The sequence below is a fragment of the Haliaeetus leucocephalus genome, unplaced genomic scaffold (assembly GCF_000737465.1).
Source record: "Haliaeetus leucocephalus isolate CR32 unplaced genomic scaffold, Haliaeetus_leucocephalus-4.0 Scaffold41, whole genome shotgun sequence".
NCBI classification, from domain to species: Eukaryota; Metazoa; Chordata; class Aves; order Accipitriformes; family Accipitridae; genus Haliaeetus; species Haliaeetus leucocephalus.
This window is the reverse complement of record NW_010972477.1, coordinates 891131-1179488: the sequence shown is the minus strand read 5'-3', so window position 1 is coordinate 1179488 and position 288358 is coordinate 891131.

Genomic DNA, 288358 nt, shown 5'->3' with positions numbered 1-288358 from the left:
CCTCTATAATGTTGGACAGCTCTAGGAATATTGACCCAAAGTACCTTTTGTTGGTGTTTTCCTGCTAATCCTTGCTAGTCTAAGGAATTGCCAGACTGTGTGTGTGTACATGTGCTTGTGTGTATATGCAGATCATTAATTGTCATATTCATGATTAGAGGAAAGAAAACCTCACCGGATGTCAGAAACTGTAATTTTGTCTTATTTGCTTATTATTTGGAATTCAAATTTTGCAAAGAACAAATGGCATTATCAAGGGTAACCTTAGCATACTTAATGAACACATTTGTGTCCACTGACATTAGCCAATTTTTTGTAAAGTGCAAGCTTCAACATCTAGTGCTTCACTAAATGCATAAAAGGCAGAACAGCTCTATTACTTATGGTTCTAAGAAAAGCTTTTTCACTAACACTTGCAGCTGTGGCTACTAATTATCTTGACACTCCTCCTCCTGCAGTGTGTGTAGAAAGTTCCCTTAGTTCTTCAAGAGATGTGACCAGTGACAATAGATCATGATGGAATGTGGAAAAACAGAATCTATTTTCTGTTCTCCTTTACCAGTATGATGATGACACTTCACATACAAATGGGAGGGAGAAATGTATTTGGTCCCTACCAAGACTTAGACTAAGATTTTTAAAATACTTAGGCGGTTAACTCCCTTTGAGATCATTCTCCTTTGAGATGATCTCAGTCTGAAAGTGATACAGGACTTACTATCTGTACTTTAAACAAATAGCGAGCAAATATCACTTTAGCTCCTGGATAGAGGGTGGAGGTTAAAAAAAGAGAGATGTAATCTAGGAAAGTTAAAACTAGCGCCTTACAGCGCTTGATGATGAGTGATGGTGCTAGAATCCTTCTACTTGACAAATCTGTCAATCACACCACAATAAAAGGTGTAAATAGTTTGCAGAGGAGTGTATTTTTAGTGCAAAATAAAGAATAATTCACTCTGAGTTTAAAAGTAAGAGTCAGCTATGACCTGTTTATTTTAGATCACTTAGGTGCTTGAACAGTGAAGGAATTGAGCCTCTTCTCACTTCTGCTATTGGAAGTACCTAATGAATTTCTAACAATTGTGAATATGATAAAATGTCTTTTTTATCCATTGACCTAAGCTATCAATAAGGTAGCTAGTGATGTAGTAGTAAAATTATTTTCTTGATTTAGAAGAAGATTAAAATACAACAACATGTAAAAATATAACAACAGATACCCTTCTGTTATAAACTGGTATGTCAGCATTTGAACTTAAGTGAACTGTCAGTTTGCATGAGCAAAGATTTTTTAATTCTTGCTTAGAACAGGAATTTTGCTTTTGATCCTTAAGATAGGAGCATCCTGCACATTTTTGGGGTGTTGCAATGTCTGTGACTGGGCAGAAGTGTCTGTTTACAATAAAATACATGTTTTCCGATTTCTTAGGAAATAATAGGCTTTGGAGGAAGAGTTTGAGAAGCAGGGAACCAAGCAGCTATGAAGAAAAAATTCAGCTCAGATAGTATAGTGCTCCAAGTGATCTCAGTGGGACATTTCCCCCTACACTTCTTCTGTTTCACCTGTGTTTATGGTAGCTCTGTGCTGCAGTATCCGTGCTCACCTATACAGAGGACACGCTCACACACTGCTCTTTAAAGTTCTGATTTACTTAAACCAGTTTTGTAGTAGAATGTAAAACTTTACCTACGATTTCTAAGTCATCAGTATCAAAATGTGGTGAACGGCAAAATTAAAAAAGCCTGCTTTTTCTCTTTCCCCAAGGTGAGGGAGAAACTGCTGCATATAGGTAGCAGCACTGCTAAGGCACAGCATCCTTAGCTGGGGAGGAGATACTGGAGCAGTTCTCTCTGTGTTCTTTCTTTCCTCTTGTTCTTGTAGAGACTGAAACCATCCTGTTGTAATTTCCTCCATATTTTCACCACATACAGAATGTTTTGCATAGGTCATATACATGTTCTTTGTTCCCTTGATAGCCACTTAGAGTCAGCTCTCAAAGTTGCATCCCTTTAGTGCTCTGTAATTGGCCATTCATGATTGGTACTTAGACCATCAGGGCCTTTGGGTCAGTGTGTGCCTGCGTTATCCTGGTCTCCGTTATCATCCTATGCATGTGGTCTGGGGACCCTCTTCTACCATTTTGAGACCACCAACTTCTAGTTAAAGTGGTGGCATTTTTCTTAATGGCAAGCAGAAAAAAATTTAGCAAGAAACAGTTGAAGGCCATCTTGTAGAAAATACCCTATCTTACATATGGCATCAGAGGATTTAATTCTGTAGCCTGCTATACCTGAGGCAAAAGAGGATGGCCCTTACCAATGAACTCCATAGGATCATTTTCATATACCTAACATTCTGGATGGTGCGAAAACCACAGTATTTACAACTATTTAACTGAATGAATCTGGGTCTTTGCTGTTATTTTAAGATAACTAGTATAGAATTTGTTTCTACAATATGTAAATAGACAATTACGTTAGTAAGCTGTTAATTAATGTAAGTGATTCTAGAGCAGACAACTACAGTTACGTAGTGCGTGGTCCTGCCTTCCTTCAGCTATGAGCTGAAGCTTTGATCTGTCTCCATTCCAGGATTATTAGCTGCATGATATATCCACTGCAATATAGAACAGTCTCCAGCCAGACTGTGGTGGACTTCTGAAAGTCATCTTCATTTGGTTTCTTTCCCTACTTTTCTGTGTGATGTTTCTCTAACTTATCTTTCCCTTGCTTTCTCAGTGATTACAATGGTTTTCTGGTACAGAAGGTGGTTTTGGTGGCCTTCGTTAGATAGTGCCATTACCTCTGCTGTATTCTGTGCTTTCCCTGAGGCAAAAGTAAAGGCAGCTATGAGACATGGTAAAAGAAATTTGCTAGTTTCTTGTTAGGTGGAAGGCAAAATGTACAGTAGTAATATGCTAATATTGAGATGGAGAAATACACAGAAAAATCATGCCAGGTGTTGAGCCATCAGTATGAAAGACTTGGCAAAAGTATTATGACCAGCATTTAAAATATGCCAGCTCAGTTGTGTCCTGAGAGGAGGAGAAAATCTCGACCTTGCCCCTTAAAATTAACAATTGACATTGTGCTTCGAGCTTAATTAAGTCACTAAGTATATTGTCTAACTTGCAAAGTTACAATATTGCTGAAAACCAAAGCAAAACATTTCTTTTACAAAATTTACCATTCATAAATGAAATATTCTTTTTATAGGGAGGAAGCAATTTATTTTATTTGTATATATTTTTGTTTGCAATATGATTGCCAGTCCCTCTGTTCTTCTCTTGTAAGACAACAAAAAGTGATCTGCAACTCTGTTTGCAGTTATTTTTTTTAAAGCCTTTGATATAATAATTCATCCAGTTCCTGTTTCTTTTCTCTCTTTTTCAGAACTTTTTCTTTGATAATTTTAAGTTATCGTTCTGAGTGTGTTTTTATTTAAGCAAGGTTTTCTGTTGTTTTTCTGAGAAAGCTTACATCTTGATAGGTATCAGCATGGTAAAGATAGCTTCAGGTGTTCACTTAAAGATGTTATGTTTCAGATGGGAGATTTGTAGGAAGGTATGTAAGAGATGCCTTTGAAGTAACCAGACTTAAAAACCTTGAACTGTAAAACATTATTTTATTATAACTGTTCAGGGCTATAATATACATGTTTTATTACAACCCTTAAGGATCCTCCATTCTCTTTCTCATCATTTTTGGGTCCCTTGCTGATAAAGACCTGTCTAGTCTATAAAATTTGCACTTGAAGTTACAAGGGAAAAGTGCCAAACACTCTGACTGGGAGCAGAGACTTGAAACGTCTTTTTTTTCCCATACTCAGCACAAATCTGGGCTATTGATTGCATTTGGATAAACCTTTACCATTTATTTTTAGTTGTTTCACTTTGGACAGCTATATATTCAGCATGTGAGAGAGATAGTTTCCTCTTGAGGATGGTGGGCAAGCTAAATCTCAGGGATGCAAGACTGCTGGGTTCAAGTCTGGTTGCTTCACCGTCCCATGTGAGAATGGGAGATCCCTAGGCTCTTTAGCACATACTTGCTCTTCTAGCATTTTCTGTGCTTTCTGCTCATCTCCCTTATTTATAAACCTGAAACCTCATCTTGGATCTGAAAGAAAAATTTGTCAAGAGAAATCCCAGTACTTTCCAGAGAGGATGGGTTTTGCCCAATGATTTTGAAATTATAAAAAACTTTGCTGGGAGAATGCCTTAGCAGCTTTCATTTGCGCCTTAATTCTTGTTTCCATTTACAAGGAAAGGAAATGTATATTACAGGGAAGCTGAGCGTTCTGTCTCCCTTCTTTTGTACTGACTGCAGAACCAAGACTGTGAGAATGGCAGCTGTGTCTTTCTTCAATTTTGTGGTTCTTTCCAGTCATGTTTTCTGTTGTGGTCCCCTATGGAAAAATCATAAAGTACAACAAAAAAGCACCCTTCACTCTAATGTGGTTATAGTTGGTCTTCTTTGCAGATTAGCTTCCTTTTAAGTGTGGTCTCCATGCAGAACATCAACAAATAGTATGAAGATTTATTTCAGATTAAGCTCAGCAAAACAATGCATTTTCTTCAATAGATATAATTCTTATTTTTTCAAATGTAAGTCACACATGCCTGCTTCTTCAGTTGGGTAGTTATCACAATATTAAGACTGAGGAGACAAGGTAATAATTTATTTGTCCCGCTTTCCCAAAAAGACAATAACAAAATGCGATTTCAGCTGGCATATTACAGAATCCTGGAATGAATGCAGAAAGACTCTAACATGCATTAGCTGGAAGTCTTTGATTCCTTGCAAGAGAGAGTGGCTTCTTCAGAGCTGCTAAGTTAGGTCTGCAGACCTTCCTAGCATGATTCTTGCATATCATTGCCACATGTTTAGCAAATGTCTTCCTAATATTATAAATTCTAACGCAATTTGTGTATGTAAGCAAAAGGAATGAAGAAATGTCACTCACATCAAATTAGCTTTGTATATCAAACCAGTTTTAGTAAAGACATCTACAAACATTGTTCAGATAGGCTGTAGTTCAACTACAGTTTAGCCTAAGGTGGTCAAGGCTGTAGTACTTTAGGCCAAGATGGCAATATAGACCTATATTAGACCTGGATTTTTTCTAGATCTCATGCCAAATTAACTTTTAGTGTAGTATCCAGAACACAGCACAGTGACTAAGAGTATATCAACTTTGAATTAAAAGAACAGTATTCTGGCCCCTTATTTCACACTGCTCTCATATTTAACTGAAGTATCTTAGTTTCATTTATTCATTTTATGAATGAGAATTCTTGTTTTTAGGCATCACTGTAATACTTTTTCTCTCTGAAAGAAACACAAAAGAAAAAACCCAAAACATACTGATGTGTTCTAGAATCTAGTCACAAAGATGTCACCAGATATTCCTCAGTATGTGTGTCTTATCCATATAAGAAGAATGTTTGCTTTGATATTCGTCAATGTACTATGCAAGCCTTGGAATGTAAAATTAAAGAAAACTTAGTTTCTGATCAGTTTATGATATCAGAGCTTGCTGAAATCTATAAACTATTAAGAATTGACAATGGACTGCTAACACTTTGCTAAGATTATAGAATACCTTTTCCCATCCTTAAATAGAAAACAATTTTTTGTTTGTTTTTGATGATTCCCAGCTTAGGATTCTTTATCATTTGAATGAGTGTAAAAGATCAGGATGAATTCATTTTAGCTAACTATTTTGCACAGAAATAGTGCTTGTTTTATGGTTGAAGTTGTTAAAAGGAAAACTGTATTTAAAGTTTAAAACACTATCATGAAATAATGGAAATCTACTCCTTAATTCCTAGTGAAAGATTTCCTTGATGGCTTTCGAAAATTGACTAAAGATGTATCTGTTACCTCTTCCACATCTGTTTTTTTTTAATTGAATTTTGTTTTATTTTGTTTTTGCAGATTATCTCCCCCCAGTTGTTTTTCCAATGTGGTTAATAGCACAAGCATGAAAACTCTTTTGCTGCTCGAGGGAGGAATGGCAGGGGACCAAAGTGAATGGCATCACTGTTTTTCAAAAAACAGTCTCCTGAAACTACAGTCTGAGACTCTACCACTGATCCACATCTCTAAAAGATCAGTATATTTCTCTTTTCCTCCAGAATATCAACTGTTATGTACTGCATCAAGATCAATGGTTTTTCATTCTTTCAGACTTCAGTAACAGAAATAATAATAAATTAGTAGGATGTGTTGTCTGTGTTTGAGTATTTTGTGTGATGGTGGTACTCGAAAACTGTCTATAAAATATACTTTGTATTACCCCTTCCAGAAAGAAAATTAACTGAAAGTTCATAGGCAACAAAGTCATTTAGCAACCACAATGGTGAAGACAACTTAGACAAATGTATTTCAAAAGTGTTGGAAGAAGAACCAAAATGATCATTCTTTTTTTAAGAAATGTAGTTTTGGAGTAGAAAAATCACCATCCATGTCTATGTATAGCTATCCTCAGAGCTCTAGGCTGCTTCTTGCTGGTATTTAGTTTAAATACATGTAGTTAAATACTTCAGCAAGATTGGGCATCAGCTATGTCCAAGATGGTAAGTGTTTTGTTCAAATGAATTGGTTCAATAAGAAGTGTATCTGCAAGAAAATCTAACATTGATATTTCATTCGACTGCTTTATTTTCATGCTTATAAGAATGGCTGTCAATTGTACAGTTCGTATGGCATTCTAGGGATGTAGTTCTTCCCAACACTCATGGGATCCCAGTTCTTCTCAGCACTGTATGGATGCTGTTCTCCAAAGAAGAGGCAGAGCTAGATGTGCACTTGAGGTTGTTTTTAAGCCTATCCAAGAAAAGATTTTTTTTTTTCCTTAGGATTAAATAAATCTTCCATTAATTTTATAATTTGCAATTGTTCTCTTTTTTCTATAACAGACAGAAATAACCTAGTTGCTCTAACATTCTCTATAAAACCCCCTGTCTCTGATGTCAACAAGAAATACACTATTGACTTCCTTGTTGATGGACAGTGAATTTCTTCCAATTAGAAAGCTCCCAAAAGTCCTGTAATGCTATCATCATCATCAGGATAACAATAAATATTTGTTGGAGACCAGAATTACTTCAAGAGGTTTAATTTTGCAATATACCTATATCTATTTTTCATTCATAAGTGTCCACGTTTTGAGAAATTGTGAAGATCAGCCCACAGAAGTGCTGATCTCCTGAATTTACAATACTAATTCAGTGCATGCACAAATCAAACGTTAAAAAAAGTCAGCAGTTTTATTTCTGTTATTTTTCTATGGCATCATTTGCATGATGAAGAGTAGATTTTAGAGGTTTGTTGGGAGCTGCTAACAAAAGGTGTAGCTGAAAAATTGTATACAGTTTGTAAAATAAAGTACTGTTCTACAAGTAGTCTGTAAGGAAGCTTTCTATTTATCTTTCTTGCACAGATATTAAAATTCAGTAGGGTACTTGATAAGCTTGATGTTCATTTGCTCCATGCTGTGTATTTTCTTGTAAAAATTTCAGACCCAAACTATGTGCATTCTGATTCATTCAGCACTGGCATCATGGGTCTTCAAGTGGCCTATGGGGAAAGAGAACTTCCTCTGCTTTTGGTGTATTTCTTCTTCTTTGAATTCAAAGATGTTATAATTATAGGGGCAAATACTTTCACTTGATGATTCTTTATAGTACATTCTACATGTGATTTGAGTGAGTTGACATTGCCGTGAGGGAAGTTTCTTGTAGCAGAGAATCACTGTATAGCAAAGTGGAACTTGTAGCTGCTACTATTGTGCAATAGCAACGAAAATATGCTCTAAAAATATGCTCTGTGAAATAGCATTGGAAGTGTGAGTTGTCTGTTTTATTACAAAATGTCTTAAAAAAATATTAACTGGTTTATCATAACCTTGTAGCTTTTAAGAGCTTTATCTTTTTTTGCCTACTGAACACTTACTTACTCCCTGCATTATAATATAAATTAATAAAGCAAATATGAGGTCAAAGACAGAATAATTGACTTGTTTGTGACGGAAAATATATTTTATGTGTTTAAATCCTGTGTACTTCATTTGAAAAACTATATGAAATATTTGCAATGTAATTAATAATTAGTATTTTTAAAAATGCAGATATTTAGACTTTATACTTTGGTAAGGCTTTTCTTCCATGGTTCTCACTAGGTTTAGAATTCTGCCCCTAAATGTGTGCCTTCACTTTCTAGCACTGGAAAGATAAAAATCGATTTTATCAATAGAAGAGTATTTTCTTGTTGTCTTGGCAACTGAGTTTCACACTTTACCTGAAGAAGTATAGCCAGAGATTAATTGCATTAAATCTCAAATATTTAGAGATGAAAAGCTGAGTCAAAATATAAAGACTTTACAAAGCAATCTTTACTGTTTCTTAAGGCTAGAAAGTTAGCATTTCCAGTAATATATGTTTCCAACAGAAATTTTCTCTGGTTTTTGATCATGATAGGTTACTGAAAACAAAGTGTACCCCAGATACATGTTGTTGGGTTTTTAATAAGAAAAACAGGAACAAATGTTTATTTCGACCATTTGTAAAATTCAGCGATGCACCACCGACATGAAAATGCAGCAATCTGGCACTGAGTTTGGACTCTCCCCACTGGAGTCTGAGGGAGCTCAGTGCATGACCAAGAATTCCCTGAGTCATTTTGATCAGTCTGTGGTACTAGATATGATAATAGTACTGACTGCCTTCGGGGAAGAAACACTGTTCAGACATTCAGGGACAATCTGGGCCAACTTCACTCGTGGTGCCTACAGGGATGGGGTGAAGGGAGGAAGCTGGATGAGGAGACATGTACACTTTCAAGTGTCTGGGATTCAGGAGACTAATTCCTGAGTCATTCTTAGGGGTGGGGGTGGAAAGATGTTTTCCAAATCTTTTTTTTTCTTTTCTTTTTAAAGATCCCTGGCAGATGGCAGTTAGGTACTTGGTTCCTATTCAGTAGGTATTTTGAGCCCATAACTCTTAGAAATTTTTTTTGAGAATCCAGGATTACATTAATAAGAAAAATATTATTTCTGGTAGAAGTCTAAGCTGGTTTCTCTTCTTTAATCATATTTTTCTAGGGACTTTTGCTGCCGTATGACTCAAGCACAGTTATTCTACATCCAAATATTTCACTGTAGCCATGAACTAAAAGCTCTCACTTGGTCCTATGTATGATTCTGAAAAGAATTCTGATGCTGCAATCATTGGCTGACTTACTTAAATTTTGTTTCTTTTTTTTTTAAATTATCATTAATAGAGATAATCCTCCTAGCATTCCTAACTAGATACCATTTGATGTGCAATTGTATCACTAGACAGAAAATTACTATTTCAATTGAAATGTGACAATTAGTAGTGTGATATCACCTGTAGAATTGCTGTGTCTCATAAAGATATTATTCTGACATGCTCAGCTGTTAAAATTAGGTGTATTCAGATGACTTGTACATTTGCATTCCTTCCTACTCACATACATTTCAAAGAAACCTTTTTCCTGACTTCAGCTGTTGCATACCGATCTAAGACAAAAAATTTAGGAAAGCAGACTATCTTCGTCTGTGCAGGGCACAACTTTGTAAACTGAAATTAAGTAGTGTTCATATATGTACATGCACTAATTTATATACATTTTTCAGATTCTCTAAACTTTGTTGAGAGTATTGTTACCTAGATTGATGTCTGGGATAAAATGATGTTCTTATCATTTTGGATTGCAATATAGCATGCGAATAAGATTTAGCTAACTTGATCGAACTAGATAATATCTTTAAGTCCACATCTTACAACCATTTTATTCCTACAGCCTAAAGCCTGGTAAGAGATTGATGTTTGCCTCAAATTATTGCAATTTGCTCGTGCTGTGAAACCAGGTCCCCGATTTTGTGGCTGGGAAGATATATTGTTACATTAGTTATTTGTTATTCATTACCATTTAGGTGTAGTCTTGTAAAAAGATTTGAATTAGTATGGAGCCACAGAATCTGAACATTTGTCTCCAGGGAACTTCTAGTTGTGTGTTACCTTACCAGCCAAAAAACAATTTGTTGCTATTCAAATATAAAATATAAGACAGTTTCCTTCAACAACCTTTAAAAAAAAATAAAAATGCCAGGGAGTCATCCTTAGGTTGGAAAATGACCAAAAATTAAGGCACTTTAACATTTGGAAATTCAAGTAGGCATATTAAGATTGCTTATCTTTTCTTCCCCTTTTCTCCTTTTTCCTACAGAAGGCACCTGCTCTCTGAAAATCATGTAGAGGTGTTTAAATAAATGTCCTCAAAATCAGTAATAATTTTGAAACGCCTGTTGGTTTGTTGGGTATTTTTGTTTGTTTTGTTTTATAGTAAAATGTTGAGGACCCAACTGTTCACATATAAATCAGTAAAAGTTGCTTATTTACTCAGCACTAACCCAAAGTGTGCTATTTATATGGTATATTATTACAAGGTTGGCATTCTGAAATTTCATCCTACTGTTTTTATAAATCTGGACATCTTTTTTTTTCTTTTTTTTTGTTTATCCAATGATCTTTGTTGTTTGTGTTTTCTGCTTTATTGCTACAAACTGATCAACAAAGGTTTGTAGCCTGATTTTAGCTTCCTTCTGGCCTTTCCCAATGAAACATCAAACAGAAAAAATATGTTTAAAATATCGTTATGCTTCTGTTCATGATCGCTGTGATGGTGTTCCTGTAAAACTGCTGGCTATTTAAGTTCATAGTAAGGTTCTGTGTACTCCCTGTGCTTTCTTGTTTGTTTAGGGTGTGTAATACCACAGTGGGACATTCTGTGTGTTTTTTATCAGTGTGAAATGAGGTTATCATACCTTGCAGTATAGCTTTTACTGTCAAAGCAATATGAGAAACAAATTCCGCAAGCATCATTCTTCATGTGCTGGCATGTTCTGTTAAAAAAGCCAATGAAGTTCTACAACAGTAAAGTAACTCAAAACAGTTCATAGGGCAATTTAATTATGAGTCAAGTAACAAATTATTGGTGTCTTCACAAATGTAAAAATCTAGCTTTTGACTGAAAATGCAGTGTGTATCTGAGTGCTGTACATGTGTGAGCGAATTAAAGCCTGGATTTTGATGTCTGTGGTACAGAATGTCAAAGTGCACTTACGAGATTCAGTTTAACCTTATGGATTTTTTGGGGAGATGGCTGTTTACACTGACTTCCTTTTCCAACATTTAATACTCTGAACAAAGTTCACAAGTATTTTTATCATGTGAGAAGAGAATATATTCACCTATATAAGACTAGAACTTATTTTTTCTCTTGTTGTGAGATGCACAAACTGGAGAAGATTAGGGAAACAGATCAGGGCAAGGAGGTAGTTTTTTTAATGATTCTTGAGCCTGATCACTTTTATTATCTTATTTAATGGCCATGCTGTGACAGTAGGATGATGAGTGGGCTACTGAAATTGTTAATGACAAAGCCAGGAGGCATTATCAGGCAGACAAATATCTTTGAGGAAGAACTAGAGGCACTGACAACTGGAATGATGGAAAGGAATTAGTTGTAATAAGTTGACACTTCAGGCCATGTGCCTAGGGATTGTTACCAAGGACTTCTGGTACCAGCTGAATGTGTATCAGTTGAGAATCACAGGTGAGAAGAAACGTACTTGTTTACAGAATGATAAATACCAACAATGTGATATGACAGTGAAAAAGACAAATTTGAACCCAGGAGATATCAGGTCAAACGTTGTTGGTCAGAAAGGAGTTACACTTCTGTGAAATATTGTGTACAGTTCTGCGCATCAGTATTTCAGCAGGATGAATTCACCTTGAAAAGAATTACACAGTAATGGTGAGTGTACTATTGTACAAATAAGAACATACTGTACTAATATGATATGATAAGAAATACTATGATAAGAATAAACCCAAGAATATTAGCTTCATGCCTGAGATATACACAACTGCCAGCTGCATGCGAAGGAAAAAAAAGTTTGCTAGTTATCCAGCTTTGGTTTAGTCCTCTTTGTATAGTAACCATGCAAGTATCTTCACTATGCCTTCCTTTTTTCTCTTCAAAGGAAGGATTATCTCTAAGAAAGGCTGGGTTTTAATGCCTGTTTGTCTTATTCACTGCTGTGTGAATATCAGCGCGAATATCAGTTTTTATGCAAATACAGCCTAGGTGATAGGATACGAAAAAAATTATTTTCAGGATAGCCTAAGAAGCAAATACCAGAAACAAAACAGTTTTCCCTTACTGTTAAGCTTTTTTGCTTTGAACGTTATCACCCAGAGTTGATAGGATCTGAATGACCTTGCTAATAACTTTAGCATTGAATATATACAAGTAACGGAAGAAAATCTGAGACTACTATCAGATCTGTGTCTAAACTGACAAAAGGGCTTCTATGTTAAACTGTGTCTTGTCTTCCTACAGTTACGGTATGTTTTCTCTTAACCTTATGCAACTCTTTGGGATCATCCTTCTACAGCTTTCACAGGAAAGGTGAACTGGCAATTATTATTTCAGAGTGTAAAGTCAGAGGTACAACTGCAATCACTTTCTATGGCATGGTTGCCACATCATGGTAAAGTGTTGTAGACACACTGGTATGTATGACAAAAGCAACAGCTGTAAGCATTCCATGGATCCTTTAACTCTAGCAATACAATAACTCTAGTGATAACATGCCTGCCTAAATTAACCAATTAGTCCGGATTTGTGGTCATACACATCACCAGTTGGGAGGTCTGCAGTGGTTAGAAAATACATATAGTGCAGGAGAAAATCTTCAACAAAATCTTTGTTGAAGGGTAGGAAGAATTAAGAGTATTCATAGAAATATATCGCTTTGGTACAGGATTTTCTGTATATCTTTTCAAATTAGTTCATTTTTATATGGTACACATTTTACTGTATTTCATAATACATTCTGACAATCTGGCACAAATGGATTTTGGTAGTGTTGAAGTCTACCACTTGTTTTACTTGGAAGAATTTTTCATGTTCATAACCTTCATTATACTAATTATTAGCGAAAACACTGTGGTGTTATTTATTCCTGGAATAAATAAGGTAAGACCTAAATAGAAGTAATACAAAAATGTGGTATTTCTCACATTGCATTTCAAAGAAGGGTTCTCAGGCTGGAAATTTTCTTATTAACAGTTTCCTGTTTGGAAAAAAACCCAACCACAAAACAACAACTAGTTTTTCAAAACCAAACCATTGCATGAAACCTTAGGGCTTTTCCACCTGCTTAACAGTGAAGCTTTGGGTGTCATTTAGAATAAGTTATATGATCCTGCTTGGCCTTAAGCTCTAGCTCCAGAAAAGCGTAGTCTCCTGTAGGTCTGTGTTATGTTTGTTAGCCCCATCCATAAGTTTCTGATACCCTAGGAAAGTCCTTTGGTCCTCAGAGAGAGATATTTCTATTTAGACAACTGAATCCTGTTCTTTCTGTTTGAAACAAAGAAAAAATACGGTGGAAGTGTGCTCTGTTACCACCAGGATGGCTGATGGGAGGCTGCAGGAGGCCAGTTTTCCAGAGTGCAGCTCTGGGGCAGCCCCATTATGTTAGGATGAACGTCCTTGACGCAGTATGCTCACCAGGCTACATTTAATCTGCTAAACAAAAACAACTCAGGAACAGTTTTGGTTTCTGCGAACAGTGAGAGAGTGGTCCATCGGTATTGCGTGGCACTTGACCTTAAACCTGTGTTGCTTCCCAGCAGTCTCGGTGAAGGCATATCTGAATGTGAGAGATGGGGGAAATTTATTTTGTTCTTCAAAGTGTCTGAAATAATGTAAGGATGGTGATCTAGTCTAACAGCATAGCATTTTCATAGCACGAAACGGAGTGGGGTTTTTTGCATACCCTAGGATGTGTAATGAGGGCTATTTATAGTTGTAAAGGCTTCTTGGGGTGACACTGGAGAGATTGCTGTGTCTAGTCCATATTGCCTAAGGGCAGTGGTTGCTGGTACGTGCTGTGAATTGCCACTGGGCCCTGCCCTGGGAACCACCGTTTGATGTGGTCAAAACTGCCCAGGAGTGTACTGACAGGCCTGTGGATTTTCAGCTTACTCTTTCACTGTAGCACAGATGTAGTGACAGAGTCTGAGCTTCTGACTCTGCCACAGAAACCGCTGCAGGCCTGTTGCTTGAGCCAGGACCATTGCCAGGTTGAGAAATCACTGCACCCCAACTGGCTTTGATTCTCCCCGACAGTCCCAAGGCTGCCTATCTCTTGTAAGGGCAAGCGATTGGTCTCTTTTGTTTTGGTAAAAGTCTTCTCTCCTCATCCCTCCACCCCCAAGTCAACATTTAAAACCCCCCTATTTCCAGCGGAAGAAGTTAGACCAGAACCTTTGTTGAAAAATCAGAATTTCCCACTAAACAGAACATCCCCATGTGAACCAGCGCATGCAATATAAATCCCTTTGAACAGATCTCATTATCTATCTTCGATAATTCATTCTTCCCTTTGGGATTTCCCTCCCCCTCCCCAGAAAAAGTGAGGGATGAACCAGTGAAGTAAAAAGGGAAGATTTCATGTTAGGGCATTACAGAAAGAGAATTTGTCTCACCTTTCCCTGTCCTGAGAGACCTGTTTACAAGCTTAGGGTGTGAATACTTAAAGGGGGCTTATAAGAAAGATTGGGACAGACTTTTTAGCAGGGCCTGTAGCACTAGGACAAGGGGTAATGGTTTTAAGCTAAAAGAGGGTAGATTCAGACTAAATATAAAGAAGAAATTTTTTACGATGAGGGCGGTAAGACACTGGAACAGGTTGCCCAGAGAGGTAGCAGATGCCCCATCCCCTCTGAGCAAACTGATCTAGTGGAAGATGTCCCTGCTCATTGCAGGGGGGGTGGACTAAATGACCTTTAGAGTTCCTTTCCAACCCAAACCATTCCATGATTCTATGATTCTATGATCATATCAAATTCACCTCAAATTTTCCTTTGCCTGGTCAGCAGGTCTCATGTAGCCCTATTATATGAAGTAGGAGTCTACAATTTTTCCTGCAACATTTGTATTCTTGATGATGGTGTATAAGCCGAAACCCAAACAAATCCAACCTTCCACTTTGTAACTTGCCATTAAAGTCAGTGATTGAGTATGCACATTGTCTTTGAACAAACATACTTTTTGTTTGTAAGTTAAACAAGTGGGATATAGATGTCTTTTCTAGGCAATAAATGAGACCCCTTGATACCATCTTTTACTGTGTTGTTTTCCTGGGAACCACACAGTAATTGAATGAGAACTGATTATTACATCAGGAAATGAATCATAGGCTAAAGTTCTTGGGGAACAGGATGTTCTACCAATTTCAGCCCTCTGACAATTTGCTCATTTTCAGAATCAGTTTAAATATTGAGTAAATATATAAAAGAACGAATACTAAAAGTTTTTTTGCATATGTATTATCAGTTTCTTACTTTTGTTTTTAAGAACCTGGAGTTATTGTTGGCAAAAGTATCAAGAATAAGTGGGAAATCCTTGAAAGGAGACCAAGATTACAAAAGCTTAGAAAAATAAATCATAAATTGCATTGAAGAGGAAGAGAAAAATTACAGCTGCAAGTATATAATCATGTCTGTGTGACTACATCTCGGAACACCTACAGGTACACCCTTCACACTGCAGACTGTACTTTTTATGTCTTTCATATGCTGCTTTTACTGCTATGCTACTTTGTGGCACTTAGTTCCATAGATAAGTTTATACCGAGTGAAGGAAGTTAACATCTTGCCTTTCACTTTCACTAAATTACATGTTTTTTTACATTTCTTTCCCATGTGTTTTTCACATACAAGCCACGGTCAATAATTATTTTCATCTTTTGAATTTATTCCTCCAACTTTTCTAACACCTCTTCAGGGCCCCTACGGGTGTGATTCTTTACTACATCAAAGCCAGAATCTGGTCTCAAATTGCAGTCTCCATTAGTGAAACACGCTTTGCACAGTGGGCTGGTCTGAGCAGCAAGATTGGCCTCAAATAATCCCTCTTCCAACATTATGGTGGGGAAGGTACTCAGACTCACCATCCAAAAGTGCGATTTATTGCACTTTGGTGGTTTGGTTTGTGGTTTGGGGTTGTGTGGGGTTTTTTGGGTGATGCTGGGGTTTTTGGTTTTTTTTTTAACAGAGTACTGATGTGAGTGTATGAACTTTTTGAAGCTAACTTCACAGATGCTGCCGTTATTTTTCCACTTTACCTCAAATCTAAATTATGAGATAATAGTGTTTATGTTTTGCACAGTGTTTTGAATTAGTAATATAGTACAAAAGGGTAGAAATGTGTTTCTGGAAGTTATTTCCTTATTAGAAAACTGATCTTAAAAAGGGAAAGCTGGCTTATAGCAGGCCTTTACCTTATTTGACCATACTTTCTGCCTGTCACATGTTCTCGATTAAGATGGCCAGCTGTTTCTCCAGTTTGGGTATAGTCCATTTCCCAGACTTTTTTAGCTGATTAATAGTAGTGGAACAGGAAAGGGCAATTTTACTCTCGTTACCCTATTGCAAACAGGTTTTGTTCAGGTTTGTGCAGTAATTCAGTTGTGGAAACATAGCACTTCTGATTTTGTGATGACATCTTGCTTGGTTTAGGGAAGAAAAGATTGGATTGTGTCTTTCACTAGTATGTCTCTCTCACTAGATTGTGAGATAGATAGCATAGAGAATTTTCTGATGTCAGAGTGATAAAGCACCTTCTTACAAGAATTTTCTTCTGATAACTTTACAGTATCCTGCATAAGTTGTGTCTCAGCACCATTCCTTCAGTACATTTTCTGCATCTTTATTAAATACCATTCTTGAGGGTTTTTTTAGTGAGAGGGAGAGAAATCTTAGCCTGCTTTTGGCAGCAGTTGCCATGTACATAAAATTGGATTAGAACATACTAGGAATGCTTATTTGTATGTTTATTTATCTGTATTTTGTTTTTTATTACCTTGTTTTGCGTCAGTAGGAAATTGAAAATCAGTCAAGAAGTATTAATTAATTTAAAAACTTGTGTCTGTAGGTGCCATATGGATGTCTCTATGGTAAGTGAGCAGAAGCCGCAAGAATCATCTTACAATCTAATTGAAAATAAAATCTAGAAGTATATTCAGCGTGTTCAATTTGGACAAGAAGCAATGGACACAAGTTGGAACAAAGGAAATTCTGCTTAGATATGAGGAAAAAATAATTCACGAGAGTAGTTAAATACTGCCACAGACTGCTTAGACAGCATATGGAATCTCCGTCTCTGCAGAAGTTCAAGTCTTGACTAGACACTGAACAGAGCAATCTGATTTAATTAAACCTGCTGTGAGCAGGAGGTTAAACTACCTGACCTCATGAGCTTCCTTTCAGCAAAAATTATTCCAATGAAGCTGATCTGAGAAGCCAAATAGGTACACTTCTTTTTAGTATCCATAAACTTGACCTTTTTCTTCCCAGTACAGTTCTTTATTTTTGAGTTTAACTGATACAGAAGAGATAGTTGGAGGTCTGCATTAATATTTAAGTCTTTTACTCAAACAATACATTTAGCAATTACAAGGACTAAACAATGTGCAGACACTGTGCACAGGAAAACTCACTTGCATTGTGTCTCCAGAGAGTTAGTTGCATCATCTTTTATATGTTATATAGCTGTTTGTTTATGCCTCTGACATAGCCTCCTGATGCATGCTACAAGGAAAGCCTCAAAACAGTTCATATGAAAATATAATGAGAGGAAGTACTATCCCTGCCCGGGAGTAAAATCAGAAAGAGATTAAGCAAAAATCTGTGTGGCAGAAAGCGTGTGTGAGAGCAAGTATATGAAAGCATGTTTCCACTGCTTTAACCATTGAACTCCCATCGTTTCTGCTGCTCCCGTCTCAAATGAAGATGTAGTCAAGAGTCAGTTTGGAAGGTACTGCATATCTTCATATAGTTATAATGTTTTTATAATAACAGATAGTCATAACCTTACATAAGTATTAGAGTTATTTGTGGCATAGTAAAAAATACTCTAAATCAGTACCATGGCTTAGAAACAGACACACAAAAGGAAGACGAAAGTAAAAAAGTTATTGCCTCTCACAATCATATTTGGAATTTAGTTACAAGATACTGTGGTACTAATATACCTCTCCATTAATTTGCAGCTACTGTGAGTAAATACCACTCATTTTAAAAGTGCCAGAATATCACCTGAGAATCTATACAGCTTAAAAAAAACACCAAACAAAAAGACCACACAACAGTTTCTTTCAGAAACTCATTTTAGTACCCAGGGACCAATTAATTTCTCTGGAATCAAATCATTAAACTTAACCATTAAACTGCAAACCCCGAGAATCTATTAATAAGCAAAATACAAAGTCCGTATTGACCTATTACAAATAATATTGATAGCTGTGGAAAAAGAGATTTGTGGATTTTGGATGAGGAACTATAAATTCCTAAAGTTTCAGGAATGTTACAGAAACAAGTTTTTGAGTATTTAAAACAAGTGTATTTATATTAATCTATGTGAGTTTAAAATAAAGCATATTTTGCTTACACTACTAAAACTCATTTTTGTCTTTAGGTTTTTAATTATAGATAATAAGTTCCAGAGGATAAGATACCTATCTTGGGGATGGGAAATAAGGACACTTCTAGCTAACTTGGGAGATACATTTTAAGTCAATAACTCCACAGAAAATGTGACTTATGAACAGGAATTTGTGGGGTTAAAGCACAAAAAGACTACCAAATTTTTTTTGAGCTGTATAATGTCACAGAGAATTAAAAAAAATGGAAAAAAGCATATGTATGTTAAAATCACAGTAAAATTATCAACATTAAAATTCATTCACTAACTTAAGCCAGTATGATTATTGAAAGTAATTTCATTTTGCTGATATATGACAGTCTGAATTAACGTTTCCATTTTCTACATACTAGCCTCCTTGCAGATGAGCTCGCTTCTTGTCCTAACCCTGTGTAAGAGGAGTAAAATAACAACTTCAAAAAGGGCTTTTCATCCATGGGCCTTCTTTATGCCCTAACTTCCTAGAACAATAAAACTAAACCCACCCAGGTAAGTAAATAATGCCTTAACTATTGCCAGGATTTAGAGGCAATAAATAGTTATTTAGAACCTAGAGTTAAACCGTCTTCCTTCTTATCCGCACATGGTGATTTTCAGATTTGGTTGTAGCTCACTGTAAAACCTACAAGAGATACCTCAGCATACTGTAATGCCATATTCATGGTGAATCACATGTTGCTGGAAGCAAACAGCAACACAGTCATTTTGGCTAGCTGTGATTGTTTTTTATTTTTTCTGGATTTTATTTATAAATTTTATCTAATCAAATTTAGTTAATGATGCAGCACATTGATGATAGATTAATGTTCTGACAGGTTGTATTGGATTTAACTCTATGTACTGTTAAAAGATTCTCTGTACTTGTGAATAGTGTTTTATAGCTTCCTATATTCTTTCTGGACTGTGCTAGCAAGAGGCCATTAACAATTTCTTTATCCAGATAATATTAAGATTCAAAAATGAGCTACCTGCTTTTCACAGATACTTCTGAAATGATATGAAGTTCTACAAGTGATTCAGATTGATAGCCAATGGTCATTGGAGCCAGAGATGGTCTCTGGCTATGAAGACCATTGGTCCAAAGATTCTCAGCCTCCCGAATGCCATCAACCCATTTTGCTTCATACAACTCTGAAGTCTTCCTTAACTTTTTAGATGTTTTGGTAGTGTTTTTAAGAGGCTACAGTTTTGTTCTCCATGTGTTTCTTCCTTCGTGCCCCATCTTCCCTGTAAAGGCGATCAAGAAGAAACAGCAAGCTGGATGATAATGTTAGTAATTTCCCAGATATCCAGGAATTCCCATATTTTCACATATCTCTCTCATATGTGGTTGTTATAATTTATTTATTCACTTTGTTATTTTAAGATTTACTTGTGCTGCTGAACCACATACAGGAAACTTGTATATTCTCCTGAAATTAACCCCTTTCTTTTGAAGCCAGTTAGCTTGTTTTCATTCCTCTGTAACCTCTTGGTCTGACTCTCTGTGCCCTATTCTGTTCTGGTTGTCTAACCTGTCAGGTAGTTACGAGAGAGTTTTTTTTCCAAAGTTGCTTTTTCTCCAAAGCAACATTTTAAGCAGTTGCTTGTTTGATATGTAGACTAAAGCTTGAAAAGAAGACAATCTGCAGAACCCTTGAGAAGGACGGGATATTTACAGGATCCATTTGTATTCCCTGCTAAGCCTAAATTTTGGAAGAAAATTTAACAACTTGGATTTTATTTTTTGAACTGTTCATACTCCCAGGAAGAGGAAGAAATGCATCTGGTTTCAAACATTCACCTGAAAAAGAAAAGAAAAAGATCGTTTTCACAGACCACTGCAATTTATGCTGTTGATTTCAGGAGCTATTAAGCATGAGTATTTGTCTGGAAGTGGAGGAAAAGGGTACAGATCAGTAAGGACAATTCCAAGTACTGAACTTAAACTGGAGTGAACCACTTCACAAATGCATGAGTTGCAGTTCTGTAGTAAAGCTATGGAAAGCTAGTCTGAATCAATAGTTTTATGCTATGGCAAAAAGAGCATCCTGGCTTGCATAGAAAGGAATATAGCATGCAAAACATATGGTCTCTTGAGCACTGCTCAAATTTTATTTGGGAAAATGTTTTCATCTTTCAACATTATGCTTCAGAAACAAAGTACACCAGCAACCCAGACAGCAGCAGTTTGGTCAGAGATCAAGACTATATGATCTAAAGAAAGACAACATTTCCAAACTTTTGGATTGGTTTACAGAGTACGAGTGACATCATAGGGTCAGACTGATGATGCTTCCTGCTAGCACTGTCCTGGCCCATAGCATTTTTCAAGTCAGGGACATCTGAAGGCTGCAGAATAAATAAATCCCCCATCCAGTTCAAGATTTTTCTTCCATGACTTTGTTCAGGCTCTCCTTAAACCATGGAAATTTGACCATCAACTAAATATACAGAGATCCTTCTTTTTATCCATTCTCCTTCAGCTGACTGTTGTATCTGTATTTTCCTCTTGCTTTTGCTTGTACAGCTGCTGACAATCCTACCTACTCAGAAGAGTAATGAGATCTGTCTGACCTCTTGTATTGTGAAATACCCAAATATTATCTCCTATAGTTGTGATTTTATAGACTTCTATCACAACTCCCCTCTGTTATTTCTTTTCCAATCTGAATGTCCCAGTCTGTTTATTTTTGCCGGTTGGGGAAGGCACTCTGTAGGTGATTGTTTGTATGACAATTTTCCTTACCATTTTTCAAGCTGACAGGGACAGAAATGCATACTGCTCTCAAGATATTAACTCATTGTTGGATTTATGCACAGAAAATATACCTTTGCTGATAAATTGATGGTCTTTTTTTTTCCCCCATTTCTATTTTTTAGCATAGAAGATATCTTCTTCTATTGATAGAACTCAGGTTTCCCGCCACTGTTCTTTTACTGAAAGACTTTAAAGACAAGAAAAATGGAAAAGAATACTTTTCTCTATTTACTAATATATTTATATAAAATAAAGTTGTGACCTTAATTTGAAATGACCCTGCAGTGGAGGTTGGGGTCAAAAGTGGGAAATTAACTTCACAACTTAGTAGCAGTGTGCTTGAGTCAGGTCTCCAGCTGGTGCAAATGACACTATTCACTAGTATGGAATTAAACAAAGATGTGAAATTTTCTCTTTGAGTGTTATGGTAAACTTTGGTTTGCCATTTAACCATAATATGAGTGTTAAAAAAATTCCATTTACAAGTGGATTTAATTGTTAACAATGGTAGCTGTTAAAAATAACTTTTTTTTCCCAAAGTCTGGAAGGATGGTTCTTGAAGGCTCATGTATCTTGTAGACATTATTGAAAATAGCACTTAATAGGAAGCCCTGGCACTTGCAGTAACATTTAGTAACATGCAGACTTTTTTATTATTCAAAGAATTCTGATTAAATGCAGGGGATCTCAAAGCATTATTTTTCTGCAGTCAGTATTCATGTAGAAAAAAATGTTGAGTCCTTCCAAGCCCTGCTTTGGATGAGACGTCATGGGTTGGCCAGTTACAAACTATTCATTTGCTACACAAAATAGGACAATACAGAGAGAGAGGATGTTCGTGGAATTCCCCTGTGATGATTGTTCCTTGAGGAACAAAATTGATTTGCTGCTCTGTCTCTTATTAACTGAGGGCATGTAAGCTCATTTGCAATGACTAGAGATCAATCTTGTATGCCAGTTTTAAAGGTAAAGGATCCAGTGAGGGTGAGAATGACAAAATTCCATATTTAATGAGCAAACTACATATCCTGTGAGTCAAGCATCCCACATTACACAGAGCAACCCCCTGAGTTTCTACGAAGGAGGATATTCCACCACCTAGCCAGCTCAACAGTTGCAGACTTTGGTTTATCTTTTACTCTGTTTTCCCAGAATAAAACAATTCTGTGAAATGTTATCCTTTAGAAAAATATGTTTGAAAAAAAATTTAGGGATTTGGGATTCCCACAATTAAAAAGTTAAGAAATGCCATAAGTTCAACAAGGGGAAATGCGAAGTCCTTCAACCTGGGGAAGAACAACCCCTCCCCGCCACCAGTATATGCTGGGGGCCACCCAGCTGGAAAGGAGCTTGGCAGAAAAGGACCTGGGGGCCCTGCTGGACACCAAGTTGGACATGAGCCAGCGATGTGCCCATGTGGCAAAGGCGGCTATTGGTATCCCGCACTACATTAGGCAAAATATTGCCAGCAGTTTGAAAGGGGTGCTCCTTCCCCTCTACCCAGCACCAGTGAGGCCACCCTGGAGTACTGTGTCCAGTTCTGGGCTCCCCAGTACAAGAGAGACATGGACATACTGGAGAGATTCCAGCAAAGGGCCACAAAAGTGATGAAGGGACTGGAGCATCTCTCCTATGAGGAAAGGCTGAGAGAGCTGGGACTGTTCATCCTGGAGAAGAGAAGGCTCAGGGCTGATGTTATCAATGTCTGTAAATACCTGCAGGGAGGGTGCAGAGAGGACGGAGCCAGGCTCTTTCCAGTGGTTCCCAGTGACAGGACCAGAGGCCGTGGGCACAAACTGGAACACAGGAGGTTCCCTCTGAAGATCAGGAAACACTTTTTTACTGTGAGGGTCACTGAGCACTGGCACAGGTTGCCCAGAGTGGTTGTGGAGTCTCCATCCTTGGAGATCTTCAAAAGCTGTTTGAATATGGTCCTGGGCCACCAGCTTTATGTGGCCCTGCTTTGAGCAGGGGGGCTGGACCAGATGACTTCCACAGGTCCTGCCTAACCTCGGCCATGCTGTGATGCTGTGATTTGCAAAAGCAATTAAAAAAAGCAAATTGACAATTGGAATAAAAGAGAACAATCCCTGTTTTATTAGGGATATACACCATTTTAGATCACCTATGTCAAAGTTATCATGGAGGTTTTAAACACTGCAGCTCTCTTCAGTGTCAGGTACCATTTCTCTGGCAATTACACTTGCATTACTCTGGAAATTATTGCTTGTACATATTATATTGTTTTCCTACATGTTAAAGTTCACTTATTTTAAATGCATTTCTTCAGAATTGGAAGGGATAAATCAAATGTGTGTTGAACCTGGATCCATATAAGAGCTTAATCTTGACATTGCAATGCCTAATTCATAGTAGAAACCATCAAACTTTCCCATACCAAGTTTCCCTGCATGGACCCAGGGGAGAGGGAAGCACTTACACTCAGCTTGTTGCACAGGCGGTTACATGATCTAGTTGGAAACATTGAGGAGCAGGGTGCCAGTTAAACACCTCCCTTTGGACGCAGAGCTATGGACTGGTTTTGGGAGGGAATCCCAAAGCTAGTCCAAACTTTTCTCTCAAGACTCATAGCTTTAGGAATTTGCTGTCTTTTACAGGCACAAAGCAAAGGTCTTCAAAGCATGGTGGAAAACTCACTTTTTCCCCAGCTACAGCAGAATAAAAGAGCAACGCTGTTTCAAATATTTGCTTTGCTGCAAACTACTGTTGGCTGCCTTGGAAGATGTGATTATAAGAATCACCAGTTTCATGATCACCAAGGAGTAATCAGAGCAAAGGGTTACAGTTCCTTCTTTTCTGTCGGTGTTGAAAAGTCAGAATAAATAAACAGCAATATAATTGTGCTGCAAGGCTATTGTGTCTTGATATTCCCTTCCTTGATGTGTGACTGATGTGAATGTTAAGAGAAACTGATGAAATGTGAGCACTTAATTTTATTATTATTGCAAATATTTTGTGTGTATGTTTAGGCCACATTTTGGACAGACGCTTTCATACAAGTCTTTCCTTTGCAGAGACTAGCAGTTTACTTTTTTATAAGTGAAGAAAGCTAATAAGAAATTAAATGTTTACAGAAAAAAATTCCACTCTACTTCAGCTACTATGTAACATTCACATTTACCCATATTCTAATGACAGATATTTCTGTTGTAGGACCCTGAGTCTATCTTAAAGCTTTTGCAATTGCATCTTGTGACTTAGAGACCTTATTATTGAAGCAGTGGAAGAAAATAATCTCATAGCAATTTAAAGCATAGTATGCTCCTAAATTATGGTGTAAATGAATGATGCGTACAAATGGTACATAGTGGAAGGTACCATAAACATACAGATGTGTTTATCTGGTTTTGGTACCTTAAGAAGTCATACATTTATATTCACATGGCATTTCTCACTTAAAGCAGATTGTTCTTATGCTATGATAATATTCTTCCTATTTCAATTTACCTATTATGCTTATGATATTCTTACAAGGATTATATCTCTGTGATAGGGATGGACCCCCCGTAAAGTACTCCAGAATCAGATGTAAATAATGCTCAATTGCTAGTAAAATAAAATAAAATAAAATAAAATAAAATAAAATAAAATAATTAAGTTTGGAAAAGACCTCTAAGATCTTCAAGTCCAACCGTCAACCCGACACCGCCATGTCCACTAAACCATGTCCTGAAGTACCAGGTCTAGGTGTTTGTTGAACACCTCCAGGGATGGTGACTCCACTGGGCAGCCTGTTCCAACACCTGACAACCCCTTCAGTAAAGAAATTTTTTCTAATATCCAATCTAAGCCTTCCCTGGTGCAACTTGAGGCCATTTCCTCTCATCCTATCACTGGTTACTTGACAGAAGAGACTGACCCCCCACCCCACTACAACCTCCTTTCAGAGAGTGATAAGGTCTCCCCTCAGCCTCCTTTTCTCCAGACTAAACAGCCCCAGTTCCCTCAGCCGCTCCTCACAAGACTTGTGCTCCAGGCCCCTCACCAGCTTGGTTGCCCTTCTCTGGACACGCTCCAGCACCTCCATGTCTTTCCTGCAGTGAAGGGCCCAAAACTGAACACAGGACTCGAGGTGCGGCCTCACCAGTGCCCAGTACAGGGGGACGGTCACCTCCCTGCTCCTGCTGGCCACACTATTTCTGATACAGGCCAGGATGCCGTTGGCCACCTTGGCCACCTGGGCACACTGCTGGCTCGTATTCAGCCAGCTGTCGACCAACACCCCCAGGTCCTTTTCTGCTGGGCAGCTTTCCAGCCACTCTTCCCCAAGCCTGTAGCGCTGCATGGGGTTGTTGTGACCCAAGTGCAGGACCCGGCACTTGGCCTTGTTGAACCTCATACGATCGGCCTTGGCCCATCGATCCAGCCTGTCCAGATCCCTCTGTAGAGCCTGCCTACCCTCCAGCAGATCAACACTCCTGCCCAACCTGGTGTCATCTGCCAACTTACTGAGGGTGCACTCAATCCCTTCGTCCAGATCATTGATAAAGATATTAAACAGAACTGGCCCCAAAACTGCATAAAAGTCTGAAAAAGAGTGCAAATAAATTTTGAACAAGGCACACATTAATAATTCTGTAAAACAGTTGTTACATTTAACCACCATGAAGGGCTTTATGAAGTATTTTGTAGAACTGGTGGGGAAAAGTTTTTCCTTCAGGAAACTTTGAGGGGATATTTTTCCCCTTCTTTTACTGGAGCCATTTTTGTAAATCTTCCTGTTTAGAAAGATGTGTATTTTTCTTTTGTACTAAAGCATATAGTGCTTTGTAGTGCTTTCACATACATTCTGTGTGTAAATTGGGCAGCATTATCCAAAAACCAGAAGTCTCAAACTGTCTTAGTCTGGACTTTGGCCTTCTCAGGAGGGCTGACAGGTCTGAACAGAGCATTATAGTAAGTGAAGTATTAAAATCTTTCTTTGTACCCAGGCTGACTTGTTCAAACTCTCTGAGTTTTCTCTTTCCACATTCTACAAGGAAATTTCCAGAGTTTCCTCAATGCATATTTTAAAAATGTAGGTTTGTTTTGGAGGTTGTATACCTCAAAAACCTTTCAGCTTGTAAAGTTCTTGTGTCATCAGATTCTTTGCATTTTCCCCCTTATGGCTGAATTAGCCCATTTATTTTTCTTTATTTGGATTATGCAAATCATGGGACAAATGAGATTGTGGATGGGATAGGAATAGCAAAAAGATTGGGCTTTTAGAGTGAAATAGTGGTAATGTTAATCACACTTTAGTATTTTCATAATTGTTTACATAGGAAACTAGCTTTTAATGTGAGACTTTGTCTGGGTTACTAGCAGCAGGGATAATCTCACCACCACCCCTCCCAGAGATTAGGACAAGAGACTATTAGTTCACAGATCTTAAAATATTCTTCTTCTGTGGTTCTATCATTAAAAGGCAACAAAAAGCTGTATTTCATGAGCCTGTTTTAGTACATATAGACAAATTAAAACTTTAGCATTTGTGGCTACAGGCTAAAAATATATAAAACTAGTGATGACGCTACAATTTTTCAGTAGCTGATTGTTTCCTGGTGTGATAAATTCCCACCAGATTTGAGGAAGACTTTAGCCAGCAGGTCGAGGGAGGTCATTCTGCCCCTCTACTCCGCTCTGGTGAGACCCCACCTGCGGTACTGCATCCAGCTCTGGGGCCCCCAGTATAAGACAGACATGGACCTGCTAGAGCAGATCCAGAGGAGGGCCACGAAAATGATCAGAGGGCTGGAACACCTCTTCTATGAAGGAAGGCTGAGAGAGTTGGAGAAGACTCCAGGGAGACCTTATTGCAGCCTTTCAGGATATAAAGGGATCTTAAAGAAAGACAGGGAGAGACTTCTTACTAGGGCCTGTAGGGACAGGACAAGGGGCAATGGTTTTAAACTGAAAAGAGAGATTTAGGTTGGATATAAGGACGAAATTTTTTATGGTGAGGGTGGTGAGCACTGGAACAGAAGTTGTGGATGTCCCATCACTGCAAGTGTTCAAGGTCAAGTTGGACGGAGCTTTGAGCAACCTGGTCTAGTGAAGGATGTCCCTGTCCATGGCAGGGGGTTTGGAGTAGATGATCTTTAATCATCCCTTCCAACCCAAACCATTCTATGATTCTATAGTTCTAGTTGATTGTTTAAGTCTTTCTTGGCAGTTATGGACCTTTTGTTCAGCAAACAGCAAAGTGAAAGCAAAACTTGTTTCTTTCAGCTTTTTTTCAATAGTAGTAAAGATAAATATTCTTACAGAAGAAGGGGGGAAATAAGATGCCTTAGAATATTTCAGATATATAGAGTATTAGCGTCAGTCAGAGAATTGAGTGTTATGGGTGAACATAGCCTTAGAAGCCTTAATCTGGGTAACTCTAGCAGCACAGCCAGAGATGTTTTGCCAAGGATTTCAATGTAGATTAGCCAGAGCTGAAAGCATTTGGGCTTTCTGGCAGGCTTTTGTTGTTATCCTGAGCCTCTCAAGTTCATGGCTTCATTGTTAATGTTATCTGAGACAGTCAAACTAAAGTCAAATCGGGTATGTCTCTGTATCAGACAATCATACCTCTAGTTGCTGCAGAGATGGAAGTCTTTGTCAGTTCTCTTCCTCTATACCAGCTGAAGACCAGAATGCAAACCTAGAGCCTTCCTGGAAAAGCAAATCTTTTAAAGTGTCTATGAAATTTCTTTGAAAGTTTGGAGCAAATACGAAAGTTAAGAAAAACATTTGACTTTCTGTTTTGGTCTGTGAATTGCTATCAAAGAAAGATTCAAGCCATGGAGATTAATTTAAATTCTTTTCATCATCATTTCTTTCTTATATAATGCTGGTTTTCTACCGCTGCTCATCTCTAAGGGTCTAGCTCTTTCACATACATGTCTTAAAACCATCTGAAAATGTTGTGGTCTAGTATCAGTGAGGTGTTGAAAGCCTTCGCTGTGTTTGTAGCAAGACCGGGAAATATGCCTTTTTAGTCTCTGCAGTTGTCTGCAAATGGGATTAGCACATTAGGAAATCCTGGATAAGGGCATTCTTTGGGCATGATCCTGGGCTATTAGACAATAATGGGTGAAATGAGGAAAGGAGGAATTATTCTATAGTCCAGCTGCTACAAAATCACAGTTGTTTTTATTCATATCTGTGGGAAAGCCAGCAAGGGACTGGGCTGGGTCTTGTTTTCCCACCTCACCAAATTTATGAAGGGAAAGAGTGTCAGCCAGCAGGAAGCAGAAGTCAACTAAAATGAGCTGGGAGATGGACCGCTGAAAAGAGCAAACATATTCCAACCTAGTGGCCTGTAGTCAACTCATCATTGGTCAGTAAAACTAACTAGTTTGAACAGTCTTTGTTTGGTATGGATAATTTACAGGAGTCAAATCTGTGGCTTCATTACTTAAAACAGTAATAACATTGTGGCTGTGACTCTAATAGATGTCACAATTTAAGAGACAATAGGTTTTGTAGGTTGGGTGTAATATCTGTATTTAAATCAGCTTTCATTACATCTGTTAGCATTGTTTTGATTGTGTTCATAAGCATTAATATCTATGGAATTCTGTTCCCCCTTGAGCATTAGAACTGAAACAGAGATGGAAATACTGTGTTGAAAAACGTGTTCTGCTTCATAATGTATTGAGATAATTCTGATGCTGGTGACATGATTTCATACACACAGTTTCCATGATGATAATGTTGCATTCTAGGATGTATGTACTGGTGTCCAATAAGCAGGATATGATATAACAAAGATAATTGTTTCACATTTGTTGTAACGTGGTTTGGTACTGTTTGGTGTATTAAAAGGTTGGTTGCTTTTGGTGATAAGTCTTACAAGAATACAAGAACTTTCTGAGATGGTAAGGTCTGGGAAGATTTTCCATCTATTGTAGGCTGGAGCTGTTGAACGATTTCACATACCATGTTTCACCATTAAGTGACTAGTGGCAAGCAGAACTGTATGTTCTCTTGGTAGATTTTGCAGATGGTTTGTTCAAAGCCCAGCTTTTCACTGGGATGAGCACCTAAAGTAAGGCTGGCCCAGTGTGCACTGTTTTTTTCTTTCTGAAAGGTCAAGCTTCTGCCCGGATGAACTATGCACTGTATTTTCATGTATTTAAAATAGGAAGAATATTTTGATTGGTTCTATCCAATGATTGTTCATAATGTTCCTTTCCCCCTATGGCAACCTCAAAAAATAACGAAAAAATGTCAGACTAGACAGATTACAACATATCTCATCTTTTTCAGGATAAGAATCAGTAGAACTATGAGAACAATCAACAAACCTTTTTCCCTCTGAGAACAAGGCTTTCTGCTACCTAACATTTAATCAGCTACTGTAAGTAATCTTGGACACTGGGAACTACTGTGTGTGGCTAAGAGGCAACTCTCTGATCCTATATATTACAAAGAGATAAAAGACCCCCAACCCACAAAACCCACAACAGATACCCATCTTTACCTGAGAATCAAGATCCTATCAAAATTTGTTTTTCAAAAATTCTAAAAAAATGCACAGCCTCATCCTTCGCTCTCTCTTCAGAAACTTTTAATGGTTTTCCTAAGATCAGCTTTTAAGATCTGTAGGTCCATTCTCAATCGGTAAGCCAGCTTTTTTCAATACAATGCAGATTTTCTGTGCAATCACTCAAGGTAAATATTTCTCTACCAAAATCAGCATTATCACTATTGGTGTCATCAGTCTATACAGCAAAATCTCATATTGGCACAGCATCACATCTGCTTCAGCCAATACCATAGGTTTACATTACTATGACCCAGGCTATCTTAGTGACTTTCACTACAAATTCCATAAGCTCTTTCTCTAGAACACTTCTTAGTATTGTAGAAATGTCCATTCTTAGATTCTACTGTAAGATGATAAAAAAGGTAAGCTGCCTAAAATAATAAACAGAAGACACTTTTACTCTCATTTCTCCCAAACTAAAATACATCTAAAACTCATTACTTCAAATCATATAAATTGCAACATTGTTTCTCAAATAAGGTATCAGATTAAACAAAGACAATGTAGGATGAGGGTCCTGTATCTCAGTGCTCTCCCTCGGTAAATGGCTAACAACAGATTTTTATTTGAGTTAAAGGACAGGAGAAAGCTGATAAGGGAGTTCCTGCTCTGTATTCTCTCAGGTTCTAATGGGCTGTGGCTCGGTGATTTTTCCAAGTCAGAGGCTGTGATTTAAAGAAAGTCTAAATTTTCTTACAGAAAAGAAACTCCAAACTTTCTTGTCCCCTCTGATTCCTTTTTTTTTCAGGTGTTGTAAACATGTATTTAAGTGGCAAAGTCTTGTATTTCTTCCATTTTTGTGACATTAGCCAGAGCATAGCTGATATCATCAGGTTTGTTCTACATCACTCTGCACTGACTGATAGTGATCTACCATGACATAAAAATGATATAGAAACAACTATTAAGCCTTGGAAATCTCTGAGAAGATTCATTTTAACTTGTTAAAAAACACTTTGGTGGTTTTGATAGTCTCACTGAATTGCTAGTCCTCCTAAGTTTCTTCATGACTGCTGGAATGTAAATTGCTACTTAAAGAAAGGGGGATTTGCATGTATTTATATGTACAAATTAAATGCTATGTTGTATCTCCACTACTAATAACTATACCTAAGCTGTTTAAAAAGGCTGCCAAAATTCATTGCAAATTGAGCTTTATAACACTCCCATGTCATAAAATCAAGGGTTCACTTCAACTACCACTAGTATTCAGATTTTAAAGCAACAGTTAATCAGAACTGAAGAAGAGTAAAAGCAAATAAAGTGGAAATAGAACAAAAGCTCAGGAAATAATGCATGTCCATGCTTAAATTTCAACCTATTGCAACAATCAAGTACCTGATTCAAAATCAGTGGCTAATACGTGCTTAACGTTAAATATAGCTTTTTGATCCCAGGCCATGTTTGTTAATGTTGACATCAGCTTAGTCTAAAGCTATAACCCTCTTACTGAAATGAAAAGGTTGTTATCCTTTAAACCTTACAACTTCAAGGACTGAGCTCAAAAAATATAGAACAGGTCAATAAAAGCCTTGGGCATATTGAACTCCAGAAGCAGCATTACTGCATTTTCTAGGTGTCTTGCACAGTGCGGACTGTCTCTCATCCTGTCATTTTTAATTTATGAGCTTTCTGAGTCCCACGTTCTAGCCTCGGGACTGAAAATTTCTATGGACACCGTATTTATTTAAAATATCATTTGTTTGTAAGCACTAGTTATGATTCACATAGGGAATAATGTATTTCTTAAGGATGCCAGATATTTCAAAGTACACAGAATTAGCACCAAAGTACAGTTTCTTAGTACTGGGTGTGAAAAACAAAGACTAGCAAAAATTCCATGAAAAATTACAAATGTTCATACCTTCCATGCAAGTAAACAAAGATGCCTGGGATTTAATGTATTAAGGCACAGTAGTTCCTGAGAGTTTCATTCAGATTTTCCATGGAAACAACACAAATTTGTATACAAACCTCTTCTGCTTCAACTGTTGGGTTTCTGGTTTTTTGGTTTTTTTTGTTATAAGTCACACTTCTGAAACTTTGAGACATCAAAAATTTTCTTAGACAACAGACAGAATGTGTTTAGTGTCCAGGCATATTACAGTAAAATGCTCTTTTTTGTTTTCAATGTGAAGAATCTGAACCTTGTTTTCTTCCCTGCTGAGTTTGGAGCTTAGCCAATGCAACTTGCTTTAGGTTTGTGAACACTTTGCATAATGCAAAGTCTTTTGTCTGCCTGTCAGCCAGCAAAGAGTTTAATATTTTCATCTGCAGTTGCAGCATTCCATTTTTGTCACCCAGTTGTTGTCTGGAGCAGCTGGCTCAGTTTCTCTGCTATACCCTGAATAAGCAGCTACGGAGTGTGGTGGATGAATGCCTGGCCCTGCAAGGTACCAGGAAGGTACTGTTTTGAGGATTTGCAGCCAACCACAGGGCTGTAGAACTTCCATTAGCCAAAGCAGCCAAATACGACAGATTTCATATTCTTGGTAACACATGTGCAAATGGAAGCTAGTACTGAACCACCGCATGCTAATGCTAGTGAGCTCTATTAACAGACAAGTACAATATTTTAAACAGTATGTACCCATGCTGTATTTAAGACCTTTCTTTTCATCAAGTGCCAGCCTCACAGCAGCTCAGCTCTGTGGGAAAAGTGAGGCCAACGGAGTCTCAGCTGGCTAAGGGAACTGAAGTCAGCAGGAGGCTGGCAAGGTAGGGTTTCTAATTGTTTCTGATATGAGGTTGAGGATACTTCATTTCCCTATGTAAAACTCACAGGTAACCTAGAAATTACACTGTTAAATGCCTGAATATGGCACCACGTTTCTCAGAGAAAGTGAGAGGAAAGTGTGATGTTATACTACTCTCCCATAAAGGTAAAAAGGAAATAAGCTGTCAAAGATCAGCATTTAGTGGCAGAAGACATGCTAAGGTGTTACCGAAGCAAAAATCATCCTTTTAGCAAAAACCATGCATGTTTTGATGCTTGGTGTCATTATGAAAGCCATCCTGAGAGTAAAGGAAATAACATTTTATCAGAGGACATCTCTTCTTACAATAATTCTTTCTTCAAATTACCTTGGGTGTAATAACCTGTAAAAGGAATTTATAAGCTGCTGGAATCCCCATGGGAAAAACTGCGTTATACCAGAGGAAGGATACAGTTGTGCATCTGTTGAAACAGTAACAAATCCTGCTGACTTTGCCCAGGTAGAAGCAGGGCCACCTGTACAAGGAGCATGACTGATACCTTCAGGAATGATACAGAGCAGCGCACCAGACTACCCTACATGCCAGCATATTAGAGATGACATTTAGACTTGTAATGAGTCACTGATCAAGCACTTCATGCCCAAACCACTCCTTATAGATGTTTAAATCTGTTAGCAAGTACAACTACAATCCCTGGTTTTACAATGAAGTATGGGCCTTACTCCGTATTATGCATGCCAAAGCTCTGAGTTGCTTGAGGGTTTTTTTTGTTTGTTTGTTTGTTTGACATTTGGGGCTGTTTAACTTAAGGGCACTCACTTGCAAATGCAAACCATTTTAGTTATTTTTTATGGATCTCTATCCACAGAGAAGGACTTGGCTGTATAAATAACAATTACATAAAATACGTAGTTTAGCTATGCTACAGTGCTTCTTTTAATGTCTCCTCTTCTGTAGATATTTAAAGAATGGGCATCACATCTCATGGGCTCAGAATTGTCACCTTTTTTGGAATGATGGCAACTTAATGAGTCAAACAGATTGTTTCCCTAATAAGAAAGAGAGAGAGATTGGGGAAGCAAGTTTTTTCTGTCTTTCTTTACTGCAATTTGTTTATTTTATGTTATACTCACTAAACTTTGGACATTAGTGTTGATAAATAGCAGGCAGAGAATTACTTCCTTCTTTTTAGAAATACCTGCTTTGATTTGAGGCTTCAGAACGTCTTTCCATATGAAGATGACAAAGATAAGCAACAAATTCTGTCTGCTGCAGCTTCTTTAAAAAACAAATCGCATCACAAACCCCAAACATTTCTCTATTTCATGTGTTAATAGCAATACGTGAAACCAAGCCTAACAGGATCAGCTGGTGATTGCTGACAGCAGTATTTTCACATGAGATTAAAAAAAAAAAAACCAACCCAAAATCTGAGAGATTTAGTGTTCAAAATGCTGGGTCCTCAACTCCTATAACTATTGTCAGGGGTAGGATGTTTTCTCCTTTTTTGTCTTTGAAAATATGTTTGGTCACTGTCTCTGTCACGATGCATTATAGAATAATTGGTTTATTTTAAGAAGTCAGGTATCATGCAAATTCACTCCCTGGAAAAAGTTTCTGCAAAAATGTTGTACTGCCTTATACTCAGGCCTTTTAGTCTGCCGTTTACTTCGATGTGGAAAAATGAAAGTGTTTTAAAAAAACAGCTTGAACTGTAAGGCAACCCACCATTTCATGTTGAAATGAAACATACCATACTGTGTCCTTGAGAAATTTCCCTGGTGAACATGCACCTTGATGTAAATGTAAGCTAGGTAAACTGATTAATACACTCGCCCAGGTTAGACCTGCAATATTATCATAAAATTTACATCTGTTTATAACTGCAGAAAGCCTGGCATTGGAATGGAATGACTTGCATGTTCAAAATGCAAACACAAAGCAAGTGCATGCTCAGCTACTGATTCACTTTCAATTTCTTGTCCTTACATGACTTTAATAGAGGATTCAGTCCTACATTATGATTTTGCAGCTTGAAGTTATCTGGAAATAATTGCCTGTTTTGGAAGGACACAGTACTGATATAAAAAAAAATAAAGTTGCACAGTGTAGAGTCTTTCAAGCTGCTTAAGAAAAAATGTGGAGGATGTAGGGAGAAAAAGAGGCTAGTGAGGGAATTTCCTCCTGCTGACTGTAATCCCTTTGTTAGGTCTTAAATTGCGTATTTTATATTGCATAATTTTATATTGGCACATCAGGCCTAATGCTACCAAAAAAAAAAAAAGCCTATGGATGGAACGGCTTATTTTGCAAATTTCATACATGTGTTATACTTAAACACATAAACCACAAATTTCCAACCTATTGTATTATGGAGATTTCCATCTCTCCCTGTTTTAACTTCTTCAGTCCAAGAAATGAGACTCAAAAATAAACTGGCACTTGAAATAATGGTTTTAACTGCAGTTGACACAAAAGTTAGGTAGCTATTTCTGATAGCTCTTTTTTCAATGCTATTGAAGCTGCTTATCTAATACCAATGGCAATGAACTGCCTTTCCTTATGCTTGAAGGCAGCAAAGCTGGACAGTGTGATAGAGAAAGCATGCCTGTATTTTAATTCACTGTGTATCATTGAGATAATCTTTATTAGTTTCATAATTCTCTTTTCTGTTTTGCATCCTGCTCCATTTGTGGCATCTTTGATAACTTGTACTCATAAGTTACGCAGGACAAATGGGCTACATTTCTTCTTAGCAGGATTTCTTATACCTGTTTTTATTATGACAAGAATAAATACATAGAATCAATTACCTTGTTGGTAATATTTGTTACTTTATGTAATATGTCTTTGCTTAGTAAAAATCATGTTTTTTCCCATGTGGCATCCTTGTCAAGCTTATTAAAGACATAATATCAATTATTTTTCTGTGATTTTATATTATTTTATGAGGCAGTGTAGCCAGGAAATAATATGGTATTCACTACAAAAATGTCATGGCACTGCAATGTTACTTGCATTATTTTCTCAACCTTTCTTGATATCTCTGAATTCTTTATGACTTTAACTTGGAAAAACACAAATAGTTTTCTTTGTATAAAATGTTTTTAAGAAGTGCCACATCTGGTTTTGAATTTTATTACATTTCTGGTGACTAGAGCTTTGCAAGCATTTTCAACATGACTGTAGATAAACTTCTGCTCATAACTAATTCGTAAGTAGCAGGGGAAGAGAAAAGTAACTTTGAGAACTATGCTCACTCTTCTAGCTTACTTTTGTAATCAGAAACAAGGAATACCTTTAGTTTTCTTGTTATGGGCAGGTCTGGGTCTCACATTGCAATGTTTCACTTTACTGTTCCTTAAATATATTCTCCAATGGTTAGGCAACCACGCTGAAGAGCTATTGGACAACAAAATAACCACCTGTATAAAAATTTTGGGAAGGATTAGTAGTAGCTTTGTGCTGAATTACAGAGAGGTTTAAGAAAGACATTCTGACCGCAGTGAAAGAGCTGACAATTTAGATAGTGTTAAAAAATGGTCGCAAGAAGCAGGAAATGGAATGTCTGGGACATACAAATGAAACTCACAGTGATGGATGAAGTCCTACAACCAAGCTATGACCCCACTGAGCAGCTTTGAAACAGACTAAACAGAGGGAAGAGAGGACAGCCAAGCTGTAGAGAGAACTACCCCAATAACAAAGGTCTGAGCATAAGGTCTCTGTGTTTCATTCGACCTGTACTTTTACAATGAGGGAAAAGGCAGATATATGAGCTTAGCAGGATAGTTAGAACTCTAAATTAATGTTCTGCTATAAGGACTAAAATTTTTTCTATTGATCTGAGGGAAAGGAGACTTTTGTATGGAAGACTTCATTTATTTTGTAATCTCAACTGTGAAAGTTAGCTGCTTTTATTACATAACTGATTTCAGGTTTGTATTTAAAGTCACCATAGAAAAATTCTGTTGGATGTAGTATGTAAATAAATGTCTTACTTATTTATGTCTGCTCCTTAGTTGCTTCATGATGTAAGATTAATAGTCCTCAACTGGTACTGATACTGCAATGCTTAACTAGTTGTGCATATTAAATGAAAGAAAACTTTTTACTGAATTGATACATCATTGGTGATCTGTCTGCCAAAACAGAAGTTAAAATATTATTCTATTATGGCAGTGGAACTTTACTAGATGATGTTGATACATACACTGTCAAGAAAGCAAAATAGGCAAAAGCTGTTTGAAAAACATTTTTTATGCTCAAGCAGTTCAAAAGGAATTTTGAATGCAGTAGTGAGAAATATCAACCAATTTACTAATAACAAATAGTAGGAAAGAAAACTTCCAGTTGTTTGAGGAATTAGTGGATGGGACCCCCTGGGAAACTGCCTTCAGGGACAAAGGAGCTGAACAGAGCTGGCACTTTTTAAGGACATTTTTCTTAAAACACAAGAGCTCTCCTCTCCCACATAAAAGAAATCAGGCAAGGAAGGCAGGCCACCAGCATGACTGAGTAAGGACCTCCTGGTCAAATGGAAGTGTAAGAAGGAAATGCACAGGTGGTGGAACCAGGGACAGGTATCCTGGGGAGAATACAGGGATGGTGCCTGGATGTGTAGGGATGGGATCCGGAAAGCTAAGGCACAGTTGGAGCTGAATTTGGCAAGAGACGTGAAGAATAGTAAGGGCTTTTACAGGTACGTTAGCCAGAAAAGGAAGATTAAAGAAAATGTACCCACCTTGGTAAATAAGACAGAAGAACTGGTAACAACACATTTATCACAGCCACAGAAGGCTGAGGTACTCAACACTTTTTTTTGCCCCCCTTTTCAATAATAATCTCTCTTCCCACATTTCTCTAGTCCCTGAACCTCAAGGCAAGGACTGGGGGAATGAAGTCCTTCGCATCATAGATCAGGTTTGAGACCACCTGAGGAACCTGAACATACACAACTTCATGGGGTCCAACAAGATGCATCACATGGTCCTGAGGGAACTGACTGATGTAGTTGCCAAGCCACTCTCCATCATATTTGAAAAGTCATGGCATGGCAGCCAGGCCAGTCCCCAGTGACTAGAAAATGGGAAACATCACACCCATTATTAAAAAACGGTAAAAAGGAGCACTCTGGGAACTACTGACCAGTCAGCCTCCATGCCAGGTAAGATTATGGAACAAATCCTCCTGGAAGTTGTGTTGAAATACATGGAACACAGGAAGGTGATTAGAGAGAAACAACATGTCTTCACCAAGAGAAACTTATGCCTGACCACTATTTAGTAAACTTCTGTGATGAAGTGTCTGCATTAGTGGACAAGGGAAGAGCCACGGATATCATCTACCTGTACTTCTGTAAGGCCTTTGATATGGTCCCCCACAACACTGTTACCTCTAAATTGGAGAAGAATGGATTTAATGGAAAGACTGTTATGGATAACGAATTGGATGGATGGCCACATCCAAAGAGTGACAGTCAGTGACTCAGTGTCCAACATCTATACAGGCTAGAGGAGGAATGGATTCATAGCAGTTCTGCAGAAGAGGACTTGGAGATACTGGTGAATGAAAAATTGGACATGAGTCACAATGTGCACTTGCAGTCCAGAAAGCAAAGCGTCTTCTGGGCTCCATAAAAGCTTGGCCAGCAGGTTGTGGGAGGTCATTCTGCCCCTCTACTCCGCTCTGGTGAGACCCCACCTGCAGTACTGCATCCAGCTCTAGGGTCCCCAGTGCAGGAAAGACATGGACCTGCTAGAGCAGATCCAGAGGAGGGCCACAAAAATGATCAGAGGGCTCACTGGAACACCTCTTCTACGAAGGAAGGCTGAGAGAGTTGGGTTTGTTCAGCCTGCACAAGAGAAGGCTCCAGAGAGACCTTATTGCAGACTTTCATTATATAAAGGGGGATTATAAGAAAGATGGAGAGACTTTTTATCAAGGTCTGTAGGGACAGGTCAAGGGGCAATGGTTTTAAACTGAAAAGAGGGTAGATTTAGGAACATACAAGGAAGAAAATTTTTATGTTGAGGGTGGTGAGATGCTGGAACGGGTTGCCCAGAGAAGTTGTGGATGTCCCATCAATGGAAGTGTTCAAGATCAGGTTGGATGGGGCTTTGAGCAAACTGATCTAGTGAAGGATGTCCCTGTCCATGGCAGGGGGTTTGGAGTAGATGATCTTTAATGATCCCTTCCAACCCAAACCATTCTGTGAGTTTGTGATTCTATGATTCTGTGAAGGAAATAACCTTAAAATAATTGGCTGCATTGGATGACTGCTGCTGGATACAGTAACTTGCAGCTTTTAATGCTGCTCTGTGCCTGGATTGTTTAAGTCTAAACCACAGCATCATGCAAAGTCTGCTAACAGGCAGATGAACCTTATTAGTTTTGAATGAATATAGCCCTTCTGGCTACATCTCAGTGTGAGCTGGAAGCTAAGCAGGGCTGGGCATGGCACTATGCAGGTGCTTTTCTACAAAGCAAGATGTCTCCAAACCAGATGTCAGTGAGTCTGGAGCACCACTGGATGCCTAATAAAATTTACAATGGTGATCTTTGCTACAGAAAACCTCAATATTCTCTGAGCGCTGAAAAGCCTTAATCAGTCTCCTCACTCAATATACAACCAGACTGCAAATATATTGTGTTGGTTTGCTATCCCTTTCTGTCAGGTGCAAATTATGCTAAGTTTGTTGAGTTATACAGAGACACTTGTCTTTTTACGCTTTGAGGAAGGGATGATGAGAAGTTCCACTGAGAAAAGTTAGTCTAAGGTTTTCTGCTCATCTTTTGTGTAGTAGGGCTTGGTGGTTGGCCTGCCTCAAAATCAGAAGCCGTGATTTGTGTGTATTGGCAATGTGGCTCCCTACAAACAGAAACAGACAACAAGTTTGTGTTTATGATAGGAGTCATGTCCAATCTGCTGGCACAATAATGGCAGTAACCTATCTGCCATGCTCTTTAAATATTATGTTTCAAACTCTTCTCCTCTGTGTATGGTTTAAGAGAACACTGGTGTTTAGAGTGGAGAGAAAATGACATATAAGGTGTCAGTAAGGAAGTATCGCCCAATATGTTTAAGCACTGGCCATGATAGGTAAGTGAAACCATTTTGACATAAAAACCAGTTTTCAACCCTTTGAAAGAAACAGTGGTAATAAACCAATTTCAAAGATTTGTAGTCATCATTTAATGAACTGGTCAAGTTTCAACCCATGAACTTTTATACAGTATTCTCATGGTAAACAACATACTTTGTTGAAGCTATACACATTTAGCATCCTTGAACAGAAGAGATGTAACTACTTTCAATTCAAATTCAAACAGAAATGTACTGGGTTTTGCAAAAGTTCCACTGTGATTTGACTGGAAAAGAAGCCATGTTTTGGTTTTGCAATTTATCTGCATAACAGTTTGGCCTTTCCATGCCAAAAAGGATGTGAATATCCAGCAGCAAATATTCTAAGTTACTGTTTTAGAAAAACCTGAATGCTCTGATGTTTGAACATATTTGTTGATTCCCAATGCAATAATTACCAAATCTTTGTTTAGCTGTCTTGTTATTTACAGAAATACTTTTGGTTTCTTATGCAACTTTAGGTTACCTTTGGATTAATATGTGTTGTTATTTTAGCCCTGTACCTTACTGCAGATCTAAAAATAAGTCCCCACATTGCCCATAAAAACATAAGGAACATTATTCACTGTCGTGGTTTAACCCCAGCCAGCAACTAAGCACCACGCAGCCGCTCTCTCACTCCCCTCCATCCAGTAGGATGGGGGAGAAAATCGGGAAAAAAGAAGTAAAACTCGTGGGTTGAGATAAGAACGGTTTAATAGAACAGAAAAGAAGAAACTAATAATGATAATGATAACACTAATAAAATGACAACAGTAGTAATAAAAGGATTGGAATGTACAAATGATGCGCAGGGCAATTGCTCAGCACCCGCCGACCGACACCCAGCCAGTCCCTGAGTGGCGATTCCCCGCCCCCACTTCCCAGTTCCTATACTAGACATGACATCCCATGGTATGGAATACCCTGTTGGCCAGTTTGGGTCAGGTGCCCTGACTGTGTCCCCTCCCGACTTCTTGTGCCCCTCCAGCCTTCTCGCTGGCTGGGCATCAGAAGCTGAAAAAATCCTTTAGTCTAAACACTACTTAGCAACAAGTGAAAACATCAGTGTTATCAATGTTCTTCACATACTGAACTCAAAACATAGCACTGTACCAGCTACTAGGAAGACAGTTAACCCTATCCAGCTGAAACCAGGACATTCACATAAGTAGCATCTGAAATATTATTTACATAGTTTGGATTGCTATTGTAGTTCTGTATTTTACTATAAAGACAAATAGAGGGCCCTACAATGGAAACTGACTGATTCAAAGCTGACCATTCAGACCAATCTCAGACCTCCAAAGTCTCAGAAATGAGAGGTTAGTAGCTGACATACAGTATGGTTAAAATGGATTAAATATAATTAATTAATTAATAAACAGTCTTAACATTCCTATATTGCATTTTAACGTCATTGCAAATATGACTAAGCTAAATTATTCTGTAACAATCACATCTAATTATAATGTATCTAAGGTGTAAGAGGTAGAAAAAGAGCTGTTGTTTCCCTAGCCCTGGCTTGCTAGATCTGCAACGTCATGCAGGTTTCTGCCAAACAGTTTCTAATTATGTTTTCACCCTTAAGTTATAACCTCACTGCTTATAATCCATACTTCATTCATTAGTGTTCTAATATTCTATTTTTATATTTGCTTTAAAATATTCATGCAAAGACTTATCCAAAATCTGAAAGTTAAATTAATCTGAAATTTTTTTGAAGGCACATCTCAATTGCTACTTATTATTTTCTTTTTGCTATTTACTCTTTCCTGTTTGCAGTTCTATTGCTGGCAAAATTTCACTATATTGCAGTGCATAAATAACCAGTGACCTATCACAAATAATTCAAGCAAGCAACTGTTTACTAATATGTAGGCTGAGATTTCTTTACCCCCAAATTTGGGGCACTCTGTGTATAAATATGGAGGAACAGGCATCAGTCTTGCCTCTCTGACCAAAGGCACTATATGTTAGAGCCTTACAAGTTGATATTCTGTTGCAGAAGAAATAGTCAAGGTGTTCAGGGTGACTCATTTTATTTATACTGTAATTCATTAGCCATTGAAAAACAGTGGATTCAATCTCTTTTCCAAGAATACCGACCTGACATCACTGCTTGTCCTTGAAAAACAAAACAGTTGTCTGTCTTTGGTCACATTGATAAGGCAGAGACCCACTCTTTGACTTTATTCTGAAGTTCTCTTTAACGACACTGAGTAATAGAATGGGATTTTGCGAGGAGGGGGAGTTTGCTTGCTTTATTCTGCTTAGTGGTGTTTTCTTCTCCACAGGTTAAGTTAGTAATAACACTCAAGGAATCTAGTCATAATGCTCTACACAAATATATACACAACTAAGGAATTTAATTAAGCACTTGTTGGCTGGAACATTCTGGAGGGGTACAGGTGTATATTCATATCTACAGTGGAAAACAGAAGCACTACCTCCTCCTCCTCTCCTGCAGAACATTTTAAAAGCAAGCGACTTCCTACAAATAACAAGAATGCCCTACAGTATTGGTTCAGGGTGTTCTCATGGGACTTATTGAGAGCAGCACCTCAGTAAGTGTGACATAGTCTTCCATCTGTTTTGACTAGGGCAGAAGCAAAAAAGCTTCTAGTTAAGATTAGGCAGATGTCTAGAATATTCTAACAGCACATAAAGACATACACAATAAATATGAATGCGCAGTAGAGTAGGTTTTAGATTTTTTTTTTTTTTAAATATTTTGACTTCTCAATTTTGTTGAAGTTCTTGCAGCTAGCCTGAGATGGGTAAGAATTTATTTAAGGGAATAACTACAGAAATCTATGTGTAAATTAATTGAATGTTATACTAAGGGTACTATGAAGCACAGCTCTGTCTTATCTGTAAGACATGGTATCTGTCAAAGTAGCTTCCCCATTTTGTTCAGCCCAAACACCTCACCCATTTTAAAAGAAAGCATGTCTTCCTGAGAGTAGTTGTACTTCAGAACAAGAATTCATAATTTCTTCAATGTAAGTTAAATAGTTCGTGTTGCATAGGCCTGTATATCTGCATATTTATATATATATTTATGTATAAATGATACCTGCACCTTCAGGGTGCAGGTGCTAAGGGACGTGACTAGGAAAGGTGACCTTCTAGATTTGTTGTTTGTAAACAGAGAGGAAATTCTGGGTGAAGTGGTGACTGATGGCTGTCTTGGTCACAGTGACCATGAAGTAGTTGAGTTTCAAATCATTGGTGACAGGAGAAAAACTGCCAGCAAAACTTTGGATATGGAAAGAGCAGACTTCAGACTGCTGAAGGAGCTAGTTAGTAAGGTCCCCTGGGAATCTGCTTTTGAAGGTATTGGGATCCATGAATGCTGGTCACTTTTTAAAAGCCATCTCTTAAGAGTGCAGGAAGAGGCAATTCCTAAGTGTCAGAAGTCAAGTAAGCAGGACAGAAGGCTGGCTTGGTTAAGCAGGGATCTTCTAGAACTTAGGCAGATAAGAAAAGTTTATGGACATTGGAAGCAAAGACAGGTGACATGGGAGGACTACAGAGATGCTGGTTGCCGCTTTAGGGAGAAAATTTGTGTGGCCAAAGCTCGATTAGAGTTCAAGCTGGCCAGCACTGTGAAGGACAACAAAAAGGGCCTTTAAAAATATGTTAAGGAGGATCAGAGATAATGTTGGTTCGTTGCTTGATGAGGTCGGTCACCTCACAAATAGGGACGTAGACAAAGCAGAGACGTTTAATGCCGCCTTCGTCTCTGTCTTTGATACCGATGATGGGCCCTGGGACCCTCCTGGTGCCATGTGTTGGAAGACCATGACTGGGGGTGTTGGTAAACTCCCAGCCAACTCTGAACTTGTTCAAGACTTGCTGCTCCAGCTGGATGCACGGAAGTTTATGGGGCCTGAATGGGATTCATCCCAGGGTACTAAAAGAGCTGGCCAATGTCATTGCAGGGCCTCTCTCCATTATTTTTCAATGGGCTTGGGGGTCTGGAGAGGTCCCAGTCAAGTGGAAGCTCTTGAATGTTGTCCCAAGAAGGGTAAGAAGGAAGACCCTGGTCATTACAGGCCTGTCAGTCTCAAGTCAGTGCCAGGTAAAATTACAGAGAAGGTTATTCTGGGAGTTATTCTAAAAAGCGACAATGCAGTCATTGGTCATAGCCAGCATGGGTTCACGAGCAGAAGGTCCTGCTTAACTATCTTAATTTCATTTTATGACAGGGTCATCCATCTAGCTGACCAAGGGAAGCCAGTAGATGTGGTGGGTTTGGGGATTTTAGTGAAGCTTTTGATACTGTCTCTCTCACAGTACCCTTCTGGACAAAATGTCCAGCACACAGCTAGACAAATCCATAATACATTGGGTGAGCAACTGGCAGAGGGATCAGGCTCCAAAAGTTACAGTAAATGGGGTTGCATCAGGCCCATGGCAAGTTACCAGTGAGGTTCCCCAGGGCTCAGTTTTAGGGCCAGTGCTCTTTAATATTTTTATGAATGATCTGGACGCAGGAATTGAATGTACATTAAATAAGTTTGCTGATGATACTAAACTAGGAGTAGCTGTGGATTCCCTCGATGGTAGGGAGGCCTTACAGAGAGATCTGGACAGACTAGAGAGCTGGGCAATCACCAGCTATACGAAATTTAACAAAAACAAGTGCTGGATTCTCCATGTGGGATGGGGTAATCCTGATCATGTGTACTAATTCGGGAATGAGACGCTGGAGAGCAGCCCTGTGGAAAGAGAGCTGGGGCTTTGGGTTGATGGCAAGTTGAATATGAGTCAACAGTGTTACCTGGCAGCCAAAAGGGCCAACCATGTCCTGGGGTGCATCAAGCTCAGCATAGCTAGCCAGACAATGGAGGTGATCGTCCCACTCTGCACTGCACTGGTGTGGCCCCACCTCGAGTGCTGTGTGCAGGTTTGGGTGCCTCAATATAAGAAGGACATCAAACCGTTAGAGTGTGTCCAGAGGAGGGTGACCAAGATGGTGAAATGTCTCGAGGGCAAGACTTACGAGGAGCGGCTGAGGTCACTTGGTTTGTTCAGCTTGGAGAAGAGAAGGCTGAGGAGTGACCTCATCGCTGAGGGATGACCTCATCACAGTCTGCAACTTCCTCAAGGGGGGCAGTGGAGGGGGAGGTGCTGATCTCCTCTCTCTCTGGTGACCAGCGGTAGGACATGAGGAAACAGAATGAAGCTGCATCAGGGGAAGTTCAGACTGGACATGAGGAAAAGTTGTGGGAGTACACTCCCCCCCAACCCCCAGCCAGAAATGAAACTTCTCCAGGCAGGGAGAAGAGGAAAAAAAACCCTAAACCCTGGAGGCCACAGGTTGAAATTTGAACTGGCCAATCAAGATGTGCCAGGTACACTGAAGTGACCCTCTTGGCCAATAGGGATTAAAATGACCACAGACCAGATTCAACAAGGGTATAAACGGGGTCCCGCTGGACAACATGTTGGAATCAGTCCTCCTCGGAGCAGCGGGTCTGCAGTCAGGGACTCCCCCTCGGGTCGGGGCACCACCCAAGGTAACTCCTCAAGGAAGAGAGCCCTCATCTTTTAGGTGAGTAATATGCGCATTTTGAGTCATTACTTTTAAATCTCAAGGATTCTTAAGTTGCCTGTGTAGTACTAATTCCCCTTACACCATTGAGCCTGTCATTCACTACTGTTACCGGAGTTCTAACTAACTTTTTACTGAAGAATAAATCTGAGCTTTAAGACCTGGAGGATTTGAGTGTGCGTGCATCTGTAACAAAAGGTTCTTCACTGAGTGGGTGGTTGGTCACTGGAACAGGCTGCCCAGGGAAGTGGTCACGGCACCAAGCCTCTCAGAGTTCAAGAAGTGTCTGGATGTTGCTCTTGGTCATATGGTTTTCTTTTAGGTAGTCCTGCGAGGAGCAGGGATTGGACTTGATGATCCTTGTGTGATTCTGTGATTCTATGATATTCTGTGATTCTATGATTTATGTGTTGATTATGTATATCTACCATTGGTGGAATTTTGGGGTTTTTGATCATGAAAGTCATTGAGGTGTTGGAGCATGTCCAGAGAAGGGCAACCAAGCTGGTGAGGGGCCTGGAGCACAAGTCTTATGAGGAGCAGCTTAGGGAACTGGGGTTGTTTAGTCTGGAGAAAAGGAGGCTGAGGGGAGACCTTATCGCTCTCTACAACTACCTGAAAGGGGGTTGTAGTGAGGTGGGTGCTGGTCTCTTCTGTCAAGTGGCTGGAGATAGGACAAGAGGAAATGGCCTCAAGTTGCAGCAAGGGAGGTTTACGTAGGATATTAGGAAAAATTTCTTTATTGAAGGGGTTGTCAGACATTGGAACAGGCTGCCCAGGGAAGTGGTTGAGTCACCATCCCTGGAGGTATTCAAAAAGTGCGTAGACAAGGCACTTCAGGACATGGTTTAGTGAGCATGGTTGATGGCTGACTTGAAGATGTTGAAGGTCTTTTCCAACCTAAATGATTCTATGATTCTACCTATATACATACACAAACACACATACACACACTGACATGTATATAATATATATGTGCATTAATGACAAGGTATGTCAAATCCAAGATGTCCATGAGCCTTTCTCCAACTCTGTCAATACTTCTACAGTAGTATTCAACTGAGTCTTTTTTTTTTTTTTTTTCCTTTTCGTATGTGTGCTGGAAGTCTTCTAAGATCAGAACTGAATCTAATTTGTATTGCAATATCATTCTAACACAGCTGTGGTTCTTTGCTCTACTCAAGATAATTTCAGTTCCTTCACACACGTGGAGTTCTTTATCAGTTTAAAAACTCTTTTTTTTTTTTTTCTTTCCTGTGGGTGGTCGTCATAGCAGAGTAAATCTGGAAAGAATCATTACATATATATAAATATCTGGACAGAGAGCAAGAGATGATTAGAACTGAAAGTCCTCTCAATGTTAAACCTTGCTTGTGCTTTTATGGATGACATAATTAAATAATGCAAAGCATAATGTTAGGTCTAATCTGGTTCCACCAAACTCCAAAAAAGTTTAATCATCAGCTTCACTGAATCAAGATGGGTGAGAATGTAAAGATGCTGTATGAACTGGGGAAAGAACTCTTGCAATAGTTACAGCTAACCTAGTTCTAGTGTAAGCTTCGTTCTAGGCATTGAGTATGTGTCAATACAGGACAAAAAAAAAAAAAGACAAATATTAAAACTACATTGAAGACACTCCAGTTTTATAACATGGTGGCTGGTTGGTGGAGCAGGCTGGTATACTGTTGTGAGGTCAGATGATTGTCAGACTGGCTTCTGTAATGAGTGTATTGTGTGTGTATGAAGGGTGAGGAGAAGACGCAGGTAGTCCTGGTAGATTGGCTGATGTACTGGAAAGGAAGAAAGGCTTTATGGATTTTGGTTAGATTTGACAATATTGCAAGGCAGGTGAAATCTAAGGAGATACAGTAGGAAACAATCCCTAGGAATCCAGCCTTTGTTTATTTTGCTGCTTATGAACATATGCAAGGCATGCCCCTCAAGCTAGAACAAGATTTCTGTCCTGTTTTCTGTATATAAAAATGTGCTACCTTAGGTTTACTGAAACAGTGTGGATTAAAATAATCATAGCTGCTTACAAATTTGTACCAGAAAAATCAGAATTGTTACTGACTTGTTATAAGTTATGGTTAGGCTGGTAACCTCGAAATAGCAGCTAGCCACATTTGTCATTTGTGAACCTTCCCTTCAAATTGTCCATTAAGACCAGCCTTCAGATTAAAGTGACATTTCAACTGAGGGATATTTAAAAGTTCATGATTTAATGCACAGGTGGTCATTTGTATAGAGATCACAAGTCCGTTAAAATACATTAGAAAAAATTTGTAGTACCTACAAAGGTTATTGCGTAGGCTGAAAGTGCTGTTATCACTGGTATTTCCTTTATAAACTATTATTTTACCTTGCAGTTCTCTTTTGAATGGCACTAGATGGAACTCTCACTACCATTCCCAACAATGTACACTTTCAATGTTTTAATGAAAGGTCCAGAGTTTATAATTATCTATAAATAAAACCCTGAGATTGATTTTTGTTCTGTACTACTTGTGCATTTTATTTGTCAGATTTAAGAGTGTCATCCTCTTTCCCTGTTTCCTTGAAAATTATATAAATACTGATAGCAATGATTTCCGTACCCACACCAATGCTTCTAATCCGTTAAACCTGTAGCAACTTTCATAGTACCTCAGTTAAACATCACTTTTGTTTCTGGACTTCTTGTTAATGTAACAAAGTTTTGTGAAGAATATTATGAAATCTGTAAAGCTAAGGATTCCATTAAAATTCCTGAGTATTGTTTTGCACCTTGAGTTGCCTCTCTGACAACATGAAAGCAAAGAGTCCTTAAAATATTTAAGTTCTTTGTGGTAGAATTTGTATACATTTTACACCAAACAGCAAAATTTTACTTGTGTGTACGCTAGCCATTACAAAGTGACGGAAATTGACAAATGCTTGGTGCCATTGTTAGGAATCAACTTTGTATTACCCTGATGTTTTGCAGCATCGTAACATGAGCATGAAGTCCCTAAAAGTTAGGATGCGTAGAGAGGATCATGCAGGACTTTTTCTTTTGAAAGGCATGAGAAGAGGAAAGTGGCAACTCGATATTTTATTACGTTTTGTGCTGTTTAAAAAATGAACAAACAAAACGAACAGCTACATTTTCTACATGTTGCTACCAAAATAGTTACTGACAAGGAAAAATCTTGGAAAGGCCAACCAGCTGGCTTTCCCTCAGAACACTGGAAGAGCTCTGGACCTCACGTTAATGAGAACTGAGGGAAGAACTAACCTTGCAATCTCTTCTCCTTCTGCCCATGCAAATTTGGAAGAGAGAAGCACATTCATGCATAGAGTTCACACTGAAAAAAGGTCAAATATGAGTTGATCTTGATATTTTATACTTGAATTCTTGCTACCACTTCGTGATTCTCTTTAGTCTGAAATGCGCCACTACTATAATGTCACTACAGATACATGCAATGTTATTTAGGTAAAATATATTGCTATCTAATTTTAATGCCAGTAGTAAAAGAAGTTGCACATATCTGTCCCACTCTGTAGGCCACATTGTCTTTTCCTTAACTCTTTTTTTTGTTTGTTTGTTTGGTTTTTTTTAGAAACTATGAATTCTATCTTACATGGAATGCGTGCATGTTATTATCAAATAAGACTCCTGCCTTGGTAAGGTTAATGATGGAAGACTACAAAGTGGATATTATAGGCTACGTGAAACTCCCACAGGAATAAGAGAATTACAAAAAGTTACAGAGGATCACGAAACTCATTCCTTGTACAAGATACTCCATGGCTGAGTGTCTCAATGAGAGACTTGCTATGTGAAGCTGCAGCTTGGCAATAATCAAGGCATTGTGAAAGTGAGCTATGATAAATACAGGCAGTGCTTTGAAGCATGTCTGTGTTTGCTAGTCACTGCTTATGAAGCATACCTAATGTAGTTTAGGGTTGAATGCTGCAGGACTTCAAATGACTCATGAGTTCTGAAAAACACCAAATAAAATAAAGCCCAAACTTAGAAAAAACCTGCTGGTTATTCTGTTTGCCAAGGGGGAGAAAATAATTGGTAGTTATGTGCAGTACAGTTTTGAAGGACAATCTGATCACAAAACACAGAGGGGAACGCTCTTGGACTTGTGAAAAGAAGTATCTGCAAAGGTACAAGGTATCACCCTTCAGCAATGCAGAATTATATTTGTGGTCAAGCACTTTCACTACAGGCACACTATTAAAAAACATTTTGAGACAATATTGTGCACTTTGATGATGATCTTTCTAGTGAAAATGCATGCAGTCCTAAATCCAGATAGAGCACAGGTTTGTAAAGTGTGAGGAGGAATCAGGGCTTTGAAGAAGTTTGGACAACATGGCTGGCCACCTTGAAAAATGAAGTAGCAATAACCAGCTTGAAAGATGCCATATTTTTAAAATAAGCTGTGATGTGTATGTGATAAAGTGATGATTTCTGGCAACTCGAGGCAGGAAATTCTTTATAATTTCTGCAGTTTTCATGAAGGTGTTAAGATAATAAAACTACAAACCTGGCAGATAATTCAGCACATGAATCAATTTATATCAAGGTGATGAAAAGGCTAAGAACAAAAAGTAACTAAAGGAAACACTTTCTCTTGTAATACGGCTGATCTACAATTACATAAAATAGTTTAATGGCTTTTTGATTGCTATAGGAGCATTTCGGGTATTCAGCTTTTTATGTTTCCACTGACTAATTTGCAAGCTCTATTTACAAGTTTAAGAATCCCTAAAGTATCACTGAGAGATCATGTCCCAAATATTGGAATGTGTCATTTGTCAACATATTCAAGTAAAATTCAGTCACTCGGTTCCTGAAAAATTTTAAAAAATATTTCTGCTCCAGGCTGAAACATTCTCCCCACTCAACACCCAATTTCTTTTGCCATAATGAAAAATTCCAATATTTTTTCATTAAGAAGCATCAGTGTGCTTTAATTTGGAAACTTTATATATGTTTACATGCATATAGTCTATGCATACATATAATAATTTTATATACTTTATTTAATATAATTTAGTCGGCATGCAGTTAAATGAAACACTAGTTAAAATGCAAAAGAAAATGAATTTCTGTAAAAAAATTCTTTAAACCACTGTTTTCTAAGAAAACCATTAACTGCAGCAGAAAACACTTCCATCAGCAATATTAAACTAGACCCAGTTGATAATTAAATTGTAGTTGGAAGGAATAGCAATAGAGTGTTAGGTGGATTTGATTTCTTTTTCCCTTTATTTTGTAAATGGCCAATATACAACAGTTATTTGACATGTAGAGAACTGGCCTTTATTTTTTTTATTTTTTTTTCTTAAATCCTCTGACAAGTGTAATTGTGGATGGTCTGAGCAGATTATTTGCCAAGAGTTTTCCTGAAACCTGCTTGGAACAACATAAACACCACAAACAACAAAAAGTACATTGTCAGTCTAAGTCCACCTCGTTGGACCAGATGACCTCCAGAGGTCCCTTCCAACCTCACCCATTCTGTGATTCCATGATTCTGTGATTCTTAACCTGACTTAAACGATAATAGCTGATTTTTCATTATCCCAGAATCCTAAACGCAGGCTGAAAGGAATTCTGTATTCCTTAGATGCTTTGCACGTGAATAAAAATAATTGCCTTGGACTTTTCTCTCAGGACTAGTGTTTAGACGAGAATCATTCAGTAACAAGTTTTACACCAGACAATCTGTTCTTCAAATGAGGAACAATGCTCATGAGGTATAATGCTCATGAAGTAAGGAAGCAACTTGAATGGGTTGTAATTACTTGTCACAATCTGATATTAATGTCTTCTGGCTAGTTGTGACAAAATCTACAGTAACACAAAAAAACAATGACAATCTCTGAAGTTGGGTGTAATTCTGTTTTTAAAAATGGATTGTCTCTTTTTCCAGGGAGATGTCCATGTGTTTGGGGACTGTAGTGGAAGTATAGTTATTTTGTTATTTTCCTACTTGGCAAACAACTGCTTTTCCAATGTTTTACCAAAAGAAAAGGGGGAAAGAGAACCAAGTATCCTGCTTGAAGTTAAAGTATTTAGAATTCTGATCATAAAGTGAAGATCAACAGCATTCCGATCTTATCCCATAATGAATTCAAGTGTGATGGAAAAGAACATAGGCATCAATCCAAACCAAAAGCACAGCAGACAGCAAGGTAACTTCAGACATAAGTTTAGATGTCTGACTATACTCAGACGTAAATATACTCAATAGTATAAACATGTTACAGAATATTACCACAAAATATTTCACACAGAAACAACACTGGTTGAATTTCGTTACTAAAAAGGGCCTAGATTCAATAGAGCTCTCAAATCTGAAATGCAATATATATCCTTTTATAATGGTGCCTGTGTTCTTAATAAATGATTGCTCTTCAAGGAGTAAATGATAGCTTTTCAAGGGCAGAGTGCTACTGTCTCCAATAATTGGATTTTCATCATTCCAGTGTGCAGTTTAACAAGCATCTGTCATGATTCTGTTGATAAAATAGTGCAAAAAGGCATAATAATAATGATAACCATCTCAAATTAGAGCTGTTTTCATCCAGAAGGATTTCAAAACACCTTAAAAACATCTCTCTCTACATAAAGCTCAGACTACTCTGTTATCTATTGCATGCTGTATGAAAAGCATTTTGCTTACACTGTGGACATTATATCTCAAATGAAATGTTCTTAGTAGTACAACAACCCAAACAGAAAGACAGTTAACATATAGCACTTTTTAAACTTAAAAGAACAGTATTAAGTATCTACTCAATTCTCTCCACCACACTAAAATTAAGACTATTGAGATATACAAGACATGGTCTTATGCTGTCAATATCAGGTATTATTCAAAGGGCAGCCTCTGTAGCAAACTGTTTTTCTTAGCACTTTCAACCATTCACTTCTTAGCAGATGATCAAGAAAAACCAGTCTTGCTGCAATAGGCTTATGTAAATCTTCTGTCAATGTATAAGGCATCATTTTTTTAGATTAAAACGAGTGAGTTTACATATGCCTCAAATAGTATAATGGCAAAGCTGAAAGGAATGAAGGTTTAGTTCTCTGGCCATATTTTAAATATCAGCTATTTTCCCATTGTAACTGGAAACAAAAAGTAGAAATGTCCTGTTATGACCAATTAGTATCAAGGGTGAAAAGCCTTCTGAGTAAGCCACCATTTCATTACAATAATTTCAAAACAGGCATTTTTTGTTAAAATTATCTTTGACCCTTTTAAATATCTTAACATTACAGTAAGAAAATGTTTAATAAAACTAATAATTGTTCAAAACAATTTTATGATATTTTATTGCACAGAGTATATTTATTAAAATATTTCAAGTCAGGAATTGCATTGAAACTTGCTCATTAGTTCTGTTTCCAGCTACTAAGCGTTTCATAAATAACGTGTCAAACTAAAAAAATTGTCAAAAAACACTTTATGGAAACAGCATAATGGATAAAACTAATATAAAGTATTATTAGGAATTTTTGTGACAAGTAAAACCAAAAAGAAGATTTTAGAGAAATTTTCACGTATGGAAATTTTAGATACTTAGTGTAAAATTTGATAAAGCCATATTTGGCATAGAAATTGATCTCTGAGACCAGTGTTTGATTGATTTCAGGCTGTCTGCAAGGGACATGTTTTGAAATTTTCCAAATACTGTCTTTGAGTACCCTATCTGAAATGAAAAAGAGTGGGACTAAGAAGAAAAGGGAAAACTTAAACAGAGGTACTTAGATCACAGATATGAACAAAAATTTAAGATAAGATGTCTTAATAAATTTATTGTCAACCAATAAGATGTCACATAGTTAAAGCTATTCTACCTGATGCATTACTAAAATCCACTTACAAGCAGAGATTGTTTTTAATTTTAATTAGGGAAAATTAAATCAGGAAAGAAGAAAGTAAAGTTTCTGGAAGAAAACAAATCTCATTATTTTGTGTCCTTCAAAACCTTTGTGACCTGCTGGGGCAACCCACTGAAAGATTCTCACTCTGAGCCTGTCAGCTGGCAGCATCTTTTCTGAAGGATAACAATTTTGATGGTTTGAGTTCTCCTTTTTGCCCATTCCTGTCAGGCAAATAGTACTCACAGGCAGATGTACTCAAGTGTATACTCGAGAAAACAGCAAATGGAGCCTAAAGCCCAAAGAAAGGAATATTTAGGTCACACCTTGTTGAATGAGTACATATTGATTCATGCTTGTCTATGACGTGACTGGTTTTATAGTGTTGGGTCTACTGTTGCCTTGTGAAATGCCAATCACTTTTTCCTTTTTGCCAGATGTAAAAGAAGACAAGTTAGCAAGTTTGGGCAGCTACCTGAAGTGACTATATTTGGCTGTCAAACTAACACAAAAACATTTTGGTTTGTCTTTAAAACACTTCTAAAACATACAGTGTATTGTTTGAAAGACACATCTTAGAATCCAGAATCTAGCTGATCATCATAGCTATTCCTGGATCTGACAATATCTTTGTTCCCCTTTTTAAAACAGGCACAGATTACGATTATGGCAAAACAATCAAAATGTAGGAGTTCTAGATATTACTTATATCATGCCTAAGTGAGAGTAGAAACATAGTTTTTCTCATGCAATGGAGTTTTACCTTACAAAACTGAAAAAAATTATGTAAGACAGTTAATATTTCTGTATGTGCCAAATGTGAGGAATTTCAAAAAGAAATCTGTCCTAAACTATGCTTTGTTGAACTTAAATCCTTGTACTTGCAACAGGCAGGAAAAACAAACAATACATACTTTTCAAACATGTTAGAGGAGAAAAGTCGACAGGACCTACAGAATAACAAGAAACCATCAGAGATGAAAAAAGGAAATAACTATTTTGTATCTACGTTCATTATAAAGAAGCTTGGACCATTGGATCTAATCTTAATAAGGGATATATTGGAGATCAGTTTCAAATCAAAAGTGTAGCAGAGGAGTTCATAGAACAAAATGACAAATGAACAGGAGACTCAAGTTCTAAGACAAACGCAGGAAGCAACAGTTGAAACAAAAATATCCTCAGTGCCAAAGGACTAAAATGTAGCAAAATGTAATGACAGATTTTAAAGGGTGGTGAAGGAATGTGTTGGAAATTGCAAATCTGTAAGTCTGACATCCAGGAAACATTAGAAACTCTTCTAAAGGATGCTGAAATTTATATTAGTGGGTGATTTATTGTTAATTAAAAAAAAATCAAGAATATTATATGACTCAGAAAAATGAGCAAGGGAAGCAGTATCTCACAAATAATGCATTATTTCAAAGCACTCTGTGCTCTCATGGGCAGAGGACATCCCATTGAGATTCTAACTGGTATTCCAAAAGGCACTTAACAACAATTACAGAAAGATAACACAATGTTTAGCAATTGCATCATAAAATGGAGAAAAGTTTAATATGGACAAATGTAAAGTGAGGTATGTTCCCATATGCATGTATAAATTATCTCAGTTTTGAACTTACTCCAAGGATGGAATATGGGTTGGCTATTATGATTTGTGATAGAAACCTTGAGGCTGAAGCTTACATGACAGCCCTATTTTCATTAACTCTGATCCCCCTTCCCCCCAAAATCAACTGATAGCAATTACTAGAAAAGTAATATAGGATAAAATAGAAATGCAGTAGTGTGCCAGGGTATACATTCATGCTGCATTTGCTATTTGAACACTGCAGGAATACTTCTGGTCTCCATCTTTCCATCTGTGGTAATAGTACAGAAAAAGGTGTCAAGGAAAATCAAAACCATGGAATGTGTCCTTTATAAGAAATAAATAAAAAGAAGACTCAAGTTTTTCAGTCTATAAAAATAGACAACTGAGTGGGGCTGTGCTAGAGGTCTATAAAATCAAGAGAAACATAGAGAAGGTAATAGGGTCAGCTGTACATTTTCTCTTCTTGTACAAGAACTAGAGACTCTCCAATCAAAGTAGCAGGTGACATCCTCTAAACAGACAAAATGCATATTTAAGTTGTGAAACTCTTTGCCAGAATGTTTTAAATACCAGAAGTTGTCAGAGTTTCAGAAAACATTCAGAATTGGAGGGATCTTCCTTTCAATTATTATTTGCAAAAATATCACCTCTAGTTTGGGAAAAGTCAGAGCCACAAACCAGAGGAGCCTGGGGCTAGAGCTAGAGCTTTGGGTTCTTCTTCAGTGAAGACATTATCATGCTAAATGGACCTGAGTCTGACCTGGGACAGATGTTTTTATGCTTAGTTATATGTACACTGTGTTAAAAAGAGGAAAAGCTTGCTAGTTTGTATTGCACTGAAATGTAGAGTAGACATTTACCCTTTTTTTATGTGCAGAATGTGCTTTTCCTTACAGCAGTTCAAGAAGGCAAGGAGGACAGCTTGATCACGTCTGTACTCTGAGCCCTGCTCAGAGCCACAGTCATAGTACTGCTATTTGGGATCATGGGAGTGCTGGCAAATGTGCCTCCTGTCTGAGTTATGGAAGGACAGAAAATGAATCTATTGATGACTTTGGGAAGAAAAAGTAGCCTTGAAGTGCCAGTTAGCAGAACTAACCAGATAGTATTTCTTTGTCTGTATGTTGCTGAAAAGCCTCAGCTGGCCTAGTGCATCCTTAAATGGCACCTTCATATGGGCATATGTTGAAAGCATAATTTGTTATTGAAAAGGTAAGTCATCAGACTATTGAAAAAAGAGCCAACTATTTCTATGCTGTTATGAATGGAGAAAGACAGAAACTATAGTTTCTGAATGGAATGGAATAATCTGTCAAAAAATCCTTTCTGGGTTCTTTAAATAACTGTCAAGTTCTGTTATGAAAGACCACTGCAGTTTAATGGAAAATATATTCTGCTTCCTTCATGATCTTAAAAGAATTAAGTTAAGACTGGTGGGAGGTTTCATCTACCAAAACCTGAATATTCTGCAGAAGTTACATGAAATTTTAGAGTCGTGCAAGTGCCATACGCAGATTAAACTTGGTTGTTGGTGGTGACAATTAAAACCACGTGTCTTTAGCCTCTCTGAATATAAACCACACCAAAAAAATCAGCGTCTGTCTGTGTTTTAGAGTACACCTTTTACCTTTCTGCCATTCATAATGAACTGCATCCGCACTGGCTACAAAAACATCTGTTCTAAATCAGCACGCATTCTGAAACCCCAAAGTCTGGAATTACAAATCTAAGATGAAGTCAGCAGTTAGATTTGGATCCATTTATTCAATTATTGTACCTTACTAGAACCCATACACTTGGTGAAATGGCTTCCTATTGGGCTGTACGCTTTACGGCATTTTTAAAAAGAGTTTTGTGACCTAAACAGATTTCAAACAGAAGCATTGGTCTGTGCATTGTTGAAGGTCGTGGACTACCAGGTAAAAATTGACTTGTAGATGAGATCCCCTTGGTTTCAGGTGGGCCTCAGTAGAGGAGGAATGTATGTGCGCATGTATGTGAAAGTGTACGGGGGGGGAATGGGAGCCCAAGGCTCCAATATTCACTGTACTTTTCTGAAGGTGGCAGCACGTTGGTGAGCTGTTGAGAGTGATTTGTTGTGTGGAACTTTGTTGTTCAAGGATAAGCCTCAGAATCAGTAGCTCAGAACATCATAATTTCCAAGTTCTGTGATTTTAGTGTAAATTACAGATAGTGCCATTTACAAACAGAGGTTTGCAGAAGGTTATGAAGCAAGACAGAACTACCTTTTATCTTTTTTCTTCCCCCTTCTTTTTTGTAGTGTTTGTAGTCCTAATTTCAGGACAGAAGGGCAAGTTATTGGATGCTTGTAACTAGAACAGTTATTTAAAAATCAGCAAACAAAAGTATCAGCTTATGATGCCTGGGTCTCGATAGTAACTTCTGGCCATTTATCACTTGCCATACCTGTAATGATGGGATTCTCAAATCCTAGTCACTCTTCACAGTTATTAATGTTCTCACAGAAATTTATGTCTGTGCAGAGGTTAGAAGAAGGACTACAATCCACTTACTAGTAAGTAGTGCCTATGTAAATCACAAAGGAATTCTGCTTTCCTGAACAACTATATTTTAATGCCTGTTCATGTTAGGCATTGCCCTAAGTCATCTTTGTTTGAAGAAAATCAAGAAGACCGAGAAGTGTTCTTCCATTATTGCAAGGCTTTTCTGCGGATTTTTAAAGAGCTACTTAAGCAAAAATTGTGTCCATGGGTAGCTAGGTTGAATTGTTACATAAGGAGCCTGAAGTTTAAGCTGATACAGATCATATAGATTGATATGAAATTAGATGACTAAGGTTTCAAATAGGGTTCGGGGAAGGGTGTATACATGTGAAGGAGAAAGAGTAGGGAACAATTGGTAAGTTTATTCAAAGTGATGTTAGGAAGCTCTGCACCCATCGTAATTTAGGGTTTTCATTATCTAACTTCTCAGTACGAGACTTGTAAGTGCTGCCATTTGCCAGCTCCATTCAGTCGGTTTCCCCATTTGTACAAAAAAGAGGACAATATTTCAAGTTCCCGTTCACGTGGTACAGTATTTTGCACTGATTAACTGAGATACAGGGTCTTACATTAAAGCTGTTAATTCTTCATTTGTGGAATTAAAATGATTTTTTCAACATACTGCATTCTAAGGCCTTCACTCTTGTGATATATTCATGTATCTGTGGTACATTCAGATATACTAGGCACAGGATCTCTCTTTAGTTTATATAACATGCAGTCTCAGAGGGTAAGCTGAGATATTTGTTGATTTGACAATGCCTTAAAAGGCAACCATTCACCTTAGATATGGCTGAACCCTACAATCCTTACAGCTTTTGGTGGTATCTCTCACTCTCTTTCGATCAGGAAAAGCAAAGGAGTATTTCTGTGATAAAAAAAAAAAAAAAAAAAAAAAAAAAAAAAGGGTTTAAAAAACCCAATTTTTTTGCTGAAAACCCCTTTCTTAAGCTTTCTCACTTGCTTCCAAAATCATTGGTATATGTACTAATTTTCCTGCTAATATTTTTTAGTTAGAAGGCACGTGGTGAATTTTGAGTGTTATGTCAAATTTAAAGGAAAGCAAAATAGGCAAAACATAGTTTATGGACTTGGAAGCAAAGCATGCAGTTTCGCAATTGCTTGGCTGTTATCCTGATTCCAGCTCAGAAATTTGCAGTCTGAAATCTTAATAGTGAAAGACTCTGAATATAAGATAAAAATAAGGAAAGAAATCACAGTGATTGTGAGAATTGCTAAAGGCAGTGGTACATGAATTTCACAGCAGCAGTGGCTCTGGTGGAGTTTACATTTAAGCTGAATCTGTGCTTCTCTATACTAGCACAGCAGATGAAGAACCTTGTATGCGTCGTTCCTTGAGGAACACCTATGTACTGATGGCTTGGCTTTTTTATAAATGTTGGCTTGTAGATCTTTCTGTTGAAAGTGCTGGAAGAGTATTCAAGGGGTTTTGAGATTGAACTTCTGTCACCTAGAGTGCCTGAAGTTGAGCTGAGACTGCTCCTGCAAGCTATATAGATCACTGGAAAGATCTAATTGAAAGGGCCTAACTGAGAAAGCCTAATTCTTTGAGTTAATTGACGGAAGTTTTAAATTGCCTTATTGTGAAGTATTGAGAATCAGTATTAAAGGTGTCTGTGCTTCTCAGAACCCCGGTGTGACACAATGTAAGGCTTTGGTAAAGAACTAGAAGAAGAGTTTTGGAACAATTCTGGTTTATTTCACTTTATTCTTATGCTAATTTAAGACTTAGGATGTGCTAATTTTACCTCAATCCATAATTTCATTATTCCTTTCCCTACATAATATTTTGGTCATAAGTTAGTCTAGTTTCATTCACATTTATTCTCTTTTGACCTAAAATCCCCTGCATCTATTCAGCATTATAATTTTTTCCTACAAATACTATCATAGTATCATTTCCACCTGTACGATCTTAGAGATGCTAAAGGTAATGACTTTGCCTGTAGGCTTTAACAGCATCACAATTATCAGATAATTCCAATAGAATTCTAATGGGAAAGAGTCAAACACACCAGCATTGGAAGGGGAGTGATAGAATCTGAAATCTGTGGTTGATCCTTAGAGCGTGTCAGTAATGGGTTATACTAAAATCCAGTCCTGCTTTAAACTCTAATGAATGTAGTTCTGAATCTCAATTTTATACGTCCGAGATACCTCTGGAAATAAAATATTGATATCATGAGCTAATGTCTTGTCTTTATATGCATAAACCATAACGCTGATTCTAATTGGCTTTCTTAAAAGTCTGTTTTGGCACAAAATTTTTAAAGAAAACCTGATAAGGAGAACTTACTTAGGCATCTGAAGCTAAACAATTGACAATGGATGTATCAAAATTAGTAATTCTGTTTTTTTAAAATAGTGATTATCTCAACCTGCCACTTTCTCTCTCTATATATGCATGTGCTTACTTCATAATAAATCCTATTAGAACATTTAATATTTGGAAAATTCCTTCTAAACGAATTAAAAAATAAAAATCTTAAGACTAAACATTTTAATTTTTCCCATATGAGTAAAAAATTATTTATCCTAGGAATGTAAATTATTGTGAAATATTGGGAAACATTAGTTTTCCATAATTCCCAGGCTCATCATTTGTCTGAAATAGCCTGGTGCTAAAAGAAATACAGAACATATTATAAAGTGATTACTGTTGGAACTATTAAGAGATGCTTTGTGATTTCCTCTTTAAAGACTGGTGTCCTGCTCCATACATGAACTGAGGGAACTTCAGTCCTTGTGAATTTAAGCAGGTCCAGTGAATGGTCGCACTGATGACAAGGAGAGTCTTCCTTGTCACATGAAAACCAGAAAAGTGTCATGTACAACTGACTGTTAGTGTGGTTTAGTTCCTTATATGAGAAAAGGGCACCACACTTACCTCACTGAGCCTCCACTAGGATTAGTTAATTGTGTGAAACAAATGTAGCATTTGACAATTCCACAGCTTCTTTCTATCACTTTACTCACTAAATAGATACATGTATGCAATCTTGAATAATTTGTGAAATTGTCAAAAGACTAGCAGGGTAGTTCCTGAGGTCAAGTTTTCAGCTGGTGTGGAGAGATGAGTCATGATTATTTGTCTATAAATAATAGTCAAACTAAGAACTACTAACACAATATGCTTGGATACTGAACTGGCAGATTTTATTTTGCAGATACATTATTTAACCTACTCCTGGAAATATTGCTCAGTGATGCATCTGATGCAAGATCCATTTTGGACCACTTGCCCAGGAATAATAGATAAGTGTGAGCAGACATATATTATAGCAGCTAGTAGTTTATCGCCATTAAGTATCTGAGCCACTTCAGCACAAAGCTTAGGACCAAGATTCTCTCCCCTGAAGTCAGTACACTAACACAGAACTTACGAAAGCTTATGCTTTGCTTTGCTTTGATGGGTTACAGAACAAGTGAAAAGGGAGGGGTTTTACAACCCAGGATTTGTTTTCTATTGTGTTTGAAATACAAACTTGCTTTCCTGAGTTCTCAGATTTAAAACAAATGTATGAATAAACAATATGAAATAACCTAGTTACTTTTTAAGAACATAAAATCAGATTAATATGCTCTTTAAATACATGTTGCTGCAAGATGGAATTATTTTATCTCCAGAGTCAGTGCATATCAAAGCACATACTGTATGTTTTTCTTGCATGCCTTTAAATTTGTTCAAAGAAAGACATCTCATTTAAATTTTAAAATAAATTATTTTGAAAGCTGACATGGAAAAGATCTGGAGTTCAGTTTTGCTCCCACTGAAATCACTGAAGAATTTAGTTTCATGGAAGCTGTTTTGCAGACTATTTCCTTAGAAATGTATGAACTGCCACACAGATTAACACCATAATCTGTCCAGAACAAGTGTCTCTCAGTAGACAGAACCAGAAGATGCAAAAATCGTCCAGCAGGAAGATAAAAGATAATTTTTCCCTCAGTGGGGTATAATTTTGTTTCCAGTAGTTAAAGCTTAATTAAAACTCAAAGTTTAATATCTTCTGCAAAGTATTTGTTTTTATGACAACTGTGTATATTCTGACTTCCATATAAATGCTCAATTCCATCTTCACTCTTGTTAAATTCTTGGCATCAAATATTTTCTGCAGAACTTTTTCTTGAGACTTCTGCTGAAATGCAAACTGTTTCAGGTACTTTCTGTAGTGGTTTTGGACAGCAGCCATAAAATATTTCCTTTTCCCATATATTCCAATTTCCCATAAGATGGGAAATTCTGACACAATCTAATACATTGTTTCACATGAGAACTGGACTATGATGTGCTTCACTACTAGAACTGCCTGTCCCTCTGCTAAGCTGGGGGTACATTGTTCCTGAGTTCACACTGTGCAATTGAAAGCTAGTAAAAGCCAAAAACTTGGGGAAATTTGTATGGTTTAAGGCAAGGAATTTACTGCTAATATTGACTTTTACGATTTAGTGGTTATAAATATGAGGAACACAAACAGACAACCACCCTGCTACTGAGACTATGGTGTTACAACAGGGCTAATCTTGCCTTCCTCTACACTGAGTGTCCTACTGTGCTTTTTAATTTGCTAACATGAAGGCATATAAGAACTGAAAAGTCATTATGTTCTCTCTGATTTCCAAACCACCTTTCTCTTCATCATAGCTAAAAGAAGACACTGTCCTGGCATCAGCAAATTATTTTGGGAAAAGATTATAACAGTAGTTTACCCTGAGTCTGTACTTTACAGTATCATTTGTAATTTCCTTCATAGTCATGATATCTTGGAGCATAAAATATTATCTTGTAATCCATTTTCTTTCTTAATTTCTGTGAATGCACTAAATGAACTAATATACAATGTAAGAATGACATGATCAAGTGCTCTAGTTCATTTACTTTGTATCTTCAATCTGTCAAAAATGTATTAGTAAAAAAATCCTATGATCTGCACAGAATTACTGTGGATCTTTTTCCTCCTTGATGGATATACTGTTCATACAGAGAGATTTTCTGTTAGCTTGAGGAGAATTTAAACATCACTAGGTGGGGGGGCTAACTATTAATTTATGCTAGGTGCTGAGAATGTGGAACAGCTATTACTTCTGCTGAGAATTATTTCTGTCTTTTGCGAATATACCCAGTTTTCATTATGGCTTCCATATTTTGCTTGCCAATGCCAGTTATATATTTCCAAGCAGTTAGCAGAAACCCTGTCACTAGCTCAGTACAAAATGCAGATGCTTTCTGTTCAAAAATGTGTTTACCATCCAGGATGAAATTCATCATCTTGCATGGGGCCCACAGAGGCTCTCTCTTGTCCTTCTAAACCACAAACTAAAGTCTTACACAGTGCTTCAAATGGTGGATGTGTCCTTGTGGGAAGCCTGTGTGCTGGAATGAATTTCACCAGCATGAATAGCAAGGGACGGAATGGCCACACCAACAGCAATAACTGCTGCCTGTGGTACAAATGAGTACATGGAACAGCCCATGAACAAAATTGATTAACTCCTTCCCCTTTGAATGCAGTTGTGCTCTGAAAACTGACTCTTAAAATATGTCAGTTTTGAACTTGTCACTAACTTTTACATGTTCATTTTTTAAGATGTGTGTAACTCAAAATACCTACATCTTCCCTGTGAGACTTGAAAGTTTCATAGATTCATGCAGCTATCCACCATGGAAAACAGAAGTTGTGCTAGAAAGCTGTGCTAGAAAAGTTGCCCCATTAGTCCACCACCCAGTTTGCCTAGGGAATCATCAGTTCTGAGTATAATAGGTCTCAATTTTGGAGAAGTAGGTATTCTTTTACATATTGTGGCTCTAGGCCGTCTTGTTTCTTGTAAAAAATTGACTGTCTTTTTTTGAGACTCTGTATTTTCTGAGATAATGAATGCTTTTGGAATGAATTTTTAATTATATTGTCAATGGCATGGAACATAATTTTTAGGTTCTTAAGAATTGCATTTTATAATAAAAGCATTTTTTTACCAATCTTAGTCTATTGAAGAATGTGCAAAAGAGTAAAATAATAGGACTTTCACCAGGACTTTTTAATGATTTAGAGTGTTGCCAGTTTTAAAGAGAAGTCTGTTGTTTGTTTGCTGTAGCTATTCAATAAGCCTAAATGAGGTTTAGGTCAAATATTTGTGTGGGGTTTTTTAATCAGGCTATGGCTACAGTTGGTAGTTCTGATTACTTAAGCTTTGAGTTTTATGTAGATAAACTTTATTGATCTCATTGATCAAGCTGGGATTTTTAAACATTCAAAGATAACAGAGAACTAACAAAGTAAACTAAAGGACGGCCATGCAATTCAATTCACTTTTCTTGGAAGGCTGAAGAGTTATTGATAGAGATGTGGTTTTATCACATATATGTGTGCTGCTTGAGTTCCACAAGTAATTACTGGATATATAGCATATAAAAAACTAATTTTATTTGAGTTGGTCATTGTGCTCTTTGATTAACTTTTTTCAAAAATAATGTCTTTTATTGGGCACCCAGATATATATCTGGATACCTGTCAAAGGTTGTTTTTTTGTGGGAGCTGGTTTTGGCTCAACACTTTAAAAATCAAGTCAATTATAAAACAAAACAAAACACACACATTCCTTTGAATTCATGCAAATACACATTTTATGGTTTTGCCTGCCTAATGTCTATGTTTGGGCAGAAAGTACATGTACAGAGCACTGAGCCAAAGAACTTCAGGGAATGCCACTCTCACCTAAATAAATCAATGACTTTTCTTCACCAAACAGCTCTGCAAATGTAGAATACTCCTTAGTCTTCCTAGTTATAGAATTATTCAGGATTTAAATAATGTGCATGTATACAGCAAAATCTTACTGATCTAAAATTTTTCTCTATTCTTTTCACTTCTTTTCCATTTCATGTTGAAATAATTCTGGAATATTCTATATAATGAATGTTCTAAATAGGTGCTTGGTGCTAAAGTGCTGTCTCCACTAAGAAATATCATACTAGTGCAGATGCTAACATATTTATCTATGATTTTCTAGATAATATATTTTAATGACTAAATGTTAATGATGAGTATCTGATATTAATTGTTTCATCACAACAAGCATTATTACAGATAGCATTGTTTTTGGCATATTGTACAAAATAATCATCTTACTGGATTTGCATAAATATGTAGCAATCTTATGTTACAGATAATCTCTATATGGAAAGTTTCAGAATAACTTGATACCTCAACTTTTGCTTAGCTTTTGAAAAGTAGTTTAAAATAATAAATGTATAAAGATGGCTTATGCTTTTTAAGCTAAATTAATGAGTTTAAAATAAAGCACCGCTTGCCTTTTTGGTAGTTTTCTAATTTGCTCTTCACTCATGGATTCAGTTAAATTCTTTCTATTCCACGGGTAGCTAGATGTAGGATTGGGTTCCTAATTGATACTACCTAACAGTTTTAAGAGTCTTCAATAAGTGTTTGTATTGACTGACTACAATTGCTTGGTTGTTTTGGGCAAGATACCAGACAGAACAGTCAAAATATATTTCCCTATAAGTATTACATTTCTTTCACTAGAAATATCAGCATCGGATAACCTGGATTAATTTTTTAATCTTCTAAACAGGTTACTTCGATCATTTAGAAATTTTGCATTGAGCTTGGGGTTTTCTTTCAGTACGGTGTTGTGGTTTAACCCCAGCCAGCAACCAAGCACCACGCAGCCGCTCACTCACCTCCCTCATAGTGGGATGGGGGAGAGAATCGGAAGGGTAAAAGTGAGAAAACTCGTGGCCTGAGATAAAGACAGTTTAATAGGGAAAGCAAAAGCTGTGTGTGCAAGCAAAGCAAAACAAGGAATTCATTCCCCACTTCCCATGGGCAGGCAGGTGTTCAGCCATCTCCAGGACAGCAGGGCTCCAGCACACCTAACGGTGACTTGGGAAGACAAACACCATCACTCCGAACGTCCTCCCCTTCCTCCATCTCCCCCAGCTTTACATGCTGATCATGACGTCCTATGGTCTGGAATATCCCTTGGGTCCGTTGGGGTCAGCTGTCCCGGCTGTGTCCCCTCCCGACTCCTTGTGCCCCCCCAGCCTCCTCGCTGGTGGGGTGGGGGGAGAAGCAGAAAAGCCCTTGGCTCTGGGTGAGCACTGCTCAGCAGTAACCAAAACCTCCCTGTGTTATCAACACTGTTTCCAGCACAAATCCAAAAGGTAGCCCCATACCAGCTACTGTGAAGAAAATTAACTCTACAGCAGCCAAACCCAGCACATCTGGTTAGGTGTACAATACCCAAATACTGGCCACTGACCCCTCTTTTGCAAAAGGTATCACCTAACACAGAGAATGCTAACAGTCTGGCTGAGGGAGAGGATAGAGATGAATACTTCCAGGCTGTTCCCCAGTCACAGTTTCTTTCTACATTTGGCTTTTGTAAATCATTCATTTTCTCCATTATTCACCACAAAGGATGCTTTCTTTTTCTTTAAATTATTCATATTCAAAGTCTTGCCCTGTGCACTTGTTTTACTGTTGAAACAAAAAAACATTTGTTATTGTTATTATTCAGTTATTCAAAGTTTTCAAAGAGGAATATACCATCTTCATGATTTTATGTTCATATACATAGCTGAAAGAAATAGTACACACTTAGGAGTTCCAGGAGTTCCATTCAACTTACACCCCCCTGAGTGTTGAGAGCAAACTGAAACATGTATGTAATGCCTTAAAGTATGGTAAGGAATCTATTACACTGTGATGGAGTAAGATTAGGAGAGAGGAGGAACTGCATCCAGTGTAGCATTATAAATTTATGTATTTTGTTCAAAGATTTTTTGATTACTTACTCTTTAATTCTTCTTTGCTCTTGCTAGGCTATGTCTGCTTTAATATCTGGCTGTGATCTGAAGCCAGCAAAAAGGGTATTCAGTTCTTGTCTTTGTACAGTAGGTTATTTTAGGCATAATTCTGGGAGAATAGACTATGGAATTTTATATCATCTGCCAAAGCATTTACATATCAGAGGACAAAAGGATAGAATAACCCTGCTGCTGTAGAATGATATAATTTTTTAAAGTAGGAATCCCTGAACCAAAAAATTAATTCATCTTTACATCCCAAAATTTCTTTACCTTATTACCTCATGATTTGACTAGCACACTTTAGATGTCTACCGTTGATTAAGTTCATTACCCTAGGTAAAGTGAATTCCACTTTTTAGTGTTGCATTTTTTCATCTCACAGATGTGCACCATCAGCTCCTCTTACGCACAGGGGATCTCTACCACCAGCATCTACTTTGGTGCTTCCCAAAGTAGAATATGATAGTTAGGTAGTTATATGCTCTAATTTATCATAAAAAAGGATAGATATTTATTAGCTGAAATCACTGACTTATCACAAAAATCTGTATCTTGGAGCTTCTGCTAACAACAGACACATTTCAGGTATGCTTATCATTTTAATCTATCAGTCTGTCAGAAAAGCACAGGGGATTATCCTTTACAGCTATATGTTACTGTACAGCTGGTAGATAATTTGAGGGATAGTATACTATGGCTGCAGAAATTGTGAACTTTGAGAATTAGGCTGGGCTATTTTCAGTGCAATTGGTATATTTGATAGAGTGGCATGAATTTAAGATGCAAAGCAATAAACCGCCTTTTTTCTATATTGAACATGCTTACTATTTGTTTATCATACTAAAAATAAATATGAACTTATAAATGAAAGTACCTTCTTAAGGTTGATACCACTTAGGTTCATGCTCTAACAGTCAAATTATTTTTCTTTAATATTATTTTTACTGATACAGCATTATCTTTATTTTGGTGGTTTTGCAAAAAAGATCCAACAATTGAGAAATAAGTCAGCAGCAAAAAGAATGTAGTTTGCCACTTCTTTTGAATTTTAACCTTAATTTTGGGGTCCCTTGTTTTTTCTAGCATGCTGGCCTAATTTTCAGAAGAATTTTACATAAATTATTTTAACATAAAAAAGAAAGAGAGCTGGATGTGTTCTTGACAAGATGCCCTCCACTCCCCAGCCCATCCTAGCTACAAGGCTCTGTGCCTCAGTTTCCTCCACTGTAAAGAGGCAGTGCTAAACAAGAATGATTGGACAGACAGATCCTTCAAACTGTGGTGAAAAATGCCACATTAAGCTGGGCAAGAAAGTTGGCAGGCTACCACAATTTTCAAGTAAACACGAACTTTTGACTAGTGAAGTTCAGGTTATGTTTATAATTTATACCAACAAGCACAGAAAAATCTACACCGAGAAAAGAGGCCAATTACTAAAGAGTGCAGGTCTTATAAGGAGAAGCTGGCAAAGCTTTTAGGTAATTACAGTGCACAGGGTGAATCCTGAGATACATTTAAAAAAGGATCTAGTTCTTCAAGCTCTTTGCAAACATATAAGGCAAAACTGTGAGTATTGGGTATTCTCAATGTCTTTCAGCTTCTGCCATTCTCTACACCATTGGTTATGATGCACTTTTCCTGACAGAAAATATCATTCATTCTCAGCTAAATTTGCCTCAGACATGTAATATTATTAGTAAATCTGCTGTGAAGATTTTATTACTGTGTCTGATTTTCAGTCAAAAAGAAGCTGACAGTTTTATAACACAAGTAGAAAATCCTACATGTCTACATTTAGAAAGATACATATTATGATTATTTTTTACCTATTGTTGCAAGTCAGAGATAAATTATAATTAAAATCACAGTAAATATTACTTGCATTTGTCCTAAACTAAGATGTTCATGAGAAACTTTCTAAGTCACTGCCGAATTTTCTGCTGTTTGGAGAATATATAGCTTGCTAACCGTAGAGAGCAGACATCAGCATGTAACATGATTTCCAGTTTCCTTGGGTAACTAGTATCATATAAATAGACCTAAAATAATAATTTAATTACTCTTTTTCTAAATTACCGTAGCTTTTTATTCTGTTTTTCTTCTGTTTTTCTGCACTCTACCTCCTCTGAAAACACTGTGAATTCTATTAGTGGTTCACTTTCAACAGTATAAAAAGTGAAGGAATCCTCCCTCATGCCCCGTTGACATACATACAGGCAGTATGAACACTGTATGAAAACACGGTGACTTGTGTGATAGAGACAATCTTCTCTTCCTTATGCTATAAGCATTTGTCCATTTCTTTGGGATTGTTCTTTTCCTTGAAATTGAATTTCATTAAACACTCTGTGCTGCAGTAGTGTGAAAATGCAAAACAGATGATTGGAAGTATCAGCATGGTACTTTTTATACTGATTCAGTTGCTGGGTTTTTAAAATTGTCAGTATTTTATTACTTACCTTATTATTAGTTATTTTATCAGATTTTCATCTCAACATCCTCTATATAACAGACACCTGCTTACATCTATTTCTTTCAGCTGAGCACATATGCAAGTGCTTAAAGTTAAAGACTGTTGGAGCACTTTGGTGGAAATCTTAATTGATGATCACCCTGGGACATTCCAAAACTCTCCAGTCTTCAAGAAGGACATCCTTCAACGATGCATCTAACTTTGACCCTGCAATAGCAGGTTGACAGCAAGTATTGAAACCAAGCTCTAATCATTTATGGACTTGGATGAAGGAAAGAGAGAAGAGCCTTATATAGCTGATATTCCCTCTGCACTTCTTTCTTGAACTGTACCATTATTAAAATCAAGCTGTACAGTTGGTTTGGGCCATCACAATTTAAAATGTGTTGAAAGCAATTTGTGTTATTCTTGAACTTCAGGAAGCGTGATTTTAATGAGTGCAGTAAATTTCTGAAGCCACATAGAATCGTCATATAGAAATACTTATGAGTTAACTAAAGCCTATGCTTAGTCTCATTTTTTAATCGCTCAAAGTTGTTTTCAGACTTACATAAAGTATAAAAGGCAGATGTCAATTTATTTTAAATGGATATAGTTATCAGGGATACAGAAATTTGAAATGGTATTCCTTCAAGGACAGCTCATTCTGCTCTAAGTATTTTCACTGCATTTAATTTGTTTCAGTAGAAGCTTAGCAAAACCTAAAGAAAGGTATTGGCATACATCAGTTTTGAAGGAAATAATTACTAATTAATAATAATAACAACAACAACAATAAAGCAGAAACATAAAAAGAAATATTGCTTTTTATATCTCCTACTCACATGGAAATACAGTTGGGGAATATAAAACTAAAAGGAGGGATAAAAAAAAATCACACAGTCCTTCTATTTACACAAGAGTATAAGCAATAGTTTCCATTGCAACAAGTGATAAAGAATTTGTACCGCAATTCTGCATCATCATATGGAGGATATCTTTAAGAAGCAAGAGCAACCACAAGGGAATTACATTATAATCTTTTTTCCTGATTTTCATCTTTATGATCCTCATCCTTCTGCTAGTTCAATGATATCTTTGGGGTTTTGCATCTTTCTTGTGACTAATATTGCTATATTTTAATGGACAAATTCCTCTAAAAGGCAGTTATTTTAAATCTTGAAGGGAATAGATATATACTTACTATGCTCCCTGCAAAAGGCTAGCATTTGGTGAATTTCTTTTCTCCAAGGTGCATATAAAAATGTAGGAAACAAGATGGAATTCCTCTGACAACCTGGTCTTTCCCAGGGATGGAATGCATTCTTGAAAATCCAAGTCCGGGTTTCTGAGTACTGCTCTCATGTTCTTGAAAGTAAGGGTAAAAGCTTTTTTTTGGTTTTTTTTTTTTGAGGCTGCCTCTGGTTTTTTAGGGGGTGGCTTGGCAGGTTTTTGTTTGTTTGTTTGTTTGTTTTGTTAGGTTCCTGTAGTCATTATACCTTTTAGCAGGGTCCATCCTGCCAAAAGAACAAAAGATCTTTTATGCCTACTTCTATGAATTATATCACAAGGCAAAAAATAAATCTCAATTACTGAGACTAATTCATACCCCTAATTAAAGAAAAGAAATTTTAAAAAATTCACTTAAAGACTTACTCAAAAACTGAAGTCTTTTAAATCTAATTTTATATGATACTGGAACAACTTTGACAATATTTGGGTAGTACCTTGTTACCAAAAATACTGAAGATGACTTAGTTGAAGAACATAATAGTTGCTCTTTTTCTAGTCTAAAGATTTATCATTACCACAGAGCCATCGAGTGCATGAGTTTGATTACCAGGGAGAGAAAAAAAAACACCAAACACCTTTGAGCCTCGTTTCTTCATCCCTCCTCCCAAAGCAAACCAAAAACAAGCTATAAAAATACCTTTCTTAATACATTTGAAATGTAGAGAAACTCTTAAAGTTACATGGTAATTGCTCAGAATTCTCAGAGGAAGAGATTAGATGACAAATTATTTCATTGTTTGTCTATCTTTCTTATAACAGAAAAATCCACTGTCACCTCTTATTTCCCTAACAATTCATTTTATCTTGCTTATTAAGTACTGTATCATCCATGTCAGTAGTCTACTCATCTCAAAACACAGGAACTGATTTGCTGTCCATATAAAAGTGAACTTGATCCTAAAAATTCCAAAGCAGTTACATTGAGAAATCAAAGTCAACAAATTTTAAATAAATTTTTTAAACAAAGTATGCTTTCAATGGACTTGTATGGGCTTACAGAAACAAAAAGCATCCAGCAAATTCAGCTGTGTAAATGTGATGAAAACAGCAATCCTGTGGGGAATCTCCAACCAAGTGTTTACCACCAGTTGTCCCCTTTTTTAAAATAAATTTCCCATGCTGTATAACAAATGGGTAGAGATTCAAATAAAAGCTGGAGGAAGAGAGATTTTTGTCACAGCTAACTGCAGTAAAACTTAATAAATTATTGTGTTCCAAGATGTCACTCTGGGGACTGGAAAAACAGATTTACAGACATTAAGCTAAATTGTAACTGTGACAGAAGGAAAGAAAACATACTAATCTCTTCTAAAAAAAAATAAATTACCCTTTTCCAAAATTTTCATTATTGACAAGGAGTTAATCTTGTAGATAGTATTTTTAGAATAATATGCCCATTTATTTCTCCTAATAGAATAATGTATGGAATAATGCTGAGTTTCACAAATTGCTAGCATAGCTTTGTGTCTGTTCCAGAAAATTTTCCATCTATAGTCAACGGGAAATACATGCTTACATATTTGCTTTCTAGAGAAAGTGTTTGTACATAGTAGCAAGTAACATGAACATACATGGGAAAAAAAATCCAGAAGTTTCTATTGAGAAGAATAATGTATATAACATTCTAGATGGGCAGTTGTTTTTTGAAAGTACAGACCTTGAGTATAGCTAGAACCCACACTTCTGTTTTTCAGCATTCTTGAATCTCCAGCAAGTAAAATTTGAAAGGACAAACTATGCTGCATTTCACTTTTACTGAATTTAATTTGACTGATTGATTTCTTCTTGAGTATGGATTAATTCTTTTGTTAATGAAAAAAAATCAGAAATAGCATAGTCACATTTTTCTCTGCAAATGTAAAACATATAAAATGAAATTGCATTGGAATTTAACGGGCATTGGTTCAAGGGTTAGGAACTGTAAAGTGACGAAGAAATAGTTGAAAACCAGCCTTTTTTTACATTTCTATTTTTTATTTTCAGTATAAATCTGATTGAAAACGTGTATATTGATTTTTTTTTAAACTTCAATTCTCAAGTCATTTAAGTGATGAGATAATCACTTAATGACAAGATAGCTGAAAAAAAATAAGTGTAGGTATATGAATATCTGCATGAATCACAATAATAAAACAAAAACAAAGTGTACTGATTTTGTTATGAAACAGAAAGTATGAAAGAATTCTTTTTTTTTCTCCAATAGAGAGTAAATTATGCATTTCCATTATGCATTCTGATTTCAGTCAGTTTATGATTTATATCCTTGTTTATTTTTTTAAAAAGCGTTTTAATATATTTAAATATTTTCAACAAAATTTGTAAAATTGACAAAGTATTGAGAAACAGAGGAAAAAGGCATTATATTTTGTTACTTTATTGTTTTTGCATTGCCCAAGTTTGAAATCTCAGTCACTGTCTTAGAAAATAAAGGAGAAGACTAAGCTGATTTCAAAGAAATCAACAGTCATTGGAAGAGGTACTTAAAAAATTTCTAGACTGGTTTGCCCAGCTTGAATGCACCTACTTCCTCATTTTCAATGTAAGCAGTCCGTAAGGCTATAAGCCTTATGGGAAAGTGTTTTCTGTGTAAGGCTTTGTATTTCTACAAATTTGATGTGTCACAAACTGATATGTCTACTTTTATGTGCCTTTAAATCATGGATTAAGTTTATATCTTATCTTTTTATTTTTCATATGTTAGCATTTTTTTTATGTTGACACAGAGAAAATTACTCCTTGTCAATTACTTACTATTCCAAACATGCTTTTATAAGATAAGCTTTAAAAATAGTCCTCTTCATTTCAACCTTACTTATTTAACCACTTTCTCAACGTGCTTTCTTCTTGCCATTCTAAAAAAAAATTAATAGTTCAAGCAATGGAACAAATGTGTCATTTACTTATTGAAGGAAGAAAGTGCAAATGACATTTTACAGCTGATACATTTTAGCTCATGCTTCAAGGCATCAGCAACTGTTGTGCATATATCATAGCTAAGAACATATTGTGAGTTTTGGACAGACAGAACTGATTTTCCTCTAGCATTTCATATTTCCTTATTTTAAAATAAGAAAATAAGCTCTCAGGCATTCATGTCAAAGAATACATGAATACAAAGAATGTATGAATACAAACGCTTATTTCTTTGCATAATTTTATCATTTGTATTTAAATGTCTTATAGAACTGGAAATAAGTGAAAGTTTGGAGAGTATCTCTTAAAGACCAACTATAATGAAACTGGGAAGATTTTCTGCAATATTTGTTAGTTCTGAATCTCTTCCTTGCCCTTTTTGTGTTTCTATTTTTGTTCACTTTTGCAACTGGCTTATTAAACCCTTTATCTTCAAGATGCTAATCCTTCATCTAGCACTATTAAGTTGCTAAGTTTTTAACAGAGAATATCTGTCTTTTTTTCATGTAATTTGTTTAAATATTATCATTTATTCTTTGAAATAAACTAAAAGTCAGACAGGCAGCAATCACTTCATACAAGAATTTCTATTTTCTTTTTTATTCCTTTTCTACACAACTCCAGGATTTTCCCTCTCTACTCTTCTACAGTGAAAACCTGCAGAACACAAAAAAGTCTGAAAAGTCTAACTGACATAGAACTCAGTGTAGATTAGGTTAGAAAAAGGTAAGATGAAATACTACTGATACTGATACTTTCACTCCTTGCAGAGTCAGTAACAGTTTACACAGGAGGAAAATAATTTCCAGCCAAAATTGGTTCTGTAAATTAGATGTGACATACCCCATTTATTCAGAAAAAGATCTATAAAATAACTACACTGCTGATGAGGTACACTAAGAATTTTTTGTCATCTTCTGTTTTTTCACCTTCTTAATCTTCCTTGGGTATCAACCATTTTACATACCATGAAACTAGACAAAAGAGTCTCTTGTTTTGATCTTGTATGATAAATGCAAACCTCATCTAATAATAGTTAAATGTTAACCATTTAATAGACAAATGTCAACCATTGCTTTTTTTCTCTGTATCTTAGATAAATAGGATTGATACTTAATTACAAACTTTAAATGTGTTTTAGGTAAAAGTATCTATTTTGAATACTTCAAATCCAGTTTTTAATTTCTCTACATGTATGCTTTTGCTTTCAAACAAAGAATTGGCCTTCTGGAAAATAAAGATGAGTACAGCCTAATTTTCCTGGGAAACTAATTTCTATTGCACTTTTTATTTCTTTTTTTACATTTATTATGAAGGTCTTTCTTTTCCAAACATTTTACGTACTATAGAGTATCTCTTTCCAAAAATCCTGTAAAGCAGTAGAAAAGCCAGAATCCAATCTCAAAATCCACAGTGCTATATGCAAAATGCTATATTTTTAAACAGGAAAGGACAGAGTTTAAATCCTTGATAGGGAAATAAAGGTGTGAAAAGATTAATTGGAGAAGCAATGGCCAATCTCTAAACTCAGATCAAGACTTAAATCTGGGCAATTTGCTGCTAATTGCAGAGGTATTAATATTTATCCTAATGAGAGAATAAGTTGTTGAGTCATTCATTTTTAGGGCCAGAATACTGGTCCTAATTGTAACTCTCCATACGATTTCCCCAATCAAACAGACCAACAAGCATTATTTAAATAACTTTAATTTATTCCAGTGCAGTTGTCTGCTGCATTAGACACCATGGAAAGATAGAGAAGAAACAAGGTATGCATTTGACAAGTCACAATATGCCTAAGCAATGTGTTTGGGAACTCTCCAAAAATAACTCAACCTTCTGTAAATTTACACCATGTGGGGGAAGGCTTTTGTCGGCATGTCTCCCTGTTTGCCAGCATCAGTGCTGATATCTCTGGTAGGGCTGAACAATGCAATTTTCTCTTCATTATAACATTCAGAGTTCTAGTCCTATCCCACATTTGGGAGATGACTTCCTCTGTTCTACATTCAGTAGATGACGACTACTCCCTGTTGCATTTTCACTCACAAAGAACATCTGCCAGAAGTTGGAAAGAGGAAAAGAAAATGCCTCAATCAAAATAAATAAACATTAATTTGTTTATTCCCTTCTATATGTAAAATTCATTTTTGTATGTAAAAAACCACAACAAAATCCTCAACATTTATAGAATCATAGAATAGTTTGGGTTGGAAGGGATCCTTAAAGGTCATTTAGTCCAACCCCCCTGCAATGAGCAGGGACATCTTCAACTAGATCAGGTTGCTCAGAGCCCCGTCCAACCTGACCTGGAATGTTTCCAGGGATGGGGCATCCACAACTTCTGTGGGCAACCTGTTCCAGTGTCTCACCACCCTTATCATAAAGAATTTCTTCCTCATATCCAATCTAAATCTACCCTCTTTCAGTTTAAAACCATTGCCTCTTGACCTGTTGCTACAGGTCCTAGCAAAAAGTCTCTCTTCGTCTTTCTTACAAGCCCCCTTTTTATAATGAAACGCCACAATAAGGTCTCCCCAGAGCCTTCTCTTCTCCAACTCTCCAACTTTTCCAACCTCAAGTCCTTCTCCACAGGGCTGCTCTCCATCCCTTTATCCCCCAGACTACATTGGTAATGGAGGTTGCCCTGACCCAGGTGCAGGCCCTTGCACTTGGACATTGGTCCTATTCATATTAAAGGCCAAGGGAAAATACCTCCTGTAAGGTCTGTGTAGCATTCCAGCTTTAGGTGTAGACAAGATCCTTCTTTAGACATTTGAAAATAACCTGCCCTCCCAAAGAGAGCATTAAATATGGGATTTCTTACCTTTGGCAGCCAAGAAAGCTTTAGACAGAGTTGGAAGTGTGTCCTTTTTTTAAGATCTTTTTAGCTGCTCTAAAATACATTTTTTTTCTGGGCAATCTGATTCATCAAGTCAACAAGAACAAAAAATTGTATATTTAACCTGCTTCACACATTCTTTGCTGATTTACAACTCTATGTTATCTAGAAAGTTTACCAGCAGGACTATTTATATTCACGCTGTGACCCTTGAATAAAAATGTTGACTTCTATTGTCTACTCCACCAGTCCCACTAAAAATATTACATTTGTTCCCCATTTCACTTTGCTGCCTCATTTTTTGGTTCTGTTGAGATTTATCCAACTATTTAAGATATTCCTCATTATTACTTTCTTAATTGTTTCTGTGGTTATAATTTTCAATCCAAATACTATGTGGCATTAAGTCAAAGACCTTTACAAAATCCAAGTATGTCACATACACTTTCTTCATCTTTATCACATCAAATTATGAAATCAGATTTGCTCAGCTTTCTAGAAATCTTGTTGGCCAATATTTAAGAATATATCAATATTTTACCTGTCTATAGATTTCTTTGTGCACAAAATTTCCTTTTCCTCATAATATATCAGGTAAGATGACTAAGGCTGAAATCAGGCAAGTATAAGCATGTAGTGATATATACCCTTAATCCATCAGCAGTTTAACAGCGCTCAGTGGCGATGCTTTGATGTAATGAATGAGTGTGTTAACTGTATTTCCATTTACAGTTATCTGCAATGTGTTTCCTTTTCTGAAAGCAAAGAATTAAGTTAGCACAGCTGTTAGGGTGAGCCAAAGCAAAAATGAAATAGCAACAAAGTACTAAGAACCGAAATACTAGGAATTCTTAAAAAACAATAAAAACGCACTGACTGAGGAACACCCATGTGCCCTCTTTCAAGGAAGTTGTTTTATTAGCAAGGACTGAGATCAAAATGAATCCTAAACTATTAAAATGTCTGTATTTCTGTTTTTTCCCCACACTGCTTAATTAAGGAAAACACAAACAAAAACTCAATTTCTACAAAGAAGTCTGAAAAACAAATAGTTTTGCATTTTGGGAAACCAGAAGGAGTGACTTGCTTACAAGTTTTGTAAACATGCGACCTTCACGTACAGTCTGATCAGACAGCCAATAGGACTGCGCTTGGCCTGCCATCGTATCCATTGTATCTCTGTCTGGCCCATTTTAGTTTTCAGTAAAATACATATTAGCCTTCTCCAGTAGTTATCATCCTTGGATGTAATGTTGGAATGTTCCCTTCCTACAAGCGCTCTTATTTACAAAAATGCTTTTTTCCTTTCTGCTTTATAATCTTAATTTGACAAGAAACACCAGGTCTGATTTGTAATATAGACATTAAATTATAGTACATAATAATAATCATAAAAAAATAATCCTCTCAAGGAATTAGTTAAAAAGTGTCTTAAGTCAGGGCCATAAAATATAGTTCTTTTTTTTTTTTTTGACCAAGAGACTGTTGGGGCAGTTTTCTGGCAGGCACGATGTACATCTGTGTGTGCATGCAAGAGTCAAAATGGAAACTGTGAAACTCTGTGGTGCTAATAACTGACTGGCTAGGTAGTGGCTCTACTGGAAAGGACCCGGTGGACAGTAGGCCAAATCAGCTCTGCTGTGCATTTTGGCAGCAACGAAGACAAAAGAATTCCTGCATTTTATCAGCATCAACATCCTCCGTAGATCAAGGGAAGTGATTATTCCTCTTAACTCACCTTTCATTCGACCACATCTGGAATAGCATGTCCAGTTTTTGGACGCCCCTTTTTTGTTTCCTACACAAGCATATCTTTGCATACAAGTTGAATGAGATTCAAATAGGCTCGTATTAACAGGGAGCCAGAAATGCAAGATCTAGTGATCAGGCAAGATCGATATCTAGTGGTAAATAAAAGGGGCTATGGTAAACGAACAAATTCAGCAAACCTTGAAGAACATTCAGTTCTGATATTGTGATATGTGAGCATGACAGACTGACAAAATGACATGCAAAGTTCTTGGTGAGGTGCCAGTGTACCTGAAGGTCATGGACAGGGGACTTCATTTGCAAATAAAGGCAGAAGAGGGAAGTAATATGAGTGGTTTTTTTGGTCACATATTTTGTGTATTAGTCAGCATAGGGATAGACTGTGCAGACAGTCCTTGTGCCTGGTTTTTGGTGGGGTTTTTTTTATTACATGCTTTTTATCTGCTTATTTGATAACAAAAATAGTATTTCACAATATATAAATACAGTTTTCTCAGTAAATATCCTGGAGGCTGTATGAAGTGGCTAAGGATGGAGATGATATAGTGTATGAAGAATATGCAAAGTTGAGCAACAACTTCCTAAATTTGGACATTTTGTGTCATCTACTACTAAATTACATTTCTTGTTGAAAATATAAATGACATTATTTTGTGATTTTTAACTCCTTTTGCAATTTTAGCTATTTCCCTCTAACCACAATGTTTTTTGCTATGGAAATGGCTTGACAGTCAAAATAAAAAGTTTGTGAGTTTTTTCTATTTTTCCTCAGAAAAGTAGTGTTTCTTTTTCTTGTATTCTAATACTTCATTTTTATTTCCAGCATTAGTAATTTTACCTACTCTGTGACCGTGTTCAATATCACACTAGATTTACAAATTATTATTAACTTTAATTCTACTAAGAAAGTTTGTCCTATATTTGCAAGAGGTTTGGATCCCTCTGCAGAAGTGTAAAGACAAATAAGGACAGTGTCACACCAGACTCTTACACATGCAGCATATCAAAAGTGTAAGAATGTCATTGCTGGAATTACAGAGCAGTTTTTTTACACTATCAAATGGGCTCTGTGCTTGGTGAGAACTGTAAAACCTAATTCCCATCTGCTGGCAAGCAGAGGTGGGACGTACAGAAAAAAAAACTCGGAATATTTAAGATGCTAGAAACACACTTCTCTTTACCACAAGTTGTCTATAACTCAGCTGCATTTCACTGTTTCTGAGAGAAGTAGTTATAAAGTCTGACATCAATGTACAGCTGCAGTTAGCTGAATTAATGACATCTCATAAATGAAGGTGCATTTGACAGGTACATAAAAATAGTCTTAGAGTTTAGAAGATGAATGACATCAGCAGCATTCTGACCACACTTTTCAAGATAATGAAAAGGCAGGTTCACAGTTATTTTGTCAGAGTAGTTAAGGCAGTTTAAATGTAAACACTAATAAGGGATTGATTAAATCTATTACTAATAACCAACTTAAAAATAAGGAATATTTTGTCTCTAAGAATTTATTATTTTTTCTAAACATGTTGTGGGGGTTTTTTTAATAGTTTGTTTAGTTTTTTTCTTTTTCAATGTGGGTAACGAGGTAGTTAAACATTTAAGTAGGACATGGATGAATTAACTTGCAGGTATTTTGGAGGAAGCATTATGTGAAAAGACATACAAAATAGAAAGCAGTGACCTTACAGGACAAATAAATATAAACTGTAATGCTATTGGGATCGTACTTTAGTCAGCTTAGAAAGTATTATTAACCTTTCCCCTTACCCCCCAAAAAAGTGTCTAGGAATTACATGATAGGTATTTTCTCCTTGAACGGCTCTGGAGAATTTTTTTAATGTTTCTTGTTTGTTTCTTTAAGCTGCTCTAATTTAATTGCTTTTCCACATGGGGAAGGGAAGGAAGCAAGGTCTTCCTTTCAGGTGAGAAGTAACTTAAATGGTTCATGTATCTGTAAAGTTTTAAGTCAGATGATAGCATTATCTCTTCTAGCCTGATCTTTTGGACACCATAAATCATTAAGTTTTTATTTTTACCTAAATACCCAACCAAAGCACATAAATAGAATGCAGCAGGTGAGGTGGTATGTTAAACAGAGACCAAATTTTAGCCACTTGGGCCTTTGGGAAATGGATTTAATTAGAGTCAGTGTCCTAAGGCAGAGCTGTTAAGTGTTACAATCACATTCCAGGCATTGAGAATGCTCAGAAGGACTATAAACAACTTAACAAGCTAACACCCACAGAAGGAATAAATAGTACGGTCCCCAGTGTTGTGCTGGTCTTTCAGGCTTATGTAGTCCATGACCCACATGCATTCATCTGATGGACCAAGTAGAGCAGCCTACTAGAGCAGAGCACAAGTCCTTCTCAGCCCAGATTCCTGCTTTTTCTATGAAAACAAGGCTTTTCTATCTGCAGCTAGAAGGTAGCAAAACTGCCAGACCATCAGGATGGTGGGTGGAGTGCCCTCTACCTTTTTGGCTTCTCAGTGTAGACAGAACTGCAAATTCCAAATACAAAATACGAGGTAACATCCATTTTCCCAAGCCACTCTCATTCATAATCCATACAATCAGTCTTAAAAATAGCACCTAATTTTATTCTAAGGACTCACAGTGACAGTTTGTGCTTTCTACTTTAGCACATATCTTCTGGAGTATTTCTTGTTTACAGCTAGGAAGATATGTGCTATTTCATGTTTCAGTTGATCTAAACCCAACTTCTAAACATTTGGGTTTTCACCAATCTTTGAAACAAAGCTAGTCAACCCTAGACAGCACCTTCAAAACACAAAACTAATTAGCTGTTTCTCATTTTTACCATTTCTATAATATCTAAATTTTGTAGGGTGGGATAGGAATACTGAAACTATTGTGAGATTATCTGTGCTGTTCAGATCTCCAGTCCAGTTTTGTTGACTGGAAAAAAATTGGTTAAATAATAGAATGGTGGGTATTTTGTCTCACTGGACCTCCAAATCCTTCAGGTTAATCTTTGATCACTAAGGAAAACTACAGCAAAATAAAATTGCTGACTTCAAAAAAATATTCTCTGATGTTTTAACAGTAAGTGTGTATCTGTCAGGATGCATGCAGTGTTTTCTATTTGATTGATTCTCAAAATACACTCAAACTGAAGAAGAAATAATCTTAAATATGGCACATCTGGGAGCAAAGGTGTGTTGCTTTGTGTAAAATAAGCTATCATTGAGGTAGTGGGTTTTCTTATATTTAGTAATAATTAATATAATGTAACACAACAAGTTAATATAGGGAACTCATCAGTTCAACAACCTTCGGTACCAGAGGTGGCTGCTAAGGAAATTGCCATTATTACAGAGCAGATAAACATCTCCACACAGTTTGAGTTGCAACTGTCATCTTTGTTTACCTGCCTGGACTCAAAGTACACAGAGGTATCTAGTAGCTGGAGAAAATGCCACTAATGAATAGTATTAATTGATCAGATAGGAGCACTGAAGATTAAAGATAAGAAGACATGAATGAGTGTGGTTTACGTGAGCAATTTCTGTTTGTATCACTGCAAACCAAGAGTTGTGAGGTTAATTGAGGCATTGCAACCATATATCCATGTAAACCTCATTGGCATAGCCAAAATCTTTCAGCAAAACAATTATGATTATGAACTGAATAAACCAGCTGTGCAGACAGAGGTTCTATGGAAACTGGAGTCTGCATGGCTGTGAGTTGAGCTCTGGCAGGCACTGCAACCCTGACAGAGCGGGCTGGTGCAGTTTGGTATCTGCTGGTTGAGTATCCAGTATTACAGGGTGCTGTTGCATCCTTTCCAATATAAAAAATGGATGTTTTATGAATGTTCAGAAAGCCAGAAACTCTTGCCTGTCCTTTCCATATAGCTATTCCTAGTTGACAAAGAATTATGATAGAGGGTAGGAATTGCCTTGTTTTCTCTCCTGCCCCTTCTTCCCTCCCTCAAAGACAATAGAAGCTTCATTTAAAGGAAGGTAAGGAGATGATGAGATAATATCCTTTCCATAGATGGTAATAATACTTACAAATCTCCAGCCTCAGTGGAAGACATGATTTCAAGATAATATTATGCCCTTTTAGACTGACAGTGAATCTCAGGGTTTTGTAATGCTCCAGTCTGCTCAATAGTTAGAGATCAAAAGAGGTTATGACTGAGGCGATGACCTAACTGTAGGAATGACTGTAGCACACAGCTTTTATGTAAAGGAGAAGAAAGTTGGCTGGCTGATTCCTCAAGCACACTTCAAATAATTTTTGCAAAGATGCCACAGAAGAGAGTTTATCTTATGTATTTGAGAAAAACATTAAAAAGTCAGTTATTTTCTGATTCAGTTCACCCACCTTTTGACTCGTCACAGCAGAGGCAGATTTCCTTTTTTTTAAAACATTCTAGAGATGATCAGGCTTTTAGGGCATGAGATAGAGGAATAAAGGTACACTACGCTTGTACACAAATGTTGCTTTCTTGTGCCAAGTATTACCCATGGCCAAATCTTGTCTTCAAACAAAAATTAGTTTTCTTTTTTCTTTTTTTCTTTTTTTTTTAATTTTAATTTTAAGCCTAAAGATATGTTGAGAGTTTGAAGTTTTATGGAAAGTTCTGCTGTCATATTGGTTCTGGATTCGTGTTTCCTACAAATAATTCTGAATAAAAAAGTAGTAAATTATATTAGGTGTAATAGGCTTATTTTGATTTGAACTACTGATGACATTCACCAAGTTTTAGAAGCTATAATGAGTTACACTGAAGAAAGAACAAGAATTTTTACATGAGCCATTTTGATTAATTTTGCATACTGAGACTAAGTGAAAATAAAAAATAATAGCAACTTTTGCTAAGTAGGTGAAAATTGGTAAATTCATATCAACGCCTAATGAAAAGAACTTTACTGAAAATTTAGACTAGACTTTATAAATTCAAAGTTACTTTTCACTTATTAATATAGTTGCTATGGTGTCCCCTTGGGCATCATGTTTTATTTTACTGTAATGCTACTCATTTTTCCACTATTGTATGCAGTTAATACTGACATGTCTTCTGTGTTTCAGTCAACAAGGATGTTTTTGTTCTTCCTCTAAGACACTTCCAGGTCCATAAGTGCAACTACAGACAAATGCAATCTTACAGAAACCTTATTTAGATGAAAGCATAGTTAGCCTGCCTAAAGTTAAGCCAGTTTGTACTCTTATTGTGGTTCTATGCCATGCTTTTATGTTATGAAAATACAACAAAAATGTAACCTTTAAATAAGGGGTATTAATGATCCCTTGATATTTTTAGAGTATAAAATTCTCTGCAGAGAACACAATGTATAGGATCAGTATTTTTACTGTAAAACTTCAGAAGAAATTTAAGGTATAAGTGCTCCACAGCACTCTGCCTCTGAACTAATCTCTCATTTTGAGGTATCCTTTTTAAACACCATGAGTTTGCTGTATTGGCTGCTAACTTTAGACAATTCTAATATATTGTACTGCAGAATTAATATTCCATCTTTATAAAAATGAAAAGCTGGTGTTTCTTAAGCCAGTGGAGGAATTCTTAAGCCAACAGAGGAATTCATTACTTCTGAACTGCTTGCCTGTAAAGAGAAAGAGAAATCCACTCCTGATGTCTATCTTAAATTAATCACACAAAGTTTGACCAAGTAGCTATATGGTGCAGTGGATTTCATTCTAATAAAGAGTGTGTGTTGAGTCCTTTAAATTTTTTGGCAATATTGGCAAATGTTTACAGCTCTGAGAATCAAAAAGTTGTTTTAAATATGGGTTCACTGCGTGACCTCTGTGATGCAACTTTTCCAACTGCATCACGCCTGGAAATTTTACAGGGTTGTAGATGAATGAGAGGTTTCTATACATAGATGTCTATGAATGGCAAAGTTTATATATGTCTTTTTTTTTGTTTGTGATTAGCCATTTCAATTTTTTATGCTCTTTTGTCTTTAAAAAATACTGTATCACAGTCTTGGGCAGTAAACTATGTGCAAGTTACGAAGTTTTATTGTCTCTCAGGTCACCGGACTAAATACATATTATCTATGTGTTCATTATCCAGCTAATTGACCCTGACGAAGTATGGACTTTACAAAATTAATACTGAAATTTGACAAATATTTTCCTTCTCTTGCAAAATATGGGCTATTTCACAGACTTATTGTCAGTTATGTACTGATTGTTTCCCAATGCACACATCTGCACTGTCTGTTGTCCTTGTGATCCATTTCAGTGATACAATACAGAATTAATTTTCCAGGTCTGTTGTATTTCGAGTTTCTTGGACATGTATATTCTAAGCTTTGCTAAACCTTCATTTTTTAACTAATGACAATTTCTTTGACAGCTAAATTACTTTTAATGAGAAATACAGGTGGTTCTCATCATCATGAATCCCATGCTCATTTAATCTGTTTTTATAAAAAAGTATTCTATAGCTCTCATTTCTATTGTCATCAAGAAAACACACATTAATGGAAATTGTTTGTGTTAGTGAGCATGGATCTTGACATCAGCTCATTCTGATGACAAAAGACAGTAAGTATATAGACTTTGTCTCACTCCAAAGACAAAATCATAGAACTTCTCTTAGACTCTAGGTTATACCAAGGAATCCATAAGAATTTATGAAATTTTTGTAGCCTACTAGTATGTTCCTAATCTTACAGAAGGAGAAAGAGGCACAAACGGAAGAAGCAGTCCAGGTTCGCACGGTATTTCTCTTTTTTTCTTTGCTCTGTGTCTGATCTATACTCTGCTTAATAGAATAGGAGTTGCTCCAATCCCAGTACATTTATGTGAAGGGAGCAGGGGGTTAAGTCCCTGCTGGATCCAAGTCTCTGGTCTTGTTCATTCCTCTAGCACCTAACCATGAAATTCATAGCATGCAAAGAGTAACATATCCCTTTGTAAATGAAATAGTTTCAATATACATTTTCAGAGATGGTAAGATTTTTTTGGTTTCAAGTACACTCACTATTTGTTTCAGCTTGGTGATTATGGAAGTGGGACATACTGAGTTTTATGTTCAATATTGTCATTAAATGAGAATACTTCATGTTGAACTTTCCATTTATCAACAACCTGTGAGAATTCATCTAGGCAAGTCTGGCCTTTGGGGTTTTTTTTCCTCCTTTTTTCCCTCCTCCATACTCACAAAGATCTTTATAAAATACAGATCTTTTAATTAATATATCTACTTCCAGGAGAGTAAGCCACAAAACTCCTCAAAACCAAAAAGGTGCTATGGATTTTTCTAAGTTCTTTTTATACCCAAAATCTGACTACCAGAAGTGCTGAGTAAACCCATTTAGAGATGCAAATGTTTTTTGCCTGTAAAGATAAGTCCTCTGGCAGTACATTTGCCAAGGATCTTAAAAAATGTGCAATTTTGCTAAATCTTAAATACATCACAGAGATGTTATAGTTCTTGTAGACTGTTTTCTTGAAGTTTTTTGGGGGTCTATTTGGGGCGTCCATTTGGGGATCTGAGTGATGGGTAGAGATAAGACAGTCTTACAAAGAGGATTCTAGGCAAATATTTGGGAGACAAGCTTCATACTTTATTCTGATTAATGCTGATTGACATGTCCTAGAAATGTATGTGTCTGATCATGCCAGATCTATCAGAGAGAAGCCTCATTCTGAGCAAAAGGAGTGAAAATGGCACATGTCTGAAAGCACATCGATAGATTCTGGGGACACAGCAGGTTTTTTCCCAAGACTTCTGCTACCTTCTTTCCTTCATTCCCTCCTTCCCTCTCTGGTTTTTTCCTCTCTCTTTCTCTCTTCTCTTTTAGATGGCCTTTGCAGTAGCTTTAGACAGTATTCTAACAAACCTACAGCTTTCTGATGTAGAACCCCCTTCACATAACTACCCCAATCAAATCTTTATAACTGCATTTGCTAATCGCACTAACCTGGAAGTAAGTGTAAGTAACTTTGTTACCAACAAAGTTAAGATTAGATCATCTGTGAGGAAAGGGATATGAATGGAAGGAAAGTGGAATGCATTAGATTATTACCATATTTATTCATTTTCTAAAATCCTGAATTGATCATGTCTTCAGTCATAAGGAATATAGTAAAGTAGAAGTTTCATACATATGTGTTCTTACAGCTGAATTTTCTAAGATGATTAGATATTTACTAATAAAATAGAAATTAGACTGCCAAACACAGTAATTTGGGCTTGTGATTGACATGCCACAGTCAGCTGGGGGGGTGGTGTTGTTCCTTAGTAACTTCTTGTGCTACAGGACTGTAACTTACATATTCTATAGGAATTGGAAATAACCAAGGACTGGATTTATTCCAACGGTATTTACTGCACTAGGTGTATTGTCACCAGAGGATATCTGCATATGCAGCAGCAATTCTGCCCACCATTGTAATATAGCAGGAGACAAGGACAACCCCACCTCTAAACTGGGGTTTCACTTAGATGCATAAAATTGAATCTGGCTTCTTGGACCAAGTGAAGCAATTTCTAATCTAGAATCCAGTTCTCTACATTGCTGTATCTCTGTTTTAGTGACAGTAGCACTATGAGCCTTTCTATAATACTACTGATTTAATAGGAAATAATTGGCATCCAAGGCACCGTACATTTGCAAAGTATTTACTTCTATTTTCTACAAGCCCTTTTCCCCCTTCATATGCTCTTCTATTGAGAACCATACACTTAAGATGGCACGTGCAATTTTAAGAGATCTTTATGACATTAGTTCTTTTGCCTAAGAATGTATCTAGCATTATAGGCTTGCATGGTGAAATGAATGAGAGGAATTTCATGCCTACTGGTTGGGTTTGGATTCTGAATACTGACTGTGATGAGAGTGTCTGGAATGGTAAAGAGTACACAGGCTACTTTTGGAATATGTTTTAAATGTATATATGTGATTTTTCTGATGCTGTTCGTATTGCTTTTTCTAAGCATGTACACTTTCTTGGAAAGACACTGAACGTCCACGGTATGAGAACATTAGTTTTTTGTTTAGTATCTGTTATTTTAGTGCTCATGTAAATATTTGCAATAGTTTGCAAATTTCCTTTTTGAAGTTGTGCCTTGAAAATAATGCATTGTAATAGCTTTTGCTGTTAAAAGTATTGCATTTTAAAAACACAGTTTTAATAATGTTTCATATGAGCTTCTGTGCTACATGAGCTTACATTCAAGCATGAAAAGAATGCAACAGAGGATTTATATTTGTGTCTAGGAACCCAGTAGTTACCAGCATCAAATATAAATGAAAGTGTTATAATTACCAGCTGGAGCATTGCAATTCACTTTTGTGCCTGAGAATAATGGTATGAGAAACTTAGCTGGGAACTGACACTTTACTAGTTCTCTACTCTGCTTTTTCTTCCAAGTATTACTTAGCTAATACTAGTTAAGTGGTTAATTAGTATTAGTTAATGAGATAATATTTTTTGACTTCTGTAACCTCAGGTTGATGACTTCCAACTGCTTTGGATGGTACAGTAGGACAGAGATGCCTTTGAAGAATATGGTGACACACTGAGAATGGAGTTCATCTTTGCAGAGTAGGCATTCACATCTGAGCCTGTTAACCTGATGTTATATTCAGTGAAGGTAAAGTCAATATAGTCAGTGGGATCTAGGAGGAAATACTTTGCATCATAAACTAGTTGTCTAAGAGGTGCTGGATCCACCAAACTTTAAAAACAGCTTTCTTCTCCGGTGTCTATGAAAAGAACATGCGGGTACTAGTTTACCTGCAAATGTCTGCATTGCACATATCTAAAATTAGATTAATGAACTTAAGAGGCTCACTCTCTTGCCAGAGTTGCTTCATATAAGGCATCAGGATATGACATGATATTCAAGAAGAGTATGTTGGGTGTCATTGTTCCATGTTGGAAAACTATGTCCCAATAGCATGACTTTGGCCAGATATTTATTTTTGTTTTCAGTGTGTGTAACAGACCTTACTAATACAGTTTTAATGACATTCTTGAAATGTGGAAGGTTTTATAGTGCAAATGTCAGATTTTTAAATAAAATCTCAGGCATCAAAAAGTCACATTCCTTTACTATGAGATGAAAGAATTAGTGGATATACAGTACCTTTTGTATAATTCTGTGTGATTTTGATTTGACTTTAATTCTCAAACAGAAGAACAGATTTCATGGGTTAGTTTCAGTATAATCAGGCTAGGATTAGGTCTTTTCCATCACCAACCTGGACTAAACTCTCATGTAAAATACTAGCGATAACTTTTCCTGAACAAATCCAACTCCAAAACTAGGTTAGATATTTAAATTTAGATTAGAATGAGAGGTGAACAGTTGTGAGTCAAAGACTGCTTTCCTAAACCAATCTCTAATACATAGTGCAGACTCTAAAGAAGACAGAAAAGATCTTAAGATGATTTTTTGGATACTGAGTAGTTTGTGTTGGAGTAAGAGTAAATAATTTTCTTGAAGCTAGGAGCTTCATATTTAGTCTGTACATCATCAAGATCCATTCTTTCAATGAGAAACAGCTCATTTTAAAGCCTGTGAAGGTTGAGTGGTTTGTAATGAGACTAAACAATTTTGGCGTGACCATACATTTCCCTACTTCTTGCAGTATATAGGGGTAAAATAAATGAGGACAGATGCGCTTATGTGTATAGTAGGACCTGGTATATAAATAGTTGTATGCAACATTTTCTTTAAAAAAACATTAGGGAAGGCCGTTTCCCTTATTCCTGGATTTCTCTTAGCTCAGCTCTTGCACATACGTTGTAAAGATGAACAAAATTCAGACCTACTTTCAAACATACATTTATATAACAATTTCTAACACCAGTCTCCTAAGCTTTCTGCAGGTTTGCTGGTCAATGAAAGTGAAACTCCTAGTGCTTAGAGAGCTGAGCTTATTAGTTGAATGACACCTTGCTATCCTGCTACTGTTTCCCACAAAACACATAGAATCACTTAAGTGTAACCAGAACTTCGTCATTTCTGAACACACCTTGGAGATCATCAATAGTGGCTCTGGCATGAAATAGCATACATCAGTTGCCAGAATGGTGATAAGGAACTGTATGTAAGTGATGGCAAAGTTTTTCATGCAGAAGCTGAAACGAAACAGTATGATTGAAAGCTGGCTGGAAAAATTACTGCTTTTGGGTAACTGCAGACACATTAAGATAGAAAAAGCTTCTGTGTTGAATTAATTACCACAGTTTCTATTGGTGCTACTTAGTCAGAAGAAATATTTTGTGCCTTCTGTGGGACAGTGACATATATAAGATATTGGTAAATGCATAATGGGCTTTATCCCTACCTCCCGACTTAGCAAAAAATAAACTTACACATGATAGTCAGTTTTTCCTTCTTACTGACTGGAGGCAATGCCAAGTTGAGAAGAGCTGTCAGCTAGATAAGCAGATGGGGAAGTCATGATAATTAGTTGTCTCGCTGTGCCCAAACCTGATGCAACTGGATTTTTAATTATCCTTTCAGATATATGCAATCTATTTTTCAAAGCCTAAAGTGGAGAAGCAGGTGGACCGTGGGAGTTGTTGGTATCTGTTGTCTGGCTCTTTCCAGAATTTTGCAAGTCTCAGCTTTCCTGTTGACTCAAGTTAATATTTAAACACCATGTCTCTCCCACAAGAATTACGTTAATGCATTTTATTATTTCACTGTGTTTTTCTGGGTAATACTTTCCAGTTGCAGTCTAACACGTTGCACACATTGTAAAGTGGACAAGTAATTGATATAACTGAGTTCATGGCACATCACATTTTGGAAGGTGTTCCCACTTTGAACTTTATTCTTTGTGTTTAAAAGAAAAATCATGTTAGCAGAGTGCATTGTAGTTTGTACATAAGATTTGCACATTTTATAGTGCTGCATGCTTCAATCATAAGTTTTACAGCAGAAACTTTGTGCATTGTTTCATGTTAAAAGTGTAAATGTGGTTAACAAAGAGTTTTAGTTCACTGGAAAAACTGCAGCTGCTGGTAATGCAGTGATAATTTTGTTTCGAAGGCTATGTGTTCCTTGCATGGTATCTTAATTACTGACTTCCGATCATAGGTGAAAAGCAGATTTTGTTTGAAGGGAATCTCTGTATAAAGCAGGAATCCTCAGATTTGTCACAGAATTTCTGATGTTGTGTTACACTATTCAAAAAAAGAAGTTACTATGGCATGTCATGTTTGAGGTAGTGGGAGGTGTGAAGTTTCCATGGGATATATAAAATGAACATTAATATTGTTTGCACCAAACATTGTAACTGTACCTTTTGACTTAGAAAGGGACAGGAGCTGCACTAGATTATGGTTTTCATTTGTGGGTCTTCTTCCACAGGAAGAACAGAGGTTACCAGCGGTAACCTTAGTGACAGCAGGTTTAAGTTCACTATATCAAGGTCCATACTGATACCAGAAAATTCTTAGGAGTCTGCAGTTTTAAACCACTAGATTGAATGATCTTTTAAGGTACTTTTCAGGACTAAGAACACAAGTCCTGGTACTGAGTGGTTAAATGGAAGAAAGGGAGAGATCTTTCTGCTAAGAAGAGTGTTAACATTATAATTCTATTGAACAGAAGACACTTACTGAGAAACCAGATCCACCTTGGTATTCCTTTTTTGGATCTAATTAAACGATTTGCAAATGTTGTCTGACAGTTTTACAAGGCTCACACATGATCATTGAATCACTTTTTATAAGTCTTGTTTTTGTCAAGAGGGAAGAGAAAGTAGGGTACTGGAATCAAACAGTGATTTTAGAAGAAGTGTTTATTAGATTAATCTGCTTTTGTGAAGCAGTTAAGTGGACTCAGGAAGTGCCCATTGCTGCCAAGTTCCATGCAAATCTATGTGTCACTGAGTAGTCATAAGCTAGAATTAGACAAATAACTAGTTAAGCTAGTTTCCCAGTAACTTAGTGATCATGCTAAGGAGTTAGAAAGCCAGAGCCACCTTATATTCACATATTCCTTTCAAGAAGCAGTAGCTTCTCAGTTGTGATTTTCAGCTTCATCTTAAAGTCAATTTTCCCTGCTATAAAAGTGATAAGATAGCACTTTCTGTTAAACAAAACTTATGAAGCTATTGCTGGGCAATTGACTAAAGACTTCTCAAGAATTGTAGGAGGCAGTTGGCTTTATAGGGAACACCTGTGCTAAAGATAGCCCTTAGGCCAAAAAAGGAAAATAAAAAAAAAAAGAAAAAGAAAAAAGAAAGAAGTGTAATGTCAAAGAGTTTTCAGGAATTGGAGAAGGAGAAGGAAATCTGGGGAAGATGTGATAATTGAAGGTAGGCCTTTTGAAGTTCACAGTAAAATTTGAAGAAGCTTGATAAATGGAATTGCCTAGTATGACTGTGTGAACATCCTGGGGCTATTTCTGCTCTGCCTTTCTCTTCTTATTTTTGTTATCATCTCTGCCATTTTACCAGTGTCTGGGGAAAATCCTTGCAGTAACAGTTTGCACTCTTTGAATAGCATTTGAGCTGTCAGTGGGAACCCTTTCCTACATATTATTTCCCCCCATGTAAAAATAGATGGAGTCTGGCTAATCTTTTGTGTCACCAGTTCTTATTTGCTTAACTCCTACAAGCTGGCAGTGACACAAGAATGACCACTGCATGAATGCCTCTTGAACTGCTAAACATGGTATATTTCATTTGCTTGTTTCAAACACAGCTGGTTATTTAAAAGGTTGCCAAAACAAGCTATTTCAAAGCATGTGTCTTTTATTTGGAGGAGGTGCTAAATACTGGCAAGGATACAGTCATATATACTAAATATGTGCCAGATCTGCTACTTGAACTAATTTATATTCTGTGAAGTAAAACTTAATCTTCTGAAAAAATTTGCATGAAACAATTCATCTGAGACATTACTTCAGTATTTGACAATATTTCTTTTACAACAAAACTCATACAATAATTTAAACGTATGTTTCTGTAAGAGGGCCAAAATAAAATAATGTCAAGAATTATTTATTCTTTAGATTTTCTAATATAGGATTCTGAGATATTATGCTAATATTTTTGAAATTCTGCAAAGATCTGTATTTACTGTACGAGACAGACATGAAAGAAATCATTAAGATGTCCTCATGAAATTGTAAATTGTGTTCAGTACTGACTCAGGCAGCTTTTATTTCAAGGATACGTAGAACCTGCACCTTTAATGATGTGAATAGATGTAAGTAATCCAGAATTAAATTGTTTCTAGCTTAGATTCAACAAGAATCCTCACAGCATCCTTCTGGACAAGTTGTCCAGCTGTGAGAGGAGTGGGTTCACCGTGCGCTGGGTGAAGAACTGGCTGAAGGGCAGAGCTCAAAGGGTTGTAGGGAATGGGGGGGCTACACCTGGCTGGCGACCGGTCACCAGCGGTGTTCCTCAGGGCTCAATTCTAGGGCCAGTGCTGTTCAATACATTTATCAACGATCTGGAGGCAGCAGTTGAATGCACCATTAGCAAGTTTGCTGGTGATACCAAACTGGGAGTTGCTGTTGACTCTCTCGAAGGACAAGAGGCCTTGCAGAAGAATCTGGATAGAGTGGAGCATTGGGCAATCATTAATGGCATGAAATTGAACATGAACAAATGCCGGATTCTGCACCTGGGATGGAGTAATACTGGACACAAGTCTGAATTGGGAGAGGAGGGACTGGAGAACTGCCCTGCAGAAAGGGATCTGGGGGTGCTGGTCGACAGCTCGACAGGAGCCAGCAGTGTGACCTGGCAGCCAAGAGGGCAAACCCCATCCTGGGGTGCATCAAACACAGCGTAACCCACTGGTCAAAAGAGGTGATCACACTGCTGTATTCAGTATTGGTGCAGCGTCACCTTGAGTATTGTGTGCGGTTCTGGGCCCCACAATTTAAGAAGGACATGAAGGTCCTTGAATGTGTCCGGAGAAGGGCACCAAAGCTGGGGAAGGGGCTGGAAGGCATGTCCTGTGAGGAGCGGCTGAGGACATGGGGTTTGTCTAGTTTGGAGAGAAGGAGGCTGAGGGGCGACCTCATTGCTCCCTACAGCGTCCTGAGGACGGAGGAAGGGGAGAGGGAGGTGCTGAGCTCTTCTCCCTGGTACCCAGTGCCAGGACGTGTGGGAATGGCTCAAAGCTGCACCATGGGACATTCAGACTTGACATGAAGAACCATTTCTTTACCAAGAGGGTGCCCAAACCCTGGAACAGGCTTCCTAGAGAGGTGGTTGATGCCCCAAGCCTGTCAGTGTTTGAGGCATTTAGGCAATGCCCTTAATAACATGCTTCGACTTTTGGTCAGCCCTGAAGTGGTCAGGTAGTTGGACTCAATGATCATTGTAGATCCCTTCCAACTCTTCTCTCCTTTTTCTCTTCTCTCCTTTTTTCTCTTCTTTTCCCTGCAGTCACTCACAAAGAGACCATTATTGGCCTGAAATGCCAGGGATTTTTCAGCTCCAAAAAACACTTTCAAGGACACAAATCAGAAACATTACAAGTGGTAACAGGGTTTTGTTTTGTTTTATTTTATTATTTTATTTTTCTGAATCTGTTTCAGAGCTGATGCTCACAAGCATTTACACAATGTGCACGTGTAGCCAGGAGCAGGCTGATGTGTTCTTCAGTGTAGCTTGAAAAAACATCCCTTGCAGTCTGGGAAAGGCAAGTCCCAGAGCTACAGAAAGTAGCAGCAGGAATACAGGCCAAGCAGTCCCTGTATCCTGAAGAGTGAGAACGTGAAGAATGAGGATCAGGACCGACCACACACCAAAGAAGAAGAAGAAGAAAAAGAAGGAGGAGGAGGAGGTGTGTGGTACCGTGGGGTATTTTCCAAAGTATGACAGGTAGAGGTGAAAAGCGTATTTTTGTGTTGGGAAACTTGCTCCGCCACTGTGCTTCTTGGCCAACGATGCACGAAAGGCGCTCTCGTGCCGGCCCTGCTCTTGATTTGCGTGCAGGGAGAGGTGAAAAGTGGCGGCTCCTGATGGGGCAGCGAGCCTGGAGCCCTTCCAAGCACAGGCTGTTTTGCCCAAGCCAGAAGCCCTGGGGAAATGGAGCTAAGGGAAGAGCAGAGCTCGCTCCCGCTCCCGACTTGCACTGGGCAAGAGAGCCCGAGAGAGCCAGGGCACGAGGGGTGCCTTGGAGGTGCAAGAGCAGCAGGCAGGGAGCTAGGCGAAAGGGCCCAGAGGAGCCCTGCCAAGGGGCTGTGCTCAGTGCTACAGAGGACAAGAAGCAACCCCCGGGAGCATCCCTTGGAGCCCGGCCTGGGAGTCAGAAAGCTTCCTCCCCCCGGATGCGGGGCACGAGGGCCACCTTCGTGGAGCACGAGCAGCGGGCACCTAGCCACAACGGCCCAAAGGAGCCCTGGCGAGGGGCCGTGCTCAGTGCTGCAGAGGAAGGCAAAAAACCCCCGGGGACACTTGCTAGCCCACCGTGGGGGAAAAAAAGCCTTCCTCCCCCCAGCTGCAGGGCACGAGAGGCCATCTTCGTGGTGCACGAGCAGCAGGCAGTAACCTAGCCACGACGGACCGGAGGAGCCCTGACAAGTGGTCCTGCTCAGTGCTGCAGAGGAAGGCAAAAAACCCCCGGGGCCCAGTGCCAATCTGCCCCGGGGGAAAATTCCTTCCTGACCCCAGAGCTGGCGATCGGCTATTCCCTGAGCACGTGAGCAAGACCTGCCTCCTGGTCCCACAGGCTGGTCACGCCTCCCAGAAGATGCCCGAGCCCTGTTCTCCCTCAACCTGGAGCCATCTCAGGGGCTTCCGAGAGTGGCAAAAGGCCCCTGGCCTGACCGACCTTGGGGACAAGAATCCTTCCTGTGCCTGGCAGGCCACCAGCGGGTGCTCCAAAACACCGGGACCCCGGCAACATCTCTGCATCCCACTTCTTACGGCTGCTGCTGATGGCTCCGCATGGGATGAGGACAGCGAGCTCTGCAGTGCTCCTCAAGAAGGCATTCCCTTGGTCCGGCCACTGCTATCCAGCTGAAAAGGCTTTCCATCCATCAGAAGAGCTTTGAACATCTTCCCTCCAGCAGCCTGGTCCAGCCTCCAGTCTTCCTCCCTCTCTCCTCCCTCAAGTAATTCCACCGGCTCCTCAGGGATTTCCTCTGGGATGTCTTCGGGCTGTCCCCAGACCAGCTCTGGCAGTGGGACAGGGAAGGCTGCCCCTTTTATACTGCCCGGGGCATTGTGACTGCTGCGGTGCCAGGTGGTGGCACTGTGACACGGGGGTGACTGGGCCCCTCACAGTCTTACTGCTAAAGATTTTGGGAGCATTAGTTGCCATAGGAGCTTGGGAAGTTGGATAGTATCAGGATGTTCAGGAAGGGCTTAGAGACACTGGTCAGCCACAGATCCATTACCACGTATTAGAGGGAAGTTGGAGTGCAATAGACTAAAGTTAGTGGCCAAGCTTATATTATCTCCCTAAATAACATCTTTTACTGTCGCTGTCCTAGAGAGAATAGTGGGATGAACATCATGTATATTCTGTCTTGCAAATGATTCTGTTAGAGACGTGATTTAGCCAATGAGACAGCTGATCTCGCCAGTTCTAGGTATCTCATGACTTTTAGTTTAACAGAAGAACAAACAGTACCAGGAAATTGCTGTGTATTTTCTATGGCAATCTTTCTGTTGGTATCCTTTTCATGCTCCTATTTTCTGGGTCCAATGAAGTGAAAGTAACTTCCAATGCTTTTTTCACAGGAAGGCAGAAAGGCCGTATTTATTATGTGGTATGAAAATCAGGAAGAAATATCTTAGTCTCTAATTATTAACTCAGAGTTTCCAAAAGCAAAAGATGATATATTAAATGAGGTACCAACATACTATTTTTAGCTGTCATAGCTGTTGACACAAGAGACATCAGTATTTCTGCAGGTCATCCAGATGCCATGCTAATAAAAGTTATACCAGGCGCGGGGATACAGTGAATAAATATTTTAATAATTCTAAGAAGACTGTAAGAGATAATTCTGGTGGTAAAATATTTTCCTTTTCTAATTCTAACAGTAACGGAACAGGTAAATACCTATATAAGGCATCATTCTGCCTGCAGTGCTGATAAGGCAGCACCTGGTAGAAGAGAGAAGGTTGCCATGAGTGCTGTCTACATTGAACTTGTTCTGGTGCTGATTCCAGGATCTGCTAGATTTTAGTAAACTACAGATAAGCAAATAAAGGTTGACATTTTCCAGAAAGCTGATGAATTCTGCCAGAAAGGATAAGGTTAAAGGACTTGAACTATTGTCCTTACTCAGTTGAACTGGAAGGGTCAGAATGATCTTCAAGTGGATGCTGGGACGCTTTTGGAAGGAAATAGCTCTCCAGAACTGACCATTAGATCCACAATACATCTGCCTGAAGGTTACAAGCACAATTTCTATGTTGATTTGCTTGGCACAACAAGGCCAATAACAGATATGTGAATGGTGACACAACAAAATATAAACCCGTTATTGCACAAAGCTGCATAGTCGTCTTTGGCTTCAGGTAGCAACAGATTGGTTTCTTGCTTTCTTTCCTGGAAAGGAAACGTATTAATTATCATAGTAGATTACTTCTACAGACTTATTGAATGAGCCTTGCTTTTCTCAACCTCATTAATGCATATTATCTAGAAACTAGATCTAGATGTTTTTATTAGTCGCAGTCAGGCAAACTCTTAAAGCTGTACTCTAGGAACTATATAGGCAGCCTTAAAGGAAAAGTATTACTATTTTACTTACCAGCTCATAAATAACCAACTGTTTAGGTTTCAGAAAAAAATCTGATGATGATGTTGGAAAAACTCAGTGTTGTCGTAATAGGCAATTGTCTACTGTTTCAGATAGCATAATGACTGAAATTATTTCAGAAAAAAAAAAGTTCTACATGCCCTCGAGAAAGACAAATAATGGGAAAATACAGATTCACTCTTAATTATTTTAAGTTTTTTATTCTATTTTTTGAAAACTGAAGGACTCTTCATATTTTGTCCAATAAAATTAGCATTGAATGCATAATTCGTGAGGTCAATATGAACAGCATTATGTAACGAATATTCGAATTTTTAGGCCTTTTTCTTCAGGTCTTTATCAATCTACTTTCCTTTAATTATTCTGTGGAAATATCTTGCAGAATACAGTATCATTCTCAGTAAGGTACTTATTTAAAATATAATCCCCAAAATCCATCCACAAAAATATTTTATGTTGGCCTGAATTATTTCTGCTATTATCAACCTGGGTATATATTTACTCATTTGAGTATGTATTTATAGGAAGCATATACCACACCATGAAAAGATAGATGGGAAAATTATGTTCAGGCTCTTCACATATGTAAGTAACATTAATAATTCTAAATTATCTACAATCCTTCTTTCAGGCAGATAGCCACCATGTTTGATTTTTGTAACTACTAATGTTACCCTAGTAACAAATACATCTGTTGTCTAAAATCTAAATTGCCAAGAATCTGACGAGTAATTTTTGAAAAATTATATTTGTTTCATCTTACAAATCCATTGGCTACAGAAAATGATCTGTCCTTACTTACAAAGTTTGTTCTACAAGAGGCGAGGTAGTGTATTGTCCTTACACTGATGCATACGAGTCAGCTGGTGCAGGTTTTTGACTGGCTGTGTGAGCTGTGTCTTGCTATTATCCTATAAACAGGCTACCATATCTGCTGCTTCATTTACAATTCTACAGATTGAAGATTTGGCCTATAAAGGATGCCTGTAGCACTTACAATCTTCATTGAATTAAAAATAAATGGGGGATTAGGAAATGCAGGAAGCAAGATTATGTCCCTGGTTCCGTGGATAGATTCTCCAAGTGCAGGGGAAGAAGACAGTAACAACAAAACCAAACTTTGCACTCTCAAGACTTTCTATATTACCTTTGCAAAGAGGTAGAAAACTATCACTGGAGTAAGTGCCAGACTGAAAGAAGTTTAAGTGATCCACCACATATGTAGGGATGAGGGAGAGGATCCTAGTCGGTTATCTAGAACATGTCTTTTTCACTAGATATTTTGACAATTGTCTTATTATTTGTATATCTATATATGCTCCTCTAAAATATGTGTGATCCACCTTATATGATAAGGAAATGTAGAAAATTCTCCCTCTCGTTTTCAGAAGCTCTGTAGACACATTGACGGTGTGCTGGACATCACCCTCAAGTAACCAAGAGCTATGTGGGGATATTGAGATATAAAATGAAATATGAATATATTATTTTAAATTATGTCACTAAAGCTGGAACACTATGTTTTGACAATGTTGTTTTAATATTTCAAAACTAAGTTTAAATGCATGCATGTCAAAAGAAATTTTGCATTTCCATTCTGATTAAAAAATTTCAAAGTGAAATGTTTTTCAATGAACAAGTGTCAGCTTCTTTTCTACCTTATACATTAACTGATATGCTAATTTTAGTAGATTATTCATCAAATGGTTTTCAAAGCTAATTTTGATAGAAATCAAAGAACTTCAGGAAGAAAAGTCAAAGTTGTCTGAAAACAAATTTTGAAATTGCCTTTTCCCAGGAATTTTGTTGATTTTCATAATACTTTTTGTATCTGAAATCTTAAAATTGTTCAGTATTTCTCAACCAAGATCTGTTTAAATATTTTTTCACAAACATTATTGTAGCAGATAAGAATGTTTCATTTATGAAGATCCTTGCATCTTACTCTGCACTATTCTTGCCACAGTTGAAAATTGAAGAAAAACCTGATTCTGAAACGACTATAACAGAAGTCAGTGACAACATTTTCTTTGATGTTAATTCAAGTAATTTCTTGAATTTAAAAAAAAAAAAAAATTTTTCTTCAGTAATGCACATCTTGAATTTTGGATTGCTGTTGTTCCAGAAAGAACAGAAAATGTTGAAAGGCCTCATGGATAAATTCTCAAATACAAACTAAACAATGTTATCTCACTATATGAAGCATAAATTAAGAATATTCACCTGTATTGTAGTTATTTTGATTGTGTACGTGAAATAGTCAAACTCATTCCCAAATTTCATAACTGTTTGTGCATTTCTGTATCTGACATTTTAAAAGGCTAATTGTTAAATTTGTTTCAGGGAATGGAATGTGTTTATTAATGCTATGAGGACAATCCAAACTCTTCCAGACAAAATGTGAATGTATTTGCTGCTTTAATGGAAGAACAAAGAGGATGAGCCCAATAAAACCCATATGCTTGTCTTCCCAGAGAACATTGTGTCAAAAATAAGTTTTGAACACAAAAAGGGTGGCTTTTTTAATTAAAGTATTTGTGTTTACTCTCTCTCTCCCCCTGTGTCCCGCCGCCCCCCCCCCCCCATTTTCTATTTATACTGTGCTTACATTTTTTAACAATCTATCCCAAGAAGGCTGACGGCATCCTGGCCTGTATCAGAAATAGTGTGGCCAACAGGAGCAGGGAGGTGACCGTCCCCCTGTACTGGGCACTGGTGAGGCCGCACCTCGAGTCCTGTGTTCAGTTTTGGGCCCTTCACTGCAGGAAAGACATGGAGGTGCTGGAGCGTGTCCAGAGAAGGGCAACCAAGTTGGTGAGGGGCCTGGAGCACAAGTCTTGTGAGGAGCGGCTGAGGGAACTGGGGTTGTTTAGTCTGGAGAAAAGGAGGCTGAGGGGAGACCTTATCGCTCTCTACAACTACCTGAAAGGGGGTTGTAGTGAGGTGGGTGCTGGTCTCTTCTGTCAGGTGGCTAGAGATAGGATGAGAGGAAATGGCCTCAAGTTGCAGCAAGGGAGATTTAGGTAGGATATTAGGAAAAATTTCTTTATTGAAGGGGTTGTCAGACATTGGAACAGGCTGCCCAGGGAAGTGGTTGAGTCACCATCCCTGGAGGTATTTAAAAGACACATAAATGTGGTGCTTAGGGACATGGCTTAGTGGTGGACTTGGCAGTGTGGCGTTTGTGGTTGGACTTGATCTTAAAGGTCTTTTCCAACCTAAATGATTCTATGATTCAAAGTAAAGCGAAAAACAGTGGAGACAGAACTTTTTTAAGCAAACTCTTCAGGAAAAAATGTAAGAAAAATATTAGAGATACGTCTTCTCTATTCAAGCTATCTTCTCCAATGTTTTTCAATATAGAAGTCAGGTGATTTCATTCTTAAAATTGAAACAAAATAGAGCCTAGAATACTCATTATCTAGCTATACATCCCATGTTTCCCACGCTTCTGGTCCCAGCTCAAAACCAGTCTTCTGACACCAGAATATCTTGAATAGCTGAAGTGCCTTCAGGATTTTTTTTTATTTGTAATTTTTCCAAGACAAAGAATAATTCATAAGATTCCATGCACAGCACAGCTGGGCTTATGTTGGATGCAGGGTAAATCATTCTTTTAGATCAGTATGTCTTCCTTATGAGAACAGAACACAGCTAAGACTATATATTCATGATATGCTATCTTAAGCAGCAATACCAACATAAGAATTTTACTTCTACCTTATAATCTCCTGTTCTTTCTTACTCCAGTTCACATTCTTAAAATTGTCCCACAGTTGTGCATATCCAATTTTTCTGAAGAGTGATGCAGACAATCAAACTGGGAATCAAAATGGCTTTAGAATACTTCAGAGAGAATCCCTTGAAAATCCTAGCAAACATTTTAAATTAAGTTAATTCCCATATTCAGTTCACAGTGTAATCTTGCAAAGACAGGAGGTGGGAATGAGTGCTTGGCATTGCTGCCAAGCAATGCTATATGGAACTGCCACCTGAGAGTTTGTTTTACTTTCTATATTTTAACTGGATGGTGATCAGCTGAAGTGAACCAGTGCAAGTTTTGTCTTTGAACATAGTACTTTTGCTGCTGGGTGTCCTATTAAAGAAACAGCTTATTTCAAGTTGTTTGTCTTTGGGGAATTTTTTATTTAGGTATTCAAAAATAAATGTAGGTATAAGCTGAAAGAAACACAATTTTGAAATGTAAAATTAGTATCATATTAAGATGCTGAAAGAAAATGGTTTTCTTAAAATGAAAACAGTTTGTTACATTCAGCTGAGGATGAGGAATTACTTCAGTTGACTTAAATTTCTACCTTCAGCAATATAAAAAGAAATATTATTTTCTTCCTTTCCTCTCCTCCCCTTGGATTTTCTTCCACTCATAGAGGAAATTATAGTGAAAGAAATACTTAGGCAAGGAGGCTGATTAAATCAGCCTTTTTCTCTTAAATACAAGGAATGAATTTTAGTGTACTGGTAGTTACAGAAAGGAACAAAGGGAGTTGTAAGGAAAATGAATTTACAAAAGACTAGCTTCTGCACTTGTTTTGGATTTATAACAAAAAAAGAAAACCTCATATACATAAAGGAATGAGGAAAATGAGGAAAATATAAAGGAAAATTTTCTAGAGCTTAGTCCCTTTCATTGATAGTTAATTCAGGCACATTGTAAAATCTGTCCCAATTCTACTAAGCACCAGCAACCCATCTCTCTTCAGTCAACTAAGGGCTTCAAAACCAGCAAGTTCTTACTGCAGTCAGTAGGACTTAAATGCAGGCTTAAACGCTATGCTGTTTTCTGGCCTAAGCTCCTTATTGGGTCCTAATTAGACCATGCCCATTGTGATATGATTATCATGGAAATGCCACCCCATTTCCACCAGTTGTAAATGTAGACATACTTTCCCACAAATGTTGCACCTACTTTGGTTGGCTATTTTTTTCCGGTATGTAACACCCTTCTGGGCTGTTACCTTTTATCTTTTAAAAGTGTGTGTTTCCCTTGGTCTCTCTCCTCCTCCCCACTTCCCTTAAAAAAATATTAAGCAAGAAAAATATATGAAAAATGTATGGTAAAGCATTAAGGTTATGTATTATGACACAAAAAAATAGAATTCAGAAATGTTGTGGTTTACCCCCAGCCAGCAACTAAGCACCACGCAGCCGCTCACTCACTCCCCCCCATCCAGTGGGATGGGGGAGAAAATCAGGAAAAGAAGTAAAACTCCTGGGTTGAGATAAGAACGATTTAATAGAACAGAAAAGAAGAAACTAATAATGATAATGATAACACTAATAAAATGACAACAGCAGTAATAAAAGGATTGGCATGTACAAATGATGCGCGGGGCATTTGCCCCCCCCCCCCCGACCGACCCCCAGCCAGTCCCCGAGCGGTAAATCCCTGCCCCCCCACTTCCCAGTTCCTATACTAGATGGGACGTTGCATGGTATGGAATACACTGTTGGCCACTTTGGGTCAGGTGCCCTGGCTGGGCATGAGAAGCTGAAAAATCCTTGACTGTAGTCTAAACACTACTGAGCAACAACTGAAAACATCAGTGTTATCAACATTCTTCACATACTGAACTCAAAACATAGCACTGTACCAGCTACTAGGAAGACAGTTAACTACATCCCAGCTGAAATCAGGACAAGAAAATACTTACTTCTCTCTGTACCATGAACTCTGAGATAACCTTGTTTGCCTCAAGAAGTTTCATGCTCATGTCATGTCACATTGCTTGTGTTGACTTGTGCTGATCTAGGATTTAAGGGTATTGCTGAAAAATGGAAATATTAGCAATACAATATTATAAAAGGTGGATTAAGGAAAAAATAGAGATGATGTACAGAATTCATGATAAAATTTATGGTAAAAAGTGGAAGTCTAGAAAACTGCCTCAACACTTTGAATCTCTTAGAAAACAAGCTGCTTCATCATGTGAACACACATAAGCAAGACCTTCCTTCACGTTAACTGATCTGACTACAATATTTTTATCTGAATTGACTCCATATTGGAATCTCTATATTTCTTTGAAAAACACTAATAGAACCCAGATCACTTGCTGATATTTATTTTTTTTACAAATTATACATTTCATACTTTTTTGCTTTTCTCAATCACACAGGTGCAAACTGGTTATAAGCTTGCCACAGTCAATTGGGATCTCTCAAATTTACAGGACAATATGCTCTGCAAATTATGCTTTACTTTATGAGCTCATTAAGAAAGGAAACAAATATTACAAACAAGGAGTCAATCCCCTTTTCACGACCAGCCTGTTGTGTGAATTCACTAAGTCATGACTTAAGTCATGAGGTTTCTCACTTGCAAGTTCTCTAATTTATAACTCGCAACTGATAACTTACAGTTTGCAACTGATACCTATGCACCTATAAGCAAAATAGTTACCTAGCTGAAGGTGAGAATGCTTATCCTTCCTCCTTTGTCACAGTGCGGGCATCCCCTGTATCACACTAGGAAGCACAAAAGCTTCAGCAGTCCAGCTGCTGTTGGATCCACTTCAAAAGCTGTGGGTAAGCTGAAGTTTTATACCTTCCAGCTTGGAGGTTTGGTCTCTATACCATTTCCACAAGTTAGTGGATTCTAACAAAACTGCCAGACAACCCATATGCAAAGATGATGGCTGCAGGAGACAGCAATTTTGCATGAGGCAATGGCTGCATAATGGCTCTTTAGCTCCGTCTGGCCACGTGTCCTCTCTATGTGGTGCTCTGGCTTTGACCTAGTGGTGCTGCTCCCAGCATCCATCAGGCCTTAGTGTGAGCTGTGTTAGCCAAAATCTGAGCAGGACTTAAATGAACAGTCATAAACCTAAAACAGAAAGTCCAATGTGCTTCCTGTTCCCTCTGGTCAGACTGTTTCCTGCCACTTGTTTCAAACACTAATGAAGCACTTCATCTAATCACCTTCATTTTCAACGTTTGTATTTGAATACGGAAGCAGAACTTCCTTCTGTGAAGAAGGTCACAGGTAAGAGTGTTTTTCCTTAACCATAAGTCTATAGGACTTTTTGTCTCCTTCTGGAAGGTGAATATTGAGGTTAATGACCTAATGTGCATATCTTTCTTAGAGAAACCTGTATTACCTTTCTCCTTTTCCTTAGAACTAGGAAAGCTTTACATTTTCTAGTTTTTTCCATAAGTAGGACAGAATTTGCCAAAATCCAGTTTGGATCAAATGCTGTTCTTGTGATATTTACAGCCTCGTTGGAAACAGGATGTACCAAGAATCTGACAAGGCTTCCCTGGCCTTCCAGCACTTCTGTCCTAATTCTGAAAAGCTAAAAAATTCTATTAATTCTAGTAAACATAAGAAATTCTTCATGCTAAGCTTATGCAAATCTCTTCTATCTGGACAATCACCCAGTAGTTCTCATAAATTGTTTGATTTGTATGTTTCAAAGATAAAAAAAAAGTAATGAAATTACATTTAAAAAAAGTTTTCACTACAAAGTGATTTATGAGTTTGGCACCAAATTCCTCTTCAAGTGTTCCAAAGACCTTATTTGCATAAAACAGTACTGTCTGTGACTTCTTGTGAACTATAAAAAATAAAAATGTGAACTATAAAAAAGAACTTCTTTTTTAAAAGTTGACTGTCAAAGGCAGAAAATAAATAATAAACATCTGCATATTAAAAAGTGCATTCGCTTAGCTTTTGCAAGTGCAAGGTTCAGTTTATTTCATGTAGCTTTAATTATAAAGAAACACAGATCAGAGGCAACCAGTAATGCCTGTGGGTTTTTCTTAGCATGACCATTAGATTATGATTTGGCTGTTGGCAGCGGAAAAAAAAAAGCTGAGCTAAGAAACAGATGGACTAGAGGAGTGTATAGTTTATTTTAATAATTAGTACTGCGCAGCATAATGTAGGCAAACATACTAAAGTAAGATATGCTTATCCATTTCTTTACAGCATACCACATCTCATTTTCTGATTATGACCTGCAGTTCATCAGACATAGGTAAGGAAAGGTTTTGAGTGGAGTTATGGTTAGAAACATGTCGTCTGAATGTGGAGGCAAGTCAGGTATTTAGGAAATGAAAAGAGAGAATGCATTCTGGACATTGGACTCAAAATGTGGAGAGAGGACAAAAAGGAGAGGACTGAGAAGAGCATGAAGTATAAGGCATTATGAGGGGATAGATAAAGGGGTGAGTTTGTACATGATGGGTAGGTGGTTCACATCTGTCTAAGAGAATAAGGGAAAGATCCAATAAAGTGACAAAATTACTGGAAATTGTAATAGTCCTTGTAAACAGAGTGAGGGAATAATGAGGTGGGGCACAACAGAAGTAATTAGAGAGAAACCATTGAAAGAAAAGGAGGTCATTAGGTTAGAGAAACCAGCACAAGAGACAAACCAGATCCAAAGAAACATGTTCTATAATGAGGATAGTTAACTAAAAGGAGATAGAAATGACTGGGAGACAGTGGGCATAGTAGGGCATTAGTGGACACAGAGAAGGGAAGACGAGTAGGGAGCCAAATATGAGTTAAAAAACACGGCATTTCTGTTAAGCTTTTATACCATCTTAAATACGGTCTTGCTTTACTTAATAGGAAAAAAATACCTTTCTTCATTAATTTAAACTTTAGGTAGTTAGTATTTTTTGAAAAGTCAAATCAAAACTTCCTGTGTTTTTGTCTACCTTGCTAAAATGCTGACTAGTGGTCAGTCACCTATGTTCTAAGTCTGCTGTAGATCTACAATACTTCTAAGAGATTTGAACTAATTCTGCCCAACAGAAGTAACTGTAGGTTAATGAAAAATTTTAGAAATATTTGGTTTGTGTTCAGCTGTAAATATTAATGTTCAATTGAAAATTACAGCCTTGTTAAACTATTTCAAATGCTATGACTACTTGTTCCAAGTGCTGAATTCATGTTATTGCTGCTCTTTATTTGCTTACAGCAATGTAAATGTTTATCTCTACTGAATGTAAAGGGGATGTTTACCTGAGTGGGTCATGCAGTTTAATTCATTTGGAAGAACCACTGACATCATTACCTGCAGAACATCCTTGCTTGAATGTAGCTACACATTAACCAGTCAGTGTACAAAGCAGTCAAACTGACTATCTAACTCTGGAAGGAATTGATGATGTGAGTCATCAGTACCCTTAGGGGCCAAGAAGGACTTTTCCTGGGAGGAACAGAAATTATCAAGACCCTTGGAGGTTCTGGCCTTCCTTTTAGTAGCAGAAAGTGGAGTAGAAAAGGTGAAAGACATATGTGTTGCATCTTAAGGGCAAAATGAGTCGGAGTAGGTAAGATCTCCTAAGCTATTTTGCATCAAGGTTCTACGCTCTTAAGTAAAAGATGCAGGCTAAAGACCCTGCTTCAGTGAGAAAGATTTACATAGAGGTTGTTGGAAGCATTAGCCCTGAGAAAAGGTTCTACATACATAGCTCCTTTAGACTGTTTAGAAATACTTGATTTTGTGGGGTTTGGAAGTGGTCTTACACATATGCACTGAAAGTTACATATTACTTACCAGTTTTAGATACCATTCCTAATTACATAATGAACATAGGCAACTCATTACAGTGACAGCACTACACAGAATCTTTGAAACACATTTGTAATCACAAAAAACAGGGGGCTTCTTAGTAGAGAAAATATATTTTCATTCTAAAACTGCCTAGCTCAAATTCGTCGCTATCTGTCTAGAGTTCTTCATTTGTTGTGTGAGCACAAAGCTGTAATGTTCTTCCTTAGGTTGTTATTTCTGTAAGTATGGACATTAATTTTAGAAGTGATTATTGTGGAAGCTGTTGCAAACTGTCAATGCTATTATTTGGGTTTATTGAACTCCCTCCACAAAGGCTTTTGAGCTGATTGTTGTAGCTTTTTCTCCAAGAGATTTGTTTGTTGGGTTTTGTTTTGTTTTCCAGAAAGCCCTCAAAGAAATTGTGGTGAAAAATATATCATTAAATATATTTGACATTTATAAACATTTTGTTACTGCATGGAATTAATGGTAAAAAGTTGAAAGGAGTTTTGAATCTTAAAATGGAGTTGTGTTAATTATAGTAAGTAACATTACTTAATATTTGTTTCCTGATGAGGCAGACACAGTTGCCATAGCTGGGCAAAAGGCTCAAAGTCCCTAGGGTATGAAATTCTTGGAATACATAGTAGCAGGATTAAGATTAAATATGTATAAATTTAAATGAACAATGAGTGATTTTATATATGTCAGAATTTCTCCTCATTGTTCAGCCTAAGGTATAATTCTTTGAGAAATTATTTTTCTCTAAGATATGGCTAAGAATTTAGTTTAAATTTTCCCATCATGATCACAGTATTCGTCATCTTAGTAACTCCAAACCTCTTTTTAAATATTTTGCGTTCCTTCGATATGTTGTTTGATATTGCTTTAAGGTAATTTTTTTTTCTCTTCTAACTATAAGGCAGAAACACTTTTTTTCCTTACATGAAAACTGAAGTAATCATAGGTCTTCAGAAGGCCAGCAGAAAGAACATTTGTGTCATGAACTTTAGGGACCAGATGGTCCTTTTAAGCATCATGTCAACTTTCTTGCTCTGCAAACTCATCTGACATTTTCTTTATATGATCTTTATCGTAAGTAAAGATACATAAAGGATAAGGACAGATAAAGGATAGAACAAGCTTAATTCACTTTTATGCTTTATCAGACTGTGGTTTTATAGTTCTGTTACAGAACCTATTTCTAGACTTTAAATTATTTTTAATGTTAATGTGTTACCGTCATGCAGATTGTACTAAAGCTCCCATAGACTTCAGTATAAGCCAGACAAACTTCCTAGCTGACACTACAGCTGAGTTTCATCTGGTTGTCTCTTTGTTGATACTTTAATCAGTCAGGAGTCATTATTGTAATTATAGCTGAGAAATACATAGACATGAGAAAGTATTTATTACATTTTGAGTTTTATCTTTTCCAGACACTGTGCTGATAGAATACAAATGTCCCTTGCAAGACATTGAAAACAATGTGAACACTGCTTTGTAACCTTGTGTAGCTACTTAATAAGGAACTGTTTGCAAAAAAACGTAGTGACAAGTCTCAGGAGTTTTTAAAATACTATTGTAGATTCATTGTTGTTATCAGATTATATATAAAAGAGTGTAACACCTCAGAGATAAAAAGAACAATTTTTTTTTGTCGTATTGGCTGATAATGTTCTACCTAGGATTAAGGAAAACCTGAATTAGCTACAAGGAAAAGAAAATTTAACATCGTAAGTATTTAAGAAGGCAAAGCTACTAGAATGCTTCAAGTATGTAGCTGTTAATAAGGAAGTCTGTTTTCAATCTTGTACCAAAGACCTGATCTTTGTGAGCTTCAGAATTTGCATTTAGGAATTTTCCTTTCCTTGTATTCCCAGCACTCCCACAAATCATATTTGTTGAACTGTACATGACTTTTTCTTCTTTTTTATCTTTTTTCCTTTTTCATATTTTCTTTTTTCCTTTTTATCTTTTTAATTTTTTTTATTTTCTTCTTTCTTTTTTCTTTTTTTCTTATTTTATTTTTTGTCTTCATTTTTTCTTTTTTGAGTTTTTCCTTGGGTTTTTTCTTTTTTTGTTTTTTTTTCCTCTTTTGTATTTTATCTTTTTTCTTATTTTTTTCTACTGTTTCTCTTTTTTCTCTTTTTTTCTTCTTTTTCCCTTTTTTCTTTTTTTTTGTTTTTGTTTTAGCGAGGCCATCTGATTTAAGGGAGTGCTTTAGAGAGCATCTAATAGGGAATGAGTCTGTAGACTATTAATTTTTAGTGGCTTTGGGGTTTTGTTTGTTTGTTTGGTCACAGAGCAGTTTAGTTATCTATAGATGATATGAATTTTACCTATTATTTTCTTAGCTTAAATGTAAATGTTGCTTGAGTGGCTATAAACACAGACAAAATTCAGTGAATTAGCTGTGGTGTTATCCTTTTGCTCTGCTGCATCTTATATTCACTGACCTAGCAAAAATGCCAGATATATTATGAGATAGGCTTCTGTTACCTTTTTAGGCACAGATAAAACAGAAGTTAAGTACATTAGTTCTGAGAATTTTTCTTTAATAATTTCTGAAGATACTTAAAGGATCAGTTTGGATTTGATATATATGGAAAAAAAAAAAGATAAAATCTTTTATTCCAGCTCAAGTTCATTCCACAGAAGTTATTACTTCTTTCACATATCTCATATGATGCTAAACCTGAGGAAAAATAATTCTAGGGACAAATAGCTGTCTCCAGTGTATATACTGATGTTTTACAAAGAGAGGACATGGGGACCAAGGACAAAATAAATGACCTTTACTTTTAGCATTGTAAGAGCAACATCTGAAAAGCATCTGATCTTCCTTTTTCTATAAACCACATGCCACTCCTACTAGCAAATGAAGTCTGAGAATGTCTAAAAACACATGTCCACATGATTGTCTTCCTGACAGGAGAAAACGGGACAAAAGCAAGTTGAATCAAAACAAAATGTTCCTTGGATTGCCTGAAAAAAGATCATTTCATTTTTTATTTATTTGCCACCATGCTACTTTTTGCAAAGCTCAAGGCAACATTCTTGGTTTAGCTACTAAATTTGTTAGCTGGATAAAGATTTTGCTTTGTTGATACCACACAGACTGATTAAAGACTTTCATCTCTGTGTTTGAGATAGTGCTCTGTGATTCATAGTACAAATAGACGGGTGCATGTACTTTCTGTTTTTTAATTCAGTGGACCCAATTCAGCACTTGCATCTCATATGATCAGGAAGGCCAGTGTAGAGACGTTTCTTTTATTTCTGAATGCAAAAGTGGAATGGTGGTTGTAATTCCACCTTGAATCCCAAACTGAATGTTTCCAGTGGTGGAAAACTTGCCAAAGATAGTTTAAGTGCTGAAAAATTTCACTGAGCGAGGAAGTAGAGATTTTTTGTTCTTACCGTTTTTCATATTTTTGGCAATACTTTCACATAGCTTTATGAATATGTTAGATCTGTAGCCCAGCTTCTGTTCCTTTCTAATCCTAAATTGGTACTTCGTTAAAACATTTGCTGCATGTACATTTTTGAAGTACAACAAAAAACTTATGAAAGTAAATTTTACAGACACGTATGATTCTATTTTGGGGAACTAAATAGGAGACAAAATGAACCAATGTCTGGCAACATTGTGTCAATTAGAACACTATTGACAGGTTTCACAAACTACAGGGCTTTAAACATGTTAAAAATAGTAATGAAGGACTGGATAAAATGGAATGTAGCCAAATAAGCTCCAGCCATTTCAGAGAAAGGTTTAGAACATGCAGATAAAAAACTTTGCAAGCTTGTTCAGTTTTAACACTGATATGATATCCAGTAAAACTCACAGCAAGTTAGCATTACACTTTCTTCAGCTTCCAGATTCACATGCGTGTGTAATACTCTCATGCAAAGACAGCTTTTTTTTTAGGAACATAACAGTTTATCCATCATTCAAGATTTTTTTTTTAACATTTGAATTAATTAATGGAAAATTGAATTTTAAATTAAAATAATACATTCTCACAAAGAATATGAAAACAAAGAGTATGGGCACAGAACTTATGGCAGGGTAAACTAGAATTTAATCACTTTAAATTATTTTGATACAAGAATGTAACAGCAAATGTAAAAATAAACAGCAGCAAACTCTATGATACATGGCCTGCTGATATCATTGCTGGAACTAGATTTATTACTGTAAAATTTTATCCATTGCAATACAGCCAATATGAAAACACTTAGTCTTGATCTGAATCCTCTGTCTCCAATAACGAAGTATTTATAGGCTTACCAGACTCATTTGTGCTGAGTTGAATCCTAAATATTTATTGAATTATTTAAATAAATATCTTAATTTTAGTGATCTTTAGAAGAAAAAAATAACTAACCTTCTATTCTTGGGCAAGCCAGATGGCCTGTTATGTTGCTACATGAGTGCTATTGAGTATCACAAAGAGAATTGGCAGAATCATGCTCCAAGAAATGGCAAGAGATATTTGCAGACACCTTAGTATTTGTCTCAGGAGTTGAAAGAGAAGTATGCAAATATTCTGTATCTGTTTACATTACTTTAAACTAAATTGAAATTTAGGTTAGGAAAACAGGCTTAGCTGGGAGTAAACAATCATTACTTGTCCAGAACTACATGAAATATTTGAACCTGCTGTATCCAATCTGCAAGCTAGCCAGCCCTGCCTTACAGTATTCAGGAGACGAACTAAAGGGAAAGCCATTTACTAGGAAAAATTATATTAAAAATCTATATACTGAGGAACAGAATATGTAGTTCCTAAGTCTGGAAGAAACGGACCCTCCAAAGACATAGATCAACTCTGAAGGCTGTCTCTCTTACCATACCCTCATATATAGAATTAAGAAAAGTTTTCTTACTCCAATATTTTTCTGTCAATTAGCTTTCATCCTTCAGTCATTCCTTCACAACAATGAAGACAGGGAATCAAATATACAGTCCCAATAAAAAAAGAACTACTAATGTTTGAACTAGAATGAAAAGATAATTATATGTAAGGAAGAAAAATTAGACCTTTCACTAATTTGAATAAATTAGCACACCCATTTTTAAATTCATTGACCCTTATGTTTCCAACATTGTGTTTCTTTGCTGAAGTTAAGTATTGCATCCTCTACCAGTAAACAACTTAACAGATGAGGTTGTTCACAGTAGTATGCAGTATTCTTAGTAAAATGGACAATAAGTAGTTCTTAAGAATGTGAATCACAGAACTGTTTGGAGAATCAGGCTGACACAGTTTACTATTTTTAATAATAAAACCCTTCAAAAAAGGAAAGACTCATTAAAAAAACCCTAAACCCCAGTGTGTTTACCTATTTATTCATTTATTTGTTCCTGGCTCCTTGTAATCCAAATGACAGTTTTGATACTGTTTTATATTTTCTCTTTGGATGGTAGCTGTTTGTTTTAGTTTGAAGAATTAAAGGCAACTAAAAATGTCTTGAAAAATGTGTAAATGAAACACTTCTTATAGAACTCCCTTTTACATTCAATTTTAGGTTATTTAAGTGCTAATCATTTTTTTTAATGGCAATATTCTCATTTTAGACATAACTGTTGCAAAGTATATATAAACAGAACCTTATCAGTCGGTGTGGTAACAAGCTACTGAATCCTCAGCAAGGCCAAACAGTTTGTCCTGCAATTCAAAAACCTATCCATCACTCAAATAACTGTGTGCTTCAAGATAATGACAGTGGTTATGTATTTGTGAAGAGTATAATAAATGCTCAAACACATATTCAGAGGTAAAGCACAGTTAATGTGAAACGTACTGATTATGAATACACTTTACCAGATAATGGTGAAATAGAGTTATTAGTCATTATCAAGAATACTTGGGAAACCTCTCAAATTTGCATGTAAAAATTACTTCTGATCCTATCCTTCCTTGCCAAAGTTTGGATAAATTATCCCGGCTGAAACAAAGCATTTTGTGAGAAAATGAGAAAAATCCCTGAGCATATGAATGAATACAAAAGCTGAAAGTGCATAATATTTTCTCTAGGCAAGGTAGCCAAAACTTTCCTACTTTATTATTTATCTTACTTTAGGTATCATTTACTTGACAATGTGCATAAGATCCATTGATTCTCAGTGGATGCTCACCTGCACAGGTAAACCAGCCAAGTTTTCCCTAACTTGATTTTTGAAATGTTTTGTGTGACAAAATATAATGTTATACAAAACATTTAAAAATCAAGTTAGGGAGATTTTTTACTAACACTTAGAAATGCATTTTTCAGAGGATCTTCTGGAGAAAAAAATCAATGAAAACATTGATATTGAAGTTGGGAAATTTGAGGAATGAGAGCTCAAGATGCAAACAAATCTTTACACTGTACTTCCAGTTTTATAGACTGTTGGTTTATGGCATATCTTATGGCATATGTTGATTTGTTCTAATCTGTCCCTCAGAATTGCATCTGTGCTGACTTCAGTGAGTAGTGGGACTCCAAAGCAAAAAGAAGTGTGAAACTATATGGAAAAAATAAGTGTAGATCGTTTTAATGTTTTCATTCTGTTCCACTGGGACCTGAAAACTGAAGTATTCTTAAAAAAAATCAAAATTATGGTTAGGAAAAAATAATCTCAGTTCCAGAGTGTTGGAATCACTGGCCCATGGTTTTAGTCATTGAAAGAGATTACCTATGTGCCAAACTGGCAGTGGCATTTTTGGCCTGAAAAATAATTCACTGTAATTGTCAGTTTTTTATGACTCTTTTTGTTTAATTAGAGTCATAAGTGAAATGTGATTTCAATTTAAGCCCTACAAGCTAGGTCTTCAACTGGTATAAATTAGAATAGCTCCACTGACTTTTGTGGAGCTGTGCCAATATATCATCATGCAACTCCAAAAAGCGGGTGCTATTGTGACATTTTGATGTTCTACAATGCAGTACAGCACAAACTTTGAGTGACCTTTAAGTATTTATTAGAACAAGTGCTTGAAATTGCAGTGGCAAGCAAAGTTTCTTAGGAAAACTTGAGTCAGGATATTATACAAGTTTCTGACAATTAGCAGTTTTCTTGAAATTTGCATTAGAACTGAGCAAAGAAATTGCAGTTTATTTAGACAGTTTGTTTTTCAACATTTACTTCCCAAGGAATAACAAAGCTTATTTTCCACTCATTTGCCTGGTGCTGAAATTGCTTAAATCCAAGTAATTTGAATGACTAAGAATTTTTGGTGACCGAAAAAGGCAGTTGTTTGTAGTGAAACAATGTTATTACTTACTACTGGAGATCCCTGGGCCAGGATTTGATTTTTAATGAGAATTGTAAGAGAGAGCAGTCTTCATTACTAAGTTTCACTAAAAGCAAGGAGAAAACTCTGTGGAGAAGTACATAATGCTTGGCTGCGTCATGTGGATGTCACAGCTGTACCAGCAAAACCTGTGCCTGCATCTTTGTTGACAGAAGCTGGTGTTTGTTTGTTATTCATACAGCAATGTAACTACATCAGCATTTTATTTCTCATGGCACGTCCTATGTGTACACCGGAGATCTTCATTGACACAGCTATACCAGTGTGGCTATGGCAGTGGAAGTTTTGTTGCATAAACAAGGCAATAGGAGGCTTAAATCAATCCAGATATTCTCACACATACACACAGACATGTTCACATCGACATTTGAAGGTCAGTGACATGGATCTTTTTAAAATTAAGTGTCTTTGAATGCTGATAGATTTTTAAACTTTGTATGTTTTAGTTTTAAACTGAACATCATATTCGGTGCAGATGCTGCAATTACATCCACATTAGAGATGCAAAGAAATCTGGCAAAGATCCAACAAAGCTTCACTTCTGCCCTGCCACAGACTCCTGGAATGACAAAAAGCCTTTGGGATTTGGCCACAAGTGGGAAGAGAGCCATATCTGGTCTTTCTGACATTACATTTTAAAGGGTAACAGATAAAAATCCCTAGACTCCTTTACTTACACTCTTGATGTCTAAATTCTTTATACTGTGATTGATTCCATTGTTGAAGACAATAATCTGTTATAGCACTGGGATTCTTATAAGAAAATTTAAGAAATAAATTTAATATTTCTATAAACTGAATGTTAATATGCTTATCCTGGCTATGCTAAACAACTCACTGGGCATTTGTTTCAGAAATGCGATATACTCTTGTTGAAGACTGTTAGATGAATGGCAGGATCATCTTTAATTCTGAATATTCTTTCTTTAAGTTGCAAATAGTATTTGATTATATAAAAAGTATTTTCTTTAAAGTGTATCAGAATTACAGTTACTGGGGATAACATTACCTGAATTTTTTGACTCATGCAATATTGCTTATTTTTTAATCTCTTTTGCAGATCTATCTTTAAAATATGTTATGGGAAGCTGAAAGTTTAGTTTCTATTAAAATTTCACCTACTTATTCATTATCCTCCATCATTCATTCAAATAACAAAATAGCAGTGTATTTTTCAGATCTTTATTCACAATGTGAAACTGATACCTTTAGAAATCCAGTGACTGTTTTTGTGCAGGTACACACTAAGGTGCACACAATTCTTGTCAGGGCACTTAAAGTGGGCTACATGATGCGATACATATTTTATGAAAAAAAAGTCTTTCAAAAATAAATGGATTCAACATGCCTAATTAAATTCTTGAAAGACCTAATTTATTGGAAAGCATAGTCTTAATATATTAAGGAATGTACACATTTCATTGACATGGCATACAGATTGAGAAAGATGAGTAAATGGATTCAGCACATTTTCTTCCAGTAAGGATTCAGCTGACAGTTGCAACTAGGAGATTGTTCTCAGAAACTTTGGTGTTTCTGTACGTGCATGTACAATTATATACATCTCCATTATATAGTAAAACCTTAATTGGAATTCATTAATTATCCCAGCCACAGATTTAAATTATGCAAGACAGTAAATTTTGTAGTAGTACCTTACTGATAACAATTTGGATTTTAAAATGCTTTACAAAAAAAACCTATCATTTTTTCTACTTTACAGTTAGAAAACCTAAGGAGGAAAGGTGGCTTGGCTGTGATACTCATTAGGACCAGAATTATGTTCAACAGGACAACTGATACTAAGATAAAATAAAGTGATCTTTATCAAAGTACTACAGAGGAAATAATAATATTTGATTAGGGAATTTTCTAATGTGTCTCAGTCACTTTTGAGCACAAAATTAATAAGACTAGACACATCTTCATCTTCCTTGTATTTTTGCAAAACCCCTTCTAGAGAAAACAAAAGTCCTCAAGCTACATATGAAAATTTATTTATATAAATAAAAGCATAGATGTGCTAGGGAATGTAATGCTATTAAGCATATATATATTTACACACAAACAGAGTGAGTGAGAGTGTGTGTTTATTCATGTGATAAGATTTCAGAAGTGTTTGGTAATTTAAGACATCTCATTTTAGTATGGCTCGATAGGGTAGTGTAAACAAGCACATCACTTTCAACAGTAAGGGATCACTTAAATACTTTTCATTCCTAGAATAATTAGCCCCTTCTAGTCCACAGGAATATGAATTGATGACCAACTGAAACATTTTTCTGCTCAATGCAACTCTGTGAACTTAGCCTGTCTTCGGCCTGTAACTTTTAAAAATTCTTTTAACTTTGAAAAATAAGCATGGGAACTGGTTTCCCTCCTTTCTTCCTCCCCATTCACTGCTGACAAACAACTTGATCCAATGAACTTGTTTAGCTGTTTAGTCCTTTCACTGCTTGTTAAAAGGGTTGGCAGGTGACTGACTGCTTTAATAGAGATGGAGTCAGATCCAGATGTAACTAATCCTCAGCTCTTTTCCCTCTGAAGCAGTGGGAGTAATGACCAGATGAGAACTGTTTCCAATAAAGTCTAAAAAAGGATTGGGTTGTTTAGAGTAAGGAAGGCTGTTGCGAACATTTATTTGACTGAGAAATAGACCCTTGGCAGTGCAAGGTTTGGATGCAAGTCTGCCATTTTGGGGAGCGGCCGAACTTCTGCTGAAGTTTCAGGGTCAGGAAATAATACAGAAAAAGGCAAAACAGGGAGAAAGAAAAGCCCCGCAAAGTTTAGCTGCCATGTGACAGAGGAAGTATGTAATTGTGGCACAATGGCCAGATGTTAATTTAAATAACTGACATAGCCTTGTGGGAAGGGGACAGGGGAGAAAATGGGTAGTGTATATTTCATCATGTTATGAACCATGGACCAGACATGTTTGAGCCAGTTCAGCCTTGAGTAGATAACTCTCCATTGTCCAAGTGCTGTGGAAAGCTCTTAACTTAATCTTGAGTGTAATATAGCTCCATCAGGGTGGTCATCACAAGAGGGCTATTTAGCCTTCCTTCTTAATGCTGGTCATCCTGGTATTGTATTGCCAGACTGTATCTGACTCACTTTGATACAGCTTCCATTATTTTACCCATTTCTGAAGTGTGTGAATGTCTGAAGTGTGGGCTGCCAATTTTCTTGGATGAGTAGAGGCAAAGATAACAAAGGACATTTGAAAATAGTACCCCAGTTAGCAATCTTTATTTTCCACCAGTAGTATAATTTGTTAAAAATGTGTGCTGTATAGCAGAGCAAAGCTGTATGCCTATTTATTTTTAAAACAAAAATAATCTTAATAAATGGAAAAAATCCAGTACTCACTTAAAAATAAAACTTTAAACAGAGAGAGGTTATGATCATATTGACTGCTACACTCTGGATCAGACAGGGCTCTCTGGGGGAAGACTGGGGGAATTATACCCTTGCAGTGGGAAAAGTGAGCGCACTGTGCTGGGAAAATGGGAGGGCAGGATGTGCATGCTGAAAGAAAGAAAAACAGCAAGCATGGAGGGCAGATGCGAAACTCCTGCATAGGGGCAAAGGAGTGTCAGGCAGCAAGGCCCCGAATTAGAGGTGTCAGAGCGAGTTGCACACTCCAGGGAACCTGTGTAGACACTGCTCAGTTTGGAAGTTAGTGACAGTTGTTTCACTTAATAACCAAGACCAGAATGTCCCAGGGCACAATGGACAGGGAGATTTGGATCAAATCCAGCTGAAAAATGCATTTGAAGAGTTTAAAACATTTTTGATGGAAGGAATGTGTATTTCAGGAAAGCACTGGTTCTCAAACTCAAGGGGTCCTAGCTCAACTTACCCAATGTGTTGGTCAGTTGTCAAGAAAATACTAAGAAGTCATGCCTGGCAGACAAGTTTCTGATGGAGCTCTGCCTGGGTTTACTGGGGGTTTTGAGGAAGTGGAAAGACTTCCAGGAATGATTTTGATGAATATGAGGGCAACTCCCTCTTTGTTAAAGAATTCCAATGGGCTGTGCTAGTCCATAATATGTTAAGCAGGAAATAGCTGAAATTCTGAGGCAATTGGCTGCTTGTGTTTTGTCTCTCTGTTTGGGATTTTTAAAGGTTCATTTTTGAACTTTAAATTTGGTCTGCAAAAAAATCTAAATCTTAACATTTATTCCTCAGGAAGCCACCTCCATCTTTTTGTGGATTTTGGGCTTACAATTGCATTTGGAGTTCTTATATCTAACAGCCAAAAATAATATGTTTGCCTAAGATAACACATAGATTCTGTTATATTATCTGTATTTTCTTCAATGTCTTTCTTGTACATGTATGTGTGTGTGTGTGTTTATAAATACATATGTATCATAACAACTGTTCCACACTGGACCAAATTTATATTTAGCTTAGGATGCTATTCCTGGTAGTAACCAATGCTTAGAGACAGCAAGCAGGGAACAGAGAACTTTCACAGCTAGGTAGTGATCATAGAAACAAATCCCAACCCCATATTCTGGTATTTGGCTGTTTGTTACATTGGTTTTTTAATATGCCTTCCTCAGGTAGGATGCTGAAATATGTTTGTGTTTGACAGGCAAGAGGTGCTCAGGAGAGATACTGTGTGCAAAAGGTGACAAAACTGAAATGAGGTATTCAGTGATCTGCTTTCAGTACAAACTCGGACATACACTGAAGAACAAACAAATCATTTAATTATCATTAATACTTTAAAAATCTCAGTCAAAGTTGCCACAGATAACCCAAGGTCTAAAGATGAGCATGCAATGTTACTGACAGTTTTTCCTGATCTGCTGACCACAAACATGAACTTGTTCATAAGAAAATGTATTTATCTTTTTGCTCTTCATTATCATGCTAAATACAGAGTGGGATGATGTACATTATGAAAACAAACTCTTCGTGTATCCACTATGGTCATTATTGGAACTTTTCCATTATGTTGATATTTTACTTGGCATAAACTGCCAAGTTTATTTTTTTCCCCACTGTTCCAAGATCCATAAAGCAAAAATAGGATTTTGATAAAATTTTTTGCCTTTCAAAATTGCTATTGCCATGATAGTATTAATGAATTAATAATTTTGGAGTCTAACATTTAGTTTTATTGGACTTGTACCTGTGTGTTAAAAGAATACATTGACTTCTGATATACAATATAATGATGATTGCCCTGGGAAATGTATTGGCACTAGGCAAAGCAGGTGTGAAATCAGCTACTTTGGGCCACTGATTACAGCAGCATACACGTAAACTATAATGAAGTGACTCCCTGAAAGCTGTTTTAAGAATAAAATGAAATATTTTTTCATGTATCCCTCTCTTGAATTATGCTTCCTTACAAGGTATGAAAAAAAATCTCCCTGAATAATTGGGTTTATATTAAACCTAGATATAAAATTGTTTCTTAAACAACAAAAAAAGCTGAGCTCCTAGATGTACACTTTGTTTTCTTCTTTCTCTGAAAACCAAGTAATCAATACACTGATCCTGGCAGAACAGGAGATGACAAAAGGGACTGATGGGAAAGTGCATGTAAGGACAAAAATGCAGAGCAGATCACTTAGGCTGTAAAGCTAATACCTAATTATGTGTTTGAAAACTACCACTTGCCAAACTGAACTTAGCCTTTCATCACTTCTGTTGATCTGTTTCTGTTTTCACATTAAGTCACACAAGCCCAGTAGTTATAGTATTTCAGTGGTTTCCCTCTTGCTTCAACCTTCCAGTGATATTATTCTGTTAGCAGAACAAATATAGCCAATTGTTCCTGTTACATTTCACCCCAAAAGAAAACTATTTGGAATTCTGATTATATAACCTGATGGACAGCAGAACATATTACATACATTGCTTATTCTTGACTCTAAAAGAGGTAGGAATATGATAAGGAAATCCACCGCTTTCTGGCAAAGCTTTTCACACTGTAAAAATTCTTTCCATTGTCTGTATATAAATTATAAAGCTTCTCTATTCCAAATATTTTTATTGTGAAGAATTTCTGGTATTTTGAAAATATTTATTTGAACTTGTGAAGAATTTCTGGCATCTTGGACATAATTATTTGAATTTTTTTCATATTTAACAAATTATAAGTTCAACTTGTCTAAAGGACTCCTTCATTTAAAGCTGATATTTTTTGACTAAAACTTCTTTCCCACCCAAGAATTCCAGTTTGTCAATTGAAAGGGTCATATTTGATGAAGGATATATCTTTGTTTCTTTCAATATGAAAGAGACAGTGATAGAACTGAGAACAGCAAATAACCAGGCTGTAGCTGGAACATCTTATAAAACCCAGATTACTTTTCTAATCAGACCAAACCTTGAATTTTAGATGAGGTTCTGAAGTACCAAATTATGGATTCAATCTCACATAGATCATATATGCAGTATACAATTCTCTAGTATAGCAGTGTCAATCACCGTGACTTCTGATTGATATAGTCATGAGATCAAATCTCTGGAATAAACACAGTAATTTTCTTCTTAAAGTGTGATTTTTCTTAAACAGATTATTTCATCAGAGAAAATAGAAGAGAGGAGATTATTATTTCAGTAGTTTAGCAGCTCTCACAAATACTGGTTTTACTGTCTGTAGATAAACTCTGACAGGTGAACTTGGATCAGATTTCATAACCAGTGCCCTTCAATCTCAAACATTTTAACCCATAAATAAACTCTTTCTTGCTATTTGCCTTGTGGAACCATGCTTCCAAATGAAGGGTGAATGCCTGACAGAACTTATATGGACTTGCATGTAATAACCAGGCTTTCACCATTTTGGCAATGTTTTTCAGTACTGTGTCTTTTTTGCCTTTGTTTCAACCTGCTGATGATTGGCTTTTGATCTTTCAGGAGTGTAGTTTTTTCACTTTTTTTTCCAAGCTGGGAGCAGTGAGGAAGAAAAAGAGATGTTTTCTGGTTTTGAGGAAGGGTCATCTGGGAATAGAAGGTTCAATGATTGCTTTCCCAAAATGTAAAGTGGGACTTTGTAGAGTGAACAGCAGTAAATTCTGTAAGCCTCTATGCATCAGCATCAGAGTTGCATTATTTTTCCTCTGTCCATTTTTCAAAGTTTCTAAAGAAATTTGCAAGCATCATGGCCCCTGGCCTGTGAGCATCTTCTTCCCCCTTTCCTTATGCTGGCAGTTTTGGTGGAGTGCAGGAGCTGGGAAATGTAACTGCCATACTTGATAACCTCTGCTTACATGATATTTTGTACATTGTGAGTGGACAGACTGGACAAAATAAAAAAATTAGTTAACATTCCTGTATGTACTCCAATGTTTATACAGTGGCATAGCTTTACCAATACAAGGACAGTAAAACAATTGTGTCCTGCCCCCTCTGGAAAGTTAACAGTCTTTCTTATTTGATGCAGTACGTTTCCAGTTAGCTGCTAGGCCAGCTTGCTGATGAGCCCTGCCTTCAGACTTTTCTTCTAATGTCTTTAGCTGATTCAGTCCCATAACTAAACTAAAATAAGATTGTAAAGATAACTTCCCTTATGTCTTGCCTGGACTGAGAGCTCACCTTGTGTACTTTATATATGAGTTAGTCAAAGAAAGCATAAATATGCTTACTCATCAGTGTTAAGCCTAGATCAAGGTGTGTACTGAATTGTCTCAACTGGTTGAAAATGTCCTAACATGGTCTAGGAATGCCCAAACTCACAGTCCTGGCAGACATGAACTGACAAGCATGCAGGAATCCTGCCCATAGTATTGTGATCTGTCAGCTTGGAGAATGTATTCTTATGTCAGTGCCATATTTTCCTGCTCCTTCAAGGCACCTTTAATGTATGAACTACAGGAGTCTTCCAAAAATAACTGGGGCAGGTGGCATGTTTTTCGCATTACATGACTATACAAGTGATGGAAGCAGGGCAATGTTTGCTTGCCTTTCAGGCTTTTTAGGTTCTCTAACAATCCTTCTCCTCTTGTGTTCTCACTACACTACATACATACAAGCATGTATAAAACTACAGTTTGATGAACAGGTTTCTTACAGAATATCCTGCACTGATATTTAAATTATTTTTAATAATTTTCTGCTCTGAAATTATCTTCTTTCTGTTGCTGCAATGTTAAGTAAAAACAGTTCACCCTTGTCCCCCAGCTTGTTTTTTGTGTATATTTGGCAGTAGCTTGTCTATATTCTTTCATTATAATAGTTACTCAGATTTCCACTTGCTTTTTATGTAATTTGTTCTTTTGTTTCACATGATAACAAGAAAATTTAATTCTAGAAGTATATAGGGACTAATCAGGGGTAGGCATAGCATATATTTCAGGTAATACAAACCCCACATAAATATTGAAAAATACTTGGTCTCATAACCTTAGTTATATAAATTTAACAAGATTTTTTTTTCCATCTCTCCTCAGAGCATTTCTGTGTGATCTAAATTAATTGTTCTGAGGTCATCGTCATCTCTTTGCCTTCCCTAGACAGTGTAACTGCAGATAGGATGGAGTAGTTGAAACTGTTACTGTTTTGTTCTAAAGGCCATGTAAATGGGTGAGTGCAATTTAGATTTGAACTGGTTCTGTTGTAGATTATATTTGTTAGTAGGAGCAGTTGCAGTAGGACTTTTATATGACACTGATCTTGCCTTTACATATTGAAGAGCATGCTATTTTAACTGTGGAGGTATGCAATAATGTAAATCTGGAAAGTTCAGTTCTTAGAGCAGAAAAGGTCTACTTTTAGTTTGTAAGACTGTGGAGTTTGTTCCTCTAGATGTAAAGAAAGCATCATGTGAACACAGAGCTGTCATGCAGTCAGTGATCCACGTTACATATTAAGTCACATGATTACCACCAACTGATCTGTGGTTCCACCCAAACAAGCATCCACAATGACATTATTGAGCACATATGTTTCATGTAAACCTCCACGAAACAAATGGATGGATTAAAACAACAAACAATACCACTGTCTGTGATGCAAATTAGAACAGAAAAGAGACATAATGATAGAAAGTGTTAAGGGAAAGAGCTTTGAACAAGGAAGGAACTCAAGCAATAGTTGCTGATCAGTTTCTGAGTTATTCTTTTTCTTGCCTCAAAACTTCTGTCAAAGATTTATTTCCAAGTGGTTGACCTTGGACAGCTGCCAGACACCCACCCAGCCACTCTCTCACTCCTCCTCCTCAATGGGACGGGGGTGAAAATGAGATGAAAAATCTTGCGGGTCGAGGTAAAAACAGGGATATTACTTACCAACCAGCATCGTGGGCAAAACAGACCCAGTTTGGGGAATAACAATTTAATTTGTTTCCTATTCAAGTAGATCTGGATGGTGAGAAACAAAAACAAATGCTAAACCACCTCCCTCCCACCTGCTCCCCCACCTTTTTCTCAGCCTCAACTTCCCTCTTTCCCTCCCGACTCCTCTACCCGACCCCCCCGCCCCGAGCGGTGCGGGGGGCTGTGGTCGGTCCCCGCCGGCCGTCGGTCCCCGCCGTCGGTCCCCGCCGTCTCCCCTGGGCCGCTCCCGCCCTCTCAGGCAGTTGCCCGGCTCCAGCCCGGGCTCTCCACAGGCCGCAGCTCCCTCAGGAGACCCCGACCCCCCTGCCCCGGCGGGGGCTCTCCGGGGGAGGGCGGCTGGAGCCCCTCCGCCCGCTCTCCCCTCGGGGCTGGCAGGGCTGCTCCTCGCACGTTTTCCCCTCAGCCCGGGCAGCGTTTCGCCCTTTCTCACCCAGGCTTTCCCCGAGCCGCCCGCCCGTGGCTGAGGGGCTCAGCTGTGCCCGGCGGTGGGGCCGATGGAGCCGGCGGGAACCGGCTGGAACTGGCTGGAACCGGCTGTGTCCAGCCCCGGCTGCTCCTCACAGGAGCCAGGAGGCAGCAGACCCCGCTGCCAGCGCCTGGGCAGCAGCACCTGGTACAACAAAAACCAGTAGATGAACTTATAATAATTAATAATGACAAAGACAGTTAAAACACAGCTGTTAGGTGTCGCTTACCTTCCCTTTTGTTCTCTATTTGTACTCTTAGACAGTCTACACACTTATGAAGCTCCCATGAATGTTAATTGAAATTTAAACATAGCCATTCACTGGTGATCTATCAAAAGTAGAAGATAAAAGGTAAGGAAAAATTAGCTAAATTAAAATATGTGTTTAATTTCTGATAAGGCTGGTAAAGCATTTCCCAACAGTTTTTCATCAGGAATGCCCATCTGAAATACTTTCAACAGCAAATGTTATTGAAGTTTTCTGACAGTATTTAATTTAGTATGAATTTGAAATCCTGTATTATAGTAATGTTGTTTTACATTCCTGAAATAATAGTTTCTGATTTATAAGATCTTTTGACTTCTGGTTTTGACTTTGGACTAAAAAAATTATTAGAAGAGAAATTCTGAGTTTTGCTTGCCTCTAGCTTTCACCATCAGTCTCTGGGTAAATCAGAACAGCAGCTCCAGGTTCTCAAAGGTCTTAGATGCCCTGACCTCATTGCAATCAATGATGCAGCTTAGAGGCCAAACTTTCTGACCTCCTGCAAGGTTATTAATAGAAGCAAACTGGCTCAATAAATTTAATAGATACCAACATGTAACCCTTTGTCATTAACCCTCATAATCTGTGTAAGATGAAGGGCTCTGACTCTTTGAAATCTGCCAGTTTTTTTTCTGAGTTACCTTCTGCATGTTGTGTGCAAAACCAGCAGATTGGCCCTGACTGTAGTCTAACATGCATGTTTTATCCAGAAGAATTCCTCATAGCCACAGGTTTGAACGGTGGATTGCTTGTACTCGCAACAACATACATGCTAGGTTAATATAGATACCTCATGGTGGTAGAATATGAAAATGCTAATTTGCTCCTCTGTGTTTTATTCAGGTATTTTAATTGATAGGGCAACTAACTTACAGAATTCCCAGTTATTAAAAGACATTCCTTTTTCCACTGTGTTTAGTTAGATCCCTAATATTAAGCACCTAATTAAATCACTAGATAAATTAAAAGTAGAAATGGAATTTATACCTGCTGATTTAAACTCATAATTACTTTACATGAATACTGACTAATAACATCATTTTAGTGCTCATTTTTCTTAGCACCATGTTATCTCCTATGAAGAAAATGTCATTTAAACATTCTTGATATAATTCTAGAATATTATAACATTAAAAATTGGCTGAAAAAATATATTTTGCAAAAGAGGTCTACAAAGCTGTAGAGAAAAGTTTACTAATATACATATGCTTCAAAAGAGATGGACATGGAGTTAACTCTAACAATAACCAATTCTTAGAGAAAATGATTTTCTCATGTTAACCTTTACATTTGTGAGCACCACTTATAGTAGATTTTGGCAAAGATTCAGGAACAGTACTTTTGTGTAGAATTCTGTTCATAAATACAGACAGACACAGACCTCGACCATTTCCCTCCATAGAGAACAGATACACAACTGTCTTTCAGTACTACTGCAATGCATATGGAAAACAGATGTCTAAATGTTAGAGATTACAATGTAAAGCAAATCACTGCATTCCAGTGCAACATTATAAATCAAATACTGAAACTGGCAGGAAAAAAACTATAATAAAGGATCTTCCAAGGTAGGGTGGTTTTGTGTTATAAGAATCTGGTTTTATCTACAGTGTCATATTGGCCTACTAGGAAATTTTGGTAACATCAGCAAAACTAGAAAATTCTTCACATTTTTTTCAACTAGCCATGATAAAACTGAGGTCACAGACCACTGTGCACCTCAAAGGGCCCAAGAATTGATGTTATAGAAGAGAATAATTTTTGCAAGTGGGAGTGCACATCAGCTCCCAGTTGCTCCATTTTAGGAAGATTGTATTTTTGTGCCTTATTATGGTTATTGATTTCTCCCAACACTTTAGACTGGTTAATCAGCTTACTCATGTTGACCCTTTACCAGTTCCACTGTATACCTGCACCACTGAGATATAATAATCCTTGTAAACCTAATTGTGGTCTGGAAAATTTAACAACTAGCCACTCCTTGTAGGATAAATCTTTGCAGATAGTACGTACTACAAGAAGAATTAAGCGCAAAAGTCATGGTGCAAAGAAGAGAAGGGAATGTGGAGCAAAGATCTGGGAGGACTGCCAGAACTTACAACAGCTGCTGTACAACAAAGGTCCGTTGCAGCATTGTGGTCTGCATATATTAAAGGCACAGCCACAATGCCATGAAACTAATCCTGTAACTCTATCTGCAGTTAATCCATGTAACTCATTTGCATTCATTGGCTACATTTATACTAGCAAATTAAAGATTTGTGGACTGTTTTCTGACATTAAGGCCCATGTCCATACTATAAAAACTCTTAGCTTCCAGAACAGGTTGGCTATATGCAAACCATCCATTGGGAATACTTCCTATCTGCCAAATGGTACCTTGGATTTGTTTGGGAGAATGCTAGTTGGCACAAAATCATGCAAGTGATTATTCTCGCCATAAGTATAACCAAGAATATGTTAATTCATAATTAGCAGCCTGTCTGGATGATTTTTATTTGCAGAGATTTAGTAAGTTTAAATGATGTTTGAATTAGTAGACTTCCGAAACTTACGTAATAAAGAAGTACTTTACATTATACAAAGCCAAGGGCCCTGTCTTCAAAGGGAGTAGGCTCCTAGATATCACTTTTAAGTATAATTCCTCACCTGCTCAGCTCAGCTGCAATTTAACAATGGAAATGCCTAATTTGTAACCTGTTGAGTCATCTAGGTAGCCCAATTCCAGGTCTGAGCAAATTGAAAACCACCAAATCGGTCAGTGATGGTACCAAATTACTCCACATAAAAACACATCAAAATTCTTGTTTTGACATCCCTGTGCCATTCTTACTCTAAAAAAGTCTGAACCCTGAGGGTCCCAGGGGAATACTCCAGCAGCTAGGTCATGCATTCATTTTAATAACCTTTTTAGATTAAGAAATATGTAATTATTTTATACAAAATTGAATTGCTTCAGTAACAAAAGAGTTTATAAAAGCCCTGTAGCTCTCACATATTTGTGTCCAATGAAGTTCAAGAAGACAAGAGAAGGATGTTAGAGCATATGTATTACATTTCATTTGGGCATGCTAAGCCCTGAGACGCTGGGTGTAAAATGGGACTGAAGAAAGAGCACCACAGTTGCTCCCTTCAGGCTGTTTGTTTTCTTGAGCTAGGGTAGATATAATTTTAACACATATCTCAAATAGGTGTTTAAGATTGTGCATTCTGCATGTATGAAGGCAGAGCGGTTGACAGAGGTTACAGGTTAGTTCAGGTGACTTTGCACTCAGTGTACTGGGCTTTGTGAATCCCATTCTGACTCGCAGCTGTTCTTACACATTTTTTGGAGAATCTAGACACCTGACTTTGGGTTTTATTTTCCAGTATAACAGATCAGTTACAAGTTAGGCATCACAATGCTACACATAATTCCTATTTTATTGATTTAATCCTAGATCACCAACAGCAATGTTTTCAACTATTACAAGTGCAACTTAGCGTAAATCATTAATATTTGTACATCACCTTCCTCATATTTACATGTTCTTATTACAATCACCTTGAACTTTATTAACAGACTTATTTACAATTTAGCAGTTTCTAATCCTAAAGAGCTTTCATGCCAAACTACTTTAGAAATTAACATGAATATACTCTTATAAAAGCTGTAGAAATATTTAAAAATCCCCCTTAATACTAACTTTGCAAGATTACAACACAGCCATTTTATTGATATGTGCATTTTATATGTCTGTGAGACCTATTTTTATAAAATGGATAGCAAACTTCTTTTAGGTACTAGAATATCAGTGACTTTATTAATACAAAATGAAAAGAAAGCAGCTGGTAGAATTATCGTAAGAAGAACATAAACTTAGCACTTAGGTAATGACCACTCAAGCTTCAGGTAAAAAAAAAAAAGAAAAGTTAAATGGAAGAAGATCATAGATACTGATGTTATAATTTTATTTATTGCATCAATTTTTCTGTGAAGTGACAATTTTCAGTCTCATAATTTGTCCTTGTAATCAGTGCACACACAGGGACATGTAAATGTATTACAAATGCAGTAAACAAGATAAAAATAGTGGACTTATGTATGTTCATTCTGAGAAAGGCATATTGATACCATATGAATTTAACACAAGGCTTAATTTAAAATGGTTTGAATACCACTATGGTAAATGTATGGCAGAGTATGCTGAGCTCTGTTGGAAATGCACGTACACAAATTCTATCTGCACACAGTTTATTGGACTTGGGGACAAGGATTATTTTTTTCTCAGAAGGCTTTGGAAACAGACATTGTTTAGCATGACAGCAGCTTTATTAATCCTCTGGCATCTAGTTCAAAATACATGTATTTTGTTAGTTTTTAAAGAGAAGTAACAGGTTTTTGGAGGAAGCTGTAGACTCAAAAGTGTTTATTCATTGATCAAAATGTGTATTTAACTAATCACTTTTTTCACCTAGTTATGATAGTGACACATTTCATATCTGCCTACTGTAGTGTAATATTTGATTATCAGTTTTCAAAGACCACAGCAGATACTATTTTTGTCTTGTCTGTAGGCTGCTTGGTGGCTCTGGAGGTCACTGCAACTTAGTAAAGGTTTTTCTCAGACACCACCTGCTAGATCAAGTGGTAAATCCATACAGGGATTAAAGATCCACAAATGGTTTCTCAATGTTTTTGAAGCTCCTGTCATAAAATGGGTACCGCAGAGAATAGAAAATTCTTCTGGTTTGTCCCAAAGATCGTAAAGTAGTTTGCTCATTCAGCCATTGCAGATGCTCTTTTGGAGATGAGAGATGAATACTTGTGAATGATACTCCATCTCTGATGCTCTCTGACCTTTTCTTAATCTCTGCTACTTTCTAGAGTGTGGATAAATGGTAGCTGATATTAAGCTGTTCTAAATATGTCATAAACAATAGTAGAGGTTTAAAAATTAGATTCAAGCTGTGCCCATCCAGATTTCTAATCATCTTTGACATTAATCTCAAGAAGGAATACTAGTAAAAGCAATAAAAAGGTTTGGGTTTTTTCTTTCCTACTGTTTTAATAATGTTTTAATCTAATCCATCAACCAAGTGTTACCAAACTAATATAGCCTGATAACTGTCATTTCACATTATCTCCTAACATAATGTGAATCTAACTGCATCAGTGTGTCTTCACTATGTAAGTGCTGGGACACTGCAGAACTGTAACAAAATAAAAACATAATAAAATTCATTATAAGGCTTCAACACCAAGATTAAATGTTTGAACCAGGAAGGGAATTTATTTGCTAAAACAAGTGTTTGTAAAAGAAGTAACTGATGAATACCCAGCATCTAAGCAAAAATATTGAGGCATTTTTTTTAATAGAGAGCAGGAATGCAATAAGATGTTTTGTTCATTTTTCTGCCATGTTTCTTGTCTCATTAAAATGAACTGTTTGTCAATATATGCTCTAAAAGTAAATCTTGTTATGAAGATCTATACCACAAAGCATGATCAGTCTGATTTTCATCATGGGCATGCTACTATTTAAGACCACTCTCTTACACGTGGCATAGATTAACATTGCAGAGTGTAGATGCTTCCACTAGCTTTAAACAGACCCATTAATGTACTGGAAAAGACTAGCCTAGGTGTGCTGTGCTTGTTAATGGCTTTCATTTGAGAAATACAGTAACATAGCACAACATCATACTAAATCAGCTAAGCTGCTTTCTTAAATTGGCTCAGATAGCCTTATATTTATGACACAGTTCCATCTTGCTGTATCTCCTAGTTGTTGCTTGGAGTGCTATGGTTAGTGAGTTTTCATTTAATCTATTTTCACCAGTGAGAACTCACATTAGTAATTCTTTTTTTTTTTTTTTAATAATTCTCTCCTATTCTAATTTCTTATTCATACCTTGAAGCTTTGTCTACATACAGTAATATTCAGTATATATTTCTTTAGAGGAGTGTTAGCCTAGATGTGACCTGTGGACCAGATTTGATATACTGGCTTCAGTAATGTGGTTACAGTTGTCCTTGTCTGTAATGTAATCTGTGACTCACAGCACTGAAAGTGTTGGCTCATGATGTTTAATCTTGATCTCATTGTAGGAGTGTGCAGTCAATGTGAGCCAGACTTTGACAGGAAGGAGCAATTATTTTTGCAAATAAAGCTTGTGCCCTGAGGCTTCTAGAAGATTGTTACTGCTATCTTCTGTGAAGCTGTGTACTTTGTCACACGTTTATTCTAAATAAAGCAAGCTAGTGACATTGATTGAATGCAATTTCAGACCTTATGCAATTTTTCCAGTAGTTCTTTTGTTTCTGTCATTTTATCAGTTTGTTCTAAATATGTGGAAATTTGCTTGAATATTTTTTAATATCTAATGGTACAGAACATGCACTATTTAAATGCTGATGTGTAATTTTGAATATATATTTAGTTGACTTTAGGACTGATGGAAAAAATTCATTCCAGGTGGTTTTCCATTAGGAAAATTACGTTTTCTCTATTCAGAATTGTCTTCCTTTAGGGTCCCTTTCAGGAGCTGTGTGCCTCTCTCTAGCTTCTGTCTTAGGTCTTTTGTTAGGACTATTTGATCACTTCCGCTATGGGTTGATAACTATGCAAATCTGGCTGCCCCATGTTCTTTTGTGCACAAAAAAAGAAAAGCAAACCACAATGCATCATCTTTTCCAACAGCGAAAGGAGAATTTTTGGTGTCTCATGGGAGACAATGTGTTCCAGCCTGTGACCATACAACATAGAGAGAGGAAAGGGGGTCACCTGGCATGCAGACTACTGACTTTACAGTGTGAAAAAATGCAATGCTGTGGCAGAAATTTATGGTTTTAAATTGCAGGGGTTTGGTTTTTTTAATTAAAAAGTCCAGATGTGTTGATGTGATCAAAATATTGTCTTGCCCTGTTCATTCCTGTGCTGACACAGTTCTGAGGAAGACAAGAAATATATCTTCTTGCTGAGGTGAGGCAACTGCTCTGTCCACTGACCTGATAGGGGTATGAAAGAAGGGAAGAGTGGTCTGGGAGATTGACACACATACAAAGTTATAAGGCCTGAATTATTCTTCTATTAAAAGTAATGGTTTCTTCTAGCATTTTTCTTTAATGTTAGTGTAGGTGCAACTATAAATTAAAAAAAAAATTAAAAACAATAACAACGAAACATTCAAAGGGTTGCTAATGCAAATTAAAGCTTTAAGAGAAAACAATACTAGATGTCACACGGAAGTTGCAATTATAATAATTATAAAGTTTATAGAATATTAGATTCTGCCATGCCAATGTAAATAGGTTTATATCTTATTTAGATCATTGTTGATGATCTAGATGATCATAGTAGGTCACTTCCAACTAAACTGTTCTATTCTAAACTTCACTGGGGCTATTAACTAAGTATGGGATTTGACTCACCTCAAAGTTAGGCATCTTGCCCAAGTTTGTTATCTAGACTTTTTCAGGATATAGTGGAAAAAGCTAACTTTAGAGACCATTTTATCTGAAGGTGTTAAAAAATTATCTCAGAAGAGATCTTTCTCTCTCCCCCCTCTCTCCCTCCCTCCCAGTCTCTCTCTCTCCCCCACCGCTCTTCCCTTCCTCCCTCTTCCTCTCCCTCACTCTCATCCTTTCTCCCTTCCTCTTCCCTTCTCTCTCTTCTCCTACTTCCTCTCCCATCTTCCCCTCATGTCTTCCTCCTCTTTCCCTTTGCCTCTTTTCCCTCTCCTAGTCCCCCTCCCTCTCTCCCCATTCTCCCCTTCCCCTCTTCCTTTCATTCCCTCCAACCCTACTTGCTGTCTCACACATCCCTCCCCACTCCCTCTTTTCTCCTCCCTCCCTATGTTGTCTCAAAGAAATGCAGATGAGTTTCTTACAAGGACACTTAAGTTTAAAACATCCAAACTCAAATAAGATGCAGCTCGAATTATCTACTGATCAGAACAATTAAGGTTATGCCTTTGTTATCAAATAGTAAGGGGAAAGAGGAACAGATATGTAGTGTGAAACAGTTGGTGCTGAGGGCCAAGTAGGGATTATTTATATAAGTTTTGAGAATTTTGACTAGCTTCAGACCAGCTCTAGTTTGTCTCAGGGACTGAACGTCCCTTAGTAGCTGGAGGGTATGGCTGGGCTCTTGCATTATTCCTGCTAGTTGAAGTTTCATCCAAAGGAATTCAGTTTGCATGCTGTGAGACTGCTCCATGATGGAAACAAAGTGCAGCAAGAGGGGACTAATAGATTAGCTTCAGAAAAGCACTCCTGATCCAAACTAAAACTTCACTGTGGGCACACATTTGCAAGTGCAACAAAATAAATTCAGGGAATCAGAATTCAGTAACTTACTTATAAATTAGGGTAAGAGAACTGTACAGGTTGATTATAGAATGTACAACTTATCAATGTGATGTCTTTGCTGAAGACATGAAACTATATGAAGAAGTAAGTTCTTTGCCAGGATTTTGGTTGCAGCAAAGCGGTTCTGCTCCATTTGAAGTTAACAGCAATAGAATCAAGGTCTGACAGATTAATGCCCTGGTTCTGTAACAGGACACAGCATGCTTAAATATCTTTGAAGCCTCTGTGCAATGCCCTTTGCAAGACTGGGGCATATGGGGAGACATTAAGTGATATTGCTTATCAGTTAGAGATTTTCTTCTTTTCCAGTAAGAACACCAGTACAGGTATGACTCATATTTTGACTGAAGTAGCAACTTGATCATAAATAGTGTTTACTGTAAGAACAGAAATACACAAATTATCAAGAAAAATGATTCATCTAGTAATGATTCATAATACAGTCTTCCTCTACAGATTTATGGATGCAAATATGTTGAAATGAGTTTTAAAAAGACGAAGAAGAAGGTTGCTTAGCCCCGCAAGTCACAACATGAGACATGGCAAGTATTAAGGTTAAAGCAGTTCATGATCTGTTCCTTCTTCTGTTTGAAGCATAAGCTTGCTTCATCGATATTAAATGCATGCTAAAATGGGGAAAGCAAAGGTGGTGATGATTTAGCAGACAGTAAATTAGTCATAAAGGCTCTGATCCAGATGAAATATGGCTGCCTGCAGGTTGAGACTCATCAAGCTCTTCGTATTTTGCTTTTCCTCATGAAGGTCAGGAAGGAATTTGATAATTTTGTGTATATGGGAATAACTAAGGTGGAAGAGACTGCTGGAGGTCATCTAGTCCAATCTCCTGCCAAAGAAAGGCCCATGTAAGGCTGTTTGCACTTGCTCAGGGTCTTGTCCAGTTGAGTTTTGAAAATATGCAAGGGTGGAGGTTCCACAACACCTCTGAGCTTAATCACTGTCACAGTGAAAATATTTTTCCTTATACCAGGTCAGAATTCCTTGCTGCAACTTATATCTGTTGCCTTTTACTTTTTCTGAGCACCTCTGACTACAGTCTAGCCATCTCCTTTCAACTTCAGCTTATGTTATTGAAAACAGCAATTAGATACCTCTTTTGCCCTCTCTTCTTAAGACTGAGCAACTCCAATTCTTTCAGTCTCTCCTCATATATGTACTACAGGTCCTGACCATCTTGTTGAACTTGCTCCAGTTTTTCAGGGATTTCCTTGTGCTTGAGGGCCCCAAACTGGACATTGCATTCAGATGAGACCTGGTGCTGAATAAAGGGGATTAATCAGTTCCCTTCACCTGATGGTTACACTTGATGTGCATAGCCTTCATTGCAACAATGGCACATTGTTATTTATGTCCATGAGGAGTGTCCATCAGGACAATCAAGTCCTTTTCTGCAAAGTTCCTTCCTAGGCAGCCAGTCCTCTGCTGATACTGTTGCATGGGCTATTTCTGTTGTAGATTCAAGTCTTTGCATACATCTTTGTTGAACTTCATTAATCTCCTTTTGGCTCAGTACTAAAAGCCTGTCCCCTGGGTGGCAACCTTGCACTCCAGGATATCAAGCACCTCTTCAAATTTGGTATCATCCACAAACTTTCTGAGGATGGTTTCTGTCTCATTTTCCAGGTCGGTGGTGAAGATGTTTAACATTATCAGACCAAATATCAGCCCCAAGGAATGCTACTTGTGATGGCTGCCAATTCCACTTTGAACACTAACTACTACATTTTCAGACGAACAATCTAGTCAGTTTTTCACCTGCCTTACAGTCCACCAGCCTAGGCTGTATCTCAGTTTGGGTAGAACGATACTTGTAGGGAGATTGTGTTAAAATACGAGGCCAAGTTCCCAGTAAATGACATTTTCGGTTATCTCTTCATCCATGGACCAAATAATTTCATCACAGATAGTAATGAGCTTTGACAGGAACAATGTGCCCTTGGTAAATCCTCGATATTATTTTCCTCTACTTATTACCTGTGGGTCCATAAGAAGCTACATGATTGATGTGAGAATTACTAATTAAAATGCTTTGTAAACAGGACATCAGAGCAGATCATCATAACCATTCTTCTACTTGGTCTTAAATTCCATCAGCCTGGGATAAATTTAATGGAGATATTCTTGACTATTTCAGTCAGTTTTGATTTAATCCTAATGTGCAGGTGGTCTTGAGTGCTCTTTAGAAGAGGTAGTAGTTAGTATAGAAGATGTAGTAGTCTGTATTTATGTATAACATGTAACTCCTGGAGAGATTCTCTATTCATCAACACCAACAGTTTTAATGAAGTACTTTCAGTGCCACGAGTCATGTCAAAAACCCAAGCAAAGGCACCTTTCTGCAAGATGAGTGAAGACTGATCAAATAATGGCTAGAGCAGAAGTAAAAATGGTTGTCTTATCTCTTGGTCTCCCTGAACAAAGGTTCTTCAGAAGCTAAATTCAGATAAACTCTCATTAATATTTTTCTTAGCTGTAGAAACTTTAGTTAATAAAGTTGCATATATCTCTCAGAGATTACTTTTCTGATGGAAAACCAAAGTAAAATTGTTGATAGGACTTTGTTTGAGGTTTGTTTGTAATTTCCCACCTTTCCTGCAATAGTTTGCAAAGCCACATGAACTGGAAAAAGAAAGGGATCTAGGTTTCCTGCAGAAAATAATAATGCTTTAGGCTAAATATTTTGGCTAAAACAAAAATATTTTATTTCAAAATCATGATATAGTGCCTTATAGACTTTATGCTGCAAGTTTTATTGTAAGGTTTAGTTCTTTGGTCACATTGCATCTTCTATACAGTGCCACACAGTCAGAGACTCCATTGGTGTGTTCCTCCCACACAGGAAACCAGAAAGTCTTGTTTCCTTATCGTCTTAGAAATGCTAATAAGAAAACAGTAAAACTTTAATGCTAAAAAAAACCCCCAAAACCCAAACCAACTCATCCTTGCAACAATGCATGACAGGTGATATGTGAAACAGCTCAGACCATTAGTTAAACCTGTAAGACATGTAAGCTGCCTCTGAGCAGAGATAAAGAAAGATGTCATATAGTAGTTACTGCATCAGAGATGTAATTAAGAAATAAAAAGAAAACATGCCAAGAATCTGTGGGTAAGAAAATACTCTTCCTCCAATTTGTAAGTTCCTTCATGGAAAAATATTCAATATGTAAAGTTTACCATTTTGTCATTTACACCTCTATGTCTTTAATTATTGGTGAAATACTTGGCCCTATGGATTTCACTTTTTAAAAATTATTATTTAGTAGCACTAGCAATTTTGCTCCATACTGCTCAGAGTCTACAAACCAGACTGATCTGTGGCTGAAAAGCTCACAAGCTGAATGCACATACCCTTGGGAGACAAAAGCATGAGTTGCACAAACAAGTTGATATACTTACTTCTTAGAAGTGCAAATGCATGTTAGCCATTAGATATTTCCAAAGTCCTCCTGTTATTAGGAGTCAAAGTCTCATTTTCGGAAGTGACCACAATACTTATAAGTCTCTCTGAATTACAAGATTTGGATTCGTGCAGGCAAAATCTTCAAACATACTTTACACTTGCAATGCATAAATTTATGGTGACTGCTTTCTGAAACACAAGACTAGTTTCTCTGGAAAGCGAGGATCTCTTTTCACTGTTTTGTCACTTCAGAATGCAGGGGGGTATGTGTTAAATCACAAAACTCTGTGGGTCAGGAAAGATGTTCCTAGATCTTCTAGTGACACCTATGAATTTCACTAACCTGCTGCCCAATGTTGATGGGTGCATACTCTGGCAATAACCTTTAAAATCTTTTTCTTTGGACTAGCTCCGTTTAAACTTCATTAGTAATGCAACAATGGAAGTTTTGTCAGAAGGGTCTGCTTGATAGTTCAACTATAACAGTTAAAGTATCTGTGACTTGAGACTAGACAGGGAAGGTAATTTAAAATACTTGGTGTTAAACTTGGTTGATATGGAAGAGATGGGTGGAAAGGATTAGAGAGTGAATTCTTGGGTGTGTATTTTTCTAAGAAATATTAAATCATTGTTCTAGATCAAGTATGGAAGACAAAAGTAGGACTATGGTCACACAAAATGTCTAAGAAGCAAACCCAAAATAAGTCCAGCTGGGGTAAATGTGAATTTTACTCCAAGATTAAGTATACTTGGGGCTATTAGGGAAAGCTGCCATCTAGAATAATGGGTGTGTCTTCCATTTTTCCTAGCCTTAAAACCAGATATTCCCAGATATGTTTCTAGTTTTCATTTGTATGCCCTTTCCCTCCCCATATTTGACTTCCCAGAATGATCCCACTGCGGGTGGTCTCACCAACTCAAAGCAATTATTAATGGGGAAAGGAAAAAACATCCTATAGCCATACAAATTACCCTGGTTTGTGGATATCTGTTTTAGCTTTTATGTTAAATTATTAGCTGTCTTGAGCAGTTCCTGGGCAAGCCCACAAAAACGTGTTTGCTGACCATTTTGTTGACCAAAAATAAGCATTTAAAATTTTATGTTCTTTATTATGAACTTTCCAATATAATATTATTATTGTGATATTTTTTTTTTCTGTATCTGGATAGGGGTTTCAGCTGCACTATTTGAAGTAGAGGTATGTTTGAAGATTATTTAGTTCTTTTCAATTACCATTGGAAAAGAATATATGGGAATAATTTAACAGTGATTTTGAAATGAAAAGGTTGCAGTTAGCATCTCCAAAGAATTATATATATTAAGTCACTGTGGGAGTCAGATCCCTATCTGATGTAAATTAGCATCGAACTGTTGAATTGAGTGAAATGCTGTATATTTACACCATCTGAAAATATGTCTTTTTACTTTCTGTAGACCCCAAATAATCCATAAATAGCCAAATTAAGCCACTCACTTTAAAAACCACAGTCTCCATATTATAGTCACCATGATCTTAAGTACTATCTCCATTATGTTAAATATTTTCTGTTTTCATTACTTTGTTACTTTTTAAAACCTACAAAACTCTAATCCTAAAAAAACATTTCTTAAGATATCTCCCCAAATGCAGCTAATTTTGTCAACAGAACTGATGACTAGATTTCCTCTTGTCTCATTGTTCTATGCTAGGAGATTCTTCTTTATAGGGAAATAGAGATAGCTATAACAGTGCTTTGCATTTCTAATGGATAAGTTATTTTAATTACAGAATTAATTTTTAATTCTGATTCCAGACATTCTGAAATACCAATGTGTATTTCAGGACTTTCTGTTCTTTTCATTTTGGAAAAATAATCTTGCAGCAGTATCTGTTTGTCCCATGTGAAAGCTTGTATATATGTATAAACTGAAGGGGATTTGCCCTAAGAAATAATTGTATTTTTTTACTCATATCCATTATCTACCTAATTTTAATCAAGCCTAAGTTGCACTGAGTAAGTAGACCACTCTATGTATCTTTCAGACTATTTGCAAGAGAGAATATTAGACATTCTTTCCAGCATTGTAAAAGGAAAAAAAAAGTGTAGAATTTGAGTCTGAACTTTGGCGAGCACTGAATGTACAGGTTGTGAAAGGACTGGAGGAAATCTCAGCCAGCAGATATGCTAAACTACCCAAATCCCTTTGGTTAAAAAGCAAAATACTTGGGAATGTTGTTAACAAAGGTTGAAATGTTTAACTTATGGAGGATTGTTTACCATCAATAAGACAAACCACCCACAGCATATTACAAGTCATGCCTTAAAGAAACCTAGAACCTGTTGAAAAACAATTTCTAATCTTGCTGCCTATTTATCAAGAAGCCAACTTGAAAAGCATTTTACTTCCTACAGCAACTTTAATGCCTTTTCACTTGGTTTCAGACTTGTTTGTAGTGTGGAAGGCAGCAGCCGTTGTGCTGATGGTTAGCAAGCTGCTGAGACAGTTCAAATTGTGAGATTAATACTGTTACATCCATCTGTAACCACTCTGCAGCCTTTGCCTTTATTGACTATGATGCTGTTAAGACTTCAAAGAAAAGCTGATAGCTTAATATTTGCATAGCTAAAGACAATTGTTTACATTAAATAAACTCTCTTTTGAAGTTACTTTGAGAATAAACAGATAATTTTGCAAATTTACCCTCAAGCTATGGCTGTACTTTTTGTATCAATGGAATTATCAGAACAAATAAATATTTATTTCAGAAGCATCCTATTGGCCTTTGAAAAAAAAGTAGTATGTAGCTCTCTTTGAAATATGTATCTATCTAGATGACAGAGATATCCAACTGCTATTATGACATGCACAGAATGTTGTAGAAATGTGACCAAAGATGTATGTCTTGTTTCAAATAACAGGAGACACAGGCCAAAATTTCCATGAAAATTAAACAAAGTTATTTTCTGAGAGCCAAAAACTTGCACTTGTAATTTTTTCAATGCCATTGCACCTTGTTGACATATGGATCTGGTAGATAAAATGTATCAAGAAAGCATAAATATGTGTGTTTTATTTGTACATTATCCAAGAGTTTATTTTTGTGTAACTTCGTTCTAGTTTTTGTAGAAAGTGGGTTAGGACAAATTCTGATTACTAAGTTGAACTATTACTCCAATCTTTTTAAGGTTTGTCTACCACAAATTTTGAAGGAAAAAAAAAAAATCTTTGTTTTAAGACTGCTTGAGAGGTGTGTATATTTAAGCATGCATGTTATTTGAAAAAATATTCATTTTAATAGTTTTCATGCTATTTCCATATATTTCAGAGTGGTTATCTTATTGGTGTTTTGGATTACAGTAGTCAGGTTCTTTTATGTGGTTCATGAAAGTTCTTTTCAGATTTATTGTACTTAGGTCTATAGGTGTGTAGACCAGCAGTCAAGGAGATGGCATTGTTAATGCAAGAATGCTGAAGATGTATTTTAAACTGAAAAAATTGTCCATTGCTATGTTAGATTCCTAACATAGCAGCAGCTATGGGGTGGGGGGGAAAGGAAGATTAAAGACCACACAGCTTTAACTTTGTGCAATGTTCAAGATTCAACAGTTTAAAATATTTATTTCAGGAACTAGGATACTTTAATTAAGTTTATAATTAGGGTCCAGAGCCTTTACGAATTTTGCAATAAAAACAATTAACTAACAGGTACATCTAACAGTGAATGTTCAAGGAATTTATGTCTAGATGTTGCAACCTTCTGTACATAAAATTTTATTTTTATATTTCCCTTTGTTGTATATTATACTGCTGAACAACAGAAGTAATTTTAAATATCTGGTTTTAGTCCTGCACTTTCATGGCATAAATCATAACAAAGTATAATCATTGTGATAATAAATACTGTATATCAATTTTGTGATGTTGCTTTAGATCCTAGCATGTTTTAGAAAAACACTAGAAAAAATATTTCCATCTTTTATTTGTGAAATGTGACAGCTGAAATACAAACAGAATGAGAAACTCCACTGCCTAAATTGGAATCACCTATAATGTATTACTGAGAAATAAGTAGCCTTTTAAACTAAATATCAAACAGTTCTTTAGCAATTAATTCTTTCTGTCTCTGGATTACTTTTCCAGTGTTCAGCCCTTTCATCCAGTCATCTTATCACAAGAGAAACTATATTTAGTGGACTATGTACGCATTTATTTTTTGTATTTAGCACAGCTGTCTTGTGAAGATATGCTCAACTCTGGCAGTCTAATGTAAACTATGGAAAATAGTTTGTGTGTATCTCTTCTAGGATTCTTTTTGGATACTCTTATGGCATCTGCATTGGTAACATAAAATTTAGCACCATTGTTTGCAGAATTTATACCTTGAACAATTTACTATGTCATTTCCAAAGAAGGAAACTGACTGTTTTAATTTATCACCATGAGTCAGAATAAAAAAGAGGACTATGAATGTCTTCACTTTGGATACCTAAATTCAGCTTTCTTAAATAGGCTGATTTGTTTAGAAACAGGTAATTGACCTTCTACTAATGAAAGTTCCCTTGTAAATGTTCCGAGTTGAGCACCAGGGTGTTAAGACAATACATGTCACTAATCAGGTTTAAAAATCCCAATCCAAATAATTTGTTTCATGATACAGCGTTTTTTTTGTCATGATAATAAAACAAATCCCCAAGAACTTAAGGAAAAAATTAGTAAGTTATATAAAACAAATGCAAACAAGTAGACAATTAGAAAGGCAAAATAAAATCTTTAATACTTCAAATGCATAAAATAAAGTTTAAAAAAAAATACCTAGGGAGATTGGATAACCCACTAAACTGGACCAAAATGCACAGTTGAACAAAGGGAATTATCAAAGCAATGTCCAGAGAGAGAAGTTTCTGTATTAATGAGAAGAAAGGAAAATAATACTAAAAGTTTCATGAGGAATTTCTTGTGATACTTTGATGGATTTCTGGAGTTAAGAAAAAATGACATGAGGAGTAGTAGTGGTAGCAAGTAGACAGCTCGGATACACAGCACGTACAGCATGTTCATGCTTGAGGGGAAAAGTCTCAGGATAACATGGAGAAGAATATACCACAAACAAACATAATACTCCTTCATTATAAGCTTAACACAAAATGGTGCTAAAATGTGTAAAAATTAAGGTTTCAATTTGGGGTGTTTATAGAGCATATATAATGTAGTGCAAGTAAATGACTGCCAGGTGAAGAGGTAGATGTGAGCAAGTCTGGAACTAGTTAGCTGAACTGAGTACATAATATGACACAGCCTTCCGAATTAGCTACAAGGCAGAACTGTGGCCCTTGAATAGATTCCAGCCCTGCTGGAAGGCTTGCCCTGGTATGTCTAGTCTGAATTGTACTTCTGACTTATAGCAAAAGATGACACCCTTGGTTGTAACTTAGACCATGACACACTGGTACGTGCACACACTGAATAGGGTGGCAAGTGTCTTGTTCTAAACTGGAACCATAATCTTCACTGCCTTTTTGCAAGTGAAGAGAAAGAAAAAGTTATTTCATGCCACATGGCAGATGACTTAGGGGTTTGTTGCTTTGTTCTGAAGCATAGGGGAAAGGACCATTAAGCTCAAATTGATTCTACTACAATTTTTTGTGATATGGAACTGTGAAATGCTGTGTAAATACTAAGTAAGTTTAATTACAATGAGACCCTTCCTTGCATTTCCACCATTCCTTTTTCATTCACATATGGTTTATGTTTTCATTAACCCTGTTACTGCTTCAGAAATATGGCAGAGTAACTAGCAAGCAAACATGCACAAGATCTCATACTGGATTCTAAATGATTTTGCAGCTTAACTGTGCTTGTTGATTTTTCCATTAAAACCCAGAAAGTCTAGAGAAGATCTTTAGAACCAACTCTAGGCTCTGTTTTTTGAAAGTTGCAGGCATAGCTTCTAATGAGTCAAACTGTGTTCTTGTTTCTGCTGCTAATGAATAGATGCTCCAAAATAGCTGTTGGGATAACTCATGGAACTGACTGCTTGCCAAAGAGAAAAAGGGTATGCAGTTCAGTGATTTACAAGTAGTCTCAATGGTTATTGTTGCTGTGCTACTGAGGAATCTGTTGAAATAAGCTTCATTGAACTATAATTCCGACAATCAGCCTGGATTCCTTGTCAGGTTTATGTCTGAAATGTTGCGGTTTGAGGAATTTTACAGGAATTATTTACATTAATTTTGCTTTGCCTTTGAAGTTTCATACACTATAAAGTAATATTTTTAGGAGAGGCTGACCTGAAGTAACCAGAAAACATCTTTTTTCCTAGCTGTCTGTCTAAGCATGAGTCAGCAGCAAGCCTCAGTAAATAAACTGTCAATAGATTGTGTGATTTACTGAAGGCAACCATTCAGCCTAATCTCTGTGGTAAATTAACCAACCTCAGTGTTCCTTTTCTGTGCAGACACTAAGCATGACAGAGGGAGAACAACGAAACCTTACGCCTTCACACTGTGACTTGGTGAGCTGTGTATCACTTAATACACCAAAGAACTATGCTAATGACCTTCATGATGCCAAGTGTGGTTCATTATGTCTTATGTAAACCTTCTTAGCACCAGGGAAAGCAGCACGTGATTCCAAACTGCCTCGTGGCTGGATTTTGGTTTCAGAAGCCTATGGAAAGGGAAGGCAGGGGAAAGATGACATCAAGGTTAGAAATACTTTATACAAAACTGTATGAAAGATCCCTGTTGAAAATAGCAGTAAAATAACCACCCTTGCTATTTAAAACTTAATGTAGCTTTTGCTTATACAGATGCATACCTGCCCTCAATGCAAAATACTGAAAAACTGGAACATGCCGGTTTACAGTGCACTCGCTTAAGCGAGTATGACTACTTCCAACGTGTGAAGTCAGTGTCCATGATCATATTTGCATTTGGGTAGTAGGGATGTAAAGAGTGCAGGTAGGTGATTCTTTAACTACAGCACAGTGATTTTGAGAGAAAACGATGTGGCAGATACAGATTGTTTTACAGTTTATTCTCATTCTGGGGTCTGGGACATCTCTGAGCACAACGGCCTTTCAACATTTTCCAGGCAAAGTGCAACAGTATAAACCAATCATCTATATCAGCAATAGGCTTGCTCCTAAAAAAAATTACCAAGCTAATGTAAGCTACACTCAACTGTAGGTAAAAATAAATTTTCTTTTCTGTGGATGCTGCTGAAGTGACAGAGAGTCCTTGCTGGTACTAAAAGTTAAACAGGGGTAGAAAATAAAATAAAAGATTCTGTGTACTAGTGGAATAGAAGCATACAATTATAATAAGAGCATGTTGAAAAGTTGTTTCTGGGTCATCATTTCACGTTTGCAAGGAAGAAATTATTCTAGAACTGCAGATACCTGAAAATGTAATGTAACTTCTTTAACACCCCTATCATTAAACTTCATATTTCTGTGCAGTACTAATTTTAGACATTCTGAGGCCCCTGATTCATATCATGACATCAATAAGAGTATAGTCACCTTTCTTTCTTTAAATCTTGACCTGCTTCTACTTAGAAAATGGTCTTCTGGGCCTGCTTTGAAAAGGCACTAAGCATCTTTGGAGCTTTTTATGATCAGCAACTTGTAGGAAGGTACAAGGATCTTATACTGTTTACTGTACATTGTTAGCCATTCCCAAACATGTTTCTTTGCCACAGTTTAGATTTTGTATTTCTAAACAGTGCTAAGTACATTTTGTACTGTCTTAGGAGTAGTCTAACCCAGTTCATGAAAAGGTTCTCCTTGGTTTCTTCATTGGCCTTGAGCTGGATGTTAGCATATTCAGGAGCAGATTAGTACCCTATGCTTAAACTGGCTCAGCTCTTTTGAAACAATTAGATGGCAAACAATTTTTCTGCTCCTCTTTATGTAGGGGATATGGTGTATCCTGAGATCATTGGCCAAGTGACAGCTCAAGTCACTTGAATTGTTAGCCATAGCTGCATTGAACTGGAGAATTAAAAACAAATGAAACTGTCCTATAGATCTGAATAGATTTATACATTATAAATATAACACTGATTTTTAAAAAAAAATAAAAAATCAAGGAAACTTTAACAACATTCAAGACAGTTTGGACTAGATGCATGTGATCTATAGGCTAAGGCACTCTGTTAGTGTATTTTATAGGATGGGTAATATTGTGAATCATGTCTGTAACCACCAGTCTGAACTTCACACAAAATATGGGACATTGTCCCTGATAACAGTTAAAAGGAAATTGTCTGGACTAATATTATTGCTATGTATCATGGTTTGGCTTAGGTTTTATTCTTTTTAACTGTAATATTCTTTGCGAACACTAGATGAAGCCCTGATGCTTCCACACAATAGGAAGAAGAGAACTCAATGCGCTGTGCTGGGTTGTGTATCCTGAAGTACCGACTTCTCCTAAGACAAAACAAGTATAGGGGATTTTTTTGTGGTCTGCTCTTCTGTTCCACAGGCAAATCCCTCTAAGCTGAGAGTGTTCCCAGTCAGAGCAACTGAACAACTAAAGTAAAAAAGGCCTTATGCTTCCTTTCATTTTCACACTACCTTTTAAAGTGTATTTCCTCGCCCTGTTTTTGCTTGTCTTCTCAAAAACTTTTAAAAAATGTGGTATAAATATCTTTCATAATCTACCTTCAAAATGGTGTTTAACTTTCCATTTGGAAAAAGCATCTGTGTGGTTTGCTGATCCTTGTGTCTCCAAAGCCCATCTGATTTCAGTGGCTGGAAACAACTGAGAAGTTGAATGTTCTTTTCTCCTATTTTCTCCTCTTCGCCTGCATTCCAGCATGAATAAGATCAAAGAGAAAAAAAGGCATGAAAAGAACAGAGGGACAGTAGTGGGCAGCCAGAGACAGAACCCACACTGTAGTCCCACAGGTGGCGAGGAAAAAGAATCAAAGTGATGAGGCTGTAGGAAATTACACTTGGTTGTTTTTTTCATTAATTAAGCTTTACCACCTATGCTGTGATACTCTAAGGAGCTCTAATAGAATAAAGCTGTTTGGTCAGCCTTCCACTTGGGAAAAAAATCACAGCCTGCAGAGGAGGTATTAAGAGAACTTGTACTCAGTTGATTGCAGACATTGTAAAGAACACAAGCAAATGGATAACATGTATTTTAAATTTCCTCAGAGACTACAGTTTATGGCTAAGCAACATGTAGGTGCTTATCTGCTGCACAATTCATTGGACTTCACTACAAATCTTTAAGTTCTCACCTGGCTTCAGATCCAAGATGAAGTGTAACAAACTCCTAATCTATTCTGAAGCTGTGTTAGAGGACAGAGGAAGAGCACTGAAATGGTAAAACGTTGCCTCAAGGAGCTTTGAACTCAAAAGAGCTCAAGGTTGCCTCTCTGCAGCGTGTGAAAAGTTTCCTTGTTTTAAAGAATTGTCAGGACTCTGAGGAAACATAAATATGACTGAATCTATCTTGGAGTGAGAAATTCAGGAAGTAACAGGAACCTGTGTGTCCACTGCATCTGGTCTACCTTTTGAGCATGGAGACCCCCAACCATCAGTTTGCCTACTGATGCATTTTCTCACCTACCTACAGGAACTTGGAACTAGTCAGACATCGGAGTTCACTGGGAGTTCACAGATCCACTGCCTAAAAATGGCTTCTAGCAAGAGAAAACTGCAATTGTTTATTAAAGGAAAGCATTTTAAAGATCTAGTATGATTTCTGTAACTAGAGGTCCATGCTGATAGTTGGTCAGCTCAGGCTGTATCTCACCTTGAAAGTGCTCTTACATTTCTGACTGATGTGAAGTTCCTGTATAGCAGAATCAAGTGATACTTTTCTAACATTAGTAGAGATGCCACTTCAAGGGAGGCAATGTTATGGAATTAATTATTCACAGCCCTCTTAATTCTTGTTTTTAATAAACAGATAATTTTATGCCATCAGTACTTCAGGATTTTCCATTAGCAGAGAACTACTTTGGATGCACGTGACTTTTCTCCAAAAAAAGTGAACAGGCAGGGGTCATAAACAGTGTAATCATCAAGTGCTTTATATTATGCCCAAAGGAAGGATAAGAAGCAGCAGACAAAGCATAATAAAGGTTAAAGGACTGAAGAGGATCCTTTCCTTGTCATAGAAATAACCATGAATGTATCAGCTCTCCCAGAGGTTAAAAAATCAAATTCAGGATTCCACAATTTTAAATATCTAGGGACTGGATTTTCTAAAAATGAAGAAGTTGAAAGCTATGGTAAACATATTGTAGTTCTGCTGCATTGATAAAACTCATCAGTGTAGAATTCAAAAACTGGGCATCAAAAAAATGTTATGAAAGGTACTTCTATAGGATTAAGGGCTAACACATCTAAGTATGTTCCAAAATGAAAGTATCTTTCTTTGGTCTCTCCTTCTATGACTGAAATAGCAACATGTATGTATAATCTGGTTTAGTACCAGTTAAAACACTGGTAATGTTTTGTTTCTTTTTTTTTCTTATCCTTCGTTTGTTTAGCTATCTGAAGCCAAAATCTGCCATATTTACACTGAAAAATGCTGTGCATATCTGTGTTTATCTGTATTTTCTTACCCCCAGAATACCTTATGTAGTTCAACGGGAAGATTAGTTCAAAGAAAAAGCAGCAGGAGCAATCACTGGTAGAATCATGTAAGGCCAACTTTTTACTTTTTCTGTAACAAAAAGTAATTAGTTACTGGTTTCCTGACCCACAGCCATGATACAAGTGCCACTCACTATAATTAATGACATCACAGTTGGGTTCTTAGCATTAAATTGTTCATGAATCTCAACAATTCATTCAGATGTTTAGATCATAGATTCTGCAAAGCGTTTAATTGAGGGCTTTTTCTGCCTGGATTTGATTGACCTTTACTAGTAAATTTAACCACCAGGTGACAGTATTGTTCCACACCAATACAGAGCTGGACATATTTTATCAGGCAGAAAAAGAATATAAACTGTCAGAGGGAGAAGTTTAACAAAATAAAAAATTTAGATTTCCCACTTATGCTCTGTCTGGGGTTTTTTTCAGATTTTTTTTTTCCTGGTCCCATCCTGAGGCTCAAGTAACTTGTTGCAACAAAGCTTAGACATATAAGAGTTTTAAAACTATTACCTCATTTTAATCCCCAAAGCAAACTGCCAACAACTTTCCTCTCATCTCAGAAGGAATTTCTCTCAGCAGCTTGCCTTTCAGTTTTCTATTAGGCATGATCTTTTTAGTCTGATACGGATTTTCTAGTGACATGCAATTTTACATATGAATGTTTGTCTTTTAAATAATGTTCTCTTTCCTGGGTCGGAGGGAGGTGGGTGGGTAACTGACTTAAAAAGAACTGTGTCATTCCCTCCAGCAAAGCAATACAAACAATTCCGTGCCACACTGCAAGAAAAAGAAAAGAATGTATAATGTGCAAATTACACCACCTCCTCTCCCTATGTAGAATTTTGTCTATGGGAGATTCTGTAACAAACCATAGAATCACAGAATGTCTCAAGTTGGAAGGGACTCATAGGATCATCAAGTCCAATCCCTGCTCCTTGCAGGACTACCTAAAAGTAAACCATATGACTAAGAGCATTGTCCAGACACTCCTTGAACTCAGAGGCTTGGTGCCGTGACCACTTCCCTGGGCAGCCTGTTCCAGGGACCAACCACCCACTCAGTGAAGAACCTTTTCCTCGTGTCCAATCTGAACTTCCCCTGATGCAGCTTCATTCCGTTTCCTCGTGTCCTATCGCTGGTCACCAGAGAGAGGAGGTCAGCACCTCCCCCTCCACTGCCCCCCTTGAGGAAGTTGCAGACTGTGATGAGGTCACCCCTCAGCGATGAGGTCACCCCTCAGCCTTCTCTTCTCCAAGCTGAACAAGCCAAGTGACCTCAGCCGCTCCTCGTAAGTCTTGCCCTCGAGACATTTCACCATCTTGGTTGCTCTCCTCTGGACACACTCTAATGGTTTGATGTCCTTCTTATATTGAGGCACCCAAACCCGCACACAGCACTCGAGGTGGGGCACAGTGCGGTGCAGAGTGGGACAATCACCTCCATTGACTGGCTAGCTATGCTGACCTTGATGCACCCCAATCATAGTATTTAAAGTGATTGCTGACCTTATTAAGCAGCTGGATGGACAGTAAAACTTTTTTTAATTGGAATCACTAAATCTTTACCTAAAGATATTACAATTAATACATTTATGTGTAATACTCATTTCTACAACTGATACTAATTTGCGTAGCTCTAGTGCAATGGAAATATGTGTAAATTGCACATACTTCATGGTGGTGAGTGCTCTGTAGCAGGTTCTTCTGTGAGCTTCAGGGTACGAGCCTGGATTCAGAGTTACCACTGATTAACTGGTTTGTCCTAATTTTCAGTTACTCACTACAAATCTGGTTTCTGCATGTATTTCACTCTGCATCAAGTGCCAGCAAGATGCAACTGATAATGAAAAGTGAGCTGCAAGAAAAGCCAATGGGAACTGAACTTTGAACATGCAGTAGAAAAATAGTACAGTAGCTATAGCTAATAGCTAAAGCTAATAGCTTTAGTACATAGTGCTAAAGCTTTGAAGAAATGTACTGCAGACATCTTAATTTGGGCATACAATTACTGAAGTATATATATTTATTTTTAATCTTAATTCCTGTGCATCAGTAAAATGAGAATAACGGTGCATTCATTCACTGCAGAAGTTCAGAAGATTAATGCTGGAGAAGCACTCAGCTGTTATATTAAGGCACTCTATAAAATCTCTAATAGGAGTTCCCTTAGACTCAAATGTTCTCTTCCAGTTCCAGTGTTCAGTAAATGATGTCTGGAGATGTACACTGAATAATAAAAAGGGTAAAAAGAAATAGCTGCTCCCCTAAGAAGTACTGGTCATCCTTGTACCCTGAATGAGTCAAGGGTCCTTAGTGGTAAATTGTATGTGATCATAGAAGTAATGATTATATCTTTCCTGCATATGCACAACCAAGGGCAAATTACACTATGTAAGCCTTTGTTCTTGGAAATGACTGAACCAATCTAGTTGAAAAGTTCATCCTGAGGCAGGGAAACTTCAGCCCAGGTGATAAATACTTGGCATAGTTATAAATAACTGAAAAAACAGTGACTAATGATGGAAATTTGGGAGCAATCTTAATAGATGTTGCTATCTTTAACTACCTGGAAATATTAGGTTTTATTACAGTGCTGATCTGAAGAATTTTATCTAAAAAATTCTTAGAAGTAAAGAATTTCATCATTCAATGTGAAATGTTTATTTTTTGTTTCTTACTGTTTGTGTTATTAACTGCTTTTGACACAATTCTTTTCTATAATAGAATTCTGAAATTTCTTATAGAAGAAAGGAAAATACTTTGGAATTTGTTTAGGGCGCAGAAGACCTTTGTTCAGGTAAGCTACAGATTTTCTTTGTTACCTTGATGAATGTTTAATGCATTTTTATGTTATGATATGGTGTTGGTAGTGAGGAACTACCAAGTTGCTGTACTTCATAGGTTTTGGGGAGAGGTTGGTTTGACTATTTACCAAGTTCTATCAAATTGCTGTATGTAGCCAGACACAACTACATCATTTAACACTGGGTTCATTGTAATCATATATTGTAGAATAAATAGTAAGGGTTAGCCTTAAGTATATGCCACCAGAGGAAAACTTTAATTAGAAATGATTGAGGTTGACCGGTAATTACAGAGGTAACAGTTCACGCCTCTATAGTTAAAGGTTGAGTCAGTGTTTCCAATATAAACCATTATTTTCTGGTGTTTCTACCCACTTATTCAGAAACTATGTGGTCACATCCTAAGGACAATTTTTTTTTTATAGGCTATAGGTAAATTCCAGTTGTAGCAATGAAAAGTAATATACATTAAACAAAAACCACTCTAATCTTCCAGAAACTGAAAAGATTCCTTAACTGATTAATGTGAAATGTTTGGGCTCAAATGTGAAAACAGTGTTGCATGAGAAAAACTGTGCAAAGATATTAAAGTATTCAAAAGAAACCTGTTCTAGTGATAACCTATAATGTGAGTTATGCTGATTAGTTCCAGCTCACCTGACTGTAATACATTAACTTTGATGTACTAATAGCATTCCGGTAACTCCTACTCTTAACTAGATTACAGTAATTAATATGCTATGGGTGATGTAGTTTGAAAATATGTTCCTAACACAGCAGAATGTTTCAGGATGAAGTGACTGCCTTGATTTTAGCTAAATTATTCCATGCTAAAGCTGCCTCCATAAATTATATCTTCATTTATTTATGTCTTTATTTATGTGTGTATTAATTTTAAAGCAGTGATAAGGAAGGCTGGAGTATTTAAAAACTTACTCTGAAAGTTGGTATTTGTTTGATTTGTGTGCGTACTCTACTTTTCAAAAGCATCATCAGACCAAAAATCTGACAGAACTGTGTTTTGCTTGGTAGAGTGAAGATTTTTGGGCTGTAACAGCTGCAGTAAGAATCGAGTATATTCACTGTCTTTTAGTACTAACAGTTTCTTATCCTGATAGATTTTATTTTTTTTAGTAACAAATAAAGCAATATCTGCTATGTATGTAAGACAAACAACTGGAAGAAACTAGTTCAGAGGGGATGGTAACAATAACATGAACAGATTAAACTTAAAACCTTAGTTTATACACAGAGAAGTGGGGATTTTTATTTGAAAGATTCACAGAATTTAGGGGGAAGAATGAACACAAAACTTAATTAGGAAAAGAATTACCAGAGTTGTTTGTTCACTATTTTATGGCATTTGTTGTATTAATTAAATTTTTAACATTGCTCAAAACTGTTGTAGGCTCTTTATGGAACAGGGGGAAATACATTACCCATACCTCAAAGAGCTTACCTTCTAATTTTAGATATGACATGATGAATGAGGATAATAAACTGTACAGAGGTGATGAAGGTGAAGAGAACAAGGCTTGCAGCAATATGTTCAGGCAATGATTTGGTTTTGGCATTTAGAGACACAATGACTCAGTTTCAGATTGGTGGGGTGTTTATTGTTGAGTCATCTTGTACATTAGTTTAAGAAGGGAGTGCTAGGAGATATTTGAATGAAAAAATGAGCGATTTTGCAAGCCAGAAGTTGAAGTGAGACATGGAGAGGCTGGGGGAGAAATGGGAGATTAAAATGCTGGCATAACTGTCAGAATGAATGACTGACAAGACACTGAAATAGATGTGTATTTGTGTTTATCACTGTGCATTAAAGGCTCAAGCCTGTAAAATGCAAAACATTCTCAGCTGATTTACCAGTGTAGTTAAGCATGTGCTTTAATATTAAGGATGTGCAATTATAGACATTTAGCCTATGTGTTTTGATTTTGTCTTCGCAAATATTAGCTGTGGGGTTTTCCTGTAAGTTCTAAACATGTTATTTATGTTTCATTTACTCTGGCTTTGCCTCCCTTTCCTCTTCTTTCGTCTTGCTGCATTTACATTTTTCATGACTGTAACTCTATTGTAAATTTGCTCGTGAATGAGGAATAGGTGAATTTTATCCAATGTGGTGCTAGCTGGTTTGTATGTGCATGTGTGTTCTTTATCTCTTTGAACTGCTCTCCCTTCTGCATTAGAAATGGATATTAGAATAAGTATACTATTGTTTAATTGTCAGCTCTTCTCCTTTAACCAATTAACCAACTCTCACTTCCAATTGAGAACACCATAAACATGCACATACTGGCTAGTGTGGAAAATATTCCCTTAGTAAAGCCTATGGAAATTTTGCGAGGGGTGTGGAAAGGATGTTAATGCCCAAAGCCCCTGCGGAGCATTTTGGGATGATTCAGATCTCCGCTAGAGATGTGCTCTCCAGAACAGTAACCTCACCACCCTTGGAGGAAAGGTGCAGTCTCGCTCCTCATCCAGGCTGTGGCACCTGCACAGTGGAACAGGCGTTGAGGATATGGGCCAACACTCACCTCGCCCGCTTCAAAGCCCTGCAGGAAGATGGAGAAGAGTGTCTGATCCCCTAAAGGAGTCTTACCAAAAAGAGTAAAGACCTTTTAGATACATGTAGTTATAATGAAATAATTAAATAAATGTGTGTGTGTCTACAGTCCATCAATAAGAGCAGTGCAGTGTTCTGTGGGTGCTACATTTCTTGTAGGTCACCATCCTTAATAAAAGTCAGGCATACCAGTGTCAGAGTTGTGGCTATACTGAATATCTTGCTAGAAAGAGGTGGATCCACTTACCAGCTAAAATTGGAGTTTAAACATCCAAAAGGCATTTGTAAAAGAGAGGATCATGGGCTGGAATCGTCCTGTATCTCTCATTTAATGTTGTGCTGCACAACTCTCAATGTGTGACTAGAAAAAAAGACCTCTCTCAACACTATCTGAAATATCAGAACCCAGTTAAAGACCATAACAATGGCATTCTCACTGATATTATTTTAGAGGAGCCAATCACTTTAACAAAATAAAGTAAAAAATCCTCAGAAAACAAATCTATACTGCTGCATTTGTTGCTTCAATCTAATGAGCATGAGGGATGAATGCACAGTAAAGCTGGCAGGAACACTTTGTGGGCTCTAATCAGCTAAAAATTTGGAAGTGATTCAGGCGCCAGGGAGGTATGTAAAGGGGAGTTTCATCATCTAGCTTCACATAATGGCATGCAAGAACCAACTGTAACAAAAATATCTTTCTTTGTGCTGAAAATACGAAATGTGTTGAATGTGTAGTTGTGTGAGGGATTTTTTTTTTTATAATATGAAACCCAAAGGTCATCCAAAAACCTCTCACATGCTATGAAAAGCAATAATCTTAACTTGGTCTGAGTTACTGGGTGGCTTCTGCCAACTCCATTGTCTCAGAAGGCATTGAGACCCTATGTTTTCACATCAAGACTGTTACAACACAAAAGTCTGTTGGGTTTATTCCATAGCTCATGGCTAGAGTTTCAGATAACTGGGATGTGGAGAGTTTGCACAACTATTCCACCATTTTAGCTTATATCATTATTTTCAGGCTGATGGGTCAATACAGAAAACTGTCACTAACCAGTTTTAATACTGTAGAAAAGGATGAAGAAGATTATCAAGCTACATCTGAGCCTATAAAATTCACCTCAGATAAATATTTGATAACTATCTTTCAGTAAAAGTAAAAATTGAAGTAAAATGATCATAGGAGCAGTGAAGCATATATTTGTGAGTCCTGAATGCGTAAGATGAACATAATTTTCTTAAAACTTTCTGAAGTCTAGATTTTACTAGTGATTTTATAAACAAAATTTAAATGTGTTGGTTAATCACTCTGGTGATTTTACAGACCTTAATAAATCATCATAGAGAAATCAGAAACCTTACCTGAACTGAGATCCTCCCAATAAACTTTCAGAACAGTTCAGTTCCATTTTAGACTTTTTTCTTCCCATTGCTGTGTGAGTGCATCCCTTTTCTTTACACTGAATGTGTTTAGAAATAATGTGATTCTAATTTATTGTAAGACCCCTTTAAACTAGTGTGCCTGTGCAAAATATCTTTAAATTATGTATAAATTGCAATTAAATTCAGAGCATGGCTTCTTCATAATGGCATTGCTTTTAAAGTAGTACTGGTGTTTGCAAGAGGGTGGTTTGTGCTCAAAAAGAAGAATACTATATGTAAGTGAAAATTATATGATGGTACCAAAAACTTGCATGCTGTCTTCTCTTTTCTTGATTTTTATTTGTCTGTCTTCAAGGTCACAACTTTCTTCTTGTCCAAGATGCTTTGTTTTTCTAGGGAACTGAGTACTGGCGATTTGGCCTGGGCAGTTAGGGACTGAGGGGTGAATTGGAGGACCTCAGGCTCGTCAGAATGGAAGGGCTCAAAACAGTTGTCCTGCATCTGAGCAGCTGCTTGCTGCTGGAAAAAGCCAGAGCCTTGCTTGACTTTACCCCAGTGTAAACAGACTATAGGCACTTAAGGGTGTGGACATAAGTCTGTGTTTGTATGATCAGAATTTGCTATTTTGACGCTCAGTGAAATTCATGTGATTCAGTTAACATCAGATTTTTACTAACTATTTGATAAAATGCAAGGTCTTTTTTCATCAAAAACTGCAATAATTGCTACAAAATAATTGCTATAAAATTATGCTGTAATATAACATTTGTGATGATTGATAGAAATTTGAAGTTTTACTGGCACTTCCACTTACATCAACTAGCATTTGGAGTTAATGAGAACTGCAGTATCAAAACCTGCTTTTATAAGAGCAGACCCTCATTTCTCCATGTCACAAACTGCTTTCCAGCCAGCATCTACCTGGACTGTGCCTTTTCACCTGAGCTGTGGGTTCCACAGTTCTCAAACCCTGACTCTGCTATACTTTATCTTTTAGAATAATGTTTATGTAAGTGGCTCCCATAGTCTCAGGATATGAGAAAGACAAGTTTTCTAGGAAGATGTAATACCTTTTGTTAGCTCTTACGACTGCACCTGGGGAAAGAAGCAGAACTATTTTTTGAGCCTCCCTGTTTTTTGTTAGGTTTCTTTTAAACTAAATTGATAGACAGCTGCTTCAGTTCTGAGGGAAGGAATCTCTAAGAAAAAAAAAAAAAAAAAAAAAAGACTGTTCAGCTTTTAATATGAGTATGAAAGGAAGTATTTTTCCCTTTTATTCTTTGCAACACCTTCTGTGGTACCACAAGTGGCATTCACAGAATGCTGTTTGTGTTCCTTTTGAGTTTCTGCCTTGAGACCCACTCCAACTGTAACTTGCAGCTGACATTAGTGAGCTGATGATATTAAACTGTTAGAGAAAAGGAGAGGCTCATGCTTGTCTTACCTATCTGTATGCTTGCATAAGATATAAATCTGTCATATGTGTTGTGTGTAACAAGGACCCCGTATGATTATCCATGTTCTCTGTTTTGTTTCTTGCTTTTCTTTTCAGACTGTCACATTAAGACAGGATGCCTGGGCTCGAACATCAGCTGGACTTCCCTCTTCTCTTATTTCTCCATTCTGTTTCATTCCAAGATTCTTTTGTATATGAGTTGCAGTCTCCAATCTCTACAAACATCGTTGTTGTTTGTAAAGAATTTTCTGGCATAACCCAAACTGTAGGGAAGTCTGCTGTCTATACCAAGAAAGAGTATTTAGTGAATATAGGAAAGTAAGAAGTGCCACAAATAAAATCTATCTTCACATCATTGACACACAGTTTTCTACAAAACTAGTTGTAATGAACTACTGGTTTACAATACAACAAAGACAAATTCCAAATCTGGTGGCCAGTATAGATTCATAGACAGGCATAGATGCATGCACTCAGCATCATGAAGTGCAAGCCAAGAAGGCATGTAAACTTTTGGTTCACTGCTGTGATACAGAGCAGAAGGCAGACTTCAAAGACATCATACATGATGTTGAAATTGGTTCCCTGCTGACTTTCCTAAAAGTGATTCATCCAGAAATGGAACAAAAAATGTTTCATGTATAACAAAGAGCACACAGCAGGGACTGGCTGTCCTTTCTTCACCACGTGACTGGCAAATAAAGTTTGGAAGAGTTTGAGTGACAATATCCATAACTCCTAGACACGGCCAATAGCCTCTTTACCTGGGAAAATCTGTATTGGTATAGAAAATATTTCAGTCCTTCCTGACATGGAAAAGCTAGCCAGCTTTACTTGCTTTATTTGTCAAAGGAGGTCAGGTGGAGTTGGGGAGGAAGAAGACTTTATGAACTCAACACCAAAAAAAAAATTAATTGCACATTAACATTTAACTGCCTACTGATGATCTGATTAGAGGATAGAGGACGTTATTATTTTTCTCAGTACTGATTTGCTCTATGTATCATAGTCATATTCCACAGGCTTTCAAATTTACAGGACAGATGAAGTTTTTAAAGAATTTGCTACCTAACTGCTTCCTTTGAAGCATCTAAATTACATGGCTGAATTTCCACAGCTCTCAGTTAGGCAAGAATCCACAGCAGCTCACATTTTCAGTGTGAGCTGCAGGGTGCTGAACCCATCTAAAGACTTTCATTTGTATTCCTAAAAGGGACTTGGACTCATAAAATTCTGCCTGTAGACTATTTTCTTTTTAACTCTGTCCTTCTTGTCACAGGAAAGCAAGAAATCTTTCTGACAGAGTTTGTGAGATTTCATTTTCTAATGGCAACCTGTGCAGTGCAGCTTCATCATTAACTCTCTGAAGAGTTAAATTCATCATTTAACTCTTCTGAGAAAGATTTCCAAAGATACAAAGCAATTAGGTGCTTAATTCATACTAAGCTGGAAGGAAATAATAACCACAAGGCTCTAATGGAGGCTTGTTTAATTATTCCAGATGACATTGAGATCTTCAGATGAAAGGCACTGCAGTACATCTGTTAACAAATTGACTGCTTTCTGTTGTCCAACAGAAATTGTTACTTTCTGTTTGTTTGTTTACCTGATTTGCGTAAATGTAACTAACATGCAGACAATACTTACCACGCTGAAACTTGCTGCCTGTGAAAAGGACTTCTGTTATGGAATAAATATTGACATCAGTTGTATCCTGTTTATTGTTTGTTGTTATTTTATTTTCTTTAATTGAGGTTTGTAATGCAACATTTTGATCCAGGAGCCCATCCCTATTCAAGAATATGCTGTGGTTTGAAAGACTCATTGGTACCTTGGCAGGATGCTCCACAGAGCTGTGAAGGTGCTGTACCAGAGACAGTCAGTTTTCAGTGCACTCTTTACAGTTCTCTCTGCATGCCAGCACCAGGCTACACAAGAATTAATTATTTACAAAAAAACGAAGAACAGGAACATCTAAGAACTGCATATAACCTTAGTATGATTGAGACTAAAAATGTTACCTCAGGCCTGTTCTTGCCATCATTTTCTTGTTTTCTAAAAGATTTGGTGCAAAGTACCTAGCAGGAATTGTATTTTATTGCTCATAAAGTTATAGCGTCAGACCCTTTGGTTTCAAACACTAGAAAGAATGATATCCTGAAAGCAATCATAGCCTAATGAGGACAAAAGCAACCATGTCAGGTTCTTGGTGGAGGCACACTCAAGGCTGGAGTTCACTTTTTAGTAGACACGCACTTAGCCTGTATCCCTTTCTGTGCAGACCCTCTATTACCCAGAGAGGTTGTTGTATACCTCTCATGCATTAGGAGATTAAGAGCTCAGCCCCTTAAGGAAATTCAGCTCTTCTCATCTTCATATCCTGGACTCTTCAAGACTCAGCTGCAATCATGACACTAAGATTGCAGAGAGCCAGGCTTTATTGTAGCACTATGCCTCCCCCCCCCCGCCCCCTTATACCACCACCAAACCTGTAAGTAAATGTATTAAGTTGTTGTGATTTAAATGATAAGTGGAATGTAATGAAGCAAGCAGTAGCCATTGGCAGGCTAATTTTGTTTGCTCATATATGTAATCTAATTGCTGTGATTAAAGACTTTTCAGCAAGGCTTCCTGTGTGAAGTTTGTTGCATAGGAACTGGAGTCAGTAGTTCAGAAATCATGTCTGCTTTTTGACAAGTGATGTAACCTTTCAGCTGAGACAGTAGAATCAGAATACACAGGCAAAGAGGAATCAAAATTATATACTCCTACATGAAGTTGTATATGTACTTCAGTAATAATCAACAGTTCCCTCAGCTACACTTAGAGATATTTTAAACCAGAAGACATGATAACTCTGCTACTCTCAAATTATTCAAAAGCCTAAACTTTCCAAAGTCCCATTCAGTTCTTCTATGGAGGTAGGTATGAATGGTGCACAACAATCTTCTAGGCTTGTGTTTAGAAAATTATCTGCAGGTTCTTCAGTACTATAATAAATAGTGCCTGGGAGTATTCCTCACTTATCTGGTGACTTTTATGCTTTAGAAAAATTAGAGTTTGGGTGGTAACCAAATAACCCATATTATGCCATTTTTATTCAGTAGTAAAACTTCTTCAAGTATGCTTTCCTGTTCAACTATTTGACTCCGTGGCATGCTTCTAGACAATAACAAGTGGTGGTTCTATCCATTTGTGTGGATTTACACATTTTAAATCCCCTGCTGACACAGTTGACTTTCTTGTAGTGAGCAAAAAATACCAAAGCCAAAATCCTTCCCAGCTTTTTCTTGGCATATCATAATTTATGATGATTCATTATGCATTAAGTGCCGTGATTTCCAGCCTTTTGGGCATATGGTGTGGCACAGTCAAGTATCAACAATATTATGATTCTTTTGTGATTAAAGATCTGGCAAGAGATTTGGGCTGCTTGATAATTTGCTTATTAGCTAGATAGTGCCATAGGGGCACCTCATGCTTTACAGTCATTAGTTGCTAAAGATGTGGTGGGAAGACAGAAAGGTTGTTTGCTATGATTCTCATAGCAAAAAATTTGCATAAAGGATTCAGTAATGAGTTAGCAGAACATAACACCAAATCATCAGTAATGGGAGCCGAGTAGAATTTTTAAGATGTGTTTTCTTGATTATATACAACTAGTCACATAATACTGGGATTGCATTTGAAATCTATGGAGCTGTATGTGAGCTTTTTTCTAACCAAGTAGTCCTCTGGAAGAATGATGACCAAGGTAATTAAAGTTTTCCAGCCTTCAGTTTCTTAGTGAGAACTTCAGTCCATAAGAAACATTCAAAATGCTTAGTAGAGTTCTACATGATTCACCTGTCTTACCAGAAAACACATAAATAACTGTAATAGTACTTGTTGGAGAAACACAGTGGCCAATTTTCAGAGGATAGATTTTTCAGATTTGTCAAGGGTAGAGAAAATGAGGAATCCATTTGAATCTAATTAAATGCATAACATTACTGTCTGCTTTGACAAAAGTAAGCTAATGCCTGATGTATCTGCATATATTTTAAAATACCACCAAGTGAAATACACTCCAAGAAATTACCTGATTGCCTTTGCACCTAGAAACTATATCTTAAGGTGTTGGCATATTAGAAGCTTCAATAGAAGGTATTGTGGAAAATACTGAAATGTTTTTAGATTGTAAGGATTTGGGGATTCACACCCCTTTTTTTTAAACCAAATATAATTTAGTATTAGTAATAACACTATATTTATCCAACATTCTGGTGTTCCAAGTTACTTGCCCTCTAGGCTTTGAATTATTGCAGAAAACAACACTACCCAAGTCAGTGATTAACCTTCTCTTGAGTTTCACTATTATGAACCTATCTCCAGAAAAGAATGAGACTACTTGGTCATCAGGAATCATGAGGTTGCCTCCCCACATTAATCTTGCACCATGTGATAGAAAATATCTCCTGTGAAAGTTATGAGTAAATGTGTCTCTTTTGCCATGGAAATGTGTGTTTATTTTTGTTTTAAAGAGAGCAGTAAATAGGAAAGTGCTAGAAGGTTGAGAAATTTCCTTGATTCAGATTCAAATGAGTGCCTGAAGACAGGTTATATCACTGAACTTGTTTGTCCTATTACAGCAGGGCCAGTCCTGAGTAGCAAACTCAGACATAGAAGAAAGTCTTTAGCTTTAGCAAACAGGGAGTTTTGCAAACATTTTCTTCAGCTTTGAAAATATACACGTGGAAGACCTGAGATGCTTAGCCATGGCCTTCCTCTGCATTTTGCATTTATAACGAAACCTGAGGCACCGCAAGTTTAGAGTGGCTTGGGGGATTTCACTGCACTTACGCACTGGTCTGCCACAACAGCAGCAGTAATGGCAAAATGTATTAGTGATTCATAGTTTCTCATTTACACCCAGGCTTGCGTCATGTACCGTGTTGCATATTTCCTTTCTTTTCAAGTATGTTTTTCGGGACTGGTTTATTGTTGACTAGGAAGTGGAGTTGTTCCCAATACATTCCTAAGGAAACATCCTGTACAGGAAGAGAGATTTGTTTTATTTTACATACAGCTGCCAATATACTTTAAAGTGGATGGTCTCCTCAGGTTTTTGTTGTTGGGGTGTTTTTTTCCCTCCTAACCTAAATTGAAGTTTAAGGACAGTTTGTAAGCCAGGCCTGCTTGAAGAAGGTCAGCCAAGGCTCACAGAAATTACTGCAAGTATAAGGAGTTTTAAGACCTCTTTAAGACCTCTTAATAAAGAGGTTTAAGGCCTCTATTTATTGATTGTTATGCAGCTAAAATGTATTAAGGCCCCAAATACAAGCTAACTTCACTTCCTATCTTGGTAATATGAACAACTACTTTGCAGCATAAGAAGTAAGCGTGTATTTTAAAAGGTGACTTCAAAGCTCCCACGAGATTAAAACTCCTGCCTCCAGAGATGTCACAGATGAGAGTTGCTGTTGACAAACAAAGCATAGGACTCACAAATGTATCACAGTACTGTTACCGGAGTGCTGATGTTACAAAGAGGACACTTCAAAGTCTGTCTCCTTGCAGCTGCTAAAGGTCTTTCATGTCAATATGTGATTTTTTTCTTGCCATTCATGAGAGCGCAGTAAACTGAGGCTTATTTGTCTATCTTAAAAAATGGTGGAAAAAGAGATAAGTATGACATTACTAATGCTGTACATGCTGTATCTTAAACTTTAGCAGAAAGTCTTTTGCTATTGCTGATACACTGTCTCCAAAAAAATTATTTTTATATTGAGGAATACTGACTCTTCAGGATTGTGCACAAGTCATTTAAAAATTGAGTGTCAACTTTCTAAAGAGCCAATTTTTGAGGCAGGACAGGCACACCTCATCAGCAACAATGCAATATGCCCAGCATTGCCCCAGTATAGAAACTGTGAGAGTGGGGTTTGAATTCAAAGAATTTCTTGGACTTGTTCATTCTTGTGCACTTTCCTGAAACTGTGAACAAGAATGCTGGTTATGACAGTTGGGTTTTTTTCTCGCTTGAATATGTGTCCAGTGGGAACTGGACTGGAGACCACACAAATTGGTAGCAATCAGCTACTAGTCCCTAGAGTTGGTTTTGGAATAGTTACCTGAAGAAGTGATCCTTCTCTTGTAACCAGTGCTTATATTTCTCAGTGCTCCTTAGGTGTACCATTATTTCTGGTTAGTTGAAACTGTTGAAATGAAAAGGCCCTCTTTAAAGTATGAATGTTGCATCCAGCTTAATTCAAGAAGGACTACTGAACTGAAAAAAAATTTAAAAAGTAATTTTTGTACAGATCTGTTCAGGTCTTTTTGCATTTTGCAGTTTTCTGTATCTTTTTGCAGATTCATAGTTCTTCTTGTAGTCTGCTAGATTTTTCATGCAAACAAAACCCCCACTGTCTTCTGAAAAATAATCTTTAGAAGTGTATAATGAACAATATTGCCTTTCCATGAAGCTTGCAAAGAACAGTTTTTATATCTATGCAAAAAGCTACACACAGTTTCCCTTGTCTTAGGACATTTTCTGGGCACAGTATTTTTTCTTACTATAAAAACTAGATGAGCTAGTTGTCAAATTATATGCATTAGAAAACAGAAGAAAAGGAGTTTATAAGTATTTCTTTCCAGTTAATCTTATATGCATTTTAATGAAGCTCTTTCAAGGCCTCCTAGTTTTTGTTTCTTTGTTTTCAAGATGAGCTTTCTGAAGCTCCTGCAACACTACTTTTAATTAGAGATGATTATTCCACTATCTTTCTCTCAACTTTTTTATCTGCCAAAACACTGTCATATTAATCGCCTCTGTGATTTAGTTTAAAATGAAATGACCAATGTTATTATTACATAATGGGTTATATTTCCTCTGTGTTATTACAGAAGGCAGTCTAGAAGAGAGGGAGACCACAGCTATTATCTCTGCATGCAAACTTTCAGGAAAATCCTTGAAGAAACATTTGTTCAGAAATCCAAAGGGAAAGCTTTGCTTAGAATAATTGACAAATGTTCCAGCAAACTTATCTCAGCCTCTTTGAAGTCCTGATTTTAAACTGAACTAGTCTTCAGACTGATTTCAGACTTGAAGCTATTTCAGCACTATGTATTTAAGGCCTATATTTTATTGCTGATGAAAAAATTATGAACTAGAATTTCCAATGGCTTTTGGGCGACTTTAATTTGCTTCATGAAGGAAAATCAAGCTTCACTTCAGCGTAGTTTTACCATCTGTTGTCATAGATAATAGAGCTTCCAGTATATTCATTCCTCAATGGAACAGTGAACAGGAGTAATTTAGAGCTCTGGTGTGTTTCTGTGGTGGATTTCATTTGAAGTGAGACAGTAAACTCAATCCAGAAAGGGCAAGAAGGTGATAATTACTTTCCTTTGTCCAGCATAGAGAAATGAAACAGATGAGAGAAATGGAGTGTTGTAACTGATTACAAATTTCTTAAGTAAAACACTCCCTGCAGAGTAGGTAGAGAATTAAAGGTCACAAGGAAAGCTGTAGAGTTTTCCTGTAACTTGACAGGCATATGCTGTGAGTGGGGTTTGGTTTGGGTTTTTGTTTTGTTTTGTTTTAATTGCATGAGCTCAGTTGAGTTATCATAACACAATTAAAAGCTCTGTTAATATGCAGGCCAAAACATGTGTGGCTATGTTAACTGTCTTTGCTGAAGTTTGAATTCCCTTTAGGCTATACACACCCTGTGAGCAGGACTTCAGTTGTCATACGCAACTTCATTGTGGCTTTTCACAGCCAGCTAACATGAATGACCTGAAGTATTTTGGGGAAAAAAAGCTGGCTGGCTGTGAGCAAAGCTAAACAATTCATGTGTATCCCCTCCCTAAAGAAGTATTCTGAGAGTCCCAGACTCTAAAAATTTCGATATGCCTCTCCTGGCTGGCAGATTTGGTCCCATCCCATGATGCAGAGGGCTGCAGGGAGTGGCTTGATGTGTTGTCTGCACCTTAGTGCTCAAGTGAAGTTTGGAAGAACATGGCAGTTCAAAAATGGGAGCAAATAAATACAGTGGCTTATTGGCTATGTAGTTTCACAGGTTCCCTGTCATGAGAGAGCATCACAACCACAAATACGGTTTGTGCATGGAGGCTTGATCATCCTACTGAGTGGAGAAGCATTCATTTTCAGAAGATCTCCATTGACAGTACCTCATGTGCTCAGAGCATGTGAGGACAAAGGGAAAACTAAGTATGTGCTGTTCATATCTGCTCATATGCTGTGGCAACACACTCCCTCACTGAAAGATACAATGAGTCCTAAAAGGGAACAAAATAAGGATTTATAACCTGAACACTCTGTCCCCTGAGATGGTCAAGCCATTTATAAGGCTTGAAAGATCTTGACACTGTTCTTTCACAAGTGGACTAGTGGTTAGCTTTGTGAACTAAATTAAGGAAACTTGATGTTTTGCAGATTCGAGTTAATAATACTTTGGTCTCTGGACTATATAGTTACTGAGAAATTCACACAGCATAAAAAACATAGAGGAACTGATCCCAACAAAAGTCATCTGAGTTAACTGAGTGTGGTTTACTGTGATATGACATATGGAACAGGCACAGAAGCTAAGAGATTTGTTCAAGGTCAAAATGTTATTTAGTACTAGGAATAGAAATTGAATCATTTAGGTATCTCTTAACATCATCTCTAGCCACTACTTTGCATCTTCTAATTATATAATTCAAACCTTTTCCTCACTTCAGTATGAAATAGTATCTCTGATACAAGGATGAAAAGGGTTTTTTTCAATGTGTAATTTATGGCTTGTGTCAGACAGAGCCTTGTAAGTATTGCTGTTTTTCTTCAAATAAATTAAAAAATACATTATGTTTCACCATTAAAGTAAGTGTAACCTGTTTGCAGATATAATCACCCATGTCAAGTCATCTTTCACTATAATTTTGAGTTTTTTTCCAATGGATGTTGAGAAAGAATTATGAAGTGGAGAATACTAGAAATTGGATTACACAGGTTCAAAAATGAATGCCATTCACCATTGTTCTTGAAGTCATGTAGCCTGTAGCTAAACTGCTTTGATGCCACTCTAGTTTAAAAAGACTTAATTAATTGGGTTTAATTACTTGTTTCATCTAAAACTGAAATTATTTTTATTATTGATCTATTTATTGCATGAAGTACAAATCAAAACTTAGTTGGCTTCTTGTGTATCTCAGTGGTGATTTGTCATAACTCTTTCCATCTTCCATGCTTTTGAATTTCCTGTTGTGTAAATTAACCGAGGTTCCACATTAATGTTTATCAGTGAATTGTAATAAAGTTTTGTGCTGAAAGTCAAGGAGCAATCCAAATGAAACTTGGGCTGTCTCATGTCTTTTCTCCAAACTTGAACCACATATGGCTGAAATGCTTTAAAACTGTGTTTAAACATGAGGTGCACCTGTGAGCAGTATGGTCAGTCTTACTCTGCCAGAAGATGGAAAGGAATGCTTTTTAATGTCTCAGGACACATGCTAATTCCCATTGATCGCTCACAGCTTGTGGCTGGGAATGAGAGCCTTCAAGCAAAATTCTCAAAATATCCTAAGATGCCTGCCTCTGCTCCTGAGATATTTTTGGCTTAGTGGGAAGTAGAAAATAATGTCATACTGATCCCTCATGTGACTCCTTACCTCCTTGAGTCCCATAAATTGGCTTGACTCCCATTCATTTGTTTAAGAGTTAAGTGAATAAATCCCGTAACTTCTTTCAAAATCTCAAAGGAAAAGTTCATTCTGTTCAGATAAACATCCAAACTTTGAACGCTGTTGTACTTAACCTTCTAATGTTGTTAGTTTCAATCATGAAAAGTCACAGGAGTCTCCTCCTCTCCTTTTTTTTTTTTTTTTCTTAACTCCATGTTTACTTGGGGAAAGAAAAACCATAAAACTTCAGCTACATGCACATTACTAGAAAACTGCCGACTTTTTCAGTGAACTGGTTGCTGAACTTCATGAAAGTCCTGCCAGTCAGGTAGCGCCGGTCACCACACAGCACGCTCCCCACCTGAAGCCATGCGTTGCTGCCTCCTTCCAGACTGCTGCCCCAATACGCACTGGTGGGACACGGGCCCATGCCCTGGCATTGCTACTTTAGAGATGGTGTTATCGGTTTGAACAGCTTTTCGGGTAGTATGATGAGCGTACAGGATGTGTGTGTGTTACCTGGTCTCTGACAACCCTGTGTGATGTGAAGAGCTGAAGCTATTACTTACTGCCTGCCCCACACGCTTCTGGACATCGCCATTCCTGAACCAGGTATGTCTGATCCCATCACGAACCATAACACACCAGGCTGAAAAGTGCAGCAGCTGATTGACAAAAGGATGAGATATCCATGCCTTGGGGGCAGACCTCTCCCTCAGAGGGGCAGGGTGCATGGCTGGGAGCCATAAGTGGCTCAGACTTCATTTTTATCTGTCACAGCCTGTGCGACAAGCTCCTTAAAGTATCACCGTAGATGTTTGCTTCAGTGCAGGAAAAGCAAAGTCTTTAGTAAACTGAAATGTTTTCAAGTCCTGACCAGTAACATGCTACCAACAGACTGGTAAGATAGTGTATGAATACGTTATTCATATTGCATTTTTTACTCTTTTTTTTTTTTTATGGTAAAAGAAAGAGTTCTTGGCATAGCTGGGGTTCTCTAACATCACAAGCATTCGTAAGATATCTTTCCTGAATACAATCTACAGATCCCTGCAGTTTCCAAATAAAATACTTATCTTTGATGAATTGTGGTTTATTTTTCTTTACTGATGTTAGTCTAGAATGGAACAATACAAGACTATAATCATTACTGCTATCTATTTTTTAAATCTTTCCTATGGTAGTGATACAAGAAGGACTTTGTCAAGTTAGTGAATATAAAAAGCAAGCAGTCAACTTGGTTTATGATGCTTTGCTATGATAAGTATTCTTCTATTTCCTGATACAGGGCAAAATACAAACCATCAAAATGAATTCATTGCAGGACAAAAAAAACCCACAAAGCAACACAACCATTGAAAGAGTATTACCAGGATTGAGAGAAAAGTTCTTCACAAAATGAAAATACTTACTATTCACTTGGATTCAGATTTAATTTTAAAATCAGTAGTTACATAACAAGGATTGGCATGTTGCAGTTTCTTGACTTTTACCCAGGTCTCATTCACAGAATTAAACTATGAGGACTTGAATCAGAAGTACTTTTGTCATGAAGCAGAATGGTGTTTGTCAGCATTGTTTCTGAGCTTCTGCAGCAAACTTTGCTATACCTTAAGCCTTCAATTTGAAGACCTTATCTTGGAAATGTGAATACTCTGCCAAAAGCAAAACAGTAGAGCATCCTTGGGCCAGAAAGTATTTAGTCTTCTACAAATCCCGAGTACAAATGTTTGTTCTCTTTTGCTTTAGAATGAGGAGGAACAAGTAGTATATAATTACAGTATTTGATTGGTGCAGTAAGGGAGCGATTGTCATTAATATCATTAGTAATCCCAACATAATTTGTTAACATCTGAGTAATCCAGATGCACATTTTACTAATTACATCACTACTCCCCAGCAGGTGTAGTTGCTTCAGAAATTTTAGTCAGAACTCATATGTATCTGAAAATCTGTTTTATGAAGAAAAATGTAATATAATATATTGGCTGTTATTCATTTTCTAGCTTTCTAAACCATTCTATTGCTATTCAAGGATTTGCATTATATACATCTCATATCCATTGCAGTTGGACTATGTGGAAGAGCACTTCCAGACTCTCATTTGTGTAGGAACGTCACAACCCAGCCTGGACAGACCAGGGAGTCATGTTTAATTATAATTCCCTCGGGCTAAATTAAGGTGAAATGACACTGAATGATCAGCTAAAGATTTTATTTATGACAGAAGCACACTGAACTTGGGAGGCATGGTAGTAGGTGGCAGGGTTTCTCACAACAGGAACTGGCATAAGACTACTTCTGTAAACCGTGTAACCATATACATCAATTGAGGGAATAAGGAGATCCCTCCCGTTGAGTCCCGAGGTTCAGAGCAGACCCCCTTGCTTTCCAGACTCCTCCTCAGAGAAGGGCCCCGGGGCGGCTGGATCCACTCTTAGTCTCAGACTTGGTCAACGGTTTATGTCTTGAAACGGATGAGGTGTAGGGATTGTGGAAAAGGAAAAGGAAAGAGAGAAGAAGACAGAGAGAGAAAAAGGGAAGAGAGAAAGATTTCACCGGTCCTGGGTGCAGCGTTGGTTCAGTCAGCCAACGGGTCCAGTCCCGGTGGGCTTGTGCACCCGGGGCTTCAGTCTGTGTCCTTTTGTCATCCTGGCCCCTCCTTCGGGTGGGCACCCGAACTCCTCAGGCTAATGAGCAGTTTGTGAGCCTTTGGGCTTGGGGCTGGGTTGTGGAGTACCTTCTCCTTCCCTGCAGACGTGGCCGTGGTTTGATCTTTGTATCAGAACAGCTTATCAGAACGGGGAGCTGCAGCCTCCAGCATGCCCTCCCCCTCCTGTTGCTGATGTCTGAGCTGATGGGCTTTCCACCTTGGGTCCTCGCTGTGCAGGGTTTTCTTCAAGCAGAACTTGCCCCACCACAACGTTTGAGACATTAACTCTTTCAGTCTCTCACAAGGAAGACAGTGATTTATCACCACAGACGTAATCCAACCATTCTGTCAACCAAGCAAGAACTTCTCTGACTGGGTATACAGCAGGGCTGCAGTATATGATACCTGTGTTCCCGTTCCCGTATCACAGGAATGGCCTGTTGTGCGTGGACTTTACAGACAATCACTTTACAGTCAATCTCTACTTGTACATCAGTTCTAGAAGTTATGGTTTTTTTGCATATGAGCCAACCAACCACACTGAGCATGTCCTGGGGGCAAAACAAACAAACAAAAATACGGATTTACATTTGTAGCGAAGAGAGCTTTAGTCATGCCATAAATGCCTATGCAATGGTTGTGGACATGTAGCCCTCATTTCACTTAGGTGAAAACTACATCTTCCTTACTATGAAGTAGGTTTGATGTAACTGGGAAACACTAGATTTACTGTGTGTGTCCAAGCTGGTAGAAATGCATAGGCACAGTTTTCCAGAAAAGAAGAAATTGCACACTTTTCACAAAGTAGACCCTTACACTGCATAAAAGTTGTAGGAGCAGGGCAGAAAGAAAGGAGTGGCGTCTTTAGCCCTCTCTTTTGTTTACTTCAATTTGAAATTACTTCTGCAGAATGTTTAGCAACCCATTCATCAATCCCAGGCAGGTTACTTCAGCCTTCTGCCTATTATCCAGCATCCAGATCACCCAGAAAAGCACTGACATATATTTTCTACCTTTGCACAAAAATAAATTGAGTTTCTCCTGCAGACTCTGAAATGTTATGAAATCATTAATAATTGCTTAGTGCGCATTACATGGATTAGGAAGTAATAATAATCCTACACTTGGTTAACATTAAATATATTATGGGTGTACAGATTCCAAGTTACTTGTAAATTGTCACAAACAGGAAGGGTTATAATACAAAAAAAAATAACAAGGTGATATTAGCATTCATGCACATATAACAGCCACAACTTCCACCCCCCCAAAAACCCCAAACCGCCAAAAACCCAACATCTTGTTTTATCCTGCAAGCCCCACTCAGCAATATTGATTGGCTTTTCTGTTTTGTTTCATGGACGGTACTTTCTTTGTGTGTTTTTTCCCCTTCTGTTACACCAAAATCCAATAATCCCCCTCATCAAAACTATGGCAGTATGTAAAAACTTCAGTAATATATCCAGCTTAATTAATACTTTGTTTGTCTTGCCAGTACCTGAGACAAGTGCAGACTTCACATGCAACAAAATCATAGAATATCTCAGGTTGGAAGGGACCCATAAGGATTGTCGAGTCAAATCGTTCTGACACACAGTATCTTTAATGATGCAAAAATGAGCCTCAATGGCTTTTAATTTTAAACATATTCCAACAGCTGAGAAAATCAAAGGTGGCCTTTACAGGAATCTCTAAATCTCCCATAGAATGTGTGCCTTTTGCCCCCCAAAACAAAAAGAGCAAAATAGCAAAGTTAGTGATGAGTATGACTGACATACAAGAGATTAACTTTCTACCTGAAAGGAAAAGATTTTGTTAAAACCTGTAAAACAGGAGTGTGCTGTTATTGCAAAGGTTTTCCTCAGATTAGAAGAAGTTTTCATGGTAGAGTTTTGTCAGTTTGACTTGATCTTCCTATTTGATGGGAAAGAGTTTGTGTTTAAGTGCATTACATGGTCTAGGTTTTATTCCATTAAGTTTCTGTTGCTGTGAAGTAAAAGATTTAGGTATCATTAAGCTTAATGTCTGACTGCTCATATATCCTCAGAGGTGTGTTAGAAGCAACTTTATTTACCTTTTATCTATTTGTTGAAGTTATTCACTGCTTCTACAATCCTCATCTCATCGAAATAATCAGTACTGAAACTGATGTACTGACCTGATGAATTGCTGTTGCTAATAGGCTTTCTCCATTATTTTATGGGAGGAGTAGGTAGAAAGAAAATAGGCATTTTGCCTTTGGCAAGTTACCAGCAATTTTTTTTTTTCTCATTTATATTTACAGGCCCTGAAGGAAAACTCTGATTAATGTGTATGTATTAAACACCCACTCAGTAAATACTTTAACATTACACAATGAGCTAATTTGTTGATTTTTGTTATTTGCATCTTTTCATCACAGGCAATTTAATTTTAAGAAAATACTTAAATGTGATCTTATCGTGCAGTAAAGAATTTGTAAAAAATGTCTATAAGTAATTCAATTTCAACTCGCAATTTGCTACATGCAAATACTCCCACATACAGAGTTTATATTACAGGTTCAGGTGACCGATGCTTAAATTGCATCGTTGTTTCATATTTGTGTGTTTGATGTTGCCCAACTTGTGGACAGGAAGCTGATTGTACCACGTATTTGAGTAAGTTTTCTCAAGATTTGCTGCAAACTATGTTACCAAGCCTGTCTTTACATTATATCTTTCCAAACAAGGAGTCTGTTCAGTTACTTGATTGATTAAATATGGCTTCCTACATGGAACAGCTCAATGTATTTGCTAGACTGATTATTTGAGTGGTTGGAAATTACTTTTACAATATGAAAACAAGGTTAATGGCCATTCACACACTGATAGCTTTAATTCTATCTCTATCCATGTTACAGTATTTACATTTAGAGAGTATGTATATTTAGAGGGAGTATGTAGGTGAAGAGTATTTGTATTACATAGGTGAAGAGTCTTTATATTTATGGATTAAATCCTGGGCCTTAGAAATCAGAAGCAAAAATCCTAAAATCTCAGAAGGGTCATGACTTCCCCCAGTAGTTATCTGTGAGGATTAAAATATGTCTTTGTGTTGGCCATACTTGAACCTGGGTGAATTAAAGTATGGCTTTATGTTGGCTGTACTTGAACCTTTATTATATCCCATTTCTTGAAAAACAAAATGCAAGAACTTCTTTTTAAGAGAATTTTTAATTGTTTTTCTGTGTGTCTCGGTTTGGATTAAAATAGTTAAAAGGTAATTTCAATATTTCATTCAAAGTTTTTATCAATGCAGTTTGAATACATTCAAAACTAAAAAAATAAAGATTAAATTTTGTTTTCCCTAAAATATATCATATTATCAACAGAATCTTACATTTTTAGTTAGAGAATGTTTTTTATTTGAAAATCATCCCTGATTATTTAAGTGCAGATTTTAATATTTGCAAACTTGCAGTATAGTGTATTTACTTATATTTACAAGAGATTGGTTTCCATGAGGGTGATTTTATATTCTTTCATTTTACAAACTTTTTTATAAAGAAACCATTTCCTCAATATGTGATACTTCAGCTACTGTAATGAATTATAGTATTTTGGTACTACTGTAGTTAAAAAATTAATGTAATGCATTTATGCCCTCTATAGTTCAGGTCTGTATGTAGTAAAGTAGAGGCCCAGCAAAAAATTTTCCTCTGACTTGAGTCTACAATGATGTAATGTTTTTTCATCTCATTCAAGAAGATTAGGTGGTCACCATCTGCTACTCCTTATTTTCATCTTTTCATTCTATCTCCTAACACAAAACGACGAAATCTTCTCATACCCAAGATGACCTATCAAAACAGGTAATTGCTGAGAACACATAGTGTAAGCAAAGTGATCTCTGGGAAATAATCCAAAGACTTAATTTTCCTCTTCTTTTCCTGAATATAAATCAGCATCAACTTCACTGAAGTGGATACAAAGGTGGAAGGATGAAACTCTAAGACTGAAAGTCTGTGGAAATAATGGAATGATTTTATCAGACAGAGCTACAGTGGAGATTTCTTTCTGAGAAAGAACAAAAAGGATGTGGAAGTGTTCTAGATAAATGATGTCTTCTTCAAGGGAAATTGAGCTGCTTTCACTCCTTTCTTTTGATAAATCATTGTCTCCTATGGACATGCAAGTTATACAGGAAAAAGAAACTTAGCCTTCAGTTTGGAAGTAGAGTGTACCGAGTTCAGAAAGGGAGTAATTCAGAAACCTGGTCTTTCTCTTATGCCACTGTACTGCATGTTCCAGTTACAGTTAAGAAGGTGGATTGTGCTAAATAACTTCTGATGACAATGCAGTCCTGTGTGCATAGTTGTTCTTTTTGCCCTTTTGGCTGAGGAACCTTCATCACAGTTAATAGAATAGATGTAAGAATCTCAGATTAATTTAAAAAGGGTTATCTGAAATTTGCTCTGTATTTCCAGAATTCATGTCATAAACTGAGAGTCTTTACTTCCAAGCTCCTGCAAGTTTATTTAGAAGATCTTTGTTTGCAAAAGCATTTTTGGAAAATAGTTATTCAATGAAGAAAATTACACATTGAAAAGATAAGAAGGTAGCTGTGAAAAGGGTGATAGTTTCACATGATGTCATGCCACTGAAACACACCCTTATCAAATTTTGATGCAATGGTTTTTTAGCTCTATAATATTTAGAATTCATTACCTTTAATGTTAATTTACTCTTGGCAGATTGAAAAATATATTTTTTGTCATGTATTATACTTCAGTAGCAAAATTTTTCCTCTCCTTAAAACTGTACTAAGGAAACCTTGTTTATTTTGTTCTGATACATTTGTAAAAGTTGTAATTCTCTGATGGCATGTGACAAATACTTAACCCTCCTGGTATTGATGTGGATGCACGTAAAAAGGTCAAAAAGTCTTATTAATTTCACAGTTCTAATTTTTATCTATTTGGTATGAAATACAAATGAAAAAAACAAAAAAAAAAAGGTGAAATCATAACCACCAAATTAACAAGAAAGAAGAATCGAACTGGCATCCAAGTTACAAACTGGTGTCAATGTATTCATCCCATGGTCTGGTTTAGTCTGCAAAACAAGCAAATGGAAACCAATGTGATTTTTTCCACTACATTTTAGGACTGATATTGAGCTTTTTCCTTCTAAGTCTAACCAGAGTAATAGCAGCTTAGCTCATTTTGATCTTCCATTTTTGCCAAATTTCCACAACTTGTGTAGCCACTCCTTTTAAATAATGCTAGAATCAGTTTAAATTAGGACTTTTCAACACTGCGTTTTTCCTACTAAAATGTATCACAGGTGATTTAATAAGCTTAAATTGAACAGCCAAACACAAGGTCTTTATAGATTTTGACAGACTTTACCTTCAACAAATAAAGCTAAACCATGCCGTACACTCAGCAAATAGTCATAGAGTCCAGATTTTCACTGGAGACTCATGCATGTCTCTGCACTGAGAAGGAAACAAGCAAGCACGGTGTTAGGTAGCAAAGCCAAAGTTACTCAGCTTTCCATTTTTTTTTCATTTTTCATTTTTCCATTTCTGATTTTTTAAAATTTTTTATCCAGTTCCATGTTCTTGTAAAGTCCCTTTTACTCTTCCTATTCTGCAGATTGATTTCTGAATGGAAGTGGGTTATCATGAAGAGCAACATACAGACACTCATACTTTCCCTTATGTAGAGCGTGTTTCACTAGAGTTGCTAGCTCCAGCTATATTCTTTATAGACCCTCCCTGTTGTTTCTTCTTCATCTGCCCTTGGAGCCTGATAAACACTTAAAGAAGAGCTTTTATGCTGGCTGGCTTGGAAAGCAGAACAATATTTTGTAGGGACTGGGTTTTTATTCAAGAGAAGCTTCTGACATTTTGAAATCTGATGAAACACTGAGATTTGCATGGACTGATTCCATTGCGTTATTATTTGTAGTAACTCAATTTATGCAGTGATATAAAGTACCATTCTGTAAAGAAAAAGCTCATCAAAATTAAAAACTCAAAGTTCCATTCCAAACATGTTGTGCTGGTTTTGGCAGGGATAGAGTTAATTTTCTTCATAGTAGCTGGTATGGGGCTGTGTTTTGGATTTGTGCTGAAAGCAGTGTTGATAACACAGGGATGTTTTGGTTACTGCTGAGCAGTGCTCACCCAGAGCCAAGGGCTTTTCTGCTTCTCCCCCCACCCCACCAGCGAGGAGGCTGGGGGGGCACAAGGAGTCGGGAGGGGACACAGCCGGGACAGCTGACCCCAACGGACCCAAGGGATGTTCCAGACCATAGGACGTCATGATCAGCATGTAAAGCTGGGGGAAGGAGAAGGAAAGGGGGGATGTTCGGAGTGATGGTGTTTGTCTTCCCAAGTCACCGTTAGGCGTGCTGGAGCCCTGCTGTCCTGGAGATGGATGAACACCTGCCTGCCCATGGGAGGTGGGGAATGAATTCCTCGTTTTGCTTTGCTTGCACACACAGCTTTTGCTTTCCCTATTAAACTGTCTTTATCTCAACCCACGAGTTTTCTCACTTCTACCCTTCTGATCCTCTCCCCCATCCCACTGCAGTGGGAGTAAGTGAGCGGCTGTGTGGGGCTTGGTTGCTGGCTGGGGATAAACCACGACACGTGTCAAATGTTATTTTACCATAATTTTCTCAAGATATATAGTTTTGCTTAAAAAGAGCTGGATTAAGGAAATAACTTCTTTTTATTTAAAAGTGTTTAATGAAATTAACAAATACCCAGTTGACACAGAAAGTTCTCTTAGAAAACAGTCATATTTTCACAGTTTTGAAAAACATTGAAACATTGAAAAATGTTCTGCAAAAGGTATCAGCCTATTATGATAGCTTTCAAAAGAAGTCTGAGGGATTAAACCCACTGTTGTTAAGTCAGCCTCAAATATCAGTCACAGTATGTCTCCAAGCACTGTTACCTCATTAGTCTAAATTCCTCCCTTAGTGTTTCTAGCTCCAATATATTTACAATAAAAACATACATAGAACAGTGATTCACATTCAGCTGAGACGCCAATACAGGCTAGGATCCGGGTGGCTGGGGATCAGCTTTGCTTACAGGGACCTAGGGTTCCTGGTGGACAAGATGAACATGAATCAGCAGTGAAGGCAAATTGGATCCTGGGCTGCAGCCGCAGGGGCATTACTAGAAGAGACAGAGATGTGACCATTCCACTCTACACAGTGGTTGTCAGGCCACACCTGGAGTACTGTGTCCAGTTCTGGTCTCCACAATTCATAAAAAGACACAGCCAGACTCAAATGAGTCCAAAGGAGGACCACAAAGATGATCAAAGGGCTGGTGAACTTGTCCTATGAGGAAAGACTGAAGGAGTTAGGTCTTTTTACCCTGGAGAAGGCTTGGGGGGACCTCATCACAGTTTTTCAGCATGTAAAGGTCTTCTGCAAAGAGGACAGAGGCTCACTGTTCACAAGGAGCCATGTGGAGAGGACAAGGGGCAAGGGGTACAAGTTGCACCAGGAAAGGTTTCATCTTGATATAAAAAAAAATATATTTTACAGTGAGAACAATCAATCACTGGAACAACCTCCCCAGGGATGTGGTGGAGACCCTATCACTGGAGGGTTTCAAGCTGTGACTGTACAGGGTGCTAGATAATCTCATCTAGGCTTCCTTTTCCATGAAAGGTTGGACCAAATGATCTTTCTAGATCCCTTCCAACCTGGACTGTTCTATGATTCTATGAATTGCGGTGTACCAATTACAACAGCTGCCTGTGACTACACCAAAAATGAGCAAATGTCTACTTCTTATCCTCCTGAATATGCTCTTTTAATATACACTAGAGTTTACCTAGATCAACTGTATTGAATTTAGTGGCCTCAGCCATATCTTCAAACCAGTATTTACAATCCAGTAGCGTCTTTATATTTGCACCTAATATTTTTCGTCTAAGTCTTCATATATGATTTGTACATATATGTAGTACGTATCTTATGTGCAAGTACATAAGATAACAATAAAAGATCTGATTTAAGATGTTAGTTAACCCAAGACATAAATGTATTGCCTGTTGTAAGATATAAAATGCTATGAATTTTAGCTTGGATTCAAGTCATTGGTTCCTGTTCTTGGAATTGTTCAGCTATGGAAGTCTGCACCTACCACAAGACAAGATTAATGTAATTTTTTTATTATTATTTTTTTTAATAATGCACTTATTCCTATATTCCTTGAGCTGTTTTGGTAACCAGTATCCAAAGCAGTGTGTTTCAACATGGAAAAATACTGTGTTTGGAAGGTCACATATACAATTCATATATAATGAACAATTCAAGAGAGTCTAGAAGTTTCCTGAGTCACAACGGAGTATAAGCTGAGTAAGGCTTTGAAGGTTCCTATTGGAAAGCTTTCTTTATCATTGTTCTTTGTTTCATAGAACTATTTATAATGCAAGAGTGAGACTAGGTGTGTCAAAATGTAGTAAGCGTCACGATTTTAAAAGGAAATAAAGACTGGTAAAAGATATGCATGACTCATCTTTATGAACTTAATTCCAATAAGAGTCTATGTCTACAAAATCTTAGTATCTGAAAAAGTTAATATTTTAAATGAAGCCAGTTTTAATATTGAGAATGGGTTTATGAGTAAAATAATGGTTTTTAAAATTCTCACCAGTACATATCAAATGATTCTGCCTGAAAATATTTCTTTTAAAATTCTGTTCTACAACATCAAAGCAAAAGACTACATATGCATGATGTAGCATAGAATTTACCTCAGCATTATGATCTTCCAGAATATTCATACACAGTCCAGTTTCTCAAAACAACACAACTTAGCTGCTTCCAAAGCAGTATTGACAATGCCTAAAAAAGAAGGGAAAAAGATGCAAACAGGTATAAAAGCATACTTGTCGGTGAGAATATTTTGTATAAGCTGGATCATTCCCTGTTATCTGCTAGAGTATAGTGAGAAAGGAGCCAAAAAAGAATACCTTGAGCTGCAATGACAGTGGCATATTTTTAGATGAAATTATATCAGAAGATGCTTGGACTCAGACTCGGGAGGCGTGGGTTCTCTTCCTGGAACTATCACTGAGCAATATGGCTGTGGGCAAAAAAAAGCTTTGCTCTTCAATACTTTTATTTTACTTTCATTCATCTCTCCTTTCTGTTCATCTTTTCTTCATCACCTTTAAGTTCTTCAAGATTCTTATCACACATCTTAAAAAGCTTGTGTTAAATGGAAACACAGCTGTCATGAGACTTTACTTCCTTATAAATATTTATTAAAAAATATGTGTATGCATTTTGCCCAAATTTCTGTGAGTTTGATGAACAAGAGAAATGGGAAAATAAATATATCCAATAATTTAGTGAAAAGATTAGGAATTTGCTAAATTATTTAATCAAAGGGAAGCTTTTCTTTCTTTCTCTTTATATAGTACCCATTCTAAATAGCAGTGGGGCTTGACTAACCCTTTCCTAAACTTTTAAACACATAGATATTTGTTCATAGCATGGAAGTTACAGTTAGGCAGAACTGAAAGACCAAATGCAAATCATCTTGAACTTTTGTCCAGATCTACAGTTCATGGGCTGAAACTACTAGATCTTGCTTTTTTATATGCTTATATATAACAGTGGTGTTTTTCCGCTTTCATTTAACATAATGCTGAGATTGTAACAAAGACAGATGCAGCTTTTAAATGTGTTCGCACTCTTGCTTCCTTAACTTAAGCTTACCATACCCACTTAGAGCTGTTCTGTTAATGGCCAGATTCTAACCGATAGGCTGTGAGACAGGCGCCTGGAAGAGTGAGTTAGTTGAGTGAGACTCACCTCCTTGGAGGCTGTAACACCGTAATAGCATCATACTGCCCTCCTTGGGGTTTGCTGCCAAACTGAAGTACAAATGGAGAGCTTTTGGCCAGATTCACAATGACATTTAGTGAACTTCAGAAACCTCAGGTAAGACTGGGATTTTAGCAAAGGCAAGCAATCTGAAGAGCTGAATCAGACTGACGTTGATTTGTATGCAACTGTGTTAGTTTTTTTTTGTGTTTGTAACCAGAATATGTGAACCGAAGTCACACACTTCTTTTGAGTACTAACCACAGATAATGCTACGTTGGTATCCTCTTAATCACAGACACTCTTGTAGGCAGGGACGTTCATCTTCATTTCCATTTCTAAACAATCCCTCCACAGTCACACTAATTTAAAGTCCAAAATAATACCAATACTTTTAAAATACTGAAGATTTAGGCAGGCTTTTTCAAAACAAAATGCATCAGTGAACTGAGATACATATGGATAATAGTTTCTGGTTTTTAGAGTGACAAATGAGTCAGATATCAAAACTAGCTAATGAATATAGGTTAGACTCAAATGAAGTTTTGACTCAGACTAATTGACAGCCTGAGCACTGACAAATAGGACCCATGCACCACTGAATTTATTATTCATATTGAGAAGTCTCTGTCATATTAAATGTGTTTAGATGTTCAATTTCCAAGCAAATTAAAAAAATAAATCGAAAAAATATTAAATAATAAGAAAAAGTGTAAAATTAACACCAGGATAGTGTTCATCTACCGTTAGGAACAAACACTTGCTGTAAATAAGGCCTGTAAAGTGAAGAAGAGGAGATGCATTTTCTGTTTAACGTCAAAGGTAAAGGTAGTTTGAGTTTCCTTTCTTAAAAAAGAAATGTCAAAATGAATATGAGATTTACCAAACAAGAAATCAAAACACTCTACTCAAGTTAAAGTAATACTTTGTAAATCTAATAATAATAGGCATGTATTATATTTTATAGGAATAACAGCTGCCTCTGTGGAGTTTAGCACATTTTTTGAAATTTTCAAATGTTTCTAAAATATTGTAAAGCAAGGAGTACTTCATCATGGTAAAAAGTCCTTGTTGCAGTTTTTAACTTTAGGACAAGGAACCCAAATTCTTCTGAAGCTTATGAGATTCATTTCTGTAAAGCAAATATGCTTTGTATAATGTTACTTGTTAAGCTGAACTGCAGATATTCAGTTCCAAGGAAACACTGTAGAAATTACGCACTCAAGACCTTGCACTTAAGGATGACAGAAGTTGTAGTATTTTCTGATGGCTTCATGGAATTTAAAATTATCATTGTTTACCTAATAATTAAAAAAACCCCAAGCAAACTATTTTTGGTGAGACTGGAACAAATAACTTAATGGTTTTTTTCAATAAACTGAAAAATCAATTACAAACACCAGTTTTGGTCAAATGAAAAGTGTAGTCCAACCCTGAGAAAAAAAATATTTCAGATGCAGGAGTGTATTTTTAAATACTTTTTATTAATTACTACTTTCTTCATGTGGGGAAAATCAAACCAAACCAAACCAAACCAAACCAAACCAAACCAAACCAAACCAAACCAAAACTTTTAAACAAAAAGTTATTTTGAATCAAGAAATCAGAATGCTTTCCTTAAAATTCAACCCAAAATTTTAAACTTTATTGGAATTGGGATCTGTTTCGCCCAGTAAAAACAATTCAGTTAAAATTCATTTGAAGAAGTGAAGGACAGAGAGGGACCATAAGATTATATATGTTCATCAGTTTCATCTGATTCATGCAATAAGTATTGGAAAAGCAATCAGATGAACTCTCTGTCATTACCTGGCAGAAAACAAAGAAGATACACAGCCAAAATTATATCTGGTCTAATTTTCATCTTGAATGGAATGGTAGGCTTGTAGGTGAAGGAAAAGTAGGAGATATTCTGTATCTTGCCTTTATTAAGGGTTTTTTTGCCTTCTTTTAAATTATATTGTTATAAGAACACTATATAATCTCGATGAAATTCCTGTGTAAGGCACATATAAAGATTATTGTTGAACAATTACATGTAACTAGTTAGCAATAGTTTGCAATCCAGATGGACAGTAAACTATCCACACGGATCCACTGTCCTGGGTCCACACTCTTCAATAATTAATAGCTGCACAGCGAGTAAGAGTAAGAAAGAAAGTAAGTTTACGGAAATTGTATCTAATATTTGTTTACGGGAGGAACTGCAGAGATAGTCAAGGACAAGAGAGCCTTAAAATTGAACTCCCCCACATGGGAGGAAGTGAGAAAATGCAATGCAATTGAACAAGGAAAAGTGCAATACATTTAGCGCAGATGACCGTCATTGCATTTCAAAGTCCAGCTTTGGCAGAACACTTCCAGGAAGATGTGTACCCAATGGAGCAAAATTAGAAAAGTGCTACGAGAAAAAAAAACCAGAAGACGTAATGTATGAAGTATGACTTGCAAGGAAACACTGAATAAAAGAAGTGAAAGGTTAAGTTGCAAAAAATTAAAAATATGCAGATTAGCCATTAGAAGAGATGTTTTGACAGTTGAGGAGTAGTTTTGTGAAGATAAAGGATAGGAATATATTGTTTGAAATGGCTGTGGTGCCTCTGTCATTGAAGATCTTTAACAATAGGCTAAGCAACCTTCTGTCAAGGGTAACCTAGATACAGGTGCTCTGCCTCTTGACAAGGAAGTAACTAAGTGATCTCTTAGGGTGCAGTACAGTCCTAACTATATGTATTTTATTGAGTTTGCAGAAGCCTTTTATTTCCCTTTCGCATTTTTCTCAAAACCTTCCTTTTCCTGCAACTTTCATCCAGCTCTAGTGCTAAAAACTATCCTCTGTGACTCTATCCACTCTTCAGCTGACTGGTAACATAATGGTTCTCATGTTCTCCTCCTCCTGCAAACTCAGTGAAGTTAATTCCTTCTTGTAGCTGATGTGGTATCATCCTTCTGATGCACAAACCAGGGCATTTATGACAGGACCTTCCTCGTGAGCAGATACCTGGGGGACAGCTTTTCTGAGACTCTTCTCACAGCTGAAGGAGGCATTAGCAAGGCCTGCTCAGTGCCATGAAGGACTGTTACTGCATTTGGAAATGATGAAAGCCAAAATGCTTTTTAATCTGTGTGTCTTTTTTTTTTCCCCCCACAGTCAACATGACACTTAAGAATATTGGAGAACTGCTTCATAGGTCAGCTATTAAGTTCTGCTTTTGCGGTTTCAAATGGTTGTCATGATGTTGCAGTACTCTATTAGCGAGCTAGCTAGACGAGTATACCTTTTTAGTCTTGTTGGTCTGGTCTTGGTGGGCAAGCAACTTTCTTAGTACAGACATGTCCTGGATGACAGATGGCGTAAGAACAGACCTTCAACTTGGCAAGAGGGGAGAAGGACTCAGTTCACTTCAATAACCTTAGACTTTCCTTTCAGCATTGCAAAGTGATAAGAAATGTCATAAAATTAACAGTGCGAAATAATTGTGTCTACACTTCTCTTTCAAAAACAATAAAAAATATTACTATTCTGTATTTTAATTATTTTAGCTCTGGAGTGGAGAAGAATCTCATTTTCACTGACCATATTGTCAATTATAATGCTTGTTTCTATGTAATTGTTATTTATGTTTTGCTAGTATGTATATTTGTACCAATATTATAGAAAATATAATTAGCCAGGCATTCCCTCCAACTATTCTACATGGTGGTCTACTTTTGTGCATAGTTTGAACACCAGTTTCTCAATACACAGTGTTTCTGGAACCACATATTTAAATCCCTTCAGGGCTGACTCAGTCTTTAACTTAGTTCACTCAAAAAAATTGAAATGAGTATCACCCAGTATGCTGTCTTTCATAGGAGACCTTTAAAACTAAGGATGAGAAAAACCTTCCATTGTTTTATGCAAAATCAAAGGTTTTGTAGTCTAATTTGTAAGTATAAATGTTTTTGTTGTTGCTCAATATGATGTCAGTTCCGGAAGTACATGAAAAAGGACAAAGAACAACCTAAGGCTAATTTTGTAAAATTACTTCTCTTAAAATTGTGGCTTCACCCAATGACAGTCAAATACTGGGAGTAGGATCTAACTTATGGGCTGGAAAGATAATAATGTGCACATGTAAAGCCAAGTATACATTAAGCGTTTGTGGGGCTGACACCTTCATTAAAGGTATTCCTTGACTTTTCCAGTGGAGATGGTGAATTAATCTTAAAAAACAGTTACTGATATATTTCCAAATTAGTATTCTAGTTTGGATACTTTTACAAGTTACTTTTGCTATTCATTGTTCATAAGCATTTGGGTGGCACACATTATTCATGAAGCATTAGCAAATCCTGGAAAATCCTTAAATGTTTAGGGTGAACAATCTCTGACACTGAGATGAAGGGTTCCAGCTTGTTCCCTCTGGGGTCTAAACTGATTTTTGGTCTAACCAGACCCTGCCTCTACTTAAGGAAAATTCCACTTGTGTCAGTGGAAATTTTGATTTCTGAGTGCAGCTAGACCTGACTCATTGAAATGAAATAATTGTCTTTTTTGTTTTGCTAGGGCTAGACAAATACCCTTGCTCATGCTTACTTATGCACTGTGTGGCCCCATCAACTTCAGAGGGGTCATTTATTGAATTGAAGTCTGTGTTTGCCATGAGCATGAGTAACAAGACGTAGTCTTTATATAAGACGTAACTGCTGTGACTAGTCATCAGGTCTCCTTTTATATCTCAATTAAAAAGTTACAAATGCAACACAGTATTAACTTGTTTTTAAAAGTAAGTTGTTTTTAAAAGTGTGTCACTATCTCATATTTGTTCAGATGTCTTTCATATGACATCTTTATCTTGTTGGGTAGTTGCTAATTTGTTAGCATGTTTAATCCAACTACTTTCTCCAAGTTCCACTAATAGACTCAACTGGGATCAGTTGTGGAGAGGCCTGCAGCACATTTGGACACTAGCCATTAAGAGCTGGCACTAAAATTGACACTAAGGAATTGTACAGATAACGAAGGGTAGGACAAAAACTAGTATTACAATTACTACTACAGTAGATGTAGAAGAAAGGGTCAGCCCTGGAGCCTTAAGTCACACAAAACCACACTCTGATATTACCTCACAGTGAGGGCTTGTAGGAATTATGCTCTGTGGGAATTATCCTTGAGAACCGATTCTACAAGAGAGACTATTTCTATGGTAGTGTTCATGTAGCCTACACATTTCCATCTTCCAGTGTAGTAACAGGCTAATTTATTAACCTTGTACAGACCTGTTGAGACCTATTTGGATTCCCCTGGTTGAATGCTGAATCAGTGCCCCAGCATAATAGAAATCTTGGCTACTATGCAACATTTACCCATTTTAGATGTGTATCTCCTATAACAGATAAATATTTTTTAGACACACCTAACAACTATTTTTTTTGACTGCACTGTAAACCAGATTTTGCTGTTTGGCTTATATTTTTTCCTGCAAATCACAGAACACTGTATTTATAAACCAACCTGTACTTCACACAATCACTGTTCTCAGTAGTATAGTAAATTAACTATTTGACTTAAAATGCATATTCAATGCATTTTAAAGGTTTTTATGCTTGTACTGAAAATTTCTCAATGCTTCCCATAGCTATCAACTATCCATTGAAATGCCATATAGCAAATGTGGAGGGGATATATAAACAAGTTTTAGAACATTAAGCCATGTATAATTGTATGTGCAAATGTCTTTTTTTTCCCAGAATTATTAGTTGTGATACTTATCAAGTTTGTAATGTGACTTGTCCTTAAAAACATTGTCTCCAACAAAGCGTTGCCGATTTACAGGAGTTGATGATCCAGCCCATTATGTGACTCATTACGTTCTAGAGGTTTAAAAATAATTTTGAGATCTAAATTTGAAATAGTTTTGGAGGTTTTCTAGTTCATGAAAACGCAGTGGCTGGGATGATATTGAGGCTTAGCCTAGTCTTTTTGTTCTTGTAAGTCATAAAGCTACATTTTTCCTACCCACGTAACAGCACCCTGCCTTCACACTGATCAGCTCATTTTACTTCTAATCTGCACTATGTGCAGAACAATTTCATGCTTTCTACTTAAAATATCATGCTCAGTTTCAATGGTTATTTATAAATTAGACTGGGATTCTTGCAGGTGAATGTGCTCAACAGTCTGTAGGTGTTTTCAAGCAGAAGGAAACCAAGAAGCGATGTTTAGTGCATATCTTTGGAAAATTATTATTAGAATAAAGTCTCATATTATGCTTTTTTTTATTCATAAGCTTGCTAATAGTTGTAATTTACTACTGTGCATTTATTTCCAAGTAGCTTCCCTGACAAATAAAAATAATTGCCCCACACAAACTAGTAATTAATTAATATACTTCAGTCTAACTGGATTTGGATCAGTGGACCTACACTACTGCAAATAGAGCTGTAGAGAGAATGAACTACAATAGACAGATCTGTTAGTAGATTAATAAAATGATTACGTAGTAGACAAGACACACCGAAGTACTAAATAGTGTGGCAGGCACTTCATATTAACACATTTCTTTTCTGGCTTTCATCACCTTTGGAATAATGGGAACCACCCACATACTTGCTCTTTTATTTAAAATTATTCCATGTAGGGAATACCCTAAAATACAATGGAAGTTGTTCAGTGAAATATATATATTTACACAAGTTGCATATATAAACTTGAATCAAATGTGATGGGAGGACTGTTGACTCCTGACTTGATACTACATTAAATCAAAGGATAAAACCTTCTCTCCAGACATGGCTTCAGGCTATTGCATCTGTGAACTGACAGATTGTGAGTATTGAAAGCTTAACAAATCTATCATAACCATATACTTGACTCCACCCAGAAATGGATTAAGCCAGGGAATTCAGACTAGCTGAGTTTATGGATAATCTCATTTAGACAAGTAAAGACTGAGACAGGCTTCTGTCAGGTCCTATTCCGAACCTATTTAAATCTTTGTTTTCTGGAGGCAAATATGATTTCTGCTTTGCTAGTTACTGATCATTAGAGCTGTCTGAAGCTTGAAAATGTTATGGCTTGAGGGATTTCAGGACCTACACTTACCATGTTTTCTATTCACAGCTTCTTGCAGTGCATGTTTTTTGCCTTAAATTTGAGTTTTTTGATTTTTCAGTCTTGTGTTAGGGTGAGAAGATTAAATGCAAGAAACATAAAGTGTTCATGTTTGCCCAACTTTCCCAACAGTCAGCAATCTTAATGTGCTGCACAATGCTAAGAATGCAGAGATTAGTAATCATTTAAGACTAATATAAGCTTTTTTAAATTAAGAAGTTCTGTTCCAAATGCTTATCCTTCTTCAGATATGTTGTCCAAGACTTATTGCTTAGTCTAAATATCTTTTTAATATTTCTGGGATAAAATCTTGATCACATAAAAATCAGCAGGAACTGATTTTCTTAATTTCCATGGGGGGAACAAAGTTTTCCTATAATCTTGATATAAGACTGGGTAATACGTATTAGGGTTACTTTATATAATACAAGGTACATAAACTGCACAATAGTGGGAGGAACTACAACTCAGAGTCATGCAGTCACAGTTCCCTCCCTGTAATTTTCTTAATCTGCTTTTGGAAGGGTAGGGGTAAGGACATGGTGGCATTTTCTGATTGTCCTATGCAAGTAGTAAATCTGTCACACTGCTGACTGGTAGACTGCAAGAAGACATGAATAGTAAGTAAATAAAAGCAACATAAATAGTGCCTTTCATCATGATAGATCTCAAATTATTTCACATGTATAAGAATTTGCAAAATACTTGTGATCGTAATAATATGGAAAGACAAATGCTGTGATAGAACAGCCTCATAAAATACATATATTACTGTAACCACTAAATATGCATGCAGAAATTTTAGTAGTCTTGTTAATGTTTGTACTAGTTTACTACAATACAATATTTAATGGATGCATGCTCTGGGTCTTCCCCTCTGCCTTTTGTCTTTCTGTGACTGCAAGCGCAATACCTTAGGAAAAAGAGCAAACTGAAGTGTGCAGAAATTTTGAATTGTCCATCAAACCACATGGTACATGGCTGGAGAAACTAAGACAGTTAAGATGCTGAGTACCAACATAAGTTCACTGACAGAAGGAGAGGAGGGTCTGCTTGATTACTGTTGGGTTTTTTTAGAGGAAGATGAGTGGAAGGTAAGTACCTACATTATGTGGAAAATGCCAGATTGGCTCTTTGCTCTCCCTTTTCTTACACATGCCAGAAGGCCTGACCTCTATCCAAATAGGGGTTTGACCCTAGAAGCCTCAATAAAAGTTCTCTCCATTACTTGCAGAACATACAGCCTGCATTAACCATGAAAGGTAGACAGGATTACTCTAGGAAAAAATAAATGATGCCGCTTGCCAGAGAAGCCTTTCCTAGATAAGGAAATAAGCGAAACTATTCTCTTGGGAGAGCTGTCTTCTTGGGAGAAGCCTGCCTTGAGCTAAAATTCAAAACATTACAAAAAAGTTTTATTCATAACCATCAAAAATTATAATACTTTAGGAAAGGACTGGAATATGGACAATAGTAAAAAAAGCCATTCTTGAAGTCAAACAACACTTAGTTGAGCTTTCTGTCAGGATAGAGCACATTCTTCAGTGATGTGCATCATAATCATCATCACTTATACTTGTCCGCATAGCTTGGGGCCTGTTTGTGAATGCTGGCTGCACATTGACACAGGCAAGGGCATATCACAATCAGCACAGGTTCTAAAATGGAAATAATTTCAGAGTTCTGCCCCTGCAAAGAACTGCAGGTGGTGCAATATATTTAACACCAGTAAGGGTTGTAGTGGTAGGGTGGAAGGGTATGTGGGAGGAGAGAGAATCTTCTTTATTAATGTTACCCAGTCAAGGACTTTTTCAATGCAGAGGGGATAATAAGTAAAGTGATAAACTTTATCACTTTAAATAAGGGAAAGTGATAAACAAGAGTGCACAGAAACACAAGTCTGGTATACAGGGGATAATGGAGACAATGCCAAAGACCAGAAGTCTTCACTCATTGACTAATGGGCCATTAAGAAACTCCAGGTACAGCTTTGGAGAAGGTCACCTGGACTTTCTAACTGATAAAGAGAGGGGAAACAAGAGAAACATGAGGATTTGCAACATTAGAGTAGAAATCTGTGGGACTATGCAAAAATTATGAAGCGATGTTTAAGGGAAGGGGATCGATAAGAAACAAAGGGGGCAATAAGGAAACACTTTTTTACGGTGAGGTAGCTCAAGCACTGGAACAGGATGCCCAGGGAGGTTGTGGAGTCCCTGAAGATATTCAAAGCTGTCTGGACATGGTCCTGGGCAAACGGCTCTATGTGGCCCTGGTTGAGCAGTGGGGGTTGGAGCAGATGACCTCCAGAGGTCCCTTCCAGTCTCAAGCATTCTGTGATAGACATAAAGGGGTATAAAAGGTGCTGGATGCATGTAAAAAGTGCCCCGTCAGTACACTTTTTGAGCAAGTCCTGAAAGCGATCACCACAGTCTGTCCTATCTCCTTATTAAATGATTTCTTAACTATCTTTCTGTGTAACCTGTGTAATATCCAGTGCCAGAAAATGGCAAGACAGGCATAAGTGGATGTGGGTCTGACTGGACTCAGACCAGGGTTGTGAGCACCCCCAGGACTTTGATGCCAGCAACTAATGCTGGGGGTCTCAGCATCAGTAGTTAGAGGGGCCATCACTCTCTGGATTGTCCTTGTGGGTCCTACAGGCTTTTTGCCCTGAGTGCCATCTACAGGGGGAAAAAACATGAGTGGTATTGGTGCCAGCTAGTACAGTCAGACTGGGGTGTATGAGCCCCAGGGCTGTGGTATCAGCTCCCGGAGTGAGTGGGGGCTCAGCATCAGCTACTGGAGTGGTGGGGTGGGGTGTCTTTCATTTCCAGCCACTGGGGCGTGAATGGTGTGTGTACTGAAAACCAGCTACTGGGGGACTGGGGCGAGTGAGGCAAGTGCAAGATTCGGAGCTGCCAGGTAGTGTGGGACCGTGGGTCGCAGTCCAAGTACCTGGTGCTGCTGGGTGAGCGTGGACCAAGCACCTGTATCTTCCCCAAACCGGGTGAGCGTGGGATGTGCATGTATGTTTGCTGGCAAACTTCAAACTGGGTGAGCTGACGAGTAGGAGGCCCTGGCTCTGGGCTGGGGTATTGGGTGGGCAGAAGGGCCATGGGATGCCTGTGGGACAGGTATGTGAGTGCTGTATATTTGCTGGCAATCACCAAGCTGAATCAGTCATGAGTAGGGGACCTGTGGGGCAGATAAGAGGGGCAGGATCCAGGCAGGGGTACTGAGCATACAGGGGACCACGCCAATACTTCAGGGATCTGCAAATGTGCGTACGCTTGTGAACCTGGAGGGTGCTGTGTGTGTGCCTGCACCAGTGACCTTCTGCTTCTGCTAGCCAAAGAAGAGGAAGGGGACGTGGACATCTGTGCTTTTTTTTTAAGCGGATCCCATATGTAGATGCTGTTGAAGGCGACACCTTCTCTGACGCAGTTTGCGTGGCCAGCTGTGTCAGTGTCCGGCGTGTGTCTCCAGGACACGTGCTCAGTTTTGCTGCAAGTGGGAAAGCAGCAGGCACATCCATCAGCTTGGGGAAGAGACCCCCAGGTCTCTAGGCAAGGCTCCAGCATTCAGGCAGGAGGAATGCACAGACTCCCCAGCAGCTGGGAGCAGCAGGCACCTATAACTTCCCTTACCATCTAATAGTCTTTATATGGTGCACATGATTCATTTTAATACATATTAATGAGATCTCCATGTGACGAACAGCTGCAGATCTGTGCACAGTAATCTGCAGTCACTGACTGGATGGTAAGTGAGTGTCTTCTGGGTTCATCTGATGGTCAGCAGGTACAGTTATTCAGGAAACTGCGACATTTCTGAATTTTGGTAGGGTTTTTTTTCAGGTGTTTATGACAATGAAAGGTTAGAAAAAGTTTACGATGGAAAGTAATTTGGTTAGTGATTATCAAAATAATGATAACACAAACAACTTTGCTATCTTAGTTAAGGAAGGCACAAGAGCAACTTCAGAAAAGCAGGCTCAATACAGCAAACAACTGGACAAGATAACATACAGGTTAGGGGGATGATGAGTGGCATCTGCCAGGCCTCCAGCACATAATAAGCCTTAATGGCCCTCATCAGCCTTACCTTGGGCCTCCACCCACACCCATGGGCCCAGGAGCTCTATTTAAGCTCAGACCCGAGGACTTTAACCCCTGCTTGGGCTATGTATGGAGACTGGGACCAGGACTGAGACCAGGACTACTGGTCTCCAGCGCAAACATGCTCCTGTTTGGATATGGTGTCTCTTGATCCATATCTCAACCAGCGGGTAGGGCTCCTGGCTTGACCTCAGTCCTGTCTTGTCGCTATAGACCTGCCTGGTGATAGCTGGACCTGATCTTAAGCCTGATCTATGCACTGACTTCCTGGCTTGGCCTAGGACATGCCTCATCACCATGATATTGCCTTACAACCTATCCTCTTGGTCGGACCTGGCACTAGCTCCAGCTCACCTTGCTGATCCTGCTGGCTGTGCTATTGTTCTAGCGTCACCCAGTGGCAGGACTGGAGGCAATGGACACAAACCAAAATACAGGAGGTTCCCTCTGAACATCAGGAAACAGGTGGGTTTTTTCCTGTGAGGGTGACCAAGCACTGACACAGGTTGCCTAGGGAGGTTAAACATCCTTGGAGATGTTTACAAGTCATCTGAATGTGGTCCTGGGCAATTGGCTTCAGGTGGTCCAGCTTGAGCAAGGAAGTTGGATGAGACGACCTCCAGAGGTCCCTTCCAACCTCAACTATTCTGTGATTCTGTCCCCACTGCACCCTGACACCCCCACTGCAGCTACTCCTTACTGCTCTCCAACACCATCAATCAATGGAAAATCATAATGGCAAGCTATTCTAATGCCAAGAAAGGATATGATATATACTGTTAGAAGGCTTTTACTATGGACCTCAAAATGTGAATTATTTTTAAAAAACTGACTAATGACGAGCATGAAGAAATAGCACAATCATAATGAGAAAGAGAAAAGATTGAATTTCATTAGAAAGGGCCAGAAAAGGCAACAAAGGTTCCATAACTTCATTAGTAGACAAAATTTATATGGAGACCCATTACTCAGTAGGAAAGAAAATAAAAGAAAGTAGATATGGTCCACTCTTTGGTTTTTTTTTTTTTGCTTTTTTCTTTGCACATTAAAATGATACAGATAGATAGGCCTCTAACACTTCCCAGAGTAAACATCTGGAGCATGCTTAAACAAGTCAATGTAATTTGGAAACCTTTATAAATACCTCTGTGGGCTAACAGAGGATGAATGTGGTCACAGATAACTGGTAAAAGCAAATTTGTTTTTAAAAAGAGAGAAAGAATTAAAAGAAACCAGGGAATAATAACTCACACAGACTCACTTCAATAAAAGATACTAGATCAAACCTTTAAATGAGCAACTTAAAATTATCCAAAAGAAATGATGAAAGATACCTAAGATTGTAAAGAGCAAATGAGGTCAAATCAATCTATATTTCTTTTTTTTTTTACAGATTAACCAGCTTTGTGAGTGAAAGATATATATAGATGTAACATACTGTAACTTTAATGATGCACTGACCTTTTCTTACTCTTACTCACCTTACTTTTCACTTACTCTTACTTACCTACCCAAAACTGGGCCAAAGACTGCACTACTTCTGCTCAGCAGTGGCTAAGAGATACCATATGCTGTGTGATCTCTACAGCTGCTGCAATGCAGAGTGTGCCTAACTTAGTAAGTAATAGGGATACAGATTGAGCTAATTGCAAAGCTCATATTCCTTGTCCAGAAGGTAAGCATGTGTTAAGTGGTTAGCTGCATCTGGGACACGTGTGCTGCCCAACTATGGTGCATACTTCTTGATGAAATTGTTGATGACAGTCAGCAGCTATGCAGAAGGCTCCTACGTCCACCTACAGCAATCAGTATTGCTATAGATAGTGGCCTAAATGTTACAGTGAGGATCCAGGAGGCAGAACATAATGTTGAGTAGGCAAGTATGAGAGAAGGCATCATGCTGGCAGGGCATGATGGTGTACGGGTAGACAGTGCTAGGTTATATGGTGGCTTACTGCAGCATCAAGTTGGAATGGTGGTTCAATATTGAAAGCTGAATTCTTCCATGACCTACCCATTCATCTGATTTGAAAATGCATGCCATAAGCAAACTAGGGAAGTATAGTCTATGTGTAATTGCAACAAAATAAGTGCACACTACTCTCTCTCTCTCTTAGAGAGTGTACTTGTCAACACTTTTGTTATCAAGTGGGCAGGTCATTTGAATGGGCAAGGTTCTGTCCTGAACCCATGTCTGTTCAATATTTTTGTTAACAGTTTGAATGATAGACTGAAGGCTATTTTTCAGAACATTACAGATATCATTATGCTAGGAGAGGAGATGTCAAGAACAGTGACAGACGTGACAGATATTAAATGCAGTGCTGACTAATTGGAAAGAATTCAAAATTAGTTAAAAAGAGTAAATAAAATTAAAAAGAATACTATATATATCTAGGAGAATTCAAATGTACAAAGATACAAGGAGGAGAGCCTGGCTGCGCAGAAAGCTATTTGTGCTTACACTGGTTAAAAACCTATGAGTTAACAACGTGAGAACTCTGTAAAAGCCACATTTCATTTTGGAGTGAATATTAGCAAAAAGAAAGTTAATTATTAGATAAAATGACAGTCAAAGTTATTTCAGAGAATAGAATTCACAAAATCTCATTATATAGACTGATAGAAAAAGGTCATTCCTGCTGATTTCAAGTTTGATCTGTATGTGTAGAATAGGTTAAAACAATAAAATTCTGACTGTATGAACTGAGTACCTTGTCTTTCTCAGAGGTAAATACACTGACATTTTAATCCCTTTTTCTGGAATTATATTGGATGGGAAAGAAATATCACCAATGAGTGATTCCTGAATGTAGACATGGCAATCATCCATTCACACAAAACCCCTGCATTTGATAATATTATCAACACTTCTTTCACAGTAATTTGTATAAACCAATGTTTGATGACATTTAGAGAAACAGAAAGCACTCGACAATGAGCATAATGGACATTTGTCCATTTATGAGTATGACTGAATTGAGAAATTTCCATCAAAACTTTCAATTTGTAGTAATTCAATATTTTCTCTGTAAAATGGAATTCTATCCTTTTACCCAAACTATATAAGTTTATAATATTATATGAAAAAATGAGGTTTTTCCTTAAAAATATTTGTCAAAAATAAATGTTTACATTAAAGTTTTCTTCAGGAACAAAATCTGACTTCCTGCAAAGCTATTCTTGAAAAACTTGGCTTCAGGAACAGAAAAATGCCACTTGACTTGTGTGATTAGTTGCATGGTTGCATGAATGAATTGCAAGCATTTGAAAACTGGAAGCACAGGTACATCTATTAATTTGATGCAAGTTTGTAGACTCAAATATTGTTGCCCCACATAGTCTAAGTTACTTTGTTCGCAAGCTGTAAATAGAAAGAAGGGCTAAGTTTATCAGATTTTGGAAAGAGTATCAATTAGCCACTAAAATTCATTTGTGACCACATCCACTGTAAGAACTTCAATGAAACCATACTTAAAAGTTAATTAAACAGCACTGAAGATGTGGAATCAGTATCTCACACATTCTTCTGTTTCTCCTGATACATTTACTGTTGTCAATGTATTCACACTGCTCAGTTTCATCACGTGTTCATGCTTACACAGCCAGTGATCTCTTTATCTTGGGGATTAATCAACATTATTTTTCTTCAGACTGCAACAGACTAGGAGAGGATGCAGCCATCTTCTCTTTCTCGGATAAGAAATGGTGATTTCTTAACTGAGTGTTTGATCATCTGCACGAATACTCCAGCCTTTCATCTGGGGCCAATGAAAAGTAGAAGCACTACTGTTAAGTGCAGTATTACTAGAACTGTCTGCTCTCTTTGATTTAAAAAATGACCTAACTGTAGTGATTCATACCCATCACAGAGTTTACGGTATTAAGGGATTAGAGACCAGGTAACCTAGCACCAACCACCAGGTCTTCCAAATGCCAAGGGTATGTGCCTTGAAAAGCCCTCCTTTAGGCAGATGCAAACTGAAGACTATTATTTTGAGAGAAGTCTGTTTTGGCATTGCTGGATGGAACTCTCTGACTTCAGTAATTTCACAGGGTTTTTTGTTTTGTTTTCGCTTGCAAGGGAAGCGAAGGGAAGAAAAACAGAAAGGGAAGTTCTATTAAATGCAAAAGTACTATTAAACTGCATTGCAAGACTGGCCTACTGATCCTCAGGCATGGCACACCCTGCCTAGCTGGGCTCTAAAGAAGAATCTAATTTAGAAGTTACAAGCCAAACTTTTAAGAATGTAAAAATATATGTAAAGAGGCCCAATATATTTGTTTTGTCCACTGCTCTGTAAAATGAGAATTGTTTCCTACTGCTATGGTTTTATAGCCTTGCATTGAAGTAATATCTTTCACTACTAAATGCTTCAGAGACATTCTCATCACCACTGACTGAAAACCAGTTGTCACTCCATAAAAACAAAATGGGCGGAAGGAGGCTGGACATCGGCAACTCTGGGTTTTTTTCCTCAGTAGAAGTATACAATGTAATTTCTTGATAGCAAAACTGGTTTTAGATAAACATAAAATGCAACACATGAGAAAATTCCCTGAGAAATTCCTTTATGTCATGCTGATTTTTGGCCTTAACAAGACTGAGTTAACTAATTAGGCATACAGAACACCACATCAAAGGCAGACAAGTAAAAAAGATAAAAAAGAATCAGACAGGCTGTTTCAGTATAAGCACTCTAATTTTCCAAAAGTTTTTATCACATTCACAGTGTATTTTTAATGCTGATATTAAGTTAGGATACAATACCCAGACAATGGAAATGTGATAAATTTGCCTTCTCCAGCATTGCATCAGACTAGCTGAATGCTGTTATAGTTCAGTCATACATGACATTACATCAGTCTGTTTGTTGTAACATTACTTTCTAGTGACGTGGTGGGAAAAAGCAAACTTAATTTGAGAAAAAATAGAATGTGGGCCTTTGACAAATTTCTTAAAAGTCATATAAAACCATTTTCATGTAATTATAGTTCTGGACACTTGGAAGAATTATTTATTTTAGTAAGCACTCCCAAGGCTCCATATAAATATATTTATCATGATTTTTTTATATATATATATAGTGCATGAAGAAAATTAAAAGTATAACTTGGGTAGTTTAGTGTCTATGAGTAAATGTGCAGTTAGAGAACACATTTGCCATAGTTGTTACAGGAGTCCAATAACTAATTGCAAAAGAGTTTGAGAAGCAACAATGGTGTGTTATCTAAATAAGCCCCATGACATAGTTGGGAAAAAGTATCAGTTGCTTTTCATTCTGGCTTCCCACATCCCACTTTTGCAGCCTATTCAGCTGGGCTGGTGGATTCAAATGTGAATTCTCTGTTTGGGTTGAATCTTGGTTTCAATATCTTTAGGTGCTACATAATCCAGTCTAAAATATTTCTTAATGCGTGCCCAAGTTGGGTTTTGATTCTGGAGTCTCATGTTAAGTTACTGTTAAATTTTAACTTTACTCTGTCCTTGCCAGTCTCCCAGACTCCTTTCTAAACAAGCAAATGACTTTGCAGTCTTCCTGTCTGTCAAGTTTCTTTGTATCTGGAGTCATTCCTGGACTTGAAGCTTCCTTACCCCATGCTGTGTTTGATAAAGGAGACTGGAACATTGATTCTTATATACTGCTAGGAAGGCAACATGTTGTTCTTGCACATCAAGCATTTGGCTGTATCTGTGGGATGCACACCATCACTATTTTGTTGAAAGGATCACTAAATACATCCTATTCAGTGATAAAATTTTGGCCTAGCGAATCTGTAAATACAGTAGTGCTCATATGAAGGAAGGGAACCAAGTATGGTTCCAAGTGGTGATAAGCAGTGACAATTGTAGTCAAACACGTGACAGGCAGAGTATATCTTCCTGTAATACTTCTTTCATGAAGGTCAATGCAAGTGAATTTCTCCAAAAGCGAGGGAGGGGGTGGGGGATGTGTGTGTGGATATTTTAAAAAAGGAAAAAGAGGAAATTTTTTCTAGGTTGGATATTACTGTGATTGTTGTTAGCCCTGCGTAGCAGAAAGTAGCTTTGATCAGCTTTGATCTCTGGGGAAGCAAATGATTACCCACGTTCCACAGATGGGAAGCCATGGAAGAGAAATTAAATGGCTCAACAAATATGTCAGAGAAAATCTGTGGCAAAAGTAGAAATTAAAGCCAGGTTTGTTGTGTCTTTGTCTAACTCTATACCGGTGAGTTCCTTCTTCCTCTTTATGATTCTCATCTTCACAAAATACTATCCTGGCCTTATGGAAGGCACTAGAAAAAGTGAAAGAGAGGAAAAGAAAGAGACATGACTGGGAGAAGAGAAGGAATGTTCTTTGTGGTATGTTTTGGGAAAGGAGTCCAAGAAGGACAAATATAAACAGTCATTTAAAAAACAGGCTGCCTGCTTTTCTTGCTTTGTTCTGATTCCTCCCACTCATCAGTAAAATGAAAATATTATACAAAAAATTCCAGGAAAGTGATTTCAAGGAAAAAAGAACTAGTTGGCAACTTCTATAAATAGGCCTTTTTATTTCTTTCAGCTTTTCTGCTTTGTGGTCAGTGCTCCTCCCCCATCAAACAGGTTTGTTTTCCCCATGCAGTCTGCTTTAAGTATATTAAAATTAATATTCTAAGGCAGATTGTTTGAGGACTTGACTCTGTTTAGAGTTTGCCTACAGTTTAGCTGGCGTCGGTGTAGATAATTTCTATCTAAACCAGGCTTAATATTCGGACGCATGATAGAAGGCAACTGTTAACAGCAGCTTGATAGAGTGCCGCTTGCCGGCAGAGCGCCTGTAGGATCTGAGGGCTGCGGCCGCTGCGCCCTGCAGCAAACAGCTGCTTGATGAAGATGTGAATGACCTCAGCTGTCTGGCCCTACCGCCAGACGCTGCTGCTGTCCTCCCAGAGCTGGCAGGAGCTGATGTTCGCTTCCTCCTCACTCTTCCCCAGGTCAGACACTACTCTGCGGCACCCAATTTCCCTGGCAGTTTGTGTGAATGCAGCAAATTACAAAAGGGTGCAGCTAAAGTGTGTCGCAGATTCCCCTCTGCTGCTCTTTTATCTTGGATGTGACCCATAGCAGAGGTTCAGACAGGCAGCCTGGTGATCTGGTACCTTCAACTGTTGCAGTCAGACCGAATACAGCCCACCTAGGAGCACCCTTGGCCCAGGTCACTTATGAACTTAAATTAAAAAGGCAGACATTTGATAACATTATACTTTTTTTCCCTCCATGAATCAAAATAGGGTTGCTAGTTTATAAGTTGCAATAAAATGGAGGTGAACATGTGTAACGAAATCCAAAATCCTGCATCCTATAAGATGCTATTATTACTTTTTTAAAAATAATCATGGTAAATATGACACTTTAAATTACTTAGCTTATCCTAGGGCTGAAGCTTATAATAATTTATTTAATTAATTTAAATTACAAAAATATTCAAGTGGTAACATTGGTTACCATTTTTTCTGCTGTTTATCAAAATGAAATATCAAATAAACTATAAGATGAGATTTAGGTCAAATAAGTTCTTCATAGTTATCAAACTAATGGTAAGGAGAAAAATAATTCAAAAACCTACCAATAGACAGCAGGAGTAAAGGAATATACTTTAAGTATATAATCCTTGCTTGTTTGCTAGCTTCAGCTGTGATTAGAAGTGGTCATTTATTTCACTTTGATTCAAAGATGTGGTTTTCAAAAGGAGGTCCACAGATCTTTGGTAAACTCCAGTTTATTTCTACCAGGCTTCAACAATAGTTGAGAAAAGAAATCATTAGTAGGCTTAAATTTGCCTTCTAGGACTCTGTACTCATTGTGAATATGAAATCATGACTGGTTGACTAAGGACTGAAACTAAGTCTCTGAGGCTGGTGCTGGAGAACTATAGCATTTCTCCAAGAGAGCTGGTGCAGAGGTATGAGAGAGTTTTTGGAGATGCACATGAGACCTGAGTAGAAACTAATGGCTGATGTTTGATGACTTTTCATGTTGGAATTGTGATAGTGTTACAGAATTTGAAGATAGTACTGCAGTTTGTACTGCCAAAAGAAAACTGGTCCCAATTTTCATCTGACTTGCATTACATCTAATTCCATGAAGTACCACATTTACTTCTGGTTTACATGACATAGGTGAGGCAGGAATTTAGGTCACTCAGTGAAGTGCATTCTGGCTATAACGTTTTAGTAAGTTTTTGTTGTTTGTGTTGTATATCCTATGCTAGTTTGGCTGGTGACTTTAAATTATTTGGGAGAAGGAATTGTTGTCCAACATGTTCAATGATATTGCCAGTGGAGACTCCACAGCTGCTCCAGGAAATCCCTTCCAGTGCTTCACCGTATTTTCTGCTAGGTGCTTTGTTGTTATGCATCTCCTTAATCTACTTTGCCATACATTAAGCCATTATATCTTTGCTTATACACCAGATATGAAAAACAGATTATTGCTTCATTTTTGCAGCAGCATCTTATCACTTCCTCTGTCAATTTCCACTTCCTTCAATTAACCAGCCACAATTTTATACGTCTTTCCTTGTAACTAACTTTCTTAAACTAACAATTTTTGCTGCTTTCCTCTGAACTCTCTCCATCTTTTTTAAAAGTGTACTGTCAAAACTTGGATGCTGGATTCCCACTGATAATCACATCACTTCTGCACAGATAATTTCACATCTCTCTTTTAATACGTATATAACTGTCTATGCGGTTTTGGGCAATAGCGCAGTATGTTTTACTCCTGTTTAGCTTCTGATTATGCACAATAACACATAATCCTTTCCTGCAGAACTGCTACCTAATCTCTTATTTTCTGTTCTGTATTTGTGCAGATATTGTCATAATGCAATGTACTATTGTTTCATCCTTTTTTGCAGCAGTCACACGAAGCTGACAAGAACACTTTAAATTGTCTAGAAATATGCTATTTTTCCTAAAAATGTCAAAAAGTGTATTATTGCAGTTCAACTTTTTCTCAGTAATTGACTGCAATTACATTGATATGTTTCTTGCTATAATAAAAATGTACAGCCAATCTCATTATCTACAACCGGTACAAACAACTCTTGTGGAATAGAGCAGCATTACGAAAATAATCTAAATCAGGTACAAATATTTGTTTAAAAATCCATTTTACATTTTGATAAAAATAGAAAGAAAAATAAATAAAGCTGCGTCTTTCCATGACTTTAAGAAAGAGGTGCTCCTAAATATAATTAAGGTAATGCTCCAGACTACCTGTTCCTGGAGGTCTCCCTGGCCAGGAGACATTCTCCCAGTAATTAGAGAAATTTCAGACTCTCCTAAATGTCAGCTCTGGGGTTGCTTTCTCACTTTCTGGGGAAGAGTTGCCAGTTAGAGCTTACCATGAAGAAAGCACTTAGGTCTTCCTCCCCTTCCTTTCAGCAGCTTCCACAAAGTTGTCAAAGGAAACCCTTTTTTCTCCCTTCTCCTTTCCTTTACATAAATTCTAAGACAGTTATTTTCAGTCCTTTCCTCTGCTTCCCTACAGCTTTGCAACTAGACAGGAGAAAACGAGACTCAGCTGATCCTTTTCCAAGGTGGAGGGAGGAACGGGAAAAACTACTACAGCTCCTAAGGGAGCAGAAGTAACTGGTTACGGATGGAAGTGAACTGTAAGCCAAAAAAGTGCATAAACACGTGGTGTTGAAGTTGAACTCAAGTAAATACTGGGTTGATTTGAGAGCTGGAGGATGAAGTGACTTCCTGAGCTGAGGAATGCATAGCCAGAATGACTGGGTACACACAGCCTTTCAGTTAAGTAGACTATTGAACTGCTAGAACTTCAGAAAGATATTTTTACATCTTTAAGATTTGAAAGACTTTAAATTAAAATTTTAAAAATCTTTTAAGTATCTGTGAAAAGTAGGCTGTTCTACTGATTTCAATGAAAATTCAGTGGAGACGTAATTTGAAGGTCAACAAAAAATTTCTTCATTTTTTTATTTGTAGTTCTAGCTTATTCTGAAGGAATACTTCAAATTTTGGAATGATACTACTGAGCCTCTTTACATAAGTGTTTATTTCAGGGAAAGCAATTGAATTGAGAAAACTGTAATACGGGGTTTTTTTCATGTCTTCAGTTTTTCTTAAAAAAAATGGGGGGGGGGGTGAATTTTATAAGGCTTTCCAGGTTTCTTTCCTCTGTGAATGTGAACACTAACATCACTGTGTGAATGAGAACATTAACCTAGAACACTTCAAAATTTATATGGGTTCAGTTTAACAATCAAATAAGTATACAAAATAGGCAAAGTTCCCAAATTTTCATTGCACTTGAGCTTTTTTTATCCCAAATGTTCATAATGCCTCATATGTTGTAATTATTAATTTTTGTATCATGGCTTCGTCAAGAGAATACATACAGTGGAGGCCCCAGTGAAGAAGATTTTAACTTAGTAAGGCTTGTATTCTTCTGTCTAACATTAGGCATCTTTAGAAATCTTGCTGTAAACTGCTCTAGTCAACATAAAGGAAGGCACCGCCATCCATCTCAGGAATGAAGCCACTTTTGGAAGTGCCTGTTTCTTTTTTCCTACTGACTATAGAAGGAGTTTAGGATAACAAGCATCATAACTTGGATATCTCAGTTGAAGTCTTAGATTTAAATGAATCTGTACATCAGAATTTTACTTCTCAGTGAACTATTCTGATAGTGCTGGTGTAATAGGTGACAAATTGTTCTACTAATAAAAATTTTCAAATTTTGGAGTGCCTTGTTTCTGTGCAATTTAAATTGATAAGACAGCTGGTATTTGGAACAGTATTGGCAGATGGCATCATCCAGCAGAATCTATTCCAAATTCACTTGGGATCTTAATCATAAATTAACTTTCATATAAATACAGGGTGAAACTTCGTTAACTTCTTGTCACTTTCCATGTATATACAACAGTCTGAACCATTCCACACTTTGTGTTACTTGTTTCCTGGTACTTGGGCCAAATTATGCTTAATTTTCAAATGCTTATATTTCACACAATATCTGTTGAAAAAAGAAGGGATAATTGTATCATTTCATTCCTGTTGGATCTCTAATTGGAGGATACCCAGGTGTTACTTAGGATAAACCAGTGGAACTACTTCAGTATCAAGCATCATACTTTTGAGCGCTAATTAAGGATATGAGACAGTAATTTAGAGACAGCTAGATTTCTATTGCTTGTGTATTTTAATGGCATTTTCAATAATGTAGTATTTCCATTGAAAATGATAATAAATAAAGTGACTGACGATTACTAAGAACCCATTGGCTTAGTGAGTAGTACCTTAATATATGATTAATTTCACTTAAAACACTCTGTATGCCTAACAGATTAATAAACAATGAGTAAGGGCAGCACAGATGGGCTGCATATTTTGAATAATTTTATAGAAAAGTAATATAGCATAAAGGTTTGTTCTACAATTATTTGTCCCATGAGTTAACATTACTCACTAGGGTAATTCTACTGAATTTTCTAGTTAAATTGCTATGATAATTACTGGTGAAGAAACTGAATAATCTCAAAGGTTTAAGTCAAAATAGCAGGAGCTGCAAAAGGAAGCAAAACATGGAAACTACCAATGAAGTACGGAAGGATTACTCAGTGCCAAGCTTCCAGGTAAAAAAAGCAACCAAAACATGAATTTTAGTAGGAATGTCTCTTCATAATGCCTTGTTCACACGGAATCAACCAGACATTTTCCTGTTTTCAAAGCAGAGAGTTAAACCACCTGAAACAAACCTCATCTTCCATTCTCTCAGTCATTTCAATCTCTCTCATTCCCTTGCTACATTCTTGGACCTAAATAGGCAGTGAGTGAAAGTGGGTAGCAAAGTTTCATAGTATTGAATCCATGTCCTGCAAATATTTCAGAAAGACTGTTACTACTTTTTCCTAAGGACTTATTACTTCAAAATACTGTGCAAGTGTTTTAAATTTTCTGCTTTTTAAAGCCACTGGGTAGACCTGCTAGCAGTTTGCAGACTTTAAGTTAGGCTTATTGCCCATCCTGAACCCTAATCTGGTAACACTGAGATATGACCTGCTGCTTGAATGGGCCTAATACTTGAAAGGATGAAAAGTCTGGAATCAATTTCTGATATTTAAACATAGAATTGGAGCTGAATCAAGTAAATGCATGTCGATGTTACTGTGACCATGATGGTGAACAGGACCTACTGAAACTGTCATCTCAGAAATTTTCTGTGGACCAGGTTCTTCCAGGTGTGGCCTTGCTAAGCCTTTCTCATCAGAAATCAAGACAGAAGAATTTCTTTACAATGTTAATCCTGCACACTTACAGCCATGTACAGAGACTATTAATAAAAACTGAGTAAGAGCAGGATGCAATTATGCAGTTCAGATTGATTATTCCATGATTGCTTATTCCACATATGTAGACACTGTGAATTATGCTTCTATGAATTCCTTTATTTTATTTAGGAATCCAGCTGGGAAGAGAAAGGTGCAAACCTCATTGTTTCCCAAATGAAAGTGGCTGTATTTCACCTGAACTTAACTCATAGTCCACAAGTTCTAGGGGGGTTCTTATACTACATTCCTTCTTTCGTTGATTATGCCTGTTTGGGTTGCAGAACCTGCTGGCAGACTACAAATAAACTGATGTAGCACAAGGCATAAGGACTAACCTGTAAAGGTATTTCCCTTCTTGCAAAGCTAGGTAGAGTGCTAAAAAAAAAAAAAAAAAAGAAAAAAAAAAAAAAAAAGAAAATCTTCAAAGAATCTTCTAATTTTATTTACCCAACTGCTCTGTTCAGTCTCATTTTTGGCTGAGGACTTATTTTCCAGCTGTAGATTTAACATTGTGGTGAGATTCTTGAAACTTTTTGAATGTTCGCACAAAGAATACATGATTGTGAAATTTTTTTCCATGAACTGTACTTTAGGTTTTAATTAATGATGGAATTATATTAAAACCTGATTTTGCACAGGGTAAGTGCAGCAGATGAATAAAACATGTTTACTGAGCATGAGGTAATGGAAATTGCTATGGTGTTTTTGAAAGGCATCTCTTTTCAGAGAAAGAAAAGGAAGGGTCTCAAGACCAAATTATTCTGACACAAAACAAAACCCACGTTTATATGGCAATGCAGAAAAGTCAGAGGTAGCAAATACAGTATTAAGCGGAGAGGGAAAAGTTTCAGAGAACCAGTGACAGCCAGTTTTGAGAAAAGTGCAACAAAAGCTTTGAGAGAAGCGGATTTGTGTCTGGAAGTTGAGCTCAAGTTTGAAGTCTCTGATGCCTTAAATTTAAGATTTGAGCTCTTGAGTGTTGCTATTCCCTCAGTGTGGGCACTGGGAGGGTCGCTCTTGTTTACAGAGAAAACTGTTTTCATGTAATCTGAAGGAACATGGTATTCTGGAGATTTACATATCCTCAGTCAAATCTGTCTGATGTTGGTCCAGCAGTTCAACATGTTCAGAAGAGCCTGACTTTGACACAGAAGGGAAAAATGAGTGATCACATTAAGCCACAGTTCATTAATAAGCCAGGCTAAAAATAGGTGAGAGAGCTTTAACACCTGAATTGTGAAATAACCATATTTTACACCTTGTAGATAGGTCTGAAAAGCCAGTGACGCAAGACAACAAAGGAAAACTTCTTTAAGGCTATAAACTTCTTCAAGAGGGGAAAAAAAAGTCAGCCTTTAGAAATATTTTTTTGAGGTACAAATATGTATACTGCCCTGGTATAATGGAATTTCTTAAGATTTGCTGTATCCCTTATCCCCCAGTTTGGTGAGAAGAGTGCCTGTACTGTGAAGTAGATTGTGGTCTAGTCATCACTGTGCAATGAGAACCAGGCAGATACCTTGAAATTGAAGGAATTGCTGGGAAAGGCAGCATGGAGAGGGAAGGAGAGAGAAATTGTGGCTACTGAAAAGCACCTGTTGGTTAAACTCTTCTGATAATTTCAGGACAGTGAATCTGTTGTGATGAATTTAGTTTTATGTAATAGATAAAGGAATGATTTAAATGCATATAATGGCACAAATTAATAAAGATAGAATTGCTAAGAGTGGCAATCCCAATTACAGTAACTACTAAGGAAATAATCTCCTTTTACCAAATTTTCCTGAAATTCTTCATTTCCTTTTTATACCTCTGTTTACAAAAATGGCAAGCCCAAGACATTCGGCATGAAAGTTCTACTTATGCAGACATCTAAATAAGTGGCTAGGACTACCAAGTAATCTAGCAAGTCCCCTTGAAATGGATGAATTGAAGTGTTTAGCACCTCAGAAGCTGTTTAGCATGACATGTAAATATGTAATCTGAAAGCATATATAGCAGCACAACTTAGGGATAAATATTTGATTAGCATATTCGAGTATTTAGATTTTCCTAGTATTCTGAAGACACTTTTCTAAGGATAGAAGAAAACGCTGGTTTGGAGCAACAAAACAATATATAAAAAGAGATCAACTGTACAAAGTTAAAAAGCAAAAAAAGATCCATTCTTTAATTTTTGAAAGGATTGTAACTAGTAGGAGAGCTTGGTTAAAACCTTTTCTTAAGTTCAAGGTGTTGCATTTGCAGAGCACTGGTGTATACACAATGATACACAAAATGCAAATTAATCTAGAATTTAGAATGTGATAAGTGATATTGTCACATCTAGATCTGTCAGCCATGGTAACAAAAGACAAAAAACTTCAAAGGATAATAGCTCAAAGTTGAAGTCAGATTCCTGTTTGTAACATGTTAAGAATTATTTTTTGCGTATCACGTGTGTCAATCTCTAAAATTTTTGTAGGCATAAATGAGTGTAGAGGAGCACAAACACATAGGTATGAAATGAGCAAACTAAAAAAACAGTGAATTTCAATGAGCCAAGAACATAAGGCAAAATTAAGACACTACAAAATATATTTAAATAATTTTAAAAAAAAACAGCCAACCAACCAACCAAAAAACCCAAAATGTTGATATGGTACTGATATGGACATATGTTGATATGGACAAGAAAGAAGCAGAAATACAAGATGTTTTCTTTTTACAAGGAAAGCTAATTTGACCAAATAATTACTTTTAACAAGTAGATGTGAGTTGAAGAATATTTATCCAAGATAAACATTCAAGTTGGCAAGCCCTGATGTAATTTATTCCTGAGTACTTAAAGAAGTAGATAAAGTAATCTTTGAAACTCTTAGTGATTGTGCTTCAGAATTGTGAAAGATGAAGAGAGGAGATGATAAGACAGGGGCAAACTTTTTTTTTTTTTAAGGGAAAATAAAGAATGTTAGGGATTGTATTTTGGACATACTTTGACATTGTCTTAAATGAGGTAAGGATGTACCATTCAATTGTAACTGCCAGAAAGAAGGTTTAAAATTACTTTGACAGAACAGGCAGACTGAAAGAACATCTGAAGTTGCATTTGTTCACGTGCTTTCTCTGCTGATCTCAAAATGGGGAGTAATTGGTTAGGCAGCTAAAAATGATGTCCTATTTGTCCAAGGGGCAATAAATTAAATATAGAACAGTGTGTAGATGCTGGAAAAATGCTGGTTCTATTCTAGGCTTCATTAACAGGAGTTTTTCTGTAAAACAATGAAAGAAGTTAAAAGGCTTGGGTTTGTTTAATCTGGAAAAGAGAAGCTGGAGGGGAGTCATGATGACTGTTTTTCCAGTATGTTCTCCATTGCCACTGAAAGAAAGAGGAGAAAGGATTGGCTCAATTTTAAGAAAAGTAGATTTTGGCTTGTTATTAGGAAAAACTATCTAACTACACAAGGGTAGAGAAACTGTGGAGCAGGCTAGGTATGGAGCTTGTAGAATCTCTTGTTGGAGATTTTTAAGAGTAGATTGTGTACCTGTTGGGAATATGCTGGTAAACGGTGACAAGATGCAGATAGTCAGACTAGATATTCCTTGAAATTCTTACTACATCTACATTTCTGTGATTCTGTAACTCAGAATTGCCATATTCAAGACAATGACTAAGAGGCTGCAGAGGACTAACATTTGCAGATGAAGTCATGAGGCTACTGACATTAAGACCGCCTTACGGAAATGACTGTTCAGGTCTTTAGCAGGACTGACTGCCACATTCCTTCAGTGTGCTGAAAAAAAAACACCAGAAGCAGTGCTTGACAGAATAATAGGACCTGCCACTCAAAGCAGGAATGAGCATATAGTCTGCCTTCTGCAAATCTGGATCCCTGACAGCTGTAGAGAACAAGCACATAGAATATGAAATAGGAATTAAGAAGTCACCATTTACAGTGGTTAATCAAACTTTCTTGACAAATGCACTTCCTCTGAAAGCAAACATCCTTTATTCTGGAAGTAGGTGGTAACTGAAGACATATAATCTGACAGCTAACTTACTGGATGTTATGTTAAGTAAGACCTCATTTCTTTGATGAAATAATTTTATTTGGTGTTGACCATGTATATTATAATGATGTATTTTATAAGTCCATCTCATTCTCTAAAATTTACAAGTTTACAAGTAACAGTGCAAGTTTTTGTTTAATGATGCTTTTCTTATGTCCTAAGAAGGACATTTGTTTGCAGAAACAATCATTTTTTGTGAAGGTACATTTACTTTGCTTTCCTTCTGTTGTAAACTTTTAGTGGGGGAGATTAAGTCTTCACTTGTGTTATTTCTCCTTCCAGCCTTTTATTATACACTACTTATTGAAAAAGATTTATTTGGAAACCATGCTTTTTTTTTTCTATCCATTAAAAAATATAAAACTCAGAATACTATAGTAAAGAATTCCATGTATCCTAAGTAAGATGTAACCCATAATTCTTTTTTTTTGGCAATTCATGAATGGGCCATTCAAGATTAATGAGTACTCTCCTTAAGCTTGGCACAGACTAAATGAAAATGCTGTGACATGTAACTGAAATATTTAATTATTTAATTTTGAGAGCTCTTGGGAACATGAGGTACATCACAAAAAGATGTCTGATTTCCAGACCTGTTACCTAGCACTCTGACACAGGTACTATTTGAAAAGAAAAAGACATTTTAAACAGACTTTTTTCTGCTAAACAAAAACAAACAAACAAAGTGAATGTAAAGTTAAGAGACATAATTTGAGGAGGGGCAAGTTTCCTCGCTCTATGAATTTACAAATGTAGAGGCTAGCAGAAGGCAAATGAAGGCAATGAAAGCACATAGGCAAGACTTTTAACATTGCTGATGGTCTGACCATCTGCTTGAAGAGGCCCTCCTCCAAGCCCTGGGACACTGTCACTCTTACATCCTTGCAGACAGACAACAGTTGTCATTTCAGTTTTGTTAAATTGCCAAGCAAAAGTCAGTATGCTGGATGTGTGTGTAATCTGCCACTGTAAAATAGCCTGCTGTTTCACTCAAAAGTATTTTCCTGTTTATCCAATATTTTATTTAGGACTCAATTCCATACCAACTATTTTATTTTAATGGTGCTATCCTTCCATTTTTGTCTTTGTGCTCTCTTAAAAGTCAAGCTTCTTGGAAACAAAGACTGAAGTATTTTTTCCCCCCAGGTTCTCTCCATATTCTTCACATCCTACCTCAAACTTGAATTAGGCTGAGTTTTGTACAAAACTTCCATTTACATAGTCTGCCTGATATGTAACTTACCTGTAAGCACTACGAAATATATCAGACTGCTAGAAGCCTGTACAGAAAAATCTCGTTGCCCTGTTTATTTGAAAGACAAATGCCATAGCAGAACCAAGTTCCATAAGGTTTAATTCAAATAACAGACAAAAGGTTCATATCATAGCTTTCACATGCTCTGAAACTAACATCACATCTCAAACAATTAGATATATGTGAAATCCTGTTTCCTCAAATTTAATTCATCCAGTATTATCATTTAATCGTGGATCTTAATCATTATCTTGGATAACTGAGTATTCATCACCATGGTGTCCAGAAACATTTTGCTATGAATGTGTCCATATTTCTAGAAGATAATTTCCACTGGTCTCTACGCAGAATAGTTATGTAAACTAGTATTAATGATCTAAGTACAGAATGAAACAATGCACAGAATACTTGCTCCCTAAAGCCCTTTTTTTAAATGTACTTTGGATTGCTGTAATTTTTTTCAGAAATTCTCTTCAGGAGGAGAAGAAAAGATTCTACCCCGAAGGGAAAAGTTGGAGTCTTTCTAGACAGCTTTTCATCAGGATGACAAAGTGGTATATTATACAGAGTCATGGCATTTCTATCGGCAGAGAATCAGCCCCTATGGTTGGAACTTAACCTAAGAGTATGGATGGCAGTGCTTTTTCAAATTCAACCAAACTGGTTTAAGCAATTACTATCCTCCAGTGGATGTGTTGGACTCAGCTGCTGAGGTAGAGTAACTGGCCATATCAATACTCCTCGGTTTCAGCAAAAAGTTTTAAATGGTTTACTTGAGATGATAGCCTTCAGTTGAAATATGCTTAGCTTCTCTGAATATTGAATAATTTGTTTCCTCAGTTCAGTTTGATCTTAATGGGTATTTGTTTATAGTTTATGTTCTGTGCTGTGACTATGAGATTTAACTTTTCTTTTGGATTATATATTTTAGCAAAATTTTATTACAGTTGTTGCTTCAGAAATATTTTGCTTTTATGTAATGCATGATTTTAGATAATTCTATACATTAATCCCTTTAAAGTTCATTTCCTTTTTTCCCCTCTGGACAAAGTATGAAAACATGAGTAGCATGGCATAAATGAACTCATGTTTTTTAATGCTGTGATGTGCTGACTGTTTGCAGTGTAATAATTTATTTAGATAGATAGATTTTGGGAGGAGTATGATAAGGCGTTTTACCCAAGAAATCTTTTATTTCTGCTGAAGGATTCCTACACTTTCTTCATTACTTTTCTAGTGAAAGGCTCTAAGTAAAAGGGTATGTCCAGAATAATGCTATTCTCTCAACAGAGTCCTCATTGCCTCTCACACAGATTTGAGGAGTAAGTCCAGAAACCCCATATTAGTTTAAGGCAAAGATACAACCCAGCTCTCGTGCATAACTTCACCAGCGTAAGAAGATTTGTCTTAGATCTAGCTTCGTCTACAGCTGTTATTCATTCCTTTCCCTCTACTTGAGCCTGTTCTCAGCACTTGTAGTTTTTACATCCTCAGTTTTGCATAAAGGATCAAGATATGTTTCTCCTGTGACATTCTCATGGTTTATCACCTGATTCCAGTGAGGGACTGAATACTTCAGGAGGAAAAAAAAAAACCAAAAAAAACCAAACCAGCCTGATGGTAGTGATCTGTCTGGATGCCAAATACAGCCTATTGGATTTGGGAAGCTGTTACAGTACTCCAGAAGGTAGTGACTGTTGCCCTTGCCTTTTGCTTGATCTAGTGTTTAGCACCTAACCAGGAAATGGAAACTCTAAGAAAGAACTGGAGTTCTCAGAAGAGAAACCTAATTGCCAAGCTATTGGCAAGACTTTGTCTTTTTGGCACAACTTTAATGATAGCAACCAGAGAAGCACTAGAATCCATTGCATAGTTGTTAGGGCATTCTGCTGAGAGAAGAAATCCTGAGTCCAGTTCCAAGCCCTGAAATAAAGTATTCCTTTTATCAAATGAAAATAAAATTTTCTCAAATACAGTGTAAAAGCCACCCATGGAATATATGGACAATCCCTCTAAGTAAACTCAGAGGAACCCTTCTTTATTCTCCTGTTGGTTGGCATATTTAGTCTTCACTGGGAAGGACTATCATCTTGAGGTGTCTCATTCTTCCCCTTCATTGTGGTAGAATTTTAAGTGTTTAACTCCTGACCTTCCTTACTCAAAGATGCTGGGGACCTAAACGAATCTTCATGGAACTGGGACTTTTTCCTTAGGGGCCCTCATTGAGAATCAGATTTCCCTTGGTTGCTTTAGAAATAGAGGAGAATAGATACATATTTTTTAGCAACAATTTTTCTGTCACTCTCCCATATACTAAAAGGGATTTTCCGGAGACTAGAGGGATTATAGCCATCTCCGCCCCCAGATCGTTCTGCAGTTCAGCGTGCACTCTGTGTTTCACAATGGATAGGGGAGCTGACTTCTCACTCTCTCCCCATCAACACATGACTGCATACAGCAATGCATGTTTTCCCTAAAAGTCAACTGAGAACATTAGGAATCACAGTAGGACAAGTCTGGCATAAGTTAATATTTCGAAAGACAGGCTGAACTCCAAAGCCATATGGGTTGTGCACCCTAAAATCTGAAGGTGGTGACAGAAGAGATTGTCTGTTCACTAATAGAGATGTTTTTAATAGCTTCTCAAGAAATAAGCAGAGGCATTAGAGGACTAGAGGAAAATGAACATAAATTCATTGTTTAAGTAAGGGATTAGTGAGGAGACAAGAAACCGTAGACAAATATATCTGAGTAATAGACATGCTTCTAATGACATCAGTAAGCTTCTAATGAAAAACAAATAATGTTAAAATAAACCAAAATAAATACTGTTAGTCCAGTTGTCTGCAGCAATACCTTCAGAGGAAAAAGAAAAAAAAAAAAAAAAAGGCCTGTGAAATTCTGTTACAGCAGATCAGATAAATGAACACTGATCTCAGGATCACGGTCATCTTGGTAAGCCATACAATAATAAATTTCCTGAGTAACATCCTTTCCTCCCACCCTGTCTTCCAAAAGTCACCATATTTCTGGCAGATAACACTGAACTTCCTGTGGTCTCTCTGTCTCGGCGGGAGTTATACACATGTACGCACTGGACAATAAGACCTTATTTTGCAGACCAGCTTTCATAGATAATATTTCAAAACATGCATTGCAGAATTAAACTGAATACTGATAGAGTCATTAGGAGATTAAGGCATAGTTTCACTGAGTAACTTAACTAATAAGTAGTTCAATATTATGAAGGAAAGTTAGAAGGGAAAATAGGTTAAATAGCAAAGTTTGAAAAACTAAAAACTAACTAGGGCTTCCTGTTAAATCATCCCATAGGAGTAGAGCGATTTCTCCATAACCACAGTGGAGGTAGGAACTCTCAGATCTACAAAGGATACAGTATATTATACAATTACTGCTATTCTAGAAATTCTTAATTTAAGGTTAACAAAAGCTGCCTTACATTGCATTTATTTTAGTAGGAAGATTTTTTTGCTCTCTGCATCTTAATATTTTCCTTATTTCTTTGTGACTTAATTAATGGTCTGGGGACAGTTATAAGGATATGATATCTAAACCAAAGAATCTTATTTAATGACTCATAGTCCCTTTTTCAGAAGGATAGTTAGGGCAAGCTGAGTTTAGGCTTAAGATCATATTTATTCAGCAAAGTACACACTGATTTTTAAGTCAATAAGTTTTTAAGTGTGTTTAGAGTTGAGCATTGCTTATATCTTTTGATGAATCAATGCTTAGACATGAACTACAAACTCTGTGATTAAAAAGGTTAGAAAATCACTGGGAAAGAAATACTGCCTTCTCCCTAACCCACCTAGTATACCTTAGTTTAGTAATACAGGGTAAAGAAAGTGCTTTCTTTACTGGATGATGTTTAGTGTATGGCTAATTGCACTGGAAGCAGAATGATGGAATATGAAATACTTAATTTAAAATTTATGGTCTCGATTTGAGGTATTGGATGCTTGGTATTTCAAATAATTGTTATTGTCAATGTAATTATCTGGGTGGTAGAGTGTCTGAAATTTGTGCGACTATCATTGTCCACTAGTCAGAACTTCTCAGAAGAGAAGAGCCTCATAGAAAGGATGTCTGGGGGTGTTCATTCATTCAAACCTTCTTTCAGAGTGTCCTCTTAGCTGTTGCCTGACTGTTGGCACAAACAGAGAAAGCACTACTTGGTGTAGCTCTTTTCTTGCTCAGCCTAATGACTCTATTACCTCTCCATTGTGGGAATAACTTTGTAGTAAACTCTTATAACAAGGAGATCTGGTCACTGGTAACATTTTTTATATTTTCTCTTCCAGTAGTTGCATTCCTCTTATGTTCCAGCAGTCACACAAACTGTGCTGTGCAAGACTGTTGAGGCAGCCATGATTTCATAATCAGTGACCAGGTTCTATGCAAGGGACACCCTGGCTAGGCGCTATCTACCCTTAGTTCAGCCAAAAGTCTATATTCTGGTAAATTATTTTTCACTATTGTATGGCAGCATGCAATTATGAACATATGAATGTGAATATTTGTAAGAGTTAAGGTCTATCCAACCCAGCATCCTGTCTCCAACAACAGCTATCAGCCTAGGAAAGAGAAAGAACAGTGCATATGTGTACAATAGTACTCTAATATTGCCCCAGCCTCCAAATATTTTGAGATCTGGGATTTCCCAAGCCTGATGTGGCCTCTGCATGTTTAGTTAAATGTAACAATTTTCTTTTTCACATTCTTCTCAAGTTTCCCATTTTGGCCCATGTAAACCTCTAGGATCCACAGTTTCCTTTGGCAAAAACTTCTGCAGATCTGTACACTGTGTCAAGAACCACTTTCTTCTGTTTGAATTTGGCTCTTCCTGGCTTTATGTGATGTTCCTGGAGTGCTGGAGGAGAAGCTCTAATCTTTCTACGACACAGAACATAATTGCTTTGGGGACCAACAAGAAATGCTCTGTAGAAATAACTAGAGAAAAATGGTTCATACCTCATGAAGCTTACTGCCCAAATCTAATCCAAGTAAGTCTTCTACCTTTATAGAGTTTTATATGTGCATCATCATGTGAAGGATTGCTTATGATAAATACTGCATCAATCTTACACTTGAAAAAAGCAGAGAAAAAAGTAAATATTTCAACTGCTGTGTTTAACTACAATTCTTTGCTGACATATGTCGTGGCATCTTCAATGTACATTTTTTGGTCTATTTCCCTGGAAAATAGATACTTTAAAATCTACGCCTCAGTTTGAAAACCCAGCCACACTTTGAGAACTTTTGAGAACATAGTAATATTTAAGTATGCGCTATAGCTATTCTTAATCTCATGTACAGGATTCCTCTGAATCAGGGCCTTCACATCTGTCAAAAGGGCTCATTAAACAAAGCCTAGTATTCCCACTGAACTCAGAGCTGATGGGTATTTTATTCGTGTGAGGTTTTTGGAGCAGGCCCTTCGGGTTTAGGAAATTCAATGCAGAACAACTCAAATAACAGTCACCAATATAACTAAATCAGAGTCTTCATATATTTTTATTGCAGCAAAAAATTTCACTATCTTTGTGGTTAATATTTTGCAGCCTTCAATTTTCAGCTGTCAACTGTTAACAATTAACTCAAGTTATAAACATTCACTTTTGTTTCTGGCAGAACTTCAGTCTCCCTTTTTCTTCTTCCGCTATGTCTGTTTTATGCTCTATGGCATAGTTTACACCTTCCCATTTGAAAACTTTGCAAAGCACTAACTTAATGTTATAACACTTGCAAAAAACCTCAAAAGGCAGTAACAATCCACTCAGGTTTTTTTTTCCCCCATTAAATAATGATTGCCCTTTTTCTTGTAATCTTTACAGAACAATATAACAACTTAAAAATCTGCTACCTTATCTGGATATAGGTAGCAGTAAACAAACAGATACATTCACTAATCAAAAAAAAATATGAAAGGCAGTTGCTATTTAAACACAAAGAACTCTCTGGAGATCTTCTACTGAAACATAGCTATATGTTTTCTCTCTACTTAAAATTGATAGAAATTGCTCCATGAGATGAATAGTTAGCAAATACTAGTCTTAGATATTTTTTTTTCTGTAGCATTTGTATGTGGAAAGTTCTGGATTTTATCGTTATATATTACCGCCCCTGAAACCCTCTTTCCCCATGTATTTTCCATGGAACTAGTCCTAGTATTGACTTCAGGTCTAAATATTCTCACTTTAAGAGACCAGTTCCTCCACTACCATGACAGACTTAAGTACCGAAATCTATCCATCATACTTTCTATAGCTGTTGTCATACGCCACCAAAACTTCTGGAGCCTTTGCTGTGAAGTGTGCAACCCTATTCTACATGCATCACACAGATTTCTTGCTACTTGCAAAGTTTCATAAGCAAGTGACCATCTCTGTAAGTGCCTGGACACAACATACCTAAAATCTTCTTTTTCCACATTGTTGTGGTTTCAGCCCAGCTGGTAACAAGGCACCACACAGCAGCTTGCTCACTGCCCCCGGCCTCGGTGGGATGAGGAGAAAATATCAAGAAACGCTCGTGGGTCGAGACAAGGACAGGGAGGGATCACTCCCCACTTGCGGGCACGGTCACAAGACAGGCTCAACCTGGGGAAGAAACCAAACCAATGTCACCTGCTACCCATCAAATCACAACAAGGCTATGAGGAAGCAAACCCCAGCCTGAGAACAGCTTCCCCCCGGGGAGCCCTCCCGCCTCAACTCCACTCCCCGTTCTCTCCACCTCCTCCCCCCGGCGGCGCAGGGGAACAGGGGACGGGGACGGGGGCTGGGGTCGGCTCCTCACCCCTTGTCTCTGCCGCTCCTTCCTCCTCAGGGGGAGGAGGACTCCGCGCTCGGCCCCTGCTCCGCCGTGGCGTCCGTCCCTCCCGCGGGAGACAGCCCTTCCCCAACTTCTCCAGCGTGGGTCCTTCCCGCGGGCTGCAGTTCCTCACAGACTCCTCCAGCGCGGGTCCCTTCCACAGGCAGGGGGCAGTCCTTCCGTCACAGACTGCTCCAGCGCGGGAGCCGCCGCCCTTTTGGGGGACATCCGCTCCCCTCCACGGGCTGGGGGGGACAGCCTGCCGCCTCCCCGCGGGCTGCGGGGGCATCCCCTCCTCCTTCCCTGACCTCGGGATCCGCAGAGGGGTTCCTCTCACATCCCGCTCCCCCGACTCCCTCACGGGGCGTTCGTTCCCCTTCTGAAATCTCTTCTCCCAGAGGCGCTCCCGCCGTCGCGGGGGGGCTCGGCCTGGGCCAGCGGCGGGTCCGGCTCCCAGCCGGGGCAGCTTCGAGCAGCTTCCAGCAGGAGCCGGCCCGGCTGACCCTCACCCGGTACCAAAAAAACCCCCTCCACGCCACACAAACCCATGACACATGTCAAATCCCTACATCTTTCCCTTCATTTTGGCTAATTCTTTTATTATTCGTTATTTCTTTCATCCGGATTATTGCTATGAAGGTTGTGCAAGGAGGTCACCTGAGTTCCCTTGCTCTCCTAAGGATGGTTTCTCAGTCCTGCGGGACCAATAAGCAGCTGAACATTACAGGTGCAGAGCAGTGAACAACACGCTGCTGCTTCGTCAGCATTCTGGGTCAAATGAACTATTCTTTGCTCGTAGGCTAGTCAGTTCATAAGAAAACTTTGAATAACTGCTGTAGATGTGTTGTAGCTCCTGTTTGTAGTGCATTGTAATTGTCTTGGGAGAAGGGCTGGAAGTGACATCAGCATGAAACTCCTGAAAGCTTGTATGTGGCCTAACAAAACTTAGCTTTGATTTTAAAGAGATCAAGTAGAAAAGTTAACGTCTGAATTTAAGGGTTAAATTGAAGATAACTCTTATGTTCAAAGTCTTGAGCTTAAATAAGATAGTGAATGGATAATACGCAACTATGCAGAAAATAAGGATAGATTTTATTTTTGTATATTATTCTATTGTCAGTGGGTTGGATTGATTCGGTCAGATTATAAATCATATTGGACTAGATCAAGAAAAGTTGGTTAAAAAGAACATACTTTTTTTGTGGGATAGCTTTTTCTTCATTGCACAGAGCTCTGAAGAAATTTTCCAAATGTCTTGTTTTATTAGATCTGTAGTTTTCCCACATTTTAACCAAATGCAGTCAGAAAGCCAAGTGTAAAAGATCTGATATTGACTAACAAATATTTTAAATTAAAAAATTATTTTTAAAAACATCTATTCCAGCAGTGGTATTTTCGAAAGGATCACAATTCAAATCTGGTACTGTAAGAATACGTTTTGTTGCAATGGTGAAAAACATTCACATACACAATTCCCATGTCACATATAGTAGACAGCACTTGTCTGTTATGTTCCAAACATAATCGTATTATTCAAGCCATAATTCTAGATGGTTTTGAACATGCTGGGTATGACACGTTCCCTCCAATATGCCCTGATTGAGTAAAGACTTGAAATTCTGCACTGAAGTAGGAACAATCTGAACACCAGGTTTAATTCCTTTGCTGAATTAACCTGTTAAATATTCAAAAGTAAGCTGATTTACATGTTTTTTTAAATTGCTCAGAGCCTGGTCCAAAGTGAATTTCTGCTCTAAGAAACTGTCAATAAAACATTGGATCAATACAGGTGAAAATATTAATTTTGTAAAATTGTGTAATCCATAAAGTATGTCTCTTGTTAATTTTTGCTCGTCTATGCAAAGTAACAATTCTGCTGTTTCTCGTAACAACCACCATCAGCCCATAAGACCTTTGCTAGATTCCATACACAGCTTAGTTCCTCTCCCTCCCATCTTTCTCCTCAGACCTTAATACAGGAAGCCTTAACTGTGCTGAGTACCACTTTCTGACGTGAGTAATGCCCCTGATTTAAGTGCTGATTAACAATAGTAAGAGTTTTGTATTGGCACACCTTGATTCCAGTTAAAGGAACCATCCCTCCTCAAAAGCATTTAGGCACACAATGAAAATGCCTAAATCTTTCTAATGAATGCATTATTGTGTTTTTTTCTGCACCTGGAATTAAAACATAAAGGATCAAAGGGTAAAGTCTTGTTCGCTTCTTAACAAAACTCCTAATGACTCAACAGGACCCTTATTTTATAGCTGAGCCATCTCTATTTGTAGTGGTATTCAAGGCTGATATATTTATCCTTTCTATGGCTATCTCTTTGTTGCCTATTTTATTTAGGTTTTATGTTAAAATATTCATTGTTGATATTAAAAATGTCCTAGAACTGGAATATACACAAGTATATGTGTGTTTTTAAGGTCATAGCTTTCATTTTCCTTTGTTCATCACTAGTGAAAGAAAACAAAAAACAAACTAATCTCATGTGTGAATGAATTCTTGTGTATGTTCCTGGTATCTAGGAAACTGTTGAGAAACAGATTGCTTGAATCAGTCGTGCGCAAAAATGTACCTTTTATAAGACATATCTATTAGTATATCAGATATATCTAACATACACACTTATTCATGTAAGGATCTATTTTTGTTAATATCCAAAACTGTGCAGCTATAGAAATAAGCATGTGTAATACCAAATCTCTACTTCCTCACTAATTCACCACTACTAATGACCATAGATAATACTTTTCATCTCTATTCTGAATGTGATTAGGAAGATTAAAACTGAAGAAGATACGGCACTGGACTTGTTGGCAGGCAGTTTAAGCTTTCTTCTTAGCACTTCCACAGGCCTACTTCATGCTCCTGGGCAAATCATTGATTTTGCCCAGGCCTCTATTTTCCTTCCTACTCACATTATCACATCACGCTATTTTATGCCATGACATCTTTAAAGATCTTCTCTTATTATGTTTGTATACTGAAAAAACAAATATTGTTCTGATTTTAAAATCATCCTTAAACATCATTGTTCTAGAATTGCCTCTCCTATAAAATTTGTGATTGTTTATATTTGTGATGATGCTGATTCCTAAAGATTTTGTAGAGTAGGATTAAATTGCTCTATGGTCCTCAATCACTTTGTTGGTTTAACACATATTCACACTGATACGATTTGCTTCTGCATTTTTTGTTTTTATTCAACATATTTGTATTGTGATTTTCAGAAACTTAGTTTCATGGATTTCTCTGAGACAGCTTGTTAAGATAATGATTTTAGACATATTTTATAAAAGATACTCATTTTTACAAATTACATTTCAAGTGAAATCTACTTCCTTCTAGATTGTTCTTGTCCTTATTATGAAGATATTGCATTCTCTTTCACTGCTAATTTCAGTTGTTGAAATCAGTGATTAAAAAGTTGATTTTCAAGTCTTTTTAAACTGAACTTCCTTTTTTTCACCCAGCATTTTCACCTTGCAGATTTTATTCTACTAAGTGTGCTGCAGCCATCATTCACATCTGTTCTGTTTCAACTATTGCTTACTATTAATCAGGTTTGCAGCCTGTAGCCATTTCTCAGCTTTGGCCTTTATTTGAGCTAATTTGTTATTTAGTTAGATATAGAGTTCACTGCTCTGGTGCCATCAGAAATTTTCATTTTTCCTTCTTTGGAAAATAAAAGTCATGAAAATACTGACATACAAAAAAATCTTTACAACTCTTTCATTACTGAGTTTTTATTTTCTATCGTGCACTGATTTTTTTTAGGTGAGCACATAAGGCTTCTGTAAAAGGTCAGTACAGCAGCTCAAATGCAGACTTTCATTTTCTAGCATATGTACTGAGCTTTTGCCGGTTTCCAGGAAATTGATCTACTGTTCCTTTTCTCTTTGTCTTTTGGGAATTATGAATGTAATCCAAAGTACACTGGAAGTCAGTGCCCCCTCTATGAGGCAATTGCAAGGAATGAACCCAGTGACCTAATAGGTCTTTTCCATCTCTAATTAGAATTCTCTTACGAACTCCAGTCCCATGGTGAGGTCTACCAGGTAATCTCTAAATGGCCTAAGTAGCTGTAAGCTATTGTTTTTCTTGAAAACAAGATCTTGGGACGTTTAAACTCATAGCAGTATATTATTATGACAACACTGACATGTTATCTCCACTGTATCTAAGCATCAGTGAAACAAATAGATCAAAAACTGGCACTGATTTATTTACTTAATTAGTCAGTGCTACATTATCATGACCCATACTGAGACGCTCCTGCATACTCTATTAATCTCAAATGGATGGCCCTTTGTCTGTATGTCATTTGCGCACCTTTCATCCTCCCAGTAGGATCAGCTTTTGATGAGAAAAAGTGTTTCAGTGTTTTCTGAAAGGCTAGGAAAGGTATTTCTAATGTTGCCTGTTTGCTCTTGCCAGCATGTAAATTAGTTCACAGCACACAAAAGTCTTAACAATCCCTGCTGGCTATTCAGAGATCCTTTGTATAAACAATTAATTTGTTTTCTTTAAGCCTCTTATCCTCTCTATAATGGGAAGAACAAATAAGGGCAATGCAATGACAACTAAAATTTGCAAATGCTTCTCTGTAGTGAAGAAGCCAAATAATTTTCTTCTCTTGAGTCTGGAAAATGAATAGTAGATAACTGAAAATCAAATGGTCTTTAATTCAGGCCAGATACAGTCCAAGTAAAGCTAAAGCAAGGGGATTTTGTGTATTAAAATGTTAAATTAATAACATGATTGAAACTTACATATAAAGTTTATGATTATCCTTGCGCTGTTCAAAAATAAATTACACTACCAGTCCAAGCAAGAGAACTATGAAAAGTGCATATTGAAGTGTTATTTTTCCTTTCCCTACACGGGTGTTCACAGTGGTCTTGATATTTTTGGATGCTGAAAGACTTTTATCCCTCACTCCTGCTACAGGGAGTAAAATGCTCAAGGCTATACAGGCAGTACTGAAAGAAAAATATAATTTCTGTTCTATTCAACCAGTTTTATTAATAGACAGCTGTCACATAAAAAATGTTTAAAATTGAGATATAATTTTAATGAATTCAGAAATCTTAGTATATCACAAGATGAAAATAATTCTTTGTGCAGATGACACTCACCTGAGCCAGAAAAGGAATCTGAACCTGTTGATCAAGTCTTGATTATGTGTGAATCTGTTAGTTGTGCTCCATATAAAATTACTCTGTGTAAAACAGTATAGTCACCTTGAGGTGGTTTGGTAGTCTAGAGGGGGATATGGGTTATATTGCCATTTCAGAACACATGAGCAAAAAGACCCTTTATCTTCTACTCATCTTTTTCTTTTTCATATTAGGGGGATGTTTTCCCAACACACAGCATTTACTGCCACAAGCTAACTAATAGTTACATGTCTGGAGATATATCCTGACAGATGCAGATGCGCAAGTCCTGTCAGACTAGGGTGCCAGGCAGAACTGTTCAGGCTGAAGAACTGTAACTATTCATGGCAAGAGTAGTCCCTTTTCTCATCCTTCGTGAGTGAATCACCAAAGCTGATGCACTTGCACTTGGGGGACAGCTGGACCACGTGTTCCACATCCTGGTCCTTGAGTCATCCATACTGCAGTTGTGTTTAATGCTGCTTCCCTACTGGATATATGCAGTGATTCTCCATTTATTCCCTTTTCCCTGTCTCCAACAATTTAAGCAGAATGCTACTCCTATTGTAATGCTAGTATGTTTTTGATGGTTACAGCAGAACTACGTGCAGCAGAGATGCAACTTGAGTCACTTGCCATTGTTGTTGTAAATATTCCATAAGTAAAAGTAACACTTTTTCACCAATACTCATTTGCTACTGGTGACTGTGCATTTTACTACCTGCTCTTACCATAATTAATAAATACTGCCTAAATTACATAATAATTTATATACATGGGAAATTATATGTTTTACCCACTTTTCATTCCACATTTTTTGTGAACAGATGAATCTAACATCACAAGGCAACATATGGAAGAACTGATACTGGCCATGTTGATTTTGATGGACAATTAGACTACTGAGCTCTGTAAAAAGGTCCACAAAACTTGATTTTTCCTGTAATTTGACATTCTGTTACAGACATCTAAATATTGTGGCAGGGCCTGGAACACAGAGCCTTTTGTTCTTATTAGAAAAATTTTAGTGGACCTGAGAAGCCTTAATTGCAGTTACTTAGTGACTGCACAAGGTTTTAGTGGAAATAAATTACTACATGCTAATGAACTGGTTCTGCAAAAAATTCCTAACCTTGTCAAGAAGGTGCTGCACAAGATGGCTACATAGGGCACTAGGCTTTGAGAAACAAACTTGTATTAAATATTGCAGTTTGGGTTGTAAAGTTTCTATACACCCTTATGTAGGGAGCTGTTTTGCTCTTGGGGAAAATAGTCTTCTGTTGATGCTTGGTCTACATGGCACACCTTTGTTATGCATCAGCTAGCAGAATGCCACTGATTGTACTCAGTGATAAGGGCTAGTTTAACAACTCCTTGCTCATTGCCAAGTGAGTTGCTTCACAGAAAGTTCAAAAGAACAAGGAGTTGCTGGAGAATAAGCATGAAGAGCTTGTAGCTGAGGCTGGTTGCTGTTAAGATTGCACATGGAGGGTTTGTAAGCTTTACCCTGGCCCTGCACTAGCTTAAGTGGGAAATTATCCATTTAACTTCAAATATGTTTCACAATTTATATAGGATGAACTTACCAAGTAACTTTCAACGGAACAAAATGTGTTCTGTTTTCCTAGAATGGCAGAGAAGACTTCCTGGAATGCTGGAAGAACTGGAAAACCTCTTTCTAAATCTGTTACTACCGTCGAAAAAGCAGCAACTGAAAATCTATCTATATGAAGTATATGGTTGGTTTTCATACTATCTGTAAAAGAATCCATGTTGAATGACTCCAGAATGTCTTAAATGTTCAGTAACAATGGAAACAACCAAGTGGGATCCCCCTCGAAATAAATCAAAGGCCCTTCTCAAATATAAAAATATTCTTGGAGAAAATTGTCATGCATTCCTTCCAAAGCAGGACTTCTAAGGGTAAAACATATTCAGTCCAAGCGTCATTCCAACTGCTTTTTTAGACTGTTTTGTTGCAGTATCCAAGGAAAAGCAAAGATAGATACGGTACTATTTTGCCACCTAATATCCTGCAATTTATTCAATCAGAACATAAACATTTGCTCTGGACTGATGTCCTGGCAACATTTGCTGACTGGCCCAAATAAGACGTGCTTGCTAGTGGTTCAGATTCAGGTTATTTTGCCCATTCATTCCACTTTAGGGTGGCTTTTTTACACCAGGGAATGGTAGTTAATCACCAACACCTGCTGTCTCCTATGAGCCAATAAATCAATACTGTCCCACCACCACTTTTTTTTTTTCTTTCTTTCTTTCAACTTGTAGCCCAAAATAGATAGCTAAGCAGTTCCCTTTCACAGGCCAGACTCACGTACAAAAAAGGCTTGCAAGATGTGGAATTCAGTTCAGCAGAAGCTAGCACACAACAAACCGAGTTTTCGTCTTGCTCACATAGATGGGAGGCAGTACTGTGTGGATAAGTCATAAGCACCTACTCTCAGGAAAGTTGAGGGTGCCTAGCTCTTTGTCTTGCAAAAATCCTTAAGGGATTCCATTAGCTTCAGTCAAGTTGCTGTATTTATATCAGTGTAACAAACTGGAGTCAATAAGGCTGCAATCCAAAGCCCACTTAAGTAATTGTTAGTGTTAGCATTTAATTGGATTTGGACTGATGCCTAGGAGAGGACATATGTTCATTTTAAATGTATTTTCCAGCTGTCCATTTTCATTTATCCTTTGTTCATATGTCAAAAGTTTAGTCCTTGAACTCTGTTTTTAGAAACGATCTATTATAACTTAATCGGTTGTCTATGGGTGTTTTGGCATTCTTTTTTATTCTGTCTCAACGGGCCAAATTGTGTCCATTACTTGGTTTAAGTATTTGACCCAGTGAGACTGAATGAGTGACCACACTTCAATTCACTCATTGTTAAACTGTGCTCAGTAGGGAGGTAAAAACGTGTTATCTTACACCTCATAGTTTTGTGCTTATAGCTTTCCTTAACTCCTGTACTCAGTCTCATATTGTGTTAAACAGTTTAACTGGCAGGAATGGCAACATCAGCAGCTAAGACATTATCTCTACACAAGTTCCCATTAAAATCTGCTTTATTTAATAAAAAAATTACAAATTCCTAGGCTTTTCAGTCACACTTTAGACGCTAGTAAGGTAGACTAGAATGTTTGTCTAGAGTATTGTTAAATGCTAGTGGATTGGTTTAGACTTAATCCTAGGAATAAAGATAGTAGGATAAACGCCAGCTATAAATGAAATCTTAGCATGTACATGAAACCAGATCTCAGTTCTAGCGTAATCTTTTTACCTGTTTCAGTTCCCCTTAGAACTTTATACGGATGAGATATTTTTTGTTTTCTGGCTTATGGTGCATTATAGTCTGCTGGAGAACTATTAAATCTTTGACGTATCTCATCCAAACCTGAGGTGATACTTTGTGTAATCTTTCCTGTAAAACTGCTGTATATTTTGCAAAATTTGTGTTCTACAGAAGCACTGTAATTCTGCTGCAGCAGCAACAGCAATTAACAATCCTGTTGTTGCAAAACTGTCTTCCTAAACAGTGTCAGTGCTGAGCTTGTGAATTCAGCTGATAGATTATATCTTAGGGCAACCTTCTGACATTTATAAATTCCAGAAATTCTCCTAAACAGGCCTATGCAAGATTGAGACTCTTAAAAGTTAGACCCCCCATAGCCTATAAAAAAGATCAAAGCTCTCTTCTATTCACCCTATCTTTTCCACAAGAAACAGGTGCAAGGGAATTTTTTCAAAGCATTCATGGATTCAGGCATGAAAATTAAGTATGACACCTTTTCAAATATGTCAATAATTCTCAAGTTTTCTAAAGGCTTGGCGTTGTTAGAACTGGTTTAATAAGTATAAAGATGAAATATAATGATCAAGTTTTCTTGTAGAGCTGTTTCTCTTTTGAGAACAAAATCTAGAAGTGTTGGGTGACTTGTTTATTGGGGTTGTTTTGAGAGAGAGAAAGATAAATTCTGCTTGGCAGGATTCTGTGCTGTACTCTGTTATGAGACATGGAAGAAGCAACTGGGAGTGAAAAGACTCTGTCATCTAAGAGAAATTATGCACCCTTCTATGGATTTTTTTTTCTTATTTTTTCTTTCACTTTTAGGGCTGTGTCTAGCATAAGAACACATGGCTGTAGGGGATACAGTTGGGAATAGGTGTTGAAATCAAGCTGATGGCATTAAGCTGCAAGCAGCTGACACCAAACAGCAGATACACTCCCTGTGTCCTCCCCGACCGAGTCCATCTGTCAGTTCTGCTTTGCAGTGCTCCTTTCAAATGTTTCAGACATCACCTGAATAAACAATTTTGCCACTTTCATCTTGACATATCCACATTGGTCTACAAACCCATCTTGGTCCCAGACTTCAAGGTTATGTCATTCCACCCAATAACTTTGCTGATGTTAAAAAGCATCCAACATCTAGAGCAGAAGCAGGCGCTGGCTTTCCAGACAGACTAGCTGGCCTGCTGTTATTTTCCTCCCTGATCCCACTGAGCACTCTGTGTGTACTTTTGTAGTACGAACCAAGCCAAGCCAACTTTCTGTTTGTTTTAGAGTAATCCTCTGTTTCACCTATTTGAACTCTCCTTCCCTATGACATTTCTGATGCTTAGGCGCACCAGTTGCTGAGTGGCTCCAGCCTGTCCTTTTTGTGTGTCTCGTTGAGGGTGATAGGTTCTGTGTGGTACAGCTGCGTGGAGAACAAAATCATGCCATAAAAAAACAGAGTTAGCCTTTTTACATTGTTACTATAAAATACGGTTCTAGATATCAAAATTGAGGTCCAAGAGGTTGTTGCTCCCATTCTGTCTCTTAATTACGAGTAGTCTGGCTCACGTAACCCGAGGCAGAAAACAGAGGGCAGCTTCCTTCTGTTTCAGTCTAATCTCTAATCATTTTTAATGCCAAATTTAAAAAAAAAAAAAGGATAAATGCAAACCCTAGTAGATAGGCTAGGCTAATCACATATTAGACACTTAAAGCAAAATTCTCCTGGCAAAAAAAATGTGATCTATATAAGAGACCTTGCATCTTTTACTCATTCTGTAGCTGCTGCTGACAGGAGACAATCACTAAAAAGGAGTTCTCAGACAATCACTGCACTTATTTTGAAGAATTAGCTCCATTTTAGCAACTTTCTTCCAGATGGGAACTTCCACCTCAGTTATTAAAATGTTGGCTGTAGTATAAAGCCAAGACATTTCATGTGCCAGCAGCAGCATCCTGTAGCTTTCTAATAGCTGAAGGACTTAAAACCTAAAACTCTTAAAAAAACAATTAGTAAGAAAATTATAGGTTTGGTAAGTTGCTTACTTTCAGTGAGCAGTAGTTATAGGAAGTAAAGCTTAGTCAATAACTAAAAATTAGCAGAACCAATGAAATTGGTTTATCAAAGACAGTTTCCCAAATAAATGTCTTTTTTTTTTAAATAAAAATTGCTTTTGCAGTGCTGAAATGCTCCTTTGAAAATGTGAAAGAAAAAAAAAAGGAAACTTCAGCGTTTAATCCAATTATTAGAAGTTGAAATCTGAAATGCAAGTCTTTCAAATGCATCAAAAAAAGTGTTTGAACTGGTCCCAGATTATATACATATACTTTTTTTAATCAGGTTTTTTTTAATTATTTGTAATTCCTCTTGAAGACAAAACACAAACTACAGTTTTTTCCACAGTTGTGGCATTCCTATTATCATGCATGTCATTTCAACGTGTTGAAATGCAGATGCTACAAAACTAGTATGTGAAAATTCTCTGGGAAACCAAACTAACTATGTTTTGATATAGGTTAAATAGGCCCAAAATTCAAGACAGATTCAAGAAAGACACAAAGCTCTTCAGAGCATAATTTAGTAATTTATGGTTTGACTGAGGAATCAAGTAAATCTGGTATTTTTGGCAAGGTTTAATATGTGAAAATTATTAAAACAGAAACATCAAAGTGAAATGCAAATGAAAAGTGTACTTATGAAGTTGATTCAGCAATGACCACTGTAGTCCACTCAAGTCTCAACCTGCTGAATTGGGCTGGACATCTATGCAGCTGTATCAGATGTTAGATGCTGCAGCACCTATTTCATAGCATAATTCAGAATGTCTGTTATGTTGTGACACGCTAACCAAAATGCTCTTCAGGTGAGGAAACAGAGTCTAAAAAAAACCCAAGAATTGTGTATTTAGCAGGTGTTAAAAGAACAGAAAAGAGGCGGTGTCATTTTAATCAGGCTCAAAAGCTACTTTGTTCTATATAAAAGTGTGGTGTGTGGGTGTATACACTCTTAGAGCAAACTCAGTAAATTGAGTGTGCCTTTGAGTGTGCCGAGTTCCCTTCTGTGATTTTGCCCTAATGAAAAAATAAAAAAGGAGAGTAGAAATGTGAGGTGGAAGAAAAGGCCCTCTTGATTTACACGCTCTGCCACTAGAACTTTCCAACTGTTACCCATTTCACAGTAAAGTTTTTTTACTCTTTGTGCTCATCTTTGGCAAGGTGGAACTTACCTCTTTCGTCTTGAATAATTTATGTTTGCACAGGTTTCAGCTGGTAGATGCATGATTATTTCCATTTGCTCCATTTTTGCTAGTTTATTCTTTTCTGAAAAGCATATTAAAATTGAATTAACTTTTCTTAGGAGATAATACTCCTACTTTCATTAGGAGGTATTTGCTCTTTCACTAGATTAAATATTCTTTACTTGTTACTGAGAAGAATGCATACTATAAACCAATTGAGTTTTTACATACAAAGTAATTCCCCAAGTAAACCCCAAACTGTTTTTTTATGTAGGTCCATATCTAGTGCTCAAAGTTGCAGAGTGTCTTCATTTCAATGTACTTTTCACTGGGATATCTATTAAACTGAACACTAACTCTAAATAGCACTCTGCCAATTTGTCAGCTTTTTTTCTGGCTGGTAAGTCTGAAATTTATCCAAATTTCTGCAATTTCTTGTTACTGTTGTTGCATGCTGAAAAGTCAGGACCAATAAACTATGACTGTTTGGGTTTTTTTTAACTTTTTTTAATGAGGTTTCTATCCCCTTATTCCATGCATCTTTCCCCTGTCCTTCCCCTCCTTTCTTCTCCAATAAAGTATATCTTCATCCCTTTAATTTTGCCTTTGCAGGACCAACTGTTTAGGTGGTTCCACACTAACAGAAGAAGAGGGTAAAACAAGGACAATGTTACTCACAACCCAAAATTAACAATTTCCAAACTCATTTCCTGATGATTCTATTGACAACGCATGATGAGTGACTGCACTCTGGTAAAATTCTTTACACCCAGAACTTTTAATAAAGAACAAAAGAGAAAATTTAGCAATTAACTTACCCAGTTCATATTTTAGATGTGGGTTTTTTTCACTGAAATTCACTAAAATGTTGAAGTTCTTCTCTATTTTAATCAATACTTCACTACTGGTTGCTGTATGTAATACTTGTATTTAACAGTTCAGTTCACTATTGCTATGAATACAAAGCTCCAGACTGTATCCACAAAATAAATTTAGGTTGTAGTTGTTTTAAATTCAGATTTAGTTGTTCCTAATCTGAAATCTGCATTGGCACAAAAAAAAAAAGAATCCTTCCTCCAAGTCGCAGACATGTTGTGATAAGTCCTGATGGAATCTCGTGTCCATATAGACACTTCTAAGACTTTGATCCTCAAATGATGATTAGCCTAGATTGATAATCATCTTCAAAATTCCTTCTGAAGAGGATAAAATCTCATGAAGCTCTTGAAGGATCCATAACTGTATACCTAGTCATGTGTAAATTTCTGTAACCAGCCATTCCAGCTGCCTGTTTGTGCTGTGCTTTGTACCGCATTTGCTGTTCCTGGTTCTGACCAGACTGGAAAAGAAGTGTGAAAATATTGAAAAATAGACTGTTTTCATGGCATTTGAAGCCCAAGAAGAACAAGATGTACAGAACATTTTCTGGAAAATTGAGAGATTTAGTCAAATTACACAAGTCACCTAAACAGCTCCAGCTGCACTGGCTTTTATTATGAGGATAGTACATAGGGGCCACAGCTGGTAGGTGTTCCATATATATGAATTGTTGTAAGTGCAAAAATAGATTCAGTGCCCCTAACAGTTTGGTCCAAGCTAAATATCATATGAAAAAAAAGTATGCAGTGTGCAAAAAGAGGAAGTTAAAGAACTATACGCTATGTTTATATAATTATTCATAAGGAGGGGTTATTATTGCTTATAAATAGCATGCCATTTGTCTACCTTAACTCAGCTCTGTCACACTCTCAAGTGTCTTTCCATCAGTCTGGCCCTGACATACAATTTGAAGGAAAGGAAAAAAGTACCTTGCAGATCTTTTTAAGAAATGTGCTTAACTTCAAAATAGTATACATAGGCAAATAAACTGCATGCTTCGTTATGGGGATGCATGCATGTGTATGGAGGTGTGCCTGCCTTTGCCGGCATCAGGTAACCAGCTCAGCAGATAGCCGTTGGTTCTTTAACATGTATTAACTAATTATGATACTTTATATGCACATCACCTCTCTCATTAACTGTTAAGTTTTTGTTTTTCCTCCTTCACCACTGCACTGTAGTCATCCCCCATTTGTGTGAAGGAGTTGTTAGTTTCCAGGCAGGCTTTGCTATGGCAACCATCACGATTAGTATATTAGTGCTTCACAGCTATTCCTTTCTTTTCACAGTGATTCATCAAAGTAAGGCAGTAGTAATATCTACCACTTAGAAATAGGAAGCTGAGTCAGAAAGAGATTATGGTCAAAATTATTCATTCATTCTAAATGTCTAAATGAAATGTGAAGAACCTTAGTTCTTAGAGCTGTTGTTGTGTAACTCGTATATTCAAGAACAACTTCAGTTGCAAATATGACAGCATATCACTTCTGAAAATAATTCTGCAAACATCAGGGAAAAGTTGCATAATTAATGACTACCTGTAAAATGTTTGGTTTGCTTTTGAATTCTGTAGGAAAGATAAATATGGAATATAGCGCTCCAGGATATAATTGTTGCTTTTAACAGGAACCCATGCTTTCTTTTCCTTCCTTTACTCTCTTTATTTACCAACCAGTCTTTCAACTTCTGCAAGTAATTACTGTTTGTGAAGAATCAGCTTTCTTTTTTACACAACCAATATTTATTCCTGTAACAAATGTGTCCTGTGACCTGAAAGATGTACAGCATCCATGGAGAGAATTAGTGGCCATTACAGAAAAATTAAAATAAATACTCAGAAGAAGAATGATTAGGAATGTAAACTCATCCTTAATATTGACATCCCCTGAATGATTTGTGCGTGACTGAAAAATTATGTTAACAAAATGTTACTATATAGATCATTTCCTAGTAAACTCAGAGGACTCAGTGAGTCTGTTAATGTGGCACTGTCTTTGTGCCCATAGTGATTATCCTTGATGTTAGGACCCTTAGGACCCCATCAGTCACACAGGACTTGTCATTTGAACAGGCTTTGTAACGCTCACCTGAGAAGGAAGTCTTCTCCAATGTGCAATGATAGAAAAGAATGCGAAACTTTGCTTTCAGATTTTACAGACATTGGGTGACAAAAGAATTGTGAGTTTTCAAGCCTGGAGTTCAAATCCAAAAGTTAAGAGTAGTGCTCACTTTAGTGATTCAGCCTGTTCCCTTCACTTTTTTCCAAGAAAGATTTCATCTATCCGAGCCAGTTTATTCATGATTTTTCCCTGTCTCTACCTCACCTCTATTTCTGATCTCTGTCCAACTATTTTTCAGTCTACACAGTCTCAATCTCCATTGTTTTTCCAGTGTACTTTCTCTCTTCTTGCTCATCAGGTCCAAGTCTCATCTCTCCAGACTCCCCATTACCTTTTCCTGGGCTTTACACACAACCCCAGAAGAATGTGTGATACATTAAGGAGTTTTCTCTCAGTTTTTGGTTTTCCCTTTCATCTCCAGTAGTTCACAGAGTCCTGCTTCCCCTTTCCTTGGATTTTGTCAAACACTTTCTACCCCTCCCCACCTCCCTGATTTCTTCTATTCCTGACAAATGCATCTTTGACCCAAATGTTGTCTGCTTCTGCCTCCTGGTTACTTGAACTACAATAAGAAGAAAAAGGTTGCGTTTGAGCAAGACTCAGCTCCACCCAGCCAGAGATAATAACACTCCAGAGATACAACTGCAAGAACAGATTGTGAGAACATCAGTTCACAATGTTTTGTAGATGAATTTCATTTGAGAAATGTAATAATGTTACTTGTTTTGCTGGGTTTAACTTTCTGCTCCCTGCACATTAGGACTGTTGTCTTGTTCCCTTGTTGCACAAAACCCAACCCCATGAGCCAGATCTAGCATGGGTAGGTAGGGCTTAGGCATGTGAGACCCACCCGTGACAGGAACCACTCAGCTGAGGCATGCCCCCTGTAAATCTAACCTTCTGGAATTGCTCTCTGTCCTCTCACAAGTTTGAGAAAATATAAAAGGCAATTATTCAAAGGTTTAGAGCCTGCAGAAATGTGGACAAGCTTCCTAGCTTTCAAAAGGAGTAAGTTATATTCTTGGCCCACAAGCCGTCATTCTGTAGCATGTCAAGCCCCTGCTCCAAAGAATGAGGACTCTAGTAAAAAAAAAGATGTTACCAGACTTTTCACACATGGACAAAAACTTATGTTTGTCACTGGCCTCATTCTTGGAAACAGCTGAGCTGTTTTTGCTGAAATTTTCCAAAAAAGGTCATCCCAAGGCTAAAGCTCAGCATGGAAAATTTCAGTTCAAAAGATTTAAGTTTTTCCAAGTTATTAACAACTGAAAACTCAGTCTTACAATATGGAGTACCAGGCAATTCTAGCATATAATATATTACTAATCCTTTATGTACATGTTTTTCCACATGCAGATGGAACCTCTGGAAAGTGCTCAGTTACTGCCCCGACTGAAACCAATTCAAGTAGTACATTCAATTTAACAGAGCATGCTTAGGCAACTGCTAAGCAATTGAGAACTCATCAATTTGTACAATATTTGCCAATGCTTTTCAGTACTTTTTGATGCAAAATGGTAAAATTAACAGTTTAAAGGAGTATACTTACTTCCCTCAACTGGACTCCAGGCTAATTTATTGAATATTACTGTCACGGCTTAGATGGGGGTGTTTTTTTGGTTTGAGTTTTTAAACACATGTAATTGGAGAGCAGGTGAATACATCTACAGAGCTATGACAAACAATTAGTTATTCAGTAGTTACTTGTCTTGCTTCAGGTAACAGTCTGTTTCAGACTGGGAAAGATGTTCTGGAGAGCTGGTCAGGAACATCCTGAGTAGAGTGATTTACCTGATTTGTTATCTGGCAATGTTTACTGTGAAAGGACTGTTAGGCAATCTTTCTATTAGAAAAGATAAAGGAACTTTTAATTAAGTCCTCTTTCCTTCTAAATCACTATGGCATATCTGGTCTCACATCTCATTAATAAAGGTACTGTGTATAGTAAATCAAACTGTATCCATCTGAGTAATCTAGTCATACCCACCTGTCTCAGCATGATTTACAGAATGCCACTCGCTGTGCTCATTGCTACCAAAAATGATGACCTGTATATATGAATTTTTTTTTCCAATATAATTAAGAGAACCTTGGAAGTGGAAAAGGTGTTTCACAGGAAATGCAAATTTCAGTGTAAAACATTCACTTCTACATCAGTCAGTGAAGAAGAGAAAATCTTCATGACCCCATGCTTTTTCTCATTTATAATGAATTAAGATGACTGGACTTTTTTTTTTATTTTTATAATTATAGCTTTTTAATGTGCTATAAAGAAGCACACACAAAAAATCCTACACTTTATATTCACAATTAAGTTCCTTTGGTAGAAATTAGAAGAGAAAAGGAATTATGTAATTATGCAGAGTGCAGTATAATGAAGGAGGAATTAGCAGTTTTTCAACATTCATACGTTCAGGTAATCACTATCTAATCTTGAAAACTACATTGGGTTTTGCCCCTTAATTTTAATAGTCATCTCAATTTTAGCCACTTGTAGTTCTGCCCATTATTTTCCAGTGTTTGCAAACCAGGGAACTCACCAACCACAAAGTGCTTTAAACTTTTCTGCTGTCGTGCTATGGTAGCAGTCATAATAACTGCTGAACTGGTGGAATATTTGAACTTTATTTTGCTAGGCCTTCATTCTGCAAACACGTTTACATTACATTTACACACATCCTTATCTTCCTCCATATAAATAGTTCTAGTAGTTCAGTGCTTAAAGGATATGCTTTGCTTTAGTTTGTGAGTAGTCCCATTGAACACATTCCACAAGATTAGGGTCTGAAGCAGTAAAACATACCTTTTGTAGTTGATACTTAGCCCAATTCCAAACTCGATTTAAACTAGGCATGAAGCTTGCTCATGAGGGCATGAACAGCAAGAATCAAATCAAATGCTCAGTAATATAAAATACTTTAGTTAAAATTTAAACTTTGTAGTTCAAGGTTTGCTGGATGTGGTGTAAAACAAGACAGAGCAGGGAAAAATGGGGGTTGAAATCAGGAAAGTCCAAAACCAGAAGAATTATCATAAATTTTATTTGTTTGAAAACCTTCTGGGTGGTGCATAACAAAACCAAGTATGGTCACAATACACCCAAGCAGAGAACTTGAAAAGTTCAGTTTTGGTTGTGGTATCATTAATCTTAATCAGCATGATGCAGCAGTCAATTGGCAGTGCAAATATCATAAACCATTCACATATCAGGGTTCCATGAATGTAGGAGTCTCTTCTGTGTAAATATTTGGATAACATGCTATACTTCACTCCTTGCGAACCAAATGGAGCAATTTTAAACAAGAGCAAGCTACAAATACTATGCCTTGAGCATTTTATGTAAGTAAGGAGGAGAGGAGGTGGAAAACTGCTAAGTCTAATAAACAAAATCAAGCATTTTAATTATTGATGTAAAATAGAACAGAAGAACCAGCTTCTTCTTCTATGTGCTACAGAGAAGACTATAATTTTAAAGCATATCTCATTTTCACAATAGTAAGGGAGAAAAGGGAAAGTTTTGGTCTTACCTCAGATTTTGTGCACACAAACAGGTTTACTGTCTCAAAAGATTGAAACTAAATTGATTTTGTACTAAAAAAATAAGATTTGTAACCCATGTAATCGTAGTCCTAGGGTTGAAGCTGTGGGGAGCTTGCGCACCTGCACACTGTGATGTTGAATTTCCAGGCACCCTATTCTCTAGGGAATTCTGCTGTGCAGGGTCTTGTGTCCTGACTCCTGCATGAGCAAAGACAGACTGCCTGCAAGCAGCTCCATCAAAATAATCCTTGAATATGTTTTCACCCCACAGAATATGTGAGGTAGTTTCAAGTAGCTTTTACATGAGAGAAAAATGCTTAAATTATACTAATTTGAGAAATTTCTGTAGAGCAGGTCTTACATGGTGGTTTGGTTTGGGGACTAAGACGCTTGGGGGCCTGGGAAGCTATAGGGAACTACCTATATGACCATGGGAAGTGCCAAGAAAACTCAGATGGAGGGTAGCAAGATGTGGTTCCTGCTTTAACCCAGCATTGCAGGAAAATGCTCTGATCCCCAGCTTTTGAAAGAGCTGGGTAGTAGCTTTCAAACTCTGCTGTTGGAGCTACTGCATTGAATAAATAACTAAACATTCAGTGGAGCAGAGCTTGCTCAAATAACTGCTGTGTAGGGTCACTCTCTGACACTGTGGGAGAGCGGTTGCTTTTTCCATAAAACTGTTTCAGTGCAGATTTTCTAGCACGTGGGCCCTTACCAACTCTCTCTATTTTTCTCCATAGTTCTGTTCTGAAGTAAAATACTTCCACTGACAAAAATAGCAAAAGATTCTTTTGATTGATCATTGTCTTTACTTAACTGAGCTTTGCATCTCTTCAGTGACTTTCAGAGTGTAGTATGTGTTTGTTTATTTTTTTATAAATCATATTGACTCTAACCCCTGAGACTGGGCACGTGTGTCTGCCCAAAAAAGTCCATGGAAGATTTTCCATGAAGCTCACTGTGCAATGCTTTGGACGTGTTTCCAGAATTCAGATAAATCCCCACTGCTATTAATCTATTCAGTACCTCTGTCTACCTTTTCCCCTCCTTCATCAAGGTGTTTTGACTTATATTAGGCCCTTGCCATGCAAAACAATAGTTATATGCCCAGTTGTTTGCGAGATCAAATTTTAACTTATGCAAGATGAAACAAGTAGGAGTGATAAGAGTCACAAAATAAGCAAGGAAAAATGAGGTATTTGATAAACTATTTCAAATGCACCTCTGTATTCTCTTAATCCCTAATTTACAAAGTAAATTGTAGTATAAAATATAGAAGAGATTGAATATTGAATATAGAATATGGATTTTTTTCATGAGCAAAATGGATATAAATCTCTATTGAGTGTCTATTTAGGTTTTACTCAAACATGTAAACTAATTTACTACCCAGGATATCTTCAAGCGCTTTCAGCAGCTGGAATTCTTCCTGCTATACATGTCAACATAATTTCAATTCTACTTGCCTATAGAAACTGTTAATACAATGTATTCATGCCATTCATTTGCTTTAGAAGTGCAGTACATATAACAGTGAGAACTTAGCTTCTGTAGTTCTTCATGGGATCTTTCCCCAGTATTTCTTACTCTGTAACGCTAATCTATCTAGGTAGAGGTGCTTAAATAAGGTTTACTGAAATTGATGACCTTTGGTGAAGGGAAAGCCCTGCTGGTTTTCAGGTTTCTGCAGTGTGGAAACTAAAAATGAAATGTCTCTCTATATTTTATTTGGTTTCAGACCATGGTTAAGTAAGTGTGACCTCCATTCTGTTTGCAAACTTTGATCAAGAGGTAAAGGAGTTTTGGGGGGTTTGGGGGAGTGTAGGGTTTGTTTCGTATCATCAGTCCTTAAAACCCAACCTCATGTAAATAGCATAACAATTGGATTAAATTACTTCTGTGGAAAGCACTGAGAAATATAAATACATAGTACTTAAATACATAGCTTTGTGGAATCTGAGTTGGCGGAAGCTGCGCTGGCAGTATGCTTAAGCAATATTTCATTCAGTGAAAATCAGCAGTGCTTTCTACAACAATGTGTTTGAGAAGTAGGATGTTTCAAAGATTTCACACTGGAGTCCCTCAGGGCAAGATCACTTCCATCCAGAAACCTTAAGGTGTTACTTTCCATTTATAAATATATAGATTTTTCAGTGCCTCAGCTACTGAGAAAAACAGATCAGCTTATTTATGAATTAAATTTATGAATAGCTAATTCTGCTTCCATAATCCATGATAGCAGTTCTCTTTTCCATAGAATGTCTTTCTGATGGTTATTGATTCCCACACTTCCTACAGTGAGACTGGAGAAGTATGGGTAGGTTGTTGGGTTTGAGGTCGTCCCTCAGTGAGCAAACCAGTGTTCACACTGGGATCTCCATATCTGAAGAAGTTTAAATTTAATTACAGTGCTATGGAGAGATACACACAGCAAAAGACAAAAATGGTATAAAATGGTTAAGATACAATGAAAATAGCAAATGATACATGAACACCTTGTGCTAGCAACCAGAAAATATACTTCCTAAATAAAGATTCTTCAGGAATTCTCCTTAGCAAAATATCTCATCCCCTACTTCTAAGAAAGTGGAAGCCAGACACTACCCTTATACAGTGTTAATAGCTTTACATCTTATTCCTTTTGATATGTTTCTTAAGTGATTTGCTATTTATTTTAAAATACAAGAAGGCTTTTTTTGACTTTGCAGTTTATTCAAATGAAGGACATATTTGTACCTGTGTGCCTGTGCAAAAATCTGCATGGATTTTCTACTAGCAGTCAGCTGTTAGTAGGCAGGGGAGCAGATCCTTGCAGTAGGAAAAGAGAGTAAGCCCACTGATTTTGGTGGAACAAGGCCACCAGTATAGAACTTGGCTTTCTGTCTTCTTCCAGTCTGCTCGTAAACTTGAGATGGCTGAGCATACACACACGTTTTCTGAAGCTGGCAGAACTGTCAAATTCCAGTCTCTTTCTTGGGAGCTAGACACCTTGTAGCTTCAGTATTTCAGAATGTAAAAAGAAAGCACATTCCCAACCCTCAAAAACCTGTACTCTTTAAAGTAAACAGGGCTTTTTTAAAGAGTTCACACCTAAGGCATGTAGCTATCACAACCATGCAGCACAGCTGGGAGAAAAATTTATTTCTCAAGAACAATCACTGTATACATAATAACTTCAGCAAAAATATTTGAACTTTAAGTATGCAACTACGATGTTTCCAGGTTTCAGCTTCTCTGAAGCAAATTCTTTCATTATTTCAGCTCATTATATGAATTGCACACCTTAACCACTGTAGGAGTTCCTGCATGAGGTCAGGCCACATTCATGGTTAATAGGGGAATGGGTGTAGTTGCCCAAATTTTTATATACCTGTATAAATGCATGCATGTAGGTCTCAAATACTGTTAAGAAAGCAGGACATACTGAATCTGCTTCTTTTACAAGTACACCCAGGCATAAAAATATGTATGCCTAGTTTTACTGCAGTATCCAGTGTCCTGATATATTGTTTTATAATGTTTATGTGCTCTTAAGTAACACTGTTGTGCTAAGGCAGAACATCAGTTCTTGAAGATGCTGGATCATGTCAACAGCTTGATTTCTAAGTGTCTGAGGTTTTCTAAATGGTCTAGTGCTAAAGCACTAGAGATAATAGGTTGTTAGAATTAGCTGGTGATGACCAGATAATTGATTAGTCTTCAAAATGTTTTTAGCATTCAGGCAAGCCTAAGCTAACTCTTGGAACTCCAGGAAACCACAACTTCACATTGGTGCTGGACATTATCCTATGGAAAAGCTGTTTTGTAGCTTCAGTAAGATGTAACAGCTCTTTTTCTTGAAACATTTTTTAACAGTCACATAGGCCTCAGATGTGTAGCTGAGAAGAGAATGAAGAAAGCTCCTACTAAGCCACAAAAGAAGAACCTTAAGGGAAATGCTGAGTGTTTACTGCTTAACAACGATTTACATGTTTCGAAGGTGGCCACTGCCACTCTAAGAAAATGCTGACAAAAAGTAATGTTCCACCAAGACAAGAGAGAGTTGGAGGGCAGGGGTTATTCTGCATAAATATTCAGAGAGAAGGCCATCAAATAAGGTCCCCCTTTTACTTTTTTGCACCAGAGTAGACTCAGATGAGGCTCTTACAGTTCAGTTGTCCCTCCACTGTCCCTTATCCATACCTGCAGCAATTACTTTTGATGACAAAAATAAAGTTTATTTTCCACATGCATTCAGTCCTTGATTGAATTTCCAGGTGTGCCTGAAAAACAAGAAATTCCAGACAGAAAGGACAAAGCAGCTTTGGTATCTACTTTTTTCTCTAGATATGTGGTGGAACTCATATCTTACTTCAAATGTCCCATTGTGCTGCTTTGAGATAGGACAGACTTCACTGGTCTTTTGACCTTGACAAAAGTCAAACCATTGGCCTCCCTTGGGAATGTTTGTAATGCGCATACTGAAATGTGTATATCTTGACAAGAGTGCTGTTGAACTCCATAAATTACATTAAACCAATGAGAACAGAAAGATAACAATCAGACTATTACATTGCCATATAACATTATCAAATAACCCTGTATAAAGAATGCAGAATTGGAGCATTTGTGCCCTATATATCTTGGAAAAAATATTTTCCAATTATAGTACTTTTAGTGTTTGCATTGTTGTTCAGTCTTAATCTCTCTTGTTTACAGCAACAATATTCAGTAAGGAAAATGCAGAGTGGCCAACAGATAGTAATGAGAAATATAAAAGTTAAAAGCTGAGTTTTGTAAATCTGATCATATTTTATGGTCTTTTGTAAGGTATGTAGAACTTCTATATCTCAGTGCCTACTTCCTTGAAGGCAATTTATAGCAAGGCTATGAATTCGACATTTTTACTTCAGTTTAAAAAGTATAACAGAACTTTTCACTAATTATTCCTCACTATATGTCTTTAAATTGGTTTGCCTGAGGGAAAGGAAAGGGGAAATCATGGCTATATGTGGTGTAAACTCATGAGATCCACAGAGATTCAGTGTCTGCAGTCCCATTATTTCATCAAAATATCATTTTGACTGTCATCACACTATAACAGGGCCTGCTTTGCCACGTCTGCCTTTCCCAATTAGGGAACAGGAGTCCCTGCAGTATGGATTTTGGACTGTGTTGAGGTGCAAGCAGAGTTTCAGATCACCTGCAGCCACTTTGGAGATGGGCATTATAAGCAATCTGAGACAGAAAGGGGAAGCATTTTGCTGAAGTCTGTGGACAGACAGTGTCACAGATGGAATGAAAACTTGAGAAGTCCAAATTTCCAGACTCTAACTGGTTCATCCAGACTCATCTCCTTAGATGGAATCATAGATTACTGTGGAAAAGATTGCAAGAAGGGTAAGAAATGAGGCTGAGAGAAAAAAATGTCAGAAATCTACATTTCCCTGATGCTCAGCACAAGTAAAAATGCAAGAGTGATCAGCAGTGTTGATAGTCAGACTTTTTGGGGCCTCTATGTTGATTTTAAGCAGCTTTCTTGCCTTTTTTGTTTTCATACAGAATAGACAAATGAACAAATAAATCTTCAGTAAGTATCTATCCAGCTTCTTGCCTTCTTTGTCGTGTGCTGTGCTGCCAGTGTTTTGAGAGGGGACTCCTCCACAATGTTTTCCTCTTACCAGATGTGCATGTCCTTGCAAAAAGAAAAGGCAAGAGGCTGGGTTTCCATTCCTTTCTGCTCCTATTAAAAAACCATGGGTGTTTTTGGTCCTTGAAATCAAAATCATTAGGCAAATAAACTGAGCAACACTGTGTTGCAAATGTTAGTCTGTGTTTTTGAAGTCTGATACTGATTATACCAATGACAATATGTGATACCAGCACATAAACTTAGACAGGGAAAAACCCTATAAAAGTTTGAGAAGGGACTCATCACTGAGAAATATTTTGAAGACAGTTATTTCTGTCTGATATTTTGGAGAGCAAGGTTTTCTCCAAAAGCAAGCCTCTTCACACGCAGAGACTGGTGGGGGGCAGCTTTGGGTTTTTTTTTCTCTTTAGAATAGCTTACCAACTGATGCTGGGAGTTTGAGTCTCTCTGGCTAACTGGTTAAGTGCTCACTGATGGGCGGGTCTGAAGCCCAGGTTTGTATTTAGTGATGTGAATGTCTTCTGTGCTTTATTGCTAAGTCCCACTCATTTTCATTCTGCCTTCCTGGCTTAATAATAATCATCACAAAGATCATCATTCTCTACAGAAAAATCCAAGGCCACCACACATTTAATGACCGCAGATGACCGGGCTAAGTATTTACCAAGGTGCTAAAAACTGTCGTATCTTCTCAAGCAGGATAGTAATCAAAAATTAGTATCCTAACTACTGGCAGAGTGTTCTGTCTGGGATTTAAGATACAAAGGTAAAGAAACAAATCTTGCTTTGGCAACCTTATTGGAAGGGTTTACTGTAGAGACTAAACTACAAAAGACAGTCCAGGATACTTTTTGACCCAGCTACTCTCCTGAGTATTTTCTATGTCTAATGTAGGCATCTTCTTGCTCACTGTTCTTCTCCTTTTTAGGCCTCTAGTTTTTCCCATGAATCTCTGTATCTAAGTTGAGATTTGTTAGGAGACTAAAATTAGGCCAACTTTTGCCAGGTCTAAGTCTTTTTCACCTCTCAGTATTTTTCAGTAGCTGAAATTCCTTCTCTGTACCCCTGATACTGGTTGCTGGTTCTTTTCCTGCAGCTTAATCTGCTCTACAGTAGCACAAGCCTGAAACAGCGTCCTGTCAAATCTTTGATCTTTCCTTACTGAGGAAAATAGCTACATATGCTGATACCTAATATTTCTGCAATTCAACATCTCTACGGCAGCGTTATATACGCCAGTGTCCTGGTGCACTTTTTATTTCATTTACATTCCCTCATTCTGTATTGCTTTTGTCACCATAACACACTGATAACCATTTCCCCTCATTTAGAACATTTATCTTGGTACTTCACATGGCCAGACGGACCTGTTGTTAGAAACTAAAAATGTGAGTACCCTCCACGGAAGTTGGAAAGAACTGGGGTCTGCCTCATTGCTGCAGTATTCAACACCAGAACTTTGCTTGTATAATGTCGTTAAAGTCACTGAAACGACTGTCACTGCATTCATTGAATTAGAAATTTTGGCTTATGCAGGCCCAATTTGAGTCCTGAATCTGAGCACAATTGTCGAGTTTTGATCCAGAGCGTTGCAGTATGGCATTTGTGATGAAATAAACAAGAACACAATACCCAGCAAAGCTTCTGTCCAAAGAGATTCATCACATTAACCACATGGTGGATGAACTTAATATAGGACAATACAGTTAGATTTAATTTGAGAGGTAAACAAATTTCAGGTTGATTCTTATTTTATCCAAACAGAATCCCTGAAGAAACACAGTAACTTTGGAGACTATTTATTCTCTCATCTGGAAGAAATAACAAAAAAGAAGAAAAATTACATCAGTCACTAAAGCAGCACTTTTATTGCATTTTTAAAGGGCTTGAGACCTTGGTTACAAAACAGCTGTAAGGAGACTGAGAACTTTCTAACGCCTGAAGCACCAAGAGGTTTTATCACACACACACATACACAAGATCATTTGCTTTAAAGTTGAAATCTTTCCCTGAGATGGTGATTTATGGCTGGGTGTTGTCAAGACTCAACAATTATAAGTTTTTCATACCATTTTTCCTTGAGACATCACAGTTCTGAAGCCTGACTGTTTCAGGCTTCCTAGTGTATTGGCTCCTTTGTCTTCTTATAACACACCAACTCAGATAAAACGACTGCCTGACCTTGCTCCCACCTGGGTTGCTCAGTTCACTTTTGCCTTATTTATTCTTCAGTCCTCTGCCCAGATGTTGCAGACTTCACAGATAAAATTGAGAGCACATCTACACCATATATGCAGCCAGAGAATTTAAATTCTTTATTGGTGCTTTAATAGTTTTTCTTATCTCTTCCATAAGCATTTGTATTGCCATTTCTCAGATTAGGAAACAGAGCAAAAATAAGTTTCTGTCAACAGTGCCTAACTGATAAAAAGTGTGTGCAGTATTTGTAAGAAGTCACACTTCTAAACATAGCTTTGACAAAGGAGTAGCCTTTCTTTTTCTCAAATAAATAAATAAATTTAATTTTGTATTATAGTGTTCTTCAATCCTTTCACCTTCGGCATCCCCTATTATACATTCTGTCTTTCCTCCCAGTATAAAAGAAGAAAAAACAAGCCCTCCTGACAACTCAGATTATTATCCCAAAGGAAAATACCTTCAAATCCGCATCATAATACATAACCCTCAGGATGCTATATACAGTTATTGAATTGTACACATATTGCTTTAAGAACAATTAATTTTACAATACAGAATTCTTAAATAGCACTTTAACTAAAACTTTTTCCAGCAAGATTCACCGGTGTTGAAATAAACTGTATGCTGCTAGACATCCATAAGGTAATGACTTCAGAGTCTGTGCTGTGCTGTGCTGTTTTAGGGGGCTGACCACTGTAGGGTCATTGTAATTACAAATATTTTACATGCAGCGCCTGAAATGCTCTCCAACTTCACTTCTTGTTTTGTGACTATAATTCAGGTTCCCTGACAAAAAGATCTCCAAGCTGTCACTGTATTCTGGAGTTAATATCAAACATCATATCAAGCTAAATTTTCCCTACAATAATTTCTTAAAAGCATTTTTTCCTGGATAGCTATTTGTACGTGGTCTGAAGGAGCTTTATTTACAAAAAATACAGTAGAAGGAGAAAATAAAGTTTCGAAAATGAAGATTTGGGGTGGGTTTTTTCTTAGCTAGATCAAATTGGACCCTGCCACTATTCTGTACAGATTTATTAGGATACATTTGGCATTTAATTAGTAAACAATATATTTTTTTAAACTTATTGTCATTTAGCATTTCCAATACAAGATATTGTGCAGCAAAACCAGGAGAGTTTGTGTCCATTTGTTATTGACTGATAAAGGATCATACAATAATTTTGTCACTGGTTTGGGGGGATTTTTTTGTAAATTCAACAGTTGATTTAATCAGTACTTGAATGATGTACTGATATCACACCTGTATAACTATATATGAGTGCAAATAGCATTCAAGCTTTATTATTGGGTGTCTGCTCTTCAAAATAATTGCATCTGCTACAAATCCCATCAGGTTAAGCAGGAAGAGTTCCACCCTTTACAGTCAAAGCCCGACACCTGCTCCTTACATTAATAAAGATTTTGCCTTCTAAGATCAAGAGGTATTGACAGAAAGAAGTAATCACCCTGCTCAGGGTGATTCCTAGTTTTTGGAATATCTGAATCACTACTGCTTTGCTGAAGGGAAATAAAAAAAAGAATAGATGTTTATTTGCTTATATAATATCTAGGAAAATCACTGGCTGGGAAAGGAAAATCCCAGAGGATAGGGCTACATTGCTGACAAACACTATAGACAATTTTCAGTTGCCTTTAATGTTACCTGTGCATCCTGTCATCCATCCTGTGCTTCTCAACATGGTGTCAGAGTATCCATATGTGTTACAATTAAAGTTTACCATTGCAATCTCCCTACTTGCTTTCCCTCTCTTAGATCATGATGATAATTTCTGACAAGCATGTCAGTCTATCATTGCACTATACTCTCTGCAATATAAAAGAGAACATTACTGTGATCTTTGGTGTAATTTCACAAGATAGGAATTTATTTAGCCATCTCAGATGATATGAGGAACATATCGACAGTGATATCTAGAGCAGAAGTTATGCAAAAGCATGGTAAACACTGCCACCACTTAAAAGTGATCTGGTCTCAGACTTCATAAAGCAGTGGGCAGGGAAAGGATGCTTTCTAAAAAATATTTTAAAAAATTGGAGACATACTGATTCCTTGGGTGCTACATGATCTACATTGCTAACAACCTGCTTTATTTCACTTCCATGTTGACTGACTGGTGAGGTAACCTCTAATTATGGTTCATGTGGCAATAATAAAAAAAAGCATTCATTAATTCTAATCCAGGACATTCAGTGTTGAACAGCTAATGTAATGTATTACTTGGATACCTATTCTGTTGAGATAACTTTCTTGCAGAGTAATCTTATTACAACAACTGAGTGCCTCATGATGTCAAAAACTTTTTCAAGTAAGCAGTGTGAATTTGTGTCCTATCAACACCACATGTTTGCCTGTAAAAATGACTGGATGGACAACAGCTTAGAGAAGCTTCTTTAAATCAGACACTAGATAACTGTCATAATGGGATAGATCCTCTAATAGGCCATATTCTTAAATTTTCTCATGGAAGAATATAAAAATGAATTTTAAAAAAACCCTACAAAGCCACTTTTTTCTTACAAATGAAGATACCAACATGCTTATTATTTAATGTAGCACTATTAGAGTTATGAAAAAAAAAAATGTGCACAGGTATGAACAGAGCCACATGACCAGTTTCTAGTTAGTATCTCAATTTAAAGCTTTGATTTAAATGCAGAGATGTAAAAGCTGAGGGAGGAGTGTTGCTTTGCTTTTAAATAAAAATGAAACTTCAGGATGATCTAGCTTCTTGTTTCTCCATAATGCAAATTATAGAACATGCAAGCAAAATGTTTTCTTTATATAGTATATGTCTAAATCACATGCTATCCCTGGGCAAGGAGTTGGGACGTTGAATATGTTATTAGGTTCAGAAAGGATTTTCTTGGTATTAAGAAACAATGTATTCCTGCATAATATCTTTGTTGGCATTAGTCCCCTAGAAGAAATTAATTAGTCTTATATGAAAAATATCTGTAGAGGACACAGTGATGATTTGCTAGATGAAGTGATTCACAAAGAAATTACTGCCAACAGTGATAAGCCAAAGATCTGCAAGGCTCAACAAAGTCTTACAGGTTCTAGTAAAGGAGACCTCATCGGAGCAGAAAATTCCGCAACTTTGCCTAGTTGTGCTCAGGGCTTTTATCTACATTTCACAATATGTGGATTAGGTCCAAAACACTGGTCTGATTATTACTGTGTATATATAACCATTGTCCAGATTTGCTTACAGTGTTTGGCTTTCAATCTTGGCTTTTGAAAAAATTATTCTCTCTCTGCATGGGAGAATTCCTAAGTCTGGGGCCACCTTCTCAGGTGGTTCCAAGTGCCACAGCTCTGCTGGGGTTGTGGTTCCTCCTCCTCTCTATTCAAATCTTTACTTGAAGAGCAGTAGTGATGCTTCTTGGTTTCCAGCTGGAAAAAACAGTTTTCTCTGGACAAGGTTTAGAAGTAGATTTCTAGCCTTCTCTATAAAGCCATGATTGCTTATCCAGAACTACAACCTCAGGGGAGATAAATAGACTTTTAGCAACTAAGACACAACCCTGTTATGCACAAAGAGGTAAGCAATATTGCATTTCACAATTGTGAACACTTACAAATGCAAACTCCAACCCTCCCCCTCCAGTAAATTGAGTTCATCATAAGGATCAGTAAAGAAAGTTAATACACATCTGTGTGCTTTTAGCTGTAGATTAGGAAATAACCTTCAAAATGAGATTAATTTTTTTATTAACCAGGAAATTTGTACACTAGAAAACTGTTTAATAGAAGTTCTTGAGTCAGCTTATGATATTTTAAGAGAAACACGTTTTAACTCAAGGGTTTTGCAGCAAAAAAATATTTTTTTCTCAGCCATTTCAAATACATCTTTCTGAAGCCAGAAGATGTGTCTTCTGTGCTCCACTGTCTGGTCTAAGAGTAGAAGACTGACATAAGAATTTGTTGCAATTGTTGCTTTATATTGGCCAGAGATACTGCTGCAGAGTCTCACAAAGGAATGTCTCCTTCCATTAGTACCTTCAGTTTGTATCAGTCCCTGGAATGAAAACTGAGCTGTAATTCAGTAAAGTACCGAGCACTTGGATAACATTTAGTAATTCTTAGTCCCAGCAGAGTATGTATTTAGGGATTATTCAGTGCTTAAAAATAAGTATTGCTGAACTTGAGTCAATAAGGACTGCTTAACAATATATCAAGCACTGTTATGCTGCTTATTTTATGCGACCTTGTTGTCCTTCCTTTCAGTGAGGAAACAGCAACATCAGAAAAAATTCAGTTAGAGTATTCCAGTGTTCAGGGCCAGAAGTTTATGATTTGCAGTTCATCATAAGTATCTGGACGGATACCCAGTGCTGACCTGCCAATATCATAAATGTTACATTGCTGAAGTGTAACATGTCTGCTTTTGTGACTTCTAACCATATATCTGTATTGCATGATATAAAGCTGTAAGCTGGAAACTTCTGGTTACTGCAAAATTGCAACACACAATTTTGAGAAATACACAAAGTAGCCCCACATCTTGGGCAAAATACCTTTTTGTGACAAAACTCCAGAGTATTGTGCATATGACTGTGACAAATGGACTAGTTTACATTGGTTATTTTCATCACAGCGTGAGTAGTAAATCAAAATATTATACCTGAGCATGAAAGAGCGTGTTGCTAGAGAACCAAAGAACAATCATTTCTTACTTTATTGTAAAATGTAATATGAACTTCGAAGAAAGAGCCATTAAAGAATAGTAAGATGTTCATGCAATGAGTGTAGCATCATAAAGATTATTGCCCGGCCATTTAGAGCTATCTAAGAGCTCCTTTGGTTGGGGACCTCCTCCACTGGAACCTTCAGTATGGTTACAGTACGTGCAAAGACCTGAATTTGAGAGATTAGCTGCAGCTGGATATGTGGTACGTTTTCTCCTAGAACTGTCAAAAAATATGCCCTGAACATGTTCTATTTATCCCAGGGGCCACTTTCAGCATTTTCCAGAGGTGATTTTTTTTTTTTCCCTTTAATTCTATCATCCCTCTCAATCACTTTGTCTTTTGACAGAGAAGAACATAGCTTTGTTGTAAAGACCTAGAAGTTGCCACTTCTGGGAGTTCACTGGCATGATGGAGCCTTCAGAATCCCTGCAAAATGTACACAGGCTTCTGCAAAATGGATGATTTTGCTAACAGAGGCAGTGAATCAGTTATGATTAATGGACATTGTATTTTTATTATTATGTCAATGGAATAACATGTCCCTTTGGGCTTCTGTGCTTGTGTCTGGTGGTCACGATGAGAAAGATTTTTATAGGCTGGTAACAAATAAATACAGTGCTCTTTCAAGGTCTGTTTTACTAATACTGAGTTGGCTCTTTATTTCTCTAGGCTGTTCACATGTGGCAATGATCAACTCCCACATACAGCCCAGAAGCATCTTGGTTATCTGTAAGGCAATCTTGCTATAAAATAATTTTGCTCAAGCCAGCTAGAGAGCAGCAAACTTGCTGGGATCCAGAGTTAAAGATATCAGTGTTTATCTTATTTGCATAGCTTCTTTTAGAAAATGAAGAAGAAAATTACTTTGAGTGTGCAGTTCTCTCTCTCTTTGCTTAATAAACAGGCTCTATCTGCGTGAATCATGATGGTGTGGGCTAAGAATACAGGAAATGCTGTGGAGTAAAATCAAAGGGAGCTCCTGCACCAAAAAATTGGATGTGAGGAGAAAAAGAAACAAACACTTGGGACAATTATCTTCAGCTGGACCCTGCCTAGTTGGAAAAAGTCTCCCACGTCTCTTTTTTGTTCCTGTCCTCTAGCCCAGACCATGAAGGTAAGTTTCAGTTATCCCTTGCTTGTGCTTACTGGAGACTTCCCAGTACATAGAATCATAGAACCATAGAATGGTTTGGGTTGGAAGGGATCTTAAAGATCATCCAGTCCAACCCCCCTGCCATGGGCAGGGACACCTTCCACTAGACCAGGTTGCTCCAAGCCCCATCCAGCCTGGCCTTGAACACTGCCAGGGATGGGGCAGCCACAACCTCTCTGGGCAACCTGTTCCAGTGTCTCACCACTCTCACAGTGAAGAATTTCTTCCTTACATCTAATCTAAATCTAAGCCCTTTCAGTTAAAACTGTTACCCCCCATCCTATTCCCTTACTCCTGTTAAAGAGTCTCTCACCATCTTTCCTGCAAGCCCCCTTTAAGTACTGGAAGGCTACTATACGGTCTCTCTGGAGCCTTCTCTTCTCCAGGCTGAACAACCCCAACTCTCTCAGCCTGTCTTCACAGGAGAGGTGTTCCAGCCCTCTGGTCATCTTCATGGCCCTCCTCTGGGCTCACTCCAACAGCTCCATGTCTTTCTTATGGTGGGGGCCCCAGAGCTGGACACAGTACTGCACGTGGCGTCTCACAAGAGCGGATGGGCAGAATCAGCTCCCTCGATCTGCTGGCCACACTTCTTTTGATGCAGCCCAGGATGTGATTTGCTTTCTGGGCTGCAAGCACACATTGCTGGCTCATATTCAGTTTTTCATCCACTAATACCCCTGAGTCCTTCTCTGCAGGGCTGCTGTCAATACACTTATCACCCAGCCTGTATTTGTGCTTGGGATTGCCCCAACCCATGCGCAGGACCTTGCACTTGGCCTCATTGAACTTCACGAGGTTTGCATTGGCCCACCTCTCAAGCCTGTCAAGGTCCCTCTGGATAGCATCTCTTCCCTCCAGCGTGTCAGCTGCACCACACAGCTTGGTGTCATCAGCAAACTCACTGAGGGTGCACTCAGTTTCACTGTCCATGTCGCCAACAAAGATGTTAAACAGCACCGGTCCCAGTACCAACCCCCGAGGAACACCACTTGTCACTGGTCTACACTCACGCATCGAGCTGTTGACCACAACTCTTTGAGTGCAGCCATCCAGCCAATTCCTTATCCACCGAGTGGTCCATCCCCATATATAGCTTCACACAGATCCATCCCTGACCACTTTCTTCCTTGGCGACAATGCATGAGCATCTTCTCCACTATGAACAAGTGGACAACTGTAAGACTTTGTTGCAGTCTTCAGAAGGGACTTCATGTTCTAAGTTTAGTTTTGAAAACTAGCAGTTTTCCTCTCACACAAAAAGGAACAGAGGTCTTTTAGCACAAGCCTCATTCCTACTTTTGTCTGATTCTATTCTCATTTATATGCAAACAAAATCTGACCCTTATAGCAATCTGTCTTATGTTTTAAATGTATGACAAGCTAAGAGATGAAGCAGATGTACCAAAACAACACATACTAGCCTCTGTTGATGACCCAGATTTATTTCTTGCCCTATATTTCTTGACACTATTCACAGTATGAATTGCTCTACAGGATACCCTTTCTGAGTACACTTAGTTCAAAAAAGTCCTCTTGCTGAGTGAGTAACATGTGCACATAATAAATCCGGCTGCCAAATGTAAATTTTCTAGGAAATTTGTTGTTTTTCTTTTCTCTATGGAAATGTTCTGGAATATATTCTTTTTTTCTTTTTTTTTTTTTTTTTTAATCCAATGGATCTTTCAATACATTGGTCATTGTTTCTTTTTTAAATTTTCCTAAGGTTTCACAATGTAGGCTTCGATAACAAGTATTCCATTGCAGAATCATTCTGTATTTTGATTCACTTTGTATTTATTATTACTCATGAGTTTTGCACAATCAAGCAAAATAGAAAGTACAAAGTCAGCTAGGACTTGAAAAAAAAAGATAATATTTCACTGCAATATCATGTATGCAGTCATGATTTTTGTCAAAGCTAACATATGGAATACTTATACTACAGAAAGGATAAGTCTTAAGTACTGCAATGATTTTGTGTCTACTCTCCAAGATTGGAATAGTTAGAAAAACAAACAAACAAACAGTTCCTTAAACCTTTGCCTAATATGATTAGTTTAGCTATTTTTTGCAGTAGGTTCGGGTTTAGAAACTTAAAGCACCTAGGGGGTGGGTACTGTAATTAGTTATAGTGTGCTTTTTTCTTACAATGCCTATCATCACACATGTGTATGAGTACCTTCCCTCAGCTTTACCTAAACTGTCTGCAGCATCAGATTTTGTCCTCAGAATAGAGTAGTAGACAATACCTGTCCAGTTTGTGGATTAGCTTATTTAATAAGAACTACATAGAATGTAGCATTTTTGCAATAGTGAGTTCTGATACTGAGTACTCCAGAAGTGGGCAAATTCTAAGAATTAATTTTTCTTCACTAGCATTAACTTAGTCATATTACATAACGTTTATTCTCCATGGGAAACAGTGTGTGAAAATTTATATTTAACAAAATGGAAAGGTAAAAGAATAGGCTGTGAACCTGCTATACAAAACAAAGAAACAATTTCCTGATTCATACATCCTCTGAAGCATGGGTTGCTCAGTTTTAAGGAAGTTATTTTTTTTTCAGAAGGCATTCCTAGACCTTACTTTTGAGTAGTTATTAAGCATTTGGCAATTACTTCTTCCTGATGAAGAAAAAATGGATCAAGGACTTCCCATAGCTATCTTACTTCTTTGATACTCTGTACTGACAATGAGTAAAGTGGCCAAGACACCATCTTGCTTCAGAATTTCCAGATCTTTGAGTGTTTAATGTCATAATATTCAGGATAGGACTTTGTATTTATTTCTTGGGAGTGTGCCTGGGGGATCTCTTTATTTTTACTTTAGAAAAAGGGGAAGAGAGATGATACATTATTAAAAACATCTGGCATTAATTAACTTATAAAAGCTATTCATTAACTCAATATCTATGTTTCTTCCTCAATTTCTGCAAAATCTTCCTCCGAAACAGATTAAAACTCTCATTGGTTCCTTTTTTTTCTTTTTTGTTATTGGGGTGGCTATTCATTTGATTTCTGATTTTGATTCATGTATGATCAACCTTCACAGTTTCTGCCTGAGTTTTGGAATCTTGTGAACCCCAGGTTTCTGATGAAGTTCAAATGTTACATTAGGACCTTACTCACCTCCTACAAAAATTCCCTTTGTTTAAGCCTCAAGCTTTTATCAACCTTGAGAGGAAAGACTGATTTAATCTCTAAAGTTTCTACATTGCCTGAGCTGAGATAAGCCCTTCTTTGGTTTTGGTGATCCATCCAAAAGTTTCTGCAAACTAGCAATTCTGTTGCTTCCAGGAGGTGCAGAAGTAGCTGGAAGCTTTTATCTTTAAGATGGTGAACTGCAAGCTTACTCCTTCTCAGCTATCACCAAGGACAGAACTAGAATTAGTTACGTGCCATACAGACTTGCTGGCCCTCCGCAGACTGTCTATCGTACGTCATACTGCACTAACTGATCCAGTAACTGCAGTAAAATGCAGCAGAAAGTTCCAGGACTGTAAAAAGTATAAAACAAGTAAGCAGGAGGCAAAATTGTTAATTGAACTAACAGCACCTAGAGGCCCCTGTATCATAAATGCTCGACCTACAGACAAGACAGATGCTGAGCCAAAAAATTATTGGACCCCACAGTTGTCCTTCATATATGACTGTCCTCATCACTAAATTACTCGCCACAAAGTTGCAGCCTGGTTCATCCTCTTACTTCTTTCAAATTCAATATTCAATTTTTTTATGGAGAACTAAACAGATTCAATAGCAGAGTGTTTTATCTTCAGCCTAATGAAGGGTTGCTTGTCCATCTCATTATTAAACACCTCTTGATTAGAGCATTTACTCAGCAAATGGGAAGCCAGTCCCAATGCCATCCTTCACCTGAGGTTCCTTTCGTTCCTGAATGCTTGTGTAGCATCAGCAGGAGTCATGTCTGCCCTGGTGCTGACTTGAGATACGGCTTTGATATTCCTGTTCCTTTTGCAAGCAGAGGAAGGCACTGAACTATTTCTGAATGAGTGTTCCAAGGAATATTTTGTTGTAATATAAGATAATTCTTCTAAAAGAAAGCAGTTGTTATGTTCTTGGAGGCTCCAAGAGGACAGAGAAGTCCCTCAGTGGGCTGGTTGCAAACAGGAGATATTTATGCTGAGTTACTCAGCCTGCAAGAGTTCCTAGTATGCCCAGAAGCAAAAAACTTCAGAAACTTTAAATCCAACAAGGTGGTACATAGCAAATGTACATACCTTTGGGATGAAGTAGCAGCTGGGCAGTTGTAAGTGCTCTGGAAGTCAGACACTTACATTCTTTGCTGAATTCAGCCACAAGATCACATTATCTTTGCCCTGTTTCAATATCCTAACCAGAAATCTATCCTTCCCGAATAAATATCATCTTGGAACTGATCATCATTGTCTCACAAGAGAGTTTAAAGTATTTACCGGAAGAGGACTTTTAAATGCTTAAGTGTTTCATACTTTAATATTTTCCCCATATTTTAAAAGTTGGTTTGCTATTGATAGCATTTTTTGGCCTGAGAGCTAGATCAAATTTTTTTCTCCTTTGTTTAACTTCTTCGTTATAGTTTTGACTCTAAAGATTTAGGTGCTTAAGTTTGGAAATAAAATAATATGAAAATTTAAGTGTTGAGAAAGAATATTACATAATGCAAATCCTAATAGAGGTAAGGAAATATAAATGGCAAAGATGCTGATGTAACCATATTCATAAATTTTACAATTTGCATACTCAAAAAAGTCACTTATTCAGAATTAGAGCACTTACCCTTCTAGGAATAATTGGGAATAAAGTATTATTAATTCTGGTCTATTAGCTAGTTAAAATTGTACTAGCTAACATTAATATGCATATTAAATGCATATTAATGCACATTATAACTTGTGTTTGAAATCATTATGAAATAAATTAAATACTGTATCAAGTTTGTCCTCTTCTAATACTTAGTTTGAGGGATAATAACTGGAACATCCATAAAGGGATTACAATAAAGCAGTAGTCTCTAATGTTCCTTTTTACCATGTAAAAATTGCACAAATTGTAGATTTAGCAGTTAGAAAACTTAAACTTTACCTTAAAAGATGTTACAGTTTATTTTGCAAACAAGATGCCAACTGCCAAGACATCTATTATTAATACAGGAGTAGTCTTCCTTAGAGCTTGAAAAATACCCTTTAAAAGAATCTTTTTTCTAAGTATTTAGAGTCTGAAAATGCATACATCTTGTTTGAAAAAGAAGTCAGAGTTCCCAAGGCTTAAATGTGGTCTTCAGATCTAGGCATAGCACCTAGAAATTACCACTGAAGAAAAATATGCTTAGTATGTCTGAGATATCAGTGGTCAAACTTTGACAAGCAAGGCTCTTCTGTGGTTTATTACTCTGCCTTACCTGGAAACAGGATATAGGTAACATTGCTAGTTGCTATTCCAAAATCAGGACAGATGTTTTCTCCCTGATATAGAATCACAGAATCACAGAATCATTTAGGTTGGAAAAGACCATTAAGATCATTGAGTCCAACCACAAACCCAACACTGAAAGGCCACCACTAAACTGTGTCTCTAAGTGCCACGTCTACACATCTTTTAAATACCTCCAGGGATGGTGACTCAACCACTTCCCTGGGCAGCCTGTTCCAATGCTTGAAATGCCTTTTGGTGCAGAAATTTTTCCTAATATCCAATCTAAACCTCCCCTGGCACAACTTGAGGCTATTTCCTCTTGTCCTATCACTAGTTACTTGATAGAAGAGACCGACTCCCACCTTGCTATAACCTCCTTTCAGGTAGTTGTAGAGAGCGATAAGGTCTCCCCTCAGCCTCCTCTTCTCCAGACTAAACAACCCTAGTTCTCTCAGCCACTCCTCATAACTCTTATGCTCTATACCCTTCACCAGCTTGGTTGCCCTTCTCTGGACACGCTCCAGCACCTCGGTGTCTTTCCTGTAGTGAGGGACACAAAACTGAACACAGTATTCGAGGTGCGGCCTCACCAGTGCAGAATACAGTTCCCTGCTCCTGCTGGCCACACTATTTCTGATACAGGCCAGGATGCTGTTGGGCTTCTTGGCCACCTGGGCACACTGCTGGCTCATATTCAGCCGGCTCTTGACCAACACCCCCAGGTCTTTCTCTGCCGGGCAGCTTTCCAGCCACTCTTCCCCAAGCCTGTAGCGCTGCATGGGGTTGTTGTGACCCAAGTGCAGGACCCAGCACTTGGCGTTGTTGAACCTCATACATTTGGCCTCGGCCCATCAATCCAGCCTGTCTAGATCTCTCTGTAGAGCCTTCCTACCCTCAAGCAGATCAACACTCCCGCCATACTTGGTGTCGTCGGCAAACTTACTGACGGTGCACACAATCCCCTCGTCCAGATCATTGATAAAGATATTAAAGAGAACTGGCCCCAGTACTGAGCCCTGGAGAACACCTCTTGTGACCGGCCACCAACTGGGTTTAACTCCATTCACCACCATTCTTTGGGCTCAGCTATCCAGCCAGTTTTTTACCAGCGAAGAGTACGTCCATCCAAGCCATGAGCAGCCAGTTTCTCCAGGAGAATGCTGTGGGAAACGGTGTCAAAGGGTTTACTAAAGTCCAAGTAGATAACATCCACAGCCGTTCCCTCATCCACTAAGCAGGTCGTCTGGTCATAGAAGGAGATCAGGTTAGTCAAGCAGGACCTGCCTTTCATGAATGCATGCTGACTGGGCCTGATCACCTGGTTGTCCTGTATGTGCCATGTGATGGCGTTCAAGGCAATCAACATGTTCCGCTCTAGATAACAACTTGGCCATTTGGGTAACTAAAGCTCCCACTCACGTTGTATAAGGACTTGACAACAGACTATAGGGAGATTCCAGAGGCAAAATTAACAGCTCCATAGATAGAATTTAAAAAGTGCTATGAATGAAGAGTGGAAGGAAACTGATTTTGAACCTCCATGTAATGTCTGCAGTTTTAGCATTAGTAAGATATTGATAGATTAAGAACAGATATAGCATTCAGCATGCTAGAAGGAAGCTTCACTAGGTACCTGAGTTGTTATCTATCGTAGTAATGAGAGCTATGAGAATTTCTGACATTAAAATTTCATTTATTCAGCTTTTTCTGAAAATTATGGGAAAATTTTATTACAAAATATCAAAAAAATTTATGGAATCCTTAAAAAAACACTCCAAAAAAAATTTCTGAAATTATGAGTATGCATAGCATTAGCAAGAAAAGCAAACTTTTTTAAAGGATTAACTTTTAAAGAATGCTTGTCCCAGGCAATGGGACTAAACACAGTGTCTACCGCATGGAGTTTTCCAGTTGGCTTTTTCACTGGAAATGATAAAATGTTACAGCAGAGAATCAAAAAAGTATTTTAAAAAGGGTGTGTGTGGAAAATATATGTCTCTCCTGTAAAGAGGCTGGTTTGTCATTGTTAATTGTATTTGACACACTTATAACTAGATCTTCCATTTCTTTTTTAAAAGGATAACTGAGTTATGCTGTGGACATATACCACAGTTACCACCTACTTGTCTTCAACTAAAATACCACAATAAAGCAGTCTCTGGCAATGTTTCCACTTAAATACCACAGAAATGCTCCTCCCTGTTGTATTTTGGTTTCTGTAAAAGTGGAGTAGCCAGAAGTGTCCTACTTTTGGAGAAAGAATGATTTTTCCATTTGTTCTGATAAGTCACTAGAGCCTATTGCAGAAGGTAGCATAAGCTCTGATTTTTCTTTAGAGTTGAAACTTTCTTTTTTCTGTGTGATCCTTGTACATGGCAGTTCTATTACAGAGAATATGTCATAAGGAATTGTACAATATATATGTCATAGTGCTGTGAGTTGCAGTGAATCCATTGAAAAACCTGAGGCCAAACGATCCTTAAATTAGTTAGGACGCAATGCTTTTTTTTTTTTTTTTTTTAACTGCTTGTTGCAACCTAACCTTAAGGCCTCAACAGTCTTTCTTTTCTTGAAATAATTAAAAAAAAGGTGGGGATACCTGTGTGCACTCTTTGCAATACAAGACAACATGCCAGTATCTATGCTTGGTAGTCTAGATGGGGCAATTAAGTGTCAACAGTTATATAGATGCCCGCCTACTAGGAAAAGGAGGCCAGAATTTGCATCTGAACTCTACTGTATCACAAGAGTGATGTTCCCACGTGCTTTGTCACCTCCAGCATTCATAAAGGATCTAAACCTTGCTGACCCAAGATGAGACTTTGCTTTTGCCTTTAGATACTTTGGCATCCTGCAGGGATAGAAAGTCAGGAGAAATAGATGCAATAAAAGATGACTTAGCAGGGTAACAGTAAATTCTGTTTATATACTACCTATCATACAGAGGCTCTTGTCCTAGTCAGTATTTTTGATTACTACATCTAAGATAAAGGCTTAGCATTGGTAATAGAATGAAGGGGAGGATTCTGAAGACTGGGAAAATTTTAAAAACTGAAAAAGAAACAGATGAATAATGGGAAGGGCATAGAAAAAGGGATTTGCAAGATGTAGACAAATGATAGTCATTCATCTGAGGTCTTTCAGAATTTAGCTGAATCAAGACTCTAAGCCACTACATTCGTGTGGGAGAAGAAAACTGCAAGAGAGCTTCTCCTCATCTTCTAATCCTTCCCAGACACTGAAAATAATCCACATGGATAGCCAGCCTTCAAAGTACGGAGGGAAACATGCTCGAGAGGAGGCTGAAGCTGGTGGTCACACACACCAACAGAGCAGGCTGGTGTGGAGGGGGAAAGATGCTTCTAACATCTACCTATAACTAATTAGCTGACATGGTTTAGATATTTTTATATTAGAAAAACTGCTTTATTAATATCTCTCTGAATAAGAACTGGCAAAAAGGTATTGTAATTTCAGGCACATGTCTACTGTTTTTCCAGATACTTGTATTTTATTCATTACAGATAATGTGCTACAAACAAAGAACTTCTGGAATACCCCTGCTTGTCTGGCTTTTTCTGTTAAATTTATTTGTGTGGTCTCTTTGCTATTTGCCTACGGTACCTACCTACCTAGCTATCAATAAAACATCTGGTAACCATCGGAACACTTGCATCATTCAATTTTCCATTAAAGCAACTGCTACAAATTTGTATTGGAAGATGCCCAATGTTTAACTTAAACCAGACATCTGTAGCAAGAAGAGTGCCAAAATGTGTTGTAATTGAATTTACATTTTTACTCACCCAATTCTGAATATGCTTTGATGTCCTTTAATTTCTAATACATATTTTTGAAATGGCATGTATTGATGTATTTGAGAAATGATAGTATGCAGACATCATAGCTAAAAATTCAGGGTTTTTGTATCATCACACAAAATTTTCTCATCTTTACTCCTACAGGACTACCTCTTTGTAATAGACTAGAGCAAGTCAATGCCTCCTGAACAGTGTATCATGGAACACGTGAGGGGAAAGTGTTAGAAATTGTAATTGTTTGATTAAAATTCACATAAGTGAGATAGATCACTCTAAGGTGGGGTTGGAGAGGCTGTTAAATCCTTTCTGAGATGCCACAGAAGAGAGGACAACTTCAGTTCATCTTATTTGTAACTCTGAGAATGATGCTTACAAATGCCATCAGTTAAATCCTGGGTAGCCAGCCACAATTCTTGAGCATTCTGGATAGAAGTGATCAGGGCATTTTCATCAGAACATTTGGTCAGTATATGCACAATGTTAAAATCCTTCATGGGAAAGATCATCTTAACAACAAAAGCTTAGAAATTGCCAAATATTCTTTTGATTATTTTAAATGTTTTCACTTTTCCTTCCACACCACATTCTTCACTCAAAATTTTAAATTATACTAAAAGTTGAAGAGAAGAAAATACTTCATCTGATTTATAATTTTTTCCAGATGATCTGTTTGTGACACTATTGGGTTATCTTTTCCATTTCTTTTGAGCTTCCATACAAACTGTGGATTATGATAACTGCTGAGCAAATTCTGCCTTCAGATTCCTGCAAACTTTTTCAGTAACCTTTCAAAACTCCTTGTGAATTCAGCCAGCTATAGAGAAACTTTGTCACTCATCTCTTTTTTTTTCTTTTATTTTAGAATATCTTCTTTGTATATATCATCAAACATTCAATATGATAATGGAAGCCAGATTAATAGTCAAGCACTGGGAGAACTTTTCAGGTATTAATTACATGATGGAAACCCCTGCTCCTATGGACAAATTATCATGAAATACAAAGCTAAACTAAAAAAAACAGGACAGAAGTTACTATAAGGCTAATGTTAGCATTTTAGTTTTGTGCATCAGCTAAAAAAAAAATTTTATGCCATAGGAAGCAATAAATGTTTATATGTAAACATATAGGAAGCCACAAAGTGCATAAATATCCTTATCTGAATTTATAGTCTGAAACTTTCAAGGCCTCTTCTTCTTCCAGATTAATTTCTGAAACTACTTGGTCCTCTACCAGCACTATTCCACAGCAGTATAGGCAAGAGTTACAGCTGCCTGGCCTCATGGGGATTTTCAGAGGAGTCTGAAAGTCTCAAGTGAGCCATTTAGCACTGGGAACTCTCATTTATAGTCCTTTTAAAGATCCAGAATACTTTTGACTGGAAAACATAATGTATGTTTTTTATGCAAGTAACAGTTTATCAAAATACCTTCAAGATCCATTTTCGCTCAACTGGAAAGGTAAAGCATTGGTGAAAAAGTTTACAAAAGCATTTCTATGTTGTTCCAGCAAATTTAATAATAATAGTTATTATTATTGGTGGTGGTGGTGGTTTGTTTTGTTGTGTTGTTGTTGTTGTTACATACTGGGCCCATAAGAAGCCGTATATACCAAAATTATGTCTAATTGCCATCACCAAGTCCTGTGCTCTGCAGCTCCCAGTCCTGAAAATGCTGTAGAGGTTGGTGTCTAATCCAAGCCATGGAAGAATTCACAAATGTAAGGACTAGGGGATCCAACCTGCCGATCCTGCTGCTTTCCTACTGGACGGGGTTCGGGACGAAGGAGTAGCCACAGGGAAAGGGAAATGCAAACTCCATTCTTCCATGGGGCATTGTGGCTGCCCCAGGGATAGCCTTACCTAACATGAAGTAATTGCAATTGGAGGAGAGAGAAAGAGAGAGGAAGTATACCTAAGGAAGCATAAGCCTTTGACTTCATGTTTAGTCCATGGGTGGAATAACTTCTGCAAGTGTTTATGTCTTTTATACTAAATAGTTTGATGCAGATATTTAAATATTTGAAGTATGCTGAAATTCTGGTCAGCTATATGTTTCAAGGAAAGTGTTCTGTGGGAGTATACCAGCAAACATTTTCTTGTCTCTTTTCTTTCAAACAACTGAGACAAATACAGCTGAAAAAAAATGTGGAATCATTTATTATCTGAGATATAAAATAGAGAATTTTTCACAGCACTGACTAAAACCAGCCTATAAATCTACATGCAAAGATGTAACCATAACTAACAACCAAATGCAATTTTAACTTTTTATTATTGGTATTCATGTGCTTGCAACAGCTCCCGACAAATCAAAATCTGGTGGAATTGGAATGATCCAAGATATATGCACCTTAAAAATACAACAGCCCTATAAATGACTTAAAACTGCCTGGAAAAATTAACTGCCTTGTAAAGATATTGTATGGAAAACATGGTGTCTGATATTATAAAAAAAAAATTTGGACTCTAATGCTCTAAAACTCTAATAATTTACTAGGTTACTAGCTACTTAAAGCCTCTATCATTGCAGAAGTTTAAAATGGCGTAATATATTGCCAAAACCTGACAATTAACACCCCCAAATTAGGTTACTTTTAACCACCTCTTTTTTCTTTTAAGCTAGTCCTTTAAACAGAAAGCACTTCCTCTGAATCATGAGCAAGGCTTTGGATTAAATCTCTAAGCAACAAACACCACTGTTAGAGTGCTTTAAGGGCAGATTCTAACTCTTCTGAAAATGAAAACAAAAATCATATTGATTTCAGTGAATCCAAATGCCCCGTCTAAACTCTTTGCTAACACTATACTATAGAGCTATAGATTGAACATCAGGGCATTCACCCAACTTTCTGTTACTTGCTGAAAAAGTCAGCATATATTAAAGATGATAACAGGAAAGCTAGATGAATGATTTGACATTGTAGGTAAGAAAAGTTGGACTTTCTGTAGTCAGGGAACTACTCATTATTTAAGAAAGCCAGAAAATTTTCTGTGCTGCACTTAAGCTGTTTCTCAATCATTACAACAGTAGCTTTTGAATTAATTACTGTACAGTCTTGAGTCATTATTTATTGGATAAAAACACTCAGAGAGATGATCACAACCACTGTTCTATCATGGTTTTCAGACAGGTGAGGATCAATTTCATCCTAATGCAGCTGCAAACTATTCATTAATCACCAAATAATGGAATTAACAGTCAAGAGCAGTGAAAAATTTTGTGAAGCCACTGTAATGCTTTGTGAACATGGTTGAACAGAATTGTCATTTTTCCTTGGCAAGTAGTGAGATGGGATTGTACAAGGTATCAAAGGTCAGAATATGGACTTTGGAAAGACCAAATGAATGCCTAGTTTGATTTACTTTGTGTTTCCTAGTGACTGAAACAACACATTTTAGTCATCAGGAATGTCTCAATACACTTTCTAAAGAGCCATCTCCCATCTTGGAGAATTCTGCAGTACAGCTTTAACTAGCAAGTGACCTACATGGCATTTTCTGTGAGAACGACACTCCCCTGTGTCATCTATTTCCAGTGCAAGGCAGTCTTGTGTAATACAGTTCTGTCATCTAAGATAAAGCACTCCAAAAGACACAATTCAGCTGTGGATACTAACTAATGATTGTTATTTACGATTTGGAGGGATGAGCATTATGTTCCTTCTGAATGAAAAAGAACAAAGGAGACATGTGCCCTCACAGACATACTTTTAGAAGATCTGTTGTGTACACATTGATTGTGTTTGGGTTAGAATTTAAATTTGTGTTTGAGTCTTGCATTTTTTCTTGCCATTTGTTTGCAAGTGCTGTGTAGATAACCTTATTTCCAGAATTTTCTAAAGTCTGAGCCTTCTTTGCTCTTCAAGCTTAAATAACCTTTTTTCTTGCATGTGTGCAATGCAATATATGTTACACCCAAATATGGCCTCCTGCTGGTTTTTATAACAACACTGCAATGACTGACAATATAACAAGCCACATATAATTCTGAACTAAAAGAAACTGTGTGTTCTACATAACACTTTCTAACCTTAAAAGAAAGATGATTGTGAAATGCTAATAAATCTGTCTTTGTTTGAAAATCATTAATATCTAGCATAAATCTATGCTGAATTACCTCATGTACAAAGATGTAGGTCTTCTGAGTGCCTGACTGGTGGTCTCTGATGTCATGACAGCTGAGGTCACAGTCACAATGATATATGGGATATAACAGTATTAAATGAAGTCAGATGATCCACAGGATAATTGACATCATAGTGCAAACAGGTAGAGGTGCAATTAAACCCCCAAAGATTTTTACAAATTTCTTTTTGATGCTAGATAGAGATTTTGTGTTGTGGTTTTGTTTGCTTGTTTTTTTTTCAAATGCACTGCAGAATTCTGTTTTTCAGTCAATTGACTTACCAAGTCAACATATTAAATCATACATTATCTTGCCTTGTAGTAAACTATATGCCTACTTGACTGAACTGATGCTATGTGTGCCTCAGTCCATGTCACTGACTGGAGATTAGGGACTACAAGGAGATCACTTACAGGACAGAACTGTGATGTTCTGGTTGCACCTTTTCTTTAAGGTGGATTGCTGGTAACTGAACTCAGATGATGAGGGAAGTTTCCTAAACTTCTCACTCCATGGTTCTCTTTCTAGCCAACAGAGCAGAGTGGGAATTGTTTCCCAAAATGGTCTCTCTAATTTCTGTATTTAGTGTTGGGCTTCAGGTTCCCATTAATCAGGTTTGGAGAAAGATGGAGCTTTTCTGCAAAACAGATGATGCCCTTAAGGAATGTGGCAGGGAGATTGGACACTAGGAATACAGACAAGTACCAATAAACTCATACACTACTACATTGTCTGGGCATATCTTGTCCTGCAAAAGATTATGCATAGCATCATGACCTTCCCTCATGTTCTGCTGGTTGATTATTATGGGAACAGATCATTGCATTGGGAAGAACGTATGTGGTGAAGCAGAGGGTCTAGCCACTGCCTGTTCCTCTGTCCCACCTGTGCTGGTGATATAGTGAGGAAAGAAGTAGTCTGAATGCATCACCTTATGTAACTCTTCATATCTTCTGCAGAGAAATAAGGAGGTTTCACAATAGAACTCTCTTTGCTCTCTGCATTCCTGTATAATGGCATGATGTAGGCCATGATTTGGCTTCACGTGATTATTAGAATAAAATTGCTTTGCTAGCAGATTATAGCAGAACATTTAAATCAAGGCATGAAACTTTCATTTCAGAGGTCAGCTGCTCAGCAGCTTCTTCTTGTTCTCTCCAGGCAGTATGCATACTGTTCTGGATTAAAAATATCAGAGACATACTAAGTAGGAAAGGTTTTATGCAGAGGTGCACCTGCCTGTACCAGCTCCGAATTTGACCAAAAGCTGGTAAAGCAATTTACCATTTGGAAAAAAAAGGACTTCCTAGAAATCTGTTTCCAAGGAAACTTTTCCATATTTTGTAAATTGGACAGTAAACTGGATGAGTGAACCAGCTGGAGACAACGTACTAGTGTCTTTCCACTGTGACTGAAATGAAACTTTTAAGGTGTATTTTATGAACATGATTTTTCCCAGACAATACATTTCTTTTATTCCCACAAGTCATGAAAATCTAGAATCTTATTGCCAGGTTTACAAATCAAAACCAAAAAGTTACAAGCTTCTTTGGAACAGCAAAGTAAATTCTTTGTTACATGTAGTTTTTAAATACCTCTGCTAGGCAAAGCTGAAATTCCAGCATGACAGAAGTGTAGCTCTGAAAATCTCTGGTGAAAATCTCTGGTTGTGTGCTCAGTATACTAGAGCCTTTGGGCCATGGCTGTTGGGGAATTCCCATAAACACCACTAATGGCTATAAAAGAGAATAAAAGAGGATTGCTTTGGTATTATTTCCTATAAATAATATTGGAGTTGGTTTAGACACAACTACAAACGACAGCATGAGAAGAACAAACTTAACCTTGGCAGATGTTTCATAGGGAGGTATTAGGATGCAGGTCTGCCAGGAAATCTTATTCCAGTCTCCTCTTTCCTATGAGGCTGGAAGTTGCCCTACAGAATAATACTCTTATTATTGAATCTACAAAATCAAGCCCAAATCTGATGCTATCCTCTCGCTGGGGTAGAGTTTGTACATCATGCCCTGCTTCGCCCCGTCAGCCCCTTCCATGTCAATAATCTTTTCTAACACAGATCTGCAGCTATCTGTACTCAACTACAGCATTGCATTCAATGAAAAACTTCCCTCTGCAAGTTTAATTTCCTCTGGCCTGAAGTACCATATGGAGTTTTTGGTGAAATGGAAAATGAGTACTGAGCTGGCTGAAAATTACAGGTCAAAAAGTTTGATTATTTTAATGAAAAATTGAGCAGGGGATAGAAGTGTAATTGGTTTACAAAATCTTTATTTGATCAAAACTTTCAGTTTCTAGTTCTTGTTTTTTTGAGAATTAAATTTAATCTTTTTCCCCAGAATAGCCAGATTGCAGTTTCCACTTTTGGAAGACACAGATATCTTTCAAAAATTGATTGAAAAATATTTGAAATAAAGGTGGTAGGCAGCTATACTTGCTATAGTTGCACAGAATAATGCAGATATATATGTACAGATCAGGTTTACAGAATCCTATTTTAAATTCTGTTATTGACTTCTTAGTTTGCTTGGATGCATCATTTTTCTTTTTCAACACCTTTCAAATCTGTTGTACTGTAGTGCATGTTAAGACAGTTTAGAGTCCAACTGGTTTAATCACCAGTTGGTACAACTCAAGCGCACATAGCAACATTAAGACAAAACATATCTTGCCACCAAAATTCTACCAGTGAAAAAAAGGATGTTTGAAATTTCTTGCATACTTTGTTCCCATCTCAATTTTTAACTGAAATATAGTTCAGAAAAGGGAACAGGCAAGAAAATCATGCATCTACCTTGACAACAAGCTTTAAATTAACATACCTTTTGTAGCTTACAATTTTTGGTCAACACTAGCACTCATTAGCCATTCCTGGGTAAAGTTTGAGAGATTTATGTATCTCTCTGGGATCAGTAGCTCTCACCAAAAAGTTGGATGTTGTGAAAACCTAGACATAATCATATTCACCTCTATTGTCCATACCCAATACCTGCAATGTTGCTCAAAAATGTCAGAAATTTGCAGCTTCTAGATTTCATACTGGATAATGAGACTACAATATCTTCCCTGTGATGCAGCACTGCCCAGAATTATTTATTTATAAGTTGAAAAATGATCTGAAATTAAATCTTACTGTGCTAGACATAGTAACAAAATTACAGTCAGAATAGTATGGGCATACAGGCTATGTACATTGCCCATAGTGTACAACTTAAGCAACACAGAAGCTTATGGGGAAACTCAAGTTCCTGACCCCATTTCTTCTCCCCATTTCTCTTACCACATCCAGTAATTCAAACAAATGCCCAAAAGTCATTGGGACACCAGATAACAGCTAGTTTTGTGGCTCTTGCTATTATTAATGGAATTTCACTAGAGCTGCTGGAGAAACCCCTCCAATTTGCAAAACTGTATGGTGATTTTTGTTAATGTTTGTCCTCTTTCATTCTTTTTTTTTAACCTCTGATGACTCAGATTTTTTGCATGTCAGTGACTTTTGGTGGTTCCTTTGGGTGCTGCCAACATAAATGACATTCATTTCAGTGTTTCAGCATGTATAATTTGGGCAGTGGAGTCACACTGTGAAATCCTTCATGTCATTGTTTTTAAACATGCAAAAGCCTTTTAAAATGGATACCATTCCCTTGCCTGCACACTAGCTTACAATCATCTAGAAGCATACTACGTGAAGAAAGAAATGTAGCAATTGCTTTTGACGCAACAGTTATTTTCAGCTGCGAATACAGATAGGCCACTAGTGAGATATCTAGTACCCCAGGACAGAAAGTTCCTAGAAATATTTCTATTTGAGAATGATAAATTAGTGAATCATGGCATGAATTTTGCTAATTGGACTACAAAAGCTGTAGCCTCACGGAAGTATTGTTTGCAGGAGGAATGAGCCCCCACAACGATAGATAGCAGCCTGGCACAGCTCTCTCTGTGAATCACGCATGCTTTAGGACATCCAGACAAACTCAAGCATCTCACCCTTGCCAAATTAATTCAGCTCCTTTCACAGCCATCCAAACATCAAAGGTGTCTGGCCTTTGCTCCGCTGCATCCAAGTGTCAAATAGGCTTTCACTTCCACACACAGCCCTAATTTTCTGGTGTTTGTTTGAGAACTGTGCACTTGGGTGAATTTATTCCTATAGCAGGTGTGCAGTGTTCATGCCTGAGTGTATTCACAAAGACCTGTGCACTCTTCGAGGACAGAACAGGCTATGCTCTGACCAGTGCCGTTGTGACCACCTGGGCTCACGTGTGTCCCACCCCAGAAATCTGGCACCAATATGTATCACATTTCCTCTACTGCGTCCATAGGTGCACACATCTCTGCCATCGGCCCGACCACAAATGTACAGCAAAGAAGATAGAAGTCAGATCTATTAGTTCCCCAAATGAAGGCCTTTGCCATTTGAACTAAAAGAGAATTAGAGGCTGCTCTAGAATAAGGATTAATTTTTTTTTTTTGATTCAGTGACTAAATGAGAAAACTTGGAAGAAAATTTAATTAAACCAAAAGGTTGTGCTCATTGGTATATGATATTCTTCTCTCAAGAATTCAGCTCAATATTACTACCGATTTCAGTCCTTTGTTCTAAGGAGTCATTGGTGCCTGAAAGACTTTCAAAGGTGCTGATTCTCTTCTTACCCTGAGGTCAAATTTTTGCATCTTGAGGCCATACTATGAACATCTGTTGCAGGCTGCCCAGTCTCTAATGTCAAGTCCCATCGTTGACCAGTAGCACTGATGTGAAAGCTTTCTCTTTCTCTGTGAAAGCTAACGTAAAAGAAGAGCAGAGAGGAGGAGTCAGTGTTTTCCACCCTTCACAGTGGCCTGGCTAACCAAGAAAAAATTTCACCCCACTCTCTGCTTCCAAATTTTCTTTGATTTGCAAAGAACTATTTCAGCTACAAGAATGGTAGTTTGCAGGTGTGGCTGTATCAGGCAAAGAGTTGGAGATTTAGGCTGGATTATAGGCTCAGGGAGCCATCTAGATCCTGTAAATACAAAAGAATTAGCCAAAGCCCAACGAGCCCTTGAAGGTTTGCAAGGCTCTCAGGGAAAGTCAGAGGGAGAGCAGTAGGCCCATTTGTTTGCTATAAAGAGGGCTGCTGCTGCGGAAAACAGAAGCTGATACCTAGGTGTCATGGGTTTGTGTGGCGTGGAGGGGTTTTTTTGGTACCGGGTGAGGGTTGGCCAGACTGGCTGCTGCTGGAAGCTGCTGGAAGCTGCCCCGGCTCCGAGCCGGGCCCCCCCCCGGCCCAGGCCGAGCCCCTCAGCGACGGCGGGAGCGCCTCTGGGAGAAGAGATTTCAGAAGGGGAACGAACGCCCCGTGAGGGAGTCGGGGGAGCGGGATGTGAGAGGAACCCCTCTGCGGATCCCGAGGTCAGGGAAGGAGGAGGGGATGCCCCCGCAGCCCGCGGGGAGGTGGCAGGCTGTCCCCCCCAGCCCGTGGAGGGGAGCGGGGGAGCGGATGTCCCCCAAAATGGCGGCGGCTCCCGCGCTGGAGCAGTCTGTGACGGAAGGACTGCACCCTGCCTGTGGAAGGGACCCGCGCTGGAGGAGTCTGTGAGGAACTGCAGCCCGCGGGAAGGACCCACGCTGGAGAAGTTGGGGAAGGGCTGTCTCCCGCGGGAGGGACGGACCCCACGGCGGAGCAGGGGCCGAGCGCGGAGTCCTCCTCCCCCTGAGGAGGAAGGAGCGGCAGAGACAAGGGCTGAGGAACCGACCCCAGCCCCCGTCCCCGTCCCCTGCTCCCCAGGGAGAGAGAACCAGGAGTGGGCCTGAGGCGGGAGGGCAGGGGGGAAGCTGCTCTCGGGTCGGGGGTTACTTCCCAGTAGCCTTGGTTTGGTTCGACTGGTAGCAAGTCTCCAACCACGAGCGTTTCTTTGTATTTTGTCCTTCTCCCACCGCGGCCATGGGAGAGTGTGAACGAGTGGCTGCATGGCGCCTTGTTACTGGCTGGGCTTAAACCACGACACTAGGTGAGTGCCTAAACACCTTCACAGACAAAGGCACTATTTGACATTCTTATCACCAACAACCTTCTTGGGTTAAGCAGAAGTGATGACACTCCAGCTTTATTCTTCACATACCTTAAATCTTTCCTCTGTAGACCCAGTAATTCTGTAGTGAATCCCTCTCCTTTGCCTGCAACCTCTTCTTTATTTATGCCCTTTCCTCCCTGGTAAACAGCTGTCCTAGCTACAAGCCTCCAGCTGAGTCACACAGGCTATCTTAATCAGAAGTGACCCTGCAGTCACGAAACATGTTCAGTTTTTGTCATGCTGTCATTGACATAATGTTGCCACAAAAGCGGTCCCAGTTAGACAGAAAAATTGGTTTTCGTTTTGAATGTGGGTTGGGGTTTTTTGTGCTATGTGCTTTGTATGAATATACTTGTCAAAGGTTTGGGAAGAACAGTAGAAGTTATATTAATGCCTCATTACAAAAAAGTTTGTAAAGGATTAATCAATAACCAAGGGATGTTACTACCAACTAGTTCAACTTACAGAAATGGATGAGAGACAAGTTCTAATCCACAGTATCTAATCCTATATTTAATACCTAATCATTTTTCAATATAAAACTAATAAATGAAACCTTACAATAAATTGTGTATAGACACTGTCTCAGATCAGGGAAATCCATAGTGAGGAGAGGAAATCAATTTTGTGGTCACCAAACTATTTTTACAGAACCAGCCCTCTCAAAATAACTAACACTTTAAGAGCAATTCATTATTTTTAGATACTTACACACAGTGTCTTCCTATTTTCACTATTCTCACAATTCTTGCTGTTGCAAGCTTCCTTCCCATTTTCCACAAATAATATATTAGAATTCAAGGAAACACCTTACTGGTTCTTCTTTTCTTTCACATACTTGCTTAGTGATTTGACATCTGCCATGTTGGTATTATGGAAGGAGCCCTCAGGTGAGTATTGTCATACACAGTCGTGCATCATTCAAGGGCATGCAACACAGGATGCTTGTAGGCAGTTACAGCAGACATCAGCAGATTTTTTTTCTCATCTCAATAACTCATTTTGCTCTCTGTGGTACAGGAATTTGGTCTGAGATTCCTGAGGAAGGTTTGTCTGTGCAATTTGTGACCAGCTCTGTTCAAGGGTTACTGAATGCAGTGTAAATAAACAAGTTACATCAGCCAGGTTGTACTTCGCACACATTTATCCACCAGATGCTCTGTCCTGAGCAGCTGGAAAGGAGCTAAAGCTCACAATAATCCACTGGTCTAACAGTGGTAACCCAGCGACATTCTCTCACTTCCTTCTTATAAGGTTGAGACACAGGGAGAAAGAAAGTCTTACTGAGTGTTTGCAACCCTAGCTGCATTATGCTTGAGGATTGTCAGTGATCATTTGGCACACTCAAGCCCTCAAAACTAATATTCTAACCCAAAAGAGAATTACTGAGAAAGGCACATGTACTTTATTGACCAAGGTCTGCTAGTGAAGATCACTGATTCTCGGTTAAAAAAAAAAAAATGTAACTCCATTAGAGATTAGCAAAATACGGTTTGAAGTGATTGCCAACCTGGAGGTTGGGTGAAGGAAGGAACAGAAAAGGAGCTAGGCTGGTGGCTGGTATTCAAACAAAGTATTTTTTTTCCCAAGACTTGGGGTAGATGGAAAAAGACAAAATTCTTACATTTCATTTTAGTCCATGATATTTCATTTGACCTAACATGAGATTTCATTTTCAGATTTAAAAGATCTTTTCTACCTCTCTTATTTCCTCTTCTTAAATTTTACCTCATTTTCAAAAATGAAAACTTCCAATTTGATTTAATAGTCAAAAAAGTATGATTAAAAACCTGTCAACATTTTCACTTTTGGAAAACTGCTTTATTTTAACACTTTTTCAAAGCTTTCTTCTCTCCATTTCTATACTATACTTTCCTCCCTTTCACAACTGAACTATTGCTGAACTCAGCCCAGATTCATATATGCCTTTGATCCCTTTTGCCCAGTTCTACATGTTACAATATTACACCAAATTAAAATATATTTTCAATTTATTGTTATATGACTTCATGGCAGTGACCACTACTATCAAAAATCAATTCCAACAGCCTTTGCATACATTTATCGCAATTTTTTTTAACTGGGTAAAGATGATTTATACAGTTTATTTAATTTTCAGCTAACAATAGAGAAATACATTAGCAATACAAAGTTGGTAGCATTGGGGAAGGCTAACCAAGTAAAAATGATCAATGCTTTCTTGAATTCTGTATTATCCAAGTTGCTAACTACCTTAAGTATGACTCTTTGAATGTTCTACGTTGTTCAATAACAAAGCAAATTTGTGTTGGCTCAAATTACACCTTAATCAGATTGCACTTTTACTAAAGACAAAAGGCATACTTTTAAGTCCACAGTGACCACAATTTCTTAGAAATTGTACTGTCCAAACTTTACCTTGAAATAAATACACAAACAATTTAGATGTCTCAAAGTCATTTTTATCAACCATAGTAAACCATGATCAGATTTGTTTTTTAATTCACAGCTAAAGGCTTTTTAGCTTTGCTACTGAAGCAGGAAGGAAAAGTGTCACTTTAATATCTCACTGTTATTCAGAACACAATGCTCTTTACTATAAAGTCTAGGACCACTATGTTTTGAAAAGTAGAATAATGTTAACTAACTTGGCATACAGACAACTGTCGATTGTGTGTCTTGGACTCAGCAGGATTTAAAAGTAATGCCACCACCATCTTCTGTTCTCCTAGAATTTCTTATCGCCTTGCCTCTTAAGAAAATAATTTTTGCTTTGTGACTGTCAACTGACATGTGAACGTGTGCACAGGTACACGTGCTGTGAAATGGTAACTGGAAAGAGGAAGAGTATGGCTTACTGCTGAAAGCTCCAACGATGTCTGCATGCATTAAAATTTGATCTCTGTCTCTTAGGCACTCATATGGCTTCCATTCTTTTGGTGTGTGAGCACCTGACAAATTTAATGTGTATATGCTGGTAGGGAAGCACTTTAATCCCCATGTTACAACTCAAAAGCTAAGGCACAGATAGGTTAATGACTTGTGCATATGTTACGGACTGAAATTAATTATGAGCTCCTCAAATTAAGAGAAGATTGCACAGCTAAACACACTAATAATGTATTTAATCACTAACACGTTACTGTGATCCAGAACCCACAAGATAATTTTAGCTGTATGATGTCTATTCCGTATGGAATTTAGCAGCAGACTGTCAAGATGGAAAGCTGATGGAGAGCAGGACAGGAGGTACTGCTGTCACTTGAAAAGCGCAGCAGTTTGCCACAGCGTAACTTGACATATAGTATTTTTCAGGCTTCCAAGAAAGCCGGTACTTAAAATGGTAATGTTAGTTCCAAGTATAACTTAATAGCTTTCTAAAACTCCTCTCCTGTTGTGGAGGGGAAGGGGAAGCAGGGAGGCTAGGTTTGCACTTGGGACTTCTGCTCCTTTAACAAAACCTTCTGCAGCCATGGCCCAGTATCCATGTCAAAAGCCAAGCCTGTGGTGTCATTTCAATTTCAAATGAAACTATTGCCTGTCTATCTTTTGCTATTTACCCGTCTCTCAGCTGAGCCTTTTAAACACTGGTTAGAAAGGAAGATTGTATGCCTACCCAAGCCTGTGGGACTCTGAAATAATGCAGCATGTTTGTACCATGCTTAAGGCAACCCACTTCTGCTCACCTCAGGGGTAGATCTTTCCATCAACATGGACTGACAGTTACTTGTGCCTTTCATCATGGGCAAATCTTTTTCTCCACAGCGGAGCTACTGAGGTAGGAACCTGGTTGGCAATCTGAAAGGCAACAGAAGTTAAATGTCTCTCACTAGTTTCTCCAGTTGAAGTACCCATTGAAAATACAATTGAAGGAACAGAAGCTTGAAGATCTGAAACTTCATTGTCTAGGGCCATTAGAGCATTCCTCAGATATCCAAGCTGTCTCCAAAAGGGCTGGCACAAAAGCCTTGGGAGACCTGAAGTCTCCAGCAGTGGCTGGGGACTGGGTGAGACCTTTGGGCATCTCAGATGGTACCAGATGCCTTCCAGGTTTTAGGCCATGGAATAAATCCCTGCAGCACTCAAGCCACAGATGTTTTTTGTGGAGAGTATCAACTAGTAGATTCTGTAGCAAATACCTTCTTTCCTCCAACTGTCCCTTATTTTAAAATGGCATAAGAACTAAAACATGTTTCTTCGTTGTTGTGATGTAAATTTGGTAAGGATAAGCATAAGAATTACTTTCGTTTGTCATAATTGAAAAAATACTTCATGCAATATTTCAAATTCTCCACATTCCTTTTTTGATATGAAGTTAGGTTGTAGTTGACAAGCTGAACTGTCATGAGTTAAAACAGTGTGTTATTTCTAGATATATCTCTGGTATATTTTTATCCTGCAAACTGGAAAGTTATGGTACATATCTTTTTCTGCTGGTTAGTTCATTGCTATTATAATAAAGATGCCTCTGATTTGAAGAAGGCAACTGGCAAAATGGTTTCTAACATAAGTAATGGCAGAATTTGGCCCTTCAAATGAACAGTTCATCCTTTTTGATTAGGGATAAAAAAAAGCATCGTATTTAAGCACTTGACTTTTTGTTCTAAAATGTGGAAACATATCTGTGGAAAGAAAATAAGCATATTTGTCCTCAAGTAATGCAGCAAAAGAATTGTTAAGGAGGAAGGTGCTATTTGTACTTGTATATTGTCAGCTTTCTAACTCCTAGCACATTTATATTATTTTTAAAGGAAAACTTAACATTCAGGAATGAAGTTCTCCTTTGATAGTCACTTCAGGATTAAGACTGTTTGAAGTTTATAAATTATGGGAAATGCCAAAAGCGGAGAGAAGTGGTCGTAGCTTTCTATTATGGGCCAGAGACAAGAGGAACCAATATGCCTTTAGACATTTTATCAAGCAGTTTATTTCCAGTGCTTGGTGACACCAGAAGAATTAGCTATTTTATGTCAAAAGTAAAAGTTCAGGATATAAACTGAGGTGCTTAAAATGTAGAAGAAATTTCCTCAGAGAAAAAGAATTTTTTCAAAGCCTTTTTTAAAAAAACCCAAAACATTCTGAAGTCTTGTATTTAAATAGCTTGTAATACAGTAATAACAATAGCTCCTCAAAATCCACTGTAAATGGAGATCCCTAGCAAATAGAAAGCATATGCCACTAAGTACCCTCTTTCCCTCAAGGTGCTTCATAAAGTTTAGCATATATGTGTTAAAGGATACTACAGTTTTAGTTTAGACAAAACTGATGGCAGCAGGAGAGAAGCACAATTCCTTAGAGACCCACTGAACAGTGGAGGCAAAGTTTCTATGTCAGTCTATAAACAGGGCAGTAAGATAGTCAGGGAAAATACATTAGGTGAATAAGCATTTTTAAAATAAAAGTCTAGGGACCCAACCTTGCAAGATGTTAAAATGCCTCAGCTCTCAGGAGCTCAGGAGCTGAAACTGCTTAGCAGTTATTTAAGCCCCAGAACTTCATGAAAATTGGTAAATAATCAACATTCTTTCATCAATTACTCTGTCCCTCTGTCTCTTTTGCTGCTGTATAGACTTTCTTTCCGCCTAATCCATTTTACTGGGCAGCAATGTTTAGAAGGGTAGCAAAAGTTTTTGAAGACTGCTGAGCTGCAAGCTTTTTATTTTTTTTCTCCTTTTTTGTCAGAGACTGAAAGTTTTGTTTTATCCTTGACAAGGAAAAAAAAAAAACCAGAAGTAACACAGAGACCATGTAAAACAACTTCAAAATTTATCACAGTTAGTGCTGAAGCATGTCTCAGAGCCTGATGGGCTAAGACAGCCACTCTGGCAAGGCCTTTGGAGTCTCAACCCCCTTGGGCAGAACATCTTTGGGCATACCTCATGGAAATGGTTAGGTGTCTCAGTCCAACACTTGTTCTTCTTCCTGTATCTGGGTGGGTATTTTCTGCATTTATGCCACGTATAAACTGGATAACTTATCACATACACTGTAATGTTTCACCAACCAAAGAATAAATGGTGAGCTGGAATATATTTGTTTATCTCTATGCTTATGGAAGTCACTGAATTCCAACCATACCAACGTGGATCATTATTTCCAGAATAACTAGTTCTGGAAATGCAGTGAACAGGAGGAAGAAAAGTGGTGCGTGGAAGATAGGGAAGAAACAAAAGGGACTTAAAACTCACACACAACATATAATATGATGAGAGGGAAAAATCAAACACAAAGAAAATTTCAATACAATATGGTGTAGGTAGCTTCATATTTTTACTGGGGATTTGCTGAAAAGTACTGTACAAACAAGATAAACTCGCATAAACTGGTTCAGTCTTGTATCTATTTCAAGCAGTGAAGGCTATGCTTACTCACAGTACCTAATCTGGTTCCCTGAAAAACACGTTTCAGGTTTGATCTGCCTATTATTTAAGTCCATGGAAAGATTGCTGTTGACTGTGTCTTAGGCCAGATTCCTGTTTTCCTGTATAACCCCAAATAAATCAAAGATGACCAGTATTATGAGACATAAACCTCCAAAACTTGAGTGGTCAACTAAAAAATTACTGTATGGAAATTCCACCATGTAATGTGTATTTACTATACACATGACATCACAGAACCTGAGAAGTTTATATTGCAGCTTTGTTTTCATCTCTCTTTCAGAGAAATTCAAGGTCATTAGAGATCTTTAATAATGCTTCAAATCATATGGCATTCAGAGCCTTCTGTGGAAAGCAAACAAGGTAAAAAATGAATTTCTTATTTTATCACTCTTGTCGTTTTACTACCTGAAAATTTAATCACTGGAGCATATGGCCAGTTGATTCTAGTCTGGTCATAATGGGTCACATCCTGGGCTGGTGAAAGCTGGAAGAGCTTCACGGAATTCTTAGATCTCCCGAGATTTATAGCAGCTGAGGATGTGATTCTTACATACTTTTATCCAAAGCTTTTTTTTTTTTTTTTTTTTTTAACTGAGCATATCATTGAATTCAAAATTATGGTTAACTGATTTTGCCTGGGTGCAAACTTCTTCATGCAGGCTGCTTCTGCCACTTACCTGCTGGAAAACAGTGCTCCTGATCTGTCAGCACAGATAATCTTGTTTCTTAAAATCAAGACTCCTTTGTAGCTTTTCCAATTTAACACCCTTTCATTCCACTTCCATGCAGTTATGCATTTTTCAAAGGGGAACAATCCCCATCTGTAATCTCAAGGGTGTCATTATTCTACTTAATTTTCCTCCAAATCTCTAGTATTCAAACAAATGAAACGTAAAATCCTCAGGCATTATTTAAGGCTCCTTACACGGTATTTGGGTTTTCTGAATATTTGCATTGACAGGATTAACTCCCTCATGACTTCAAAATACCAGTACTTCTTCTAAAAAACTTTGTTTAGCACCATTTCGAATGAGGACATGCATTTTCTGCTTACAGTTTCATCTATATTACAATACTTCTGGGTAGTGAAACAGTCCTAGGAAGCCAGTTCCTGAGGTACAGGTTTGTCCATGCATTGGGTAAGATGATGTTTCAGTGCTGCCTGGCTCTGTATAGCTTGCTACACCAGTAAACCTGCTGATTTCAAAATCAATGAAGCCATTTTCTGTGCAAGTCAAATGAGGGATGATACAGATTTAAAGTATTTGTTTCTGAAAAATACTGTATTTTGTTGTTTGGAACAGGACCCTATTATTTAATGGTATTCAGCTTATGACATTGCTCGATCTAAAGTAACTTCCCTCCAGTTGAGAATTATGTCATGAAAGAGGGAAAAAAAATTATATATATATATATATTTCAGTTAACTTTGGCTCTTGAGCCTTTTGACCCATTAAAAATTAAGTATCTGCAATTTTCTTTGGAAAATACAACACACAAAGTTTGGATAATTGTGTCCCTGTGCAATGCTGTTTGTTGAAACTGTTTGGAAAACATTGTCATTAATAAGTTTACCTTCTTACTTGACATGACATGCATAATAGTTTTAAAGTGCCTTTAATTCAATGTTTTCAGAAGAAGGAAATGAAGTGGAAATTTCTGTAGTAAAGTAGTTATCATTTACAAGTAATATCTTATTTGTATTTCAGTGATTCTTTCAATTCAGGCAAGGTGAATGAGTTATTCAAAGATTTTCCTTGGTTTTAAAAAAGAAAACAGAAGAAGTGAATTGACCAAGTTTAGAGTGTAAATCAGTGCTTAAGTCAGGGATAAAATCAATGTCTTCTGAGTCACATATTTGTTCTTGACAACCTGATTAAACCAAAGAATAATTTATTTGTTACGAAGACAGAAGTAGGCTAAGGTTATTAAAGTTAGGTTAAATTTATTCTCAGAGACAGTCTGGTGCCACTTATTTTGACACAAACTTTTTCATGTATTGTCCCACTGGTAAGAGATTGGGTCTGCATTTCACAGTGAAATCAAAATTGATCCAAATTCAGTATGAATGTGGCTTCACCAGTATGTCGCCCATTTCCTTAATTGAGGAATTGCTACTGCCATTCAGTTTCTGAATAGTTCTGTTAATTTGGGGCTAACTCTTGAATGGTGATTTAAGTACAGTGAAGCCCAAGGAATTATTTCTCCTATATTGGACACAACAGTTATGAGATACCACAGCTACACAATATGAAAGGAACATCAAGTAGCCTAAAAATAGGTTTAACAGAGTCTAACACTGAGGAAGGAGGCATGAAAGAGGACGGAGAGAGAAAAAGTCAGGCAGGCAATTTATATCCATCAAATATAGTTAGGCACCTACTCCTGTCTTGTGGGTCCTCAAGCCATGAACAGTTTCTGGAGCCAGCTGAGAGCCTACAGCCCTTCTCCTAGGATGTGGGAGGCCAGTGCTCAAATCCTAACCCTGTCTGATGTAGACGAGGGATAAGAAGTTTCTACATCCTAGGTGAAGGCTATAATTTTTGGATTTGTAAAGCAGTAACTGTCAGCCACTCTTTATCTGCTCTTTATGAAGTCTGATCTGGGCACATATGCTCTGAGGTGAGTCTGGTAGGTGAGGTGAATGAGAGAATAGTTAATCTGAAGAGCAATACATTGGTGTAATAACTGAGTGGGTTTTGGTGCGTCCCGTAGCAGAAACGAGGAGGCTGACAGAGCAGAAGCCTATAGGGATTAGGTTTTGAGATTCAGAGCAGGGCAGCATTTGAGTAGCAATACAAGCATCTGAAGATTATACTCTGGTCTCTCAGGTGTAATTCATTGCATGAATATACCCTTTCCAATATTTCAGTCCTGTCCCTCTTTAAACATTCCACTAACATCAGTAGTGAAACCCATGGTAATCATCTAAACTTCAGCATATACGTCATACTTCTAGTTTCAACCTAAATACCTGCTGTAGCAGACGACTAGTGTTAGAACAAATCTTAAATTTATTGGATTTAAATTAAGCCACTCCCTATATTTATTTCTCAAAGCTTCATGGATCACATAATTGAGAGCAGTTGGCAAACATTACAATAGAGCCCAAAGAAACAAAAGAAACCAGCCCAATAACCTTCACCAACAAATCAAAGTTTGGATTGTAGCCCCCTGGCAGATCCATAGGATCTGAAATCATCTCATAGCCCTCTTTCCCTTCCTCCCTGTGAATATACACAGGCAATCAATCCATGGCTGAAATACAGCTTGCTAGTGAAAATGCATGTATCTATCTTCTTTGTACCATAAGGGTTCTAAGCCACTTGGAATTTCCTGCTGCTGAGCAGAATATTATTTTCAAAGCAGGTCTCCCATGTAGCAGCTCTGAGTAGCTGTCTAGATCCAGAGTTCAGTACTCATTATATGCTAGGAAGACAGCCTTATTCTGCACAAAAGCAGGGGGGCTGCTTCTCATCATGCTGCCAGATCAGGTACTCACACCCATACCACATGCTGTGCGAAGCTTGATAATCATGGCTGAATAGGAGACGACAGGTGTTGGCTGATAAAGCCAGACTTTTACTGTGAAAAAGTTAGGGAGCTGCACAGGGAGCTCCTGTTCTGTTTCTTTCAATAAGATGGTCAAATACTAGAAAGTTTTTTCCTTTAAATATATAGCATGTTTATCAGGTTTGTACTTAATTTTATCTCCCCATTAATATGTTATTGTAACTTATTGTGAAAGTAGAGGGAAAATGCCTATTATAAAAGTATTTGGTCTATTTATTTGGTCTGCTGATTTTCCTGTTTTTCCCTTCACAAGTTTTTTAAGGGAGTTACAGCTTACTAAGACACAAAGGCGGGCTTAACAAGCCATTTACTATGACTTGGTTGAGTGTCTGTCGTTCCTTCAGCCCTGTTTTTTACATATCAGCATGGCTTTCTCTGTCCCATAAATTTTTTGTATTCCTCCCTTGCAGTTCATTCCACACATCCATGTTCTTTGCATGTGTTCCCATTTCTCCATTTTACTCCACTTCCCTGCACTCCATCGTCAGGGTTTTGTGTAATTTTATTTTCCTCCTATTCCTGGGTCCTGTCCTAATGGGTAATCCCCATTCTTTCCTTTTCCTTGGGGCAATTGTCAATGACCCCTTTTACCCTGGCTCTTTGTGCCTCCTTGTCTCACAATGTCATATTATTTTTCTCCTTTCCTCATTGTTGAGGGTGTTGGTAGGAGGATAGGCAAAGAGGAAAGGCAGTTTTTTTCCAGAAGATGATGTTAGTTTGTGTCCCCATGTGAAAATGGGTACCTAGCGGTGACTGACACCGTAACACTTGCAGTTGTTATGAGTTCTTCCTCCAGTCTGGTTTCCTCCAGTAATCAACTGGTTAAACTCGCTGACTCCTGAAGTATTCCCTGAAATTTCAAAAATGAAAAAAACAAAACCCCCAAACCCCAGAGGTGGCCTTTTGGTATTTTTGCATTATATTTGAGTTGCCAGACAAAAAGAATTAAGTGGAATATAAGACAACTCGGACTCACCCCCACCCCCCAAAAATACAGCTACATTTGTATATGCATACAGTGTTTAAATTTACTGTGCATCTAATGGTAGCAAAGGTAATTACTAAAGCTAGTGATCAAAATAATAGACAATATAGCAAAGAGATATCCTAAACTGAGAGTCTTTTGATTAATTTAACATAATGACCCTATCATAAGAAGGCATGAAGCACAAATAATTTCTTCTCTGTACTTTCTCTAAAAAATAGGGTTATTCTGCTTGCTAACCTGAGAAAAATTGTGCTGTCCTAGCCACTAATACTGATCTATTGATCCTACTCACTTGCCCACATTGTCTCATATAAGCCAAACTGCTGTGTAGTTCATAATCAAGACTAAATGGGTTTGTGAGGATTAAATACTCTGTTCCTATTGATTACCAGCCTGGTCTTTGTCTGTTAAAGAGACTATTACTGTAAACAAAACACCTTATCTATGAAAATCTATAGTTCAGCTTAATATTATTGTTATTTGTGAAATTGCCAACAGTTTGCTTGGCACTATACAAGAGACAACATACAAGACACATACTGCCTGGAAAAACTCACAGTGTAAGCAAGATAAGATTTCTAGCTATTCAGCACATAATTACTTCTTTTCCTTTTAGATTTTCTCCTGATCTTGGTTAAATGGTTATTAATTATATAAGAGTTGCCTTGCTGTTGGTTATGATTGCTTAATTTATTTAGCACTTTTACTTACCAAATGTCAGCTCAAGCAAGCTGCCAGGCATTTTTGGGTTACAACTGACAGAAAGGTCTATTCTGTAGTGTTCTTTGGAAGTCCTTACATTGGTTTTAGAGTGACATTTGGAATTTGCTTATCTATCTTGCTTTTCTCTCTCTCCTGATAAAGAAGATTATGATAGGAAAACCATCAGTGGGTTTCCTTTTGCACAAAGTACTGCAGACTAGGTCACTGCCCTCTTTTTTTCAAGTAAAATCAAGAAATGATGTGGTTTTCTTGGTGTGTAGAAAGATTTTACATTCTTGGCAGGAGTCACCCGGCTGGCTATGAAGAACCTCAGAAGCGGCTAAAGCTTCAGCGTTTTGACATTTTCTTGCAACAGGACAGTGCATACCTGTGATAGTTTTTGTGATGACCTTTGAGGTATTGTGATGCAGACTATGTCTTATGATGACTGCAATGTCTAAGGAGCTTTGCCACTCAAAGTCTTTAGTCAGGATGTGCAGTTGATACAGTATTCATTTATGCAATTTTCCATTCTAGTGGAATCACATTTTGACAAAGTTTCCTCATTTTCCATATTACAGATATGTTCACTTTTTCTCCTGTTTTCTTAAACTCCATATTTTTCTCTTTTCTGATGGTTAAAGCAGGTTAGCATTTCCTTTCCCTTGCTCTAGCACTCGGCACGAGCTTTTCGTTGGGCAGAGGACACCAAGCCCTTTCTGCGTACAAGACATTCCAAAATGTACCTGCGTACCCATTCCAAAACCTACGGATGTCTAAGTTTGCACACTCACTTTAAAGGCTGTTTTACACCAGCAGATCCTTCTATTTTCTCTTCCTTTCAGTTACGCTGGTGATTTTGTATGTTGTGTTATATGCTAGTGCATGGAAATGTCATCCTTGATGAAGTCAAGTTCCAAAAAGGGAGGGGGGGGGGAAGACGGATGACATGCCAAGTCCAAGTTGAAGTTATTACTACCTCAGCATTTACAGAAACATATGAACATAATTCAGATAAAGGACCTGTAAAACAATGTCATTTTCCTGCATTTAAGAGCAGCAAGTTTTCTTCTAGGTCTGATAATTTGATGCTATACAGGGGATACAATACCAGGAATGGAAGATTAGACCAAAAAAAATTAAGTTGTTGGGCTTGAAACCTCAAGGAGCATTCTCAAGCTTTTTCTATTTTTTTTCCTCCTTCAATTATTTTGTGTGTGTGTGCATGTATGTTTTTATTGTTACTATTGTTACTCCAGCACACAGTCATCCTTTCAATAACCTCAGAGCAAGCATTTTCTAAAGAGTTTTCAGAAGAAAATAAAAAAGAAACATCAAAAAGAGAGGATTGAAATCTGTCAGATAGGAAAATTCTAGTTGGCATGATTCCCTTTTTACATGAACAGGCAGGTATCTGAAAGCAGGACCAGCATTAATAGCTGGTACAAACCGGTATCCCATTATATTGTTTACAGAATACCGATGAACTCTGATTGTTAATTGTTAAATACAGACAAGATACAAAGTTGCTGGAGACTGGATTTGCTCTATGGTAGCAACGGAGTCTTCCAAGCCTTGAGGCTGTAGTCACTTGTTATGGATGCACTGAACAAGGTGCCTAGATGTGTTATTTTTTTAACAATATTATAAGCAAAGATACCAATCACCTGTAAATTGCACTAGGATTGAATAACTCAGCAGTTTTAAAAGCAGGCAGTGTGTTTAGATGTCTTGTTTTTGAAGAACATACTTTTAGGTTGCAAGCTTGAAAATTCTGACTATGAACAATGTAAGATCTGCAATATGATTAGGTTATACGCTGAGCTTGATGGATTACAAAAGGAAAAATGCTTACTTATGTAAAATTGCTATCTAAACATAACTATCCCCAGTTTATTAGGCAGCCAACACATTATTATTTTAACAAACAGAGGCAAGACTGATTGGAGCCTTCAATATACAAATATGTAATGAAGGGATTAGTAGACTTAACCTATGGTTCAATGTAGGACATGCACTGGATTAGGTGCAGGAGATTTTAGCCTCTCTGGTAAACAGTATTCGAAGATGAATGTATCCAGTTTGTTGTATGCTAAATTTTACTGTGTTTTAGCTGGAGGAAACTCTCCTGACTGCACATTCCTGGCAGGGCTCATATGTTCCATGATCCGTGTCTTCCCATTTTTGCCAAGGACACAGAACATCACCCCTGGGGAGAACCAGTGAAATGTAGGTCAACTGCTGGGTTATCTTGCCCTGTCACTGAGGGAAAGCTCTGAAAGAGCATGGGGGTCGGATGGGAAGGATGCAAAGGGAGGACAGAATCTGATGGCCAGCTTTCTCTCCCTGTCTGTGAAGACAGCACGGAGAATGTCTTCCTAATACCACTGCAGTATGTATTCTGGAAAGATCCCTGCAGGCAAGAGCTTGACCAAAGAACATTTCAGTAAAAGTTAATCTTCACTGAGTTCAGATGCCAATGAAAGATGTCTTTCAGCAGGCCCTGTCACAACAACTCACTTGTTTTGAAAAAGTGGAAGAGAGGGCAGAAGGCAGGATAGAAATGAAGAAGCAAATCTTCACATGCAAAATTAAAAAAAAAAAAAGAAAAGGAAACATTGAGTATAAGGGATTTTTTTGCAAATGCCTGCCTTTAACAAACTCAGAGCATCTTGGACATGGAGAGTTCTGGTCCTCTGGTACAACAGAAGTGAGAGTAGCAATGGTTCAAATGGTTTGCACCCCGGAGCTCGGAGCACTGTGGCTGGAAGTGCTACACACAGATTGAGTGGCTTCTTATCTCATATTAGTCTCACAAGAATTGCTTCTACCGTCCTGACCTGTGACTGAATGGTGAAAGCAAGTATTGGCGTCAACCTTATTACTGAAGAAAAAAAAAAAGAGTTGACTTCTTTGACTTCAATTCCCTTACTTTGAACACTTCTTCTCATCCTTTTTGCATCACTTTTCCAATGCATTTAAAAAATTAATTGGCTTCAATGTTACATGCTCTCTGTCAGGAAGAGCAACTAAACTACATCTGGTGCTAGGCACCTGTAGATAAGAAATGCCTCTTCCTTATCTCAGAAAGCTTATATTGAAGAGTTGGATATAATGTTGTTTAGATAGCTGGAGGAACATAAAGTTACTTTTATGAGACCTATTAGGTAAGGAGTGATCTAATCAGGAAAATAAGAAATTCTGTCAAATCTAGCTTGGATTCTGAAGAGGAAAATAAATTTTAGAATAGTAGTAAATAAAAATGGAGAAAATTATGGCACATATGTAAATTATCAATGTCAGTCCTTTCAGAATGAGACAGTAACCTGAAAACTAATTATTATTAAGAAAATTAAGATTATTATTATTAAGAATTGCACACTGTCCACCCAATCTCTCGGTTTTTCATTCCTTTCCTGTTCTATCTCTGCCCTTTCCTTATACTGCATTTAGTGCTATTTTTATGCCATTTTGCATACTTAAGTATGTGTGCTGTGAGCGCAATTATCTTCTAGCATGCAGGGGTGCTTTTGTGTGCATATTTTGTGGCCATAACCAGGAGGCCAAGTTTAGAAAATCCAGCTCTAAATGCCTGGTTGATAACATTAAGGAAAACGTTGCCAGATGGCTTTTTTGAATCAGTCACCGTGAGAGTAAAATGATGATTGTTCCCCTCTCAAGTTCTCTCTCACCCTGCATTTACATAAAAGGAATAATGAGTCTTCGCATCACTTTTTATGTCAAAATAAACTACCTATATTTAAAGCAGCTAACCAGTTCAGAAGCTAAAATAAATGGGAGAATCAGTTTACTGACTATAATCAGCTACCACACAGCATATATGTTATGTTACATATTGCTCTAGTATATTACTGTACTTCTTTCATTTCATTCTCTGTAATTTTCAACTTAATAAATCCACATTGATGAAACTTCAGTCAGTGAATATGCTCCATGGATAATTACAGACACTAAAGCCTGCCATTCAGAAGCAGCAATGCACACAAATCTTAACGACACTCTGAGGTAAGCATTTTATAGTATCTCTCCTATGCAGGAATGTAAGTGCTTGGAAAACTAGCTTTGCACTTGAGAGCTGAGGGAACAGTAGACAGCCCCATAGCTGCAGAATGCTCTAAGAAAATCTTTCTTTACATGTAAAAAAATTGGGAATATTTCTGAAAAGACAACGAGAATGAATCTAGGATCTGGAAAGTGTGCCTTGTAGTGATAAACTGAAGAAGCTCAGTCTCCTTGGATTAGCCAAGAAGAAATTCAGAAAGAGAAGTTTCTTGGTTACGGTTTGGAAGTATCTACATGTGTAAGGGTTTCTGATCGCAAACAACACTTTATTTTACCATAAAAAGACATAACAAGACCAGTGTTTTGAGATGCATTCAGGCAAGAAATGAATGAGGTGTCAATTTTAGATAGTGTGAGTAATTCAGCTATGGGAGAATGACTAGAATTGATATCTTTCTAAAAAGATACTACTTGCCTCCTATTCAAACAGAGAAACAATGAAGAAAATACTTACCTGTATGTACCATGACACAGGAAGTTCTAATTGCCTTTTGGACTAAAAAATTATCAGACCTTCCCTATCTATAGCATTTCCCTGCAATGCAACCTCTCCAATATGATTGGACTGTATACTACTACCTGTAGTGATTTACATTCAGGCTGGAGTGTCAGTGTTCAGTGTCATTTTCTAAAACACCAGAATTAAGGGGTGTGAGTGTTCATTGTCTAATTACAGGTGTAAGCTGTGAGCCTCTCCTTGTAGGAGGTCCAAACCTTTGCTTCCATCAGGTATGAAGTGCTATCTGAAGAATAATTTTGAAGTAAGGGTGTTTTTTTCCTATTTTTTTCAGTTTTTTAAGCATCGGATGTCTTATCCAAAAGTAGTTGCACTTTTCTCTTTACCCCTCCAGTGAAATGCCATTTGATTTCTGTGTCAATATACTAAAGCTGTGTCTAGACTGCAAGGTGAAGAATTGGCTCAGGCTTTGTACTCTGTAATTCCTGTGCTTCCAAGGAAATTGTACTTGAGCTTTAGAGGGCAACTGTGCTGCTTAAAAAGAGCTGAGTTTTGGATACCTGCTTCTGACAGTGATAAGCACAACCCCACCCAAACCCATTCCAAACAGATAGCATTTGGCCTACCACCACCACACTTCTTTCTGCATTTCTCTGGAGAATAAAGTTTCTTTTTCAGCTTTTGCTAATGGTAAGATTTCATCTAAAAAAATAAAAGCAGCAGCAATAATAAAGAAAAAGTCACTGAGGTCTCTTTATTCAAACATACTCATTGCAAATAAAGATTTTCTTTTGGTCACATACTCTTTAATGAAACTATGTTGAAAGATACACTTCTACTAAAAAAAAAGAAAAGGAAAGAGAAAGAGAAAGAAAAAAAGAAAAAGAAAAAGAAAAAAGAAAAAGAAAAAGCATTAGAAATCCAATGAATTTCAGCCAGGGGCTGACTCCTGATGCTTCCTTTTTTAAATTTATTGTACATAACCAACCAAAAATATCACACAAAGTTGAAATGAACACAGAATTTAATCCTGCTAAATTTCAACATGGAAGGTCAGCCATGTGTAGAGAAAATAAAAATATATGCTCTACTGTAAAATATTTTCAGACTACTACATGTGGACTTCTAACTAGGGATTGTATTATTTTATAGGATTGTTTTAAAGATCATGAGTAACCCTAAATGGACTTTTTTTCTACTTGCTGTGCCGTCTTAATGGATATAGGCCAGAAGAGCTGACGCATGCTAGTGGGAGAAGAAATGTAGATTTTTTTGGCCACAGGTTTGCCTTTTCCAATGGAAACATTACCAATGAACTCAGTGGAATCAGAGCATGACCAGATAAAAGACCTGCAGCTGAACTAACTTAATCTGGCAAATGTGGGACACTTGGAACTTCAGCAGCTGTACAGGTAGCAACAGGAGGAAGGGAGGGAAAGGGAAACACAGAAGGAAAGTGGGAGGAATTAATCCCAGCACATGTGAAAGGGCTGCAGGGAGTCAACAGGACAAAGTGTAGGAGGGTAGCTGGCCCATACTGTTTGGTTTGGGGTTTTTTGTTGGGGGCAGCAGGGGGTAGTGTTGATCCCTTTCACAGATTTTCCCTTTTTTTGCACCCTCTTCATCTTGGCACAAATCGAATAAACTATATTTTATAGTGTCTTCTGTACAGGGATGGCAAAATGCCTGACAGCTAGTAATTAATTTGACCTCACAACAACCCTGTGAGAAAGAGAAGCATTATTTACAGATGAGGCTCAGAGAGGTTAACTGTCTTGCTCAAGGTCACAAGGACGTCTGTGGCAGAGCTGGGAATTGTACCCAAGGCTCCTGGCCCTTAACCCTGTGTCTCAGCTGCAACACCATCTTCTCTTCCATGCATTATATGCCTTGTATCATGTGCATTGCCATTTCTCCCTGACAGGCACATGAACAGCAACATGATGTGATGTCTATAGGTGCTTCTACGTGACTTTAAATTTAGAGTAATCTATGAAAAAAACATTTTGGAGTTTGACAAGTTAAGTAGATTAAACTGACCCCCAAAAAAGTGCATGCCCTTTAACCACTCTTTTTAATGCATCCAAAGTGCATTGCTACACATGCCAAAATCACATAAATTCCAAAGTTTTTGCATTTTTGAACCACCTCACTTATGCTCCGAAGGAATGTGCTGGCCAAAATATAGGAATGTGAAATTCTTTCTTCTTTCCCCCTCCCTTTTTTTTTATGTTGGTTATTCATGTGCTAGATAGACATCAAAAGCAAAAAAGGAAGGGTGAGGAGGTTAAACTCAGCCTTCCAAAAGTCTGAATGTTTGTTCAGATTTTATTTCCAAGTTAGCGAAACTCCCCTTGCTTAAAAATATCTGTACTGGAAATCCCATGAGAAAAAAGTTACTTGTAAAAATGCTCATGCAGTCTTCTTCCATTCCCACTGGAAATATTATTAATGTTGTCTTAGTCATAGTATTTTTGCACTGTCTCTTCTGGTCCCAGACTGAGGAATTAGTGCAGATATGCATGAAACTGAAGAAAAAATGAAATTAACTGTACACATTCAATTATCATAAAATTTCCATCTGCTTTTTTAGTGAAGGTTTGGGCTGATCCCTATGTTATCTTAACTATTTCATCCATCTCTAATATTTCTCCACGTTGTCAAGATCTGTCTCTCTCATTTGGATGCTGGTAAAACTTGAGGCTTTAAATTCTTTGCGGATTAAAGAAAATGAAGAAAACCTCTCTAAAATGGGGTTGACTGATTGACTAGACTTGATTTTGGCTTCTGTATCAAACTAGAATTTCCACATAAAAGGATTTAAATGTCTTTTATACTTTTGTGATTTGGTGTACTTTTAACACTAAGTTCTCCCCACCACTTTTAACATACTTTTCTTAATCTTTTGATGTATATGATACATCTCCTACTGTTCCTCTCTGTAGACATTTTAATAGGGCTTAAGTCTGCATAAAAAATCTTACACAAAAAGGCCAAAATACAGCAATTCAGAAGCTCTTTTAGTTCATAGTAGATTGTGTCTTATTCTCAGCAGAATGTGATTTTGCAAGCCTGTGTGCCATGCCCAAATCAGAACGGTCTGGGGAGAGTCACTAAACACGATGGCTGTTCTGCTCCACTCCTGGCCATCACCCCTTTGAAGAACCTCATATCAACAGTCAGTGATGTTGCTCAGGCAACCTCAGAAGTCCGAGGCATGAGCCTTTCTCGTCCAATTACTTATGGTCCTGGCACGAATTATGTAGGCAGAAAGCTGCAAGGAGATAATTCCAGCCTTTAGACTGGGCTATTTTTGGAATATGCATTTGTGTCCATTTTCTGGATTAACTAAGACAATGTCAGTGATAGGATTACTTACGTTAATGAAGAAAATATGACTAGTAATATCCTTAAGACTGAAACCTGGGAAAGACTGAATCAGCAATACTTGTATATAAACTGTTTCTGAATGTGTCAGTTTTCTCCTCAGGCTATATCATTGGGTTTCACTCTTTTATGACATCCCACTCATTTTTTTCATCTTTGTTTTCAACTCTTTACAAAGCCTCCTTGTTACCTGTGTTGACTCCTACGTTTATTTTATTAGGCTTAGAATGTCCTTAACTCTGCCCATTCTGGTCTCTTTATGTAGAGAGTTACCCTTCATCATATACCTAATTTCTTAATTATATAGTTTCTTACTCTCGTGGATTCTACCATCTATAAAAGATTCATTTTTGTATTTTTCCTACACCAAATACCTTTAGCAGGAATACTCTGGTATTGAAGTTTAAATGCTCTCTTTTGTACTATCTACACTCTTTTCTAATTTCACACATTTTTAAAGTGCTGCTGTGGTATTTAAGTCCACATACTCTGAAACACCAAATTAAAAAAACACCCAAGGCTCTTCTTAAGCACATGTGAACAAAGGTGGAGATTAATTTACATTTATCCTAAGATAGTATCAGAACATGGACGTTTCTTAAATGTTAATATTTAAAACTCTGAAGATCTTAACCAGACTGTAATTTCTCTGACGCAGTAATTTTTTTCTTGGTTTGAGTCTATAAAATGGTATATATATTCATAGTAAGAAGATAACTCAGAACAGCTGAATCTAACCTTCCCAGTATAGTTTTCATGTTTATATTATTCTTTTTATACAGCTGAGGAATAGAATTATTTTGTCTCTGAAATCAACCAATCAGAGAACTGTTACTTGTTCTAGTGACTCATAATTATTAATTTATAATGTAACAAAAAGAATGTGTTCTTAAATATTACTTAATCTATCATGAGATATACAATAGCAACTAAAAGTCTATATCGATAAAATATACTTCAGTAAGTACATTATAAGGTAGTTCAGCGCATGAGGAGAAAAAAAAAGACAAGGAAAACAATTAATAAAGTGACTTATCACTCAGTTTAATTGTAGATAGCCATATCCAGTGATTATGTTGTTCCTTAAGGTCTGATTAAAGCTGAGTGCAATGGAGCCTTTGCATCAGCCTCAATAGGTTTTGGCTGGGCTGAAACTTTAAATTCTGAATCCATTTGTTAATGAGCGAAGTATTGACTCAGGCTAACAAATCATGTAAATTCTCAATTCTAATGGCCTACGCAAGTTCATTATATGTTCCATTTCAATATTTTAACTCACATATGGACATATTTTTTTCCCTTTTCGGATCTTTTTTGTGGCAGAATAGGTGCATTGGCTTCAGAGCTTTTACCAAAGTCCAAAATATGCAGCTGTTCACTGGCATCTAGTCAAGCTCTGACTGACACTGTACTTGGCTATGGATTTCAAACGTGGCCTGGTGCCTGGGATATTTTTAACCATGTAAGGGAATGGCATAAACTGTCACATAGATTTGGCGCTTTCTCCTCCAGCCATACACTAAGGAACAAAGGAAACAGGTAGTTCCCTTGCCCCGGTTCCAAACCTGCCTGAAATCTCTGGCGCTCGAAAGTTGCCACTAAACCTACTGCTTCTGCTACCTGCAATGCTGATTAATGCACCTTCACTTGTAGACCATCCTCACCTTCCCAGCTTCAGCTTCACAAGAAAAATGGAGGGACTTTGTTCTCAGCTGGCCAAATTAGTGATGGTGCAGACCCTTCAATACTGAAAGCTGTCTTTAGGCACAGGAGCTTTAAAGAAAAAATGGGACCAATCTTTCAGTTTATGGCAAGTAGACAGAATGCCGTAAGTGTAGTCAAAACTGAAAGCAGGAGTTCAGTTTATTCTGTCTATATTAAGCACAGTGGTCTTAAAAAAATGGAACAAGATGGGAGTAAATGATGATGAAAATCACATACATCCATAAGAGATTGGTGAAGTGATTCAAAGACAGCTCATCTTCAGTGAGACATTTATGTCATCATGTTGACATAGTCATTACATCAACATGGGCAATGGACCATGGCCCAGTGCTATCAAAGCCAGAGCAAGCAGTCTGTTTGTGGAAAGAGTTTCATTCAGGTCAGGCGCTGGCAGAATTGTCTCTTAACGCCCTTTGGTGATGCATAATTGCAGCTACGCCAGTTGCCCTTCCTTCTGCTTCTTTGTGAGGGAGAGAGCTTTGGGAGGTGGACATCTGTATTCACAGACTCAGTGGTCAGCTATACTCCTGTGTTGGTTTTGTTGGGGTTTTGTTCATACTGTAATGAATTAAGGTCCAATATATCCCTGCTCCAAGAGGTTTTTTTTCCTTCCTGCAATGCAGCATTTATGATCTTCTCAGTTTTCACTTGAGTCAGATGTTTGGGTGAATCAATACAGTAGAGTGATATCTTCAAAATTAAGACTTGACTGATTCAAAACAAGTAAATTCCTGAGTGTAAAAAAAAGGCAAAACGCCAACTAAATGTCAACAATTAATGTGTCTGCATAAAGTGATTTAGTCACAATCTGAGTAGAGCAGAGATGTTAAGCGATCCATTCTTATCCTTTAAAATAAATTAAAAAAAAATAAAATAAAAAGCAAACAAAAAACCTGCCACCTATACACTATCACTTTTCTTTTAAAACACCACCTGACTGTTATCAGGCTTATCAGACTGAAAGGAAAGTTTGTAACACTTTCAACACCCATGTTCTGAAGAAAATTGAATAAGTTAATTGTAAAGGCCTAACAGGCCTTTTTGTTTTAAATCTTGTCCATAGTACACAGGGACTTAGCAGGATAAGCGTGCAAGGAAAGCTAATGGTGAAATAAGCATAAGCACAGTGAAACATATTGAAATGTGGTAGTCTTATTCTTACTGGCTGTTGTAATAGAAAAAGTTGGTTCTGTTTAAATTTAAACAAGTAACACATAGCTAAAAGAAAATAATTTTATGTAGAAATATAAAAGAAGGCAGCAGTGAAGCAAAGTGGATGGCTAGGAAGCTATGAAGGAGGTTAAAACTATATAACAAGATGGAGTCCTAGATGTAGTCTAACCAAGGTGAGAACCTGAGGAAGTCAGTGGTAGGATCAGGAGACGCGTCAGTGGATAAAACAAAAGAAAATCTCTCCTGCCTTAGTTTCTAGCACACAAAGATCTTCTGTAGAGTTGTAGAACCGATGATGAAACAAGGAGCTGCAGCTGTAGATAACAGGAATTAACTTTGTGCTTTTTGCAAGTTGTCTCCAAGATAAAAGTTATCTTGCAGTAGGTAAGGAACAGTGATGAAAAATAAATTTTCATGAGATGCCCATACAGACAGTTACATGGAAGCTGTTTATATTTTTTTTCCCCTAATCCCTATTATTGTCCTTCTTACGCACGTCCTCAGACTTAAGGTTGGGGGAAAACCAAGTGATTTTTTTAGAAAGTGAAATACCATTTACACTGCATATAACCAGTCAAGAATATCTGGGCCTTATTTAATTACCTGCACATTTATGAGTACTTATGTTTTTCCAGGACTCTTCAGACTGCACAAAATTTCTTTGTGAATACTGAATGAGAGTATACAAAGATGAACAGAAAAAAAGGTTCTGATGTTCACAAAGCACGATGTTTAGGTTTTTTGGTACAATGCAACCTATCCGTAGCTCTTTACTCTACCTCTTTAATTTAAGTAATAACTATTCAGTTATGAAACATCTCATTATGGCTTTGCAGAAATTACCTAAGATATGAGGCAGCAGCAGTGTTCATTGTGTCCCAGGGAATTAAATGGGCGTAAGTATCTCCTAAGTGCTGTTGTACTGTAAACACTATATGTTACTAGCAGAGGATTAATCTGCTTTTTTCTACCACACACACCTTTGAAAGGATGACTCAGACTGTTCGTGCTTTGTATTGCTTTGTTTAGTATTAATCCTTCCTTTTCTCATCTATCAGCTTCCTCATTGTTCTTATCATATAAAACACATTATAGCAAAACATAGGTAGCCCCATCAAGATCGGGGCCTTATTATGATGACCACAAGGCAAATACAGTTTTAGAATGGATTCCTCCCTGAAGAGCTAAGGTGATAAATACTCTACAATGGACAATAGCTGAGAAGAAAATAGACATATGATAGATAACTGATGCACACATGGGCATGTTTCCCACCTTCATTTTCAGTACCACAGATGCTCAAAGGTCAGTTCTAATACAATGTCCCTAAAAATGTTATCATTTTTCAGGAGGACTCTTCCTAGAACACAGAGCAGACATGGATATGTTCTGAACTGTTATTTCCGGAACAAAATTCCAACCCAAAGAGAATGCAGTTAATGTCATCTGAAATGTATACCCCAACTGATTTGTTTTCTTGGTGGGTTTTTTTGGTTCATTTCTTGGCTTTTTAATTCTTTTTATAATAGCAGTTTAACTGGGCTCTTTAGAATTCAAAGGCCAACTGGTGAAGTGTGAGTAAAGAGACACTCTGACACCATTTCAGAAACATCACGATCTACTTCTGCAAAACCAATGGGCAGTGTTGGGCAGATGGGTTCAAAACATCAGTAGCACTGTACTGAGATTCCAGAACTTGTTCTTTTTCAGGGGACTATGCTAACCATAGTAGTTTATTTGGGGCAACAAAGGAGCAGTAAAGACCCACTCAGGAAACCAGTCTGAACTATGTGAAAACCCAGTAAAAGCCCAGCTAGATGGAGAAGTTCCTACAAAGGCGCTCACATGCCATGGAAAGGAGGAAACGTGGATATGCATTTTGAACCAAATATGTCTGAGTAGTGAGTGCAATAGGAGTGGAAAGGAAGGTAATGATTCCTACTTATACACTTACTCCGCCTTCTTTCTGAATTACTGACTTCAAAAGGTGCAGAGGAGATATAAAAGCCTGTTGATCTTTCATGTACTCTTCCTAGGACCTGATCTGAAAACTTTATACGGTCAAGCTGATTTTTTTTCACTCTAAATACTACATGACTGTTCTCCCGAAATGATCTGTTAGAAACATACTGTACCTATAAGTAACTGTTCTTAACAGCTGCTGTGTATCTGAATCTGAGGACCGCATGGCCAGGACCAGCACATAAGAAATCAATAGGTCACTGAGATATAAGTAACCAGACTGGCAGAGCACTTGAACAAAAGAATTTCATTGGAAGGCAATGCAGAGAATGTAGTATGGGAAAATACTGTGAGCTATTATCAGACTGAAAGGAAAGAAACTGGAGCTTAAGGTTGCTCTTTGCAAGAACAGAACAAATTGATGATTAAAAAAATATGGTGATTTATCTTTTTTCATTCATTTTTTGGCTCTTCAAGATAGAAGCCAGAAACTGTAATGGAGTGCTGTTGACAAAATGTGTGTTGATACAGAAGATTGAAATATTGTAGTCAAGTTATACAGAGAATCTCACTCCCTGATTGAGTTGTAGATATATGTGCAGCATTCACTGAAACAATTAACTGGTACAAATGTAAAAAAAGATGCATCAGCTCTCAACATGTGTTCAGCTGAAAGCCAGAAAAAACATGTTCATGCCAGTGTGAACCATAGTTCAAAGAGCTGGAAAATTCAAAAGACTTTGCCTGAAAGTTTCCACTATTGTTTTTGCTAAAAATACTTTTGTTTAAACTAGGAGTATACCTTATTATAAGGTACACTAATTCTTTTTTTTTCTTTCTTTCTTTCTTTTGATTTAAGAAAACAGATTTAAATGTCATATTCTTCTGCATAACATTAACACACAGTAAAATAGCCAGTTAGATAAAAGACCATATTTGACATCAGTCTTTTCTCTTGAGTTTACTAGTCTATCTTTAAGCCATTAAATATGTATTCACCCTCATTATTTTGAACCATATCTCAGCTATGGAAGTTAAATAGAAGAGCAACATGATTTCTAAATTAGCAAGAGCTTTTGCTGTTTTCAGAGAGGATAAAAAAAGAGCTACAACTGATTACCCCTACTACCATAATCAAAGAAATCATGCTAAATTTT